This window comes from Cupressus sempervirens, chromosome 3, assembly GCF_028749045.1.
Source record: "Cupressus sempervirens isolate cs-2001-9-10 chromosome 3, ASM2874904v1, whole genome shotgun sequence".
Lineage (NCBI taxonomy): Eukaryota > Viridiplantae > Streptophyta > Pinopsida > Cupressales > Cupressaceae > Cupressus > Cupressus sempervirens.
The window spans coordinates 308,024,516-308,236,483 of NC_143120.1; the positions used below are offsets into that span (position 1 = coordinate 308,024,516).

Below are 211,968 nucleotides of genomic sequence, written 5' to 3' on the forward strand. Positions count from 1 at the left end.
AATAAATTTATATAGTCATAAATTTAAGGTTTCATATAAACTCTATTCGCTCATTTATTTATTGTGTTTGCATGCTATTTTGTAAGTTAACTTATATATATTGTTAAATTGATTGTTTAAATACTTTGTTTATAGACTAGAAAACTCATGACTCCTAGAAGACAATCTCTTATCTAAGAAAGTATGAAGCTATAATTACACTTCAAAAGGAAGAATGTGTGCAAGTTATAGTAAAGGAGCACTTATACATCTAGTCATCACAAATATCAAGATAACATGTCAGCAATGGTAGCATTTAGAAACCATGTCTCAAAGAAAAATGTGAACAAAGTGACCACACCAACTAAATATTTAGATGCATTATACTAAACTCATTATGAATTGAGTCATATTGCATTATACCATAGTTTTTAAAAATATGTCCAAGGAGGAGAGAAACTTCATTAAACCTAGTAGGATTAGGCCTTCATATGTGAACAAGTCTAGTGGATTATTTTATATGGTCTTCTAAGAATGGATGGAGAATTTTTGTTAGAAAAAAAAATATAAGAATGTTGGTTCATTGTCTCAGTGATGTTTAATAAACCCTTGCCTCAAAGTAACTAAAACTCAAATTTAGTCTCTTCATAGAAGTGTATAGATATACATTGGAAGTAGTGGCTAAATGAGAATGGAAGTGGACAACTTCTAGCACCAAACCAAACAATATTTCATGAAGGACAAGGTTGTCAATGGAGTGGTGAGGAAAGATTATTTTGTAGTATGGAAGATTATCATAATCGAAGCATATGTGCCCATCTATTTTCTATTCCCAACAGTATATTGTCCACACACTAGCATGATTGGTCTCCTCTCTCTTTTGTCTTCTACATAAAAATTGAATGGAACACAGGCAAAATAAAATAACTTTATTACCTCAATAAATGTAAGAGGGAAAAAAATCTAAATCTTGAATGCCACACTCCACGTGAACTCCACAAGATGGGGTGCCCCACTATAAGACCCTCTTCCTAAAATTTATTTATCCATTTCCATATGTACCTCAATTCATTGACATCCTATCCCATTCCTATCAATATATTTGTACTTCTATGTCTTGTTATGCTACTCTACATAAACCAGGCAAAATAGGATGTCCCACTATTAAGACCCTCTCCCCTAACGTGTCACTATTCATTTGCATGCGTACCTTAATTTCATTGTCATCCTAGCCCATACGCATCCATGCACTCGTACCCTTGTAACTATGTAAAAATAATAATTTAACTATGTTACCTCGGCCATTCTTAGTAGCTGAAAAGAAGTCAATAGCCTTCCAGTAGAAGAGAGATTATGTTTGTTGATTTGATAATTCAGTATATGCAGACTGTAACACATGACAGTTTTCTTTCCTTGGTACAGGAATTTCCATCAGACTTGTAAGAACAATTCATGTTTATAGGATCGACAACCATTTATAGAACCTGCTGTGCTGCAAATTCAAGTAAAGAGATCCATGTGCCATCAATATTTCTAGTGGCTACAAAGTATATAAACGCATGTTCAAATGTACTTCAAATCAAATTGGAAGCAACCTCAATGGTTCAAAATCATACGGCGCCTATACAAAAATCTACTTTATACTAATCAAAACTAATTGATAAACCATGTTAATCTTATGATTCAAAACTCATTTAGCTAAAGAGCTGTCTTTTCATAGTGTGATGCCAGTTCTTAAAAAAGTATGAGAGAGGGAATATCAACCAAACTTCTTATAAGTGGCGTGTGAATTCCATGTATGTCAAATCAAATATTTGCTCACTTTGGCTCACTTGCAAGTGATTAACAGCTATTTTCCCAAACAAAACGTGCATGACTCTATCCAAAGGAAGTCACCCTTTTTCATTAGAAAGGAGGGCCAAAACTTGTAGATAATGGAAGGCTATGATAAAGGGTGATTGCTGACAGACGGTCGTGGGAAGCATCTTTGGGTAATCGTGAGTGCTTTAGTAATCTTTAGGGTTTTGAAATATTAAAGCGAGATGTTTCATTTGTAAAATAGTTGATGGTAGGATATATGCATTTTTCTTTGAAATCTTAAAGTCATGTTTAAGTTGTAAAATAGTTGATTTTAGAATATGTGGATTTTTCAATAAATTTATCAATTGAGTTGATAGTAATAATTATAATATTTCGTAATATCTGAAGTTGAAATTGACTAAATGATTTAATAATTTTATGAGTAAAATGTGTGTTTTGTAACTATTAAGAAGATTCTTGAAGAAAGTAATTGATTGAGTAATGAGTTTAAGATGATAGAGGGGGAAATGAAATATACTTCTTTTCATGCACTTTGAGCTTAATAGGTTCAAAAAAGATGTATAAGGTCTTGAGTTGATTGTGGACCAAAGATTTGGAATATGATATACCCAAATGATACAAGAATACACTAATAAACCAAACACCACACAAATTTAGGTACATCAATATAGATCTTACAAACATGATTAAAGTGAGAAGCCAAAGCTTAAGTGAAGATTTCAAATCTCACTAAGTATTTAGTTATTAAAAGTCATGAAGAAGAAACTAAAATTTGATATAAAATATTAAGTTATTACATTCTAAAATATTATATAGTTAATGCACAATTCCAATGCCTCAATATTTTCACCAAGAAATGATCAAATCCTAAACTTGGGGAACATAAAATAGATGTGATCTCTTGAATCTTCATAATAGATAGAAAATCTAATAGGGTATGCTTAAATTATCTTTGTGACAATTATCAGGGAATATAATCTTTATGTGGGAGAAGATTCTTAAATGTTTCGATGTCTTTGGTAGAAATATAGGGTTATAATTCATAAGTTGTTCAAAATAGGAAGATGCCTTCTACAAAATGAGTGACCACCAAAGGCAATGGTCATTGAATTAAATGCTAGAGCCAAATTCATCTTTCAGCTATTGTAGTGAAATTAAATTTAGTATCTTCAAATATTTCTAAATATGTATTCCAAAAGAGCCTTCAACTTTTACTAACACAAAAGTGATGATTACATTGTGGAATTTAAGTTCATTATAAATATAATTTCCATACAAGACATATGTGGAAACATAATACTTTATAAGAATTTTCCTTGCCTCAAACACTTCAATCGCACACAACCCATTTAGCATAAAGTGCACTACTTTCTCAATAACTATCAATGATTCATATGGCCTCCTTTGTGAAATAAAAAGCAATAGATGTCTCTTTGAATTCCTTGAAATAGATAGATCTATTTTTATTTGATAACATCAAATAAAAAATTTCTTACAATAATTTGTTGATCAAGAGGTGAAAAATAACATTTCCATGCAAATTTAAAACTTAACAACAAGATATAGGGGTTCACTAATCCAAGATAGTGATAATTGTTTAATCCCTATATAATGCATGTTGTTGAAGAGTACACAATGAGCCATCCAAGGTAAATGTGTTTCCTAGAACTCTGATATATCTCTCCTTGTTGATTCTATTTCCAATTAGATTTTTAAATCTTCTTAACAAAAGGCATCATACTCAGCTAAAACTATTATTGACTCTCTTAGATACTTAAAACTAAATATTTTATGAAAAGGGGCTTGCAATAGATAATGCATCATAGAAAGGGGCCTCATTTTAACAAAGTACAACAAAGGATTTGTATTAAAATTAAGTGTTGATTTATTTTTTCAAGAAGAGAAATATTTCTAATAACAACATGCCAAATTTTTCATGCTTAAAATAGTTAAATGCTTCCTTCAATGGAAAAAACATAAAGAGGATAAAGTGCTTCCATTGTGTTTGATTTAAATGAAAGAATAATAATTTAAGTGTTATTTAATCATTAACGCCCAAACAAGCATGAGTCTCTAAAAAAGATATTAGATTACAACATTAAAAAACCTACTAAAACACAAGGCTTTAAGAATGACAAGAACAAAAGTTCTTTATATATTATTGTAAATTTATCATTATCTGAGTTCAAAAATGAGAGTTATTGTTTGGCATCATTGGCCAATTCTAGTTTTTTCCTTATAAAAATTGAAAAATTATGGCATAATGAATTATAATATTGTTTAAAATGATTTATTTCGATATAATAATTCTAAGAAGAAAAGAAAAATAAGAGAAAAATAATTTGGCAAGGGTTTTGCAAGCTACAAATAGCAATATGATGTAGTATCAGTTTATCATCACCAACCCCCTTCCTTGATAACAAATTAGTTAAATTCTGATGGTAATATATTATGAAGTTGAGTATATAAAACATAAACATTCTATAAGTCTATACAACAATATATCAAATGCTAGGTCCTAAAACCACAACGCCATGATCCTAAAAACATAAATCTTACCTTTGAGGTCAACAATATCTTCAAGAAGATAAAATAAAGGATCATCAACAAACTAAAGAAGGTTAAAAGCTAATTGAAAAGAGTGGGTAATTTCTCCTACAATTTGAGTTTGAGTTATATTTGAGAGATTTTTCCTAAAGGTGTCGTAGGGATGAGTGTATGATCTTAATTCAGTAGTGAATTTGCTAAACAATAAAAGGTATGCAAAAAACAACAAGTATTGTATATTTAAAAAAAAAACCACCCTTAACTTATCCAAAATGAGGGCATCATTAAGAAATCATAACAAGAGATGCCTCCTGTCGTTGTTTTTGTCCCTATTTATGCATCTTTTCAAAAACATGTTGACTCTGATGCGCGTGCTCCTGAGCTACTTCGCCCTCTTCTACCCCTAATCAAGTCTGGTGCGCTCTCGCTTGCTATGTCAACCTTGAGGGATGGTAGGGTTTGCTCGCCTCTTGCTAACATTCCTTCAGCGGCTCTTCCAAGTGTTGTTGGGTCTTCTAGGTTGGCTTCTTCTATGCCTTCAGGGGGTAGGGTTGCCTCTTATGCCGACGTGGCTGCCTTCAAAGTAGGTCTTCATGGTGTTGCTCATGATGTCCCTATGTCGGCCTTCTTTCTTGGCCTTCTCGTCCTCGTAAAGTTTCCCCTATAAGTGTATCAAACCCTATAAGGGTTCTTTTAGACCCAAAAACAGTTGATGATATTTTCAAAATGGCAGAAGAGCTCTCTTCTTTTGCTGCTATTTTTTTCTTTTAGGATTTTTGGCCTTCTCTTGCTGATCTTCATGCTTTGATATCCAAGCATTGGGAACCAATTTTAGACCATGATGCCCACATCTTTCTGAATGCTAAAGGATTTTTCATAGTAAAGTTCGAAAGTGTTAAAGACAGGAAGACTATTATGTGTGATAACAGTTTTTCATGGCAGGACAGATATCCACTTATGGCCAAACCGTGGCATATGGATTTTGATCTGCTTATAGAATCCTTTAACAGGGTTCCTATCTGGGTCTATCTTCCGAATCTCCCGATGCATCTTTGGCTAGATTCTATTTTTGAATCTATTGAGGATGCTATCAGTGATTTTTTATATGTGGACTCGGACACTTTGGATCTTCTCCATTTGACATGTGCACGAATTCTTGTAGAGATGGATATTTTAAAGGGCCTTCCAGAGAAGATTTGTTTGGAATCCTTGAGGGGTTCCTGGATCCAAATGTTGGATTATGAAGGTATCCCTTTCTGCTATAGAAAATGTCATATGATAGGTCACATTGTTGCTTGTTGTATTGTTGTGAAGACCAAATCAAGGCGGCCACCTTCCTAGTGGTCAGTGGCCTCTTCTAAGCACTATACGGTGGTTAAGTCCATGGATGTGCCCTTGGAACCTTTCGATGACTCTCCCCATGCAAATGATCCCCCTGCTAACAATCATTCGGTTCCAGTGGTAGCAGAGTAAGTCCGAACTTCTGGCCAGGACCTTGTTCCCTCTCCTGCCCCTGCCCCTGTATCGGATGCTCTTCTTAGTCCTGTTGGGGGCCAGCCGTCTATAGGCTCTCCAAGGGAGAATGTTGTTGCTTCTAACTCCCCTGGGTTCCACTATTCAGTTTCTTCTGGGGATTGGATTACTGAGGTAACAAAAGTGGAGGATGGTTGAACTACGATAAAAAGAAAGAAAGCTAAGCCCTCTGCTCCTCCTTTAGAAATGAACCTTTGGTCATACAAGGGAGGGTTTAAATCAAAGGGCAAATCGTGAGCTCCCTTGTAGTGACTGGTTTTTTGGAGGTTGATCTCTCAGTTTGGTTTTTAGCCTTCTAGCTGGATGTTTGGTTTTAGCTGGTGATAGGCCTTTCTGTCACCATGGTTACCCTTTGTTTGAGGGGTTGGTTGATTCCTCTTTTGTCTATTGTACTTTTGCATGTATACTTATTGAAAATCTTTAGACTTGTACAGGGTTTCAGGCACCCTTCAAAACCTATTTTTCTTAATCAAAAACTTATCCAAAATCAGGTTTGTACACTTGTGTGGAATCCCACCATTCCTTATAAAACAATTCAAACTAAATATTTTTGGGGAATAAAACAATGAAGATAATTTCAACATTTTGAAAACCTAGGAAATTAGATACTCCAACTTGGCAAGGTCATAACTCCTTGCTCGGATCTCAAAATTCAAAAATTCTTACAATATTAGAAATTTCTCCATATATAATTGTAGTTCCTTATAAATATATCTTTGTCTATCTATTTAGGGATCAATGACATTTTTTACTCTAAATTACATTATTAAGACCATGGAAATATGATTTACTAAAACATAGAAAATGCCAAAAAGTTAGATTTTTGGGGTTTCTATATTTTCTCAATTTTTTCACCTCTATAATGTTGTGTACATTTCCCATTGTGGTTTGGATCGAGCTTGAACTACCATATATCTCTTTCTCTTAACCTTTGTTGACATGATATGGATCATTTCTTGCCTCTTCAGAGAAATGGGCCCCATTTCCTATACTTGTCACAATACATGAGAAAAATATTGGCCAACATATTGATTGCCAAACAACTTGCCTCCATGTTTATCTTAACCATTTTTACAACAAGATATAATGGAATCTTTGTGTTGTGAAGATTCTTACGTGAAAATCCACAATCTAATCACTTATTGATAGAGTAACCTCTAAAGTCTCTAACAAAGGTGGAGAATATGGATAAAATATTTTAAACTTGAAAACAAGTTGAATTTCCAAAAATGGTCAGACACTCTATTCCAAATAATTATCTCCAACTTTCTTGAGAATGGTATATTTTCTATACCACAGAGAATGGAATTTCTTATGTGGCCCTAAAGTCTCTCCTTCTAAAGATAAAACCAAATGTCTTCACCCACTTGAAAAAGGTGTGGTGTATGATGTTGTTCATGACACTTCTCATATTTCTAATCCGCCATACCACATTATCTAATGAACATATTTTGATGATGGTGAACTTTCGCAACAAACTTAGAATATTTCCTATCTATTTCTATGCCTCTGATAACAGTTCATTTTAGTGCTCGTAGAAGAAGAATATATAAAGAAGCTAAAAGTTGACATCTCAAATACACCTCAAATTGACTTTAACTAGAGGTATCATGTATTGCATAAATGTAGCTATGTTTTACATATGGGGTACTCTTATTCCAGTTGCAAGAATGAAAAGAATGATACATATGAAGGACATCAACAATCATGTACATAACTACCTCAATAGTTTTCCAATATGTGCAAATGTATGTTAGTCCTAAGGGATTAGATTAATGAGAGGGGGCGAATCATTGATCAATCGATTAAACCAACTATTCAAACACTTATCATAGTATCAACTTAATAACAAAACAATGAAAAAATCAAATATATAATCAAATCAAAAAAATAATGCAACACTCAAGACACAAATATTTTAGTCTCGTGGAAACCCAACTTGGGTAAAAACCACAATGGAAATTTGTACCCACAAATTGAGCACTCTTCTAAAGCATGCCATGTTAGGACCTTAACCTCAGTAAGAGCTTACAAAGACAAATTGTTAAGTGTCATTCAATTAAGGGATCTACCTCTAGCCCTATTAGGATCTTTACTTTGTCAAGAGTAGCCTTGTTAGATGATTTAGAAAACTAATTAAAATGTCACCCTTTTAAAGGATTTACAATAAAGCACATGTTAGGATCCACTCGGTTAAGATATTTTATTGTTTCAATTGTGAGGGAATAACAGGTAGAATGATTTGTAGAGCAAGACCTCCTTTGTTTGATTAGATCCAATGTAGTGCACACAAAAACTTCACTTTAAACCCAACTCTATTCTAGCTTGATCACACCTTCACATTCATGGAAAAACATGATCAACACATCAGTTTTTCACCTTCATTGGATATATAATATTTTCCAACCCATAAACATCACATCACCTTAAACTTGCCCTAAACATATAACTATTTGACTTTCAAATATAGTGATCATAAGTCATGCACCCAACACATGTCTCAATGCACACAAATATTTTCATATACCACATTGTGCCATGATGAATTTTACATTTAAATTCATGAAGAATAGTCAACCATATTTTGACCCAAAAAACCCTTATTCTAGAACCTTTATGACACACTTGCATCAATTATTTAAATATCAAATTATCACCTCCAATCATTACAACACATCACCACATCATCATCAAATCATCAGCATTCACCACGTCATTTATATCAATCACAAATCCTCAATCTACCACCACTAACTCAAGAACTCAAACAAATTATCCAGACTTATCCAGACATTTAATGGTGATTGGTTGTGATTTGGTTTAATTTAATGAGGTTTTTCCAATCTAATTTTCTCTAGTTTTACCTTCTTGTTTCATGTAGGAATTAGAGAGTTAGATCAACCCATCTATATTTCGCCTCTCATGTCCCTACAAAAACCTATACCCAACAGCATAACATAGCTAGTTAGGATATCAACAACTAGGATGGTTAGCTTCAATCTTTTTGCTAGGTGGGTAGCTAAAGATAGTTGTGCATATTTAAGTTGGTCAGTCAAGGGAATCTATTAAAGAAATAAAACTTACCAAAGGTTCTTTTTGGTGATAAGTGAAGAGATTTAGCAAGTGGGTTATACATGGCATTATCTGGCATACTTGAATCAATTATAAATTGCTCAACCTATGGCCATTTATAAAAAGTGACACATAAAAGGAGTTGGGTTTTAAATCTAGCATAGTAGATGTGTTAATTTTCTGTTTTAATAAAAATTTTGATGTGGACACATTAACATTTGAAAATTGATCTTCACATGCATAAACTCCAACACTAATAAGCTTGAAATATTCCACAAGGTGGTCCAATTGACATGGGTTCATTTTTAAATACTCCATGGTTGAAATTTGGACTATGGTAGTTTCACATAATTGAAAAGTATCAAAGGAATTGGAAACTTTACTCGTATTTTGGGATGACAAGAATTTATGGTACGCCTTTGTGGAGTTTGAAGAAGGGATTATATTGACTAATTTAGCATTAGATTTTTGAAATGTAGTTGCATATTTTTTACTAATGAATAGTAGCTCCTATTTAGCATGGCACATGAAGCTTCATCTAATTTGGTGAAACAATCTCCTCCTCTTTCCATATTAGAATCGTATCCTAGGTAATGAATTACAAAGTCAATAGAGGTAATTCTAATACCTTATTAACATGTAACCTCTTCTACCATTTCCTTGATGATAGTCATCTAAATATACCTAGCCATTTATGGAAAAATTTTATCAATGTGATCTATTATTAGGTGAAATACACATGTATTGCATTTTCCCAGTCCCTAGGGTCCTTCTATAGCCAATGTTTGTTGAGATGGAGAAAAAATAATTATTTACTACTAGTAGATGTCACACCAAAAATTTTCCTTGAATATCCTTCTACAATTTTTGGAAGGATCTTTAATAAAATAAAATCATTCACTAGAGCCTTTTAATCATAGGGCCTAAGAATGCAGTTAGATGAGGACCATTGGATTCTAGTTCTTTCTTCAATTTTATATCAATAATAAAATCATCCTCCATAGCTATCATTATATTTTGAGCATCGGCTAAGTTTTCCATGCTCATTCTCCTTAGGTGATAAATGATATCAGATGCCATGATCTAAATAAGAAACATTTCTTATTATATATTGTAGGTCTTTCAATTTTTTTATTTAAAATCTTATTAAATTTTATGATAAAATCCCTTATAGGCACGTGGGCTTCGTTCTTGATTTTTATTAATTATTCTACTAATGTATGCTTAGCTTTTATGTTACTAAATATAGCCTCAGACTAAGTTTTCATAGCGAGATCCATGAATCAATTGCCACAACTACAAAGTGATAGATCATTCTATGGTTAAATCTATCAATTTCTCCATAAATAATCTTATTGTTGTACTCCAATGACACCATACATAATGAATAATGCTACCAAGTTCTCATATGTTGAAACCTTTCCATATCCTCCAAACCTAGGTAGATTCTCCAAAGGTGCCTTGGGAAAATCATTCAATATAACACCAAGACTCAAAGGGTCAATGGCAATTCTCCATGATACTTGAGTTTTTGATGATGTAAAGTTGATTTTTGTGGGTGCAAGTTTGATTTTGGAGGGTAGGACAACATCATGGAGGTTCATAATTTCTAATAAGGGTAAAGATTGTGTTGTGTTTCTTGGAGGAGAAGGTGGTATGGTTTTAGCTATCCAAGTTAGAATAATATTTAAGAAATTCACCCATTATAAGGTTCGGATGGTTGAATCAACCACACCCCCGACTCTTCACTTCTTTACCTTTTTAGTGTAACTTCTCAATGAACTTTCTTATTATTTCTTAGGTAGGTATATGTGGTTTTGTATAGGTTATTGGTTTATTTCATGAATGGAACATATTTTTCCTCTTTTAAGGGACAACGTGATATTTTCTATGAATTCTTCCTCTTACTCCAACACACGGATTTCTTTCTTGTAATCCTTAGTACTTATTCTACACCTATAACATAGTAGGATAGTGTGTTCAATTATTCAATAATATCTCCCTACACATACTAAAAACCTATTTTGGGTTGTAAAACTACATAAATGTTTTCATGTACCATGATTGTCTTGTTTCATAACCAACTACTAGCTTTTTAGGTGTGATTGTTAGACTTTCCCAATAAACTCATAAAAAATATATTGCTTACCGAATTGGCCTTCTTGAAAACTTATTAAAATTGAACTATATCACCCTAAAGAGACCAATGTACAATCAATCAAAAATTGAAATTAACTATACATAGTTCCTCTCTAAAACCTTCTTATGAAGGTACAACTCTCTCTCTTAAATATATTTTTTGGGTTATTAAACTATATGAATACAAGGGGTATTCTTTTGACTAGAAAGAAGTAAAGGAAACTAAAAAATACTCATCACCATAAAATAATTATAAAGAGAAAATATTTTAAAACTCATACACTATCTCAAATATTGGTATTTTAAATTGCAACTATCCACTTTTGGAAAATAATTTCATTCAAAGATAAAATACTCATTTAGATTCAACTCAAACAACAACTACCAATTTTAAATCACAAATTTTAATGATAAACCTTCATAACACCACAAATATTGCTAAATTAAATGCCTGAAATCAAAGTTCCAAGTGCATAGAGTTATGCACTAAATACACTAAGATATCATTAGAAGTCTATAACTAGCATTTTCATTCAACTAAGATTTATACCTTCAATATCAAAATCAAGTCTTACTTATACATCAGAGCATAAGGGGGATTCCAAAATTGATGATCCTTGGTTTAGTTTAATTCCACATATTTAAAGTCCCTCAAATGATTGTCTCGTCAACTACATAAAATTGATTATTTTTAAAGAATTAATATAAAAAATTAAAAAATATTTTAGATCCAACTTAAAATAACAAATGTCACATAAGCAATGAAAAGGATAGAAAAAGAGAATTTTATGATACTTTTATTCTTCTCTAATCGATGTCAGTGGTTATTGAGTGGCTTGTTGTTGCTTGTTACATGCATGTAAAGATTTTGTGGTAACTAACATTTTGTTCATAATCAGGGATACCACATTACTATTTTGAATGGACTATAGAATATCTTTTTCAATTTAATCTCTTTGGCTTTGGAAAGGAAGGTCTTCTAATGGTTGAAACACCACATTAGAATTGCATCATTGTGATCCAATTCTTTATATTTTTTCTTTAGAAAAATAGAGGGGAGGCGTATAATATCAGTATTATTTTGGTACTTTATTTTTATCTCACCAATAGAGACTACCATGCATAGTTATTCTTTCTTATTTCACATCCAATGTATTTAAAATTCGGCATTACTTGAGTGATCATTTCTTTTGCTTCATCAAATAACTTGTTCAAATTAGCCACCTCTTTTATATGCATTCAAACTCAAATCCAAGGTTACTTAGCTATTAAAGAGAAGAACTAGTTCAATACTTATATTCATTTAAATATTGTATCCAACTAGACACATATGTGAAGTAAGGAGATAAATTCTAAATGAAAATGAGTGAGATGGTAACTTTATGTAGCAATAAATCCTAAATCAGGGAGCCCCAATCAAAGAAGGATTAGATCAGATGAATATTGATCTAACTCTATTTTTTAATAAAAAATTGTGTGGATAAATTACGGAAATATCAATCAACTTTTAATTATCCTAAAGAGTTGAGTGTGATGAACTTGTTACAACCCCAATCTAGCTAAAGAGTGACAAGTATCATAAAGAGTCTCCTTTGGGTGAACTTGGAATGGCTCATTTACCTAGAAATAAAAACATGTGACCTAGTTTTGATAGCCCACAAACTACCTATACTATGAAATAAAAATTAAAGACCCTAATTTTTTTGTCCTTTTTATTGCAATGAGGTATGTAAATTGCTTAGAGGGAGGGCCACCATGGATATTGCATATATACTATTAATATAAAATTATACGAATTTTTCCTTAATCTATTTATTTTTAATGTTTTTCTCTTATAATTAAAACATTAAATATAATTTTATATATTTTATTGGTTGGTGGCCTTAGAAGCTATGTAGGAAAGTAGTACTCTTGGTTACCTTTGAGTTCTTGTTTTTCTTGTAGGGAATACATACATATCTATAAATTCTCTTCTTTGATTGAAATTGTTCTAAGATAGGTCTAAGTATAAGCATGGTTTATTATGATATTTGGTAAGTGTAATGAATTTGACATAGATAGGATGGAATGATGGGATTCATATCACAAACCCTAGTGTTATACCTACATGTGAGGTGTCTTGAAGTGGTTATAAAAAATCTTATAAGGAGTTAATCTTATGGAAATTCATGGACCTAGTCTTACTCATGTGTCATGATAATAGTAACATGATGTATGTTCTACTAGTAACCCTATTATATATCCAAACCAACTCTCATATTTATTTTGGGATCTACAAGCTTCACACCATTCATTACAATTAAATTCTCAAATAAGAGGTGCATTATCATGGCCATAGGAACTCTTTGAGGCATGGATTAAACACATAGCAATAAATGGACCTTGACCCACTACTATGTGTTGTTATTAGAGCATCATGATATATAGTTAAGTGTAATCATATGTAACCATCTTAACAATTGATGATGCAAGCTTGCCTTGTGTACTCTATAGTCTTCGCTCTACATTTTAGTATGTTATACAACACAATAAGTTTGGGGCTAGTGATAGGAATTGTGGGCTTCATGTCAAAAATTTGTTCCATTCTAATAAATAAATTACCTTGTACTTGTCATAAGGAAACCTTGAAGTAAAGTAAAGCTTATATTAATTCATGATCTCACACATATATGTTGATCTTGGAGCATCTTGAGGTACAATCAAGTGTAACTATATTAAATATCCAAGTTCGCCCATATTCTATATGACCTTTGTTTTAATCTTTAACCTAATATTTACTTGTGGTCACTATATTTTAATAATAGACTATTGCTCACAAGTTCAAATTCACGTTAATGTCTCCCTAATAAATTTGGCATGCACAAAGCATTTATCACCATTATATTTATGTATGTATGTATGTATATATGTATGTATATGTGTGTGTATGTATGTATGTATGTGTATGTGTATGTGTATATATATGTATATACATATGTATGTATGTACACAGACATATATGTGTACACACACACACATATATGTATGTACATGTATATATGTATATGTGTATATGTGTATACATATAATGTATATACAAGAATTTATATAGACATACATACATTTATATGTATGTATTTATTTATGTATATGTACATGTGTGTGTGTGTGTGTGTGTGTGTGTGTGTGTGTGTATTATATATGTATGTATGTGTGTATATATACACACTTGTATATTTCTATATAATAGAAATTTTAAATTTTAAAAAGTTATTATTCTATAATTCAATAAATATTAAATTACTACAATTTAGAAATTATCTTGACTGGTATACAACAAAAAAAAAAAATTAATATTTCAGTTTTCTCTTAAAATATAAAAACAAAAATGATATTAGAACCTTCAAAATACAAGTATTGGCATTCTTATGAATACTCACATATCAAAAAGAGAAAAGCTCATGATGTCAAAGTGTGTCCTGAAAGCTCGCAAAAGTTCTTTTTGTATTAACTTGTAAATGAATGGTTGCTTTGTATTTATTGAATAAAAAATAACGTGCACATATAAAAGAAAAGTTTCACTTTGGAGTAGTAATCAACTATTATTAAATGTCCAAAAGAAGCATAATTTAATGCACACTAAGCTTATACATTTGTTCTGAGTGCAACATGTGCATTAGTTATTCCTAAAACCATTCAACTCAAAATCTACTCGGGAGTGTAGAGTCAGACCGCTGTGGGGTCAACCACAACTTTGAAAAAGTTATAAACATTCTTATTGGCTAATGGGTGTCATTGAAGTGCAAGAATATACATGTCAAATCTGAATGATGATAATAGTGGGCTGCAACCCACAAGAATGTTGTGTTTTTATCCAAGTCCACACAAATAATGCACATAACACAAAATATCTTAATTGTAGGAAGTGGCTGGAGTGGATCCTTGGCTCCTTGGCTATTAAGCTTGCAAGATGGCATGAGTAATGGTTTCTTCCTTAAACATCTATTAACAAATAATATCCACCCAATATTTATAGCTTGCAAGAAAGTCTTTATGACAATCTGCCCAAGTAGAATGCACATAAGATTAGCTAATCTTTGTAAAAATTCCTTCCAATGGGACAATAAACATACAATCTAGCCACACCATAGTCCATTTTGAAGTGAAACTTAACCTTTCCTTGCAAATAGGATTGTTTTGTTTGTTCTCCAATGAGAGCTAGATATTGTGTACATTGATTTAGTTGAGATACTGATGTTTAAAGAATTTAGTCTTTATGGAGGACGGTGTGACTTGGCATTTTTTCCTTGTAATATGAAGAATTTGCAGCGTAGTAAGTACAAAACATGATAATGATCGTGATAACATAGTCTTTCAATAAATCAGTGCATGTGTCTTGTCATACAATTTATACCATGACTGGCTAGGCAGCTCATTTACACGGCCTGCGTTATTGCAACTTGAGGTAAGGAGATCCATGTGAGAACACTGTATTTTTGGTGGCTACAAAGTACTTCAAACCCAAGTTGAAATATACTCAAACAATACATTGAAAGCAAGCCTAAAATCAGGCGTTGTTTTTAAGCTATCCCTGGAAAATCAAATTTAAGAGCTAAATAAATGTGCAAAGCAAACAAATAAGAAGTTCCCATTATGAACTTGTCCTTTGTATTGGGTGTATGAATGGAAATTGAGAGAATAAGGATAACTTTTGTCAACGAACATTTGTAAGCTTCAAAGTACCATATGATTTTTAGTGCTTATTCACGTGGGATAGCACATGTATCATCTTTTTTGATGTGTCACAGTGACAATTACTTCCCACCCAATTAACAGAAATCAGTCCCAGCTTTGTATTTGCCTGTTGAATTAGATGTCCTTTTTTTAGTGTAAGAGAGAATACTATCTCACATTCGTGTAGGCCACTCTGCTCCTTTTCCTTTTTCCCCACATGTAAGCATCTCAGAGTCACTTTCAAATTTCATATGTAAGAGTGATGGTGGGGTATATGTGATCTAGTCCACTCCTCTATGCGGTGCATATTTCTTTTCAAATGCACGTTCAAGGTGTACTCTCATATTGGGTTTTCACTTTGCACTCAATCATAATCTAAAGCATCAGTGGATGAGCTGTAAGTCTAAGAATGTTTGGTGGTACGCAAGTACTATAATGTATGGCAATAGTCTTGGAATGTATGTGTACTAAGCATATAGATAATGACTGTTTGCTGAAAGGAAAGTGACATAATACATGGTAATATTTTGGAAATGGATCTGTAATGATGATGGATTATGTCTAAAACTATGAATGTTCGGTAAAAGATAACACAACACATGGTAATTATCTTGAAATGAACCTGTTACATCTAATGGTGACGTTTAAAATTATGATATTAGGGGAAGGTAAGTAATATAATAAAGTCTTTCATTAATAAAACTAGGAAGGTTGATCCTCTTCAAAAATTAGGAATTGGAGTGACTTTGGTGTGAAGATCAACATTGATGGTGTCTTATAGGGAAACTCTAGAGAGAATGGAGTTGACTGTGTTGTTCGTGGCTGCAATGACAAGGTGCTTTGTGAGAGGACTGAATATATGAGGGTGATAAAAAATAATGATATTGAATTCCATGCAGTTTTATTTGGCATAGATTGTGGAATCGAATTAAAAGCTAAGAGGCTACATCTCAAAACAAATTATCTCATGACCGTCAATGCAATTCAACGGAATATAGATAGAGATAGATGATTTTTAACTTCCATGAGGCTAAACATAGCCTATGGGATAGTCTTCTAACTAAACCAACTTTAACAATTATATTCATTTTTTGTGTGCAAGTTGATCATGAACCCACCTAACTTCTCAATGTTCTCCTTGTTGAATAAATCGTGCCAAGAGCTGCCAAATATAATGTTCACAAATTTGAGCCTAATATCCTCGTATGCCTCACGTTCTAACCAAATTTCCCAATTCAAAACATCATACAATGGATCTAGACACTCAAAAAAAAAACTTTCATAGAGCTTTGTGTCTATCCTTATCCTTCTTCAATCTCCATCATCAAATTCTTGTTGAATTTTTCCATTTGTTGATCTTGTAACAAACTTTGACTCCGTGTGCCTTGGACCATCTCAAACTTTTCAAATTTCCATCAAAAGCTAGCCTTAGAATCCAATCTCCAAACTTGCTCATCCAATTGTTACTCGCTAAACATAACATTTAGAAACCTACAAATGAAAATTATGGAAGTGGATGCCAATATTTGAAGCAATTAGCTTCTTTTAAGACTTCAAATTAACTTGTGTGCCAAAAAGGTGATGATTTTTCTAATTCTCTAGCCAAGTCAATAGTGTTAAACCATTCATTATGGTCACAAAGGAGAGGATGATGCAATCGTTGACATTAGTGTAGAATCCTAGAATAGTTATTATTTGATGAAGTTGGCATATTTGATATGATGAGTGTAAGGTTTTAATCTGATATTTGTTGATTCTCAAGATGAAAATGACTGATACAAAAGCATTACACATGTGGCATGCCATGATATAGATAAAAGTGGTATGCATAAGTTGTCATTATGCATAGTGCGGGTTGGTGAGCTTTGATTGTTAACAATGGACACTTTGCTAACATTGTTCAGTTAAATGTACCAAAGACCTTTTTGGGAATGTGAGCAACAAGATGTTGAATTGCATTTGTATACACCTAACTTTGGTCAAGAAACATTATTAATTAAATACATGTTATTCAATTGATTAAGGTCCTAACTCTTCTATTATGTAATTAAATTTAACTATATAGTTTATATCTCTATTAAATTCCTCTTATTCATAAACCAAATCAAATTAAATCATCTCATTCCCACCTTTTCTACCTCACCATCTTTCATCCCACTCATGTCATGGCATTACCACCTCATTATGTGGATAAGATAATCAATTTTATAAAATTATCAAATCCCTATTTTCTCTCAACGAATTGAAGAACACTTCGCATGAAAATTTCATTCTTTTAAAATAAAAAAATTGAAAACAAATTGGACACGTGACTTCATATCATCCTATTGACTTGACACTTGCTCTTGTATGGTTGAGAGAAGAATCACTTAACCTCCATCAAGTATCCTAGCCACCCATTTTCAACCAATTGTATCTTGGATGTTCATTGGTAACACCTCACCCAGCTCCTAGGCCTTGAAAATCCTATTTAAATACTAGTTGTTTTGGAAGTAGAAGCATCACCTTTTATTGAGCATATAGAATAAATGTCAATTTTGCATCTCCATTTCTTGAGCACGAAATTCTTGTTAGCTTAGCTTTACATTGTATCCATTTTAGTATCAATTTAACTCAATATTACATTTTATTTAGTTCTTTTTATTGTATAATCAACATGCCTTGGATCATTTAGTTGTATTTCATCTCAATTTCATATCTCTTAATCCATTAATCTTGCATTGTACATCATAGATCTTGCATTTTATGTCACATAGTGGCTTGTATATTTGCATTTATATCATTTCGGATTTACTATCTATGCTAAGTTGTCATATAACTAGACTATGTGCTATTGAGAGAATATTTAAAAGACTAATTAGTCCCTTTGATTTATGAAATGATTGTGAGAGGCTTATTTCTTGTGAACATTTCTATAGCATTCTAATCAACTAGACATAGCTTCTTGAATTAATGTTTCATTGGTATACTTGAACTACTTTTCTCTCTTACAACACTATTGGAATAAATAATGGTCACATTATTTGTGCAATGAAGGAGATGTTGCAAGATGAGTTATTGAAGTCAAATCATAAAGTTAGAAATGATGTCGCAGCCATATTTTTTTTTAAAAGTGAATTTGACAAGCCAAATTGGCTTGTCGTCAAACATTTAGGTCAAAAATGCAACCCAAATGTACTAGTGAGGCTATAGTGTGTGATGTGAGTGAAATAAAGAGCATGGCCATGTTTTGTTGAAGCAACTAATTTGGAACTACTATCTAAAAGAACTTGAGGATATACTAGCTAGAAAATGTTGATTAAGATAAGGGTGCTCTACTCCTAAAAGAATACCATGTTAAGTAGGCAAATTACCTTTTGTTCTCTCCCCTTAGCCATCCCTCCTACCTAGGAGAAAGTTGTTAAATATGTGTTATTTTTTAAGTACATTTTGGATTTTGTGTAAACAAAAATGGGGTTGATTGGTTTCACCAGTACTTGAAGGAGGAAGAGGAATTTGGGGTAGATAATAAAGAAAAAGTGTCAATAGTTGAGGAGATACTAAAGGTGGTCTACGCCAAGGAAGATTAATCTCATTGTAGCCCAAGATGCATGGTGAAGGCTCGAAGAGAGGGCTAAAAGGCTTAGAGGACTTCTAAATTTAGTATCTCATTTGGGATTTTCTTGTCTTTGGTTTCAAAATATATAGATACCTAGGATTATCACTTATATGTCAAATAATATATAACTCAATAGTCCTCTATTTTCCTAAAGCGGAATTTTTTAATGTAATACATAGTCTAAAATGTGTCATTGTTTTTCATGATAGGTAGTAGGATAAGTTTGATAGGCATTGATATAGAAGCCAATTTCTCTTTATTCATGGGTTTGAGCTAGGGTGGATGGCAGTCTTCTGATGAATAGATGTAAAAAACAATTATTATTAATCAAATCAACGTAACCCCTATGCTCCCTATAGTGGAAAATAAAAGTAATCTAATGCATGGCAATAATCTCAAACAAGATTTAGACAACTAGAAATAGATTTATAAAAGTTGCAGATAATCTATATATCTATCAAAATTTAATTGGCAGTAAGTAAATAATGCAAGGCAAGAAATTAAGATAAGATCAAATTAACTTTTCTTTTAGTTGCATGCCTACCTATGTTTATAATAAGGTAAACATTTTTTGTTGGAGCTATAACTAGACATGAATTTTGAAAAAATTCAAAAATATTCAAAACAAGATCAATAAACAAATGGAATAAGGCCCATAACCAACAATAAAACTATTGAATTTGATGAAAGATCAACCCCACAGCTCCCAAGAGTCACCTACATACAAACACCTATCACAGAAAGAGAGAAGCAAATGTGTTATGGAGGCTGGAATTGCCAAATCCACATATGAGACATTCTTGATGAGCAAAAATAGAGGTTTCTAATAAATCAAAAGTGAATGAATTAATTACAAAGAGATCAATCCTTATAAAAGGAGATCAAAACCCTAACAGGTAAAACCTAGGTTACATGATAATAATTAATAAAAGAATTAATTATTATACGCCCAAAGTTTATCTTAAGTAAACTAGAGATAATAAGTGACTTAATAATTAAATCAATATACATTAACTAATACAAAAAATATGTTATTACTCTAACAAGAACAACTCAATAGGAAAGTAAAGCTTGTCCTACAACATGAGACAAAATCAATAGGATCAGATAACATTAGCAACGTTTTGCAATCTAAACAAAGAATTGGGGACTAGTTTTGAATATAATCTAAAATCAATAATAAAGCCTAATAGACATCAAGGCAATTTGATACCAAACTTCACCAAGGGCTTCAAAAATAACAAAGGATAGGGATGGAATATCTTTCTATCTTTCAGAGGAGAAAATATAGTGAACTCATTATATTATGTTTTATTTTATCCTTAGATGAGGATCATTTGCTCATATCAATGTGTTCATTTTCTATGGTTTCCAACACCTTTCCATTTAGAAAAAAGATCCAATGGTTGATCCAACTACATTTGAAGGAGAATTATTTTTAGCAGGGGGGGGGGGGGGGGGGGGGGGGGGGATTTTAAACACAATTTGTTACTTTCTTGAAGAACATCAAAAACCTCACCCATGAGGTCACTCCAATTATTTATCAATACTTCATTCGAGTGCATCTTATCATAAATATATTGGAAAATACAAACCAATATCAACACAAACAAAAATAAATAAAAATGTACAAAAGCCAAAAAAGTGCAACTTGAGACAACAAATTTCCACATTCCTTAACAATTATTATGTAATACTTTTGGGTTCAAGTGTGTAGAGTTTATTTGTATCAATATTTTGAATCAAGATCCTTGATCCATCATCATTAATGGTAATAAACTAGCCAATAACATCAATAATACAATTAATAATATGTCCATGACAAAATTCCTAAGGGCTATGTGGGAGACCAGCCTAGATATGAACCATGTTAATCTTGGTGAAATTAGAACTAGATAGTGTCACTTTAAATGAAGAAATTTTTTAAAGCTCTCATTGGATTGGAAGGCGAATAAAAGGACCTTTTCGTTAAAGTTTTCACATGGTCAATCTAACACAAGCCAAAAATTGATTGGCCAACTTCAAATAAAACAAATGTTTGGTCTATAATCAATGAACTTTCCAAAAAGAGCATAATGTAAGCTTGTAAAAGCTTTTTTCATCCACACATTGGAAGTTGAGACAAAATTTGAAAATCAGGGAGCTTAAGGATCTAGAGAAGGAAAAACCTGTATGACACTGCAAACCTATTTCATACCTTCCAAAAACAAACCTTACTAATGAACAGAGGAAAGGGGACCTCCACCCAAGAAGGAAATAATGTAAAAAGTCCAACACCATGAAAAGGGTACATCTCAACATCCACATTGTGCCCACTACCAATAGAGTAAAGTGTAAGAGTGAGGATTAGCAAGAGATCCAAAGAGAAATGAGAAATTTACAATTTTACAACATGTTGAGATAGAGAAAGGTTCCATTGTACAAGGTAAGAGGAACACAACACCACAACGTTCTTGGGAGGGGAAAGAAATATTCCTTTCCTATAAAATGTATAAAGGGCATATAATCAAAATCTAGAAACATCATGTAAAAAAATAAGAGAAACCTTCCTCAAAATTGAACATTTCATTATGCCTCTATCAACAACAATACTAATCATTGGTCCTCAACAACATCTTAGAAGATTCAAACAAGCCTCTAGAATAATTTCAAGGAGCATTTCATCATCTTAAACCTTATCATTCTCCAAGAATACCACATCAAACTTGTTTAAGTTGTCCCCGTTACCTTCCTTGTCTAAATTTCCAACACTAACGCCCCCATAGGAATTAAACATCCTAAACATGTTCGCAAGAAAATGCCACTAAAGTTTTGTTTGTTGAAAACTCCATCATTTGATCATTCCTACCCGTGTAATTTGTAGAAGCAAAAAATCAATGAATATTAAAAAAACTACTTAAAAATTTAATAGTATAAACAAAGTATGCATTTAGAGTTATTCAGTGTTTCGGTTAGATTTGTTGGGCTATAGTCTCATTTTATCGCTCTCTTCGTTATTTTCTATTCATATAGCTTCTAGGTATAGCAAGTATTGTCTTGTTGGTAATCTAGTTTTGCTTCTCATCTTAGCTTTGTGATACTTATGACTATAACCTTTGTTCATATGAATAGCACTGTATAAATATAAAATCTTTGGTTTTCTAACTCAAGCTTGCTACCATATGTATGTATAGTTTGGTGTAAATTGATTCTTTTATGTGTATGGCCTTTATCCTCTAGATTCATGATTGTAGAAATATATCCTAAGATCTATTCTAACTAAAGATATAGTAATTCAAATAGATATAATCCTAGAAAATTATATTAACGGATTGTTAAAACCTTCTTATCGCTAACAATCTAAAACAATTAGTTCAAATTTACTGTATGTTAAGCTCTTTGAACTAATAACACATCTTTCGCACTTTAGTATCCTTATGTAAACAAGAGTCTTCTCAACATGGCTCATTTTTCTCAGTATTAGAGTTAGTAATCTTTGAGATACCACTCTCAAAAATCTGAAAACAAATATAAGTATTCTAGGTCCTGGTGTTGCAATCAAAAGCAACCTAAATAACAATATATGAAAACCTTCTTCCAAGTTGGGTAGCGAACGAAATACAAATTTGCATAATCTAAAGAATCCAACTCAATAAGAAATAAAAGGCAATTGTCAACAATCTAGCAAGGAAAAAGGAAATTTACAAAGAGGGAAGTATACAAACATAAGATTTATAATAGTTATCTAACTAGCCTATGATAAGAATACTAAGGAAAGGCTAATAATCTTATGCCCAATCAATATTGTATGAATTCCAATCTCTCATAAGATGATTTGATTTGTGCCCCATCAAGTTATAGTTCAAAATTTCTTGTTGTTTCATTATTTTGGTGTCCCCTCCCTTTCCTTCTAGGTAATTATTTGATAGTTTGATATATGCTTTTCCTAGTTTGTGCTCTTTCCAATCTATCTTTAGCATTCCCCTCATTTATCTCCCTATTGGTCATATTGGTATCATGTCACTTTCCCTTCCAAGTCATTCCACTTGATTGCCCTCTTAGGCTTCCCCTTCTTATAGTCTTTAATCCCTCTGTATCTATGTAGTTAGCAGGGTTCTCACTATGAATACCATTAATAAGTTGAGGGGACTAACTCCTCGAGTGGCTTTTGATGAAGCCATCAATGAACAATGCCTTAATACAGTTTTTCTCAATAAACATTTCCTAATAATTCGATCTTTTTATGGGATTCTAGGAAAGGAATTTATCACAAGTACTAACAAGTATAGAGTCAATAGTGACATCTCTTCGATGTTTGTGGCAATGTGTTGTCTGATATAACCTGATAAACCAAGTATCATCTTACCTTGCAAAAGGATGTTCAAACTAGAATATCTAGGGAACTTGGAAAAGGTGATGGCCAATATCAGAAATGACATGTACATTTGTTAGCCCAATGTCACTATGATATTCCTTCACATAACAGAGAGCTTGTTGCTCTCTACCCATTGTATCGTCCTTTGATGCGAACAAACTTATTAAGTGGTTCCCCATTTATATGAAAAGGAACTTAAAATTCATGATGGTTTACTTCCATGTTCAGTCTTCAAGTGATAGTAGTTAAATAGAAAACTATTTAGCAGAAGATAAAGTGGATGCTTGTGAAAGTAATCCAATTTTGGACACAAAATTGTTAGAACTTCATAGTTTTGGGCCTAAGGATGCTCTCGAGGAAAATGAACCTCAATCCCCTTTAATTATACCCGATGAATAAAGGTAACATTCCTTCTTTGTAGATTGAGACACTCTATGTAGTTCTTGTATGGACCTATGCGCATTTTCCCTTATGAAATGTACTCTAGTTATTGGATTTTGAATATAAGATGTTTTTCTACCAAGGATCTTTTATAAGAAGAGATCATGCATTAGTAATTATGAAAACTAGTTTTCTTTTTATAAGTCTATTCTTTCATAGTTGTCAAGTGATGATAATTTCAGCTATAAATGGTCAAATTGTAAAGAAGGTGTTGACAATTCAACCAGTGGAGTTTGGTACTCTTTTTACATCAACTAAGAATTAGGTTAAAATAAAGTTAAATTAAGAAAAAAGTCAAGGATTGCTATTAGCCATTGATAGCCATTTGTTAAAGAGGTTTGAAATCATTAAAATGTACTAATACTAATTAAGATCACTCATTAAAAAAATCACATATCTCATTAAATATTGTGTAAGTAACATAAACAGTGTCAAGATTAATATCATCTAAAGAAATAGAATCAGAATTAAATTCAAAATACCTATTATGTGCAAACACACACATACTAGTAATCTCCAAAAGATATAAAAAAACCATGAATTTGTATACTTCAGCAAAAATATTTGGTATCCATTGAATGTATCAATCTAACCCAATTATGTGAGATTGTAGTCTATTTGATAACTAAGAGAAGAAATCAAGATGACAGGTGTCAACATCAAGAGGAAGGCAATAAGGTCTAAAGTTAATAACAGATGAACATATGGCTGAAACGTATATGTAAAAAGAATACTCCCTATTCCTTTGTTAAGGGATGCATTTTTTGTAAACATAATTCATGTAAAGAATGAATAGATAAGATAAGATAAGATAAAATAAGATAAGATAAATTTATTAATGTCCAACGAGAGACCAACGATGATCTAAGGGATCAAAAAGAGGGAGCACCAAATGGCATCCGTAGAATGGAGGAGGCAATATGAATAGTGGAACGACGAACAAATCATGCAAGTGGAAAGAGATACATTTTAAATACCAAGTTCCAATAGCATGAATGTAATCAAAATAGCTTGGAATTACAAAGACCTATAAAGAAAGAATGGAGGAGACAATATGAATAGTGGAACAACAAAGGAATCATGGAAGTGGAAAGAGCTATGTTTTAAATACCAAGTTTCAATAGCATGAATGTAATCAAAATAACTTGTATAAGCTATATGAAAAACTATTTAAAATCCAGTTGTCAAATAGTTGCTATGTGCAAAAAAGATATGCCTTCTAAAGTTCTCATGAAACTATAGGGGCACATGTACTATCTAGAACAAGGCTACTATCCCAGGCAATATTGGGGCTTTTCTTCCCCATTCTTTTTATCCCAGTACATGCACTTTGAACAAGACAAAAATAAATTTGAAATATAATATATATAGGAAATTGGTCTTTTACCAATCATAATAAATAAGCATTTGGAGAAATATAATATGTTTTGTAATTAAAATTGGTAGTCATTCAAATAATTGCTTGGTTTTGGTAAAATGTTGACTTTGTTATGATTGATTTTAATTTTAATCTGTTAAACGAATAGATATATGTTCCATAATTGACTTAAATTATCATTGGTGAGTTAATAAATGTATAAACACTCTCAAAACATCATAGAATTTTAATTTTTTTTAATTATCATGAATTGTTAAATATAACGATTCGGTATAAATCACAAGGAAAATAAATATAGATAATAACTTCCAAAAATGCCTTCAAATTATTAATATTATTTAACAATAAAGAATATTGTAACCAAAAAATTGATTGATTCTTACTTTCATTGACATGTGTAATGACAATATACACACAAAGCTTAGAGATTTCATTATTAAACATGAATAACCAAATATTACAAAACAAAAAATTATAGTAAAGGTTTTTTTAAGTGCTTTTATAAGAATGGATGAGATAGAATAAATAGAAATCGTATTATTTTAATCAAAATGAGTATGTTAATGTTAATGTATTTATTAGATGTGTTAGAGTTTTAGGTGACTCTACAACACCCCCAGGATCAAATGAAAGACCAAGATAACTTCCACAAGAGATTGGTAAGACAATTGCATGAAGATGCAAGAATGCTATTATTGATAATGGACTTGACTGGCATCCAATGGATTGATTTCAAATGTACATAATAGGCCTCTTTATATAGGAGAGGCAATAAGAGACAAAGATAAGGCGAAGATAAGATATCACCTACACAAGGTGGAATCACATGTCCACCAAAGGTGGATCATCCTCCATTATGCAATGAAGTATGTGTGCAGATGGGGATGATAATGTAATATATGCACTAAAGGTAGAATGAGATAACAACTTTGACCACCTAGAGCAGAATTCTCCTACACCATGTGTTTAATTGAGGTGCAAACTCCCAAGTGTCTCAATAACAAACTATTATACAATGCATCATCCTAAGTAAGCTTAAGTAAGTGTAATCAGTGAATATTTAATTACACCAACAAGATGTTATGGATTAAAATATTAATTGCTAATTATTGAATTGTTGTAAATAATATGATTATAAAAGGTAATTGAAAAGCAGTCATCAAGGTGTTGATAATGAATGACTACTTTGTGTGTTTGAACCCTATATAATTTGGCTCTTATTTTTAGCATTATATTATAACACACTTTCCTAAGTTTTGTGTTAGCATTTTATGTATTGGTGTTTCCTTCTCTAAGGCAATGTATAAAGCGATAGGATATAGAAAACCACATACAACAAACATTATTATTGCAAATGATGTCTACCCCATCATAACCCTAAATCTTACAAATAAGATAAGATAATTTTATTAATGTCCAACAAAAGACCACAACATGGGTCTATGGGACTGGAAGGTTACAACCAAGAACATAGCGGACAAATGAAGCACCAAATAGTGTCCACAAAAGAACAAGCACAATAAATGAAGAAGAAAGTAGGACACATCATGGAAAGAATTAGGAATCTGTCCTCAAAGGGAAAAAATCCAACAGTGACTAATATGGTCAGCGACTACTAGGGGCCCTATGGTGTAGCTGAGTGCTAGGAGAGGAGTGTTGCTAGCATAAAGGTCCATTGTAGGGTCTCACTAATCTGGAATGGTCTGTGTTAAGGAAACTACACGGTCACTTCACATCCTCAGTAAGAGCTAAGGGCAAGAAGAAGGTTGTGATAAGTTAAGCCTTGGTCTAGCTCGTGGGGAATGATAGCTATAAAGTATCGTCACGAAGCTATAAGGACTCACGAAGATAGAGCGCAATGCAACGTTGCTCTGTGTATATAAAGAAATATGAGAGGGACTTGTATTCTCTAAACAGATAATTAAATCTCCCTCTAATCTCGTAGTATATGGGACATCTGAAAAGGAAATGGGTCTCAGATTCAACATTAGCTAAGGTACAAAGTCTACAAACCCGATCCTCTCCAACAATATAGTGATCGACCTAGATTTGAAGTCGGTGTGAGCCCACCCTGAAAGAACCAAGGGAAATATGCACAAGACTTAGAAAACTTTTTTCTTTTTTAATCACACAATCATACCCAAAAACTAGAGCATTATTCCACTAGGAAAGGTTTAGGTTTCTAATTGCTAGATGGATGAAATATTTAAGTTTCTAATTGTTAGATAGATTTTGGTATTGTTGCCCATTTGCACATTGTTTTGGTGTTGCAATTCAAAACCACATACAAATTTATGAATTGCATAATTTATCAAATTTTTCATTGGTCTTTTTGTTGATGTTTGGTAACTTTTGTTGGATAAACATGTATGTAATTTATGTGTGTCCATCATATATGAGATGCCAATTGATATATATATATATATATATATATATATATATATATATACAATTGTTAAATTTATATTATATTAATTATCTAATTAACAAATAGGCATGTCTCATTCGTGGGACATGTCTCTTCATGGCTTATTCTCAATTTAATTTAAAAGTTGTTGTCATTTAGAAAACACATACCAAATATAATGACAGTGTTTAGTACATATGCATCAATCTTAATAAATTCAACATAGTATCAAAGCCAAGTTGATGTAGTTGTAGATGTAAAGAAGTTTGAGAGATATATTCTTCAGAAATCAATCTCAACAGGTTGTCCAAATGAGGAGTCAATATAGGAGGGTGTGGGACAGTACTACGAAGTCACTCCAAACAAGCTAGTTTATTCTCAAGATTGATTCCAAGTTTCATCGTTGTATGTCTGTAATTCCAAAAAAATGAATCACTCAGCTATTGTCATCATATCGGATCAACATTGTAATCTCGAGCTCTAAACTAGTTATGCTTGGGACGATGACCACTGAAATGAAATGGTCAAATCAGAGTTGTGTGATACCATTGAGATCCTATGGTCTTCTTGGCACAACTAAGTAAAGCTCATCGAGTTGAATCAAATCAAACATGGACGAGCTTGGATCATGCAGTTATTGTATGACAATATCGATCTCAAAAAATGTGCATTTGGGAGCAAGCAAACAAAGACACGTAATCCCCGAAAGGACACAAAACTTATAAATGTAATTTGCAATAAATATGGGAACGCAAATAGAAAAGAAGCCCTTCGAACACATGATGGTTTCCACGTGCTCTACATAAAGGCGATCAATAGATGTCACACTACCTTAGAAATAAATAGAGTTGTCCGCATTAATGAACCATAAACAACTAAGGATATTATCAACACGGTCTCTATGCAGTTTGATATCTTTGACATTTGAATTGCACATTGTTATAATCAACAATAGTCAAGCTCGAGTCAATAATAAGGATTCAAAACACCATATTGTAGAATGGCACAATGAAATAAGTTGGGCACATGGGCCCACATAGAGACAATGTCACCCTTGCCCCCGCCGCGTGTCTATACTTGTGCCAACAAAGCTCATCTCCTTGAATTTGAGCCATCATTTGTTTCCAGAGATAAAGGTTTTCTCATGACTACACAAGTGATGTTTATTTTCTTACAAAATGAAAACATATAGTATTTCCATCGGCAAGGATGGAGCACACAGAGTAACAGACATGTACGAGGAGGCCTTGTTCAAGGTCAACCCAATACAGACCACCAGTTTCAAGGAATAAGTTTTGTGATTGAAAATTATAAAATGAAGGATAATATCAGCAAGAGCAACCCTATTCCCTCCACATTGACGTGATGGGAAATATAAAGGTAAGCCAAACTATGAAGAAGAAATGTATATTGCTAACGAATGAGAAGGGGTGTGGAAAAAGATGAAAGACTCATAATTATTGACATATATTGGCATATTTATTCTTATATAATTGAATAGTTATATAATTAAATGAGATTGATTTTCAAATGTGATGGGATAATGATCAAATATTTATTGAATATAATTAAGTTTCCAATCATTATCATAATAATTAATAAAGGTGATTTTTTTATTATAAGAGTTAGCCTTGATCTTTTCCTTCGAGAATGTTCATTCAAGAAGAGCAAGATTGATTTGAGATTCAGAGGGAACATGACATTCATTAGAGGCAATCTTGGAAGAGAGAAAAGATAGAGGATGTGACTCGATCAATTTTCGGTGATCTCGATCATATTGATTAAGAGGGAGTAAACCATGTTGAAATGGACTCTCCAATGATTAATAAATTATAGCAATAAAAAGGATTGATTCACAAATATACCTCATGACTGATTTTAATAGTCCTACCCCCTCTGTGCATCATGAGAAAGTGACAACTTCCAAATGATGTCATTTGTATTTGCATAAGCAATTGAAAGGTGACGATCTTACAATAACTTAATTTTCTATTGTGATAGATATCTTACAATGTCTATGCACATCATGATTGATTATACTTTGCATGGTGGATGCTTATATGGTAAGTATTATGAGCATGTGTGTCCACATACCTTATTAACATTTTGTTAGTACATGGTGAATGTTACACAAATTAATGTTTCAAGGGCCATTACACAGTACTTAGTGAATATCATGTAACTTGATGTTCAGGACACTATTACTCACAGTACTTCGTGAATATCTTGCATCTCGACATTTTGGAGGTCATCACTCAAAGAGTAATTGGTGAATATCACATGTTACTCCGTAAACTAATACTCAAATATGATATCAAAATGGTGAATATTATATATTGACATTCTATGTGGTGAATATCAACACTAAGACCATTACTCAAGGTATTCGGTGAATATCATATATTGATATTCGGAAGGCCAATACTCGTGATATCATATGTGATAAAATGGTGGATATCTTTTGATCAAAGATATCTTCAAAATTTATCATTCCTAATATTACCAATAGTGTAACAAATGTCTTGAGTTTATCCTCCCTAACTGGGAGGGAGTGTCGATGTTTGGTAGCTTTTGTCAAATAAAACTATATATAATTATATACAAGATATGATTTACATATGTGTGTGTGTTCATCGTATATGAGATATAAGTTGATTGTTATATGAGAATTTTATGTGTGTATTATATTAATTATCTAATTAATAAATATACATATCTCATTCATTGTTTGTTCTCAATATATATAAAAGGTCGCTGTCACTTTAAAAACACATACCAAATATAATGACAGTCCTTAATACATATGCAGCGATCCCAATAAATTCAACACTTTTAATCATTCATTTCATTGTTCCCCCAGTTTGTTCACTTTCAAATCTAAAAGTCTTACAATATAATCATCAATATAATAATACATATTAGGTAGTTGTAAGCTGTATCGTTATATAAAAATTAAAATTACAAAAATACAAAACTCATCAATATTCAAGAAATATTAGATGTTAATCCTTTATAATATAGTTGTTAGGTAGACGTAAGCTGTAATGCAATGTAAAGCTCCTACAATATAATCATCGTTCTTTAGGATCGACTGATTAATCTATGAGTTAGAGTCGTGCTCTTTATTTCTTAATTTCGAAATTATTAGACATAAAGTTCAGTTCTACATGCTCTTGAATTGTATAAGAGAACTGATTAATCTCTTGAGTCGTGCTTTTTATTTCTTAATTTCAATATCATAAGACTATGAGATAAAGTTCAGTAATACATGCTCTTGAAATTTATATTATCCGAGCAAAATTATGTACACAGTTAACAATTCCGTGGAAACCGAACCCAGAGTGCTTTAAAAGATTCTCTACAGTAAGACTTCCAGATATCTTTCATTCACGACATCACGTTGAACTTGCTGATAGAATTGGTACTAATGTTAAATATCCCAAACATTTTCTCTTTACTCATATTTTCTTTCAAGGTTGCTATTTTATTTTTAATCAAAAACCAATCAGGTTTAGCAAACTTAGCCATCTTTTTTCTCAAACCAAATGCATTTTTGACCTTGGATTTAGCGTAATTTTTATTAGCATTCATATTTTCAATGTTTATTCCATCAAAATTTAAAGCTATTTTGCTGAGGTTTTGTGTTTAATATTTTTCTGTTTGAAACTACCTTGCAAATGAAAAGACATAAAAGGTACAAGTCTCACGAGGTGGAACAAGGGAGAAAAATAAATGCATAATGGGGAATGTGAATAATGCAGTGAGCCTCCTCTTCAAGACACTTCAATGGAAAGAAACGGAGTGAAAAGAATTATCAAATTAGGAGAGAATGTTTTCTCATCGATATTGCAAAACTTGATCATGTGATAAACGTATTGACAAAACTAGAACTAAAATGTGTACATTTCCAACCAGCTCCCGTGGCTTTTCCCAGCGTGACACAACTTCCCAACTTCCCTATCAATGACTCTAAATTACCTCACAATGTAGGGGCCAAAAGAAACTTGATAAATAAGATATTTTAGTGGATTCCATTATGGTAATCCACTTTGCAGCATGTTTAAGCTATCGGAATGCCTCGGTATCCTCTTTAAATAATGAAAGAAGTTCATCCATGCGCTTTACAAAATGCGCTGATTGATCTCGGATGCGAACACTTACCTGCACCCAAATATTGCATATTAAGATGACAGAAAATGGTAATGAAACTTTTGTACGATGATAAAATTCACTGTATAATCCGAGCAGGAAAATATGTCTAGCGTCTACAACCGATGATATGTGTAACCTCAGCAGTAGTACAGAGAATGATAAAAGGTTTCCTAGATATCACAAGTTACAATCAATCTTTAATTCTTCTACGTAATACGAGCCAGACCCACATTCTACATTTCTTACTGGAACAAGAGTAAAAATGAAAAAGCTAAATGTTCCTCTCTGATGGCTATAATAGAACCTATAAAACATTGTAACCACAAATATATAAGGTTAATAAAAAACCCAAGCAACCCTGGACTTGCATGTGGACCTTGCCAGTTTTTATTTGACCAGGTTTTCATTTAGCAACTTGCCAAAAAACTGTGGCCTATTGAGAAAAACTACAGTTTACTTAATAAATTACAGCTCTTAGATATTGTAAAACAATAAATATACATCATACATTGGAACACATTCCCTGCCCTTCTGCAGGCGTATTTGTACTACCAGGGACATTATGGGGATGCAGCAATACCTCAACAACATCCACCCCCTTTCTTGCCACCTTCTAATGTCATAAATGCTGCTGAATTTCAAGGATGGCCAACTGTTTCGAGTTAAAAACAGTCGGGAATTTCTAGTCCCCGAAAACTACTAAGAACATATATATATATATATATATATATATATATATATATATACATACATATATCCTACAAGTTCATATCAGGAGGTAAAGATTTAAATTCAAGCAATTTTATATGCTATGGATTGAGCTCTGAACTTTAATCCAGATGAGTGCCAACTTCATTAATCTATTGTGAAGATGTACATCTGTGCTTTTTTTGTGAGATATTTGTAAAGCTTATATTGCAGAGAGTTTGGGTGACTCCACGATCTCTCTTAGTAGAGGGTATGTCCTGCAAATGGATTTGGACATTCCATTTGAATATATCTTCTGTACTCTCAATTCAAAAAAAAAAATGCATTGTTGAGGATACAGGATCCAGTTTATTCTTGTTCTTGGTTGTAGCAAAAAGCTTACAAACACTTCTTATACCGATCATACTAGAGGTATGATGCTAATATCAAATACAGTACAAAATACTTTTAGTTTTATACCACACTCCAAGCTCTATGTTCCAAACTATATACCTATTAGTACTTTTATATATACAAGGTTAGATTTGAGCATAATAGCAGTAGCAAAATAGATTGTTCAACTTTTGGTATAGAAGCAAAAATATTTTAGTTTATGACTAATATAAAATTGTGCTTTCTAGAGAAATGTTTATGAGGTGTTGAAGAATGAGAGAGGAGATTAAACACACCAATTGCTGCCTTGCTCACCAGGGATATGTAGAGAGATTTCTCTCATGAGTTTTGTCCTCAAAATGTGGAGGAAAATGGGAGTACATTCTTGTGGATATGAGTATGGGCTAATAACACTTTTGAATATGATTATGAAATTGTGAGTATACCCAAATTTTGATTTAGGCCAAGGATGACACAAAGGCATTACAGCACTAGATCTTTTATTGTATACATTTCATCATTCTTTAACTTGGAGCCTTTTGGCCTGTTCATTTAATTGTATTAGAGATGTGCATATCAATAATGAAAACTCAAATTGAAATGATTAGTGTTGATATGTAGCTAGGTTGCACCCCTTCTAAGGTCAACCTAATGGCTAATTGGCCTGTCGGCCTTAGCCATGTTGCTGATGAGCTTTGTCATTTCAATCCATAATTGGGTCTAGCCCTATTTGGATGATTCATGTAACTTGCAATTATGTAATTGGGCAAGACCTATATGAATGTAACTTATAATTAAATTAATAGGTCTAATCCTATTCTTTGCACCAAAACTACAAGGCCAACTAGAGGTTATTTGGAGGTATTGATTCATATATATATGCAAGGCCATTCTTGCATCTATAGAAAATGAATTCTGCAGTGTACAAAAAATGTGTTGTCCTCGAGCGTGATGATAAGAGCTTATCATTGATGGTTGGGATGGCAACATAGCTGATTGTTTGTATTTGGTTAACAAGCACTATCATATAGTCAACATGGTATCGCAGTCAGGTTTAAGAAAATGATCTGAACCAGAATAGGAAAATTGGATTCTAGAATATTTGTGACAACTAATGGGTGTCAAATACGTGGTTCGATGAATTATTGAATACTGAGAGAGTTTTTCTAATTGCATACCGATGGAAATTTAAGATAAAGAACATATTCAGATTGTCATTGTGTAATTTCTTCGAGAAGGAAGAAATGACATCCAAAGGGTGACTAATCAACTGTAGAAATCAGGTCCAGAGGGAGCTTGAGTGGGAGATGTAGAATGCCAAGTCCTTTGCAGAGGATCAACAAGTTTTGTAGCAGTATGACTGCAAAAGCTCATTGCTGGACAAACGTTGGAGCCAATTTTCTGGTATTGTGTTAATCGAAGCTATGAGAATGCACCCTTCTTGAGAAGGAGTCTTGGCTAAGAGAGAGTCTTAGTTTTCAGATGATCCTTTATGTGCATTAATGAGTTCTTCTCTACGAAAAGTTTGAGGTGCAATCCCTTGATAATGAGTTCTTTTCTACAAGAGAAGTTCAGTTCAAGGTGAAATCCCTTGTTAAGTAGTTCTTCTCTGCTAGAGAAGGTGTCCACGAGGGAGAAGTTTGAGGTGCAATCCCTTGTTAATGAGTTCTTCTTCGTGAGGGAGAAGGTTGAGGCACAATGTATTATGCTATGTACAAAATATGTAGTGTGCTTGTGGATCATGATAAGTGTCTATCATCTATGGTTGGGAAGGCAACATATCTGATGATTTATCTGTGTTTAATTGTAATTCTCGCACCATCTCCGCAAAAAGGCCTTTTGTACCTTGCCATCTTGGAAGTGCATTGTCCTTTGCTTGTTGTCCCTCATCAAAACCTAGCGCAACATGGAAAAATGTATAAGCACAATACCCCTAGAAGCGTTTCCTTTTTGTGGAAAAAAAAAATCTGTTTTGTTTACATTCTTCTACAGATCCATGGCATTTGTTCAATTAATATAAATGATACTCAGTTCTGTATGCATTTGTTTTTGTTTCCATTGCTAATGAAAACCATTGGCCATTGCACATTAGAGACCAAAGGAACAGTTGGAAATGTCATTGACTCACTTCACAATAAGACTCGAAAAATTGTATCAGTGACATGTATATATGCAAATGGATTGGCTATCAATTTTATTAGCTCACCATATTAGCAATAAACAGTGTAACAGGTTAATGAAACTCCATTGATCAATATCGTTGTAGTGTCCCCTAAAAGGGCAATGTTTTTTAATGCAATGGACTGCAATAGGGAGGTGATGGTTTGTTGGTGACATCGATTGAGAAAGTGGGGTCTCAAAATGATGCTCAAGTCATAACAAACAATGCCAAAAATTGTAGAGCAACTGGTTTATTGGTTGGGGAGTGTATTTACATGTCTTTTAAATGCCTTATGTTGTCCACACCCTCAACCTTATGCTGGGAAAGAATGGCACCAAATCTGATTGGATCAAAAATAGGCGTATACCAAGGCCAAAGAGATACTTTCATCACCAACCACCAAACTACAGGGCATACTTAAATCATTCTCAAAATTAGAGCCACTAAAGATTAGCTATGTTCCCCCAAGTTTCCGGTACAGGAATGGCAGGGGACAGCAGGACGGGTTTCAGGGACGGCAAAGTTTTTTGGCACTTTTTTTGGAAAATTTTAAAATATACATTGAAATTTGCAAATATACATGTCATTCATATGAAACTAAGCACAAAGCATGTCATTTAAACACTATGTTCCCCCGAGTTTCCGGCACAAGGACAGCGTAGGACAGCGGGACAGGTTTTCAGGATGGCAAATTTTTTTGGCATTTTGGGGGGGGGGGGGTGGCAAATGGGGACGGCTATATATATATAAGGAAATTTTAAAATATACATTGAAATTTGCAAATATACATGTCATTCATATGAAACTAAGCACAAAGCATGTCATTTAAACATTATAGAACTATAACATACAACATTTGAATGCCATCTAAGAAATAATATCCGATTTCAGTACTCAATTGTCAAAATGCATATCAATATTAGTGAGCAATATCATAATGATAAACATGATAAACCTAAAAATCTAAATCTAAATATACCTAAAGCTATACGCCAAAAGGCTAGAGGGCTGCCATAAAGTAATAAGTATCAATGTATCATAATCATGTTCACGTTCAACATAAAAAACATAACATAGAAAAATGAAGCGGACTGTTGCTCCTATTCTGCCTCTACCACATTTGGAGGGGTGGAGCCCACCTCGGCGACCTAGTAAGGAGCCTTAAAATTATTTTTTAATTTTCACTTTTTAATTTTTTGCATAATTTTTTTTTTAATTTAAAAATTTAATTTAAAAAAACATTTGGGGACGACTGGCTATACCCACTACGGTTGGGGAACATCCAGGCGTTCCCTTTCCATACCAGGGACGGCCAGTCGTCCCCCTTTTTTTCCCAGCCATCCCAATTTTCGAGGACGTCCCCTGCTAATTTGTCTTTTTTGGGGACAGCTGGAGGACGTCCCATACCTGTCCTCCCCATCCTCGGGACATCCCCATTTTCGAAATTCCTATTTTAGGCCGGGTATGCGTCCCCAGGGCACATAGTTTAAACATTACAAAACCATAACATACAACATTTGAATGCCATCTTGGAAATAATATCCGATTTCAGTACTCAATTGTCAAAATGCATATCAATATCAGTGAACAATATCATAATGATAAACATGATAAATCTAAAAATCTAAATCTAAATATACCTAAAGCTATACGCCCAAAGGCTAGAGGGCTGCCATAAAGTAATAAGTATCAATGTATCATAATCATGTTCACATTCAACATGAAAAACATGACATAGAAAAATGAAGCGGACTGCTGCTCCTATTCTGCCTCTACCACATTTGGAGAGGTGGGGCCCACCTCGGCAACCTAGTAAGGAGCCTTCAAATTATTTTTCAATATTCACTTTTTAATTTTTTGCATAAATTTTAATTTTTTTTAAGTTCAAAAATTTAAATAAATAAAAACATTTGGGGACGGCTGGCTGTACCCAGTACAGTTGGGAGACGTCTAGGCGTCCCCTTTCCGTACCAAGGATGGCCTTTTTTCCTTAGTCGTCCCCAAACCTTGCTAATTTCTTTTTTTTGGGGACGACTGAGGGACATCCCATACCCGTCCCCCCGTCCTTGGGACATCCCCGTTTCCGAAACTCCTATTTTTAGGCCGGGTACGCGTCCCCGGGGAACATAGAAGATAAGTTAAACATAAACATTTATTTTAAAGGTTTCATTTGATTCATTCTGTTCACTTGATTATATTTTTTGTTTATTGTTTCAATTTCCCGAATAAGTTGCTAAGACATTTCCCCTTGAATGCAATCATCTTGGTGTAACCTGTGACAGTTTGGGAGGCACTTTCTAACACCTCCATTAACCAAAATGGGTCTATATCAAAATAATACAACACTAAGAGAGTAAAGATAAAGCAAATTATCTCAAATAACAATTGATGGAATCGTTTCAATCATCCCTTAGCTTCACTACCCCATCTTGAGTATGATCCTTTATTTTGACATGAACAGATTTTATTTGGGAGAGATATGTGATGGCATCAACTTAATATTTGAGAAGATCAGATCCCAAATAAAATTTCTTCAAACGAAAGCACAAAACTATTGAAGAAATATGGAACACAATGACCACCCTGCCACATGTTCTTGCCTTCGCACAACTCTAAAATATTTTAGTACTAAGAAAAGCATTGAAGAGGGTCACCCCATATAGAACTTTTAAAGTCAAAAGAGGTACTAGGCAGAAAATTTCCTAGACTCTTCCCTGATCTTATTTGTGGGACATAGTCAAAATTATTTTCACGAGTTTTGTGCCTCCTGTGGTCAAAGAATAAGGTTCTTCATGACATCGTCACAACTTAAAGGCTAATGTACACAATTAGTGGCACTTCCATGGCCATGTATTCTCACACCTACCTCTTGTGATCCCTGTCTTAACACAAGTTTTATAAATGTAGGATAAAAACATTAAAGATGAAATTTATAATCTTAATTTTTATAATTCTTAAACTTTGTTTTGATGGAATGTGAGTTCTTCTCTACCCAAAAGGAATTGCAGCACATACTCTTCATGCTCTGTAAGGAGCAATCAATTATACTCAAGAAATGGGAGGACTCAATAAATATGCATTCCAACTTGTGCCTCCTATCATGTACAGAAACTAGCCATGAAGAAGAGGAAATGAAGAAGTGGAATATCAAGCCAAAACATATTGATCTATCTGCTCCAAAACTTGTACAATTCCAATAGCACTACTTGTGATTTTGTAATATTCTACTACCTACACCATCTAATTGTGATGGTAATGATAATATGTTTGAAGAACCATTTGATGTTGAAGTTTGATTATTAATAGTTGACATTGTTATTTTTTTTTTTTTAATTGAAATTTGAAGAATGAATATATTAAAAACATTGAGTTTGACTAATTAAAGTTCTAGTATTTTTACTTTTGAGAGTGGTTTTGTTATTAAATGCTGCTATGCAGTAATCTAAACATAATTACTGCTGCAAATATGTATATATTTGTGATATTTATATGTTTCTGTCTGGATAAACTCAAAACAAACCTAATCCCAAAATGAATTTTGACCAAATCCACAAAATAAACCCCAAAACCAAAACCTGAACTGGTACCGAGATCAGTAATTTAGAATAAAAGCAGTGAACGGAAAAAAAGGTATGAGTCATGAACATGCCTGTGGTTATGCCCCAAGACAACATGAGGGGCAGCACCTCTCAACCCTACTGGTGGCTGCCATTCCCAGACCCCTACTTTGGTTTACCGTTTTAAAAACAAAATGTAAAAAATTGATTTGAGCTGGACCACATGGAAAGGCAATATTTTTGGTACTAGGGACTTGAGTTGCAATGCATGTGCCATGTTTGACTGAGAATTTGATACTTATCGAGAATGTGACAGTAACTGGCAATATTAAATCTATTTGGCACAAAATAACAGCAACATTATTTCTATTTTTGAAGTATTTTAACATTCTCTAATTTGCAGGTTTTTTTTTTAAATCTCCAGTTCTAAACCCAGGTTTCATTTACATACTGTTTTCCATGTCAATACCATTTACATTGCAGATGGAATATAGGCATGAATTTAATCATAGAAGTATAATAATCAATAATTTCCCAGTCAATATCAACTAGGCACAGCCTGGCACATTTGTCATACATTTAAAGACCTGAGTTACTCAACAATTGGTTCTGACAGTCTTTATACACATCCTCTCTCATTTTGGCTCATCTTTCCACCTGGAGTGCTGAAAAAGAGAAAAAGGTAGATTGGAAAAATACTGAGATACTGGGTCCGGGTCCCTCTCAGGTCCGGTTTTGCCCTAGGTCCATTGCGGGTCTGGGCAGAGTCCACACCACAAACTGCAGATCCTCATAAGTCCGCAGGCCCACGGATTCACAAGGACCCACAGTCTGGTGCGGACCCTGCACGGACCTGCAGATACCCAGCGCAGGCACTCAAGGACCCACGGCCCATGAGGCCAAAAAGTAGGTTAAAAGCACAACATATTATATTTATTTTTTTAAGCTTTTGATGACCCATTTGAGCCTTGAAGAGCCTTGATACAATGAAAAACTATTAAACACTTGTCACTATTATGATATTATCATTATTTGATGAACTAATCTATGTTTTGAAATTTCATTTTGCAATTCAGTAATTCAATCTATGATTTTCTTTAGAATCGTGAACATAGATTAATGAGTGAGTAATTAATGTTTACCTCTGATATTTGGTTGATCAATGATCAAGCAACATATATTCATACTATGAAATGATTTAGTTTTGCAATTATATAAGCATCTCTTTTTTTGTATATATATACGCATACATACTCACGAACCCAAATGGAAAGAAAAATTGCCAGAACCCACAAACCTGCTCCCAAACCGGCAACTTAGGCAAACATATTAAGCATTAATAAACTTTTAATTAATTAAGTTTTAGTTTGAATAGATTTTTTCACAAATCAAATTTTAAATAATAATGAGGCCTAATTTTTGAAAGCATACCAGAAAAGGAGTTTAATTAAAAAGTACAGATCTGCCATGAGGAATATCGCAGATGCCAGGCATGATGCCCTTGGCCAGCCAAGGTACATAACATCTTGGTAGGTGGCTAGGTGATGAAGGATGATATCAAGCATGTGATTCATTGATGGGACCAGCAGACACCAGACAGGTGCCCCAGGCAAGCCTAGAAAAACGTAAGAATGTGATTTTATGAGTGCACAGAAAAACACTAAGCACTTGACCTAATTAAGTACTGAAAGATCACTAAGGACTTGATTGCAAGCAAGCCAAGTAGATCCAAGCAAGACCCTAGGCAAAACAGAGGGTAGAAATGAGTAAGGCAGCCAAGAGACAAGTGACAAAACATCACAAATCAATGTATTTAAAACCAATTATATCATTATCCTTGAAGAACTCACATGTACCAGCCACGGACCTGGGGTAAAGCCAGATCCAAGTTGGAACCAGTAAGACCCCATTAGTGCCTAGATATACTGCTTCTAAAAACCAGCATAATGTAGGAAAAATAATGCATTAAGGCACAAAAGGTATGCAGCCCTAGGTAGGCCCTGTCAGATGGCATGCATTTTTTGAAACTACTGGCATAGTTTTATGCTTTCAACATTTGGGCAAGATTTTAATCAAAAACATTTGAGCAATGATAGCCAAATAAATAAAACCAGATTATTTCAAGCTAATCTCAATCACGTAAACCAAGGGGTATAGAGAACAAAGGCAAAAAGAACCTGTCCAGTGTTTGCTTCCTCCTCACCAACGACAAGGATATAATTGTACTGAGCTAATTGAGCTTCCCGCACCTGCAACATACAAACTTATTATTTACTATATCTGAAGTAAATAGGATGAAACAGTCTACATGGATACAAACCAAGTTTAAACAATATAGTGTAGATCTTTTTGGAAAGCCTGGACAAGTTCCACAGGCAACCGGACATAAATAGTTTGTCCCTTGTGATGGTCACTATATCAAACATGAAGCATTGACATATAAAAAAGCAAGAAAATGAGTATATACCCGAAGAAAATAATAAACAAGCAATTAACATAAACTCTGTTGGACATCATAAACTTTTCACGTTCATTAATTACAAAACACTGACAATTTAAAGCAATCATCCCCTCATGCCACTGTGTAGCCTTTAGAGGAATTTCTAACAAGATTACCCCTCAGTAAACAAGCCACATGGAACCAAAAGCTATCAAACATTAAGATAGATAACTAAATGAAAACCTGCAAGAGACTGGGACAAAAAAACCTCTAAGCACTTTTCATAAGTAAACTCATGCAAACATATTAACTTGTACAAGTTACTGATATAACAACAAATCTACTAATACCCCCAGCAACAGACAGGAACTTGTTGCCAGCAAAGGTACATGCCAAATTATTGAAGATGCCAATCAGGAGATTAAGAAAGGCCGTAGACCCAGAGAAAAAGGTAGCAAAATAAAAGAAACAAATCTAGATAAGGTCAAAGACAAATCAATGAAGGTATGGAAGACACTAAATGCACAGACCTATAAAAACTTTGGATTATTCATCCAATGTAGAGGCCTTGGATCAGCTTGTGCAAGACACTAGTATATTTACAAATCTGCTACTAATACCAAGCTGTGAAATAGGTCATGCATCTTGTAGGTAGAGGATTGTGGTCCCAGCACAGATTGTCATGTCCCCATTTTAAGACAGAATTTTAATAATAACAAAATAATAAAATAATATTAAATAAATAATGATAATAAAATCATATATTACAATTAGTATTAAACTTATCAAATAAGAAATAATAATAAAATTACAATGAATGAATAAATAAATCAAATTAACTACAAGAGACAATACAGTAGAAGTAAGTAACCCTTCTATAATAAATGATAATAAACAAGAAAAAAATTACTAACTAAATAATATATTATAAAATAATATAAATTACCTAAATCCAATGAAAGGTAAAGAGATATGTAATAAAGAGATGTGAGTCCTTCAGAATAAGATACAAGAGGGAGGAGATTTCATTTAAAAAACAAGAGGAATGTTTCGGCCAATACAATATGGCAAAGTTTACTATCAAGTACAGAACTTATGCACTTAATCTAGTTCGCAATATTATCACAGCATTGATATGACTAAATGGAACAATACACAAATGGTAACATATATCTTCATTGACGCTACCAAAGAGTTTACATTACCAATACCAATGATATCCAAAATTACCATATCTCTTCCCATTCTCTAAGATCCCTGTGAATAGGGCTCGGATTGGTTACGAAAGCCAACCATCGCCATCCTTGCTTACTTTATTTTATGTAATTAGCATCTACATTATCCACTTGCTCCCCCAAAATATTTTGGTCACCTTCTATCTTTGCCAATTCTCAATTCACTTTTTGGAGCTCCATGAAGGTGGATCGAAAAACTTCCTCAATCTCTCACAAAATAGTCAAGGAAGGGCCATGCGGTTGTACAACTTGTGATGCTTGCCACTGCTAAGACTGTCCCTCTATCTCTTCAATAGGACGTCCATGTTCGGTAAATAACCTCTTAAATTTCTCAGGGTAGTCATCTTTCATGAAGTGCAAAAGTGATTTTGTTGTCGAAACTACAGTGTTCATATTCGCCTCCCTGGCTTTCCCTCTGATTTCATGTGCAGCTTGGTCATAGCCTCCAACTCCTTCAAGAATCGTTGGGCGCATTCTTCAAATTGTATTGGCATTCCATGTCTATGGGTTCTATCTGTACCCCCTTCGCCTTCCTGAAGTTGTAGAGATGGTATCCTCTATCATAGGTGGTGCAGGATCTCCCAACAAGCTTGGGAAAGAGCGTGGTATGTACCTTACTATGAGCTCAAATTTGGCAAATTGATTATTGCCTCCTACTCCATCATAATACGGTCTTGCTGTTCCTATCGCCCTATCTCAATTGTACCATGGTTATGTTGTTCTTGTAGCCAGTCAACTCTTGATTTTGGGGTGTTGATGTTGTTTTGCTCATTCCTCTTGTAGGTGCTACCAGCAATGCAACTGGTTGTGCCTTCTGAATTCCCTCAGGGGTACTAATTTGTATTGTATGGCTTGCCCCTTTCGTGGTCACCTTCGTATTTGGTATTATGTCAACTAGAACAAGATGAGCCATAGATGAAATAGAAGGTGCAAAGTTTATCCACTCAATTCCCCAATCTGGAAAAGGTGGACCACCACCTACTCCTTTGCATGTGCCTTCAATGCCTATGCAGTCCTCCTAGACTATATGCACAGTGCCTTGTGAGGGTTTATGGCTTGTGCTCATCCTTGTACAACCTGTGTTGTCTTTGGACTCAAAAGTATGGTGGGAGGTATCATCTCCTTCATTTGTTCGTATGGAACCATCTCCTCTACAGCTAGACTCCTTATGCTTGTACTACTCGCTTTCTGGGGAACTAGTCCCTCTACTACTTATACTATTTTGATGCCTTCCGATGTGTTTTCCCTGGATGTTCTAGAAGTCTGGCAATCTTCTTCTCCATCCCATCTAGATTCTTTTGATGGTGTTTCTTCTCCCTCTGAAGCATTGCTTTCCATGTCTTCTGTATTTCGTGTGTTAGTTGCATCCTATCTTGCCTTTTTCTTGCATGGCTTTACATTTCCTCCTGCTATTGCATCCAAATGTAGCCAATAGAACATTATAGGTTTGTACAACTTTATTTGTTGGAGCAAACTTTCCCCAGAACTCAAGCACTAATTATGTGCGCATTGCTTCCAAAAACAAAGTTATAGCATGGCGGGGCATGTAAAATGTCTTGTTCTTTAGCAGAAGAAATTCCTCTATTCTATCCGAAAGTAATTGCACCAGTTATAAAACCTACCATTGTGTAGCCCAATTACCTATGGTAGGATGGAAATAGTAATGTCTAAGGTTCAGCTTCCTCTTGTTAATTTGCTCTTTATTTAATCCACAAGGCACCTCCATTCTGCATTGACAATGAGGGTTTTCTTAATTCCTCACTGCTGCTCCAAATATATCCTATTGTTCTCCTATCAAGTTCTCCTTGCATACCAAATCCACTAACTGTTTCTTTTCTTCCATAGTTATTTTGGGGATTTTGTCACCTGATGCCCTCTATTTGGCACTCCAAATACGTTGGTGAAATTGTGGGGTGCATATGAAACTACCACATCTTGCTGCAAATATTTGATAGTGGATGTGGCCCTTTTTGACATAGCTATGTACCAAGATTCTTAATACTTGCTCAAATTCTTTGAGATCAAAAATTGGCATAAGAACAATTTTGTCTACCTCTGCTTTTCTCAAGGCAGCCTTAAATGGATGTTGATCATCCCTCCCTTGCCACCAATTCCTACATTTTGTTCTTGCCACCCCTTCAAAAGTAATGCTTTCCGTAGAAACCTCCTATGTCTTCCCTTTGTTCTTCTTACTCTTACTCGCAATCATCATTGTCTCCTTTGATATTGTCTTAATCTTCTCTCTTGCAATTTTATATTACTCTAGCAGTAGTCCTTTTTAGGGTTGTCGCTACCCTTTACTGTTTTATGAATCCACTTTACAATCCCGTTGCACCAATTTTTTACTATATTTAATGTCGGTCCAAGTGGGCCCACATACCTGGAACCTTCATGTGTTGCAACTCATACGGCCTCGTTCGTACTTTGCATAGGCTTGTTTGTACCTTGTACGGACTTGTCGGCACGTCATATGGCCTCCACTATTTTCTATCATACGTCCCTTATTCCCTTTGTATGTGACTAGTCTATATGGTACACAAGGACTAATAATTTTATGCATACGCTAACATTCTGTAGATGTGCGATTGGCTTGGTTTTTCTTGTCATACATGTTCGTACGAGCTCTGCCTTCTGCTTTGCACTTATGTTTGGTGCTTCTCTATCTAGGAAGTTGCAAACTTTGGTCCTCTTAATTATGACTTCTTGTCTCATAACTTTTGGTTGTCCTTTGCAATTTTACTCTTACTTATTTCTTTTATTAGCTTTTCCAAAAAAATCTTCTCCTTTTGCTCAAGTATCATACCTTGTTGTGTCTTTTCGTTCTAGCTTGTGCCTCCTTTCTTGATTTCTTTAGAAATCCTTCCTCGTGCTCATGCTTCCTTTTCCTCCCTCTCTCTTCTTGGTTCCAGACCTTTATTTTCAAAGCATATTGCCATAAATATTTGATAGCATTTGTTTTTGCACCAAGTTCCCATGTACTGCAAGTCAAAAAATAATTGTCCACAAGAGGAGTCAACCACACACATTTATAACTGTCATCCACGTACCTCCATCGTACTTCTAATACCATATGATCTTCTCACCTTCGATTGTTGGTGCCTCTATTGGGATGGGGATCACTCTCCATAGTTCATTTGTTCTTCTTATACATGGCACTCTTTCTCTGGCCTTCTTGCAATTCTCGATTATTTCATTTACTTAGTCGTCTCCTTCGCAAATAAACAAGTCATTTGTTTTACCCACCATTTTTAAGGGGGTCCTAATGTGGCACCGTATTCCTCCAAGTCATTTTCTCTTATTCTTATGTTGCCAGACTATTTTGTGGTGGCTCCTCACATTGTTGTGCCCTTGCTTCCTCGTCAATATCAAAAGCCACAAATCCTTCCCTTTTTCTTTTGTATGGTGCTTTTAATCTCCAGTGACCATTGATTCTTATCCATAGTGCAAGGGAGCCAAATAATGCATTTATGAGGTGCTCATGAATCCTTGGGATCGCTACTCCCTCCACCCTTTTTCTGACTATCTGTTCTTTTGGGTCCATAATGGGTTTATTCCAGTCCTTGTTTGGTCTGTAAGGTTCCTCTGTGATGGTTGGGTCTTCTTCGATTTCTTCGTCTTAACAGAGCATTCAATCTCCTCTGGTAGCATATCCCAACATATTGATCTTTTTTGTATTTCTTTCTTGATAAATTTTTAATTTTTGACCCGTTTATTGGATCTTTAATTGGTCTATGATCGAGTGTTGCCAATTTAAATTTGCTACTGAATCTCCCTAATTTTATATAGTCCAAGCCATCAAATTTTGAACTTCCCTGGTTATTTTGTTATGACAGTTATACTTCAAAACCAACTGCCCTCATCAGAAATTCATTTTCCAAAGATGTTTGTCATGCTAGAAATCCCTTCGGTATTGTGCCACTTATGTTGCCCACTGAGTTGTCATTCACCTCATAGTAACAAGAATCACAGCTACTCACGTGATTTGGCGGTTCGATACAAGCTAGTCGATTTTTTGTGAATCGCTGAATTGAATCAACAATTTCTTGGCATGAATTGGCATGAATCGCCATGAATCAGCTGGAAAAAAACAAGAGGCCCAATCAACTATTTTAATAAAAAAAATTCACATTTCTCTTTCTTGTAACTCTAAAAGACCTTCTATTTGTTGAGTATCGCAAAAAGAGAGGAAAAATGAGAGATAGACTTGAGCTAGAGCTAGAGCTAGAGTAGAGACTTGAATTTTCATTTTGTTTACAGATAGACATATGTTTCATGGATCTTCATCTTACATACATTTATGATTCGATGTCATTGGTTTTATGGATCTTCATCTAACATACATTTATGATTTGACAACATTTATAATTCTATATATCTATGTCATGACTCATTTTGATCCGATGATTTCTATTTATTTAAGCTAAAATTTATATTTTACATATGTGATGGATTTATCATTTATGTTCCTTGATTATGTATGTTAGATTTTACTTGATGATGTTATAGCTTGTTTAAGTTATATTCAAAAAAGGGTGCATGAAATAAGTTTTCAATTGTTAAAATCTTTGAATTTCAAGAGTTTTTAGAATTTGCCAATTCATAGCCAATTCAATTCTAATTCATGGTCGATTTGCAATTCGATTTGGCCTTGCCGATTCCAATCTGATTTGGATTGTCATTACTTTGATTCGCCTCTCCTCCAGTTTGATGAGATTATTTCAAATGGTCTTCCGAGCCCCATTTGTTCTCCACTGCCACCCTAAGGCTTGGTATCATGAACCCAGCTGCTACAACTACTTCCTGTCCATACATCATTTAAAATGGTGCATGTCCTGTAGTTGCCTTGTATGAAGTTCGATAGGCCGAAAGTATTGCAGGTAGCATTTCTACCTAGTCGTCATCCTCCACCCCACAAGTCATATAGGATGAATACTAAAATTTTATTGGTGGATTCGACCTGCCCATTAGCACGTGGGTAGTATAAGCTCGATAAGTTATGAAATATGCGAAATTTTGTCATGTTTCATACTTGTCGCTTTTGATGGAGATTGGTATCCCAAATCTTGTGACAATCCACTCGTATAAGAACCTAGTCATATATATTGTTGTGTTGTCTGGGAATGTCCTTGCCTTGGCCCACTTCGTGAGGTATTATGTGGCAACCACAACATACTGACAATGCCTAGTTGTACTTGCCCTTAGGTGTCCCACAATATCTAGTCCCCCCCTTTCGAATAGTTCCAAAGGTTGTGAGGGAAATAAAGGCATGAAATTTCTTTTCAGTGGTTCACTGTCCTTTGGTATGCCTAGAAGCTCGCCACCCACTTTTTTGCATCTATAAAGAGCGTTGACCACCAAAATCTGGCCAAGAATATCTTGGCATCTAGTCTCATGTGCCCTCCTGACAATCCTTCATGAGAATCTTGCAATACCCTAGGAATCTCTTCTTCCATCACACATCTATGAAGCACCTAGTTGAGCCCCATTTTATAGAGTAATCCCTACATGAATTGGAATGCTTTGCTCTTGAAGGCTAGCTTCCTACTCTCGCTAGCTAACATATCTGGGGGAAATGATATTGTGGACAAGTATCTCACAATTTGCTCATAAAAAGTAAGTACTGCAATTCGGAAAAGGTGGGTCTCTGGGAAATCTTCATTTACTCCCCCCGCTAGTTCCCCTGACTTTATTATTGACAGATGATCTGCCATGACATGACTCATACCAGGTTACACTATAATAGTGAATGTAAAATTCGTGAAGTAGGAGGAGCCACCTACTCACCCTCCCTTGTATTATGGGTTTGTTAACAAGGTAGAATAGTGTCGGGTGGTCCACATAAAAGGTGAATGTTGTGACAGGGAGGTAGTGTGTCGAACACTTCTCTTTCAGTCATATTGTAATTCCTTTCTACCTTTAAAAGCAGCCTACTAACAAAGTAGGCTGTGTGATCTAGTCCTTTGGTTTCTACTTGAGCCAAGGTTGCCCCGATAGCAAAATAGTATGTGCCCACGTGCATGTGGAATTCCTCACTCCAGTCGAGATAAACAAGGATTGGTGCTCCTACTAATCTTTCTTTTAGCTCCTTCAATGCATTAGTTTGCTCTTTCCCCCACACAAATGCTTCTCCTTTCCTAGTGAGTTTCTCCAATGGTAATGATATCTCCACAAATCCCTTAATAAATCACAGGTAATAGCCCACATGGCCAAGGAACGACTTCACTCTGGTCAAGTCTTTTGGTTCTTCCATTTCCATGATCACTTTGATTTTATCTTGGTCAAGTTTCAGCCCTTCCTTGCACATGTGTCCCAAAAATTTGCCTTGAGGCACCATGAATCAACATTTCTTTGGATTCAGTGCCAAGCGTGCTCTACAACATTGCTCCATGCATTCTCTCCATATTCGAAGGTGGGTCTCCTTTCTGCTGAAAACCAACCAATTCTCTCAAAATGCCTTAGAATTGCTTGTTGTCATCATGTCGAATATGTGAAGCATGATGCTCTACAATGTAGTCAAGGCATTGCACAGTCTAAAGGGCATCATGTCATATGCATAGACCCCATCCTCTACCACAAAAGTGGTTTTCAATTTATCTTCATCAGCCATACTGATTTGGTTATAGCCTAACAACTTGTCCATGAATAAGTACATCTCATGTCCTGATACCTCCTCCAATATACATTTTGCAAATGGTATCTTTGATTGTTACTGCATTAAGCACTGAAAATCTACACAAATTCTAATTTGGTTTGCTTCCTTCTTTAGTGAAATGACAATTGGAGCCACCCATTCGTTGGTTTGTACTATGAAAATAATACTTGCCTCTAGCATTTTGGCAATCTCTACTTATACTTTGGCTACGTAGTATTTATTCATGCGGTACGCCCATTTCTGTATGGGTCGGGCATCAAACATCAATGGAATCTTATGTACACAGTTCCAATGGGACCCCTTTTAGATTTGTGTACATCCATGCAAACACATCATTGTATTCTAGGAATATTTGAGTGCGGCTCCCTCAAGAATTGGGTCCCAATCATCCCCCACTACTATTAGTTTTGGTTCCTCCTGATCACCCAAGTTCAATTAAGTCATATTTGGCTCCATGTTTTTTACCTCCTTGTGTTCCCGAAATTGATGAGTCGGTGCATCATTCAACCTCGGGGTACGTTACCTCATTTTCTTCCATCCTGGCAACTTCAAGTATATTGCAGCTTGGTTGGAATACTTCATACTCCTCCATCTTCAAATGGTACAATCCCTTGAGAGAGCTTGTCTCATCTTCTAAGAAGCTACCAGGTCTCGAGATGCCTTCTCCAATTTTACCGCATATATCCCCTTCCAATTCTGAATCAAATGTTGATTCCTACCTCACCATCTAGTTCTGCGAGCCAATAGTGTTTTTTTCTTTCGCTTTCAATTGACAAGGTGTTATTTTTCCAGTTAAGGTTGCCTTTGGCTAGCACTTACAATTACTACCAAGGCATAGTACTCTTTTTTCTCCAAAGAGATGACACAAAGTCCAAAAAGAACTGATGTGTCCCCACAATCACTTTTTGGCTCATGAGTGTGTTGAATGGTTTTCTGTTGTGTTAGTTTGCTCCTACCAAGTGAAATGTGGGGGGCCACAATGTGGGTTTGCCCAAGGCTCACCATGTCTCCTCAAGGAGTACATTGACTCTCGATACACCATCCACAATGGTATTTGTAACTTTGTGTCCCATGATTTCTATTTCCACAATAGTGGGAGTCCTCCCTATTCACACTATGAATAGTGTTGGTTCTGACATTGGTTATTCCTACGAGGCTTTTTTACTTTTCTCCATGGCTAGTGGCATTTTCTTGTCCCTGAAATTGCTATCCTTAGTTGAGGTAGTGTATCCAATAAATCGACCACCCATATTAGAATGGTAGCTTGAAACATCCATTTTATTATATTGTTTTTGAATGCCATGCGTACTCGAGTGCTTGTTGTTTCCTTCGCACATTTTTGTTCTTCCTCCAATTCTTTATGCGCCTCCTTTGGTCTTTCTTTTTTAATTTTGGGGTCTAGGTCCAATACCTTTCCCTTGGGATAGTAAACATCCTGATTATTCTCCAATCCACACCATCGTCATAACTTGTCCTCACCACTTTGCTGATTTTGGTATTCATGCGCAGAGTGTCCACACTCGTTGTATTTTCTACATTGCATCATTGGGCGGCCCTTTGCATCATATTGGATGCATCTTCATAGCGTGTTGTTATCATTGTTGTTGCCTCCACATCTATTATTCTGATAGTCTCTTGGGGAGGCATCAGAGTTCATCTTTCTTAGAGTAGTGGGTGGTGTAGCTTGTTATGTGGTTAAAAGTACTTGCACACTTCTTACCTTTAAGCTGTACGGGCACTCTCTAAGAGCGTATCCTGCAACCTGACAGATATCACATAATGAATTTTTTAGACAGTTCTTTGTATGCCTTCCTTTTGGCATTCTGTACACCACAGCTCTTTTCCTTCTTTGATTTCTTTTTCTCCTTTCATCTCCATCATTTGCATCATGTCTTTACAAAGTGCTTGAATTGTCCTTGATTCTCCTTCACTTTCTTCATCACTGCTGATATCACTTGGCTTCTTTTTATTCCTTGTGGCTTTATATTCACTCTCGATGTCCATGGCTTGATTAAAAGCATTCTTATAAGCGGATTGAGGTACCACCTTCATGTTGAGTTTTATAAGATTGTTTTCTGCAAATGTAATGTAATAACATTGTCATTATATTGGTGTGTTCCAATTGCAGATTCGAATGTTATATAAATATTTGTAGAAGAGACATGTCTCTTAGATAATTTATAAATTAATTATTAATCAAACAATATTAATATTAAACATATATATATATTTTTATATATATATATATATATATATATATTAGTTCTTTTCTTGATTTATGATTAACCAATGACCATAGAGGGATTATCTCTAGGTCAATTCAATCTAACAGAAGCTACAACCTTAACACACCCTCTTATCTAGGGAGTATTGTTAGAATGCATTATGCTCTCAAGCATAATTAAACATATAGAGAGCTACCATTTCAATATGATATTCTTGGCATGACATATTTAAGGATACCAACATATATCCATCAACTTAGATGTTATCTCACCATATTATCCAAAGTATGATTCAACTAGAAATATCAATCACTTATATTCTCTTGGTGCACTGACATCGTGTTTATAATGCCTACCAAAAGAATATGTTATACCCTAAAAGGATATGAGTTATCTGATCTCCAGCACACTCTGAGACAACAACTGGATGTAATCAATCAGATAACAAGCATGATCTTAGGAACATCAGCTTATGTAGTCTCCATTATGACAAGTATCATGACCTCTGGCACATCCCGTGACAACAACTTAATGTAGTCTATCATGATAGATTTGTTATCATGATATCCGACACTCCGAGACAACTTAATGTAGTCAACCATGATAACAGGTCAAGAATACAAGAACAACAAATATAGTATTATGATCTCTAGCACATTCCAAGACAACAACTTAATGTAGTCTATCATGATACGTTTGTTATCATGATCTCCGGCACTTCAGGCAAGCAACTTAATGTATTTGATGATGATAACAAATCAAGTTAAGATCGTCACCTTACAATAGCGACCTCACAAATACATAAATAAAAGATCGTCACCTTATAATAGCGATCTCACAAATACATCAATGAAAGATCGTCACCTTTCATGGATTATACATATCCAAAATAGTAACTACCATGAACCAAGTCAGAGGGTGGAACAAGGGCTTTCTATAATATCCCCTCTAACAATAAAGTTTAATATTAAATTATAGCAATTATAATATAAATAAATATTAATAATAAAGAAATAACTAACTATAATTCAATCAATTACTATTAAATAATTAAATAATAATCAAGTAAATGGTAGTCAAATAATTAAATTAAATATAAAAAAAAAATACAATTGATTAATATTTATTAAAAGCCATTCCTATGATCTCATATAACAAATAATATTGAGTTAAACAGTATTTATAATTAAACAAATGAGAAGTTGGTTAGTAGGGTCACGACTCCCATACCCATTGCTCAACATATATATTAATAGGCTGAAAATAATAATAAATGAAACATAACCAAATAAAGTGATGCCTTCTTTGCCAACTTGGCACAAGGAAATCAATAAATATCACGAGAAAAAGAAAGGTAAGAGGACATGTTTTTTGAGAGAATAAAAAGTATAAGAGAGATTAAAAGGGAGCGGCAATAAATAATTCATAATATTTTAAATAAGAGCAACAAATAGATACATAGGAAAAGTAAAAAGAAGTAAGAGAAACTTCTTGCAAGGCATAAAAGCTAACCAAGCAAATAAGAAAGATATAATGTAGCAAAAAGAGATATATTAAGGAATAATAATATAAAGAATTATATGATATAAATGAAGATTAGTAAAAGGTAAACTTGCTACTATTTCAACAACATAATACTAGAGATTTAGATGAGATTATTATTATATAAAGAGACAGAGGAAAAATTGAATTGATAATTAATTTAATTTTAATAAGAGAAGATAATAGTGGGAAGCATGTGAAATAATGTGAATTAAGGGACATTTTATAAGAGAAATTTAAAAAATTAAAAAAGAACAAGTGAAAGGATAGAAAGAAAGAATTGATACATTTGAGGAATAGATTTTGTATATTTCAATGAGGAAATATCAAAATCATTTACATGAATAATCCACAATAATTTGAGAATAAGAATTCAATAAAAAGTGGACCTCAAGTGGGGGCATTACACTTTTACCTCAACTTCTCTCACACAAAGAAGAATGTTTACAAGGAATTTCTCTTCAAACTTTTCTTTCGTAGATAAGTAAATTATTAACAAGGAAGTGCACCTCGAAATTCTCCCTCTAAACAAAGATCCTAGGAAGCCGGATCCTCTAGCTACTCCCTTAAACGCTCTCTTCATCCAAGGATGCATATGATAAACTGTCGGACTCCCTCTGAATCTAATATCAATCTTCTGACTTTCTAGTAATAAGTCGTTACTTCCTCATTATGTCCACAGGGGTAGACCCATCAAAATCATGCAATCACAAAGAATAAGAATTCAATAAAAAAGTGCACCTCAAGTGGGGGCATTACACTTTGACCTCAACTTCTCTGTCACAGTGAAGAATGTATTACAAGAAATTTCACTTCAAACTTTTCTTTCGTAGAGAAGTAAATCATTAACAAGGAATTGCACCTTGAAATTCTCCCTCTAAATAAAGATCCTAGGAAGCCAAATCCTCTAGCTACTCCCTTAAAGGCTCTCTTCATCCAAGGATGCATGTGATAAACTGTCGAATTCCCTCTGAATCTAATATCAATCTTCTAACTTTCTAGTAATAAGTTGTTACTTCCTCATGATGTCCACAAGGGTAGACCCATCAAAATCATGCAGTCACACATGTATTTTTAGACTCCCTCTTAACGTAGAAGGATACTCATAATCTCAATCATCAAAGATATCTGCTTCAAAAGCCTCACTTTATCCAGGCTGACCATCAAATGACTAATCAATTCTAGATCACAATTTCTTTGGAGCAACTGTTTTATAAGATTGAGTTTTGCACAATATGCCTAATGTACCATTCTTCTTTTCCTGCAAGATCATCTTCAAATGAAAAAGAAAAGATCAAGGAAAATAACTCATATAGTACATATAGAAATACAAATAAGAAAGAGATTATAAAGAGTAGATAAATGTAATACTTAAGAATAATAAATACTTAAATGTACATCAACATCCTTGATAATAATTTCTCCAATAAAGGTCCATATGCATTAAATCAGAAAATGCCTTCAAAAGCAATGAAACATTGGTTAAGGTAATTATTCACCCCCTACAATGTAAAATCCCACCTACTTCATTTTTATAGAGTTTTCACTCTTTTAGGGATAGATCATTGAAAGAAGTTAATGTTTTCTTCATAAGTCTTTATCCCTTCTAGTAAAACATGAGCCAAAGATTCACAAGGAAGAAGTTAATGTTTTCTTCATAAGTCTTTATCCCTTCTAGTAAAACATGGGACAAAGATTCATGTGCGTTATGGCTAGGGATTTCCATTTACTGGTCCTTCTTTTATGTCCTCCTTTAGATTCTAAGCTCAGTAGATGTCATCATGACACTTCTTAACGTCTATGTTAGCAACACCAATAAGGCTCTCATAATGGTTGTGTTGGGTGTTACATCACTCCATACTAAGGAATAACATTATTTTGCATATCATTTTTCAAATGTCACTTGGATTAGTGCTAGAATTAGGAATACAAAAAAATTGGCAAGAGAAAATTTCGATGCAATGAATTCGACCAATGCTTCTTCCACCAATTTCCATTGCATTTGAGATGTGTGTAGACAAAGTGTGAGTAGAACTCTTTCAAATTTTCAACAGAGAGTGCAGTACTATGTCACCATTTTCGTATGAAATCAGGGCAGTTGCTATATTTAATTATACACCTGTCATTATAAAAAAACTTTATTTTCTTCCTGTTAGTTGCCCACAACACCAACTCCAGATCTCAGCTTGATCAAGGCTCATCAAAATTAGACTTTCATTCACTTACACCAGTTCCATGTGGTTACTTTCCTGTGAGTTGATCTTACTGCAAATTCATTCATGATGTCACAATCTGCTGCTACGACAATTATTTTTCAAGGTCCCAACAAACTCACAACTTCTCATGTTTCACAAACTATCTTGGAGGACTTAATTGATTCACTTCTTTAGAAAATATTGCTCACTCAACAAATCCTTACTTTCGGATAATAAGAACACACATTCCTTCAAGAATATCGTTGTGAATCAATATAAGTCTCCATCTTGACTTCACCATTTCCAATAAGGCTCCCAGGCTTCAGGCTAATATAGAAATGCCACTATAGATTCCTTCTAATGTTAAGCAAGAAAACTATTGATCCTATCTCTCTTATTGCTCATACTTGTATTTGCTGCCTTCTTATTTTCATCCCCACATTGAAATGGTTGATCACAGCATGCATTTATCTTATTCCATATTGATTATACTCATGCTTGAATCACTTTCTATTAATTTATCTATTGGTCGGTTTCCGGATCAAGTCTCTGGCAGTTCCAGATTATTAAGCAACATTATCTTCTATCTTTCATACCCTATCCAATGGTGTTCCAGCTAGTATGGTGTTAGGAATCGACTGACTTATTCCTTTTCTTACGCTACTTATTCCTCCTGTCATTTGATGAATACTTTCTTTTGCACAGAGATCATGTCGTTAAGCATTCACACTATCCCTTGAGAAACTATATTTGTCCTGTTGTTGGCTCTTCAAATAAAGTCTTTGATTCCTCCTCTCGTTGGTAGTTTTCTAGCCAATAATATATAATACTTTCCATACCCTATATGTACCTGTGAACCTCTTCCATCCTTCCCTTGGTACTTTTCATGATCACTCTCTAGTAGGCACTGATGACATTAAATTTCCGTTATGGAATTCTATCCACTGGATCTGTTTATATATTTCTTAATGTCCTTCCCAGATTTCCTGAATCACTAATAAATTTAAACAAGTATCAAGCCCGACTGACCCCAGAAAGGGGACATTACACAGATTGCCTCCCCTGAGTTGAAGACACAGAGGAACATTAATTTGCATGTTATCTAAAGTTAATTTATTAAATTACATGATTTTTTTCTTGTATTTATTTATTTTCTGACAAGTCTGTGATACAAATCAGGAATTTGGGCTGCCAAGATTTTGCCAGGTCCAATGTTAGAGCTATGCAATGCATTTGCCTCCTTTATAGCCTGTACTTTTATCGATAACCTACTATATCAAGGAGTTTTTTGAAAAATATTCTAAGAAATTATATTATTGTTCTGAGACGAAATGTTCTCACTTTGTCTGAAAAGTTGTAAGATTGCAAGACAAACTAAAAAATGATACCTTATTTGGCAGAAAAGAAAAATCTTGATTGGAAACATAGAAATGTGAATTCTAGCTTTGGATGTTCTCAGGGAGGAGAATACAGCAAAGAGGAACCGATAATATTCATTTTATGTGCAAACAGGTGTGGCATCCAAAACTATAAATAATCATCACATTGGAAGACCCTATTCTGGTAAGGAAAACAAACAAACAGCAAAACCTAAAAATTGATATTTTATCAAAAGAGAGCACAACTTCTTTTCTTGACAAGACAGTGATACAAAGAAAAACTACCATTACCTTTTTCTGGATTTTTCTGTCAGATGTGTCAACATCAACATAATAACCAGCTTCATGAATCTGATCACGGACCTGCAAAAATTATAAATGCCAATAAGAGGAAAATCAAATAATATAGTTATATTTGGGCTTGTCATCAATGCATAAAACTTGCAAACTCTCCAAATCATATGCAATAAATTTCAAATACTAGACCATAGTCATAAGTGGACAGGAGCATTCTCTGCTGTAGAGAACACTAAGAAGTTGCTGCAAATACTTCTGAAACTTTTTGCATACAAAAAAAAATCCCAAAGTATAATATCAGCATAGAATGTATTCCAATTGTAATTATGATTACATAAAAGAAAATCATTATTGGTCATGTGCTCAAGAATCAAAAGTTGTTGCTAATCTCTACAAGCCAAAATCCTACTCCATTTGTCACCTGAACATGAAATTAAAAACAAATACAATTTAAAAGTAAAAAATGTGTTACCAAGTACCACTAAGATAGCTCTGGTCCTGGTAAAGTACAGTTCAAGTACAGACAAGGTACTGCCTGCAACCCCACGTCCTTGTCAAGGACCCACAGAAAACCTGAGTGCCCAGGCAAAGTTTTTGAAAGATGAAAACCTCAGTTTCACTCTGTCATTTTAGGTAGGCCATTTCCTTTATCCATCTAGTCTCAGCTGTATGATTTTATATCACAATATGCCAGGAATCAAGCAATTAAATATCATCTCAGTCGCATTCGTGAGCCATACCCATGAACAAAGGGTTACTAAACTTTATATCAGCATTAATGAGATTGATTTCAGTTGATTTTCATTATGCAAATGTAGCAGCTGTTTGTATATGTTTTGTGAAATCATTTTTTCTGTATTGTTAACGATTTGGCATTTTGCCAAATGTTTGAAAATGTTGACGTTGATTTGGCAGTTTGCCAAATGTTCGAAAATGTTGGCATTTTGCTGAGTGATATACGTATCTATATATGTACCTAAAAATGCTGTACCATCATACCAAGTTCCAAATCCTTTACCCGCACCAGTACCTTAATCAGCAACCTAGGCTAAGAACAAAATATTATCAAGACATATTTAAAACTGCCTATTTTCCATCAAAACAAGTTTGGAAATGCACATGATTATTCAGTAATTAAAACCACTGAACACTTGCACTAACTTTCACAATTTCTCAATCTCACTACAGAGATTCTGGTAATATCATGTTTATTATAGTTTAAAAGTAAAACCATATCAGTATTCCATAGATAAATGAATACTGCCATGAAAATCTGATTTACAAAGTACAAAAGATACTAGAATGATTAAAAACATATCTAAAACTTCTGATACAAAGTACATGCATTATTCCTCTTTACTGATTGGATAAATCTGTATATACACCTCTTGACAACAGAGGAACCAGCAACTTGTGAAAGGAAACAAGTGGCAACTATCCTCAACTCTAGTGCATCTTTGCCACACAATGTCCACCATCCAATGTGGTTGTTATGTACATGCAAAACTGTTTATAGGAACATTTAAGCATCCTATAAAGCACGCAATATGTGTATGCATCTCTATGTTTAGCGTACAGGGTAAAATATATTAATGCATATCACAGTTACAGGAATAAGGCAGAAATGCAATGTTTCAGGAACCAGGCAAATTCTTTATTAATGTTTCCATGCTTCAGTACATCATATGCCAATACAAGATAGATCATGGATGGTTAATATTGAATGACTTCTCCTTGGAGGGAGAGTTACATATATAGATTCCGAAGGGGTGCGACCAAACTGTCGCATCATAACAGAACACCCTTTGGGTACTAACTAACATCTTAACTAAGCTTGATTGCATAACACTTTTGCCGACAACATCATCCCCCCCAAAAGAAATTTGTCTCCGGACGACATACAAAAATGGAGACGCAACTACTATGTACAAGACATCAAAACTAGAAGGAAGGAGGGTGCGTCCCTGGAGGTGTAGATGCTTGGCCTTGCAATTGTGCTTGAACTCTCGCACCTGCTTAGTCCTCATCTTCAAATCTGCCTCAGCCTGCATCTGAATCTCGAGTGCCGCATTCATCATATCAGCAATACTCCCAAAATCTGTCTCTTTTGCTGCACATTCCTTCTCTAGCAAACTCTTCTCTTTCTTTACTGCCTCAAGCTAAGCTAGAAATGTTGTTCTTTCGCATTCTTTCTCCTGCTTAACTGCCTCAAGATGAGCTAGGACTGTTGTTCTCTCAAATTCTTTCTCCTTCTTAGCTGCCTCTAGTTGAGCGATTTGTGTTGCCCGCTCCAACCCCTAGGCTAACTGTTGTGTAGCCAAGTTCCCTTCTGCCACAACCAATCAGGTAGTCATCTCCTCTCGAGCCCTCTCTGCTGCTACTTGATCTGCCTTACTACGTCGCAAAGCGCAGTAGGTGTCTTTGTACACCTGCACTATCTCGCAAGTAAGGGATTCCACTCGGCTTTCCACTATTGGCTCTCCGACAATCCAATCTTTTCTCATCTCAGAAGTCTTAGTGTCAGGCCATTCTTATGCCTCGAAACATGCAATAAATGCAACAGGACAACCAACTCTCATAAATGACAGAACATGCTCCAACTCCCAGACTACCACCTAGCGACCTTGAGTCACTACATCTGCTAGCTATGTCGCACCGTCCTCTCCCAAAACCATAGACGATTCTAATGTTGTCTACCCATGTGTACCCATAGCCATGTCTACTGCCTCTAACATCCTTTAGGTACTATCCACTGGTGGTGGTCACTCATCTGCAAGGGTGGAGTGGCTCTCTCCTGCCAGAAGAACTGGAAGAGAGACAAGAGGCTCCCTACCCTCTACCTTGGGTATCTCCCTCATAGGTGAGAGGACACTAGATGCTCATGCCATTGGGGTTTTGTTGAAACCCCTTCTCAGATAAGTACGCAAGTCCTATGTTGTATGTGCTCGATCAATATCCTCTCTAGCTGGGTTGGCCAACAATGCAACATCCACTATGACAACAGATCGGATCCAATCACCTCTAACTGAACCACCTCTTGGCTATTGTGGTGCTCCTCCTCAAGCACCTCCATCACCTCTTCTGACAAAGCCCTAGCTGGCGAGATGTGAGACTATGCCCCTAGTACATGAATGGGCGTAGCTATAGTTGTTGGTTCACGAATCATTGTGGACGTTTTTTCCACTACAACTACATTTGGAATCATGTCCATGGGTTGTGCCTAATCCATCTAAAACCAAAAATGTGTACACTCCCAATGGTCAAATGTGTTATCGTAGAGATAAGGGGTCGCGGTGATGAGCTTAACCTCCTCCTCCATCTGTATGTTGTCAACCTCATCTGTGTCACTGTCACTATCAAACGAGGTATCCTGACGGCCACTGTCAATGTTCCCACGCTTGGATCCTGAATCCACCTCTTGCCCGCGTCATTTCCCTCCCATGGGCTTTTGCCCACCAGGTGTGTCTAAATGGCACAACTGCAAAATAGGAGGTTCCCTTGGAGCTAAAAGTCTCGGCTTAATCTCAATCCCATCAAATAGAATCAAAGGTGTTGTGGCATCAAAAACCAAGCCAATAGCATAGTACAACATATAGAATGTTTTATGCTCCAATGTCATGAATTCATACATATGCTCTACAAGCAATGTCACCCAGTCGTATACCCTTCCTATCATAATTCCATTCATTAATGCCACCTACGGCAATGAAATGTTTCAAGCACAACTTGACCCCATAAGTCTGCTCTTTACCAAGTCCATAATGCAACACCACGGTCCTTCCCTAATACCTTAATTTTTCAATCTTCTTCCTTCGGAAGTCCATGTCATGGCTTGTTTCTCCGTGTTAGAGAGGTCTCTACATAACAAGGTTACCAATCGCTCCTTTGCCTCTTGTGCCAGTTTCTTCACCTTTAGGTCAATCTTCCTGCCTCTTTCCACATACTCGAGTATGCTGAAGATTGGCATTTTAATTGCCCATTCCACCTACACTCTCCTTATGTTGGCCTTCACTAGATCATCGTCTGAAGTTTCCTGCCACCACTTACAGCACTCCAACCCATTCAATCCTTCAAATTGCATGTTCCAAGGTGTTATATAGGATGTTGCAGGCTTGGGTGATTTTGGTCATGCCGTCTTTTTCCCTCTGCCTAGCTTGCCTACAACTTTTACTCCTAAGGGTAGGACCTGCGTATTCTTTGACATGGTGTTGCTCGAACTTGGCCCACTGGCTTGCGTCTGTAGTTTTGCCCTCCAAGGTCATTTGTCCATAATTGTTTCTTGATTTGTCCTTAGCACCTTTGAGAGAAGCGGTTAAGGCTTGCTTTTTGTTTGCAAGGCTTGTACTTTTGTGCTCTACCTATCATTGGTACTAGTCTCGTTCGATTTTCCTTAAAGCTTTGTTGTACCTGTGCTTATTCCATACGCTTCAATGGTGTCTCTCCACAATGCCGCACTCTCTTTTGATGGTAGTATGGTATCCCAATTAATGCCTATGTTACTTCAGGTTGCCTCAAGTACTTTGCACACTTTTCCTGATCGTGCGAGATTGTTGTAGTGTTGTGCTATATGTTGCCTTGTGAATGTCTTGTTGAACCACAACACAATACTAATCTCCAACGTCGTACAGTACTTATGCCTTAGACTTTTTTTTCCTTGTGTTCTACAACCATGCATTAATGTGTGTCCCAACGGCTTGCTACACTTGGTCGTACGGTGCCAGATAACCTCAATTTTTCTTTTACTATTGCCTACGGTTGCTATCGTCGTCTGTATGATATCCCTATTATTGTGTGTTTGCTATCTTAATTCCACTATGACTGTACGATGCTCATGTGCCTTCCTTGCGTCTGTACGATGGCTATGGTGTTTGAATATGAACATACATTGTACACTGCTTATGTCCTTTGCTACATGTCGTACACTATACAGTATGTATGCTCACCATGCTCAATCTCATTAGCATTCTCAAACTTTCGTACGATACCTTGAAGTGTTGCTTCTTGGCACATCGAGTTCCCTTCCCTAGAATACCATATGGATTATAGATGCAGTCGTACAATGTTATGTGCTTCAGTAACCTTTCACAATTAACTCCATACTATATTGTCTTGGAGCCTTGCACAATTATCATGGAATGATGCACGTCATTATAAAACCCATAAGTGATACCATATGACTTATATACTGAGTGTCCTTAAGTTCATGTATTGCAACCCTACCATACGGTATGTCAATATAACATCACTGCCGTATGGTAGTGGTGTGAATCTTTGCTTTCTTTTTTCCTTTGACCGTACAGTAGGTCCTACAATAGCCTTACTTTCCCTCAGTCGTACAATGGGTCGTACAAAATGTCGTATGGACTAATACTTGTATGTGGCCATATGAACCCACTTATTCTTTTACATTTTGAATTGTAATTTATATGTATATAAAATTAAACAAAAAAAATATTAGGTATTTATTAAGTCTAAATTATCCGACCTTAGCAAGTTCTCCAGTCACTCATAGATTACCTTTAGTTTTGAACCGGTATTTATTAAGTCTAAATTATCCTACCTTAGCAAGTTCTCCAGTCACTCATAGATTACCTTTAGTTTTGAACGATTCATGGCATCAAGGACTTCTCGACCGTCGAGTGTCCAGAGCTTGATTGATCCATTAGTTCCAACCTCCTAAATTTTATATGGTCTAAACCACTGCGCTTTGAATTTGCCCGATTTGATCTCATTCCGTCCATTAAGCTTCAAAACTAGTTGGTCGGTTTTGAACCTCATGCATCAAAGATGCTTATCACGCAAACACTTTTGCCATTGTTGTGCCACGTCGGAGGCCCACTGCATCATTGACCTTTTCTCGTCCAACTTTTTCAAGGCAAAAAGTCAATCCCTTAGACTCTCAATGTCACCAAGTTTGTTATCTACAGCTATCCTCAAGCTAGGAACAATGACTTCTGCAAGTACCATTGCTTCTTGTTTGTACATAAGCTGGAAAGGCGTTTGCCTCGTGATCATGTTGTAGGAGGTACAGTAGGCCCACAATACTGAGGGACATTTCTCCTCCCAGTCTTCACCTTTTACCCCACAGGACTTATAGATAACTCCCACCAAACTTTTATTAGTTGCTCCGCCTGGCTGTTTGCCCAAGGATAATATGGCCTCAACAACGTATGGAAAATTTTGAACTCAGTGGTTAGGAACTTAATGACATGATTGACAAAAATGACCACCCCTGTCACTTGTCAATTGAATTGGAATACCATACCTAATTATAATTTGTTTGTAAATGAATTTTGCAGTGCTCAGTGCTGAGTTATCTAGCAATGCACATGCTTCAACCCATTTTGTTAAATATTTCGTGGTCACCACAATATACCGACATCGCCGAGCACGACTAGCCTTTAGAGGTGCGACAAAGTCCAACCCCCATCTTTCAAATAGCTCCTACATGCGAAGGGTTGGGCAGCATAAAGTCTCTTTTAAGAGGTTTTCCTAATTGGCAATTATTGCATCCGATGACCCATTCTCTCATATCATTGCACAATGTTGGCCACTATAAGCCTACTAATAGTACCTTTCTCATTGTCGTATCAGACCCCATGTCTCTGTGTTGGTCCTTCATGGGCTTCCCTATGCACATTTGGTACGTCCCCTTCCATCATACATCACCTAAGCACTTGGTCTAGACCTATTTTATATAATAGTCATTTATTAGTTGGAAAGTCCCATCTCTTGAGAACTTCCTTCATTCCCTGGAGGCATGTCCCGAAGAACTTGGTATGTAGATTGATACTCCCATTTACTTCTATACCACTTAGGAAGTAGGAAAATATGAAATAGATGTGTGTCTGGTGTTGGGTAAAACTGAGGTTCAATTGGATGGCCTTTATATGGATATAGTCGAATCAAAAATTTCCCTTAAAATGTCAATCTGGGAATCGTAGACTTGCGAGAGATATCACGGCTGTTTGCTCAAGGGGTGAAGATAATAAATCAAGAGGTTTATGAATGCAATTACTACTTGTCGATAAATTGAACTGTCTAAATTACCACATATCTAAAACTGCTTTTGCAAATCGATTCTAATCTAAAGTTCACATCTGGAAACAACACACAATATCTTTATGAATGCTATGAATATTATCAACACACTTTAAACAATTAATCACAAATACTTTTAACACTCCTTTAATTAATTAATCCCAAATACTATTAACAATCAATTACAATCTTTTAAACAATTAATCTCAATGAATGTTTGTTGCAGAGTTTTTGTTTAATGTAATATGCTTAGACTGCGACAGGAAGTTGTTTCTAATGGGCTGGTTTCAAATACAAGATGCGGTAGGAAGTTGATAAAGGGCGACAAGGGATATTGTAAATAGCGACAGGAGGTTGTAAGTATTACGGTTTAACGATTGAAAGGATACAGTAAAGTGAATTCAGAAGATGATATTATGAGTGCCAAGGCTGAATGGGAGCGGTAGGAAGAACAGAACGAATAGACAGAAACATCAAACGATTTCTTTATAAGACTATCACAGTCAATAATTCCATCAAACAATTGAATCAGCAAGCTCTGTGTGAATTTGATTAGCAAACATATATGGCAACCTTATTATAAATGCACGCAATCAAAACTAAGAGAAACACACGCAATTAATAATACTAAAGTACTTACAAAGTAATCTACTGGAATCTCACCAAGTTTCCCGAGAGGGGGCCCTCCTCTGGTTCGCAAGGTGAGAGATAAAACACCAACTACTACTTGAAAACCGTGCTTTTAGAATTCAGAGGTAATCTGGAACAAAGTATTTTTATCGATTATCGATTGATGTCTTTTAATTCACATTCACTTATATAGCCTAAAATCTTTAACCATATTAAAAACTACCTAGCATGGCCGCTGGCCTGTTTCCTAAACATGGATAATAGTTTGTTTTGGCCGCTGGCCATACATAACAATTTATAAAACTGTCTGGCTAAAATAACATACAACCAGAAACTGTTCTATTTTAAACATTCAAACTATTTGTTGAAAATGTCATAGCAAAACTATAGTTTTCAAACTGTTCAAACGGCTGGCTCCACTTCAAACGGCTGGCTCCACTCTTACACATCCTTGTTTTACTTAGCTCCTATAGCAGCATCAATCACAATATATCATTTTCATAAACTTAATAACCTATTAGGAACTATTCTTCCCTCTTTAGAGAAGTACTTAAATATTCTAATTTCCTATCAATAGTTTAGCAAAAAGGGATTTTTAAGCCAAAGAAGTGGGAAATGTATGAAGCAAAAGATTAACAAAAATAGGGCATTATCAGGACTCATCATCTGGGAAGTCGTCATTTACTCCAACAAGTGGCTTGCCAGACTTAATACATGATAGTTGGTCGGCAATCACATGACTACGTCTTGGCCATACAATGATCTTGAATGTGAACTCTTGAAGTAAGAGAAGCCATTGGCTTGCCCTTTCCTAAATAATGGGTTTATTGACCAAGTACATGAGGGCCTAGTGGTCCACATAAAAAGTGAATGGTGTCGCCAATAAGTAGTGCCTAAATTGCTAGACAGAATAGACCATTCCAAGGGCCTCCCGTTCTATGTTGTTGTAATTCTTCTCAACATTTGACAACAACCTATTTGCGAAATATATTGGGTGATCTAGTCTGTGTGCTCCTTCCTGAGCCAAGGTCACCCTAATGCAATAATTTGACGCATCTACGTGCACATGAAAATATTTATCCCAATTAGGAAACACCAGAATAGGAGCACCCAACAACCTTGATTTCATTTCCTCAAAGGCATATCCTTGTTCCTTCTCCCAAACGTATCGCTCCCCCTTGTGAGTCTTTCCAATGGAAATGAAATTTGTGTGAAGATCTCTATGAACTAGCGGTAGTATCCAATGTGGCCAAGGAAAGACTTGACACCAGTCACATTCATAGGAGCCTTCATCTCTACTATCACTTGCAGTTTATCGAATATGTTTTCAGATCTGCCTTGCATACAACGTGCCCGAGCAACTTCCCTTGTGGCACCATAAACTGACACTTCTTTGGGGTAAGCGACAAACGAGCTTACTGACACCATTCCATGCATTCTCTTAAGGCCGCAATATGCTTGTCCTCCCCGCTAAATACGGACCAATCATCCAAAAATACTTTAAAGTTTCCCATGGACATCTTGTCGAAGATGTGTAAGATGATGCGTTGGAAGGTCGCTCACGCATTACAGAGGCCAAAGTGCATCCTATTGTTTGCATATAAACCATCCTCCAATATGAAGATCATTTTCAATTTGTCTTCCCCCACAAAGGATATCTGGTTATATCCGGAAAACCCATCCATAAACGAATAAATCTCATGGCCTACTACTCTAGGATGTTGTCAGTGAACGGAATGAGGAACGGACCTTTAATAGGTACTACATTAAGACAACGGAAATCCACACAAATGCATCTTTAGTTTGCTTCCTTTTTCATGATCACAATGGGTGAAGCCCACTCACTTGTCTCTACCCAAAAAATAATACCTGCCTCCAACATCCGTTCAATTTCAGCTTCTACCCTTGTGGCATAATTCTTGTTCATCTTATACCGGCCTTTTCTGCACAAGTTGGGCTCTAGAAATAGAGGAATTTAGCATACGCATAACTTCGGAGGTACACCCTCAAATTGTTGCAAGTCCAAGCGAAGACGTCTTTGTACTTGGTAAAAATTTTGAATGTCGTCTTTAATACCGGATTCTAGTCATCCCCCATCAGCATGATTTTTGGGTTCTACTCGTCTTTGAGGTTTATCTCCTTCAGCTTCACCTCTTTGTATCATATCAGTTCATCCTTGCAGAACTAATGAGCACGACTCTCCTCAACTCGTGCCTCGCGTTCCTTGTATTCTTTGTATTCCCACAAGAACTTGTTCAAATCTTCCTCAATCTCGAGCACATTACAAGACGGAGGGAATAGTTCATAATCATTCATTTGCCAATGGAATCGGCCATCCATAGAATCTATATCATCCTCCAACTCTAATAGCCTTTCATCATTGGGCTCCATACTCCTTTTCCCTTCGTCTCCTCCATTGTGAGATTCTGAATCTGAGCAAGATGCCATTTCCTCTCCCATCATTTGCATTTTGAGATCCATCACAAACTTTCTTCCCCCTTTCTCGAATGACAAGGTATTTTTCTTCCTATTATGATTTGCCTTAGCTCTCACCAGCCACCCTCTCCTAAGGATGGCATCATATCCCTTCCGCTTGAGAGGGATTTCTATGAAGTCCAATGTGAAGGTTTGTGTCCAGATCATTACTTGTTGTGTCATTAATGTTCCGAGGGGTTTAATGCCATGTTGGTCAGCCCCCAATAAGTTAAAGGTTGGCGGCCACAGCGTCAGCTTGCCCAAACTCTTCCAAGTCTCTTCGAGAAGGACATTTACCCTTGACCCACCATCAACAATTGTATTCATCAGCACAATGCCCAAGATGCCCAGCTCCACTACTGTTGGGTTCTATCTGATGTTGAAGGTAAGTATCATTGGGTCTACTATGGAATTGCCAAGACCTTTGTCTATCCCAATGTACTCGTTGGAATGGTTGGCCTATTGATCAAGGCTACTTTTAAATGTGGCATCATTTCCAATAGGTCCTTGACCTTCACTAGTGTCTCCACCTCAGGAAGTTTTGTTCTACCATAGCTTGAGTAGAACCAAAGTTATTCTTTAGGTCCTTTTGTGATGCAGAGCCTCACCTTGGAAAACTCAGGAGGAAATTAATCACTCAACTAAGTTACATCAAGGGGCACATACGCCTTCAGAAACAATTATAAACTTCCTCAAATTGTTAACAAGCTGACTTTCTCAATACCCACTGATAAACTGACATGCAACAAGAACTTTCTTAACCTCCTATCACCACATTTTGGTTTCCTGCATCAACTGAATAGAGACCGACCCGACTCTTCTACAATGTATTTGAAATACCTTTTCAGGAAAAGAAAACATCAATCCAACTACAAACTGACTATCAAATAGCATTTACTCATATTCAAATCTACACCACTTTTTCTACTTGCGTGGATTTAAAACTTGAGCTTAACCTGTATGTCGATCATGACATTTTTTATCATTAGCAAAATCTGAAACTTCACAATTTGAACCAATTCTTCTCACGATCACATAATCGTGTGATTTAAACATGTCAGTGAATACATGAATATATTCACCATGTTGTAAAGATTTCTTCCGCCCGGCCACAAGTAAGGTAAAACAAGCTAGTGAAACAAATGCAAAATAAAAACATATAATACATGACTCTCTACGATCCCAAAAAATAGATCGTAAAGAATCTAATAGACTACCATCCACTAATGCAACTCTCAAAACAACAAGTATTCACATTCACAATTCAGAAAGTCGAATACTCTGTGATGAAATCCAGAACTCAAAACTTAGATGGGATTAAAAAGAAACCAAATTACATTCTGTCATGCAGGAATTAAAACATCGATATATTCTTAGAATGTAGACTACCGAATTCGAGAAAGAAAGCAAAAATCACACATTCAAATCAAAGATCATCAAAAATAAGAAACAAAGCTCAAAAAAAACTTTCTATCTCTTCCTATCGTATCCAATCCCCTTCAATTACAAAAAAATCTGCCTTGTTAAAAATGCTTTCCCATCTCTTTGATTAGGAATGTGAAACACCAACCCTAGAAACAAGAAACTAAAAATCATTTTTGAATCATGAAGGTTTGGTTAGACATCAGAATCTACTAATAACTCTTCCAGCTGTTCGAAATTTCTTGTGGCCATGGATTCTTTAGCTGACTTAATTATTTAAAATACACACAAAATTCTTAAATAAACTTGACTCAACTTAAAATAAAACACACATTGTCCTAAGCGGTTATAATTGGAGAGCTTATAGAATCACTCCTCCCTTTATGCCACCACAACATAGGACTTTATTACAAACATTATAAATTGAAAGCACATGTAAAACATGACATTAAATTTCTTCATAATTTTTGTACTTCCTCTAGCATATTTAACCATGTTAATTCTTGCCGCAGAATCTGTCCAATCTACCACTGCAGCACTTCAGGCCTATAATTCCTTCTCAATCACGACCTTCGCTTCAAGTACTCTTTGTTGTACGAGGGTCAAGATACATGGCCTTGTTCGCTTGTGCTCGTGTAATTGCTAGGATTTCTTCCTTCATATCTCCTTTCCACGTCAATGAGGTTGCAACTACACTTTAGGCAATTGGCCTCCTTGTGGTCTTCGATCCACACCACCTACACAGTTTTTGTGGAGTTTCCTCCTAGCAAAACTGGGAAAAGTGTGCCCACTCGTTGCAATTTTTGCTTCGTATCATTGGCCTCCCCTTGACCTCATATTAGATCCGAGGGTTGTTGATGTTATTGTTATTTCCTTTGCCTCCTCGTCGATTATTTTTGTAGCCGTCAGATGATGCAATATTATTATTATTTTGTCAACCGCCGACCCTAGATGTGGAAGGCTGCTCCTACGTGAACACTTGCTCGTTTTAGCCCTCAAGTTATAGGGGCATTACCAACAATCTGGAAGATGTTGCAAAAGGATTTCTTCAAATAAGAACCTTTCATGTACCTGCCTTCCTTGTAGTCCATACATGGCACCTAATTCTCCTCGATTTTTCTTGATGCTCTATTCGTTGCCTTAAGTTCCATCATCATCCTTTAGAAATCTTTTTGTAAGGCATGCACTTTCTTACTTGATTCCTCCTCACTACTTTCCTCTGAGGACTCATAGTCCAAGGACTTAATTTTCATGGAAGTCTTGCATTTGCTTTCCAGGTCCATTGCATGGTTATATGCATTATCATATAATGTTGGGGGTACGATCTTCATCTTCTTTCGAAGGGAAGTCTTTAGTCCTTCGACGAACCATCACTTCTTTAGTTCATCAGCTAGGGCAGATTCCATTTTCCAATTAATTCCTTTAATTGTTGTCTGTGGGCTCTAACAGACTCATTTTTTTCTTGTTTTGTGTTGTAGATCTCGGCAGGTATCTCGTTATCATCTCTTAGCCACTTGAATTTTGTTTGGAACTCTTTCTTGATTGCTACCCATGTTGTCAAACTAGTTTTATCCACATCAAAGTACCAGTCAATGGCTCCTTCCCTTAATGTGGCAAGGAACTGTTTAACCCACTCGTCCTGGTCGATAACCCCATTGGCAATCTAAATTGTTTCACATATACGAGTACCGAATCCTCTTTTGCTTGGCCCATAAACTTGGTCAACTTATGTTTGTTCCCAGCCATCACTACTGATTGTGCCACTGGTTGTACTACCAGTTGTGTTGTTGACTATGTCGATGCATTACACTGGGCATCTACATTACACTATGATGTGCTGGGTTCTAAAAAGAGGGTCGTTCAATTATCAAACTGTACTTGTTCATATGGTGTGTGAGGGACAAAGTGGTCACCCTATGCTCATACTCGACACCTTGAGCCGCATTGGTTCCTTCTTCACCTCTATCCAGATTCTCCACCCGTGGTGTATGCAAATTTAGAAATTCTTCCCTTGTTTCCATGATCAGATCCAACCTTTGTTGGGTCTTTGTTTACTGTACTAGGTAAAGAAATTAATGCATACAGGCAATAGATAAGAACAACAGAACTCCTTGTATTATTCACATATTCCAAAAGATTACATTATGCTTATGATGATGATTTGCAATGATCCCGAAGGGTGAATATATACTTTCTGAAGAACCTTCCTGAAGGGGCCTGTCGGCTACATAACAAGAACCTCCCCGAAGGAACCCGTCGGCTACACAATATCTACTTATGACATCATCCCCCCAAAAGAAAAAGTTGTCTCCAGACGAAAATTACAAAATATCTGAAACAAATTAACAACAAAATACATTAACTAACTAGCTACAAAATAAATCTACTTTTGTCACATCAATTTCACATTCGTCCCGTGCCTGCACCCACGTTGCATCCTGTAGCCTCTGCTAACACAATACTGTCTCCTTAATCAAGCTGACCTTGATAGTCACCCATGCTACCTTCTCTACTTCCAACTCCTGGGTACCCTAAGCCAAGTGTCGTTGTACTGCCTCCAACTAGATGATTAGCTCCTCCCGAGCTCTCTATGCATCCACCAAGACAGCCTCACGTCCAACACCTACTCCAAGTGCCTCTGACACACAGAGACTCCATGCCTGCAGCAGCTCCAAGTCTCATCAACTGGTCACACTTCCCACGACTAATAACCGCAACAACTGGGGGTTTAGGGGGCAACGCCACCAACGAGGTCAAAGGGTAGCACCCCCGCAGGTCCTGGGGTAGCGCCCCTCGCCGCCAAGACCAAATCAACACTTTCAAAGCCACACAAAACACCATTTTTATGATTTTCTTCCGATCCCACTCTTTCAGCCAACCACTTACATTTTCTACCTGTTTATGTCTTTCCCTTCCATTCGGCATCATACATTATTCATTCTGAACATTTTTTATTTGTCATCTTTTTTTCTTTTTTTTTTAGCTGCTTTCCCTTCTAACTGCTTCCTTCTGCCTTCTCTTCAAACGAAAACTATCTATAAAACCTCCAGCCAAATCTGTATGCCAAGCTAAGTCAGTGCGTAAAAATAACCTCCAACTTCATACAGCATCCGTATGGCGGCAACCAGCAATTGTACCCTCTGATTCCATACAGTTGAAAATAAGCAAATCCTTCCAATCCATACGTTCTCAAAGAACTGAATCTTCAATTCCGTATGGTGGTGATCATGCACTTGGTTCCTTAAATCCGTACCCCATCAAACTGGAAGCTAAAACCAATACAAAATCTGTACGCTGAAGGTTATTGTCAAAAACAATCTCAAACCTGTATTGCAATTGATATTCATGAAATCTGTATGGCACATTATGAAAACTTTAAAATTCGTACACCCGTACGCCAAATCTGGAAGGTAAATCCGTACACCCAGCTGTATACTGGAAATCCATATGCCAACACGTATATTGAAAATCCATACAGCAAATTCTATTCAAAAAATCCGTACAGTGACAAACTCAAAAATCCGTACGATGGAATTAACCTCCAAAGTTCATACCCAAATCCATATGCAGTATCATACAAAAGCCGTACACCAAAACATGCAACATCCAGATGCTAGAATGAGAAATTCGTACATCAACAGGGATTTAATCTGCAAACTTTCAAATCCGTACGGGGTCTGTATGTTTCTTTGTAATTGCTGTACGGTGCCTTCTAATACAGCATAGACCACAGTACGGCAACTATACGGTGATGACTTCTCCCTCTTTTTTTTTTGAAAGTAGACTTAATTTTCCATTCGAACTTCGCCATCCTATGACGGCGAGGGAGTCATTTAGACTTCATTCTGTGACGACGGAGTCTTCCTAGCATGGTACATCTTCAACTTCAAGCCATTCACTACCTGGGGCACTTCTTGTCCATCCAGAGTCCACAATTTTATTGCTCCATTGGGTGTATGCCAAATCTGGAAGGCAAATCCGTACGCCCAGCTGTATACTGGAAATCCATATGCCAACACGTATATTGAAAATCCATACAGCAAATTCTATTCAAAAACTTCGTACGGTGACAAACTCAAAAATCCGTACGATGGAATTAACCTCCAAAGTTCATACCCAAATCCATATGCAGTATCATACAAAAGCCGTACACCAAAACATGCAACATCCACACGCTAGAATGAGAAATTCGTACATCAACAAGGATTTAATCTGCAAACTTTCAAATCCGTATGGGGTCTTTATGTTTCTTTGTAATTGTTCTACGGTGCCTTCTAATACAGCAAAGACCTCAATACGGTAACTATACAGTGATGACTTCTCCTTTTTTTTTGGAAAGAAAACTTAATTTTCCATCCGAACTTCGCCATCCTATGACGACGAGGGAGTCGTTCAGACTTCATTCTGTGACGACGAAGTCTTCCTAGCATGGTACATCTTCAACTTCCAGCCGTTCACTACCTGGGGCACTTCTTGTCCATCCAGAGTCCACAATTTTATTGCTCCATTGTCTCCTACCTCCTGAATCTGGTATGGTCTGACCCATTTGACTTTGAATTTCCCTGGTTTGACTTCATTCCTTCCATCATTCCTTCATTCCTTGAGCTTGTTCAATTTATACAACCGCTCCCTTAAACTTTCCATGTCGCTTAGCTTATTTTCCAGTGCTATCCTTAGGCTCAGTATCATGAATTCCGCTGGTACTACAGCCTCCTGGCCAAACATCAATTGAAATAGTGTGTGCCCTGTTGTCACCTTATACGTCGTGGAATAAGCCCAGAGAGCGGAGGGTAATTTTTCCTCCCAATCCTCACCTTCAACCGCACAGAATTTGTAGATAATTGATACTAGGATTTTGTTTGTAGCCTCGGCCTGTCCGTTTGCTCTCAGGTAGTACGGGCTCGATAATGAATGATAAATTTTGAATTCAGTGGTTAGCAGTCGAATAACATGGTTAACAAAGCGTCCACCCCTATCACTTGTTAACTACAATGGAATCTTGTCCCTGGTAACAATTTGCTCATAAATGAATCTGGTTGTGCTTACGGCTGAGTTATCCAGTAGTGCACGTGCCTCCACCCACTTGGTTAGGTACTCAGTTGCCACAACAATGTATCAACACCTCCTAGCCTTGCTTACCTTCAAAGGTCTGATGAAATGTAATCCCGATCATTCGAAGAGTTCCTGGGCGTGTGAGGGGTTAAGTGGCATAAAGTCTCTTCAGCGGCTTCCCGGCCCGTTGGCAAGTGTCACACTAGACAACCCATTCCCGCGCGTCGTTGTACACTGTCGGCCACCACAATCCTGCCAGTAATATTTTTCGTGTTGTTGTATCAAGTCCCATGTGTCCTCCCGATGGACCCTCATGTGCTTCCTTTAACACCCATGGTATTTCTTCCTCTAACACACACCGTCTAAAGATGCGATCAGGCCCCATCCTGTAGAGTAATTCATTGATCAACTGGAAGGTACGGCTCCTGATAATGAATTTGCGCCTTTCATTTGGTGGCATTTCACTTGGCAACTGACTTGTCGAAAGGTATTCTCCAATGCTCATGTACCATTTCGGCAATACTGCAATCTGAAACAACTGCGCATTAGGAAAGTCGTCGTTCACTCCTTCTGCCAGTTCTCTTGTTCTGAGGTGTGACAGATGATCTGCACTTACATGTTTCTTCCCAGGTCAAACAATGATCTTGAATGTAAACTCTTGCAACAGAAGTAACCAACAGCTGATTCTTCCCTGAATGACTAGTTTATTGACCATATATAGCAGGGCCTGATGGTCGACATAGAACACGAAGGGTGTCGCTAGCAAGTAATGACAAAATTTCTATACAGCGTAAACCATCCCCAAGGCTTCCCGTTCGGTCGTATTGTAATTCTATTTGGCCTTTGATAGCAGTCGATTGGCAAAGTAGATTGGGTGATCCAACCCGTGGCTATCCGTCTGCACTAAGGTTGCTCCAATTGCATAGTTGGATGTGTCGACATGAACATGAAACTCTTTGTTCCAATCTGGATGCACCAAGATGGGTGTCGTAGCCAATCATACCTTGAGCCCTTCAAATGCTTCATCCTGTTCTTTCTCCCATCTAAATGGTTCTCCCTTGGATGTTAAATTGTCCAGTGGGTATAATACCTTAACAAAAAATTTAATGACTCTTCTGTAGTAACCTATGTGTCCCAGAAAAGATTTTACCTCCATTACGTTGGTGGACGGCTGCATCTCCAATATGACTTTGTCCAGATCCGTCTTCAATCCTTCCTTATAGACTGTGTCCGAGCAACCTCCCCTGCGGAACCATAAACCTGCACTTCTTCGGATTCAGGGCTAGGCACGCCCGTCAGCATCTCTCCATACATTCACCCAGTGCTGCTAGATGTTTGTCCTCAGTGCTAAATACCGACCAATCATCCAGGAATGCCTTGAAGTTCCCAATGTACAATTTGTCAAAGATGTGCAATATAATACGCTGGAATGTAGCAAGCACATTGCACAGGCCGAACGACATCCGGTTACACTCCATCTTCTACAACAAATGTCATCTTCAGTTTATCCTCCTCTGCGATTGAAATCTGATTGTACCCGAAAAATCCATCCATATGAGTAAATCTCATGTCCGGCTACCTCCTCCAAGATGCTATCTGTAAATGGAATTGGAAACAGATCCTTGATCATGACTGCATTCAGGCATCTGAAATCAACACATGTCTGAATCTGGGTGGTGTCCTTCTTCAGTGAGATTACTATGGGTGACACCCATTCACTTGTCTGTACCTTGAAAATAATACTGGCTTCCAGCATTCGATTGATCTCTTCTATAACCCGTGCCGCGTAGTTCTTATTCATCCTATAGGGTCGCTTCGGTACAAGAACTACACTTTCGACCAATGGGATGCAATGTACACACAACTCCGGCGGAACTATCTTCAAATCTTTGTATGTCCACGCAAACATGTCTTTGTATTCCAAGAATATCCTGAATGTCGCTGCCTTCAATATTGGATCCCAGTTATCTCCCACCAATATGTTCCTTGGTTCGGCCTCATCTCCCAAAATCATTGTTTGCGGTGTGGCTTCATTGTATTTGATAGGCTCCCCTTTAGTGAATGCATGGGCAGCTGTTTCATCGAGTGGCGCATTCCCCTCTTTTACCTCCGTGAATTCTCTCAGAAATCCATCGGGGTTGTGTCCTTCCTCTAGCATCAGTATGTTGCAACTCTGAAACAGTTCATAGTCCTCTATCTGCCAATGGTAGAGACCGTTCACTGAATCCAAATCTTCGTCTCCCTTCAATTGCAAGACTCCCTCCTGATCTGGTTCCATACATTGCCTCCCTTAATCTTCTTCTTCGAAATCTAATGACAAAGCTTTTTCCCCGACCATTTGAGTGTATAAATCGATGACATATCTCCGCCCCTTGCTTTCAAGTGAGTATTTTTCTTCCAATCATGCTTAACTCTGGCTTGTATCAGCCACCCTTGGCCCAGAATGGCATCGTACCCTTTCCTCTTCAGCGGAATCACGACGAAGTCGAGCAAGAATGGTTGCGTTCCAATTGTTACTGGTTGTGCTGTCAAGACTCCCAATGGTTTGATTCCATGTTGATCGGCCGTTAGCAGCTGAAATGTAGGTGGCCATAATGTCAGTTGTCCCAACCTTTCCCAAGTATCCTCTGGTAACACATTGACACCGAATCCTCCGTCCACAATCGTGTCCGTCAAAACAGTCTCGAGAATTCCCATTTCGACGACTGTTGGATGTCGTCCAGATGACAGGGCTAACAACATCAGATCTTCTATATTTGCGCACCTTCTTTTTCCCTTGTTCTGTTGGTAACTTAGCAGTTGGAGCTATGTTCGTGACGTACAAAGTTGAGGCATAGTAAGCAATAGATCATTTATTTTGACAGGTACCTCGATTTGTAATATTTGTCGTACAATGTTCTATTCTGCGCAATTCCTTGCGGAGGTACCAGTAGTGTCCTTTAGGTGTGCTTTCTCTGCCTACGTTGCTTTCTAGATCTCTGCCCGCACTTCCTCTAGTCACTTCTTTCCTTCCGTCGAGTCAAGGTACACTTTCACTTGCTTCTGTGTGATGGCCAGAACCTCTTCTTCGTTGGTCCCGAGGGTGATCAAATTTACTCCCCGACTTTGGGCACTTGGAATCTTCATGATCGCCGGGTCCGCACCATCCGCATAATAATTTCGGTGTGTTTACCGTTGTACAATCTCGGGCAAAATGGCCCCACAAATAACATGCCTTGCATTGAAATATGGGCCAGCCATTCACATCGTACTGTATTCGACTCCTACTGCCATTATTATTGTTGCTACTGTTGTTTTGTCCTCGCTGATTATTTCTGTATCCTCCTGACGTGGCACACTCCATACTGGTGTTCCCGCTCCCTCCTAACACGAAAGCCTCTTGTGTCAAGAACACTTTCTGAGGTCCTCGTGTTTTTAGATTGAATGGGCATTCCTTTGTGGAATGTCTCATGATCTGGCAAATCTCGCAGAACTGGTTCTTTGGATAGGATCCCTTCGTATGGCCTTCTGTCTTACAGTCTACGCACCATAGCTCATTCCCCTTGGTCTCCTTCTGCATGTTCTTGAACTTTTTCATCATCCAAATCATGTCCTTTTGAAGGGCGCAAGCCTTCTTATTGTCCTTTTCGTCCTCACTGCTTTCTTCTTCTGAAGATGCATCGTCATCTAAATCAAACGAGCTACTCTTCTTCTTTTTCGTCTTCTGCTCACTTTCCAAGTTCATTGCCCAGTTGTACGCTTCAATGTATGACGATGGCGGCACGATCTTCATCTTCTTGCCCAACTTGGGGTGTAGGACTTCAATGAACCATCTTTTTTGCAATCCATTAGCCGGCTTATTCTCCATTTTATTTATCAAATCTTTTAATTTCCTTGTGTAGACTTGGACCGTTTCATTTTTCCCCTATTTTGTATTGTATATCTCTGCTACAATTTCGTTGTCATCGCGCAACAGTTGAAATTCGGCAGTAAACTCCTTCTTAAGGTTGTCCCAAGTGGTTAATTTTTGGGGATCTGCATCAGCGAACCAATCAATTACAACACCCCGTAAGGTGGCCGGAAACTGTCGAACCCATTCGTTTGTATCTATTATGCCATTCGCCCTCCAAATTGTTTCGCATGTTTTACAATGATGGATCGGATTGGCTGCTCCATCACCATCGAATTTTGGCAACTTTTCTTTGGTCTTGCCATTACTATTCGAAGTTAAAGGTTTTGTTGTGTACCTACGTTGTTTTGCACTCCCGCTTTGTTTTCGATTCTTGTGCTATTTTGCACTCCCACGCTATTCTGCACACCTGCGTTGTTCTGCACACCCACACTACTCCCGACAATCGTGCTATTTGGTGAAGAAGGGTTTTCGTCAACCAAAGTTGTCCGTTTCGGAAGTGTATCTCGGGCTAAGAGTTCACTCCATGCTCGTGCTCCCTCGGCACTCCGAGCCATGCGAGTCAATCCTCTTCCGTCTAGATTCTCTTCCCTCGGCATATGCAAGTTCAAAAACTCCTCCCTTGCTTCTTCCACCAATTCCACCCGCTGTCGAGTCTCCTCCAGCAATTCTTCCGTGCTACAATGTTCGTTAGTAATTTGCTGAAACCTTCGTCTACGTTTGGCTTGCTATGCCAAAATTTAGTTTTCCTGCGCGGTGCGTATTTCGTCCTTTTCCTTTAGCTTATTCTTGTTCTTGTTCAACTAATTTGGCATTAATCTTCATTTGTCTACCTGCGTACCAAATCCATTGGGCAACGGCGCCAAATGTTTACCATACAAGGTAAAGAAATTAATGCATATAGATAATAGATAAGAACAGCATAACTCCTTATATTATTCGCATATGCCAAAAACATTACATTATGCTTCGATGATGATTTACAATTGATCTCGAAGGGTGAATATATACTTTTCGAAGAACCTTCCCGAAGGGACCCATCGGCTACACAATATCTACCTACGACATCCTCTAGTAAGTCCTTCGTACTTTGGTCACGAACGGTTAGGCAAACCATGCTATTTATTCAATGCACCTCTTGTGGCACCGTGTCCACCCTCTGTGACCCCACCATGGTACCCATCACCAAGTTGCCTGAGCCTTTGCCTCCGCTCAACTTGTTATGCAAGGATCAAAGCCTTTTGTGCAACGTGGGCATCATCATCATTTTGTTCTATTCTATTTATATTCTTATTCAATTGATTTGGCATCGATTCTTAAAAACAAATTATAAATAACAAGAACACTTTTATTTATATATATTCTCCATACATCATCATAGGTCGTCTATGTGAGCGTTAGAGAGTTCTCTTTTCACTCACTCCATTTACATTCCCATGGCCTAGAGCTCATGGGTTAGACCTTTGGGTTTCATCGCGATCCTGCAATTCCTGACAATTACGTTCCAAAAAGTTTTTGAGTTTGTTGCTTGCGTTGCTCCCTCTCCATTCCTCCCTTTGCCTCGTCTGCACCAGGAACGTTTGCGTGAACAGTCGAGGAAACTAATGCAACAATCGGTTTGCAACGAGACTCACGTATAGCGCGTCCCAAATGGTGTCCTCGGGAACTTGTTGGCATACGGCTTCTCTCTGTACAAAAGTTTAATACTTGCCTGGAACAAAATGTGGAAATCTGACATCAATTCATGCTCCCCTTCAAACATCTCGGTCACTCTGTCATCGTTAGTTCTCACAAACTCCGAGATATGTATTCCAATTTATTCTATTCTTTGTATGCCATCGTTTGCATCACTTTTCACAAATTCAAAGTCGGCAACGACACCAAATGTTTACCGTACATGGTAAATTAGATTAATGCATATCACAGTAACAGGAATAAGACATAAATGCAATGCTTCAAGAACCAAGCATACACTTTATTAATGTTTCCATGCTTCAGTACATCATACACCAATACAAGATTAGATCATGGATGAATAATAGTAAATGACTTCTCTCTCAAGGGAGATTTACATATATTGATTTTGAAAGGGTGCAACCAAACCGTCACATCATAGCGGAACACCCTTCGAGTACTAACTAATTGACATTTAACTAATCCCAATGGCATAACACTTTTGCCAACAACATTCTACAAAGATACTATATTCAAAAAATCTAAATTCAAGTAAAGGAAATGAGTGACAATCGTACTATGGTACTACAATTGAAAAACAAACTTCATTTCAATAAATCATGGGAGAAGACTTGGATGCCATTGTTTGGAGCAATATCTAGGAAGAACATATCAAGAGAAAGAGTGCCCAAAATCTGACAAGAAGAAAAATGCACTTCAAATGGTATATTGAAAAACTTTTATAATGAAAACGACTTGTACTCCTTTTCATTCCATTTAGCTAAAAACCATAGACTCAATATGGAGATTTGAATATCTGGAGTATAGCAATAAAGATTAGGAATGTAGTAACATCCAACGGGACAGATTTTACACAATGCATATTGTTTTAGAAGTTGTTGATATCCCAGTAAACCAAGTGGTGCACTCATAAAGGCTAAAACAGTATCTCCCCACATTATAGTCCATATTTTTCGATGCCTAAGCAAAACACATAACAAAGTAGTAGGCTGCATCACTGGAAACTAATTCACAAATAATACTTGATGCAATAAAATATTAGCAATCTTTATTTTTAACAAGACAAAAGTTTATTTGAGAAAGAAAATTAACAGTAACACATTTTCCAAAACAGGAAACAATAAAATTGAACCTGACTTACACTCCAAATGCAGATGAGTTGCCTACTAAAAAAGTATTCTTTACACAAAAAGGAAATTAAAAAAACTCAAGTTGACCAACCTTCAATGCATAGTCTGCTGACTTTTCTGACACAGGACATACAATAGCTTGGCGAGGACTAAGCCAGAAAGGCCATTTCCCTGCATAATGTTCAAGAAGGATGGCAAGCATACGCTCAACAGAACCAAGTATTGCCCGGTGTATCATAACAGGTTCCTCCCTCTTTGCTTCATCCTCTGCAGAGTAAGACAATTTGAATTTTTTTGGAAGCTGAAAATCAAGCTGTTACAAAACAGTTGCACACATCTCATCAGATAATGCTTACCTCAAATACAAGAACAAATTGCAGAAAAAATAACATCATCTAATACCTGAATAGTAGCACACTGAAATTTCCTTTTCAAAGCATCAAAAACTGTAATGTCAATCTTTGGCCCATAAAATGCCCCATCCCCTTCATTTATCTGGCATTATACATACTGCAGTCACTAATGACATAGGATAGACCAAAACCCAATACCTCAACAAAGGCCTACATTCATATCACATACTTTAAAAAGCTTAGATAGTAGCAATAGTACAAAAATATGCATTGCCTGAAATTCTTCACCCACCAGCATTTGATACACAGCATAGAAAGATTAAACACTCTACTTTGTGCAGAGGGCAGTCATTGTTGTCTTCAATATTCTTCAAATATCTAGCAGACTAGAACTATCGATGATTTTAAAGAAACAAAATTCTTAAATTTCTCCCTTGATAGTAAGCGATGAAAGAACATTTGTATTACCTTTTGAAATATTGCAGTTTGAAAGGTTCTTAATTAGTTCAAAACTTGCTTGGTGTTGAAGTATAGCATCAGTCGAAGTGATATACTCATTACATTGAGTATTTGTATTCATGAATTATATGAACATTGTTTTATGTCTCATATTACTGATAAGAGTATATATATATATATATATATATGAATGTCTATGACTTCCATAAGCTATGGGACATGAGTTTGTTGTAGCCTTTGTTGGATTGATTTTATTGATGATAAATTGTCCTTAAGATAAGTATCTTATATATATATAATATATATTATATATGTATTATAATATATATTATATATTAGGCATTATATATTTTTTTTTATGTATACATATATATGATATATATAATATAACATGTATTATATATATTATGCATTATATATTATTATATAATAATATAATAATATTATATTATATTACATATATGGTTAATATATTAATATTATATATCTGTTAAAAGTGAGTTATGCATATAGTTATTTATAAACTAAATGGTGTTTAACTATAGAGACATGTCTCTTCATGTATCTTGAAGACACATGTCTCTTCCTCTCATATTTATATAAGATCCAAATCTGCATTTGGAAATCATCAATTACAATGGCAATGAAAATACATTTGCAAAAACGATCCTAGTTACTTTAACACTTGGTATTTGCCCAAGGCCAATACAATAGGTGAGGAGAATAAAATATCATGAGTTCACACAAACATCTTAGAGGGATCAAAGTTGGCAAACCCTCCTTCACTTTATCAAAATAGCATGGCAGCTGAAAGGTCTATCAACCAGACGAGAAATAGAAATTGCCACTCCACAATATCCTTTATTTAAAATATCAACCTAGGAGGTTCTCAATTAGTTCAAAGCTTGTTTTGCACTTGAACTATGTGCTAGGTGAGGGCAATTAAATATCACGAGTCCATGCAAACATCTTAGAGGAACCACACCCCTTCACTTTATCAATAGTCTGAAATATGTTATTGTATTACCTTTCAGAATGTTGCAGTCTAACAGGTCCTTCATTCAAACCTTATGTAGTACTTGCCTATGTGATAAGTGAGGACAATAAAATATCATGAGTTCATGAAGAAATCTTAAGGTACCAAGACTCATCAAACTTCATTTTAGACATGGCATAAAAGCTGAAGTATTACCAACTAAAACAAGGAAAAGAATATGTTCCACCATGAAATCATTTTCTACGAAGTGTTGATTTTTCAAGATGTCAATTCATTTCTAGAAATTAACATCTCTTACCACACCTTGGATACCTGTATGGTATCTATTTTGTGCATCTATATAGGTAAATACAAACTGGTTGCTGTACTTTAAAGTTTTAAACCCATCATTAACCAGTGGAAGGCAATAATAATAAATAGATAGATTGAGGATGAGAATGTATTTAAGGATTAAAGGCTTACCAGTTTCCAAATTCAAATGCCTGAATGAATGATTATGGATATCCTTTTATATCTTCTTAGCAGATTGGTAAGTCACATTGGTAAGGACATATGCAAACCTCTTCATACTTGGTACTCTTCATAACAAGCACTAATTGCACCTCTTAAGTTATCAATGAAGCTTGTATTATTAACCGATCTTGTCTACTGATAATGGTATCCTTTCATTAAGCAATCACTTATCTTCAAATTGCACCCATTCATCATTATAAATCCCTGATTATAGATTAGCACCATATATTCTCACTATGACATTACTTTATGTTTTGTTGTTAACAAAACAATGTTGACCTTCCTATTGATCTTGTTCCTCGATTATGTATGATGCTAAGAGTGTTAATGTTTGAGTAGCAAATTGATTATTAAATAAATCAATATTTATATTTCTGCCACCTTCAAATTCTTAGTAATATGGGGAATGACTCCCCCCCTTTTTTTGGCCCTCTAGGAAACGTCCAGAAACACGTCCCTTGCCATCTTCAAAATGTCATGGAACATTTTAAAGACCTATTAGTGAACAGATTGTCCTCAAAAGAAATAAATACAAACCAAACCCAAAAGCCCAGATAGGAAGACTGAAAAAGCACTAACAGTTGGGTCACTTCACTATTGAAAAAGTGAAAGCACCCTCTGAATTTATCCGGGTACAGCTCCCCGTGTATGATTTACAATGAATTCACAAAAATACAAATATGGATGCTTTTAACTAGAAAGCACAAAAGGTTTACAAACATCTATCCATAAACACGACATAGATGCGGAAAAACTAATCTGACTGAAAGGAACTAAACAGTAAATGACACAAAGTTCATTCACCCGAACATTGCATTATAAAGAGAATGAAAACCTGAGAAAGCGAAGAATCAAATCTTCAAAGACATCTTGGAATTAAACGTATTCAGAAAAAAGCGACACTAAATGTGTTTAAAGAAAATTGAAAGTTACACAAAGATAACAATCAGTGGAAAGAAAACTGCCCAAACTTGAAGTTTTGGTGTGCAATTATCTCCCAAGTCTCCCTTCTCTAAAATGTAAAAAATAACACAGATCTCATTACATGTTTGCATCAGAATCACTATCTGGAAGAAACAAAAATTCCTTCCCTTACATATGCTTAAAATCAAAATTTCCCCCCCTTTTCCCAACACACAGCTCAGAAAAATGACAAGAGCTCTGCTCTTCCTACAGCCCCAAAGTCTGCTTTCCCTCCCTTGAAGAACTGGAAAATCTGGGAAAAAACTGGAACCCCTTATCTCTGTTTCTATGGCTTATTTAGCATCTTCTCTTTCCCGTAACATTTCAGTTACATAACTGATTCCTTGGGAAGCCCTTATCTGCCTATCCTCATATGGTTTTAAAATAAAGCTACATATCCTATTATTTGAGGAATGGTAGAGTGTTGAGGATAATTATAAAGTTTTAATAAAAAATTATAATTATGTTTACTTCTTTCCCAATTTTTGCTCACAAGCACTTGTGATTATAACAGTGAGATTTCTTTTGTGATTTCCACATGGTAGACGAAATCAATGATGTGGCCATATTTATCATGTCTACTAGCCGTACTCACTGTCGTTAAAAAGTGTCACAGGAGTCATTATAAAGAGATCAATAAAACTCTGATCATTCTCCTTCTTTGCAAGCTGCATGTTGATGACTTGCTGTTATAGAAACTTACCACGGTATTGTTCACATCCACGATATGATTTACCCACACGGAGACCCGAAAGTCTGCACAAATTAACTCCTTGCCAGTATTCGGACATATAGTATGAATTCAAAGCCGTCGGCACTCTTGATGTTTCGCCGGTGCTCTTGATGTCTGAATTATCTCCACTATCGCTGCCAATTTGCACCATTTATTTCATGCCAGTAATCGCAGATATGAAGTTTTGATAAACGTCCTCCTTGGGGAAGATGAATTAGGCTCATGACATCACATTCTGATGACCCCAATGTTCTGCCTCATAACCTTTGTGGATATTTATGAAACTTGCAGCCGGATCTGTTCTTTTGGTGACGTTGATATTGAGTTTTTGCATCCTCCTCGTGCATAATGTCAAAAATTGGTTTGTGCATTATGTCATCTTCTACTTATCGGATTGGTGATGCTTTGTTTAACACTTCCCTGGACGGTGTCCTTCCATGTTGCCTCTTATGATCAAATTGATCCTATGCTCACATTGATGTTTGGCCCATCCTTACTCTGTCAAACCAATCCACAACCGCACCTTCTCTTAAGAAACCCGAGCTTGTTGCTTGCTGCTTAGTATTATGCTCTTTTTACCATGCCCAAGCATCCTTCAAGGGGGGCGCCAAGAGTTGTGTACAAAATAGTATTTGCATAAGTTGGGCATTATGTCAAACACATTATTCGCACTTTCCAAGCCTCCAGGTTGTGTGTCATGTTACCATCCTTTAACGCTTGATCATGTGTAATATTCTCGAAGTATATCGGGCCTTGTCCCTTTCAATGGCTTCAAAAACATGTACTCGGTTTTGATATACAGTTATTTCCATTTTAACAATCTTTAGATTCATAGATACTTATTCTAATTATATATTGTCAAGGTACTCATTGTCTAGATTCTGCATTTGTACTCGAACTCCCCAACCATAAAGTGATGACATAAATTCTCCTTGCAATCTGAGGTAATCGAGGATGATTGTATCTTCCCATTATTGCTATCATTAGAGCCTTTAAATGAAAATTCCTGGTTGAAAACATAGAATGTGAAAGTTAACCTTCCTTCGGACCCGAGCTTGGATTTGCACTTTCAAAGATGATTTTCCCAAACCTCATACTTCAAACTTGAACCAAAAGATCTCATTCTAACAACTTGAATGGGAAATCGAATCACGGACATTTGAAATCTCTAACAGAGACCTTAGAAAAACTTTTAAGCATTAATATCCTTGCACTAGTGAATGTGAGCCTTGAGGCCTTGAACCTAGGAACTAGAGTCTTTGAATCTGAACTGTACTTTTGAGATACTGCACCTAAGATTCCAACTATAACCTACCACATTCTGATAACAATCCTCTGAACACCCTTGTTGTGCCACATCAAACCAACAAGCCTGTAGAACCATTTGAATTGCTTTGAACCTTAGTTCGAAGTAGTTCAAGACTCCACACTGGAAGTTTAAATACTGGGTACAAATTCGGTAGCAACAAGACAAACATGAATCAATGTTTTTCTTAAGACAGCAAAGTACAAGCAAATCCAAGAGAACTTTGATATTAACTAGTGGTACTAAACAGGTACTAAGTTGAATCTATGTTTCATAAATGAATCAAAGTCTTTTAATTGCAAGCTTATTTTGTGACCTTAGTCAAGAGGTTTGTTGGATTCACCATAAAATTTTGTATAAAAATCTACGTAAAACATAAAAAAGACATAATACAATAATACATATTGAGAAATTTATATATACACACAAACACATGCATGCACACATTGTCGTCCCATAAACACATCCCATGTTGTTCCCATCTTTAAAATGTAGTTGAACCGATATTTGATAAGAATATGTCATCCATTGATCCTTAGTATAATCAATAACTCTGATCATTAGTCATTGTCTTTGTAATGATCACCATCCTCATGGGTAATATTTTACACAATGTCAATATTAATCAGTCTATATATTTGTGTTATGTTTGCTACTTTCTTTCAACCATTAATGCCTAAGTTGATCATATTCAGTCCCTCAATATACCTTATTACCATTGTCCATTAATCATTATCAATCTATTATATGCATTGATACTTGACTACTATGTTCGTTTAGACATCTTCATTTATCACCTGATACTTATATTATCGTGATGCAAATCGATATTGATTTATTAATCCTTGTCTTTCTTAATTGATATTAAATCTTACTTACCACCCTACAATGCATGTGTTTCGATTAGATATTTTGTGATAGTCATTATCTTTAACAATCTTATCAATGCTTGCTTCTCTTTGATAGTATATCATCCTTAGTGACATGAAGATCGTCTTCCCAATTGATGTATGGACTTATCTTTGATATGCTTTGCTTCATTAGATTTGAGATACCATGCTAATTGACCTTTGCACATGTTGACCAATTGATCTACACAATACTATGCTCCATGGAGTTTCGAGGATGGGGATGTTTTAAGGGATGAGGACAAGGACGTGTTCCCAAAACAGGTATGGTTCAGAGCCAATTTTTTAGGAAATGGGAGAAGCTTTATATAGAGAGAGAAAAATAAATGATTTACCACAAACATTTCAAAAGCTCGATACAATGACTACATAACAAATTAACATAATTAAAATACTCTCATTGTAAAAATATGGTGTGCATATAGCAAAAATGCCCAAAGGCTCCAAGTTTCATGCATAAAATGACATAAAGAGAAGTCCAACTAAAATAATAAAAAATAACGTAAAAGTTCAACTCCATAATTAGATGTCCATAATCAAAAATCAATAATGTATCTGTAAATAATATATACCAAATATATGGCTGTCCTGAAGGAATCTAAATCAAGATCATCATCAAAGTCAACATTCAAGTCACTAGTTGGACTAGGATGAGGGTCCTTGTTCAATGGAACCCCAGCAATACTAGAGGTTTGTAATCATCCTCAACCTGCATAGCATCCTTGGGATTAACATACCAACATAATGTTGGAGTATGACGATATTGAGAGTGCACTGTATATAGCAACAAACTTCTCTAATTGTCTAGAACCAAGGTTGTTCATCTTCACTAATTAGATGAAGTTATATGTGGAAGCTTTTTCTTTTGCAGTAGAGGAATTCAAAACCTGTGAAAAAAATGAATGGCAAGAACTTTAAGCTCAAGCACATCCCTACCATGCCACGTCCACCATCCAATAGGGTCCCTTTTAGTTAATGTAGCTCTATCTGTCTTTGCCTCGTATGCTAAAGGTTGGATCGCAAACGTTGGCAAAGTCAAGCCATTGTCCCTAAAGATTACGAGCATCATCTCCAGTGATCTCCTTCACCTCAATTGAACAAATTAAAAAACATATTAAATAATTAAATTGAAAACTTTGTTGCTTGTCATTTCACATCTAATTACATAATTTTAAATTGAAAACTTGAGATTTCAAACTTGAGGCTCACCTCCTCATCCCTAGATGGAACCACTTCTCCTAGGTCTTCATGCATATCATTTACGATTGACAGCATAGGTTGTTATATAGAGAGAGGTGTTCATAATGTCTCGTCGTTGCGCCACAATGGGCCTAAGATAATCCTCATAATATGTCAAAGTAGGGTCCCTAGCATGAATAGCATGCTTGATCTGCCCAAGCATGCTATCAAAGGTCTCAAAAATCTCACAAAGGCTAGGATAGTCAATATCACCATATCTAATGACCCGCACAATAGGCTCAATGAAGAAGGAAATGTGTCAGCAAATGCAAGCAAAGTTGCAAATTAGATTCATCATAACTATTAAAATTCTTGATTCTTACATTATGAAATCAGCAAATGCTAATATCAAACAAAATTTTAATAAATCAGCAACAACAATTTTCTATGTTTATTACCTCATTGTAGACCACCAATTATCATCAAGGATTCTTCGTTTCACACTTCTTCCATATAGTGTGCTACTTCATGTCATCTATTCCACTCCGTATTGACCACCAAGGATTGTAAAGCCTCCTGAACCCAAGCTTGAAGAATTCTTTCTTGGAAATGTCCTCACTAATGCAAGAGATGTGCGATGATTACAAATATATATTTGCACATCTTCAACCTTAGACACCAAAGCCTTTATCCAAGAAAACATTCCAATATCCTTCAATGTGTTGTTCAATGCATGTACACAGCATGGTGTCCAAAACATATGCTTATAAGCACCTTCTACCATCAATCCAACTAACTTACACACTTAGGCTGAAGTAGTGACTACTTGCACACTGTTTAAAGAGTCAATCTCTTTTCTAGTATCCTGTAAAATCTGAAAATTGCAAGGCTGCATCCTTCTTTTTCCTTAAACAACCTACAGCTCTATGAAATAAGAGTTGGATGTGCTAGTGGCAATATTGATGAGTGGTCGATGCTTGATATTGGTCCACCCATCCAAGAGAACGGAGCATCCTTCACTCAACCATGTCTATCTTATATCCTCCATCGAAATTCTCAATTTTGAATACTCTTTATCAAGAATGGTGGTGCATAGTTTTGTCTCTCCAAATGGCACAAAAGAGGGACTAGCAATTTAAATATCTTTGCAAATTTGTTTATAAAATGAGGAACGTGACACATGGAACAGTATGCCACGAGCAAAAAGAAACCTACCAATAGATTTTTCAGCCTTCTCTTTTGCTTGCAAATTAAATAATCAGCAACATTGGTTTCTCTTTTACCCTTCTTCCCAATTGGAAGTTTGTTCCCTTTGGGGTAGAAGTGGGAGCAGTTTGGCACATTCTTTCCTAGTATGACTCTGAAGAGCTTGCAAAGTTTGCAAACTATCTTGCACATGCTCTACTAAGGTCCCTGATTATTATGTCTCCCCCTCTATGTGCAATTTAGTTGCCTCCAGTTTTACTACTTATGTTATAGCTTTGCAACCTTTGACCCCTTCACCAACCTATCCACAAAAGATGGCAATAAACTCTAGTATAGCTGCCAAAATTATGTTTTTTGCACAAACGGGGCTCTCATTCCCTATCAACCCCAGAATTTATTTTCATATCTTTATTTACTCTTGTAGCAAATTGAAGAAGAGGTTAAATGGGGTTGAATGGGCCTCTTGCATGCTTTTTAAAAGGCTTCAAAAGGGCAATTAAATGTGTTAAGAGGATGCTAGCTCTGATATATTCACACTAGCTAAAGTTGAAGACCCCCCTATGGCTACCCTAGTACTACATTTTTTCATGGAGATTGAGTTTGTTAAATTTCCACTTCAATGCTATCACTACTACCACTTCCCTCACTCACATGTTGTGCACATTATGCAATAAATAACATTGTTGCAAATTTAAAAGACAAAAAAAATTCACTCAAAATGCCCTCTTTATATGTCGCAAATCGCAAAATAAATGTAAAATGAAATGAAATAAATGGCCATAACCAAATGGAACAAGAATGACATAGCTTGAATAAAGAAGAATTCATGTCATAACCCTCCTCTTGCAACTCAAAAATGAAAACTTTCTCGCTGCTCTTTCTTTTTATTCTTGCCAAGAATGTTGAAATGAAGAAATGAAGAGGAGCTAACCTTTTTAGCCTCCAAATAGGGTTTGTGCAGTTTTTCATTATTATTTCTACCCAAATGAAGCCCACCCAACAAAGTAAAAACAAAAATTATAAAAACTCATTTTTCCAAATGTTGGCCATTTTTATAATGCTAGGAAAAAGGGGCGTTCCATATAGGAGTGGTCAGAGGATGCCCAAGTTGTCCCCATTACTGAATGGCCTTCCAACTTTCTTGCAAGGCCAAAACTGACATTTTGAAGATGTACCCATGTTTAAGCAAAAAAGGGACAGAAAGGGGACAAGAAATTCTCATTCTCATTTCGTATCTAGGACTAAGGCAAGGGATCTCAGGCAGAGGTCGCATCCTTGTGGAACACAAACACAATATAGTGTGTGTGTGCTAATGCAAATGCATGCTTAGTATGATTAATATGTTGCTACTATCCTTTGGACGAATTATTATTCCTTCTAACTCTGAAAATAGTCTAATCCAGAAGATTTCACGCGACTGATATATTGCTACTATCTTTTAGACTAATCATTATTCCTCCTAACTAGGAAAACCATCTTAGTCATAAGATTTCCCAATTTTCCAAACATCTAAATCTTATACAAATACCATAGTTAAACTGCCCTAGGGATGCAAGGATGGGGGAACAAGGGGACAAGTTTCCAGAATGGGGGGACAAAGGGGCCTTAATTTGGGGACAGTGGGGGGATGGCAATGAGGGATCGGGGGGGTTGTTTATACTATACATATGGTACTTGAAATGCTAGTTATGAAAATATGTATTGCAATATAAGATATAAAGATGTAAAAGGGTAAATACTTATACATTGTATTGAATTCGAACATCAAACATTGAACATAAATAGTCAAATCAACAAATAGTTAACACCGAGATGTCCCCCCCTCCTCAGCGGAGGTGGTGAAAACTAGTGGTGCCACTAGGGATGGGAGAACTGAGTCCCCAAGTCCCCAGTGCATGGGGCAAAAAGGGGGGGACGTGTCCCTGTGTTACTATGACAAATACAAACGTACATCTTTTTCTAACTCTATTTTCCATCTATCTACTTGTTGCTAGGTTTTTACACCATTGCCCCAATGCAAATGGGGACCCCCTCTTTCCGCTTTTGTTGTCAATAGGTGTAGGTTGTAGGTTAGATTGGTTGTATCTCAAAGTTTTGATGTCTCTTGAATTTGAAGTTTTGGTTAAGAGGAATCTTAACGAAGATTGGTACTTGCAATTGATGCCTCAATTTAGACTTTCACTTAGCAGTTTTTGAAGAATGCAAGCCTTGACAAAAGAAAGGAGAAGCAATCAAAGATCTTCAAATATGATCAAGAGGAAGAACATTAACTTTGAAGGGAGTTGGGCAGAAATAACATTGACTTAGTCATTTGTTGAGAACAATATGTCAATCCTTTAAGCTTGACAAAGGGAATTTAGTTAGGATTTTAAGCCCCAAGTTTGGTCAAATTCATGGCAAGCATTACGATACAGTCAAGCGCAAGTCAGTCTCCAATTGCCAAGCATCAAGTTCAAGCTAAGAAATTATTAGATGCATGGTGAAATTTCATGGAGCACCTTGTTGCATCAACCTAAGATTCCCGAGCTACATCTGGTGGCACTTGCCACATGACCTTGCCAAATCTGTTCCTCACTTTCACACATAGACTTGCCAAATCCTCACTTTGACACAAAGACTTGCCGAATCTGAAAATCATTCTTGACCTTGCCACAGAAGACCTCTAATTCTGATTTGACACAGAAGACCTCCATTTCCAATTTGACTTGGCTATTTGCCACATAAAGGCTTGATTCCCAATCTGATTTTGTCACTTGACTCATAAGCCACTAAATTATCCAAAGCAAGTTGACACATGAGGTTCTGATGTCCACAATGATGTATAAGGCTTTAACTTCTGAAAATACCTTGCCACATAGACATGGAAATTCCGATCCTGTCAATGCCACACGGAGCAAGGATTTTTGAGTTGCCTTAAACACCTGCCATATGACCTTATGAATTCTGAGACTGCCATGGCACTAGACATATGAAGCTATCAAATCTGATTTACCATATCAATTTGCCACATAGATTAAGGAATTCCTAAATACACTTAACCCATTCATAGCAGATTTCCACAAGTCATTTTTTGTGCCTTGACACAAACACCTAATATCCACAAGTCACTTCCGGTTCCAAGACTTCTAGTTTTGATAATGAAAAAATAGCCTTATTTTTTCATAATCCAATCCGAAAATATTAGACTTAAGATATTCAAGTGTTCAAATTCACATTCTAAGGAAGAATTAGCTCTAAGGGTTGTAAGTTGCCAAGTATATATCGAGTTGTAAAAATCTGAGAGTGATCAAACATTAGAGAAACGCGAAACACCCGACATCTGGGTAGATAAAACTCAGAAGTTTTTCTGGTTAAAGGAAAGCATTAAGGGCATTTGAGAGTTATATTCAGATTTGATGGGATGTGATTAATGTTGAACTCAAATTGTCATCAATTTAGCAACAAGTACACAAATCGTATTTTGAGTTTTAAAAAGTATCGTCATATTGAATTCTAATTTCTTAGATACTAATCTATTTTGATTTGAAGTAAAATATGAATTTTGGATCTTTAACAAGCCAACATTGTTTTACAAGGTAAAAGATCAAAGAAGGTCGAAAGTCAAGCCCCAAGTCAAAGATCAGCTCAAGATGCAAATCGTAGTCATTCATCAAGACATCAAATGAGTAAGAACTTCATCATAATTAAGTCTACAAGACAATGAAGAAACTCATACGAACTTGAATTTCCTTAGGAAATCCAAGATCAATTCGATGTCCAACTACATGATACTTTTACATCACTTCTACAAGAGCAAGACAAAGGTTAGGGTATCAAGAAGATATGAAGATTTGAAGTGTAAGTTCAAAGACATGTCAATGAGAAGGTTTTAAGGTGGAGAGCTTCAAAGGATGAAAGATTTCATGAAGATGCAGCAATTTGGGAATATGAGCCATCACATTAAAGGCTTGATAAAGTTAAGTATTAAAGATATTTTCTCATCACCAAGGGATTTATCAAGTCTATAAGATAAGTATTTGAGGTGGCATCCATTTGTCTTCAACCGGCCAGATTATGCCAAGTGTTTCCATAGAAGAATTCAACAATATTATGTCCAGAATCATTGAATTGATATAAAAGATTCATTGTAAGTGTGTGTGGTATTTTATCCATGAGATGGGGCTTTTATGTAAGTGGACAAGCATTCAATGCTTGTAGCCGTTAGGTTGACTAGGATTGTGTTGGCATAATCTTGGCCCTTGATCTTGAATTGATCAAAGCCTTTCATTGTAATTGAAAAACTATAAAAGGTTGGGCCTCCTCATTTGTAATGCATTAGAGAGAGAGTAGGCAGAGAGACTAGTTGAAACTGTTTCTATAATGCTGTCAGGATTATTTACAATACATTGTTGCTCTTCATGGTGGAAGAATTATATTATTTTGGCATATTGTATGTAGAAATTTCCTCACTTTGATTTGGATTCTCATTTTATGTTAGGTAAAAGTAGTTGAATAAAAGATACTGGTGTTGTTGATTAATGGAGCTAGTGTCCATACCTTTTGGAGCTTGTTGGTTGCGAGTAACAAGGAAGGTTAGTCTAGACCTAATTGCAAGCATCTAAAGTCAATTGGAGATATTCTTTTGGATTGCACCTTAAGGGTATTTGGATGAGTATTGACAATTGGAACATCATTCCTTCATCCTTAGAAGATAGCAACCTCCTATACCTAGGAGGACAGGATGAAGAAAGGACTAATTAGAGACTCAACCCATTATCAACACTGTCTTAAATTCTTAGAGTTAGATTAACTTTCTAAACGCTATCCTTTGGTAGTTTGTTTGGTTAGAAGCAGTTGAAGTAGTTGATATCTATTGAATGAACAAAGTAATCCCCTTTGGGATACTAGGATATCACATCATCACAATCGATAGAAAGTCCACAACTAGAAGGAACCTTAGGGTTGTCTCATTTGATCACACAATCCATACAAAATGTTTAGCTTATGAGCTTCCTTGTTCAAGAAAGAGTTGAAAATCTGGTGTTTCATTTGAAACACTAAGTATTATGATGTGAGTTTTATGCCACTACAACATAGAAAATCATATACTTAGCATTCCAAATGATCCAAAATTCCAACTCCCTCTTGAACACAGAAGCTCATATGCTAAACAATGTACATGGATTGTGTGATCAAATGAGTCCAGCCCAAGGTTCCTTCCAATTGAGTCATACGATTGATATATTGCTACTATCCTTTGGACTAATCCTTATTCATCCTTTATTGGAAAACAGTCATTATTCGAAAAAAATCACAGTTTTCCAAACATCTTATTCTTCTACTAATACACATCTAGATCTACTTCTAACTATCAATTTCTGATGTATCTACTCTTGCTAAATTCTATTGGCTATTGGTGTTCAGTTCTGCCACTGTTTCACAAAAGTACTTAATTTCATTTATATTATTGATTTAAGGACAAGAAAATCACACCTCAGCATGTACCGTCACAATAAAGGGACGATTCAAAACCAAACTGTAGCATTTGAGGCCACATGGACCCTCATAGCACATGCCACTTTCTAAGGAGCCAGTCTGGATTCTGGTTCAGATTTTACAAAAAAAAAAAATTAGGCCCTGATTCCACACATATAACATATCAATGATCATTCATCATTAGTTCAAAACTTCAAAGTTTAAACATATAATGTAATAATCAGAAGTGTGATTCTCATAAAATGATAAATCCATTATTGTCAATATATGATTATACCATAGTCATGCTTTGTGAAAGTCTCAAAATATCATTAGATAATGAAAATTTGAATCACAAGCCATATTTCAATGTTTCATATTCAAAAATTAAAACAGTAAACTTAATAGTCAATTCCATATTTCAATACTCTATATTTAAAATTATAACAGGTTGACTTTAATTTTTTTTAAATACTTCTAAAAAAATGTTAAAATGGACCCCTTTATGCCCAGAGGTCCAGATTCCCACGGATCCAATCCACAGAGAATCTAAATTCCATTCCCGAATCCTACCCAGAACCAAGAGGGATCCAGATCCAGACCGCTTCAGAATCAGGATCCAGAGCTTTCTAGATGGATCCAGTATTTCACGCCATTTTTTATATGCTTATCACCTTTAAGTCTATCAGACCTTTAATAATAAGACTGTCATATTTCTATGCCAGATTAGAATCTGCCACAGACTCGCTCGTTTTTGGTGTGTTACAGACAAGTTTTTGTTTGATTTATGTGGGCAAGCAATTGCTCATTAACATGCCAGAAACTGTTTGCACAAGTGAGTTTTTAGTCTATGTGAAAGTATTGTAATTAAAATATAAAAATGCTGAAAGTAAAGTTTAAATTCAATTTACATTAAGAAAGACATGCCCTGAAGTAGTATTAGGGATTAAATAAATTAAAGATTTGGCCTTACAGCATAAAGAAACTCATCTCATGACCATGTATTAGATAATCCAAACAACAGATAAATGAAATGACATATAACTTAATATAAGCCAGGAATGATAATTGAATACCTGCCATGGCTTTCCAAATGCATTTAGTGCTTCAGCTAAAGCTGTCTCGGCTTCTTTCCATGTTTCTAGGTCCCCCAGGTGCCTTTCTGGCATCTGAATAACACCATCCAGAATGCTAGTCAGCATAACTGCTATTGCAGTTACAGTCTCTTTATGTCTAAATTGCAACAAATAAGCAAAATCTCAAACAAAAAATAACACAATCTACAAACCAGTAATGGACATACGACAATGTATTTGAACAAACACATTTCATTTTCTGTGACATAATCAAGATTCAAAACACAAAAACAAATCTATATGCTACTACTATTGTAGAACCACCACTTCTATTTTGTAATTCAAACCCATGGCAGTATTAACGCAAACAAATCATACAATACCGAAACATGAAAATAATTCTACAACCACCTATTCAGGTATCCACAATGAGTTAATTCACAGAGAAAAAGAAAGCAAATAATGTAAGACATTTAATTCTACTTTGCGCTATTTTATACATGGAGTATTAACAATAATACAGAAGAATTTGTTGTTAGGCAATTTTAAAAATTGACAGGAATATATGCTCCTGTGCACATACATAAAGTTATAAACACAAACATTCATATACATATACATTAAATTATGTCTATGAAAAAGGAACAATTACCAATGATCCAAACTGATATGTACTCATCCCCTATACGTTTCTATCATTTGAAAAGTGTTTTAGTAAGTTAAAACTTAAAAGTAAAGCACTGCATTACCAAAATATGAAATACTCTAAATTGCCAAAATCTGAAAAACATCTCAAGTTCAACATTTTATTTGTGCATGTATCAGTGTACATGAAGCAATTATCAATGACAAAGTTCAAAGTTTCAAACTGATATTTAAATATCCCCCAAAACATGGAGAGTGATAAAACATGGGAAATTTTACATCAAATATTTTGACAACATCAAGTCAGAAAATATAATACTTATATATAAACAATGTAACCCAGGTGCGTGCACCCGGGTTAAAAACCCAAAGCACCCGGTGCGCATATGCACCCAAGTACCCCCGCTGGCCAAAAATGCGCAGCCGCACAGGTCGAGCACCAGAGTGGTTCGCGGGTGCTTGGGTGCAAGGATGCTCCCAGGGTGCTTGCGGGGTGCTCGCAGGGTGCTTGCCGGGTACGGCCGGCTGAATGGCCCAAAAAGTTTTAGAAAAATATCTTTTTCTTTTCTTTTTTAATTTTTTTTTTTATGCATGCTTAGAGAGCACTTGGGATGATTCCATTCTCATTATTGACATTTTGTCATTTTGTTGATTGTACTCGCTTTGATATGGCTACGATACATTACTTAATTTCATTGTTTCATGCTACTCGGCTCATTGTCATCATGAGCATCTTTATGATATATCATATATGATATTCATATTTGAACAATGAATTTTGAATCTTGCATCTTCAACTAAGTTAATTTGTTAAATGGTTATTGGTAATGGTTATGAAGTTTCAAGTTTCAAGTTTGAACTTATAGTTTTTGAATAGCATTTCAATTTTCTCTATTCAACTATATTTGGTATGTTATATAATATATTCAAGTATCATTTCATAATTAGCATTTCCAATCATATATATTATATATATACTATGCAACCACCTCCTCCCCCTCCCCTCCCCCTCCCCCCCCTTCCACACCCCCACCGCCGCACCCCCACCATCCCCCCGCCGTCCACAATTGAGGCCCTATTTTTCCTGCACCTGAAACTCGTCCCGACGTCCCCCCACACCGCCGCAACCCCCGCGTCGTGGTAACATTGCAAATAAAGCATATTCCATCTCAATTGAATTATAATCCAAGCTAATCAAACTAGTAGAGACTTTACTTATTGATATATATTCTAGAAGCTCAATTTTTTCATGCTATGGATCGATACCTACCAGAAAGACGTTCAAATTTCTCTGATTAAATTTTTAGTTAAGATAATCTACATGTAATGGGCTTAAAAGGCCATTGAATGGTCTTCAAGCAACGTTACAACAATTGTTATCTAAGTATATTATTTCTCAAATCAAGAGAAAGCTAGGCATAATTTTTTTCCCAAAACAAGTATCTGATGGCAAATCCAACAAATCCACAAATACATGAGCTTCTTGTCTAATGGCATTATGGCAGCTCCAGGTTTTCAAGATACTGTACTAGCACCTATAAATACATTAGAATCGTTACCAAAGATGATTCAAAAATGCACGTAATATCTCTGTCAAAAATCTTAGTTTGAAAAAAAATTCATCCTCAGATAGATGAAAACATCGTTTTTGTCAAATATTCAATGTCATTCTGACACCATTCAAAGTTAAAACATGTGGCTGAGAAGACTTTCTATCCCAAAAAATCTTTCAATTAAGTCAAGTGCAGTCAAGTTTAACTTTTGTTTTAAAGAGATTGAATCTAATCGCCCAAGGGAACTGTATATGCATATTGGTAATGAAAACTCAAATTATTAGAGATTAATGTGTAGTCAATTTTATGTCAAATCATGTGATTCTTGACTCAGCTCCAATGTTTCAAAATATAGTTATATTATAATTATAAAGAATGCCTTACCATATGAATACTTAAAATTGTCATCCTTTTTATAATTCCCCAATTTCTGTGCCAATACTTTCCAAGTAAATTCACCATTCAGCTCTAATGTAATGTTCTTGTTGATGTTTAATAGCTTCAGTCAAATAAACCTATATATATAATTATATAAGAGATATAATTTATATATATGCTCATTATATTTGAGATATAAGTTTATTGTTATATTATTGTTATATAAGAGAAATTTATATATATATATATATATATATATATATATATATATACATATATATAATTAATATTAGTTATCTGATTATTGAATAGATATATCCCATGAAGGGACATGTCTATTCATGACCTATTCTCAATATCAATATGAGAGGATGTTGCATTTGAAAAACACATACCACAAATCTAGCAGTGCTTATTACATTTGAAGCAATCCTACAAATTTAACATGGTATCAGAGTCATTCAGTCTTAGGGATTTCTATGGTGCTAAACAGTTCTTATGTTTTAGGGTAATTTGCTACTAACAGCAAAAAGTGGAACCAAGCGGATAAGACACACATCGGTGAGGGATATATAATGAATCTCCAATATCTGAAGTCGAAGACAATATTTAATAGAAGTGCAAATCATATTGACTCCACTTGCATCCGTAGTTTCATCCTGGAGTGTACGTAAATATATGAATTTATACACAATTAAAAGGGTAAATTCTCAAGGAAGATCAAAGCTACCAGCAATGGTATTAGGTGGCTTGGTTCTTCTTGGATTTGTAGGAAGCACTTGAGGCATTATGAATCCTTTCGGCATAGTGGTATTACCATTTCAATCACTATGTCTATGTAATGGCTGAAGAAAAAGTTCATCATATAGCATATTTGGAAGATATGTATGAAGACTTAAAAAAAAGCTTAAAAGAAAGCCAGGGTCCGCTGGTTCACCGAACTAACGAAGTGATTGGACCTATCCCTCCTCCACAAGCTCACAAGTCAAAAGTTTTCATTACTCCATTTCCTCAAGTTCTAAGTGTTGAATGTGTTGATGGCCAAGCTACAATTCTTACACCCGAGCACTATGAGAAATGCTAGGAAAAATTCCCATCTCAAGCGATGGTACAAATTCATGTTTGCTTTAGGCAATTTGATAATGAGGGGATCAAGTCTTTTGATTTAAATGAGATGCAAGACTATTGGCCTCAAAGAATCCTTAAAGTATTGATTTGACTGATCTGCAAGACTATTCTAAAATGGAGCTTAGTAACAACTTTGATCTGGATGAAGATACTGCCTCTAGGAGAGCACTACATAAATATCCGAGAAAAAAAAATAGATGTACCAGAAGGCGCCTTGCTGCTTCTAATTGTCTCTATGGAAAAAAACTGCAAGGAAATAAATAAAGTCATCTCAGGAAACATGTCTAGACAAGTATTGGATGGTGGAGCAGACAGAAATATAGACAACTGCACGTCTGAAAAAGGATACTCTTTCTTGGGACTCAGTGAAAGCAGGAAAATAGATAGTGCATGCGAGCAACAACTCAAGTCCTTTGGTGAGATGATTGAATTACTATATCAAGACAGTGGCATCAGAGGTTGTTGGTTTAGATGCACAATAATAATAAAAAGCTCCTCACCGATATTGTTGATTGATGTATTACTAGAGTGACAATACATTATTAAAGCAGCATTTCATAGAAGATATCGTGTGTCCCAAAACTAATAGAGCTATTGAGGTCTCAAACCAACTGTACTAGTTGTTTTGCAATATTTTTGAAGAGCATAAACCTCTATACTGGCATATAGTGAGATGCAGAGAGAGGAAGTGACCACTGAAAGATGGGGAGCATGTTCGACACATATCAACCAATGATACTATACAACATTGCCAACCAAAGATCAAGTATAATGCAAACTGACTGTGCCTGCCCCAATAAGAAAGGAGAACGCACAAGTCAACCCGATACCATAACATGTCAAATTTCCTATGTTGAATCTCAACCTTACAAAGGGCTCTCAATGCAAAGTATGTGCCAGTGGCTATTAACATAATATGATGAACAGTCGCATGCCCTACTATTCTAAAAGGGGGAGGGAATATTATTCGAATCTTTCCAATGAATGCAAGGATCGATTAAGAAGTACAAAGGACCCGTGTAATAAGGGAAGTGAGCACGAAGGTATATTACCAATAAGAGATGTATATCCAAGCACTAAAAGAAGATGTGGACAGTTGCATGAGCCACGAGGCTTAAGGTAAGAAGGTCACATTAGCATAATAAGAGACCAAGATCAATAACCAAGGGCCACAATGGACAGCCACAAGGAAGAAATGAGGAGACAAGGTTCAATTATATATTGTTACTTCCATTGAGAAAAATACAAGAGTGCTTGGAAAACACATCTAACATAAGCTAGTCACCGTTTAGCAAACTATGTTAAGAGCGACAATGACTGCGGAAACAAGTCAAACACATGAAGAGGAACCGTGGCAACACATATTACCACAATGGAAAAGTACATAGAAGGATTTGATCCACAATTATAAAAGTAGTGGCGAGGCATGTAGTGGAGATTGCTAATACAATATCGTGTGTTGGGGCCCACACATAATAAGGAAAAACTAAGGCAATGTTATCTAAGTTTCCTTTACAATATCAAAATAAATGAAAATATATATATATTAAGCTCCACTTATGTTGTGGAATTAAATACATGATTCTATAGCATTGAGTTGAGATGGAGTTTAATAGTGAAGAGAGAGAAATGATGCTTTTAAGAAGCATGGTTGTCATTTAATATAGATATGGAAGGAGCCATTGACCTTAGTTAATTAGCAAATGAATATAATTCTAATCGCTCACTCTACTTTAGAGATTAATATGGTACAATTTAACTAAATATACAATGGTCACACCTATAGTTTCACAAAATTTGTTTGAGTAGAACCAAATCCTTATTGGGTGATTTACAAGAATTTAGATTCTAAATAAGACTGTCTTTGAGTTCCACCTAGAGACTTGAATATAACAAATATTTTATTAGACAAGCAAGGAAATACATCTATTCAGATATTATTTATTGGTAACAAAAGAATCACCATATTCTCTAAGCATAAAGTGAATGTTGACAAGAGTCATTACATAATAAGGAGTTATAGGGGCACCCTTGAGATTGCAAAACTCATTTATTTGAGGATTCCGAAGAGGATAAAGTGGTGTAAACTTAATATCATTACAAAGGCCAATTTGCATTGAGATGCTAGAAGAAACTACAAATCAGACTCTTACATACATATAAGGACTCGCATCATAGAGGATATCATTAGGTATTTGCTCCAAAATAATGAGACAAGTATTTTTTTTATCTTTAGTATTGTCCTCATATTTTTTCCATCAACCTTTTATTTTTCTATTCGTACTATAAGAGAAATTTGCCTTGTTCTTCTCCTTGTTCCTTGAGGATATTTTAGCAGGAAGAGGGAGATTGAGATTCAGAGGGATTCTGACATTTCATTAGAAGACAATTTTGAAAGAGAGGGAGCGGACAGAGGATATGATTCAATCAACCTTCGGTTATATCAATCATATTGATTCAGAAGGAGTAGACCATGTCAAGAAGGATTCTCCTATGATCAAAAACTATAGAAATTAAAGGACTATGATTCATGGGATAAAGTTCCATGTATTTAGGTTGGAAGGCCTTATGCTATCAAGATACTTGTTGAACTTGGGAAGCATGACACGACTTGTTGCTAGGAGGTTAGAATGATGATAACAAATTTTGAGGGAGTTTGACACTGCATCGGAGACAACTTTGTACTAAGAGGTCATAAAAGTTGATATCAGATTCAAAGGGAGTTTGTGACACTTTATTAGTAACCTTGACAAGGAGATCAAAATGTAAGTGTTTTTCTATGAAGAAGAATTTCCAAGTGCAATCCTTTGTAATACATTCTTGTCCATGAGAAACAAGTTTGAGGTGAAAACCCTATTCTCTAATATGTTCCATGGTGGATGTCATGACAACACCACATGACAGTATCCATGGTGACTTCATGTGAACGTTCGATGTCATGTGTGTATGGGCCTGCCCCTTGTGTACATCATCAGGAAGTGATGACTTCCAAATGATTATCACTTGTATTTGGAGAGGTGACAATCTTACAATAACTTGTATCATGATATACATTTTGTGTAAATTTCAAAATAAATCATGAAAAGGCTTTATCTTATAAATCAACAATTAGGTGTTAGATGTCATTAATTTGACTATCTACAAGTTGTTTGTATAGATATATTTTAGGTACTTGGTGAATATCCTACCTTGATATTCTGATAGGCCATAACCACATTGAGTACTTGGTGAATATCATTTAGTTGATGTTCTAATAGGCAAATACTGAGTACTAGGTGAATATCATTTGATTGATGTTCTGATAGGCCAATACTCATGTTATCTGATATGATATCAAAAGAGTATTTGGTAAATGTCATGAGTTAACATTTTGATAGGCCCATACCCATATGATATCATATAATGGAAGTCTTCTAATCAAAGACTTCCTTGATGTATGACTTCCTAATATTATCAATGGTGTAATATATGTCTTGTGTTTATCCTCCCTAGATAAGGGGGAGTGTTGATGTTTAATAGCTTCTATCAAATAAACCTATATATGATTATATAAGAGATATAATTTATATACATGTGTGTGTGTGTGTGTGTTCATTATATTTAAGATATAAGTTTATTGTTGTATAAGAGAAATATATATATATATATATATGATTAATATTAATTATGTGATTATCGAATAGACATGTCCATGAAGGGACATGTCTATTCATGACCTATGCTCAATATAAATATGAGAGGATGTTGCATTTGAAAAAAATATACCACAAATCTGGCAGTGCTTATTACTGTTATCACCTAAAACTGCACCCTCGTTAAGTTTGATAATAAAACTTAACGTCTCAAGGAAAACATGGAAACACTCGTAAGTTGTGAGTCACTTAAAAAATGGAGTGAGTCTCTAGATGAGGCCGGCTGCTAACTTCTAAACTACAGATTTTCTAGTGAAAGGGAGAGAAAACCTTAAATAAATGATTGATAATTCATGAAAAACATCAAAACCCTAAAAACTACACTGTAAGAACCTTACAGTGAAATAACCTTAACGAAATGAACACTTCTAGAAATGATACTAGGGGAGAGGACCCGGTACTTGAACACCCTAACTTCGCGCTTATCAAAACCCTACGTAAAAATTTCAAATCGCTCCCAATTTTTTACAATAGCTTACTTGGCGAGTCGTCTACTTATATCTAAGGTTCCAAGTCCACATCACCCATTATGATGCCACATCAGCATGCTTTTTGCCAAGTAGTCCAAAACAGCCCCAAAAAAAAGTGAGACCAATGGTCGTGCATAAAGGGTACCCATAGTTGAACAGCTGCTGTGGCATCACATCATTGGTTAAGTTTTATAACTAAAGGTACATTTTATTCAATTTTAGGTAGTTAACATTGTACTAACAACTTTAAAGTCACAAGTATTGGTACAATGTTGTCAAAAAAATTGGACATTAAGTCAGTAAGTGTAGGTATTAAGTGAACAACTCCATTCACAACTACTGGTATGCATTCAAGTACTGGGTCCTCTCCCCTAATTCTTTTGCAGACAAAACCTAGAGTCTCGACCTATTATGAATCCCTTACACAAATATTTTACTAACTAGTTATTAATGACATGAAGAAAAAATGTGAGGGAAAAGTATTCCACAAAACAGTTCCTAAACATCCAAACAATTAACTCAGTTAATAACATGTAATTATCATTTACAGAAAAGAGAATGCATGAAACAAAGCTTGAATAAGAAAGTCTAACAAAACTTCAAAATTCCACCTTATCGATCACTTAGTGAGACTAGACTGCAACAAGTAGGACGAGATTCAGTAATCTGCAAATATTAGGCCTTCAAATATTTTTACTCCAAAAACTGAGTTACAAATAAATGATACCAAAAGATCGAGGATTAGAAAAAATCACTGAATCTTCCTTTCTCAAAAATCAGAATTGAATACAATAATGAGTGAAAGCTCACTAAATACACTCCATAACCTATAGGGTCGGGTGCCAGAAAATAGCCTGGAGAAGAGGGCCTAGAAACCTCCAAAATAAAGTCCTATCCCTGAAAAAAACTCCACTAAGTCATAAACACCCATATGACTAACCCAAAACTGTTCATGAAACGCCAGTGTAACACAGGGACGCGTCCCCCCCCCCCCAAAACTGGGCCGTTTCAGAGATGGGGACGTCCCCGGGACGAGGGATGACGTCTCGGCGTTTCAGGCGGCACCACTTAGAGCACCACCACCGCCGGAGACGGCGAGACATCTCCAAGACGGCTAGAGGTCTCCAAGTGTGGGGGTGCGGGGGGACGCCAAGGAGTTTCCTTCATTGAGGGGGGACGCCAAGGAGTCTCCTTCATTGTAGGGGGATGCCAAGGAGTCTCCATTGATTTGACATTTTGATTTGGACTCTTGGAGACTTGTAGTTTTTGTTTGCATTATATACTTATCTTGATATCGTGATTCATGGCACATGATACTTATTGTAATCATCTTTATGTCATGACTCATATGATCATTGATTACTATTATATGGTAGAATCTAGATACTCATACTATTGATTTGAAGGCTGATATATAGTCTAGACTAATATTTATTATTTGCTGATGTTCAATGTTCAATGTTCATTGTTTGTTTGTTATTTGATCATGAATCATGATGTTCCAGTTGATATGGTATATGCTATACCATATGTATATTATATACACCCCTGCTCCTTCCACCACCCCCCCATCCCCCGCCGCCGTCCCCCTGTTGTCCCCAAATCAAGGCCCCTTTATCCCCCCGTCTCGGAAACTTGTCCCCCCGTCTCCTAGGGCAGTGTAACTATGTGAAACACTCAAGATGGTCATAAAGACCCCTCTAGCTGTCAAAACCAAGTCAAGTTCGACTTTGAAACAGATTCCTAAAATTTCTCCTTATAACTTCAACTAATTCATAACACTAAGTCCTCACTTAATATCTTGATAACTTCCAAGACTAAGTATTATGGCACATGTCAAATTCAATTCATTACTACACAACAAAACATCCCAATCTCTCTTTATTTGCATTTTAAAATAAAAAAACATTAAATGATTTATAATCACCATTTAATATTTTTGTTTTACAATAAAGACCCTATGCAAATAAAAATGTTAGCATAACACCTAATTCCTATCTCCAAACATTTCTTTTAAGTTTTCCCCCACCCCCATGGCACATATGATTACATGGACTTAGAAAATACATAAAAAACCCATTGAAAGATTTGGACTTCAAAAAACAATACAATCTGATTGAGGGAAACATACGTTTATGTTTTTTCAACCCCAACTCGTTCATTTTCATTCTGCCGTGAGAACTGGAGAGTCCAAGAGCCTGGGAAGGCAACGTTGCTAGGGTTCTGGGATGAAAATTGCAGCTTTCACACAATTTCTGAGTGTATTTGTGATGTATGGCCACCATGTTTTTGAAGGGAAACTTGCCCTTTTCTCTTCTACAGTTGGCTTCTATGATTTTTTAGAAATCTGGACATTGGAAAGGTCGAGTTGGGTCGACTTTGACTGCCATGAATGGGTCTCCTGTGCATTTCTAAGGTATATTGCAGCTTATCTTTGACACCATGATTTTTGTTTTTAAACTTATATGTCATTTCCATGGCATTTTATGGCTGAAGCTTTGCCATTTCTGGGTGTATCTGGTGTTTGAAGCCATTTCTAAAGACAATCTGCCTTGACTTGGTTGCTAGAATCATTGTTCATTTGTTTCTTTAGTGAGGGTTTCATCGCATCTCCGCCTTTTCAACTCCAACGCACCATTTTGGGTTGCATTTTAAAGGTATGCTACAGTTTTATAAAGAATGTCGGATGCCTTTCACTTACTCTTTATTCTTCTTTTAAAAAACGGCATGCATTTATTTTTAAGCCATTTTTCCTTTTGATGCCTGTTATCTGCAATTTGTTTTTCTGCCTTCCTTGTTGAAACAGCAAGAGATTCTCTTCAAACCCTCTGTAGCAACAGTTAAAGCATCTCCAGACTTTCTCGTCATTTCAGCGTTCAACTTTAGCCCAATAATTGTAACCCGTACAAAAATGGAGCAGCTCATCACATTTCACAAACACTTCTTCTTGATGGTGCCGTCTCATTTTCAAGTATCTGAACCTATTTGTAATTTCTATTTCCTATGTGACCCCCAGATTTGGAATCCTTCTCAATTTCCTTGAGTGCAACCAGTCACCTTCCTAATGCTTGGAACCTCTCTGTTACTCTAGCAGAGAGAGAAACCTCTTCTAATCTTCTCACTGCATGCTTGAAGTTGTTTGTGTTTCTTACAGAAGCTTGAATCTGGGGTTTTTATTTCTAGTGTCCTCTCTGTACTCTACAGCTTTAATTAATTGATATTGGCAGCAATGTCCAGATCTTTCATCAGATTCATAGCTTTGATTCTACTTTGCTTGCAAGACATTTAGCGGTAGTTTTATTTTTTTAGATCTGCACAATGTGGACTGCTACAGGATGATACTGTTATTACTCTTTTGAAGATAGGATACATTGGCATAGGAACATATGTCCTTGAAACATTTCAAAGCTGGAATTTCTTTGATTTTTCTTCAAACATTACTGCTGTGAATACATTTATTTGGTAAATCTGGAACTTTGCTTCTGCTGGTTAGTTGTTTCAAATGATAGCACATATATTTTTGCTCACTTGCATTATTAGTCCAAGCTGCAATACCATGTTTATAATATTATTGTGTATTTCCACATACATCTTCACAATATATAGTTCCGTTACATGGCATTTCTTACATGAATATGTCTCAATTCGATCGCTTGTTTAAATCCTTCCATTCCCAGCATTACTTGATTATAATGAATGTACTTCTGTTATCCTTGGCATGCTGTTCCATTCACCAAAATATTTGAACTTAGAAGACTTCAATTCATGTCTTAAAACAAGTTTTAGTTGAAAACTCATTTCTCCTGCAACTCTTCCTCTGGCATTCCACATTTTGCTTGTTGACCACTTTTACATACTGCATCTTTGATTACTGATTAAATATAAGGTTCCAAGTTAATGATAGTTGTCCCTTAAACAATTATTTGCTGATTTATTTTTCTTTGTAATCTGCAATGTGATAACAAAAGGTTTTATGTCTAATAGACACATCTCCCTTTGATATTATGCTCTTTCTATGGCTGACATAAACCTGTTGATCAATGATACGCTGGGCTCAAACCCTTGTGGCAGCCACATATTACGTCCACGTGACATTAGTCTTTTTCTCTACATGACAAAACCAGTTAGAAAAATAAATCATGGTTTAGGATTTTGGATGAGATACATATGCATGGTAGGATGGTGTTTGCTAGCCATTGCTTAGATCCTTTTAGATCTAACTCATTTTTTGCAATTGCAGGACTTGGAACGGGAACATGGAAAGCAAGATGAGGGCAAGCACTTGGACAAACAGCAACACAGCCAGTCATTCCAAGCAATGGCTGGCACCCATGACCCTTCTTACTTTCATATTTCTTTTCCACATTTGTATTTATATTCAAAGTCAAACCTTGGTTCATTTCTTTGACTGGTTAGTATGGACATTTGATGAATAATATTACATTTTCAGAAAAATCTTTGACACTTGTTTTACTTAATGAGATATTGTTCTATTTTCATCATAAAATGCAATTTATAGACACAAATGATCAAGCGTTTGCATAATGTTATGCTTTGAACATAAACACTTAGATAATGAGTCATTTCCAGCAGTATAGCTCTTTCTGTTTGAGCTGGTAGGTCAAATAGATAACAATTACATTTGCAGAAATCCTACAAATTTAACAGTTCTGTTTTCTGATTCTCCATTCATATCTTTATAGTATTTTCCCAATTTATTTCCTTCATCCACAGTCACCGTAGATTTGTTCTTTTGCTTTGCACTTCCACTAGCCAAACCTGCTCTCTGCCACCAAATGATGACAATGATGACTTATGCCACATACCAATGCTGTCCTGATACACATGGAGTCAACAAAAAAATCAAAGAACAAAGTTCTAAAAATGGGTCAGGGCAACATTGTCCATAGAGGCATATGACGAAATTTAAGACACTGTGCAAATGAAGATGTTGGGCAGAAAGCCCATCTTGCACAATAAAATAAGTAACTGCCTGTGTGTAGGTCTAAAGAGACATATGAAGAAATTTAAGACACACTGCATATCCAGAAATCCCATTTAGCACAATGCAATAATTAACCACTCTGCCTTCACCCTCCACTATATGTAAAGATACTATGGCTCTAGGCTTGAAACTCCTACACAGAAACATTAATTACTGTAGACTCGATAATTTTGTAAAGGAGAGATATCCTTTACAAAGTTTGACAGCTAGGAATGATCTTAAGCTCAGATGTTGAACCAATAAATTGAACCCCCAATCATCCATAATCTGTTGCAAATTTGTAATTATACGACAGCATAATTTGTAACAGACTGACAAAATATACAATAAAAGTATTCCAGTAGTAGCTGCTGCAGCAAATATAACAACAAAGAAAAGAACAATCAGGGAACTGTAAACATTCAATCTTGCTACAGAAATTGGAAAGCTATTAATGAGTAAAGGAAACAACATAAAATATATGCCTTGGGCTAGGTAAATGACCAAAACCAACTCATTTACTAAGATATTGACCAAACAACTTTATAGCATTCCTTCAGTTATAAAATGGAACAATAAAATCAGACATTATCACAGAAAAGACAAATAAGTTTCAATTCAGCACACAATTGAAATTGAACACCTGTTGCACTGGCATACAGTAACCTGGAACAAATAAGTAAAACAAAAGCATTTTAGTAAATTTTCACTGCATGATTTCCAAATGTGTTACTTGTAATTTGTAACTAATATGATCAACTATCTAGGCCTTTCCTTGTGTGTGTGGTTGGGATGAGAGTTACAAAATACAAATTCTGGCAGAGTTTTCTTAAATTTGAATATTTGCATTTCATTGAAAACAAGGGGGATGGTTACAAAATTACAAATAGTGACAAACAATTGTACATAAATTTTGTAATTCTATTTGCTTTTCATTGAAAATTAAGAAGAAAATGGAACATACAGTGGACAACTCGAGGTCAAATGTAAAGCCAAATATGTCATATGCATATTGTAGGAAATCTAGCACACCCTGGACCTCATCTTTGATCTGCACAGAAAAATACAATGTCAACTACATTCTAATTTCCATTACAGCATATATAAGCCTACACAAGGATAAATATATTCTTCATAGTAATCAATGATCACTTTGATTGAAGTCTTCCTAATCCTGTTGCCAAAAGTAGTAAGAAAAATCTAAGGACTAGTAGTGTCAAACTCAGCACCATGGTAGAAAAAGTAGAATGGAAAACAAGTAATTATTTAAAGAAAATAATTACAGTTTACAATCTACAAGATAAAACAGGCCAATTATCAGGGATTAATCAAGAGAACTGTTGCTGATCTGAACTGTAGGCCCAAAATCCCTAAGGCCCAGTAATCTCTGTAATCTCTGCAGTGCTAAACCTAGGAAGGTCACCACAAACCTATATTAGGGTTGGCCAGCTGAGGAAAAATGATTGAGGTAGGAAGAACCTGCTGCACTTTAAACTTTATGAAATCACTGGGGGTTTCACTGACATGATATATGTTGTATCCCAATAGTGCTGTCACAATATACCCGTGTGCTATTTTGAACATGTAAGGCTTGGCACCCTATTAAACAGATAACCTGCCATAGACTTGTCAATGGATGTGTTTTATGATAACCCTATTAGCTGTTATAGACATTTGGAAACACACAAACTAAAAAACTTAAAAGATGTTTAAATATAAGAATTTTGTGTGTTCTGAGCTGAATATGGTGGGGAGAGCAAATCAATAATAGGTAAGTACCTTACTCCAGTTGAACAATAGAGTCTTTAAATTTAATCAATAGGAAAAAACCAAAACCAAGTTGATGCATTGATCAATACATCCCGAAAGACCAGGCTCTCCAAAAAGCAGAGGAAAGCTAGGCTCTACAAATAAACTCAGGAAAACCATACATAGTTGCAGACTATTAAGTGAGTCTAGTTGGTAATCCAGGCACATATCTATACACCTCTTTCAATAGTCTAATAAAGATATCTTACAAACGCCTTGAAAGAATTTTACAGTCATCTAGCTGGATAATTAGTCAGAACATATACAAAAGCATACACCATGCACAGGGAGAGATTCAATCCATTGAAGGTATAGCATTAGTAGGCATCTCAATTGAATATTGCAATTAAATTGTGGAAAGGGATGACCCAGAAAAACTTTGTTTGGGTCAGCGTTAAAATACTTACAGGGAAATAGTAGAAAATATAAAGCATATTCTATGTGACATTCATTAATATTGCACGCTGCAGATTATTATTTCTAAAATCCACCTCATATCTATGAACTCCTAACAGATACATGAAAGTTTTATATGCCCAATGAAATAATATTTCAATCATTTCTGTTTTGCCGTCAAGGACTATTGCATTCATTGTGGAGACAATATTAAGGAGGCCCCATTTTTTATACTGCTGCAAGACTCAGCTATGCTGTGCATGAGTTATTTATCATTATAGTCATTGAACCAAACCATTCAATAACTTACTTCTGCCAGCTGGAGTGTTGCTTCACTACTTGTATCTTGGCTAGAGCCATGAGTTTCATTTAGTGCACAAGCACTTGCTCTATTTCATAATGGTATGGATGGATTATATCTGATGAAGGGTTGTATGATTCATATTCCTTTAAGTAGGAATCAGGAAAGTAGAGAAGCTCATATATGAAAATATGCAAACCGTAGGACATTATTGAGGGCATAGTATTTTGGCGTTTACTGTTAAGTCTTGGCATTTGTGCATGTTTTCTAAATGACATAACAGAACTGTGGTTAGCTGCAGGAGTTGGAAGTGCATTACCATCTGTTCAAGGATGGTAATTAGAACTATTAAACCATTGTTGCCTGACAAATTCTAATGCATTACTGCAACACAGGTGTTTTCTTGATCGCACTCATAGTATGGAATTAATCGCATAGCCAGGAGGCAGCAGCTGAGACTCCCAGAGACACTAAAGTGGCATAATTCTAGACTTGTTGAGCCACCATTATTAAGGAAATCTTGGCAGAATCAAAATACTCACCACATTGGGCATTTGCGCTATGTTTATTACTTTATGAGCTGCTGAAGATGGAAGCCAGGACTACTCAACAGAGGCACTGTATATTCAACGTGCATAAGTTCTAGGCAAGAATTTACAGATACTGGGCTTGTATCTGGATGAGATTGAAATATGTGGGTTATTTGAATTGGGCAAAGCATGTCAAGTATACTGCCTGGTTTGAGTGCACAAAACCCCTGCAGTTACTCTTCCTTCATATTGGGTCAGAGATTTAGAGGAAGCTTGAACAGCAGATGGAGAGTGCCAAGTCCTTTGCAGAGGATCAGCAAGCTCTTGAAGCAGTGTAGCTTCAAAAGTTCCTCGTTTGGTCAAACATTGGAGACAACTGTAATTTATTGTAATAATCAAAGTTGTGTGAAGCTCTTAAGTCATTCCAATGTGAGAATGAACCATTGTTGAAAGAAAGCCCCAATATCAGTTGCTCTTATCTTGTGCTATAATGCATTTTCCTTTTAAGACAAAGAAATTTGAGGTGAAATCCCTTGTAATGCATTTTTCTCTAAGAACGAGAAATTTGAGGTGAAAGCCCCTGTAATGTGCTTTTCTCTGAGATGCAAAAAATTGAGGTAAATGTAAGAAGCCGTGCTGGCTCACTATAAGCTACGTTAAAGAAGTGTTCGTAAGCAACTCGCTAACTGATATGAATAATCATCTGAAAACTAACTGTAGGCGCTGATGAAGTAAACAACTCACTAGAACTAGACCCAGCTGAAGCACTAACTCTGTCAACACCGGAGTCCCCATACAACTAACACACATTCAGCTGCACTATGGAAATGGTAACAACCATAGGCACCTGAAACACTATCACCAACTTCATCCTCTGCTAAATTGTCTTGGGTGTGTGGATACTGCAAGTGATTTAACTTTCAGGTGTTGTTCCCATCTCCAAAGGATGGTGCTAACCCATCCCATAATGGATGGTATGAAAATGGAGCAGCCAACCCAATATATATAATTGAACTAGGTTTGGGGCTGGTGTCAACTGCATCAGCTCTAACTCCGTGGTAACCACATCTGAGTGTGATTGTGACTCTTGGAAAGCCAACAGAGTACATTGCAGAGACTTCAATGACTCAAGCTCATGGGTGAGCTCAACTACCTCCCCCTTCTCTAACAATGTCTCATAAGAGGTACTACCCCACCCCAAGAGATAATCCTTGTCGGCTGTCAACTGCGAATAACTGTCTTCAAGATCTTGACAACCTCTCAAAGCAAATGGACCTCTACTAGGGAAAGGCTACCATCACCATGCTCATCTGAAATAGGAATTCCCCAACCAGATGCGGCTAACATCTGACAGATAGCACCATAGTACTCAAGAGCTAAAGAGATGTCACTATCACTCACCTTCAGTTGACTTGTCACATGATGCCTTTGTAACCCCTAACTCCTATGCAAGCTCTGTCTCACTAACTGCATTGTGATAGAAGACTGAATCTAACTACTCGCGTCATGATCACTGACATTGTGTTAACTACTTGATAACTCTACAAACTCCTCATCCGAAGTGGAAGCCCTCACAATATTAGACACCTCGCATGTCTCAACTTCTCCCTCAATAGTAAGTCCTTATAAAGATCGATCCTGGGACCCATCCAAAACCTCCTCAAAGTCATCACCAAACATCTGGCAAGGAATACCAATCTCAACACGGCTCATAGCATCCTCAAATAGATCATAAGAGGTTTCTATACTATTTGTATCCATATCACCAGACTAAACCCCACAATTGTCGCCTAACTTTGCATAAATGACTCAATGCCATGTTGTGAATCAACAATGTTGGAGCATAAACCAACATTTGCAAACTTCATTGTAACTCTCAAATCACAAGTATCACAGTTGGGTAGCTTGAAGCCCTCATCTATCCAACCTAAAAAAGGTCGCTGCCTCTGATACTGAATCAATGCTACGACAATTGTCATAAAAATCAATGCTCACATTCTCTGCACAATCTCCAATGACAAACCCCTCCTCACGAGAGTCCGAGCAACCAATGGTAACAACTGCCTTTGCAATATTCGCAAGATCCACATTAGAGTCCTCAAACTGCTTAGACTCAATGATACTAACCACCAAAGAAACTAACACATCTACGTGTCCTTGAGTAGAAAGTTCGTCATCAAGACAACCGATAGGACTAGTAGTTGTCGTACTAAACACAGGCTCCATTGCATCCTAAACGTCTATCAGGGAGAACTCAAAACTTCTTCCCTATATCCTTAGTGTTGGTCTCCTAAAAGCAAAAACCATGTACCTCGCTGCCCTATCAACTGTCATCAATCTGACAGTCTCACCTCCAACCTTTTATGATGTAGCTTAAGCCTTTCCATACTCTCCCTCAAAGAATTTATTTTCTCGCTATTTCCCACACTGCTCTGTCGGCTCCCGAAACTTCTAGTTCTCCTATGTCTGTCCATAGCTGGAAAATGCAAGTGTTGGTCACTCCACCTATAACAGCAGTCCCAAAATAATAAAACAACTCCTACCCCACAAGATAGCAAGAAATCACTCTAATACCGCAATAAGAAGCCTTGTCGGCTCACTATGAGCTATGCTAAAGAAGTGTTTGTTTTTTGTTCTGATTTTTCGTTTTGCAATTTTTGGATTTTCAATTAAATAATAAAATGCTGAAATAAATAGACACAAATGCAATTTCTAGCTATGCCAAATATTGGATTCCAACTATAATTTGCAATTATGAAAGTTGCAAAGATTTATTCTCTCAATAACAATCAAATTACAATTAAGAAGAGGAACCTGAAGGAATTTCTGTATTGAAATTGTACTTGCAGCAGATCTAACATGAAACCCAAATATTCCTAGCTGAAATCCAATGCCAAATAGTGAATGCTAGGCTTGCTGAAAGAAACACTGCCTGACAAAATATAGTCGCAGGCTCCCAATGTATATAAACACAGCGGCACGGAGTTGCCAATGATTGCAACAATAAACCGCCCTCTAGTCACACGAAAATTACAGTAGAGAAGACACCCAAAACAGATTATGGAAATGATTCAATTCACTATACCTCAGCAATGAATTGAATGAAAAATTCAGATTCAGGAAACCCAATCCAGTTTGCTATACAACAGCAGAAAATTGTTGAGCAATTCAAGAGTAATCAGTACTCAAGAAATTTAATAACTCAAACCCTCACAAGAAAATATATCAAAAGCAATAGACATGAATTCTTCAAAAAGCATTGCTTTTATAATACATAAAGGTGACTTCTTCAAGACACCTTTCACTTAAAAACCTCTTTGCTTTATACTTAGGCACATATTATAAGTTATGAATTTCCTTTGGCTCCAAAAATGCCCTTTTCAACCATATTATGATATTTTGATAAACAAGGGCATTGTTTCTTGTGCCCAAGATTTAAAGCTTTTCAACCCGGTTCCAATGAGCTATGACACTAAGGTGGCCAAAATATAATATATTAGCAAAAATAGCAACCTCAACTTATTTAGTTTGATAATAATAAATTCACATGTCTAGTAAAAATGACTGAAGAAGCATCAAAATCAAAATGTGACAACAAAGAAGTAGGAGTGATCCCGATGAAGAAAGATGATTAATGAACATATTGGGGTAACTTACTAAAATAGATGCTCCCTCTAAGATTCTTGAAGCCCAAACCACAAGCCAGAAATAAAAACCACGAGTGTCACTCAACTCCTCTAACTCATTGGAGCTCATCAAAACCAATTGTTGACTTGCTATAAATAGTAAGTCCCTAAAAACGGAGCCAAAACTCACCATAGGCCACAAGAGAGCCTAATAACTCCACAACGAGGTCCTCTAAACACCAGTATCACCCTACAAGGACCCAATAATAGCCTAAATCCATCAAATCTGCCAAAACTCAAAAAGGGGACATTATAGTAAAAGCCCTTGTAACGCATTTTTCTCTGAGATGGAAAAATTTGAGGTGAAAGCCCTTGTTTGCCACTGAGACAGAGGTAATTGTTCTTTCCCTCATGGAAGTAGTCATACTAGATGTCATGTTGAGAGACTCCATGACAATATCACATTGAGTGACTATGTGATGTGAGCTTGTGTTTATTTAACACATGGACATAGCCATACTGAAAATCCTATTGACTCCATGATGCTATCACATCGAGAAAATCTGAGATAAATTTTGCTTTTCTCACTAATGGGTGTAGCAATTATGGCTTTCATGTTTAGATACTCCATGACATGAGAATCTATAAAGATACCTCCCTAGCTAAAAGGGAGTGTTGAAGTCATCATGCCAAGAGCTAACTTTCTTTGCTATATTTGAAGTATTAAAATAATCTATCGTTTATTGAAGAAAATGAAGGGTCCTCGCATTGAAGGTACAAGACATTAAAGAGTCAAGACAATGATAGGTCAAGAAAATGAAGAGGTCGTCTTCTTGGAACAAGACATTCAAGCTCAAGCCAATTTTATATTCTTCCAGAGAAATTTGTATGAATAGAGATTGATACCTTGTGTTTCTCAATATCACTTCAGATTGAGCCTTCTATTTGGACATTGCATTTCAAACTTCTGCTTATTCATAAATAAAGTGATATATTTGTGGTTTGGGTTATCTCCCTCAAGTTGGAGGTTTTTCCCAAGATAAATTCTCTCATCTTAGTCTTCATTATTTTGCTTTTTGTTGTCTATTTTCATTTTTGGTCAAAACATTAACACAATCAAGGTCGATCACTCAATCTACAATAGTTACATATATCATTATATATTTAGGATATATCCAGATCATTCCAATGCCAAGATATTAGAACCCAGAGCTGGAGTAATCAACTCTTTGATTCTAGGACATGAGTTTTTCTGCTATGCTCTCTTGCTGACCCAAAATGTTATCCTTCGTTCTCCATCATTTCTCTATATTCAAACTAAATGTTTTCCAAATAATAAACAATTAGCCAATCAACATATAGGCGGTCAAAGAGGTGCACATCACACCGACAACCCTAGTCGCTTCTACCCCAAATGCCCAAATGCCACATGTGCATGAAAATTGGATTTAGAGTTATGATGCATAGAAAAGTATACTTCTAACAAGCACCCATGTCAATAATAAATAATAGTTTGCTTGGGTGAAGGCATCCAAAAAATCCCCCAAAAGATTAAGTCAAAGATGAGCTTATTCTAACAAAGGAAGCTCTACAAATCATTAATAAAAGATAGTGCTACCATTTTCCTTTATTATTGTTCTAGAACACATTTATGATCCTTCTGCAAATTTGATCCGGCATTTGTGGCATAGCAAGTATGGATGGTGAAAGAAAGTACACTAATCTATTACGCAAGTAATTGGTAAATTCTTTGATGTATTAACAATGAGCAAAAGGGCTCAACAAATAAGTTAAGATTATTTTAAAAATAAGCAAGTTTTTAAAAAGAAACAGTAGATGAGACCAGAGACGATCTTATCACTTATAATTACAATATTAAGCATTAAATAAATAATAAAACATTGCTTTAATACCCACCCTTTGATACCAATAGACCCCTTGAATTTTACAAACTTATTGGGACTGAGCGGCTTGGTGAGGATATCTATTGTCTGGAACATTGTTGGAACATACAGCAATTGAATAGATCCGTCTTCAACAAGTTGCCGAATGAAGTGACAGTGTGTGTCCATGTGCTTGGTTCTTTCATGAAGACTAGATTCTTGGCAAGTTTGAAAACTCCTTAATTATCACAAAATAGAGGAGTCGAACCTACTTGAGATATTTGCATATCCAAGAATCCGTCAAAGCCAAACTACCTCACAAGCTGTCTTAACAACTCTATGGTGCTCTACTTCTATCAAGGAGAGAGCCACAACCTATTGCTTCTTGCTAATCGATGTGATTGCACCAGATCCCAAACTGAACACATACTTAGATGTTGATTTTTTGTCATCAACTAATCCTTCCCAATCTAAATCTTTGTAACCAAGAAGTCTGGGATCTTCTCTCTGAGTGTAAGAGTCCAAAATCAAAAGTGCCCTTCACATAACACTACCCACTGATCAGCCTTGGGAGCTATCGTGAACCGTGAAATGCAACTCACTACAAAACTAATGTCAAGTCTAGTGGCAGTGACGTAGATAAGACTACCCTCTAATTGCCTGAACAAAGATTCATCTACTATAGGTGAATCGAACGTAGCTAACAACTTAAGCCCTTTCCAATGGGTGTGGAGGCAAGTTTGCAATCTTGCATTCGGACCAAAAGACTTCGAGCATACTTGGACTGGGAGATGAATATGTTGTTATTGTGCAAGATCTCTGATAGAAATAATGATAGAGATACAATTTTGAAATACCTTTCTTTTATGCAAAGTTCAAATCTCCAGATTTGTCTTCAATGAATCAAGTGTTGATGACGTATTTGGAAATTTACAGGTGGTACGATCTTGGGGACTGCAAGTATGTTCGGCATGACTCTACGTGGCCAAAAACCACGTAGAGTCATGACCCTATGTGGTCATGACTAATCAAAATTGTCTTAAACACCGACAGTAACTAATGTGCCTCTTCATTAACATGCCCGATACAATAAGAAAACTCGGCAACTATGCTAAGCAAGTTATATGTAAGATAAATATGCACAGCCCGATGATTAGTAATCATCCATATGAAAGCCCGATACTTAGAATATCGGCAGTGATACTAAACCTAATCCCTGATCAGTATGTTGAACTATAGCAGATGTCTTCAACTCGATATGAATCGGTAGATAATACAATAGAGATTCTCAAACAGACTTGTATGCATATCTGTGTATATGTGTGTGTGCATATACTTATATGTACACATAAATACATAGGTCTACATGCAAGAGCTCTGGTAATTACTTTGACAAATGCTAAACTTCAACATTCCCTCTTTACCAAGGGACAAGTAATAATCCTGATATTAGAATATCTATTCACAAAACATTATTTGACACTACTACTCTAAGAATAGAGACTCATCAATTTATTGAAATTTCCATGCAATGAACACTATCAAAGCATGAGGTATGATCTCTAATTGTCTGAAACAATATCTAGAGTAATCATAACTTGTTTGTTATTTATGACTTCTGACAAATTCAGAACAACTGTCACAATAATAGGCCTATCATTTGTAAGGTCGTCACCTTACAAAGATTAACTTTTGAATACATATGTCCATGAAAGATCATCACCTTTCATTACATGTCTAAATCAAAATTGTAAAAAAAACACAAATACATGTATGAAATTAAACCAATATTCAATATTACAATTTAATCATACCAAGTTTTCCTCTGAAGTATTCCAACTTTATCTTAACCAGAGGTTTGGTGAAAATATCAACAAATTGTTCATTAGTACTAATGTACTCTAATTTGATGATATCTCGATCTACCATGTTTCTGATGAAGTGGCAGGGAATTTCAATGTGCTTGGACCGATTATGAAAAACTGGATTAACAAATAGCTTAATACAACTCTAATTATCACAATGAATAATAATAGGCTTCAAGGGCTTCTTGAACAAATCAAATATCAGCTTTCATAACCACACACCTTCTCTGGTTCCTAAAGAAGCGACAATGTACTTTGCTTCAGTAGAGCTTAATGCAACTAAGGATTGTTTTCTGCTAAACCAGAAGATCATTCTAGACCCAAGACTAAAGCAACATCCAAAAGTACTCTTACGATTTGTACAACTATCTGCCTAATCAGAATCTGTAAAACTATGAAGATTGATTTCCATCTGATCATATATGATAACCAAACCAATAGTTCCTCTTAGATATCTTAAAATATGTTTGGCTGCCATCAGATGAATTTTCTTAAGGGCACACATGAATTGACTCAAGGTGTTTGTAGCATAACATATATTAGGACGAGTATTCACTAAATATGTTAACGAACCAATTATCTGTCTATAGAGAGTAGGGCAAGCAGGTTCAGATTTGATCATATCATCCTTCAATTTATCTAGATTGAGTTCCATAGGAGTAGAAACTGGTCTGCAATCCATCATACCAAACTTTGTTAGAAGATCAACAGTATATTTCCCTTGATTTAGAAAGATGTAGTTTTCCTTCTACCAGACTTCCAGTCCAAGGAAATAGTGAAGAAGACCCAAGTCTTTCATGTCGAACTCAATTGTTAACTCTTGTTTGCATTTGCTTATTAGATGTTCTTCACCTGTAATTAATAAATCATCAACATACAATATTAGAATAAGCATGTCATTTTTATCTACTTTGAAGTATAGATTAGGATCAGCTTCATTTTTAAAATACCCTAGCTTTGTAAAGGTAGTTGTCAATTCTTTCGTACCAAGCTCTAGGAGCTTGCTTGAGCCTATATAGTGCTTTCTTTAACTTACACATATGAGTATTCTCGTTGTGAGTAGTGAACCCATCTGGTTGTTTAATATACACTTCTTCAATTTCACCATTTAAAAATGTCATCTTAACATCCATTTGATGAACTTTCCACCCTTTTGATGCAGCAATAGCTAAGATGGTTCTGGCATATGTGTATCTCGCAACTGGAGCAAAAGTTTCCTCATAATCTATACCTTCTTTCTAAGAGAACCCACGTGCTACAAATCTTGCCTTGTATTCTCAATACTACTATCAGGTGCATGCTTGATTTTGAAAAGCCATTTGGAAGAAACTACTGATTTGATTTTAGGTCGAGGTACAATATCCCATACATCATCCTTCAATATAGAATTGTATTCTTCAATCATGGCCTCTTTCTAAGGTTGGCTTGCTAATGCATCTGCAGAGTTTGAAGGTTCCGATTTGTTAAGATTTGTTAATAGGGCAACATAACAAGACTGAGTTCTTGTCTTCTTGCTTTCTTTTAATACTTCATTAGGTTCAATAATTTTTTCTTTTATGAATTTTTTGGCCCAAAGTGGTCTCTTCTTATTGTTTCTATTTTCAAACTCTTCAGAATTTGACGTAGGGGGTTCAAAACTATTCTCCCTCTCATTCTCTACAGGGTGAACTTCACTTGAATCTGAGATATGTTCTATGACTGACTCATCATTGTATTTAGAAAGATTGAAGGCAATGTCTTCTTCAAATTTAACATCTCTACTGATTTCAATTGTTTTCTGTCCTAGGATTTATATTCTGTAACCTTTGGAATTTTCACTGTAACTGATGAGAACTCCTTTCTTCCCATATGGTTCTAGCTTTGTTCTTTTCTCTTTAGGAATGTGAACATAGACTGGACATCCAAAAATCCTGAGGTGACTTAGATCTAGTTTGATACCTGTAAATACTTCTTCTAGTGTAGTGTTATCCAATACTGAGTGAAGACAATGATTTTGAATGTAAACAGCAATGTTTGATGCTTCTACCCAAAATGAAGTATGAAGGTTTTGGTCATGAATCATGGCTTTGGCTAACTCTGTGATTGTATAATGGGCACCCTAGAAATGCCCAAGAACTAAACCAATTGTTAAAAGAGATTGTGATGTCTTTGCATAGATTTAAACCACATAACATGAACATAAACAAAGGAATTCATGCAAACTGAAAATTAGACTACCGCTGAAATATTATTAGTTCTCAAACTAATAAAGTTAAAGACATAGCAACTCGCTTAATTACTCCAGCATCATCAAATACATCACAAACTGTTCAACTCACTAATTACATCCAATCGGCCTGTAGCTGGAAATGCGTCCAAGTTTCCTATTAATGAGTTGATAGCAATGGATTCCAAAGGCCAAACCCCAAGGGAATGATGTCTAGAATGTCACAAGAGAGGATGAATGTCCTCTAATGTCAAGAACAAAACTGTACATCCAAGTTCCTATCAAATGCAATTCACAATAATCCGATGCTAAACAATGAAGCTCCCACCTCTATTTATACTTTTCCTTCACCCTTCTAGAAGGAAATAAAATATTAATTAATTGCATTTACTAGAAGCTTCCCCCTTCCAATAATTAATGCACTCTCTAGAAACTCCTCCCTTGCAATACAATAATTAATTGTGCTTCTAGAAAATTAAATTACTAGAGTCTTCCCCCTTTTCAATAATTAATGCACTATCTAGAAGCTTCTCCTTGCAATACAATAATTAATTAAATATAAAGTCACCTTTTAATTTTAATTTATTTAATGACTTTATAAGAAATTAATTTAATCAATTTATTATTTCTCCACTTAGCCTTTGGAGAACATAAAGGCTAAGAACTCTACTAAGTTGCTAAAAAGATGGGGACATTACAGTCCGCCCTCCTTGAAATTGCTTGTCCTCGAGCAATCTTAGTCCTGTTTGCTGTAGCACCTACTCACTCTCCCAAGTGGCATCTTCCTCTGGCAGATATCTCCATTTGACTAAATATTCTTAAATCAACCTATTTTGCAAAGTCCTTTCCATAGTATCCAGAATAGCCTCAGGAATCAATACGAACTTTCCCTCATCATCTAATGTTGGCAATTCTGCAGAAGGCACAACTCTCTGACTGATGGCTTTCTTAAGCCTTGACACATGAAACACATTATGTACCCAACCACCCTCTGGAAGCTCAATCTTGTAAGCAACCTCGCCCACCTTGCGAATCACTTTGTACAGGCCATAAAACCTAGGCTTCAACTTCTCTGCTCCGCTTTTTTTGAGTGATGACGGTTTGTATGGTTGTAGCCTTAGGTAAACCATATCCCCAACCTCGAGCTCAATAACATGCTCTATCCCCCTATCAAGAGGAACCCCATGCAGAATCTTGCCAAATACCTTAGTATGTCTGTCAAGTATCTCCTGGATATCTGGTGGATGACTCTTCACCTGTGGCTCTTGTGAAGTTGGCATAGTGAAACATTTCGCTGCCCAAACTATGTTATTATGCCAAAAATGTCTTTGCATTCTCCTTAGGGAAACTACTCTACAACTCCCATTTGAAAGTCCTCTAAGTACAACAGTTCTTCCCTCATGCTGAAACCTCATCTCCAATTTTTCTAGGTTAAGTGTAAACTCTTCTAGCGAGGCCATCCATGTCATGCTAAGGATGACATCATAGTCTCCCATGTCTACTACATAGAACTCATCCTCCAACTCATAGCCATCTCCAAACCTGATGTGAAGATTAGATATCTTCCGAGTGCATAATAGTTTGTCACCATTAGCTACCATGACTCTAAACCCGGCATGCTCCTCGATCTGTAGACCCCTCTTGTCTACCAATTGTGCATCTATAAAATTATGTGTAGCCCCAGTATCAATGAGTGAGATCACTTTCTGCCCTTAGATAGTACTCCTGACCTTAAATGTGATTGCCTTCTGAGCCCTTGTTAATCGTGCTAATGACTCTCATCCTCAAGAATGTTGCTCTCCTCTGTAGTGCTATCCTCATCTGAATCAGAGCTCTGATCCTCCCTCTCTAACTGTGACTCCTCTGCTGAGAAATACTCCATTTGATTTGCCTTAGCCTTGAAAGGACACTTATGAGATAAATCCCAAGGCTCTCTGCAACAAAAACATAACTTCTTCTTTCTTAAATCATTAAAGGTGTCATTATCCAACTTATCTCTTTTTGGCTGAGCATCTTTGTGAAAAGTTTTTTTGTCCTTCTCCTTGTCCTTTTTCATATAAGAATCCCTGTGCTGAAATCTACTGCTAAATGAAGGTGCTAAGTCACGAGCTTTTTTCGTGGCCTCTTGCAACGTAGTGGGGTCATGCCCCTTGACCCAACCTCACAAGGGTTCTAAGAGTCCATCCATAAACAACACTACTAACCTCCTCTCTGAACTATCTATGACCAACACAGCTAACCTCTAAAACTCACCGATATACGTCTCAACTGATCCCCACTGCTTGAGTTATGCCAACTCCTTAAACTATAATTCGGGATCCATGGTATCAAATCTCTCTATGAGCTTCTCAGTGAACTCCTCATACGATGTGATCTAATTATGTCCCAAGGTTACCATGCCATGGTGCCACCACTCATGTGTTGGTCCATCCAAGTGAATAGCTACATACTTTATAGCCTTCTCCTCAAGCATAGGATTCAGCTGTAAGTATGTATCCATCTTCTACAACCAAACTCGTGCGGTCATCTTCCCTGAAGCATCATAATAAGGTAAAGAAAGTTTCCCAACTTTCTTTCTCAGCTCAAGGTTTTGACTTCTTCCTCCTAATCTGAGCATGTGTCTCATCCTTAAGTCCATGTAATTTGTGAGAGAAATGTCTGCCTGAAACTCCAGTCCACTAGCCTCCCAATCCCTCCTAAACTAATCCTGTAACTCCGTAATCTATGGTTCATTAACCGGTTGAACTGGATCTCTGGGTGGGAAGGTGGGTAGAAGAGATCTCGAGCTGGCTATTTGAGCTAGGTGTACAACATGTCTAAAGTTATCAGCCTCATTCCCATTGTTGTCATGTCCATTATTACCATTAATGTTGCCTCGGCCTCCATTATCATTGCCCCTATTATTGTTGTTCCATTGTTGGCATCACCTAGATTAATATTGATGCCCATCTGTCTAGCCATAAGCTGCAACATCATATCCATTCGCCTATTCTGCTCCTATTGCATACGTTGCCCCTCTTCTAATGTACCTAGTAACCTGAACATTACATTTTCCTGATCTGGACCGGTATTCCTGCCTCCATCTAATCCTCTATTCCTATCATCTCGGTCACCCATATTGCTGTCTTGTCCAAAGAATATCTCCTCTATGTCTGTATGACTAGATCGTATGTCCCTCTGCACAGATGAACTACCCTGTTTGTTCTGCAAATCTGAATTCCTACTTTGTCTTGCTCTAGTATTGCAGAAATTATAAAGCCCTTGTCGCATGCTCAAACATAAATGCTTAAGATCTCCACAGGATGGCAGGACTTATAGCTCTGATACCACTGTAATGGGCACCCTAGAAATGCCCAAGAACTAAACCAATTGCTGAAAGAGATTGTGATGTCTTTGCATAGATTTAAACCACATAACATGAACATAAAAAAAGGAATTCATGCAAACAGAAAATTTGACTATTGCTAAAATATTATTAGTTCTCAAACTAATAAAATTAAAGACATAGCAACTCGCTTAATTACTCCAGCATCATCAACTACATAACAAACTGTTAAACTCACTAATTACATCCAATCGGCCTGTAGCTGGAAATGCGTCCAAGTTGCCTGTTAATGAGTTGATAGTAATGGATTCCAAAGGCCAAAAGCCAAGGGAATGACGTCTAGAATGTCACAAGAGAGGATGACCGTCCTCTAATGCCAAGAACAAAACTGTACATCCAAGTTCCTATCATATGCAATTCACAATAATCCGATGCTAAACAATGAATTTCCCACCTCTATTTATACTTTTCCTTCACCCTTTAAGAAGGAAATAAAATATTAATTAATTGCATTTACTAGAAGCTTCCCCCTTCCAATAATTAATGCACTCTCTAGAAACTCCTCTCTTGCAATACAATAATTAATTGTGCTTCTAGAGAATTAAATTACTAGAGGCTTCCCCCTTTCCAATAATTAATGCACTATCTAGAAGCTTCTACTTGCAATACAATAATTAATTTAATTAATTCAATATAAAGTCACCTTTTAATTTTAATTTATTTAATGACTTTATAAGAAATTAATTTAATCAATTTCTTATTTCTCCACTTAGCCTTTGGAGAACATAAAGGCTAAGAACTCCACTAAGTTGCTAAAAAGATGGGGACATTACAGATTGATCTATTTTTGCATTCTGCAACTCCATTCTGTTGAGGATTATAAGGTACAATAAACTCCCTCTTAATCCCAACAGAAATGCAAAAATCTTTTAAAATATCAGAGATGTATTCACTTCCATTGTTAGATCTTAAAATTTTAATTTTCTTTCCTGACTGATTTTCAACAAGAGCTTTGAATTCTGTGAATTTTGAAAGAACTTCACTAGATTCTTTTTGTTTTAGAAAGTAAATTCAAGTTCTCCTAGAGTAATCAGCAACAAAGATTATATAGTAGAGACACCCATTTATAAAAGGTGTGGACATGGGACCACATAGGTCAGTGTGAACAAGTTCGAGTATAGATTTTGATTTGTGAACACTTTTAGGGTAGGATTGTTTGGTATTTTTGCCTAGAGCACATCCTTTACAAACCCCTGCATGATCAGATTTAAGACTGGGTAGACCTTTTACGATTTTACTTATAGATGATAAGGCTCGAAAATAGAGATGGCCTAGTCTTCTATGCCAAATCTCTATTGTCTTTGACAATTCTTGACATAGGGCGAAGTCTTGTCGGTTACAAAGTCTATATAAACTCCCATCTCTTACTCCAATTGGGATAACTTTCTTGGTGTTAGCTTTTTTAGGCCAAGACAAAATTGTCTTATTGAAAAAACAATTTTTGTATCCTTGATCAGAGAGACCGGATACAGAAACAAGGTTCCTTTTGATTCCAGGTACATATAATACATTAACAAGCTGAAGAGTGATCCCGGAATTTAGTTGAATTGAGTAAGTTCCAATTCCCTTGATTGGATGAGTGGAGTTTTCTCCGATGGTTACTTCTTCTGTAGTGCATTCCGAGAAGCTTTCAAATGTCTTCGAAACCTGTTATATGTCGAGATGCTCCACTGGCTATGATCCATGTGTTTTTGTTTGAGTTCAATTCGCTAGATAGTGCTAGATAGAATGCATGATATTCATTTACTTCCTCCTTTTCTTCTTGTCTCTGCAAGTGCTGCTTGAATTCTTTTTCGTTCAAGATAGACATTATGAGAGAGACCAAGTTTGTCACATTTAATGCATCGTACTTTAGACCAATCTCTTTTCTTATATGGTTTATTAGATCCTCTTTTATTTTGTTTGAATGTCCTTCTCTTATTTGAGCTTACTTGGAGTGACCTATTCCCCTTGAAACTAAACTTGACTCTTCTTGAGTACATTCATTTTTTAGAGACTCATATTTAGGAAGCTTAGGTTGAGAGCTTAATCCTTGGATAAAGTTTTCCCATGATGTAGGAAGTCCCCTCAGAGCAATCATGGTAAGTTCTTTTTCATCAACTTGATTACCAATAGTCGCAAGTTTATCTTTAAGTTCAGATATTCTCAGAAAATATGATGTAATAGATTCTCCATTGTTCATTTTAATATATAACAAATCCTGTTTTAATGCCAGTAGTCTGCTAGTATTGTTAATCTCAAAGGTGTCTTTGATTTTAGAGAACATTTCAAATGCTGAAGGAAGATTCAAGATTGAAGGGAGAATATGATCTTTCACAGAGTCTATAATTATTCTCATCGCTTTATTGTTATGTCTTTTCCACGTAGTTTTCTCTTGATCATTGTCAGGAATGGCTTTATTTGTTTCTACATAGTCTTCTAATTCCATTTCTCTTAAAATTATCATAACATAAGTTTTCCATGAAGAGAAATTAGATGCCCCTTCCAATTTGTCTTTTAGCCTTACGTGGTTAGCCATTTTATTTTGAGAAGATAAAAGATCTGACTTTTGTAAATATAAATGTGTAATTTCTGAATAATTATTTCTTATCAGAATGGTTGTATCTTCTAAATAATTATTTCTTATCAGAATGGCTCTAATACCATGTTATTGTGCAGGATCTCTAATAGAAGTAATGATAGAGATATAATTCTGACTTACCTTTCTTTTATGCAGAAGTTCAGATCTCCAGATTTGTCTTCAATGAATCAAGTGCTAATGATGTATTTGGAAATCTGCAGGTGGTACAATCTTGGGGACTGCAAGTATGTTCAGTGATTGATATTGCTTTGTCCACCAATGTGCATGTTATATTTATATTCTACCGAGAGACATGGCTCCATAGGGGTATGACTTGTGGCCACGTAGAGTCATGACCCTACGTGGTCATGACTAATCAAAACTATCTTAAACACTGACAGTAACTAATGTGCCTCTTCATTAACATGCCCGATACAATAAGAAAACTCGGCAACTATGCTAAGCAAGTTATATGTAAGATAAATATGCACAGCCCAATGATTAGTAATCATCCATATGAAAGCCCGATACTTAGAATATCGGAAGTGAGACTAAACCCGATCCCTAATTGGTATGTTGTACAATAGCAGATGTCTTCAACCCGATATGAATCGGTAGATTATATAATAGAGATTCTCAAACAGACTTGTATGCATATATGTGTGCATATAAGTATATGCACACATATATATATACACAGGTATACATGCAAGAGCTCTAATAATTACTTTGACAGACGTTAAACTTCAACATATGTTACTCTCTGTCTGTCAAACCCCAACACCTAAACAATAATGGAGAAGTCCTAAATCTATCATGTCAAATGAGTTGCAAAAGTTCTCTTTGAGCTCACCAATCAATTCTTCTGAGCTAAAATAATGATTAGGTCATCAACATAGAAAACAACTAGCAGAATCTCATTACCGACCAGTTTGACATACAAACTAGGATCAAATGGACATCTTTGATAGCCATGATCTATGAGGTATTTATCAAACTTGATGTATCAGGCATGAGGAGCCTGTTTCAGGCAATAAAGTGCCTTTACCAGTCTGCACACCTTTTTCTCTTGATTGGTAATCTTGAACCCTAGAGGATGAGTCATGTAGACTTCTTCCGTCAAATCACTATTGAGAAAAGAACTTTTAACATCCATCTGATGATCTTGCCAACCAAACTAGGCTACTACGGCAAGAACAACCCGAATGGTACTAATCTTGGTTGTAGGAGTAAAATCTCCTCAGAGTCAATGCCTTCCTTCTGTGAGAACCCCTAGCAACTAGAAGAGTCTTACACTTGCCAAGTATTTCATCAACTTTGGATTTCATCTTATACACCCATTTGCAGCTAATGGTCTTCTTCCTTGAAGGAAGATCAAAAAGGACCCAAGTGTGATTCTTCTAAAAGCTCTGGAATTCAGCTTCCATAGTCTTTCCCACTCTGGAATCCCTTTAGACTTTGAATATATTTGAGTCTCATAAACAAAGTGAATGTTGGCCATGTGAGCAAAATTAACTGTATGCTAGATGATCTAACCTCAATGAGCTCATCATGATGAAGATCGCCAACAGTTTTAGCCCACCATTTAGGCCACAAAGTAGAAGAACCAACATCAGATGTAGGAGCTAGAACTGGTACTAGAACTGGAAAAAGGTTCAATAGGTTAAAGAATACCATCCTCTGGAGGAAACTCGAGTTAAGCTTCTTCAAACTCAAAAATTGCATCATCCCTTCCATCAAGTAGACCTAGTGGAAGACAAATACCCAAATCAAAAGCCTTCAAAGGTTGATACTTAAAACTCTGCACAAAGGAGGATGGGTGAAAAGGTCCACATGTTTCATCAAACACATCCCTATTGAAGACAAGGCGATCAGTGTCTACATTTATCAATTGGTAAGCCTTATGGTTGTTACTGTACCTTGTGAACATAAGATTTTGACTCTTGGAATCCAACTTGGAGCTCTTGGCATCTAGAATCCATACATAAGCTAAAGAGCCAAAGATTTTGAGATAACTGATCTTAGGTTTGGGACCAATCCAAGCTTCTTCAGGAGTCTTTCCCTTCATAGCCTATGTAGCAGACCTGTTGAGGAGATAAACCACAGTGAAAACTGCTTCTGCCCAAAAAATATTAGGAACACCCTTGTGTTGTAACATGGAACGGGCCATCTCAACAATAGTACGATTGTTTTTCTCTACAACACCATTTTGTTGAGGAGTGTGGGGTGTGGTTTACTAACATTTTATACCATGTACTTCGAAGAAGTTGGAGAATGCAGTAGAACAAAACTCCCCCCTATTATCCGACCTAAGAGCAATTATACAACAACCAAACTCATTTTCTACCAAGGCCTTAAACTTCTGAAATACAATAAAAGCATCTGAATTTTGTCTAAGAAAGTACACCCACATTTTACAACTAAAATCATCAACAAAAGGAAAGAAATACCTCCAACCAGTGACAGAAGATGTTGCATTGGCCCACAAATATCAACATGAACCAACTATAGTACCTTAGAGGCTCGCCATGAGTCACCATTTGAGAACATTGTCCTATGTTGCTTCCCAACCTGACAAGCTCAACAAACACCATGATGTTGAGTCTAGATCTCAAGAAAACTAGCTACAAGTCCCTCCCGAGCCAACCGAGAGAGATAGTGCACATTTAAGTGCCTATATTGTTGATGCCAAATACTAGTGATGGAAGAACTTCTAGCTACCACGACTAGCTCCAAAGAATCACTAGTATCCACAACTCGGTAAGACCATGATCCTCAACGCCAACAACAATAGTAGTGCAAGTCTCACAATCAACAATCGAACATTTGAGTAAGCTAAGTACAACATCCAACTGAGGAGAGTTTCACATTCTCTGATGGACTAAGAGAAGATTTAGTGTCATGCCAAGAACATGGTACACATTGAGTAATATAAGATCCCTCCTACCAAAATGTACCTGAATAGTGCCCTTACTGACAACTATGTATTCTTCTCCTCTAAAAACAACTGAGTCAGTGAACAAAAGAAGCTTGTGAAACAATTATGTCGATTAGTAAAGTGACACAAAGCACTTGAGTCGATGTAACAAGCAGAAGACTTCACATGATCTGCAAAGCTTTTAGCCATGAGGGCGTAAAAGGCAAATTCTTTCTACTCAACTACATTTGCTATCGGCTAAGACCTGATGTACTTCTTTTGTTCAGAAGCTGATCGCTGACAGCAATCCAACATGATGTTGGTCAATGAAGTCATCTTCGCATTTTCTGAGAGGCAAAAACAAGATACTACAAAGATGATGATTGCACAAAATTCAATGCACTACGATAGGTACAGATTTCAATATTGTTGGCACAAAAATCGAAGCATAGATTTCAGGACAATTTTCTGAAGACCCAGAAAATTCTGACGAAGACCTAGAAGAGAACTCAACTAACCTAGATTGAATCTCAAATCATAATGAAAATTCATTGACATGCAAATTGAAGCACAAAAATCAAGGTACCCAAAAAAAATGAGATAATTTTTGCAGGAAAAGCATGTACAGATCATTTTTGCAAGAAGAGCTTTTACTAGGGCCATGAAAATCTTTGCAAACAAAGCTGAAAATTGTGGTTGCAAATAATGCAGGCAAGCCAAACAAAAAATGGAAACTTTTGCAAATAGCAACCAATAGAGGAACTAAGGCCACACTAAAAAAACTTGTCTGAAAAACGCAACCATACAGAGCAAAAACCACGTCCAAACAAAGAAAGATCATGACAGAAAATGTCCTTGAAGATCCACGCAATTTTTCACACCAAAAAAAAACATAGACAGTTTTGAATGAGTTTTGCAGACCAAAAAATCTAACGAGCCAAGCTGAAGAAAATTAATTTTAAAAAATTTAATGCAAACAATTTCAAAAGAAAAATTATAAATTATTTGAAATACAAATCAAGCTTGCTCTAATACCATATTACTTAATTGGTAAATTCATTGATGTATTAACAATGAGCAAAGACGCTCAATAAACAAGTTTACAATATTTACAAAATAAACAAGTTTATAAAAAAATTATAGATAAGATCAGAGATGAACTTATCATATATAATTACAATAAAGTACATTATTGAGCATTAAATAATAATAAAACATTATTTTAATATGATCAGCACATGTTAGCACCTTTGGAGGCTTTCTATATGCTTGTTAACATCCTCCCTGAGCACAAAACCAATTCAAACCTAACCCACTTTGACCTCAAAAGGAACTTCATCATTGGAAATGGCAAACCCCCTAACAAAAGAGTTTTTGGGGGTCATGACTTCAATCAAGCCCACCAATCTATGCCTCAAACCATAGTTCAAAATATTTCAGATATATATATATATGTGATAAGTCTACTTATCATGATATGTTTTGGTTCCCGAGAAGTAACATCAACTTACCTTGGATAGGTCAAGGCAAAGAAGTTTCAAAATATCACAAAGAACTTGGTAAAATATTGGTGATATTTCTCTATGTTATCGTGATAAATAGCAAACTTATCCCCTAATGACCCAAAAAAAGGGAAAACACATTTTTTTGATTGGAAAAATAGATTGGGAAGGAGAGAAAGGACAAAGAGGCGAAAGAAGGTTCTATCACAATTGGAAAAACATATTTTAAGATCCCAATATTTTCCCCAAAAGATTATGACTTATCTCCAATATTTTGGATATCTTTCCTTTTTTGCCCTTGAACAATAAGTTGTAGATAAGAATATTTTGAACTATGCCTCAACCAATCAATTTTGTCTTCACACACGTCCCCATATCGCCTTTAAAGACTTCTCAATTGATTATAGAAGCTCCCAATGCAATGCTTATATTTATCTAGGTTTTTCACTTGACCGAGAAATCAACACTATACTTGACCTAATCAAAATCACTTCAAACCTTTCGCCATTCTTGTCAAAACTTTTTGGTTCATTGGGAATGCCAAAAAGCCCAAATGTCTAAATCTTCATTGAGCATATTGGGCTTGGAAGGAACCAAGCATCGTGCACCTTATCAATAGTACATGTTTCGCTTGGAACCTATGCCATCAACACCCATCGAGTTGCGAGTTAGACATCAACCATGAGTTGACTGAACAAACAAAGAGCAAAGGTGAAAGCTTAACCTACTTAGGCACTTTTGGCCCTCTTTGTTATTATACATTTTCCTTTAGTTCCACCATGTCCTTCTCTTTCCTTTTGTTTTTACCCCAAGTTGACAATTGGTGCACAAGAAGGAACCAAGCACCTAGTTTGTATTTCTATTTTTGAGCAACCAAAATCGTTAACACACAGTGACTCTTCATTATGCTCACAACTTCACCAAAATAAAAGAAGCACCCATTGGGACCTTCTACATAAGGGTTCTTACAAATTGTGCCTATCTTGGCCTCATTACCCAAATCAATGACTTTTGGCCCTTTAGAAAATAGGTTGACACTTTTATGGGTAGCAGAAACAAGAAACTATTGACAATAAAGGAATGAAAAAAAGCTCTACCAAAACTTCCCCAAAAATCCACCAAGGCATGGAAGAGAAGTTGACTATCTGCAACAAAGGAGTGGGGAACGCGTCATCAATTCCAATGGTTCCTAGAACTGCTGTCCACATTGACAAAGCTTCCAAAAAACTATGAATACCTCTAGCGAGCAAAAGCTTAGTCATTTTAAGTCCATACTTCTCCAAATCTGAAACATAGGTACCCTTTTGGTTGTTTTCTAGAGCCAAAACTTCAGCTAAACTCTAGATTTATGCCAACTTTTAGATTTTTGAGTCCTTAGGAATTCGCTAAACAAATGGTGGGGAAAATACATCCAATGGCAAATTGAACACAGCGACCCTTGATATACTATTTCCTATCATTCTTTAATAGAGGTCATGCTGCACACACCAAATTGGGGAACTAAAAAGTGAGGTGCCAACAAGAATGATATGAAGAAATTCTGGATGAAATCCCTTTATGCAAAACTATTTAATATAAAAGTCTTGTCATCCTAACATGAGATAAGTTTTTGAAAATGCATCCCACAAACAAGCCGAAATAGAACAAACACTAAAGCAAGGGCACTCAGTTGTTCCTTAGGCTCCACAAAATGGATCTGTATTCGGCCGTCCAGAAAAGAAACACAAAAAATTTATAAGATACAAATTTTTAAAGCTAACAATTGTTTCTACTTCCTTAAAATTGTACAGCACTTTTGTCTTCAATGACTTCTTAGGTCTTTGACTTTCTGAGTTGCATTCTTGTAAGAATACTATCTTGTGATACAAAAGAGACACCTCAAAACAGAAATGTTTTTAGTCTCCCTCAGAAATCATGAGGCTGTGTTCTAGATAAATTCAAAGAAACATATGCATTTTCCATTATATTACTCTTTTATTCCCAATTGTTACCTCAGTGAGATTTCTCCCTCTACAATTATCTCAATGTTTTCATCCAATAGATCATGCATATCAGAAATTTGTAGGTTTCTCACTGTACGATACTTTCCTTCTTTGAGACTAAGAGGAACATTACCATTAACTGCAGTACAAATCTAGGTGATTTCTTCTTTGAAAAGACTTGCTTCATATGATAAAGTATTCTTTAAATAGGCCACTGAGCACATCTAACTAACATTGACCTAATGAAATTGGGCATATTTGAATTGTTTTCTGATAATTAAATTAAATTAGTCATGTATCCCAACATATACCTGAGATCTTGTGCAAAAGATGTGAGCATCATCCTGCAATTGCAAAAGAAAAGAATTCCAAATTTTAAAGAAAACACTCAGTCCGTGAAAAAAATAACGACCATCATTTATCATGATACTTAATTGTATTGTAACATATTAAAACAATAATGTGTAATTTTAAAAACTGACACCAAACCTGTTGAAATCGCCGAACACGAGTCAGACCTGTCAAAGCACCACTGAGTTCATTTCGATGCAAAACACCAAAATCAGCCAAGCGGAGTGGTAATTCTGCCATGACATTTCAACCAGTCACATATTATCATGGGAAATTTTGAAGATATGTTTCTCAAATGGAATATAAATATATTTTCTAATAAAAATAATCTACCAATATCACCTCGAGTGAGAAGGATACTGTGTTGAGAAATTTACCCAATATCTAAGCTATTTAAAATGGTTATAAAATGGCAGAAATATACACTTATTGCATCGATCCTTTCCTCCACTCATCAAAGCCCCTATCCTTTCATAAATCATCATCTGTGCAGAGATTTCTGTTATATATTTCTATTTCCTTCTCGCTGTGACCAGTATCAGCCTCTCGATGTCTCTCCCTTGAGCAATCTCATCAGACTCATTGGCCAATCAAAAACATCTAATGCTCCCAGTTCCAAACTTAGAGTTGAACTAAGAAAAGCAATTGCTTATACTTTAAAAAACCATGAGTAGAACATTTAATTGGGATGGGTGAATCTCAAATTGCATACAAAGTGATTATAATTGTTTTAGCTCACAAACAAGTGGCAAATATCAATTAGTTGGATGGTAATTTGACTGCTATTTATGGACAATAAATTTTATTTCAGCTACTTCATGGTACTGTTTCAAAAGTAGACCATATCCTATAGACCTAAGTCATAGGGGCCATATCCATGGGATGGCATCTTTTCTTCACAAATGCTTAGGTCCAATTTAATTATTAAAATCCATTGTTTCTAAACACAACTGACATTTTGTTGACCATATCTAGCAGACATTATGGAGCATATTGGACACGATATTAGATTGGTCTATAACTTTTTATGGCCAACCACACTTGTGTTCACCGTCTAGACATTTACAGTATTGCACATCCAACATGGCTACAACAAACCTCTTCCCTGTTCTACAAGTTATCGTCATTTCCCTACATACCTTGTATTACAATATACATCACCTTTAACATTTCCTATCGTACACCTTCCAACTTTGCACCTTGTGCTTAAGTACGAATCAACAAGACAAAGAAACTTTTCCAATGCATTCAATATGCACAATAACAAGTTCAATAAATACTTACAAGCTAACAACAGAAAATACAAAAAAGCACCATCAACACTCACCACACACACCACGTTTTTCAAGTAGAAGCTAGACTAATTGCATCTTCAAAATTAACACTCAAAGGGGGCACACCAAAAGTTTAAGCCTTTGCACTATAGTCTTTAAACCAATCTCCTCGCAACTAGCAAAAAATACCTTCATTATTGACCTTACACAATACTTGGCCTACACTCAATACTCAATGTGGAAGTCCTTAAACCACATCGCCCCATTCTGCTAGTAATCAAACTTATTGACAAACCAAAATATTGGGCTTATCTCATTCACAACAAGCCACAAGGAATGAAACCATAAACACCACCACCACCCATACTCAACACTCATCAACTATTTTGAATAGCCAAGACAAGGCAATAGGGATAACAAGCAAGTGGTAAACTCTTCAACAAATATGCATGTGAATTACTCACCACACTATCAATGACATAGGTACAATCAATCCTCAAGAGTGATGTAGAGGTATTCAATGTGATCTACAAAATCTGCATATCTCCTCATATCTGTTTCCAAACAAAGATTAGAGGCCCTAATCCAATGGCCAGAATACATTCGATATCCCAAAAAAACAGTAGTATCAACTCAATATAACAATGTCAACTTCATATTACCTCTCGTTACTCTCACTGAATCAAATTCACCAATTTTCAATCCCAAACACCACTGCACAAGATCTCCTTTGATGACTAACAAGGCGCACTTTCTTGAGGCATAACCAACTTCATTTACATCTTGGTTTTATCAAGACCCAAGCATACATGTCCCATGGGCTGGTTCAGATCCATCTTCATGCCTTATCAACACCAAATGCCAAGCCCAAACCATATCCATCTTGATGCAGAACAGCATCAATTTATCCTTCAAACCTGCATATTCTTCAATACTTATTGTGTGCCATGGTTCTAATCCATTTCCACCATCTTTTTCAACACCAAAAATGATAGCTCATACATTTGGTTGCTCTTTCCAAACCTAGAAACCCGATCCTCCATGCTCGGTCTACACTCACATATTCATCAACTACTTGCAATGAGTATCGGCTAAAACAAAGAGGTCGTACCTGATGGAGTCTCTTACCACCACGGTTATCCTCATTATTTAGTTGTCGTGAAAGCCAACTTCTATTATCGAGTGGGGTTCAAGACATCGCCACCCTTACCATACAACAAGCATTATCACAATGCTTCGGGTTGCCTTTGCCGCATTCCCATTGTCACAACAACCATCAACACCACCGCCATCTTACCATTCAGGGTGAACACAAGGTTCAAGTGATGGTTACATGAAAACCATGGTATACACAACATAGTCAAATATCGAGCTCCCTTCATGCTCAAGAGCAACTTACAATGCGATAAGGGAGCCGCCGCCTTCCCGTCATGATCGACCATGGATCAGGATCGATTCCTTACTCTCAAACCCGGCTATGCCAATAGTTAATAATGGTTCTTGGAACCCGAAACAAATAACTACCTTGTTCTTTTACCGCAAAATCAAAATTGAACGCATGGAGGACTTAACAAAATCAATAAGATATGACTAAGCTAACTGAAACATCAAATACTATAAACATATACTTCCATTCATTTAGCCATCTGCAAATTACAAAAGTGTGGCTCTCTAGCAACTTAGAACTCTCAAAATGATTTCCTTGCAACTTCCTATCGAATTTCCTATATCTGTTATTACAATATGCGATGTCTATATAAAGACCATCTTAACGGTTATAAACCGTTCAAATATGCTCAAATCGTTTGGATTCTCATTCGGTTACATTGCAATATAATTTGAGATGACTTAATATTAATGTTAAATATTATAAACATATACTTCCATTCATTTAGCCATCTGCAGATTACAAAAGTGTGGCTCTCTAGCTGCAAGTTATAGCTAATTACTCTCAAAATGATTTCCTTTCAACTTCCTATCAAATTCCCTATATCTGTTATTACAATATGCGATGTCTATATGAAGACCATCTTAACAATTACAAACCGTTCAACTACCTTCAAATCATTTGGATTCTCATTCGATTACATTGCAATATAATTTGAGATGACTTTAATGTCAAAATTATGGAAATGTGGTGAGATGTCGGTCAATACAATTTGAGATGACTTAATGTTAAATAATTATGAAAATGTGGTGAGATGTCGGGGTGTCGCTGCACCATACAGCCGAACTTAAAATGTTTCCATGTCCCATGGAAACGAGCTGGAAGACAAAGCTTCGCCTCTACATCCTTATCACTACATTGATGCCTCTGTTGCGCTCTCTCGTTTCATCAATTGTGTCTCCTATCAATGGAGTTTATATTGCTACCTCCATGGTGCTTCCCATTTCACAGACCACTCCTCCATGTTGCATCACAACCTCTATCCCTCACCTGGGGGTCCCTTTGGCGACACACAAGGCCATCCCATGGCCTTTGGTAGACCTTCCTGTCCACCCACTTGCAGCTGAATGAACTGGCACCAAATCTGCAACAATCAACTCTATATAACAAGAGCCAAAATGATAACCACAATATCATCTGGTGTAGATCCCATCTACAAACTCATAATCTTCTGAGCTCTGATACCAATCTGATGCAAAGGAGTTCGATGCAACCTACAAAAATCTGCATATCTCATATCTTTTTCCAAACAAAGATTAGAGGCCCTAATCCAATGGCCGGAATACATTCAATATCCCAAAAAAATGGTAGTATCAACTCAATATAACAATATCAATGTCAGGGCGGGGGCCCTAGCTCGGTTGGCTAAATCTTCCCTGTTGCAGGGGTTGGTCACGGGTTCTAGTCTCCCCTGTCTCTGTGGTACCGGTGGGCGTGTCACGCCAGCGCTACCGGTCACATTAAAAAGTTTACCCGGCGCATTAAAAGAGTAAAAAAAAAAAAAAAAACAATATCAATGTCATATTACCTCCTATTACTCTCACTGAATCAAACTCACCAATTTTCAATCCCAAATAGCACTGCACAAGATCTCCTTCGATGACTAAAAAGGCACAATTTCTCAGGGCATAACTAACTTCATTTACATCTTGGGTTTATCAAGACTCGAGCATACATGTCCCACGAGCTAGTTCAGATCCATCTTCATGCCTTATCAACACCAAATGCCGAGCCCAAACCATATCTATCTTGATGCAGAAGAGCATTAATTTATCCTTCAAATCTGCATATTCTTCAACACTTATTGTGTGCCATGGTTCTAATTTGTTCCCACCATGTTTTTCAACACCAAAAATGATAGTTCATACATTTGGTCACTCTTTCCAAACTTAGAAACCCAATCCTCCATGCTTGGTCTGCACTCCCATATTCATCAACTACTTGCAATGAGTATCGGCTAAAACAGAGAGGTCGTACCTAATGGACTCTCTTACCACCACGATTATCCTCATTATTTAGTTGTCATGAGAGCCAACTTTCATTATCGAGGTGGGTTCAAGACACCACCACCCTTACCATACAACGAGCATTATCACAATGCTTTTGGTTGCCTTTGTCGCATTCCCATTGTCATGGCAACCGTCAACACTGCCGCCACCTTACCATTCAGGGCGAACACAAGTTCGAGTGATGGTTACATGAAAACCATGGTATACACAATGCAGTCAAATATCGGGCTCCCCCCATGCCTGAGAGCAACTTACAATGGGATAAGGGAGCTGCCACCTTCTTGTCATGATCAACCATTGATTAGGATCGGTTCCTTACTCTCAAACCCGGCTATGCCAATAGTTTTTTTAATTCTTTGAACCCAAAACAAATAAATACCTTGTTCTTTTACCGCAAAATCAAAACCGAACGCACGGATGATATAACAAAATCAATAAGATATGACTAAGCTAACTGAAACATCAAATACTACAAACATATACTTCCATTCATTTAGCCATCTGCAGATTACAAAAGTGTAGCTCTCTGGCTGCCACCCCAGAAAGCCATTTGGAGGTTCTAGCTAATCACTCTCAAAATGTTTTCCTTTTTCAACTTCTTATTGAATTCCCTATATTTGATATTACAATATGCGATGTCTATATAAAGACCATCTTAACGGTTATAAACCATTCAATTACCCTCAAATCGTTCAAATTCTCATTCGGTTACATTGCAATATAATTTGAGATGACTTTAATGTCAAAATTATGGAAATGTGGTGAGATGTCGGTTAATACAATTTGAAATGACTTAATGTTAAATAATTATGAAACCGTGGTGAGATGTCGGGGTGTCGCTGCACCAAAGAGGGTGTTTGATTCTGTGAGAAAGGAGAAACACGCCAAGATATGAAGCTAGTCATAGACCATATACAACTCCATGCAAAACATGATCGAAGAGAAATCTGAAATGAGATAAAAATAGAGACAAGAGAGGGCAATTTTAAAAAGACACTAAATACTCTCAACAAGCTACCATATTTCTAGTGAAAGTAAGAGTAGAGTGCTTATTATATAGAAAAATAAAGTATATGCATCCAAGAGGTGCATTAACTCCCATTCCCCATAAAAGATGGGAGGTTTGACCCACTTGGTAAATGCCAAAACATGTGGCATAACCTCCTTACATGAAGACAAAAAGGAGCTATGCAAGGTGGAAAATAAAGCCCAAAAAAGGTGACAAACCCAACTACCCCATAGCCCACTTTGGAAATGCCAAAATAGTGGTTATGAAACTTGACATAATAAGCCAAAAGAAGGTGTTGGGAGTGAGTGACGCTTTTGGCTTTAGTATTTTGACACGTCTTCATACTCACCATTACCAATAATTTAAGCAAGCTTAAATAAAAATACATGTAAGAAAAATAAATACCCTCCAAGTTAAATCAAAAAACCTACAATAACAAGGGAGAGGAATAATCGATCCACAACCTCGCACTTCCGCTTCAACATCATATGTGCACTTAACTTCACCCAATCATGCAAATTTGTCCATGTGCAATTCTTACATGTCACAATGTATTACTGCTCACACAAATATCATGTCACGTCTATCATGTAATTATTTGTCGTAGAAATATGTTGTCTCTCCAAACTATGACTCCTAGCCACACTAACTACAAATTCTACTTCAAGACAGACTTCACCTTTGACCTATGCCTTGGCAAATCTCTCCTACTTCTCATTTGCATTCTCTTTATTCTACCAATCCTAGAATTCTTCAATCTCTTGTCCCTAGAGATGTTGTGCTCCATCTGCACCTTTAATAGTGTCTACAAGTGTGAACTCTTATATTGGACCTAACTTCTTTTAAGGCAACAACACCAAATATTCATTGTTCTATCTAATAAAACTAGTACTTGAGTTGATTAATAAAAACAAATATAATAATGCATGCCATAAAAAGGAGTAAAATATACCTTTATGCCCATGAAATTATTACATTGAGTATACCAACTATTGTTGGCCAGGGATCAAACTACTTCCTTCGATGACACTCAGACAATTTGAATGAGTCAAGAGAACACAATTGTTGACTAACACTTACAACCACTCAAGAGCTAACAAATAACTAATACATAGTTGGATGACACATACTATTAAATATAATAATAGGCATCATTACACTAACTACAATTCCCCCATTAGCACATGGTTCTACTTAATTTAGAGGGCACAATTTTAGTTCTTAATGAAATAGACATATTCTTTGGCTTCCCACAGTCCTAGGGATAGATGCATATTACAAGTTTTTGCATTATTGCAAAAGTTAATTTGACTTTGCATGTAAGAGAAGTGATTCTAAAGGGAATGCCTTGTTTCCTCTTAGAATCCCCCTAGGCAACCTTCCCAACCTTAAGCACTCCTCAATGCGCACCTTCACACACCATAAAAGTCATTTCACAATGATTGACAATGACACAAACAGCTCCCCCATTTCAAGCCCTACATAAGATACTTGATGAGACTTTCCTATCTCTTTGATAGTTATGCTTTGTGGTTCTTGTTCCCCCTATCATTTGTATTGGTTTATTGACCACAAGTTTTGTCAATCTCTAGGAATACTACATTTTTTTGTGGTTCTTCCTCTTTATGGGCCTCTCTAGGTTCCTCTTCCTAGAATTTTCTTTTGTTACCCGATATACCTTTCAAACCCATTGACCTACTTTTGCACATTTGTGGACATTAAATGTCTTCTTTCATCTTTTTCTTTTTGTAGACCTCCTTCAGCTACTCTAGTCAACAATATTAGATCAATGTGTAAAAGGTTTTTTAGATGTTTAAGCATTAACTTTAGCACTACAAAGGTGGTTATCTCCTTTCATTACATTATCACACTAGTCATGGGCACTAATCACCTGTTAAGTGGTAACAACTTGCATACAAAGGGAGGCAAAGCATGACAAAAACATCCTTGAAAACTACCACAACACCTATGCATCTTATTTCTAGGAACTACACGTCTAACTAGTTTTAGCATTAATGAATATCTTAGTGGCCAATAGTTAGAACTTAGAGTCACTGTGGCAAGTACCCATTCTCAACTTCTTATTTTTTATCAAGCATGCATGGAACAACAAGTGACTAGTGAATGCAAATAGTATACATTCTATCTTCATTTCCAAGCTTCTACAGCTCCTTGATATTTGCATTGGACCTTCCTAAACAAAATTCAAACCCCTTGGGTAGCTCAAGAGTACAAATGCAAAAAAAGGTAGGATATAGAAACATGAAAATTCCACAGTATCATCACCAGATGGATTCATACCTCGTTATGGCATCATCGCAGCATTTAGAATGTGCTTTCATATTTGCTGAAATAAACACTAAACTCTCTCTAAGGCTATCCTTCTCAACTTGGGAATCTTCATTTACATTCATATATATTACAATTCTACACCTGAAAAGACCTGCATGTGGCTCATCATCTTTAATAAACAATGTAAAATACATATATATACTATTAACTGAACTAACCTGTGATGTCAATTTGTGAAGAGCAGTCTCAGCAGGGCATATTAGTGTGCTAAAATTGCTCTTCCTCTCTCTCTTACATCAAATCTATATCTTCTTCACATGTTTTCTGAATTTATGCCATCTTGTAAACATATACTACAGTGTACTTCTTCAGCAACATTCTTCCACTATTATCTTGTCTCGAAATCTATTTATGGTCCTTCCTGATATTTACCACTTAGAAAGGTCTCCATGTCAGCCTTCAAGCCATTGGGTCAATGTTACCCCTTTTGAGATGGGCTGCGAACCCAGCTTTATTGCACTTTTTAGTACTTTAACTTAAACCCTCCAGAAAGGCCTTCAACTCATGGATTTTAGAAGTTCAGACACTTGTTTATATTTACCCTTTTTAAGAAGCACCTTTGTGGACATTTTTTTAAGGCATATTTTGATATTCATCCTTTAGGGAAAAAGCTTCAAGTTGTTCTTCAGTCATTTGTCGATATCTACACCATCTATATACTTAAATTGGGATAAAACGGGAGTTGTCAGATGGTTGGTATACCACATTAGTGAGTTACAGGGGTCTCTAATAGTTAAACAATGCCATCTAGGATAAATCATTCACTAACATGTTTGCTAACATTTATTAACTGTACAGTTAAATTCATAACCAATGTTTCAAAACCAAACAAAAAAAGATCTGTGTGAAGTCAGTCCCCTAAAATCCATGAACTGAAGAAGAGTTGATTACCTCTATAGGATCGAACTCTGTTGTCAAACATCAAGCAGTGCCCTGGGCAGTTCATAGGCTTAAGTCCGAACTCCTGTTTCTCAATCTGATTATTCAACAACAGTATCAATGAATTTAGGACTGAACGAAAAACTAGAATATCTACAAATAACATCCACAACAAAATGTTACGTCATGTGATAAACACCCATAGGACTAGAAAACCTATCATTCACTTGTCTTGAGATCAGTTTAAAACTAATATATTGCTTAGCAAGCTAGCAACCTTTACCTCAAATACAAACATGTTTTCTTTGTAATTAGCTGCATGTCCTGATGTTTCCCAGAGTTGCATATTATATATGTTAGGGGATATAACCTGCATACAATTACAAGTATGAGCTTTATATAGAGTAGATTAAATAAAAAATTGAAACTGCTTGAACATGAGCAGAAAATACCTCTGTGTAACCCCTTTTCCTATACTCTTTACGCATAAAATCCATCAGCTTATTGTAAATTCTTGTACCATGTGGCAGGAAAAAGCAACTTCCTGGGCTGTAAACAAATATAATGTTCGCAATATCAAATAGTGGAGAACCAATTATAATTGATATTTGGGAGATATGAACATGTCTAATAAAAATGTGAAGTTGCTATCATTAAATTAAAAATTTCCAATAACCTCAGTGGATGAAAAAAGAATAGTTCCTGATTTTGTCCCAGAATCCTATGATCTCGTTTCTTAGCTTCCTCTAACTGGGTAAGGTATTCCTACAATTCCGAAAGATATAATGAACCAAAGACATATACACCAAGATAATCTACAATCAACAATACATTGTTCCCACAAGTACTAGTTGAAGTTTCTTCTCCAACAGATTCTGGCAGTTCACATACTTTAAGCTTTTTTGAATCTGGATAGGAAATCCCATAAACTCTTTGCAGGCTTTCACGATCCGATTTACCTCTCCAATACGATGATGAAGCCTGGAAGCATGGAAAATAGCAATGAGCATTTCAGCATTAATAAATGAATTAGATTCAGGCCATCCCCATACAAGAATTTTCCAACTATATCTCTGGGTCATATATGTTCACCTTTAAAATAGCAAAGGCCTTGACATGAGATGTGTTTGGAATGTGTGGACCACGACAAAGGTCAATCAAAGGCCCACATCTATAAACTGTAATAGTCTTATCCTCGGGCAATTCATTTATAATTTCAACCTGTGTAGTAATTAACAAATTAGATTATCCGTTCATTACTAAAAAATAAGTTAATTTTTCTGTCAGAAAGAAGTTCAGAAAACAATCACGCAGTATTACCTTCTTATAGAATGTATTACCAATAACTTTCCATAAAACCATTAAACATTCATGCGACCTACAGTTACAGTTATAAAAAACAAACACACGTTATATTAGACTATCATTTGCTTTAATGATAGAGAGATAATTTGCCTTAAAAGGATTTTCAGCAAATAATTCAAGCGCCTGCTGCCTTGATACTTCAATCCGCTCAAAAGGTTGTTTCTCCTGAAAGCACAGAAAGTTACACCATACATTATCAGAATTAACATGTAACATAAGATACAGAGAAGCACAACACAGATTGCACTTAAATAATGAGAAACCAAACTAAAATTGAACCATTCAATTAATGCCATCAGGATCATAAACATATAACACCTGAGCAACAAATTAGTAGTATGGTTGACAATATGTATGACCAGATGAAGGAAAAACATTACACGACTGACAGAATAAAGGAATGTTGATAACAGTACATGTTAAGATAAATGTAGACAATTTCTAACAAATGTTACATATTAAAACAATGTTATCTCTTGTGTGATATAGAAATAATCCATGAAACAATGCATATATTAATTCATCATTACGTGTTGCTTAAAAAAGGGCATGTCCCTGTGTTCTCTGCATTACCATATTAATCATCCAGCTACCAAATAATGTCATTCAATAGTGATCCTAAATTTGTAGATATGATGCTTGTTTTGATGGGTCTAAAAGTGTTCCTGATGTCAAAAGGACACTCAAGAACCTACATATCATTTACAAAAGGAGCATCCTAGAATCTATCAACTTCAAAATGTGTTATAACCCATATCACATTCAAGTGACCTCACTGACATAATAAAGGCATGAAACTTGTAGAAAAAAAAAAGGTTAGAAACTTACCTTTTTACAGTCAGTCTGTGTTCTTTATTTTCCAAGTACCATTTCCTCTAATGGATACCAGATATATAATAAGGGTTCAAATATTTGACTCCTTGTAGGCTTGCTGCTGAAGGGGTTATTTTATAAGCTTTTAGAAATGTTTCTCATTGCTACCATGATTAAAAGACTAAAACAACATGCCATAATAGTCTTAACTTTAGTTTATCTTCATTGATTTCTGAACACATCGTTTTTATGTTAGAGTGATGTCTTTGTGCAAAGTTTCAACATCAACAATACTAGCTTACATAACTTATTTGTTGTATCATAACTACAAGTATCAAGCCATTTTACAGCTCTATGCAAACTAATGAATCTTTAAACATTTCAAAAAAAAATCAAATAATAAGTCATTTACAGCTCTATGTCAACTAATGAATCTTTCAAAAACACAATTATTGTTAAATTATTCAAATATCATCACATTTCTAAACAAATTAACTATTCTGATACAGACTGAATTTGCATCTTCTTGTTGGACTGAACATGATATGATGCAAAAGATTCAGAGATCATAGGTTGAGTATAAAATACTTTTCCGGTTGTTTACTTAAGCAAGGAATATAAGATTTTCCCTCCAAGAGAACCTTTATAGAATGCAGATAAAGAATTCAGGGGCATACGAGTTCTGGTCATGAAAATTTGGATGTTTACTGAGGCAGTTGGTGATGGATGGCACAAGGTACCTTGATGATCTACAAAATATGAGAATCACAGAAAGAAATGTTAAAACAGATTTGTGTACACTCTAAACAAATTAACCCTTCTTATTCAGACTGAATGCATGTCTTCTTGTTGGACTGAACAAGACATGATGGAAAAGGTTCAGAGATCATAGATCAAGTATAAAATACTTTTCTGTTTTTTTAGTTAGGCACGGAATGAAAGAATTTCTCTCCAACAGAACCTTTATAGAATGCAGCTAAAGGGTTTAGGAGCATATGAGTTTTGTGAAAAATTGGATGTTTACAGAGGCAGTTGGTGATGGATGGCACAAGGTACCTTGATGATCTACAAAACATTAGAAAGGCAGAAAGAAGTAGTCAAAACAGATTCTGTACACTCTACTACAAAAGGAATTAAAACAAAATATGAGAAGGGCAGATGTTGGTGGTTGGCACAAGGTACCTTGATGATCTATAAAACATGAGAAGGGCAGAAAGAAGTGGTCAAAACAGATCTTTGTACAATCTAATACAAAGGGAATTAAAACGTCTTACTGTATGATAGCTCCAATGACTCTGACACCTTGTAGTAGGCATGCAGACAACCAGTGGTAGTGGTCAAGTGTTAGCATATAAGGATCCAATATATTCCTTGTTCTCAACAAGATCCAAATTAATGATTACCCAACATCCAGTCACACTGAGAAACATTATTTATAGTTAAAAACTCAATGTAAACAATCTAATTCATCTAAAAACACAATTGGGATGATAATGAAGGTAGAGTAGTATTACCGCCACAGCTTTTGTAGCGCAAGACTTGATCTTCTCAAAGTGTCCCTCGTTCAAAGTAAGATCATTGTAAAAGGCATCATAGTAGAATCCCTGTAATATACAAACTTTAGTAGCACATAAACTAGCAGATACTGCACAGCAAGCATGAGTGAGAATATCAGAAAAGTTAAGTTATCATTTAGTCCATTGAAATGCTGTCAAGCAGAATTAAAATGTAGTCAACGAGTTAGCAAATAATCAACGCCTGTATGATGCAACATTTTTGCATCTTAAAACTGTCATGTCCCCTTTTCAAATAATTAAAAAATAATAATCTTTGCTAAGGCAGGCAGGCCCAAGAAAGTGAAGTTTCAGAAAAAGGGGGTTAATCTTTGGAAACCGTTGGACTAATGAATGAAAATTATTATTAAAATATGTTTCATTAACCTCTCTTGGACGTGAGTTACAGTTATGCCCTCTTTTAAGAGGTTTTGGAGGCATTTTGGGCTGATTCGAGAACTTGATTTTTGCTCATTCTTTGTTATTCTTCAGAGGCTGCCAAACCTGTGGAGAAGGAGACCCAAGAACGGGAGTTTGCAAGTTTCCAAGGAGACCCAAGAACGGGAGTTTGTAGGTTTCCAGGAAAGCTAAGGACGGGAGTTTGAAGCCATTCCATGTGCATGCTCATACAGAGTTTGCCTTTGTGCTGAACAGTGTAGATTTGTGGGTTTTTGGATGTGTTTTTTGTATGAGTTTGGTGTTTTCAGTTGAGTATTTCATATCAGTTTGGGTTGCTGCTGTATTTCAGACTTTAAGGTGTTAAAATAGAGCTGAATATATGTATTGGGACGTGATTAAACTTCTGAGATAGATTATTAATGTTTTTGCGGTGTTTTCGGGCATTTTTGTGTTAATTTCGGGAGCCCGATGAGCATAGTTTTTGTCCTACATTTGAGAACTGTTGTGTAAAGGCTATACGGATCTGGAAATGTCATTTTGTAGGCTGTTATGCTGCTGAAATTTCTGTAAAAATTTCCACTTTCAGATTTATTAATAATAGGTGAAGCTGTGAAGCTTTTGGCACAATTTCTGGCATACCCGATTTGGGGTTTCTTGAGAAATTTGGTGGATCTTTGGGATATTAGTTGTTTGATTTTAAAGATCTGATTTGAGGCTTGAAATATCATGTAAAATCAAAAAAGGGACATTTCAGTGGTATCAAAGCCATGATCTTGCCAGCCTGAGGGTTTGTAGAAGTTTGCATGTCAGTTTTGACAACTACCCAGATCTTGCATTTCAGTTTTGAGAACTACCCAAATCTTGCATGTCATAATTTATGTTTGCATGTTGCTTCTAATTAGCTGCATGTCAAAATTTATGGTTGCATGCTACTTCTAATCATTTGCATGTTAGTTCTTGGTGAATTTGGTGGTTGTAGAAGTTTGCATATCAGTTTTGACAACTACCCAGATCTTGCATGTCAGTTTTGACAACTACCCAAATCTTGCATGTCATAATTTATGATTGCATATTGCTTCTAATCAGCTACATGTCAAAATTTATGGTTGCATGCTACTTCTAATCATTTGCATGTTAGTTCTTGGTGAATTTGGTGGTTGCATGTTGCTTCTAATCAGTTGCATGTCAAAATCTATGGTTTCATGCTACTTCTAATCATTTGCATGTTAGTTCTTGGTGTTTGAAGAAGTTATATCCTATTGGGGTTACACTCTACTTTATCCAGAATGGAGAGGTATAGTACAGAGTCTCAGAGGACACGATCTTGGACAATTGATATCCAGAGTCAAAACAATAGAAAGGATGGTTATTTAGACATTCGAGATAAACTTATGAAAATAAGCCATGACATGTTTGAACAGTTGGTTGAGAACCAACGTATAATGAGTGACATGTTGTCCGACCCAGCTAAGGTGGATAAGTTGACTGGATTTCTATTTGGCAAATTTTCTCACAGGACAGATGACACAATTCCCAAGAACTTGCATGAGGAGTTTGAGAAACTAGCTAATAGCCAGGTAGAGGTCTCAGATTCTACTTTGCCACAGGAGGTGGTGGGAAAGGATATTACACAGATTGATAGTAACGGTCAACTTGATACTCAAATTAAGACAATTGTTTACAAGTTGTCAAAGGGTGATGCCACAGGTATTCAGGATGGTATAGTTACAATAGGCAGTGACTACAGTGTAGTGGGTTCAGATGATGATTATGAGGATGTTGTTGTGCAGGATGGTGAGATACCTGGTAGAGATGAGCAAACATTGAGCATTCATGACTTTGCTGAGAAAGAGTACCAGGCACAGTTAGATGCTTCATCACATGAGGTTGAGGTTGGTAGTACTTCACATGATTTGTCCAGCCAGCTGAAGGTGAACAAAGATAGTATTGTGACTTCATTATCTCATCATGATAGGTAGGTGGAGTTAGTTGGTATTGGTCATATTACTCAGGTGAGGAGTTTTCTTAAGTTACCAGTTGATTGTAGTTTACGGATATTGACTCGAGATTGTTATATTGGCATTTGGGATTTAGTTGACTGGAGATCTTTAACACTTTTTGGTAGCAGTGTTTGTTTGGGTGCTATCATGGATTTGATTAGCAGATTACGCGGTGTTGTCTTTTCTTGTGCCAGTATCTTGTCTGATGTTGGTATTAGTTTTTATACACCGATGTTGGGCTTTGTTCATATATCCAGTCGACCATACTTGCTAGAATGTGTTGATGATATTTCATATTTGGCAGTGTGTATAGATGAGTCCCAGGATCATATTGGCATTGATGACATCCAGGAGGATGTAGTGGGCAATTTTGAAGACTTAGTTTCCTTGGGTATAGAGGAGTTGGACAGCAATGCTAATGTTTTTGATACTTTGTATGTTGATATGAGTTTTAGATTTGATTCACAGGACATGGATGGTAATACTCTAGAGACTAGTAACTTTGAGGATACTCCTTTAGACAGTGCATCAGAGGAGGTTTGTAGGAGACAGTCAAGCCAGTGCCATCGTGTGTCTAATCAGTTGAGAGTTAGTGACCGAGACATTGCTATCACTTGCCAGCATTTTGATGTTGCTCGTCAGTTGTTAGCAGTTTATGGATGGGGTTCTCCTACTAGTGATGAGCAGGGAGGCAGTTATCTTTCCTTGACAAAGTTCCACTCTTTATGGGAGGCTATCCAGATTCTGAGACAGGATTATATGCAGTCGGTAGCCGACAGAGATTATCTTATGAAGTGGGGCAGTACAGCATATGATGCATTGTTGGCTAAGGAAGATAAGGTGAGTGAGCTTACTGAGCAGCTTGAGGTGACTTCTGAGATTCTTGAGAGTACACAGTTGGCTTTCAAGGAGTCACAGTTTCATTTGGCTAAAGTGACCATGGAGTTAGAGCGACTACAGTCTTTACCTGATTCTATACAGTCACAAGCTATGGTTTTTGGTGATCCGAGGATGTCCATGGCCAAGATTGTCAGAGAAAGTGGAGATGGGGATGCATCCATTCTTGATACTAAAATTGGCTTATCAGGTTCATTCCCACTAGAGTCAAGTTTAGTTGAGTTGGGTATTGTAGCAGATTATTGTATGCCTAACAGGGTGGTGGCCTCTAGTACTGAAGGCACTGAGACTAGAGATGTATCAAAGATCATGTGTGATGTTGGTGAGTCGGCAGTTGGCATGGTTCCTGCTAGTAATACTACTCCCTTGGTGATATCTTCGGAGGTAGTAGTTAGTTCCAACATGGTTAATGATCAATTGCAGTTAGTTTCATCTGGATTACAGTCTGAGCCACTGACTGAGATTGGTGCATTCTATCAGCATTACACTATGAGGTACACTCATCAATTTACCTTTGATGACCATGTTGATGAGATGATGATACAAAGATGTACTTTGGTTCCTAGTGCTTGTCATCAGTTATGGGATAGTTTGACACCTCAGGATGAGGGTTGTGATGGGCATGACATGGCGATAGGTTCTACAGTTGACAGCTTGATAATACATGACTTAGAGCAGGAGTTTCAGAGTGATGCTTCAGCGGGTGTTGTTATTGATTCTACTCCTTTGGCTATGACATCTCCTGACTTAGCTGGTGATCAGTCACAATGGGTTGTATCACTTGTTCATGGTGAGCTATTGACTGAGGTTGATTTTTTTTATCAACTTTATATTGCAAGGTATGTACATCAGTTAGCATTTGATCCTTGTGTTGAGGAGTTGATGGCAGGAAAATTTGGTTTGGGTTCCAATTCTTGCTATTTATCTTGTGATGGCTTTTCACCATCAGGGGTGCATGGTAGTTATGGTTATGAGATAGTGGTTGGTGATCTACAGAGTTGTGTTGACTGCAGGCGTTGTATAGTGTGTGGATTCTCCATACTTGGTACAGTTTCATTTGGGAGCATTCACCATTGTTGCAGAGTTGGATTGTACATTCCGTATAGGCCAGTGGAATGCATTGATGGTATTTACTGTGTTGGTAGTCCACTTTACTTGGATTTTGATGTTCTAAGAGTTTATGTCTCATGGGTTTCTGACTGTGGAAGTTGTGATTTTGGAGTTTGGTGGAACTATAATTGTCCGTTTGATTATGGATTCCTCTTGGTCATATTGCAAAGGATATTGCAGGAGCCTGTGTTAATTGGTGGTAGTATAGTTCATGACTACATTTGGGATTCAGGTGGATTGATTGGTTTATTGTTCAGCCATTGCTTAAGGACAAGCAATGTTTGGGAGGGGAGGACTTGTCATGTCCCCTTTTCAAATAATTAAAAAATAATAATCTTTGCTAAGGCAGGCAGGCCCAAGAAAGTGAAGTTTCAAAAAAAGGGGGTTAATCTTTAAAAACCGTTGGACTAATGAATGAAAATTATTATTAAAATATGTTTCATTAACCTCTCTTGGACGTGAGTTACAGTTATGCCCTCTTTTAAGAGGTTTTGGAGGCATTTTGGGCTGATTCGAGAACTTGATTTTTGCTCATTCTTTGTTATTCTTCAGAGGCTGCCAAACCTGTGGAGAAGGAGACCCAAGAACGGGAGTTTGCACGTTTCCAGGGAGACCCAAGAACGGGAGTTTGTAGGTTTCCAGGAAGGCTAAGGACGGGAGTTTGAAGCCATTCCATGTGCATGCTCATACAGAGTTTGCCTTTGTGCTGAACAGTGTAGATTTGTGAGTTTTTGGATGTGTTTTTTGTATGAGTTTGGTGTTTTCAGTTGAGTATTTCATATCAGTTTGGGTTGCTGCTGTATTTCAGACTTTAAGGTGTTAAAATAGAGCTGAATATATGTATTGGGACGTGATTAAACTTCTGAGATAGATTATTAATGTTTTTGCGGTGTTTTCGGGCATTTTTGTTTTAATTTCGGGAGCCCGATGAGCATAGTTTTTGTCCTACATTTGAGAACTGTTGTGTAAAGGCTATACGGATCTGGAAATGTCATTTTGTAGGCTGTTATGCTGCTGAAATTTCTGTAAAAATTTTCACTTTCAAATTTATTAATAATAGGTGAAGCTGTGAAGCTTTTGGCACAATTTCTGGCATACCCGATTTGGGGTTTCTTAAGAAATTTGGTGGATCTTTGAGATATTAGTTGTTTGATTTTAAAGATCTGATTTGAGGCTTGAAATATCATGTAAAATCAGAAAAGGGACATTTCAAAAACTATCATAACCATATCGATTTCAAATGCAAGACAAAATGGATAATTAGGAACTGACATCTAGAATTATTTTTATCTAAAAGTTATTTTTAACATTTGTAACCTTTTCTACCACTGTAGAAAAAAAATTAGTATGCACATGTATGTAGCAGCCTCAAAAGAAAATGAACCAAAGACAAATAATAAATGACGAAAGCAAGAACATCCAAGATGAGGCAATGATAAATGAGGAAAGCAAGAAGATCTTCCACATAGGTCAAGTTAAAAGCATTAAGGTAATGGCTCTCTTTTATTTCAAATCACATAGTAATTCGGGTTCACCATATTAATTCAAAACCTTTGCCTTAAAATGCACAGGCGTCCACTGTTACAAAATTTCACTATTCATAAAAATCTAAATTACCGTGTTCGCTCAAGCAGCAGCAAAAAAGGTAGTCGGTTCACTTGAAAGTCGAAGTTGGTTCGAAAACGATTTTTCTCTAACAAATTCTATGCAAATTCGTCCAATGGGACCCTGGTGGCCTTTTTGAACATTCTGAGCAAATGTTAAAATGCATGCGCAAACCCAGGAGGAAATTCAATTGGTTTCAACAAATGTCAAGTGAATTTGGGCGAATTTCTAATTCGGTTGACTTTCAACTGCAGTATTATAACATTATTTTATTGATATATTGATATTCTAATGTAAAGTTAAACCTAAAATGTAAAGACATTGTCATTTAGTAAACACGCATCCGCATCCATGGCGTTTGTCTTCGATCGACAGTACTTTAAAATTTTATGATCTTCTTGTGCGTTTGTTTTCTTGCGTTTGTCCAGCGTTACTCTTCCTTTGCTGTCTTCCATCGATGAGGTTTTCTTGGAGTTAGTCTTACTCACTGCTCAGCGTGTCTTCTTCCTCAGCATTTTTTTTTAACGTGTTCTTCCACAATGTGATCTTCCCTGCCTCAGCTCGTGCGTGGGTTTTACTTTGACATCCTCACAGCAGGTTCTTGTCTTGCCGACTTGCATTGTCAACATTTTCAAGCTCGTGGATTTTGAGCAACAGCTTCATCTTTCTCTACAGGTTACCATTTTCCTATAAATTTTTTACAATTAACCATTTTTTAATTTTATTTAATAATTTGTACAAGCTATTCACAAATAAAGCCTCCATTTTGATTACTAATTTACAAGCTTGTATTGTGATTTAACCTTCATACGGATTTAAATATAAATCAAATATCATATCTCAGTATTAGTATATATTAGAAATCATTTTTTTCGTTGTTTCTTTTTTTTTTTTTGTTCTTTGTAGATTACAGAATGGCTGTGAGCAATTCTAGCACCATAAACCCCCACTTCAAAATCGACAAATGCTCCCTGTAATGAAAAAGTGTGGAAATGGTTCAACCAGAGTTGGGTATGGATTGGAAGTCATTGCAAAGAGGAATCAAGTAGCTCCTGTAGTAGAGTGAAAGCACATGTGTGCTTTATTCCTCAGAAAGGTATTAAATTTTCTACAGGGAAGCCGAGATTAAATGGAGTGCTACCTAAAACCCTCCTTCCAAACCACACTATGAACAAATACATTCAAGAACAAAAGCAAGTAGATGAAGCTACTTGGACAGCAAATGCTTCTCATCCATTGCAAAGTGGTAGGACTCTAAAGAAAGGGAAAATGTCATCTATGTCTTCAACTTCGATTACTAATGATGTATCGGCAGAGGGTCATCCATTCTTACGTACACTTCAACAACAAATTGTAAGTACAAAAGCAACGGGACCATTGGAAGCATCATTTCAAAATGAAGCTAGAGACATTGTCAATCAAGCCATAGTGAGATGTGTCTATGCAAATGGATGATCATTTAATGTTATTCACTCACCATATTGGCAATACATGATGAGAGCAGTCAATGAGGCTCCAAAGGGGTTCAAGGGTTCTAGTTATGAGAAGATATGCACCACTTTATTGGATAATGAGGTGACCTGTATAGAGGCTGCCATGCTGCCCATCAAGGATTCATGGACTGAAACAGGTATCACAATAGTATCGGATGGATGGAAAGATGCGAGGAACCGTCCTTTGGTGAATATAATTAAGGTGTCTACTAGAGGTGCAAAGTTGAGAGTTGTGGATTGTGAAGAAGAGGTAAAGGACAATCCTTTCATTGCAACCATTCTCATCCAAGTCATTGAGCAAGTTGGCCCTAAGAATGTTGTTCAAATAGTAACCAACAATGCCAAGAATTGCAGGGCAGTCGGCTTATTGGTTGAGGAGAGGAGCATTATGAACACATTTTTTGGACACCTTGTGTTATGCACTCACTCAACGTAATGCTGCAAAAAAATGGCACTAAGGTTGAGTGGATAAAAAAATGTATGAAGAGGCACACGAAATCCAAACATTTGTCACAAACCACCATATGACGCAAGCCATATTTAGACAATTCACGAAATTGGAGCTCTTAAAGGTAAGTTCAATTGCTTAAAATTTAAACATGTTTAAAAATCTAGTCACGTTAATTTAGTAAACTTTTTATGTTTTTAAAATTTAAATATATTACTTGATTTTAAATTTTTACTCTATTACTATTTTGATCTTAAAATAGGTTGTTGAGACCCTCTTTCCCTCCAACACTATTGTTTTGAGACACATTCTCAAAGTTAAAGAGGCATTGTCTAGAATAGTAACCAATGCTAATTGGAGCGTATGGAGGTAATCTAATAGTGCAAACGTGGATGCCATTAAGGCATTGATAGTAGAAGAACCTTGGTGGGATTGTGCTGAGTACCTTTTGAAGTTCACTGAGCCTATATTGAGCATGACCCGATACACTAACATGCATAGGCCTTGCTTGAGTGAGGTATATGATGGCATTGACTCCATGAATGAGGATATTAAAACCATCATAAATGAGAAAGAGCAAGATCTTGCTTCAAGGAGCTACAAGTAATCACGGTAGAGAGATGGAACAAAATGACTAACCCTTTGCATCTACTTGCGTTTGCATTGAGCCCCAAGTTCTATAACCAATCAGTTCTCAATGAGTGTACCACTAGAGTTGCCCCATGCAAAGATCCTGAAGTTGCACAAGGGTACAAGGTAGCCCTCCAAAGACTCTTTCCCAAACTCCTACAACCTGCAATGAGGTCTAAATTTATGAGTTTCATGAGCACCAATGATTGTGGTCTAGATGCTCTTAAAGACAAGAGCAATGTTGATGCTCATAAATGGTGGTAGTAGCCTCTGAAGACTCTTTCCCGAACACCTACAACCTGAGTGAGGTCTGAATTTATGAGTTCGCAAGCACCGGTGATTGTGGTCTAGATGCTCTTGAAGATGAGCAATGTTGATGATCATAAATGGTAGTACTTCCATGGACAAATCTACCAACACTTGCAACCCATTTCCATCAAAATCTTATCACAAGTAAGTTCTTTAATCTTAAGATTCTAATTTGTAATTTCTTGTTCATAAATATTCAAAACTCTTCTCCTTATGATTCCAAATTTGTAAGTCTTGATAGGTTGCTAGTTCATCATCATCTGAGAGGAATTGAAGCACATACTCCTTCATTTACTCAATAAAACGCAACCAACTAAACTCCAAAAAAGCAAATAACTTGGTCTTTGTACATTCAGACTTGAGGCTCACAACTCACAAAGAGAATACCTACAGAAAAGGGGAGGCACAACAATGGGACGTAGAACCAGATTCTACAAAGTTGGAAACCCATTTTGATGCACTTGCAATTGACGATGGTGAACATGATGATGAGATACATAGTGATGTTGAAGCAAATCCTAAGGTTACGGCTAAGACTACTAATGCTAATGGCATTAACTGTGCTTGTAATCTACAACTGCCTAATGAAGATGAATTCTTTGATGATTTTTTATGATATTTGATCAAATGAGTGATAACTGATTAGCAATGTTGATATTACCATTTTTGAACTGAAGGATTGATATAGTGATGTATTTTGACATTTTGTCATGCTATTCGAACTAAATTGTAAACATATATGGTGGTGTATGTTCCTAAATTGCTTTTATATTAGCATAGTGGTGTATAAACTTATTTGCTGCAGCATATGTTTACATACATATAATTTTTTCTAAAAAAATTACTTGTACAAACGAACCCAAAACAAACCCTAAACCAGCCCAAAAAAAGATCGAGCGAATGTCAAACCCGCATACAAACCAAAATCCGAACCGACAACTTCCGCATAAAATGAGTGATTACAAATGGAGACAAAGTCTTCTTATATAGAGAAATAACTGATAGAGAAATAAAAGCTTTCTAAAAGGCTAAATAAGAAAATAGAAATTAAGTGATGAAGTTATAAACTAACTAATAACTAAATATGCCTAAATGACCACTAGTATTACATTAAATACTTTATTATCCTCCCTTAATCATCATTAAACTAACTAAAAAAAAGCAAAAATGGTCATCACCTTCTCTTCAAAAGACTCTACAACATGAACCTACTACTAAGACCCTCCCTGAATCTGTAGAACCTCTCTGGAAATGACCAAGAGTACTAGGAATTGTCCATCTTGTTCGATTACAAAGCTATCCCTCTGCAATTAGCTTTTGAAACCTAAAGCCACAATTTTTTGAAAAAATTTGCAAACCCCCCAAATACAATTTTTGTCAAAAACCACAAAAAAAAATATTGCAAATGTTTGCCCCACCAACTACGAATGCAACCCAAAATAAACTACAAGAAACCATGATTTTTGTGGAGAAAATCACCAAACACTAAACATGAAGTTTACAAATTATCATTTTATTGAAAAAAGGGGTAAAAGCTTGAAAAAAAAGAACCCATGACATAAATTTTGTGAAAGAAAATAAAAAGCCCTCCAAATGAGAATCCCTAATTTTTGTAAACAAAATCATGCAAAACCCAAAAATGCTTTAGGAATATTTTTGAAAAAAAGGAATACATGGGGAATGAGATCAAGGAGCTAAACGAAAAAGGTTTTATTAGAAGGTATTAACTAAGAAAGATATTTCAAAGAAAAAGGACTTTTTAACAAACAAGACTACATTCTACTCAAAGAAGAAATTTTCTAGAAAACAAAAATCAGGGGAAGAATGGTTTGTGGAAGGAGATAAAAATACAAAATTCTTCCACAACAATACTAAAATGAATAGGAACATAAATAGGATTACAAGAATTAAGAATTCTCAAGGAAGTTTACTAGAAGACCCAAAAGAAATAGCTAACAAAATTGTCTCATTTTTCCATAACATCTTAAACAACTGGGAATTTTCTGACATAAAATCACGAAATCAATTGTTAAGTACATACACAAGATAATTTCTTATGAAGATAATACAACTAAATAGACCTTGTAGTACATAATAAAATAATATTATATTGAGCACTTGTTAAGCTTGAACGGGTTGGGTAGTTAGGAAGTGAGGGAATACGTCAATTGGTTTTCCAAACAGCTGACCCTTTTCTAAGGACTTTGAAATATTGATGATGTACTCCTGTTTTTGGTAATCAATATAAGAAATAACATTTACTTGCTATTTGGTATTCTTGTATGAGTAATGAATTTTCTATTGTAATATTGAATCTATGTTATATTTCTATGTATAACTTGTCTTAAATACCATTCTACATTTTAGTGTCGTTGCCTAAGTTTGAACCTGGAGGTTGTCGGCAAGACAGGATGGATTATGGGAAGACCCTTCCTACCACGTATACAAGTAACGAACAATGACTGTGAAGAGGAAACAACCAGAGAAGATCAGTTGACACGCAATCTGGTGACGACCTCAGAAGCTTCTGTTGACCAATACGTGCAAAGGGAAGCCTGTGGGAGAGCAGTTTTGGATAGCACGATATGAGACGAACTTTCAACCAGCTACGTACGATCTACTTGGACAAATTCCTCAACTGTTGGCAAGAAACTTGGTACACGTAGAGGAAGAAAGAGCAGAAAAACAAAGAGAACAAAGAAGGCAACAAGTGCTCTAGCAATTCGTGGAAAGGACACGAGAATGGGAACTAGAGGAGCATGATTATTCACGGACGATAAATAAGCACTAAACCAATTCATGCCCCTAATTCCAAACAAATCTCCGAGGCGAGTGCAAGAGGAAGAAACTGAGGAAGTTGCCCTGAGGATGTTACACCTCCAACAACGGGAGGAAAGACATTGTTACCTAAGGGGACAAGGGGACCACTTCCAAATCCAAGAAGGGTTGATTGAACATTCAATAGAAGGAATAGCCAATTTGGCTATCTCTAGACACCAAGAAGGAAGGCAAGATGCAGGAATCCTAAAACTCCTGCACGTAGAGAGCATCGACAGGAACAAAACTCCAACCTAGGAGAAAGAGATACTGTTGGGACAATCGTCCAGGAATCTAGCCCTACAAGAGGGAGCACCCAATCAGGAGGGGGCTTCCCGTCAGGAGGGAGCATCCCATCAAGAGAGAGCTTCCCAGCAGGCAGCTTCCTGTCAGGAGGAAGCATCCCGGCAAGAGGGAGCATCCCAGCAGGAGGAAGCTTCCCACCAGAAGGGAGTGTCCCGTCAAGAAGGAGCAACCCATCAGGAGGGAGCTTCCCATTAGGAAGGAGGGTTCCAATAAGAGGGAGCATCTCATCAAGAAGGAGTGTCCCGTCAAGGAGGAGCATCCCAATAGGAGGGAACTTCCCATAAGGAGGGAGCCTCCTGTCAGGAGGGAGCGTCTCAGCAGGAGGGAGCTTCCCAACAGGAGGAAAAAATAGAAGAAGAATGGCAATGGACAAAGAAAAACTCCCTAGATTCATGGGGGACGACTCGGATAACCACACACCTCATTGTAAAACATGCATAACCATACGGCAAGCAAACGAAGAAAATGATGCAAATGAATGGCTAAAAGCATTTCCATCCACACTAAGAGCTATAGCCATTGATTGGTATACAGATTTGGAGGCAAGCAAGAACACATGGAATAATCTTCGTACAACCTTTGAATTCAAACTCCTTCGGGATGATGATGAAATAGTGATAGACATTTATAATGCAAGGCAAGGGAAGAATAAATCTGTCAAAGCGTATAGTAGGAGCCTGAAGGAGTTGATAGGAAAGCTTGATAACAAGCTTGTGGATGGACTGACGAAAAGGTAGTTTATTGAAGGGTCGACGTCGTCCCTAAGGAAAAAGATGAAAATAGTTCCACCATCAACCTTTGTGGATACGTGTACTCGCGCAATGGATATAGAAAGTGAGAACAAAACCTCCAAGGCCAAAAGACATGGAAACGGGAGTGAAAGCTCAAAAGAAAGCAAGGATGAGTCCAAGACCATCCAAGCTCTAAGGAAGGATATGATGCGATTAATGAAAGAGGTAACAAAAAGTAAGGAAGAGAAAAGAGAAGGGAGGGAACTATGGTGCACAAATCGTGAAAAGGAAGGCCATACAAAAGGGACATGCCGAGGAAAAGCATTCTATGAGATCTGTCAAGTGTTGGGACACGCAATCAAAGACTATCCTTACAATCTAAAAGCACGAAACGCGCAAATATTCTTCACCGAGGGAGAACAATCCACACCACCCTCCACGAAATGCAAATACAAAAGCCTCACCTGGAGGATATAGAAATAACAAGAAAGGGAGCAATAATAACAACAATACACCCAGGACAGCAATCCAGTACGACTCTAAAGGAAGACCTATGATCCAATGTAGACGGTGCAAAGAATGGGGACATTTTACACTCAACTGTCAAAATGGAGGAGAACAAAATGGAGGAATGTTGTGTAAATGGTGCAGACCATGTAACCATGAGGATGCCAATTGCCCTAGACAAAAAGGGGTGAACATGCTCAAGATTGCAGAACCTAACAATGAAGTATTAGCCATCACAAAAATGTAGGCCAGGAAACTAAAATATCTGGATGCAGCTACAGGAAAAGAAAGATTTCAGGAAGCTAGAAGGGACATTAGAGATAATATGATAAAGGAAGGAGAAGCAAGTATAGTTAAACCCCCAAACACCTAGTCAGTAACAAACATCATGAAACAAGTACTGGAGACCACCATTCCTGTGAAAATTGCGGATCTACTAGAAAATCTACCTTAGTTGCGAGTAGCATTAACACAAGGGGCAAGAATCAAAGGAGTACCCTCCAAGGAAGAGAAGGAAGAGGAAGTGCAAACAGGCAAAGAAACCAACACCCTGTTCACCATAGGAATGGAGAGGACACCAACACTAGTAGAAATGGAAATATTGGGATGTAAACTATCCAATACTATTATCGATGGAGGCTTCGAGGTGAACATCTTATCTAAGGAAACTTAGAAGGCGATAGGGAAGCCTACACTTGGGCCACGTACATTCCAATTGGTGGGCGTAGACCAGCACGGAAGTAAGCCAATAGGAACCTTGATCGGGCAAAAGGTAGTAATTGGTCACAACACTTCCAGTTGGACTTTGTGATAATCACCTTGGAGAAGAAAGGGTATGATGCGATGTTGGGAAGAGGATGGCTAGTGGCAACGAAGGCTACCCATAATTGGAAGAGGAATACCATGTCCATGAAAGTTGACGGTAGGAAGTATACAATAGATCTAAGGAACCAGTCGGTAAGTGAGGACTTCGCATCCAATTCATAAGTAGAAAGTGGAGGAGTAGAACTAAATAAGGAAGGAGTACTCTAGCTTGGGGAGTGCTCAGAAGACAAAACAAGCTCTCTTAATGGCCTGTTTCACTGGCAAATGGGGAATTGTGAAGTATTCCAGCTACAATGTAACATGTTACAGATTGAAAATGTAGGGCCAGAAGAAAGGTACCCAGAAGGCTATAAAGTAAAAGAAATGGGGCCATAAAATCATCAACTCTGGAGAATACTCCGATAAAAGATCTCGTTAATGGATCTAAATTAAAGCCATATCAAGAAAGAAGGGAATGCATGTCCACTTATTATATTACTATAAAGGACACTTCCAAAATTAAAGAAGATATAATATCAAAAAGGAGAAGAAAATTAGGAGATCTAAACCAAGCATATAAAGCACACAAGGGAGTTAGCGCATTAGTTTCCAAGCTTGAGCTTCGTAGGAAAAGAGAGATGATGGGCATTTCCCTTGATAATGACAGAAAGAGTCTTTGTCTAAACAGAGTACGATGAAGCATGAGAACACATATGGAGTGGGTCATAAAGACAAAAGAGAGAAAGAGAACGCATACAGGGTGGGTCGTACGGATGGAGGAGGAAACATAGGCATACAAAGAGGCAAGAGTATGGATGACATACGGGCAAGAGGCATCAAGAGGTGTATGGACAAGGAGGTTGAACGAAAGGTGGGATTGGCAGCCGTATGGACAAGAGGCACCATACGATCTAGTTTGGAGGTCGTACAAGTGGAGGTATTGGCAGTTGTACGAGTCTTCGTAACGACAAAAGGTACCAGTTCTTAGGACGTACAAGTGGCGTGATTGGCAATCATATGGACACCACATACCATAGTCGTACGGACACCACATACCACTATTCCTCGTAATAGAATCGTACAAGCAACTGTACAAGCCATGTACACAAAAGGCTGGCATATGAACTAGTTGCAGAAAGGAGGCCATACAAGGCGTATACAACTTGACGAGTATGGAGGCAAAGGTGAGCTACAAGGAAGGGGTTGTAACAGAATTAAAGTTACCTACATTTCTTCCAAGTACCACAAAATTGTCAAGTTTGGGAAATCTTAGCAAGAGGAAGATCTTTGATTCTAAAAAGAAGAATTCAGCCTTTCAAGTGAAGGTGAGAAAAATGACTGACAAGAGTGACAAAGAAAAAATTGCATAAAAGGTTACAGCTGCCAATATTACTTTTGAGAGCGTCATGGGTAGTGAGTGTCGCACTTGATGAGAGCATACAGAAGACAATCACCCTTTCAAAGAGGCGCTACAGAAGGCAGAGGTAGACAAAATTATTTCTATGCCCATATTAGATTTAAAAGAGTTTGAATTTGTATTACATGCTATGGTGGTTGGCTATGACAAGAAAACCGATAAATCAGTCATCCAATATTTCCAGCAAACTCTAACAATTTCCTATGTGGCCAAGGAAATAAATAAGGTTTTTGGAATTCCCCATCAAGGACAAGAGTTGACAAAAACCCTAATGACCATGGAGGAAAAGAAGAAGTGGTTGGGATTAATGTGCAGGAATAATCTCACGAAGCAAGAATGGGAAGGCATTTTTTAAAATGGTAGGGGTCTCAAGAAGGTGTTTATAGCCAACAAAGAACGGCATTTCATTGTCGATTTGGTCAAAAGCAAACTCACAGCTAGCAACCACACATCAAATATTGCTCTATTGATGTTACCAGTAGTTGATGGATTGCATAGGGGATAGGTATACAACTGGGGGCAGTTCCTCTTAGACAGATTGCAAGAATTCATGGAATTGAAGCATAAGGCATTTTACATGCCATAGCCTTATTCTTGGAAGCAATTTGTACTAAGTTGCCAGCGGAGCATAGAGGGACATCAATTTTGGCATACAGGGTGGGACCCTCCAAGCTGACAATGACATATTGGGTGCATCTAGATACTTTCGGAGCATGTGGAGGAGAACTCCGATAGAAGAAACTTAAACAAGCAACCCTAGAGGGAAACGAGAACATAGAAAAGGCTGCCCTAGAAGACATAATCACAGCAGCAAAAGCAAAGAAGATGGATGCTTTGTGGGTTTTATAGGGAGTTTGGACCAAACAAAAATCTGCAAAGCAAGAACTGCGACGACTCCGTGGAACCCTAAGTACATGGATATCTTCCCAACCCTCTTCTTGAAGTCTTAGTTTTTGTTCTAGTTTGTTAGGTAGTTGTCTGGAAGACGACTTCTTTCCTTGGGGGATAGATGTAGTACATAATAAAGTAATATTGTATTGAGCACTTGTTAAGCTTGAGCAGGTTGGGTACTTAGGAAGTGAGGGAATGCATCGATTGGTTTTCCCAACCAACCGACCCTTTTAAAAGGACTTTGGAATATTGATGATGTACTCATGTTTTTGGTAATCAATATAAGAAATAAGTTAATAACATTTCCTTTATTTGCTATTTTGGAACGAGTAATGAATTTTCTATTGGTAATATTGAATCTATGCTATATTTCTCTGTATAACTTGTGTTAAATACCATTCTACAAACCCTTTTCAATGGAAGAAATTAAATCAGCATTCTTCCAAATGAAACCTAACAAAGCACCAAGGCCTAAAGATTTTCCTCTAAACGTCGCATTTTTCGAGTAAAGATCTTTGGGAGGCTATAGAAAACACCAAAAGATCAAGAAATATTCTTAAAGAAATAAATAACACCTTTTTAACACTCACAAGAAAAATTGAAGCTGAGACATTCAATGACTTTGTAACACTATATACAAAATTATGTCTAAAGCCATGGCGAATCGATTAAAAATTCTGCTACCAAAAATAATATTGGAAGACCAAATTGGTTTTGTTCTTAAGAAATCAATCTTCGGTGGAATTATTATTATCCAAGAACTTATTCATTTTGTCATTAAAAACAAAGATTCTACAATGTTGATAAATCTTGATATACAAAAAGCATATGATAAAGTGGATTCACTTTTTCTTTGCAAATGCTTAGAAGCTTTTAGTTTCTCAAAAAGATAGATCAGTCTAATATTCAATTTCATTTCCACACCCAAAATTTTTATCTCAATCAATAGTTCACCAAAAAGGTTTTTTCGACATATCTAGGGGTTTAAGACAAGGTGATCCCATCTCATTCTTCCTGTTCATCATCATGACAGAAACTTTTGGGAGAATGATAAATCATTTCCAAGACAAACAAGATATTTGGTGTAAAAGTCATAGAAGGGGTCCAAAATATTACTCACCAACAATTTGCAGATGACTCAATTTTGCCTGCCAAAACTTCCAAAGATGAATCTCTCAACCACAAGGAGATACTAGATCTATATGAGAGCCTCTGGACAACTAGGAAAATGTTGAAAAATCCAAAATCTTCTTCATTAATAGAAAAACTAATGACGAAATTGAAATTTGTAACAATTTGGGCTTTAAAAAAGGATCTTTCCCTTGCAAATATCTTGGTATCCCCATCGCTAAACAAAATAGATCTTCTAAATGTTAGGAGCCTCTTGTGAATAAATTTGACAAAAAGATGGATAATTGGAAAGGTAAATGGCTAACTAATGTTGGCCGCCTCGCTATGATAAAATTCGTCCTTTTTGCCTTGCCATCTTACCAAATGTCATGTCTTCCCCTCTACTAAAGCCAAATCTGTAATTGAAAAAAAGTAGAGGATTTTTTTCTGGCAAGGGGTCTCAAATAACCAAAAAATGGTTTTAATTAGTTAGGACAAAATCTGTAAACCAATGATCAAAGGAGGATTAAGGATTAAAAACTAGAATGGCATAACAAATCTTTAGGAGCCAAACTTAGTTAGAGAATGATCCATAATCCTAATAGTAAATGGGCTAAAATACTTTATAAAAAATATCTGGACCCATCAAATAGTATAAATTATTCAGAATGATTAATCCCCCCAAAGGCTCTAAAGTCTGGAATTTCATGATGGATTGTAGAAGTATTATCACAATAAAATTATCCTGAGATATCGGCAAAGGCAATAAAGCTCTGTTTTGGGATGATTCATGGGGTGGCTATCCCCCTTGACCGATTATATATCACCCAATCTGAAATACATTGACCAAACCTTGGCAGGACAAATTGGAAAATCATATTGAGTTCCCAGAAAATGACCTTTGTCTTTCCCGGAAATGCAAAGACTTCGAGGATACCCCTCTCCTTGATTCTGAAAAATTAAAAATGACCGCTATTCTTTCCTCAAGGGAAATTAATCCTAAAAATGTCTACGACTCCCTTAAACGGTCGGGCTCAAAGACAAGTTCAAATAAGGTTGAGGAAAGATATCAATCCTTGGTTGACAATCAACATTCAGAAACTACGGAGCTTCCGTTACACTTATGTTGGGATAAATTTTGTCTTCCTAAAGCAAGAATGTATGCATGGGCAGGACTTCAAAAGCACATCCTAACAGCAGATTGGTTCAAGAAAATTGGCTTTAAAGAACCTTCCCAATGTCCTCTTTGTGAAGCACAAGAGGAATTGGTAGATCACTTCTTGAATGCCCTTTCGTGCAAAATCGTTGGCAATGGTTAACACAGAAACCTCAATTCAAACTTCCCCTTTCCGACAATATTTTAGATATCTTAGAGCTGGTTGTCCCCATTTAAAAATAAGACTCTCCCATTAGTAAGATAGCCTCCTCAATCCTGATCTAGGAAATTTGGAAGGAAAGAAATTGACGAATATTCCAAGAGAACAAAATGGACTCAGATAGAAGCTAGTATCATAGAAGTCATCAACAATAAATTGAAACAAATCAAGAATTTGAATTCTATATTTTCACAATGGGATTCGGAGATCAGTAAAAGTTGGTACAATCTTAAAGTCCCTCAAACTATGGAGAGGGAGGTAACAAATCTCTGGTTTAATAGACAAAATTGCAAATGGGCTCCTCCCCAACAGAACTAGTTCAAATTAAATTTTGCCTCCCAAGGTAACTCCGGGAGCACAAGAATTGGATGTATCATACATAATTGGGAAAAAGAAGCCTATGGAAGAATAGCCAAATGTATAGGTTCAGCAACAAATAACATTGCCGAACTTGAGGCTCTATTTGAGGGCTTTAAAATGTGTCATAAAAGAGGGGTTAAAAACTTAGAAATCGAAGGTGACTCTCAAACCATTGCTAATGCATGGAGAACAGGATCTACCCCTAAATTAATCATATCTCTAGTAAACCCATCTATAAGGAAGGAAATACGGTTGTGGATAGGTTGGCCAATTTAGGTATTGAAGGTTTTGAAATCTACGAATTCAGGAAATCTTCGGATTAAAGATACTCATTTTATAAAGTTAAAAAGCATTTTAATCAGAATAGTCAGGTGAGTATAAATATTAGTATATTCACTGGCCTGTTATGAAGAGAAATGCAAGATTTTTGGTATATTGGGTAGGAGTAGTGTCTTACAAAAACACAGAATGGTTATTTCATTACTTACAGGCAGATAAAATTTAATGTTCCTTGCTCTTCAAAGAAGTTAAATCTGGAGTCCACCCAGATCTTTCTATGGAACTCATTTAAAAGGAGCTACAGGTAAAAGGAGAAGAATGAATCTTCTTCAACAGAGGATCACTGGGAGTGAAGCTCAGATTTAAAATTGCCATAGCCACTAACTTCATTAACAAAAGAAAATTCAAGATTGACATAACCAGTCACTATGACGAAATAGAAAGCCATGCAACACGCAGTTACAAACTTATGTTTCCAATACACAATTTTACCAGTTGCTCTTGAGACAAAGTCTTAGTTTACAATAAGTATGAACTATTATAAAAATTGTAAAAATAAAAAACAAAAACTAGCAAAGAAACTTAAGGCATATTCATTCTGTACCAGAAAATATAGAATAACCAAAAAAATTTGTGTTTACAATTGAAAGAAAAATAAATGTTCTCTTAATAGCTCTTTATAGCTCCACATAAAATTACCTCTCCTCTAGTTGTGCAGGGTCCAATGCATAATTTGCAGCCATACTCCCTCTCAACAGACTGGCAAGCACAACAAGCAATTAACTTAAACTAGCAACCTAGAAGCATCATACAAAAATTGATATCACTCCCAGTTGCAACTATTAACAATCATCTGCATGAATACAAGAACCAGCATACTTCTAAGCAATTCCTTATATATAAGAGAACCCAAAGCTAATCTTATTTCCAGCAATAACTTCTTGTACCCAATTATTTGGCATGAAAGTGGGACAAATAATTCATATCTGCTTATACACAGGACTGCAGACTCTCATCTATAAGCTTTTCTCATAATTAACAGGCCAGAGAAAAAAGGTACTACCATCAGGCTACAGATTCATATATCAAAAACATATGTCCTTTGATAAATTGGTTACAAATGTATGATGTTTCAATGTAAATATGAAAAAACTTAAGAAAAAAAAATTAAAGTTCAGTTGAACCCAGGCACTACCTACCTGCCCAAGGATATGAGCACTGGAGTGCCAAAATGTATCACGTCCCTCATTGCTATCAAATGTGAATAGTTTCAATTGGCAATCGCCCTCCAGAGGCCTTGTCAGGTCCCAAAGAGTACCATTTACCTTAAGTCAAATAAGATACAAAAGATAACAGATGAAAATATTATCAAAATAATTATTTAGCATTATATCTCAAAAGATGATAAAATAAGAAGTGCGGAGCGAGAAACAAACAATAGATGCATTATACACATGATAATCTATGAGGTCGGAACAGTACATTAAAACATATGCATATTGAGTTTCACTGACTAATTCAAGAATAAATACTTGGACTTGGTATTTAGTAAAAAAGATTAACTGGAAATAGTAAATAAATGTATTCCTTATGAAACCAACAACAGCTTCTCACTGACACTGACCTACGATGATTGCAGACAACAGAAAGTGAGAAAGCATACATAATCTAAGGGAATCAAAAGCACCAATAATAAAAAGGAATATAATCCATGATTTATTTCCATTCTGAGGTGGCCAGCAATATTAACTCAACAGGTTATATGGCAGCTTTCTAGCAACATCAACTTTCACAGCCATACTTCACTATTTGTTGTGTCTAACTATCACCCTGTCTTTATAGTTTCATTTAATAACATTGTCTAGTAATCCCTTTTGTCTCAACTGTATACATATTGATTTATAATAACATGGTATCAGAGCAGGTCATTGGAATTTTTTCAAGTTTGGCTAATTTTTTGTCTTTAAATTATTACCCCCTACCTTTAATTTTCAAGGGTTTTTGTTCTCTTCTCAGAAAATCATGGAAAGTGGTCTTATCTAGTTTGTGAGTTGGAGGCGGGGATTTTTTAGTGTCATTTTTTTCCCTATGTGCCGAGACCAAGGAATTTTGCGGTCCCTTTTTTCAGATGCTGCACATTCTGGTTGGCCGCATTTTTCTCAAAGAATGCTGACCTTTCTTATCTCATACCAGCACATCAGACCCGAACATTGTTTTTTGACCATCTAGGGTGATCTTATTTCTGATCAGGACGCCATTTTTTATATGTGGCAACCTGCAACTATTGCAGGACTATTTCTTTGTTCTGTTGTTATTGTACTTTTTAGGCTCGCATTCATGTTTATTCTACTTCCAAATTAAGGATTTTTCCAACTCCTGTCCATGTTTTCTGACATCATTCTCAGTCTAGCCTGCCAACAGCTGATGGAGTTTTTTTCCTGCCCTCCTGCACCCTCAGAAATCGCATTTTACAGAATTCATTTCCTAGTTGTCCACCCAGTGTTTTCTATTTTTTGCAATTTCCAGAAGCTCTGCAATCCAGGAGTAGGTTTTTCTGATTTCCCTCAAAATTAAGCATTCCAGAATTTCAGAATCATGTTTTTTTGTTTGTGGGTTATTTCTCTTCTAAGTGTTTTATAATTCTTTTTCCTCTAAAAAATATATCTAAATTTTCTTTTATAAAAATATTTCCTCAAAAAATTATATCTAGGATCTTATAATTTTTTCCTCAAAATTATATCTGGGTTTTTATAATTTGTTTCCTAAGAAAATTGTCTTGATTTTATAATTTTTTCCTTAAAAAATTACAGTTACGTTTTATAATTATTTCCACTAAAATTACTGTTTGGTTTTATAATTTTTGCCTCAAAAAACTACTGTTAGGTTGCATAATTTTTCGATTAAAAAATTACTACTAGATTTCCATTTATAGCTTTTTCCTCAAAGAAATTACTATTTCCCAAGTGATCTCAACATCGCCTCAGGGGTTTAGCAATTTTTTCCACAAGTATTGTGGTTTCTTGTGGTTGGTTTTCGATCGCATCTAGAGTTGCTAGGGCATACAGTCTTCCTAGGGTTTAACAATTTATCCCAAAAAACTCATGGTTTCTAGCAGGATGTTTTGGAGCATAGTGCTCATCTGCTAAAAAAATTGTCAATTTTTTTAACAAAATCATGACTTTTTTCTGAAGCAGTTTCAGTTTGAGTATTTTTTCCCTCAAAATCATGGTTTCAGTTTTACAAGCTAAATTTGATGTCTCTGGATAAGAGGAGAGACAATTTTGGTTTTCCAAGCACCAGGTTGGAAGGTTTGTTGTTACCTACGTTGTCTCCAGAAGTCTACAAATTGGAGAGGGTCTTACCTGCAAGCTCATTTCAGGGATGCTTTAAAGAGAAGGGGGGGTAAGCCAGAAATGCATTCATGACCAAAAGACCTGAAACTTATGTCTTTTAGGGTAGTTAGAACAATGACCATTAATGAAGGGTATTAAAAATAAAGCAATGTTTCTTTCTTTTCATTTTTGTTAGCAATTGATTCATTAAGAAACATTGTCTTTTAATTTCTTATAAAAAGACTCTTGCTTCTATTGTATATATTGATTTATAAATTATAATAATATTTTGAGCTTCACAGATCATGAGGCCTCTACGAGCGTTCAAAGAATGGCATACTATGTATTTGTATGCAACTTTGTGGTCCTGGAAAGCAACAAGAAAATGATTTTAGAAAACTAAAATCTGAGCTCTAAGGTTAAAATCTGAGCTCTAAGAATCATATAGTTGGGTATCTATTATTTGCACATCCCTTGTAGTTATTAAAAAGAGAATATCACTACTTAGAAAATGAATTGACAAGAAGTTTCACACATGAATTCTTCGTTCTATTAGAATATCTTTAGTATTCTCGGTTCTTGCTATATTTATCTCATTATTCTAGAACCTTATTCGATGGTCATTTAGGCTTTATTTTAAGTTTTCTTAATCTGGTCTACAATCAGTCTTTATTTAGACGACTTGCTCTTTAGTTCACACTATATTTAGACTCGTATTTATAGGACAGAGAATCAACCCATTCCTATTTAATATGACAATCACTCGCCACATTCCCACCATTGCCGCTTGAAATTTGAATTGTGGATCTGTTATAGTCTCCCTTATCTGTTTCTAGTCACAAAAATTGCCTATCATTTCTCAATTGTTATGTGCATATATAAACCCATCTTTTCTCCCCATCTAGCCTTAGATCTTGCAGTTACATTCCTAAATCACATTTACACATTCAAATTCCACCCTCCATTTTACAACAAAGGATCATTGTATCCACATTCCACTCAGAGCTTGAGCCTCCTTGAGCCTAGTGGATCATACTCCTTCCAATATAAAAACCCCAGTGAACCTTCTTGAGCCTAGTGAAATTCGTAATGTGAACATGTTAATGGTCTCCCCTTTTCTGTTTCTAGTCACAAAAATTGCCTATCATTTGTTAATTGTTATGTGCATACAAAAACCCAACTTTTCTCCTCATTTAGCCTTAGACCTTGCGTTTACGTTCGTAAATCACATTAACACATTCAAACTTGCAACCTCCATTTACTACAAAGGATCATTGTATCCACAATCCACTCAACGCTTAAGCCTTCTTGAACCTAGTAGATCATCTTCCTTCCAATAGAAGTAGAGATAGGTCTAGGCTCCCTACTTTGTCCCTCCAAGCTAGTGAGGACCCTCCTTACCCCATGATCTTATTTCTTTCATTACAAGATTCAAATGACTTCAGAGCATTTTAATCGAGTCCATTCAAATGATTAGCCATCTGAAACTTTCTTCTGACAAGCAATTATCAATCATATTATGTTGGATATCATAGACATCAAAATGGCCTTGTTTTTAGAGGGCTCATGGAATGAGTATCAAGCCCAAAAGAGTTCCCAAAAATGAATGCAAGAGAAACTTTTGAATTTGTTAGATGACTATATATGAGAGATTATTTGACTACAACTATCAAGGATGATTAGAGGGAATGGCATTTGAAAAACTCGCAAGGCTTGAACATTATGGTTATAATATTTTCATTTCCAATGAAAAAGATGGCATCAAATTGTGTGGAGTCAATATAAAGAACATGTACAGTATAAGAATCTGCAATAAATGGAGGATTAGCCAACTCATTTATGTTGAAATAAAAGTGTTTGCCCAAAGTTGGGCCATTTTCTTGGATAACTTTATATCAAACATTGTTATGACAAAAGACTTCGCAAGCTAGGTTTCAAAGAGTCCTCAAGATGTGTCACATGTAAACAAGAAGAGGAATTGGTAAACCACTTGTTCTCAAACTGCAAATTTGTTGAAACTTACAAGAAGTGGGTATAAAAGAAGCTAATATAGGTCGACCCTTTAACACAAGAAATCCTGTCCTTATTCATTGCCTAGGTGATTCTCCACAAGAAGTAAGTCTTCTCCAACATGTGGACTATTTGCCCCTCAATAGTTGTTTAAGAACCTAAAAAATAAAGAAACAGAAGTACCTTCCAAGACAAAGAAATGTAATTAAGTTGTTTTTTCACAAAATTAGAAAATCACAATTGAGGAAACAATAAACAATGCAAGCAAAAACAAAACTTTGGCAAGCAAGTCTTCCACTTCTTGAGAAAATGAAATCTTGAAGAAATGGAAGTTTTATCAATACGCCATGTTTGGGGTGGCCATGGTTCAGCCAATCCCAAACCCAAGATTATGTGTCAAATGAATCCCCCATCCCAAAGTCTGGCACAAGCACAACTTTGACAAGGCTTCAACAAGTAACCAAAGTCGTTTAAGTACAAGATATAGGACCAAAGACCACAATGGCAAGCTAACTTGGTTGACAAAAAAGACACTCAAGAAAGGAACTAATAATGAGGAGAAAACCCCAGGCACTCTCCCTGAACTTCAAACCTGCAAACATTTCTATATAAATCAAATATTCATATAGGGTAAATATTTGATTACAACCAAGGTCATATGTTGGATATTCTCACCAAATTAGAAAATCAAAATTCCAAAGGAACTAGTAACGAGGAAAAAACCCAAGCCACTCTCCTTGAACTTCAAACATGTAAAATGTTTTGTATTAATCAAGTATTCATATAGGGTAAAGACTGGATTATGACCAAGGCCATTTGTAGGATATTGTTATGAAATTAGAAATCAATATTTTTAATCAGTGTTGACCCCTAATTGAAGACCTATAGACATATACTTTAAGCCACATCCATACAAAAGCAAATGGTGACATGAATACATTGACAAACATGACAATTAAAATAAAAAAGTGTATAATCAAAAAGTTTCCACATGCGTGAAGTAAGGTAGTGCCAAATATAACATTTAACTTCCACAATCTAACAATGGGAATTCATTGGCTTTGAGTTGGGGCTAAATTCAGCTCAGGTCAAACCCAACAACTCTACTACAAGGTAATGGAAAGTACACAATTTTGCATCACTAAAATCATTAAGAAACCTCCTTCAAAGTCATTGAAATGCCCTACAGCCACTCACTTCTTAAAATAATTGGAGTATACCATGGCCAAACATGTTAAATTGCTCTTGAGATGCCTCACAACCTTCCACTTTTTAAAATAAGTGGGAGATATATGTTATGGATACTACGGCAAATGATGTAAAATTGCTTTCCCAAGTGAGATATCAAACTTTACATTGAGAAATATCTTTACAACCAAGGTGTTCATCGTTTCTTGTGTAATAAAGGTCATTTTTCTCTCCAAACTCACGAAGACGAAGTTAATATGGCTATTTCTACAATGTTTACAGTGGTTTTCCTCTAGGTAGTGGAGTTAAAGGATGTCATCAAGATTAAAGTTGAAGCCCTAATAAGACCAAGGTGAGGGAGAGGGTAGGAGATTTAAGGCAATAATGGATGATGCAGTGGTTTGTCTTGACTTCACCCAAGTGCAAGCACTTGGTAAATCATCAATCCACCATATACTACTATGTTTCTGATTGTTCTCTAGTTGGTGGGGTAGTGTGAAATAAAAAGAAAACAAAAGGCTAAGTAGTGTGAAAATGGCAAGTTGGTCTTTGCAATCGAGGAAGGAAGTTCACATTCAAGATAGGGAAAAGAAATCAAAATTGAGCCAGAGGCATAATCACTATCAAATACTAGAAGACGTGTAAAGGCTTGTCTTATAAGCCCATAGGTACAAAATGTAATAGCCGAAGTTGTGGATAGTATTGATATGTAATTCTATCACCCCACATGGTTTTTGTTCAAGATCATTCATTGAAGGAGCCACTCAAAAATATAATTCTTTTTTATATCAATATTAAAGAGTATCATCTCCATATGGCTATGTTCACCTAACCAAAAAAAAACTCAACAAAAAAATCTCAAATTTAAATACAAATAGAAAATTTCAGCCTTTAATAAATATTACAACTCTACAATTGTCTAGATTTCAGACCTCAAATTCAGATCAAGCCTCCCACAGAGGCAAATAAGCCCAAAATAGATATCTAGTTTCATAAGTTTGTATAGTTCACCACCAAGTCACATGATTTATAATATCAATAAAGATCAATTGTACAAGGTATGGTAGATGATGAGGCGTGCAAATATTTCCATAACTGCACAAAGTTTGTTAATAAACTGTAATTACTCAAGCTGTGGCCTTCCTAAACATAAGCCTAAATGGGACAGAATAAAGAAACACTATTGAGATACTCTGAGAAATGTGGACCTTTCAGAGGTAATTTTTAATTTGCATACATGATAAGATGATCAGATAAGACAGAAGCACTTTGTTAAATTACACAACTTACCTCTGATATCAAAGCAGATGCAGCCAAGCCTTTTGAGATTTCCTTTGCAATATCCATGGGTGAAGTAATCCATTTCTTCCCCTGCTTCACTTGACCGTCAGGAAGAGTGATCCTATGAAAAGGATTCAATAATGGAAGGCAATATATTTAGATGCTCAAATCAAAAACCCACTCTTAATGATTGATCCTAAGAGTAACAATATCATGTAAATGTAAAATATAAACAAGCTGAAAAGTAGAAATGGGAAAATCATACCCTTCAGAAACAGAAAACAGCAATTGCCATGCCAATTGTAACAATTTCTAATACAAATATACAACCTGATAAGTATTGAAAGAGAATTATAATTTCACAGAAATAATGGAATAAGGCATAGCTTATCCAAACAGTCAACTGGGTATGCCTGCACAGCTACCAACAATATAGAAGGGGAATTGTTTGTAGCTTTGCCAAGAGCTTATTAATAATTTCGCCCAGATATGAAATCTAGGAGATCACTAAGTCATGATTCCTTTACTGTTTTGAATAAAAGGAAAGTAGAACACATGTAAAAGATGTATCTAACTTTAATATCTTTTTAGATGTTTTGTACAAGAAACTTTCGAATGACAGCCTGAAATTAATTCAATCTTAACTTTTACTACCCTGCATTCAAGTAAAAGATTCTGATACCAAATAGAAACCTGCCAGGTTACAAGGAAGAAATATAACTGTGCCCAAAGACATGGACTAACAGATAGCTAATCCATCAGTTGTCTGGATGTGCCTGGACAAACCCAACAACATAAAGAGGAATGATGAGGATTCAAAGGGTATTCATGGGATATATCATATGCTTAGTATTATTTTTATTAATTTTATCCCTCTTATGTAAAAGGTCAAAAGTAAAGAGTAAATGTTAGTTTCCTAGTTGTTAGGAGGTTAGCATAAATTAGTATATGGTTTTATTGTTATTCTTTTCCATCTCACGTTGAGATTTGGAAAGGCTTATAATAGTTTTTGTTTTCCATCGCACATGGAGATTTGGAAAGTATTTCTAAATCCCTTATTTTAGGCAACATAGTGCCTATATATATACTTTTTTTTTTTAAATCTTTCTCCTCATGGGGATATAAGAACAATAATGAAATTTTGTACCTTTATTTGCAGAGAATTTTGTCTTTGATTAGAATTTGTTCTCTGACTCTGGGATTATATTTCGTTGAAATTGAATCTCTGTTTTTGTTGCCTTTCATTTTTCCATATCAGTTGGTATCAGAGCATTCTCTGATCCCTGGGATTGGTGTGCAAATTTCAATTCAATTATCAAAAATAATTTCAGTATTGGAGCTCTCAACAAAAGGAGAAAATCTCTGAAGCTTATTCATTCATTTGTGGAGAATTGTTCATACAAAACCAAGTGGAGGCTTGCAAAAGTGAGCACTACCTTCTTCAATTTTTTTGTACAATTTCTTTGGAAACCCGTGCTGCTCTTTTATAAATTGCTCTTTATATATAAAATATTTTTGTAAATGGTTGATATGGATAGAAGCATCATTTAGAAAGCTTTCCGGAACATTTTACGGTTCTGAATTTTTATGTGTTTTGAGAAAGTTATGGCCATTTCAAAATTGCTGCTGCAGATGCTGATTTCCAACGCCCATTGGGATTTCCAAGTAGTTTTAGACCCAAAAACGTGGTGTTTGGGTTTAAAATGTGGTTTTGCTTTATTTTCATGGTTTTTCTTTGAAATATAAAATAAAGAATTTATAATTCTTTATTTAATAGAGTTTGTTTATAGTCCTCCCAAATGTTCAAAACAAAAATATGTATCATGTTCATTGGAAGAGCATTGTTTCCATTTAATTAATTTTGTCCACGAATTGTAGAGTGTTGTTCCATATTGTTGGTTCATTTTTATTGTTGGGAGGTGTAAAGCATTTCACTGGCTTTAGCACGCAATAATATGGCTGCCAATTTGGCTGGGCGAGTTGTAGAATTTGTAGGTGTGATAAACACGTTGACTGATAAAATTAATGATATAGCAATTCAACAACTTCCTGGTCCTAAAAGCCACCTCCCTTCAGCCAAATGTGAAGTAAAGATCTATGAAGGATCTCGCGATCCCAATGTGCTCACCCTTGACATGCAGACGTAGTTTTCATATAGTGAGATACCTGATGATCACAAGGTTCCTTTTCCCAAATTAAAACTCTCTGATGTTGCTAAAGTTTTAGTCACTGAACACACATGGAATCAGCTTGTCACAGCCTTAAAGGATACATTCTATCCTTCAAACTATGAGCAGGATTTGCATATTAGGTGGCTTTGATTGTGACAAAGACAACAGATGTCAATCACCTCAGAATACTCCTCCGAGTGCAAGAACCAGCGGTTGCTTTAATCCTCAAGTTCAAGAGTGGCCTACAAGAACATTTGTTTTGGGTGTTGAATTATACTACCATGGAGACACTTGATGCTGCATTCAACCAAGCAAAACTAGCTGACGAAACGCATGCTGTTCCCTCTCGTGCTCCCTGACCTTCATTTTCTACAAGTACTCCAAAAGCCTCAAGTTCTCAACCACAACAAAAAAATTCAAAAGATAAAAATTCTTCTCCTTCCTCTTCTTTTCAATCTTCTTCTTCTGATACTAAGAAATCCAAATTTTGTACTTGTTGTAAAAAGAAGGGACATGAAAAGTTTAAGTGTTTTAAACTAAAAAAGAAAAATTTGATTGTACAGTCTCATAATGAGGAAAGTTAAAATATTTCCATTCAGACTTTTGGGGATGATAGAAGTTATGAGGAGTTCAAAGGTAGGCTCAATAAGGTCACCTTAATGAATCAACATTGTATCTTAGGGGGACGTGACAATTTGTTTGTCACTCGAGCTCATTTGACACATGATTTTTCTATGGATTGTATCATTGATAATGGCTCGCAAAAAATTTTAATTGCGAAGTCCATTGTCGATAAAACTCCATTTGCCGATGGACCCACATCCTCATCCACATTCACTTGGATGAGGATAATGGTTCATCCTCACAGATCACACACACTTGCATGGTATCTTTTGCATTTGGTCCCAAATTCATTGATAAGGTCACATGTGATGTGACCACTATAGATAGTTGTGGTTTGTTGCTTGGAAAACCCTACCAATATGATAGGAAAGCTCACTATGATGCTTTTAATAACACTTATACACCGGAACTAGATAAGAAGACATATCTCATAAAATGTACCAAGAGCACTGATAATCTAGTACTTAGTTGCAGACAAGCTAGAAAAGCTATCAATCAAGCAAAAGATTTTGCCTTTATTTTTATAAGGCCACAATTTAATAATTCTAAGGCAAATTCTATGATGTTTAAGCCACATGCTACATTGGAAAAATTGTTGCAGGAGGACTATTCACATGTATTTCAAGAGCCTCAAACACTTCCCCCAGAATGCGCAATTAATCACTCCATTGATATTGTCCCTACTGCTTCTCTTCCTAATGCCCCATTATATCAACAATCAATTCTTCAAATCCAAAAAAGACAAATCCAAGATTTATTATCTAAAGGTTTCAATAAACAAAGTATATCCCCTTGTGCTTCACCAATTTTATTGGTGCTCGAGAAAGATGGAACTTGGCATCTTTGTATTGATTTTTGGGCATTAAATAAGATCACCATAAAAATATTGATATCCACTTCCTCGCATTGATGACCTTTTGGATCAACTTCAAGGTGCCAAATTCTTCTCCAAGATTGATCTAAACAATGGGTATCATCAGGTCAGGGTTCAGGCAGAGGACACATGGAAGACAACTTTCAAAACCAAGATGGGTCTTTTCGGGTGGCTTGTGATGTGATTTGATCTCTATAACATATGGACTTTCATTTCTAAATTAAAGACGGTTTAAACTAAAATCTCCTAGCATTTTAAAAAGATAACTGAATCCTTTTCACATGACATTAACTGCTTTTAACAATTAACAGAAAATAACTAAAATCACATTCAATTGAGAAAACTAGATCAATGATTAACTGTTCACAACTATATTCACGTTCAGCTGAAATAAATAGATTAACGATTAACTGGCATAATTGTATTCATGATCAACTGTGATAACTAGATTAATTATTAACTATTCATAGTTGTATTCAAGTAAAATAAATGCTTAACAAGAAAAGAAAGAATGGAATATACAAGTATCATCGGAGGATCTTTAGCTGGTTGTGCAAGCCTCGGCTTTGATGAGAGGAGAAGCATTGACATAGGCTTACCCTCCCAACCTCGGACCATACTTATCCCTACACATTCTATCAAATTAGAATGGCCCTCCCTACCTCGAGATCTAGCTTGGGATGTTCTTCAGTCCAACCACCTGAGCATCCTGGTGTTTTGAATGTCCGCTCAGTTATGAAACAGACATGCTTACATAACGGGCGCTACTGACATCAAGTGATCATTGGATGGCACACATGCCTATAAACTACCTTGGCCAAGGATTTCCGATGGGTTCAACGACCCGATCACCACCGCTCGACTTGACAACAAGATTCATTACAGAGATGAGCATGAGCTATTAAGTATATTTCATTTAAGGTATTCTTGTTCGATTTCTCTTTTGTTTTCTTGCAGATTCATTCCACCTCTTCACCATACTTGGCTACACAGCCAGTGATTCCCAAGTGTATTAAAATTATGAGCACTCTGCCCTTTTACACCTCTTCACCATACCATGGCTATCTTGTCGGTGATTCCTAGGTGTTTTGGAAAGGTTATGAGCAATCTGCTCTTAATATCTTTTATCATAGTTTGAGACAACATAAAACTTATTATTGAAATCAATAACTTCATAAGGTTTTTGATACATTCTGAGACTCCTTTTAAGAGGTACTACTCGACTTCTTTAAAGATGGTTCTGGATACAATGAAATAAAAAGAAAAAGCTCAATGTATATCACAAGGAATGTTCAACAAGTTAAATAGTATGATCAGAGTTATAGAGAACGAGACTCCTATACTTAGCCGGCTGCAATGAAATATGTATTCAAAAACATTGAAAGGTAATTCATGACCTAATATGTATTGCTTGGCAAACTGATTGGCTCCCTCTCGTTACTTGAAAACGTCACTTCCAGTGCTTATATCTCTGTATTCCAGCCAGAATGCTTGCTCGGCTATGGTGAAATTGCACTATCCGAACAAGGTTGTAACAATGGCAGATTGCAAACATAACAATGCAAGGTTGAATTTGGTTAATGAGACAAGGAAAAATTGGAACTTGGCAAGGTAGAAAGAAGTCCGGGCACCAAGGAAAAAGGTGATCCCGTCTCTCCCTCGCAGCTTCCATATATGGAGAGTGATCATGACTCCTTGGCTTCCATCAGTTTCAAAAGATTATAGCCGATTCAAAATTTCAAGAATTAAAACGATTATGAAAAGAGAGGGAAAGAAAAATAAAAAGTTGAAAAGAAGAGTTGAAAAGATTATAATTTCAATCGTTATTATAATATATACTTATATACGTTCATGTAAGTATATCAATGGGTGACATCATTAAATTACGTTATTATAATTTATTGGTGCCATTTCATTTTTATATTTATATGTACGTATGTAAATATTTATTATAATAATATGATGAAGATCAATTCAAAATCTCTTAAGGTATGTTTTATATTTTAATTAGATTATTTTATGTTTTCTTAGATTATTTTCTTAATAGCTCATGTAGGTCCCATAAATGTATCCTCTGATCAAGTCATTGCATCCTTTCCAAAGAAGTTTAAGGTCATACCTGCCAATCCTGATGACTAAACTAAGCGAACATCCCATTCCGATGATTCCGTTTAGCAATGCTTCCCCCCCTCTACATCTTCTCCTGCAATCACCCATGAAAACACTTCCGCCATAATAATAATTCTATAATAATTTCATATAAACATAATAATCATTATTTTAAATCAAGCAACTGTTAATCATCTAATAACAATTAATGGTTAACGGCCATCTCATTAACAGTAAATACAACGTATAAAAATAACTACCTATTTCACATGATCATGAAAAAATAATCTATTAAATCCAACGGTTATGAATAAGTTTAAAATTAGGTCAAAATTTTGGGATGTAACAATCTCACTAATGCTCTTGTCACCTTGATGCAATTAATGAATGAGGTTTTTCATGATTGTTTGGACCAATTTGTTATCATCCATTTAGATGATATTGTCATATTTTCTAACTATTGGAAAGTCCATCTTCAAAATTTGGAGCATGTTCTTCATACTCTTTAGTTGAACAATTTGTAAGCCAACTTTTCCAAGTGTTCTTTTGGTCAAACATCCATCTCATATATGGGATGTATTATTGGTACACATGGTGTTCAAGTAGATCCTACCGAAGTGGTAGTTCTTCACAACTAGCCTACTCCTTCAAATATTACTGAATTAAGGAGTTTTCTTGGTCCTGCCAACTTCTACCGCAAGCTTATTCTACACTACTCAACTATTGCATCACCTTTGCACCAATTGACCAAGGCAAATGTTGCATTCAAATAGACAGAAATTCAGCTGCATGCTCTCAATTCCTTGAAAGCAAAATTGTGTTTAGCACCTATTCTTGTTTTACTAGATCTCTCACAGCCTTTCGAGATTGAGATAGATGCTTCCCAATATGCACTTGGAGTTTTTCTAAAACAAAATGATCATTCGATGGCTTATCATTCAAAGACCTTTTCTGATGCTAAAAAGAATTATTCTACTTATGATAAGGAATTATATGCATCACCTTTGCACCAATTGACCAAGGCAAATGTTGCATTTAAATAGACAGAAATTCAGCCGCATGCTTTCAATTCCTTGAAAGCAAAAAATTGTGTTTAGCACCTATTCTTGTTTTACCAGATCTCTCACAGCCTTTCGAGATTGAGACAGATGCTTCCCAATATGCACTTGGAGTTGTTCTAAAACAAAATGATCACCCGGTGGCTTATCATTCAAAAACTTTTTCTGTTGCTAAAAAGAATTATTCTACTTATGATAAGGAATTATATGCCTTAGTCCAAGCCATCAAGTATTGGAGGTGTTGGTGTTTTTTGGACTAATAAGTACTCTAAACCCAATATTAAAATGCATGAGATGAAAACAAGCCTAAGAACTAGCTAAGTCCTATGTTTAGCAAGATTAATCTCAGCTCTGAAATCAACTTCAACAAAGTACACAAGACTCTCTACATTTTAGGCCCTTCAGGGCCAAGGCAGGTGCACCTTAAGGATATGAAGGTAATTGGTTATAAAATTTGCGTTCTTTACACATTTATTCACTTATACTTCTTTTTCAAACCTACCCCTTATAGAAAATAATGTTCACAAATTCTTCTTGGATTTACAAATAGACTCTCCAATCATAAGAGCTAAGGATAACCAAAAGGAGAACTATTCCAAACAAGTAATGACCAACAACTTTAGTTCTTCATTACATAAACTGGGAAATTGATTTTGATTGACATACTTATTTTGTAACTATAAGAACCATCAACTTGAAACTCATATCAATTGATCAGTGCCATATCCATTGTCATATAGAGTCAAAATCAGCAACTTTGGACCTATTTAACTCACTTGCAATTAAAATGTCAATAGTGAAATCTGAACTTCATTCTTATCATATCCTTCTTATATATCCAAAACCCTACCACTCATTGAAAGCAATTACTTAATTCTTTGAATCAAAAGCAATCAATAAGAGATATACAATTCATCCAAATTGTATTAAATTAAATTGAAAGAACATTATTCATTTCAATCTCAAGATCATAGATACACCAGAAAGGAGACAAACCTCAGAGACACAAATATTTTGTACTACTTTCCTTGAAAATGAACACAATACCGATATGAACTCAAAATACAACTCAGAACTTGACAACTATGTTATTCATATGCACTTTATTATCAAGTTTGCAAGACTGAAAACATTCATATAATCAACAAAAATGGGCAAACTGTAAAAATGACATAGAATTAAAAAATCTACAGACATCAAACCCTCACTCCTCATCCTAGAAATTCTTAAATAGGACTGCAACAAGCTATAGATGGGAGGACCTGTCAAATCTGATTGAAAAGAAAAAGAAACCCTACAAAGATTTGCAGAAGATATTGCATTTAATAAACTTTGAATCAAAATCAAGACAGTAGCCACAACAACGATATGGCAACACCTGTTGTAGGGATTTCACATTTAATTTTGCTTGTCTTCTATTGCCTTGATCATCAAAATTTCAACTACCTCAGCCATCAGGGTTTTAAGTTTTTCAATCAAACCATCAACTTTTTCTCGTGACAACCTACCTAAAGTATAAGATCTCATCAACATTTCTTGCACTCCACCTCAAGATAGGATCCAATCAGATCATGAAACTCTAAGCAATGGCATTTCTTTTTCTTGCTTATTTGGTGTTGATTTGTCCCTGCAAAATTTCCATCAACCTAGGTCAAAACCCTGTTGACTGCCAAATAATATCCACGTGTCCAACTTTTGAATTTTTGTCGAATGCCTTGATCTCCTGATCTCACAATGCCAAGATGTCACGATACACTAGAGAAGCATGCCCTTTCGTGTCATCTTACCATGAAAGCAATGGCTTTATGATCTTACGATCATCAGTATCAACCCTTTTATTGCAGTATCGTAAGCCCATGGAATTGCTCCTACAATCATACGATAACCCAATCTATTGGGACATCGGACAAACCCTCCTAGCTGCATACGATCTTACAATCGCAATTATCATTCACTGTCTTGGTAGCATCTTAACACATTTCAACTCACCCTACGATCTTATGATCGCAGCAAACTGACCATCACTGAAGCATCGGCAGTCAAAAGTCAGGCCCTTACAATGTCACGACACAACTCCAAGTAACATCACAACTTCATTTTATATTCCTTGCGACCATACAACAACATTCATCAAAATGTTTCATAGCATCAAGAGCCTTGCATTCTACCCTGGAGATCTTGCGACAAATTGTTCATCATAAGGTCAAAACCCCAAACCAACACGTGCACATTTCTTTCTCTTGATGCAAGGAGGGGAGGGAATAACTAGGGCCAAAGGCACACCCAGCAATCCAAACCAACCTTGTAAGAGTTAACACAGTGAAAAACACAACACAAGAACAGCACCAAAGAGAGGAAACAAGATACTTTATTGATTCAGAAAATGATCAGCGTACATGCCTAGCTATAAGGCCCTCTGGGTTATGGCCATTTACAATATATAACTTACAGAGTCACGAACCAACTTCAAGTTTGTATTCCAGACTCATATCCCTTCAATCTTTCCCATTCTAAGTTCTACCCATTTGTCTAAAACTCAATCCTAGACCTCCTTAAATACTTGCCAAAACGGCTTACAAAAGATTCTAGAACATAGGAAAGCCACAAGTCAGCTCACAACAAATATTAACTACCTATACCAAAATTAAATGCGAGCAAAGTCGGCCCAAACTAAAACCTAACATAGACTACTTGACAAACAAAAGCTTTTCCAAAATTGGCACTTGGCATCCACACAAGCTCGGCATCCAAAGAATCACTCGGCAACAACTACAAACTCGGCATCCTCCAACGCTCGGTAACCATGGAGGACTTGGCAACCAAAAGACCACTCGGCAACCAAAGGAACACTCGGCAATCAAAGGAAGCACTCGGAAACCAAAGGATCACTCAATAACCAAAGAGATCACTCGGCAATAACTAAGAACTCAGCAACTAAAGAGAACTGGCGCTCGGCAATAACTGGAGCTCAGCAACGACTGACAGAATGAACAAAAGTGCAGGATAACAAGGCAACCCAAGATGCTCCTACATCAGACAACTAGGGTAGGAAGAAATGGTTCTCCTGAATCATGCAAGTGTCACAACCTAAGCTGAATGCAACTCAGATTGAGAAATCCATGTAGCGTCTTCAACTGGTCTATTCTTCCACTTCACCAAATATTCATAGTAATCTTTTCCTCTTGTGCTCTTACTAACCGTCTGATCCAATATTTATTCAACTTCTTCAATCTGTTTCTTCGGATAATCATCTGATACAACAACTTCATCATCTGACTCATGATACTTATATAAATCAGCAACATTGAATATAGGAGATATATCCATGTCAGCAAGTAATTCAACTTCATAAGCATTACCACTGTCAAACTTCTTCAAGATTTTACAAGGTCCAAACTTCTTCATCTTCAGCTTACTATATGTTCCAATAGGAAATCCTCCTTTCTTCAAATGAACCATCACCTCATCACCAACTTCAAAATCATAATGTCTTCTAGACTTATCAGCATTCTCCTTATACTTCTGATTACTTTGTTCTATCCTCAACTTCACTTCCTTATGCAAAGACTCCATAAAATCAGCAAATTCTTCTCCCGTAGCACTTCTCTTCTCTTCACCAGCAATGTCTCTCAAATTTGATACTCCTCTAGGCTATATTCCAATAACAATCTCAAAAGGTGTCTTCCATGTACTCCTATTCACAAAATTATTATATGCAAACTCAGCTTGCACTAACACTATTTCCCAATTGCTTGGCTTATCTCCAACTAAACCTCTCAGCAAATTACCCAAGCTTCTATTCATAACCTCTATCTGTCCATCTGTCTGTGGATGGAATGTAGAATTAAACTTCAACTCAGTACCCATCTTCTTCCACAAGGTCTTCCAAAAATAACCAACAAACTTACTATCTTTGTCAAAAATAATACTTCTTGGTCATCCATGCAATCTCACAATCTTTTTAAAGAAAAGTTCAGCAATGTGCTCAGCATCTAATGTCTTCTTACATGGTATAAAATGAGTCATTTTAGAAAATCTATCCACCGCAACAAATATAGAATCATACCCCTTCACTGTTTTAGGTAATCCAAGAACAAAATCCATATTGATGTCACTCCAAGGTTTCTTAGGAACAACAATAGGTGTATACAAAAGAGTATCCTGACTTGCTCCTTTTGCAACTTGACAAACTCCACAACTCTTCACAAATTTTTGAACATCCTTCCACATTTGGGGCCAATAATACTTATCCTTCAGCAAACTCAATGTTTTATCAATTCCAAAATGTTCAGGTAATCCACCACTATGCTTTTCCTTGATCAAATTAACTCTCATAGAACTTCTAGGAATACACAACTAAACACCTTTGAACAACATACATTCTTGAATGAAATATTCATCATACTTATGTGATTTGTTAGAGTTGGTGCTCTACACTCTCTCCACGCCTCAGAAAAATCAAGGTCAGTATCATACAACTCTTTCATTTCATCAAAACCAAGAACTTCAACCTTCATCTTAGTCAACAAAGAACGTCTTCTGTTCAATGCATGAGCAACTCTGTTAGTAACTCCACTCTTATGCTTGATCACAAATGTGAAATTCTGCAAATACTCAACCCACTTCATATGTCTCTGATTCAATTTATGTTGACTTCCCAAGTACTATAAAGTTTTATGATCAGTGTACAATACAAACTCATTAGGAATCAAATAATGTCTCCAATTCTTCAAGGTTTGAAAAATACATAAAACTCTTGATCATACACAGAATACTTCCTTTTAGCATTATTCAACTTCTCACTAAAGAAAGCAATAGGTTTTCCTTCTTGACTCAATACAGCTCCTATTGCACTACCACTAGCATCACATTCAACTTGAAATACCTTATTGAAATCAGGTAAAGCCAATACAGGCAACTTAGCAACCTTTTGTTTCAGAGTCTCAAAACTCTTATCAGCTCCATGTGTCCACTTAAATTCTTTTTTATCTCCTCTCATTGTCTCAGTCAAGCATTACAAACAGCACTGAAACTCCTTAACTTTTTGTAAAAACTAGCCAAACCATGAAATGATCTTACCTCACCCACATTCTTAGGTGTAGGCCATTCCAAAATTGCTTTAACCTTCTCTGGATCCCTCTTCAATCCATCAGCTAAAATCACAAATCCCAAATACACAATCTCCTCTTGCATAAAAGAACACTTTTTTAGATTAATCAGCAACTTCTCTTCTTTCAACCTCTGCAATACTTGTCTAACATGCTCAAGATGTTCTTCCTTAGTCTTACTGAATATCAAAATGTCATCCAAATAAACAATCACAAACTTACCCAAGCATCTTTTAAGAACTTCATTCATCAACCTCATGAAAGTACTAGGTGCATTAGTTAACCAAAAGGCATAACCAACCATTCATACAAACCATCTTTTGTCTTGATAGTAGTCTTCCATTCATCACCTTCTCTGATTCTGATCTGATGATAGCCACTCTTCAAATCAATCTTGGTAAAGCACTTCGCTCCACTCAAACAATCCATTATGTCATCCATCCTCGGCATAGGAAACCTACATTTCACTATGATCTTGTTAATAGCTTTGGAATCTGTACACATTCTCCATTCTCCATTCTTCTTATTTGCTAATATAGCAGGTACAGCACATGGACTCAAACTTTCTCTGATCAATCCTTTCTCCAATAATTCATGCACTTGTTTGTTTCTTCATTCTCTGTAGGTGTCAATCTATATGGTGCCTTGTTCGGCAAACTAGCTCCAAGAATCAGATCCATACAATGACTTATACTTCTCACTGGCGGTAAACCATCATGAATATCCTCAGCAACAATCTCTTTATACTTATTCAGCAATTTTGTAATTTCGTCGAGTACTCGGCTACCACTATCCGCTGTCACTCGGTCATTAGCTGCAACCAAAGGAAGCAATCAGCAACCAAAGGATCACTCGGTAACCAAAGTAATCACTCAGTAGTAACTAAGAACTCAGCAACCAAAGAAAACTTGCACTTGGCAATAATTGGAGCTCGGCAGCAACTGGCAGAATGAACAAAAGTGTAGGATTACAAGGCAGCCCAGGATGCTCCTGCATCATCTCTTATGCTCCTGACCCCACCTTGCCACATCAGCTCTCTTTACAATCTTACGATCGTGCCTTTACTGCTCCATCGAACACCTGCTAAAAATCTCTTACGATGTTACAAACACTGCCTTTGGCGTAGCATCACAGCTTCCCTTTCTACTCCTCACAATCCTAAGACCGCTACGATCCTACGATGGTACGATCATACAATGGTGGCTTGATTCTCTTTACCATAGCTTCAAAAGTCTAACCATTTTCTTCTACGACCACACGATCACTGCTTGATCGTAACATCACCATATCAAAGCATCGTAGATCCTTTCTTACATCATAACATCGCAGCCTTGCTAGAGAAAACTCACGATGTCCCGGCATCCTTTATATCGTAAGATCAGGACACAGCATTTTAACCTTCAAACTTCAGACTTACACTATCTCTATCGTATAGTCGCGAGGCTTCATTTCACCTTTTACGATCTAACAACACACAGTGTGTCGTAGCAGCGGCACTTCAATTTTTTAAATGCTACTATATACTTACGATCCTACAATCTACTCTATCGTATAGTCGCGAGGCTTCATTTCACCTTTTACGATCTAACAACACACAGTGTGTCGTAGCATCGGCACTTCAATTTTTTAAATGCTACTATATACTTACGATCCTACAATCGTGCAACTAGACAAACTGACCATCTTACGACTCAGCGTAAGATCGTAATTTTTATTTCTTGACCAAGAGATCAACGACATCCTCGTGACATCGTAACCCTTTGCTGCAAGCTCCCCGATCTCACGAACTAAGCACTTGTCGTAGCATCTCATTAGAGGTCTATGTCTTGATCATAGCATCTCCAGGCCATTTCGAACATCTCCCAATCTCACAACAAAAACACTTTGTAAGATCGTAACTTCACTCTTCGGCTAACTGATATCAAATGAGTGCATTTTATCTCCTTCAATTAAAAATCCTTCAACAACTAAAAATGGCTCAACTTGCGACCCGGCAACAACCCAATACTACGATAAACCATGAAAGTCGTACCATCGCAACTTATCCTTGAACTGCTCCATTGAATGAGATTTCGAATGAACCAAACCTTATCATTATCGATGAAACCTTCATTCGAAAACTGACTTTTACGATTCATGCAACCATGCGAAGTCTCGATGCTACGATCAGACCTCAATTGCCCCTTCGCAGCAGTCAAACCTTTAGCATCAAATCAGACCGTGACCATGCCACAAATAGGGAAATTAACCGCATCGCAACCTCGTAGCATTTTCTTTAACCGCAGGATTCCAAGTTGTGATACCGCGCCAAGGCAAAAATGTTTGACTATTGACCATTTGTAAAGAGATCACATGTTTGCAACTTATCTTTTAACTCAACTACTAACTTGTGCAGACATGCGACAAAGGGATTGCCATATCACTACGTTAACCGATGGTTAACCTACACCTCTTGAGACTATGCGACAAACTAGAATTACTTGCTTTTGAATATGTCGAATGAACATATAATATAATACAATGAAATTCATTTGAAACACAACCCACCATTTCTGTTTTGACCTTTCAACCACCTCTGGAGCATACCACGTATTAGCCATTGATTTGCTCACTTCTTGCTCTAGCTTTGACAACCTGGGCCTGCATGGACACATGCCTTCACAGCGTATCCGTGCTTTCACTAAATACCTTGCAGCTTCAAAATCCGAGCATACGCCAACCCTCGATTTTCCTCATTTGACGGCTCATGTAAAAATGCAAAAACTGTGACCCTTGTCTGCCTTACAACCAATCTCGAACTTGTCGTACGCCACATCATTCTAACACTACACTGCCACATCAATAAGGACATCCACATGGCGGCCAGTCGCACCTTCCAAACCTTAACTCAAGGTTATCTGTTCACCCCAACAACCACGCGAACAATGTTTTTCCCACCATCGTCGCTCAAACCCATGGTCAACATTAACTCAACGTGACAGTGTGATGAAACAAACTTTATTGTTGTTGCCTCGAATACACGTGTCCATTTGTCATTTTTTCGCTATGAATATTGATCGTGCAACTTTTGTTAGCGACAAAACGACATCCGTCGATCTTGAAAGGATCTGACGACCCCGACAAAACAACCTTTTTTTAATGCTCACCCTCATGGCAAATAAGATATTGACAGCTAGAAAGCACATATGACTGAAAATTGTGGCGATATCCTGCAAGGGCTGGTCCTATCACCTTAGATGTGTCAAATTGTCACTTCCCCACTTCCTTTAAAAGTCGATCATTTTCATAACGCAGGAAAATGCCCATTGTCGATCTAAGAAGATCTGGCGGCATAGGGAAAAAGTACTTACTGCACAACATAGAAGATGAAAGAAGGTCCCTGTTGGGACATGTCAACCAGGCATACACCTGCATTGCTTAAACTTCTATCAACTTCAAAATCCGCGAATGCACGCGTCATTGATTTGGGAAGATCTAATCGCTAAGAAACATTAATCAATTGTATAGCCATAAAACTAAACAAGAACTCGCAAGAACATGTGGCAGCCAGTCACACCGTTGCAACTTAAAAATTTGATTCAATGTAACTGTTGCGATGCTATGATAACTACCCTTTGTAGTATTGTGACCCTGTACTTCCTTCACCGAGATCTTACGACAGACCTCTTGTCTCAAGATCGGGACTTCATTAGATCGTTGGCCTTTTATACTTCTACGATCCTACAACATGAAGGATATCGCATGACCGGCAAACTCAACTTGGACCTCCACGATGTTACGACACAACATATTGTGAGATCGGGAGACATGAATATTATCCTTATGCCTAGACGCCAAGCCTAACATCGTAACATCGAGACATTTGAAAAATATATGGTTTCCCGCTCTCAGAAAGAAAACCTAGGCAAGGGTATGGTTGATCGTGAAATTCAACTGGATTTTTTAGTGGCAAATGGTAGAAACATGATCATGGGACATCAAAATAATTCCCTTAGGGCAAAATTTTCAAAACTAGGGTAGGGCACAAAACTAGACTAGGGTTTCTCCGAAAATTGGGAACAAATGAAACACAAACCCTAACCCTAAGCAACAAAAATCAAACATTTTTGCAAAAGATTTTCAATTTTAGGTATAGTGAAAATGAGGGCTATCAGGAGGCATTATCTTTTGGGGAAAGAAACAGTAGTTCACACTGATCACTTGCCTCAACAATTTCTTCAATCTCAAAATAAAATTGAAAAGGCAAGGCATATGAACTGGGCTTCTTCTTTCACTTGGTCATCAAGTATAAGAAGGGGAACACCAACAATGTTGCAGATTGTTTGAGTCGACCTCCTAAAGCTCATGCTTTAACTATTATCAACACTTCTAATTTGGGTTTTCAGATATTGTCTTCCTAGTATGGTTAGGATCCAAATTTTGGTGGCACCTATAAAAGTATTCAGAATCCTTCACCTTCTAACTTGGAACCATTGCAAGATTTCCATATCAAGGAAGGGTTACTCTGCAAGTTGGATAAACTTTGTGTTCCTAGAGATCATAGAGTTTCACTTCTCAAGAAGGCACATTCTACTCTTTATGGTGGTCATTTTGGTAAATAGAAAACACTTCACCATTTGTAGATATTCTTTTATTAGCCACATATGCAACGTGATGTTCTTCATTACCTCAAAAAGTGTGTAGTTTGTTGTCACTCTAAACCAACCAATAGAAAGATGGGCTTCAATGCCCCTTTCCTTATGCCTTTCTTGAATTATCTAGGATCGTTTTCTACAAATGTAATAACACTATCATTGTAATTGGTGTATTCCAAATGCAGATTTGAAGACTTCTAAATATGAGAGAAGACATGTCTCTATGGTTAATCATCATTAGATAATAATAATATATATATATATATATATATATATGAATATTTGTCTAAATGATGATTTACCATCAACAATGTATCTCATAATAGAATCAATCCTACTAAAGCTACAAACTTAACACTACCTCTTAGCTAAGGAGGATTGTTATAGAACACATTATACTCTCAACTATATGAAGAGATATCATCTAAGTATGATATTCCTGGAATGGCATAGTTAAGGATATCAACATATATCCATCAACTTAGATGTTATCTTTCAATATAATCCGAAGTATGTTTCAACAGGATATATCAATCATATGATATTCATCATACTTAAATTCTTTTGGTATGTGCACTGGCATCAAATCCTTGATGCCTACCAAAAGAATATGTTATATCCTAGTAGCATATGAGTTATCTAAATTCTGGCAATCCGGGACAACAACTTAATGAAATCGATCACATAACTAGTAATCAACATGTCATAAACTCTATCATGACAACTATCATGATCTCCGACACTCTGTGATAGCAAGTTAATGTAGTATGATCATGATATGTTTGTTATCATGACTACCAGCACTCCGACACAGCAACTTAATGTAGTCTGTCATGATAACAGGTCAAGCTATTGATAAAATTGTCACCTTATAACAGCAAACCTCCAAATATATATATCAATGAAAGATCATTACCTTTCATGACATAATCCACATATGCAAAATAGTAACCACCATGAAACAAGTCAAAGGGTGGAACAAGAGCTTTCACCTCAACTTCTCTCTCACAAAGAAGAATGCATTACAAGGAATTTCAAACTTCTCCCTCATAGAGAAGACATCACTCACAAGGATTTGCACCTCAAAATTCTCCCTTTCAACAATGAGCCTGGGAAGTCAGGTCTTGTAGTTACTCCCTTAGAGGCTCTCTTCGCCCAAGGATGCCTATCGGACTCCCTCTGAATCTGATATCGATCTTCTAAATTTATGGCGATAAGTCATTACTTTCTCAGGATGTACATAAGAGTATGCCCATCAAAATCATGCAGTCACACACATGTATTTCTAGACTCCCTCTGAATATCAATCTTCTAAGCTACTATGTTGCCTTTGTAGAAGTCTTAGACTCCCTTTTAATATATAAGGATACTCATAATTTCAATCATCGTGGATATTTTCTTCAAGAGTCTCACTTTATCCAAACTTCTTTCCCTGCAAGAACATCCCCAGACACAAAGAAAAAGATCAAGGCGAATAACTGTTATAGTATGTGTAGAATTACAAATGAGAGAGAGACTACAATAAGTAAATATAATACTCAAAGATAATAGATACTTATCTCCACATTAACATTCTTGATACAAGTTGCTCCAATGAGGGTCCATGCGCCTCAAATAAGATAATGTCTCCGTATAAACATTTGTCAAACAATGGGAATGAAATATTGATTATTATTCCCCCCACAATGTAAAATTCCCACTTGTTCCATCAACACTGTTGGGTGATAGTATCTATTTAGTGATACGAGTGATAATTTTATTCTATGCAATTCATATCTTGGGGAATGTATTGAAGTTTCGTTCCTGTGAATGGTCCATCATCGCTATTATTCATCATATCATCGCCTTTGGTGTAGGTAATCCAATGGAATTCACAACATATATGGTGGTCAACTAATAGTTGATACATGTATATCCATTTCGTTGTGGACGTTCTCTACAGATATTCTAAAATATTCATAGTTCTTTGCTCCGTCGAGTGTTTTATTGTTTGTGCTTGAATGTTTCTTAATGATTCCCCCTCTTCCTCCTTGTCTCACAAACAAGCTGGTTATATATCATTAAGCCTCTAAAGGTCATATTCTTTGAATGGGTACTTCTTTTAAGAGATGTGTCTTTGTTTTGAGTCATAGGAACAATTACATTCCTTAACCACCAATCATACCACTTAACAAATATTTATGTTCTTCAAGTGGTCCCTATAGTCACTGATTTTCATCATTTAATGAATTATTGGTTTCATGTTTATTCTAAACACGCTTTTCCATTTCTTGAGATTCATATATATCCTTTAAGAATCATTGCTTTTGTTATCGCTGTCTAATATTGCTTATTACTAATGAATTATTAATAGCATCTTCACAATAGTTTTGTATTCAATTAGTTGTTGTTTTACTATTAAAAATATATATCACGTGTCTTTCATCATTAGTCAAATTACTAGCTTTCTTCGATTGTTGTCCATACAAATCTGAGGATCTTATTTCTCTCCCATTCAATAGACATATGATTGTTTATGACAATGGATCTGCCGAATGGGTATTAAACTTTTAGTCTTCCTTGATTGTTATCGCACTCTCTATGAGAAATGTCAATAGAGATATTGTCATGCCTTTATTAATAATTATTTTATTCATTAACAATGATCATCGAATTTCTAAGGTAATAGGTATGACAGGTGTGTGACTATCATTTTCAGACTCTAACGATATTGTCCTCAATATTTGTTGCTAATTCATAGGAATCATTGTTTGCTTCCCGTGATATGTGCAATGTTATTCTTCATCTTCACCTCTTCTTTTCAAAATATTTGATTTCCTCTCTATGTTCTTCGTTGAATGCCTTGGAGTTTGGTGCAAGTACCTTTCCATGTGCAAAGACAAAGTGGTTCTCTTTTAATCAATCAAAGACCACTGCAAATTTTGAATTCCTTGTTTGTAATTTGATTATCTTTCACTCTACCCAATCACCGATGCAAACTTTGACATTCATTCTTTTTTCTTTGATGTTTTCACATGTGATATCTTTACGGAGTCGATGGTGTTGGAATAAACACGTCATGTTCCAAAATCGATTTTGGAATTCTTTATAAATGCTAGTATCTTTTGTCTCCACTCGATGCTCAAACTCTGATGACTAATTAGGAACTTACATACTTATCGATGACATGGTCCCCTCGCGTGTTGTTATCAATCCACTTTCAATGCGATCATCTCTTTCCTATATAACTTACTAACCTTAGTGTTGTTGGTCACCTTTATAGTGTACGGGAAAGAATAAAATGTGTCCCTTGATTCTTTTGTTGTTTACACTCTGTGTTCTACATATTTGACTAGGCTCACCCAATAGGGTCTTATCTTTTCACAGGCTACCCCTTTTCACTTGTGCATATAAATGGCGATTCATATTTTTAAATTGTATGAGGTTTAACTTTGAATAACTTGGGTTGGGTATCAAACATAGTGACACCAAACTCTAAATAGAGAAAATTGAGAATATTGCGTGACTTCACCACTTATATACATAAATAAGTTCATCTACAGTCCATTCAATCATATGATCATTTTTTTAGATCCCAAAATTGACTCTCCATTCAATTCATCATTACATTTGAAAAGGTCATGTTTCACGATTTCTTGTTTGAAATCTAAAATCTCATTCTCATGACATGATCTACGCTTGCTAATAGGTGTATGTCCATGAGACACCTTAATCCTTGAAGACTTCTGATAACTATTATGCATGACTGTATATGTTTAATGTTGTCGTGTATTGTGCCAACTTTCCTTATCAAGCTTTTCTAAATATTAGAATTTATTTATTTTTTAATGTTGTTACTGTGTGTTTACTATATAAACTTTGTGGCTTCTTGTGTTGCTTGATTTTTACGTACCCCTGATATACATTCTTTCTAAAATCAATTTTGTCCTCCATTTCACTTTATCATTTATGTATTTCTAATGTTGGTTTTATGTTTCAATACAAATTGCACTTTTACCAGTAAAAGCATTGTTGCACAAGTTGGATGATTGACCATCAATATCAAATAAAATTATGGAATGTCCAATTTCTTTTCCTCCTTCGTATGATTTTTTCTCCATATCATTTATGTTCTCTCACATTCACAGACTAGCTCCGATACCATCTTGAGTTATCTAGGATCGTTTTCTACAAATGTAATAACAATGCCATTGCAATTGATGTATTCCAAATGCAAATTTGAAGACTTCTAAATATGAGAGGAGACAAGTCTCATGAAGAGACATGTCTCTATGGTTAATCATCATTAGATAATAATATATTAACAATAATATATTATATATATAAAAATATTTGTCTAAATGAAGATTTACCATCAACAATGTATCTCATGAGAGAATCAAACCGGCTGAACACCCTTCTCATCTTTGGGAAAGCATTTCTATGGATTTGGTTAGTGGATTCCCATTAACTATTCACCACCATGATTGTGTCTTTGTTGTTATTGATCGATTCATCAAAATAGCTGAATTTATTCCATGCCACAAGACAAGTTTTACCCATGACTTAGCTCAGCTCTTCTTCGACTTAGTTTAGAGATCCTTTGGTTTACCAACCAATATTGTTTATCTTCGCAACTCACGCTTTGTGGGTCATTTTTGGAGATCTTTGTGGAAGATTTTGGGAGTTTCTCTTAACTTTCCCACTACTTTCCATCCTAGGTCAGATGGTCATACTGAAGTTTCAATTGAACTCATACAATTTTTGAGGATTTATCACTAAAACTCTCTTACCAAAAGGGATTTGAGCCTGACCCACATTGAACATGCTCATAACTGAGCAATTCACTCATCTACAGGTCACTCACCTTTTGAAGTATGTCTTGGGTTTCAGTCTTTGGCTCCATATGAGTTGCCATTATCTTTGCCATCTCCAGCCACTAAGCATATTCAAAAGAAGCAAGATAAGGCCCAAGCCTTCATCCAACATTTGCAGCATCTTTTGTCCAAAGTAGTTCAGATTCTTCAAAAGACTCAACAATAGCAAAAACAACTTATGGATCGCCATCGTGTCCCTCATAATTTTCAAGTTGTGGACGGTTTGGTTATACTTGGACAAATGACACTTCCAAGAGAATGCACATAGTAAGGTCAAGCCACTTCACTATGGGCCTTACACCATTCTTCACCAGGTATCTAATAATGCTTTCCAACTTGATCTTCCAGCTCAGTCAGGAATCTGCGATGTTGTTAATGTTGATCTTCTCAAGCACTACCATGAGTCAACACTAGAAACTGAGACCATTGTTGTTCCTGATTTTCAGCTTCCACTTGATTCTGATAGAGATTTTGATACAAAGACTTGTCAGACACGACATGGTTCCACCACTTCCTACCTTGTTGCAAAGCAAGGTCAGCTTCCGCATCAGGCCTATTGGATCTCTCACCATCAGTTATCTCGGTAGTTTCCTTCTCTCTTGCGTGCATTGGAGTCCATGGCTAATATTGTTGGGAGGAATGATGAGGATTCATAGGGTATTCATAGGATATATCATACACTTAGTATTATTTTTATTAGTTTTATCCCATTTATGTAGGTCAAAAGTAAAGAGTAAATGTCAGTTTCCTAGTTGTTCAGAGGTTAGCATAAATTAGTATATGTTTATTTTTATTCTTTTCCATCTCACGTTGAGATTTGGAAAAGCTTATAATAGTTTTTATCTTCCATCTCACATGGAGATTTAGAAAATATTTCTAAATCCCTTATTTTAGGCAACATAGTGCCTATATGTATGTATGTATGTATGTATGTATACATATACATATATATACATATATACATATACATATACATATGTATACGTATATACATATACATATACATATGTATACATATGTATATATATTATTTATATATATGTATTTATATATACATATACATATATATACATATACATATGTATACATATGTATATATATTATTTATATATCTGTATGTATATATATATATATATATATATCCTCACAGGAATGTGGGAGCAATAATGAAATTTTGCAACTTTATTTGCATAGAATTTTGCCTTTTGATTAGAATTTGTTCTTTGACTCAGGGATTGTATTTCATTGAAATTGAATCTCTGTTTTTGTTGCCTTTTATTTTGCATATCAAGAAAGCTGTTCGAAGCCTTGCCAAGGGTTATTAAAAATTTTACCCAGACCAGAAAACAGGGAAACTGAAAGGAACGTCAAATGGAACTGTGGTACATGTTATGACTTATTTACTATTTTGAATATGTAATAGTTAGAATACATTTTTTAGTCTAGCTTCAACATCTTTTAGCTGTGTTATTATAAAAATTTGACCTGCAGATTGAAATGAAATTATATGATATATTTTAATCAAACAATACTTAAGTTTACTTAAAAGGGAAAATTAACTCTTGCATCCCACCAACCTCAAACATTAGTATTTTACAGAAAGCTGAACTCAGCAGACTGTATCAAGATCATTACAGAGATTATAATTTAATTGACATGTATGTATGTTTCTAACATACGATTTTGCAGTTACACATATCTGCAGCCATTGGGGTACCACATATCACATTTCTAAAAATCATGCACAATGTTTATGCCTTAGATTGAAAATATTGATATGGCCAATGACACCAAATTTGGCTACCAATTACATATTTATTATTTACAAAAGAAAGTAGACAGTTATAAAAACATATTTTTCCATGTTTATTGTAAGTTCAAAGAAGAAATAGACAGAGCAAGAAATGAGAACGACAGTCAAGCTTGTGACTTAAGAAAGCTCAAGACATGATTCTGGTTCATATTTAAATGGCAATTATGATCCTATCAGAAAAAAGATGAAAAGTAATCTCAGTTAAGAACGCTCAGAATCACTGTGTGAAACAGGATTTTGTACAATTACTGTCATGTGCTATAACATTGTTTTGCGCTGCTGATCTAAATGCTTCCTCCTGCGATATCATTCCCAATTATCATTTGCAAGCGACTCATCCGTGGAGTTCTTTCTAGCATTTGCAGATCCAGAATGCATAATCAAATTCTAGTCATCCTCGGCCACTGTAACATCTCTGCTCTTGGACGACGGCCTCAATCAATCTGCAAAAAATCCAGTGTGGCCTATCCTTACTGCAATAGCACAAGTATCTCCTCTTCAAAATTGATACGATGACTTCGATGCTGTAGCTCTGCAAAGACTGCTTCCGGATTATCGGTTGTAAATTCACCGCAGAGATGGTTCTGTTAATAGCCCAGTCAGTCATTGATAAATAATCACGATATTGGCATTGGCAACGGTATATGCTATTAGGATATTATTACCATCAAATGATTGTTTGTGCTGATCCTGTATAAACTGTGTCGTCTCTTATAATTCTTTTTAGATTTTTGTAAAATAGTGAAGTTCAGAATCTTCCTCTGCAAATGCCGAGTGGTTATTTTATAAAAGAAACGATTTGATCTATAAATTCAATTTTGGAGGGTGTGGAACTTCGGAAGGTATACGGAGATATTTGAACCATTTTTTCCCCAATGATAAAAGTAGCATACACTTGGTGCTCTTTTACTAATCATTTCTAATAGAATGAAGTAACATTTTTCGAATTGCAATTCTCTAATAGGCAGTGGCAGAAAAAAAATATTGTGCTCTACGGACCCCTACTTCTTCATCTGGCTCTGAAATTTTCACTAGAACACAAAATCGCGAAAGCCCCCACCACAGGAGCAGTAGACTAGAGCAAAAAAATTGAACAATGACAATCTTCTTTACAATAGAAACTCTTAGTTCAGGTTCAAAAACCCCGCGGTCCATTTCCGACGGGTATGTCTGAAGACATATTCGTTAAGTGGACTGATGAACTTATCTTTTGGGTAAAGGTTGTTTAAGGATTTGATGTTTTAACTAACCTGATAGGCTCTCCTCCGATTTTCTGACGCTCTTGTTGCTGCTGGGCCTGGATTTGTTCAAATATTGCAATGCGCTTTGAATCAATCGCAGTCAGATACGATTCATCTTTCTTGAAGCCTGCGGGTAGAGCAGCCGCGCCACCACAGCAATCTTCCCCCATGATTATTACTTAATTTTGCTATAAACTGTCTTAGCCTTCCGAAGCTCAAAAATCAAATATCTGTTTTCACATCAATGGCACGAATCTAGTGGTAGAAAGAGTTTTTGTTTTGATTTGCTTTACCAGCTTGTTCTGTAATTTTTCAGAATGAAATTGGATTTATGTCCTGCAGCTCGTTGAAATCGATTGCTTGTAGACCACGAAATAAAGAAAAACCCTAAAAGAGAGGCGTATAAACATTTTTATTCAAAAAATTATATCCGGACCATGGTTGATGGGGTGAATGATTTACATTTGTTGGAATAAGGTGACTCAACCTTACCATGATTTATTGTTTTATTTATACTTTTATGGAAAGTTGCTAAATAAAATTGCATTCTTTCGTAAGAAAAGATTTAGAGTAGAAAAATAAAAAGTTCTTGTTTTTTTGTGATTTATTCTATTATGCTTTGTTTTTCATGCAAGGGTGTGCATAAAGAAGTTTGTAAAATAAGTTATAAATGTGTTGAATGTAGACGTTTTAAAAATTGATTCCTCTTGTACGAAAATTCTATAAGTACAAGGTATTGTTGTAGAAAATCAGGTGAGTGTGAGCATTGTTATGCTGTCAGAATTGTTATGGATTTGATATCATAGCTAAATACTCTTGGAGAGTTGTGGCTTTATAGATTGTATTGTAACTATTGTTGTTGATAATACAATTGAGTCTGGCTTTGGAGTGGTGGGTTTTTTCCCGAAAAGAGTTTCCCATGTATATCTTGTGTTCTGTGGTTATGAGTTGAATTTTTTTGTATGTATTTGTTTAGCTTGCAATAGTTTAAAGTTTTGTGAGATAAATTTCAGCATCATCTCTATTGTTAGATTTAGCATTTGGAAGCATTTTCACACTTAGGCTTCCTTTCAATTGCTTGGGCATTGTCTAGTCTTGTACAGACCATAGCATACATCAAATTGCCAACAACACTCGCATAAGGTACTCGAGACATGTCCTCCATCTCTGTAGGAGATTTTGGACAATCCTCCTTAGATAACTTTGTTCCATGTAATATTGGAACAACTAATTGCTTGCAAGCTGTCATGCTGAATTTCTTGAACATAGAGTTTACATACTTCCTCTAACTCATTCAAAGCTTTATGCCTGCTCTATCTCTAATGATCTCGATCCCAAGAATATATTTGGCTGCACCTAGATCTTTCATCTCAAACTGTTCTGCTAACTGAGACTTCAAATCTGAAATCATTCTTTTACCATTCCCAATAAATAACATATCATCCACATATAGGACTATGATAAGAATGTGACTATTTTCAGAAATGGTCAAATTTAGATCTCAAGAATCCCAAAGACAACACATAGGTGAAAATTTTTTGATACCACATTCTAGGAGACTGTTTCAAACCATATAGAGATTTCTTCAACTTACAAACAAGATCTTCTTTACCTTTTTCAATAAAATGCTTTGCTTGTGATATATAAATTTCCTCCTTCAAATCACCATGAAGAAATGTTGTCTTCACAACCATTTGCTCAACTTCAAAATCATAAGCTGCTGCAAGTGATAAAAATAATTGAATGGATGTCAGCTTTGCTACAGGAGAGAATATTTCACCATAATCAATTCCCTCCACCTGTGAATAGCCCTTCGCAACCAACCGTGCCTTATACTTCTCAACACTACCATCTAGACCCACTTTTTCTTGAACACCCATTTACATCCAACAGGTTTTCGTTCTTCAGGCAAAGGTACTAAATCCCATGTAGCATTCTTCTTCAATGCTATCATCTCTTCATTCATGGCTTCTATCCACGAATCTGCATCATCCATACCCATAGCCTCTCTAACAGTCCTAAGCTCATCAGTGTTAGAAATCAAAGCAAATATACAACTAGAATCCAACAAAGAATATCCAAACCTCTCAGGTGAATAACCAAATCTATTAGGTTGTTGTCTATCATGAGTAGACCTCCTCAAAGTTTGAGGTTCAAGTTCTTGTTCTTCTTTAGAACTTCCAGAGCTACTTAAGCTCTACTCATTCTCAAGTCTATCAGGAGCTCGTAATTCTTCTCCCTTAGAGGTAGTAGGAAAATGAACTACTTCCTTTTTTTGCTTCTCTTCCTTCTCTGGCTGCAAAAGAACTGTGGAAGGTTTTAGCTCACAAAATATAACACTTCTACTATAGAGCACATTCTCTGCAACTGGATCCCAAAGCTTGTAACCTTTCACACTGACACCATAGCCAACGACGATGCACTTAACTGCCTTGTTCTCCAACTTTGATCTTTTTACACTTGGCACATGAGCATATGCCTCACAACCAAAGACTTTGAGATGTCTCAAAGAGGGCTTCTTATTAGACCATGCTTCCATAGGTGTCTTCTCAATAAGTGTTGAAGTGGGAGACCTGTTAATTAAATAACATGCAGTGGCTACTACTTCAGCCCAAAACTTTTGTTTAAGACCAACACCACTCAACATACTCCTAGCACTCCTCCATCAGTGTTCTATTCGTCCTCTCTGCAACTCCATTTTGTTGTGGAGTGTATGGAGTTGTCTTATGTCTCTCAATTCCATGATCCTTACAGAACCTATCAAATTCTACTGAACAAAACTCACCACCATTATCAGTCCTTAAAAACTTAATTTTTCTACCAATCTGATTTTCAACCAAGGATTTAAATTCTGTGAACTTACTAAAAACTTCAGATTTACTTCTGAGGAAATACACAAATGTCCTTCTACTATAATCATCTATGAATGAGACAAAATACAAAGATCTAGATATCGAAGGAACATTAACTGGACCAAACACATCTGAATGAATATAATCCAAAACCCCATAAGACTTGTGAGAACTAGAATAAAAGGAAACACGATGTTGTTTACCATAAATGCAATGTTCGTAGAAGTCAAACTTCATATTACAATCATCAAGGCCTTCAACAAGGCTTTTGTTTTTCAGGGTTCTAAGACCCTTCTCACCAATGTGACCAAGTCTTTGGTGCCATAACATTGTCTTCTCAGCAAGGAGCTTCATCTCCAAAGTATTAGCACCCTTAGGTACCTAAAAAGCATGACCATTAGATGTAGAAACAATGGTCTTCTTCTTTTCTTGATTTGCTGGTGACGATGAAGAATCTAAAGCCCTTTTCTTGGACTTCACAGAAGCACTATTGCATTGAATTATGCATGCATCCAGCCTATACAAGGTGCCAATCCTAACACCCTTAGCAAGGACCATAGAACCTCTTGTCATCTTGCATCCATCACTCAAGAAAACAATCTACACACTCACATCACCAAGCTTGCTGACTGAAAGGAGGTTTCTTGCTAAACCAGGTATATGCAGTACACTATCAATCCCCTTCACTCTATCATCAAGGAATCTGATCTTGACTCTACCACGACCAACAATATTCAGGTGAGAGTTATCACCCAGAGACACCTCTCCACCATCAAATTCTTCATACTTTGAGAACCAATCTTTGTGAGATGTCATGTGGAAAGAAGCACCTGAATCTATCAACCAAACATCTTATGATGTATGTGTTGTCAAGGCTACAACAAAAGCATCTACATCATCTTAAGAAGATTTATCAATATTGGAATCAGAGAAATCCTTTTTGCCTTTCTTTTTCTTCTCGTCTTTGTAGTCTCTTCGAAGATATCCAATTTTGCCACAGTTCCAACATTTTGCCTTGGATTTTTTACTAAGAGACTTAGATCTCCTATGAGACTTGGATTTTCCCTTCTTGTCTTTTTTCTTGCCTTTCTCTATTGTTCTACCATGAGCAACAAGGGCCTCCTTAGCCATCTCAGAAGACTTTCTTCACATCTCTTCAAATAACAGCGAACCAACCACATCCTCCAAATTGAAAGTGGTTGTTGTGCTTCCAATAGCCACAACAAGGTGATCCCATGAATCTGGCAAAGAACATAACATAAGCATGCATTTATCTTGATCATCTATCTTATCACCGATAGAATTCAACTGAGCAATCAGCATATTAAATGCATTCAAGTGATCAGCAACAGAACCTCCTTCATCCATTCTCAAAGAATACAACTTCTTTCTTAGAAATAACTTATTTACCAAGGATTTTCCTTGACAAATATCACGAAGCTTTTTCCAAAGACTAGCTAGATTCTTCTCCTCATGAATATTCAAGAGTATAGAATCAGCCAAACAAAGTCTTATCAAACCCTTGGCTTTTCGATCTACCTTGTCCCACTCTTCTTGCGATTTAGTTTGAGGTTTCGTTGAAGAAACCGCATCCCATAGATCTCTATCTACAAGTATGTCCTCCATTTTAAGTTTTCACAACTCAAAATTACTGCCATTGAACTTATCCATCTCTACTCTATTGGATGTGCTTGCCATATCTAACCTACAATAAGATTATGAAAAAAAAACCTCTGCAAAACTCCCACTGAAACTAGATCAACACAAAAAACCTGTCTACCCAACAACATAACAAAGCTAGCCAGGCTTTGATACCAATTGAAGGGAAATGAGAGCATCCCAGAAATTCATTCAAGATCAGTATGCACATCCTATATCCAATAGCTCATTGAACAACTTCTAATAAGAAAATACAAGTGCATACTACAATGTCATAAAAGCAAAAACATACATAGTTGATTTCTCACAATTAAAACCTTAAAGGAAAGTGATTGCAATTTACCAATCTAAATAAATTTCAGTAGCATTATGACATACAAATTATTATTCTACAATCATGAAACTAGAAGAATGAGACAGAATAGAGAACACAGATATATGTGGGGAAAACGTTTATAGTTAAAAAACCCCACCCTCCAAACCATCAAGCTAATGTATTATTCAGCAACAAGTTACAATACATTTTCAGCCTTTACATGAAGATTTACATCTTGCTCCATTCTAGAAAAATTCGGAAGCATAACCATGTGTAAATAACTTCTCATCTCTCTCTACATTCTCTACAACAATGCTTTTTACTTATAGAGTTTTCATACAAGAGAAAATCGTTTCTAAAGCATCTACATTCAACACATCTACAAGTTATTTTAGAAACTTCCTTATGCACAACCCTTGCACAAAAACAAAGAATAAGAGAATAAAACACCCAAAAATAGAAGCTTTCTATTTTTCTACTCCAAGTCTTTTATTGTGGAAGAATCCAACTTCATTTAGAAACTTTCCAAGAAAGCACAAATAAAGCAATAAAATGTGGTAAGGCTGAGTCACCTTATCCCAACAACATTTTAGTTTTGTTTAAAAAATGAGCTCTATTTGTGTCTCTCGTTTACATTTGAGTTTTGATTTAAAAAATGAATTAAAGTGAATATTTATGCCAAAAAATATATTCTTAAGGAAGTGTGTAAAGAAGGGAATGGCTATTTTGATATGCTTTATCATATATATTAATGAAAGACCACTTATAAATTATGTTGGTTTACCATATATGTATATATAAGGAGGTGTGTAAAGAAGGGAATAGCTATTTTGATATGTTTTATTATATATATTAATGAAAGGCCACTTAGAATTATGTTGGTTTACTACACACACACACACATATGTATGTGTAGATAGATACATATATGAAATAGCTAAACCACAACAAGCACTGAATATTTGCACTTGTTGATAGCCAATGCGGTTATCTCTGTCAACTCTCTCTTTCAAACAAAAAACAAGCAGTTTCAAATGTAAAAATATTTATGTATTTTATATTTATGTCCATCCTATTTTATCGATGGCTCGTGTGCTCCATCAACTTAAGAATTGTTTTGCCACATGTATGTACATATGTACATACATACACATGTATGTACATATGTACATACATACATATGTATGTACATACATACATACATATGTATGTATGTATGTACATACATATGTATGTATGTACATATGTACATACATGTGTATGTATGTACATATGTACATACATGTGTATGTATGTACATATGTACATACATGTGTGTGTGTGTGTGTGTGTGTGTGTACATATTATATACATATATGTACACGTGTACATGTATGTGTACATATATGTATATATTGTGTAATTTTACATCATATAGTGCCTTTGCTTTAACCAAAACAAATTTCAGCCTAAGCCTCCACATTATCGTACTTATCTAGTCACCTCCTTTTATCTAAATCTCAAGCCATGTGGGTTTTTTGATGTAGGACACATGCATTCAATGGAGACATCTATGTGGCTTGCACTTGTATTTAAATCTACAAACCAAAGGTGGTCATTGAAGTGTTACGCTTGTTGTCCTTGATGGTGTAACAGCTCCTATGGCAAGCCAACTATGTCAATATTCTTCTTATTTGTTCAACCTTCCTCTTGGCCTTGTTTAATAGTTTCTTAGTCACTCAAAAACTCTCTTACTTGTTTGAATCAATTGCTTGTAGACCATGAAATAAATTAGAGGTCGTTAAACCTTTTAGTAAAAAATTATATTCGAACTGTGGTTGATGTGGTGAGTAATTTGATTTATGTATCGTCATTTACATTTTAGTTTTGTTTTTAAAATGAGTTTAAAAATAATATTTGCGAACAGTTTGGTTTGTGTCTCTCATTTACATTTGAGTTTTGCTTTAAAAAATGAATTAAAATGACTATTTATGCAAAAATAAATAAAAAAATCTTGAGGAAGTGTGTAAAGAAGGGAATGACTATTTTGATATGTTTTATTATATATATTAATGAAAAACCACTTAGAATTATGTTGGGTTACCATATATGTATACATATATATTTATATATAAGGAGGTGTGTAAAGAAGGGAATAGCTATTTTGATATGTTTTATCATACATATTAATGAAAGGCGACTTAGAATTATGTTGGTTTACTACATATACACACATATATACATATATATGTATATGTATATATGTATGTATAGATAGATACATATATGAAATAGTTGAACTGTTAATGTTTGGTAGCTTCAGTCGGTTAAACCTATGAGATTAGTATAAATATACATATATACATATTACATATATAAATGTCATAGATATGTATGTATGTATGTATGTATGTATATATTTAATATATGAGATATTTTATAATTATAATGGATAGACATGTCTCATGAGAAGACTTCTCTCTCCATGTGTCATTTGCAATTCATATAAGAGGAGATTGATGCATTTGAAAAGCATATACCAATACAGGCAATGCAATTACATTTGCAAGCGATCCATGAAAACTAACATGGTATCAGAGCCTTACTTGTAGATGTAAATCATAATGAGGAGTTGACAGTGACTATCCAAATCAATGAACAAAGGGTGATTTGTTGATTCAACAAAATGACTAGTTAGCAAACAAAACATTCATTCATTGTTTGGTGCAACTTCTGAAAAGATACAATAACAGATTAATAGGGTTTGATAAAGATGTATACTTGAAGTCTTAAAAGTATGTCCAAATTCACATTCAAGATTGTGAGTTATATGCATGGCTTGGTTACTATCAAAGATTGATACAAACTAGAACAATTCTCCTCCACCATTATCAAGGCTACTTGTGCCTACATATATACGCTGCAAAAGTCTTTGGTTATATTAATTTATAGCTGATGATGGTGATAACTCAAAAATGATGGAGTCATTACCAAAGGCTAGAACACAACAGTCTTTAAATGATCTAATAGGATGAAATGATAATAGAAACACATAAACGCCATACCCTATCGTACATAGAGCATATGTAAGGGGAATACATAAAGTATAAGTCCATACAGGACCAAGTCAACTACACCATGTTAGTGAGGTACTGCTAAAAAAAAAAAATGCAAAGTGCTACCTATTTATGAGAGCCAAAAACATATTGCAAAGTGGAATGAGTCAAAGTGATCTAGTTTTGGAAATTAATGAAAAGACCACTTTAATTCATATTCATTGATTAACGTATTCCAAGTGTCATCAAATTGTAGAGGAGGTTGTGTAGGTATTACAAAAGTGGTAATGAATGGTCAAAAAACACAAAGTGTTGTACTACTACCATGTATACAGAGGTACCCACCACATAGGTAAAGTGATGAACAAGGCAGATTTTATAATAATAAACAAGGTATCTCACATAATATGAATCGAGTTTCAACGAAATATTCTACTATTCCCTCCAAACAAGGTACAAGGTACAAGGTACATAGAATCTTTATCGTTATTTAATAATCTAAAATTGATAGTAATATTGTGAATTTCTAATATTCTCATGAGGAATATAAATGGAATGAAATTGAAATATGATTATAAGTATTCGATAGAGTTAATAATAAATAATAATGTCATCTTGAATAGTGTAATTATCTTATTCTAATGGAACAACATTTCACTATTATGATTATTATGAATATCTGATTATTCCTCATATTCTTAGTATTGAATATTGTATCAATCTTTGTTTTTGTATACTATAAGATCTAGTTACCTTGATCTTTCCTCCCACAATATTATTGTAGGAAAAGGGAGATTGATTTCAGACTCAAAGGGAGTTTGACAACTTCAAAAGTAACATTGGCTGAATAGTTATGAAGATTGATATTGAGAGGAAGTCTAAAAGTCCATGTGTGTGACTACATGGTTTTAATGGGTCTACCACTGTGTACATCATGAGGAAGTGATGACTTCCAAATAATCATCACTTGCATTTGTAGAAGTTATTGAAAGGTGATGATCTTTCAATAACTTAATTTGTTATGATGGATATCTTACGATGTCTATGTAGATCATGATAGATTGTACTTTTCATGGTGGATGTTCATATGGTGAGCATTATAAGAATGTGCGTGCACATACCTTATGAACATTTTGAGCACATGGTGAATGTTATGCAAATCGATGTTCAGGAGGCCATTACATAGAATACTTGGTGAATATCAAATGAGTTGACATTCTTGAGGTCATTACTCACAATACTTGGTGAATATCTTGCTACTCGACATTCAGGAGGCCACTGCTCAAAGAGGACATGGTGAATGTCAAATGAGTTGACATTCAGGAGGCCATTACTCCCAATATCTATATATTACATTGAGGTAATATATGATCGTATGTTTATCCTCCCTAGCTAAGAGGGAGTGTTAATGTTTGGTAGCTTTAGTCGGTTAAACCTATGAGACTAGTATAAATATACATATATACATATTACATATATAAGTATCATATAATTAATAGATACATATATATGTATGTACGTATGTATATATATATGTATGTATGTATGTATATATTAATTATATATATATTTAATATATGAGATATTATATATATATTTTATTTTATAATTATAATGGATAGACATGTCTCATGAGAAGACATGTCTCTCCATGTCTCATTTGTAATACATATAAGAGAAGATGAGGGAGTGTTAATGTTTGGTAGCTTTAGTTGATTTAACCTATGAGACTAGTATAAATATTCATATATACATATTACATACAAGTGTCGCGCGCGCGCGCGTGTGTGCATATTAATTATATATATTTAATATATGAGATATTTTATATATATATATATATATATATATATATATTTGTTATTTTATAATTATAATGGATATACATGTCTCATGAAAAGACATGTCTCTCCATGTGTCATTTGCAATACATATAAGAGGAGATTGATGCATTCGAAAAGCATATACCAATACAGGCAATGCAATTACATCTGCAAGTGATCTATGAAAACTATCATGAACCACAACAAGCACTGGATATTTGCACATGCTGATAGGCAGTGCGGTTACCACTATCAGCTCTTTGGTTGAAACAAAAATAGGACAGTTTCAAAAGTAAAACTAGCGTTTGCACCAGGGTAGGGTGCAAGTATACAACCGATAGGTTAATTGTTTGGTTTGGGTTAATTGTTTGCTACAGGATTTGTAGCTTGTTATTTTGTATGTCTTTAGTTTGGATCTGCACAGAGGTGTGTTCTCTGTTGGACATGTTCTTCCACAGTCCATAGTCCATAGTCTTTAGAAACAATTTGTGGTGGAAATGGATAGTGACAGAAATTAGATTTTGTACAGTTGTTTTGGAATTATGTAATCTTTGAAGCATCGCTACTGCTAAGTGAACCTCTTGTCATATATAGTGTCTTTAACCTCATTGATATTAGTCTCCTTTCATGGCCTCCATTTTAAGAAAGTGATTTGCTGGTCTTTGGTTCCATATATTGTTAAGTATTGTCTCTTATAAACATATTTGTTTTTCTTATATGGTATAAATTTTATTAAGGAGGTAATATAGCGCACACAATCTCAGAGTTTGAAAGAGACCCTGGTAAGAAAAATGTTAAGTGTAAAACATATCTAAGCAAATGATATTGCACTAACTAATAGACTTCAAATAATATCAATGGCACTACAATCTTAAAGAAATAATAGGGCAAAACCATATCTGTAGAAGTAACCCAACTTAAGGGAAATAAGAAAAAATTTGAAGCAACAATTCGAGTTCACAGAACCTAATTTGGAATCTTCAGCCAATTTGCAGGGCACTCTAATCTAGGTACCATTAGCCACTGGGGCTTACAGTTGGCATAGATTCCATGAGAAAGGAATTCCAATTGTATTCATCAATATTATTTAGCTTTGAAAGGTCCTGCTACTTTAATTCACCATTAATTGGTAAAATCTAAAGAGCTGTCAGCCGTGGGGTTGATCGAGCAACTGACGTATATTTGTGTTTATAACTGTTATTTCCATTAAACCTAGATTTTAGATTAGGTGGAATAGGTTTTCATGGATCATATAAATGAGATTGTAATGAATTCTTTAGAATGCTATAACATTTTAGATTATAGTATGATGCATCATGAAGTTGAGAAGGGAAATAGTCGTGTGTTAGAAGGCTAGCAATGCGTACTGAAATATGAATGAAACAAAATTCCCTTTTATTGTAACTGGACATGGAATTATTAGCTCCATTAAGTAAAGTTGTATCAAATGAGGGATCCCTTGTGGAAAAACCCACATTTGGAGATTTTATAGTAGACTGTGGTGTGGTGGTTGCTTTGTGGTAATCCTAGAGGTGGTGCAGGAAATCTAGCATTTACACCAATGGGAGATTCTGCCCCTCCATCTGACAGGGAAGCGACTATCTGTCCATCTAAGCTGCTTAGTCACTGGCCCATTCGTAATTAGGTCTGTGGCACCCAATGTTAGAGGCGGTTGTGAGACGATTTCGGTAGGCCAATGCAAGCAGCAGCGTGAGGAATTTTTGGTAGGCTATCGCCCAGGTGAAAGCCTATCGACTAAATATTTATATATTTATATTTATGTTCACCATATTTTATCGGTGGCTTGTGTGCTCCATCAACTTAGAAATTTTTTTGCCACATGTGAGTATATATATGTGTGTGTCTATAAATACATATATCTATATATATGTACATATATGTATATATAGATATATGTACACACACACATATATATATATGTATATATGTATATATACATATATGTATGTGTACATATATATATATATATATCCGTATGTACACATACATATATGTGTGTGTGTGTGTGTGTGTATATATACACACACACACACATATATATATATACACACATATATATATATATTTATACACATATACATATGTACATATTCGTATGTCCGTATGTACAGACACACATATATGTACATATCTACATATGTACATGTATATATATACATATGTACAAATACATATATGTACATATACATACATACATACATACATATATATATACATATATATGTACATATATATATACATATATATATATATATATGTACATATATATATATATGTATGTACATATATACATATATATATATATATATGTATATATATATGTATGTGTACATATATGTACACATACATATGTGCATATATATATGTATGTGTACATATATGTACACATACATATATATATATATATGCACACACACACACATATACATATATGTATGTGTATATATACATATGTACATATCTGTATATATGTACATATGTACATATATATGTATGTGTACATACGGATATGTACATATGTATATATATACACATACATATATGTACATATATATATGTATGTGTACATGTATATATATATATATATGTACATATGTACATATGTATATATATATACACATACATATATGTACATATATATATGTACACATATATATATACATGTATATATATATACATGTACATATACATATATATATATATACATATATATATAAATGTATATATATATACATGTATATATATATATGTGTACATATATATATGTACATATATGTATGTGTATATATATATACATATGTACATATGTACATATATATGTATGTGTACATACGGATATGTACATATGTATATGTAGATATATATGTACACATACATATATGTATATATGTACATGTACATATATGTATGTGTACATATGGGTATGTACATATGTATATATATGTATGTGTACATATATGTATATATGTATGTGTACATATGGATATGTCCATATGTATATATATACATGTACATATGGATATGTAAATATGTACATACACACACACACATACATATACATATATGTATATATACATATATGTATATATTCATATATGTATATATACATATATGTATATATTCATATATGTATATATTCATATATGTACATATGTATATATACATGTATATATACATATATGTACACATATATGTGTGTGTCTACATATGTAAATATATGTATATGTCGTGTAATTTTATATCATATAGTGCCTTTGCTTTAGTTGAAACAAATTTCAGCCTAAGTCTCCACATTATCATACTTATCTAGTCACCTCCTTTTATCTAAATCTCGAGCCATGCAGGTTTTTTGATCTAGGACACGTGCATTCAATGGAGACATCTATAGGCTTGCACTCATATTGTAAATCTACAAACCAAACGTGGTCATTGAAGTGTTACACTTGTTGTCCTTGATGGTGTAACATCTCCTGTGGCAAATCAACTATATCAAGATTCTTCGTATTTGTTCAACCTTCATCTTGGCCTTGTTTAATAGTTTCTTAGTCACTCAAAAACTCTCTTAGTCATTTGAAATTATTTATGCTCACTTCCACCAACTTCTTCACAATGCTCATAGTTCATTGGTCATCTCACTTCACTACTCCACCATCTCTTTTACATATTAGCTTGTTCTCACATGCATTCTAGTGAACTTTGTTTTCTTGGCTTAGAAGAGAATTTATCTCTCAAATCATGCTTGTTCATTTCCATTCTCATTAAAGCACATCAATAGTTAGATTAATCTTTATCTTTAACTAGGTTGTTAGTGAAAACATCTAAATTGTCCCTTCTCTCTACTATCATTTTTCCTTAACATTATAGTTAATTTTAATAATTAATTGTATTGTTATACTCTTCTATTTATTTTATTAAATTTATTTTAATTACATAAATTCATTACTCTTTTGGTATTTAAATTATATTTTTATACTATCCTTTCAATATATTAAACTTATTTTAATATATGTTTAAAAAGGGTAAATGCTTTGACCTGGAGCTATGAACCAATGAGGCCACAAATGGGGGACCTCATCCCTATGAGATTTGAACCTTGATGGTAAGGATAACAACACAACAACTTAACCATCACAACATGCCACTATTGGCCAAAGGGTTTGTGGTAACCTAGTGTGACTCGAACCGGAGTTGATGCGTAGCACCGGGATCATTAGCCTAACACTACGCCTCAC

General features: G+C 35.8%; 1 protein-coding gene and 1 pseudogene across 7 annotated transcripts; one reads left to right on the forward strand and one right to left on the reverse strand.

Annotated features, from left to right (window-relative positions):
* Positions 1-31,693: 31,693 nt before the first annotated feature.
* Positions 31,694-198,473, reverse strand: LOC149566209 (threonine--tRNA ligase, mitochondrial 1-like). Of its 7 annotated transcripts, XM_089819623.1 has the most exons (23): positions 198,040-198,338; positions 179,331-179,414; positions 173,552-173,663; positions 166,931-167,056; positions 166,431-166,490; positions 146,204-146,293; positions 143,967-144,041; positions 143,604-143,732; positions 143,403-143,492; positions 143,188-143,276; positions 142,964-143,060; positions 142,795-142,881; positions 142,524-142,608; positions 133,680-133,774; positions 133,502-133,534; positions 109,193-109,279; positions 95,379-95,471; positions 80,634-80,726; positions 80,323-80,544; positions 56,892-56,963; positions 41,110-41,181; positions 35,060-35,110; positions 31,694-32,143 (listed from the first exon to the last, which is right to left on the reverse strand). In XM_089819623.1, exons 1-23 carry the CDS (start codon positions 198,198-198,200, stop codon positions 32,048-32,050), a joined length of 2,199 nt encoding a protein of 732 aa, XP_089675749.1. In that variant the 5' UTR covers positions 198,201-198,338; the 3' UTR covers positions 31,694-32,047. The 7 variants fall into 7 exon arrangements, with proteins under 7 accessions (XP_089675749.1, XP_089675751.1, XP_089675752.1 ...); XM_089819625.1 differs by lacking the exon at positions 179,331-179,414 and having other exon boundaries at positions 198,040-198,415; XM_089819626.1 differs by lacking the exon at positions 80,634-80,726.
* On the forward strand, positions 160,918-160,978 carry LOC149566210 (U6atac minor spliceosomal RNA; annotated as a pseudogene).
* Positions 198,474-211,968: the final 13,495 nt, after the last annotated feature.

What these genes read in the sequence shown, in the direction of transcription:
- LOC149566209 (XM_089819623.1), bottom strand. Translation starts at nt 198,200, where the DNA reads ATGGGGGAAGATTGCTGTGGTGGCGCGGCTGCTCTACCCGCAGGCTTC. An exon ending in TTAGTCATCAGGATTGGCAG is followed by an intron (nt 173,664 to 179,330) that starts GTATGACCTTAA and finishes TCCTTTTCATAG; the next exon opens with GATCACTCTTCCTGACGGTC. An exon ending in CAGCAGACTATGCATTGAAG is followed by an intron (nt 56,964 to 80,322) that starts GTTGGTCAACTT and finishes TAATTTTTGCAG; the next exon opens with GTCCGTGATCAGATTCATGA.